Genomic DNA, 288,358 nt, shown 5'->3' with positions numbered 1-288,358 from the left:
GTAAGGTGATGCGGTCTGAGATGTTTAGAAGGGGTAGGCCATAAACAGTAAATGGTATAGGACCAAGGAAATTTGAACCTCCATGTTCAAAGTCCTGTAGTCGGTCACAATCTCCTTTGTAGTGCTGACATTGAAGGAGAGGTTCTTGTCTTGGCATCAGGTTATGAGGTTCTCAATCTTCTCTCTGTACTCCATCTCGTCATTATGTGATACCTGGCATATACCTCATCATACATCTCTTCATCTCAGCCTTATTTTCTTGCACTGACCCCAAATCACTCAATTCACTTCATATCCAGAGATCTATTAACCTTTCTTCTGTATATATACAGTAACTGAGCATCAACACCCCTCCTGAGCAGAGAATTCCAAATGTACACAATATTTTACGTGAAGACTTCTTCCCATCTCTGTGTCACAATCCCTTTTCTTGAGATTATGTTTCTTGATTTCCTAAATTTTAGTCAAGGAAATATCATCCCTTTATTAACCTTGTCAAATCCCACAAATATTTGTTTTAGTGAGACCACCCAATAAACTAACTTTCACCTCCCTAATAACCTCATAACTTATGATATGTCCCAAGATTAGATAATGTTTCCCTAATATGCTCCGATATCTATTACTCTATAGATAAATGTGCATTTATATAAACAGCCAGTTAATCATATGAACAAAAATTCATTGTTTACAGCTCAATAAGCATATTTTAAGAACAATGTAACCAAACATATGGACAGATCGGTTACAACGAGACAACGAGAGTGAGCTACTTTATACAGCGGCCGTGGCTGTGAATGCTAAAATGATGCCGAGGAGTTTTTCAAAATGCACAGATTTCTTCATCTCATGGTGAATGATTCTGAAGCATAACAAAAGTCATTTATGTCTATTTTCCAACTTTGCAATGCAACTCTAACAATGTGCCATATTCACTACGAGGGTGAATAGAATATTCACAGAGAACATTTGGAATTATTTGTCCAAGAGTGCTGTAGAGAGACAGAGATTAATAGATTTTTTTTGTTATTTTGGAAATCAAAACATTATGGGGTTAATTCAGGAAATTGGTGTTAAGGTAAAAGATCTGCACTCCAGTTTTATAATTGTTTTAATAAAATGCACATATATTATGCATAAATGATGAAAACTTACTTAATAGTGCCTGTGTCTCTGTATTGTCAGGTTGTGAAATTATATGGGTGTAAAGGTGTGATTTTGGCATTATTAAAGTTATTGATGGAGATAGTCAGTTTCAACCCTGCTGCATTTTGCTTTTTGCAAAACGATGTAATGGATTTTCTCAGTGGTCTAAACACAGCAATGACCACAGGCTTGTTTGTGTCATTCTGTTTGCAGCAATGAGGCTTGACGAGTGGTCAAATGCTTACAGATAGCCAGCCGTCTGTTGCCCTAAAAAGCAATCCACTGCCTTGGGTTATAAAATCCTGAATGCACAAAGAGCCAAACGACATTCAGGATTCCCTACTGTTTACCCCAATGCAACTGACTATGAATAGATGTACAAGATAAACTACAGGAATCTGTTTCTACAATGTAGCTACCCGTGAGTTGTTGGTTATGGCTCTTGAGTAGTTACCTATATTTTTGCATGGCATCATGATTAAAGCTCAGTGAGGTTAAATAAACAAACCATCAACAATAGAATTGCTGAAGAAGAATCTGATTAAAACCCACAGAGACGTTTACTTCAATAAACAAGAAATGGTTGGGAAGGCAGCATTATCACTACATGTCAGTGGAGCAAGATTTCTGGATTTTAACAGAAAACGAATTTTCTACTAACTTGAATTTTAAATTAGTTTGGTGCCGATGGACCACTTCTGCTCAAATCATAAATAGCCTGAATCAGCCCTCCTTTAGAAGTTTCGTTTAATTTGGGTTTTGTTTTAGATTCACTTCAACAAGAATACCACTCCTTGTACCTTTCAGAAATTGAAAATTTAGATAATTGGATATTAATCAAAGTAGATAGTCACTGGTTTCATATTTCCTAGAATATAGCACAATAATAAATATGTTATTTGAATATACACATAAAAATGTGTATATTTTTCTGAACTCAATTTCCATTCAGTTGTACATGGGACTGATATTTTATCATTGTTCAATCCTGGCACTCTATACCTAGCCCATACTTCCTTTGTTTTCATGCCTAGAGCCTCAATTTATTTCGTTATCCAGACTTCATCACTCCCACCTGCCTTGCACTGCAAAAAACACCTGTTTGTGAAAAAGATACCCCTCAGGTCCCTTTTAAATCTTTTCCTTCTCACCATAACTTATGCCCTCTCGTTTTTGATATCCCCACCCTTTGGAAAAGATCGAGGCTATTTCTACGGTAGCTTTTCTAAGGTGATCCTTCGGCCTCTTGCACCCCGGGCAAAAAAGACACAGCCTTCCCATCCTCATCTTATAGCTCAAGTCCTCCAGGACCGGTGTCATCCTCAAATCTTTTTTGCACCTTTTAAAGTTTCATGACATCCTTCTCCTGGTAGGGCAGCACGCTGGCGCAGTGGTAGAGTTGCTGCCTTGTAGCGCCAGAAACCCGGGTTTGATCCCGACTATGGGTGCTATCTCTATGGGGTTTGTACATGCTCCGGTTTCCTCCCCCAATCCAAAGATGTGTAGGTTTGTCGGTTAATTGGCTTTGGTAAAATTGTAAATTGTCCCTAGTGTGTAGGATAGTGCTATTCTATGGGGATCGCTGGTTGGCGTGGACTATGACTCTCCATCACTCCATACACTTCCCAACAGGAGCTGCTTCAAAAGTCCACAACTTGCCTGAGTTTGCAACATTGATCCCTCCTCCTATCTGTCACAGAACTACCACATAAAAGACTGGAAAAGAGGTGAGGGAAATATTTGGGAGGGGAACACAGAGATCTGAGAGTGGGGATATGTGTGATCATATGATGTAATGTCCTGTGAGGTGCAAGACGATGAATGAGGTAGAGATTAAAGTATTTAGTTCGAAGGTAGACACAAAATGCTGGAATAACTCAGCAGGACTGGAGAGAAGGAATGGGAAATGTTTCGGGTCGAGACCCTTCTTCAGACAGTCAGACTCGGAGATGCTGCCTGTCCCGCTGAGTTACTCCAGCATTTTGTGTCTACCTTCGATTTAAACCAGCATCTGTAGTTCTTTCCTACACGTAAAGTATTTAGTTCTGTTGTTGATATTACAACAGGTCAGTGATGAAATAGTGATGAGTGATGAGACTTCAAATGTCCTGAGTTCTGGAAACTAAGGCCGGAAGATGTTTAATGCAAGGCAATGATACTACATAGGAGCCTCATAAATTGATGTTACAATACTAATCTAAATGCCATGTTATTATTGTTCGAGAAAAGTCCTACATTTCAAGCTACATCTTTTGTCAGGTTTGAAGGAACCTGTCACATCATTAGGTGAGATATTATTACTGAGGTGAATTGCACATGGAAATGTCCAGGCCAACTTGCTAAAGTGCCCAATTTAACCCAGAGTATCCAGAGGTAGGTGAGCAGTGGGCTTAGGTGGCTCAATAATTTTCTTCAATGATATTAAATTCTCAAATTGGATACATTTTTCCAGATACTCCACTTGATAAAATGGTTTTACTTGATATTAGTAACTCATTAGTGCAAGTATAAGATAATTTGACTGTGCATCAAGTGGTCATAAGGTCATAAGTGATAGGGGCAGAATTAGAGAGTTAGATAGAGCTCTGAGGGCTAGTGGAATCAAGGGGTATGGAGAGAAGGCAGGAAGGGGGTACTGGTTGTGGATGATCAGCCGTGATCACATTGAATGGCGGCGTTGGCTCGAAGGGCCGAATTGCCTACTACTGCCTATTGTCTATGTATCTATTTATCTAGGCCATTCGGCCCATCAAGTCTACGCCATTCAATCGTGGCTGATCTATCTCTCCCTCCTAACCCCATTCTCCTGCCTTCTCCCCATAACCCCTGACACCCGAGATGCAGTGACCCTGACACAATGTACACCCTGACACAGTGGTAACTGTGACCAAGTATTATTTGTCTCTGTTTTACCAGCAATTATTGTTTTGAGGCAAATTTATTCAAAATTTACTATTAGATTAAGTGTTTTATTGATCACCTGATCAGAAGTGAGTGAACCGAAAGTAAAACAAATCAACATCTAAAGTTTCCATTTGAAATATACAAGCCTGAGATTTGAATCAGGCCAGCGTAGGAATTCACAGAGTTAATCTAGCAAGCTAATTGATTCATTACCAGCAGACTGCATGGCCTCAGAGCAGTTTGCCATTCCCAGGGTACATCAAGATTGGCCGGTTTGAATACTGCTTTTAATTGGAGTTCGGCAGGTGAGAGACATTTGGGAAATGGGCCGGTGGCAGAGCACTTTCTATCATTGAATGGTAAATTTATTTTTGAGTTTCGATGAGGGTTTCTGGGTTCCACAATAAAATCTAAAACGGAGAAACCTGCAGTCCTCAAAACCCTCGGCAACAATTGAAACATTTCACTCCTGATAGACATTCACTCCTTAATTATTTTATTCCAAAAATAATATTTTATTCTTAAAATTGACAAATATTTATCACAGGACCCACACATATCATCATTCTCAATACAAGCCACATCATTCAAATTAAGCCATGTCGGCATAGCATCGTTTTCCTGTCTAATGACCAGTCTAAAGAAGGGTCTCCACCCGAAATATCACCCATTCCTTCTCTCCAGAGATGCTGCCTGTCCCGCTGAGTTACTCCAGCATTTGGGCCTATCATTTTCCTTTACATACATTTCATGAGCAAATAGTCCAAGAGGATTTTACTTGTTTTCCAGCCCCTCAACATGCACTAGTGACAGGACCTTGGACTGTAGCCTTTCCCCATAGATCCTTTAAGGCGGCTGCACTAACTTCACAGTGGTCCTCACCACATGGTCCTGGACCATGGAATATGTCAGTTTGCATCACTCTGGCACAGCATCCCTCTCCCCATCAGAACTGCCCCCTCCATCGACTCCTTTAAGTCCAGGCTCAAAACCTATTTCTACTGCCTAGCGTTTGAGGCTCATTGAGGAGGCGCTGTGAACTGTTTGCGTGCTACTGTATGTTTCATTTTTTTTCCATTGGAACCTAATCAGATGTACAGCACTTTGGTCAACGTGGGTTGTTTTTAAATGTGCTATACAAATAAAATTGACTTGACTTGACTTGACTCTGTCCAACTCAGCTTCTTGCATTGGAAGACCAACAAGTTTGCAGCAGTCCAGGCGGCATAATTCACAGAGTTGATAATCTTCCAGCAGCAGTTTGTATATGTCTCCCTGGAAACAGCAGGCAGAGCAGAATCTTATGTCATGCAACTGCTCAGGATAAATATTGAAAAACCTCTGTACCTCTTTCCAAATCTTCTTGGCAAGCACACATTCCTGACATAGATGCTACTTTTTACTTTAGACTTTAGTCATACAGCAAGGAAACAAACCCTTCGACCTACCGAGCCCGCATCGATCACCCTGTACACTAAAACTATCCTACATCCTAGGGACAATTTACAGAAGCCAATTAACCCACAAATTTATACGTCTTTGCAGTGTGGGAGGAAACCGGAGCACCCAGAGAAAACCCACTCGGTCACAGGGAGAACATACAGACTCTGTACAAACAGCACCTGTAGTCAGGATCGAACCCGAGTCTCTGGCGTTGTAGGGTAGCAGCTCTACCGCTGCACCATTGTACCACCATGTCTCTATTATTTTGCTGAACAGAAAGAATGCATAAATAATTCAAATTACTTAAGGAGTCTGTTAAGTGAAGAGGTTCATTTAAAGTCATATTTTATGTTTGACAATCTTTATCTACAGCTGCCTTGAGTGCAGCGTCTGGTGGTGAAGAGGCTCCTGTTGTGCAAGTGGGTGCAGCCTTATCACACCAATGAAGCCAATATTGGGCATTTGTTTGAGTGGAGATGAGGTCTCACCATAACAGTCTGCTCCATGATCCATCATCTCCATTTCCCACAGGGCCTCCAGAACATTCTGCACCAGGCCACTGTTTGATTGACAAAGAATAAGGTGTTGTTTTACACTAACCTTTCATTGAGGGACAGGCGGTATGTCGCTGTCCAGTGGAAAGGAATGTTCCAAGGACCTATCCTGCACTGTTGCGGGAGCAGGCAGGACTTAAGCACATCGTGCTGCTTGGTGCTGGTGTCCGCATTGTTTGTGTTTGATGCAGCAACGATTCGCATGGTTTGATGCAGCAACGATTCGCATGGTTTGATGCAGCAACAATGAAAACAACCAATTCTCAGTTTTTGTCCTGGGCATTAAACACCAATACGATGGCCTTAACCACTAGGGAGACAAGGTACCTCAGGCACTGACTGAGCACTTGTGTATCACTTGACTTATTAGATGATTAAATATCATATCCTACAATAAGAGGCAGCATGGTGGCGTAGCGGTAGAGTTGCTGCCTTACAGTGCCAGAGACCCGGGTTCAATCCTGACCACGGGTGCTCATAAGAACATAAGGTCATAAGTGATAGGGGTAGAATTAGGCCATTCGGCCCTTCAAGTCTACTCCGCCATTCAATCATGGCTGATCTATCTCTCCGTCCTAACCCCATTCTCCAGCCTTCTCCCCATATCTTCTGACACCTACACTAATCAAAAATCTATCCATCTCTGCCTTAAAAATATCCACTGGCGGCCTCTACAGCCTTCTCTGGCAAAGAATTCCACAGATTCACCACCCTCTGACTAAAGAAATTTCTCCTCATCTCCTTCCTAAAAGAACGTCCTTCCGCCTGCCTGTATGGAGTTTGTACTTTCTCCCAGTGGCCTGCGTGGGTTTCCTCCGGGTGTTCCTGTTACCTCCTACACTCCAAAGATGTACAGGTTTGGAGATTAATTCGCCTTGGTAAAATTGTAAATTGTCCCTAATGTGTGTGGGGATAGATGGTCAGCGTGGACTTGGTGGGCCGAAGGGACAGCTTCCGTCTGTGTCTCTCAACTAGACTAAAAATGGACGCACTGCTGTTGCATCTGTACCCACAGTATCCTGTCTATATTCTTTTACTGAAGCAAATTGAATGCATAAATAATTCAAATTAAATACCAATCAATTAAGCAGAGGGGTTCCTTTGAAATCACATTTTATTCTAACAATGGCCAGCATAACACAGAACAATTCCAAAATTGTTTCCAGGTGCACAGGGCACTCAGCTGAAGCAGGCTGCAAGTGAATTATATCTGTAAATAGTGAGTGTTCCCCAGTTAGGATCCCAATTGAAATTTATTTATGGATGAGTGAACAACAGCTTTGCCTGTTTGTCCCTGTCCTTGAGCAGTCAAACAAGCTCTTTTTAAGGGATGCACTGAGTACTCCTCGATAATATTTGGAAAGTATATTTAATTGGAGCCAGAAATATTGCATGAATATTCTGCAGGCTGCTCCCAACCTTGTATCTCTGACCCATTACAGGGGTCAAACAGCATCTCTGGAGCACATGGATAGGTGACCTTCTGGGTCGGGATCCTTCTTTAGACTCAGCCTAGGCCTGAAGTCTTTGACCAGCCATAGGAGCGAGTGAGAAGTGATCAGGCCACAAATATCGATCTGCACTGGTGTCTCCAGTGCATTTGTTTCATGTAAGAACCAAGGCCTAAGTCCAAGGGATACAAGCCAGCTACTTTGCAACTGCAACTGTACACATGTTCAATTTCTCTTTAATTTGATCACTACTTGCGTTAGGATACAACAATAATAGATTCCTCAGGGGTGGTTGCATGCTCTAAGCTAACGGCAGTGGTGGGAAGAGATAGTTAGAGAGCATGGAGAGATTTGATTATCATAACTGATAATCTCGGTGTATAAACAGAATACATCTACAAACCTGTCATTCAGGTAGTTTTCTTTCCAAGAATGAAAACTGAGAGGATTCCACCCACTGTAACCTTAGAAAGATGTTAACATTAATTGAGGGAACAGTGGAGAGCTGAATTATTTTGCTGAATTCCTTTCACAAGCAAACTTAAAGACAAATAATAGCTGGGTGGGTGAGGCACCCTGCGAATAACTACTCTGAACATTGACTTCAGGCCTAGCCTGTTCTTTCTTCCTGAATTGTCCTCTGATATCTGGGTGCTACTTTTAACTCAATCTGCTTGAGAGAGATTATTGGACAGGTGGCTACTCAATCTAATTCTGCCTCACACCTACAGATAACAATTCTGGCTTTGTCTTTTGAACAGGTTTGTGGGATCCCACATTAAGGCCATGTGACCTGTCCACGGTTTATACACAAATCGCAAACAGGAAGTTACCGTGACTCCTGCTCAAGGTCAACTGGTAGTAGAGCTGAGAAAAGAACCAATGTCAGTTACTAAAAATAATAACACAAAGTGCTGGAGTAACTCAGCGAGTCAGGCAGCATCCCTCGAGAACACGGATATGTGATATTACGGTTCAGGACCTTTCCTCAAACTGATTGTCGGGGGAGGGGAAGAAAGCGGGGAAAAAAGAGGGCAGGACGAAGCGAGGCAGATAACAGCATGGGTGTGTGTTTGTATGTGAGGGGAGGGGAGGGGAGGGGAGGGGAGGGGGGGGGCGTCATAGGCCGATGGTTGGACAAAGTCCAGAAATGAAAAGAATGAGTGTGAGACAAAAGGATTGAAGTGTTGTGGATTGTGAAGCTAGAGGAAGGAATGTAGGAGGAGGGAGAGTGGGAGGGGAGAAATAGGTGTGTGTCCAGGTGGGGCACATGGGTGGGGGGGGGGGAGAAAAGAGAGGGGGTTGTCAGAAGTGACCTAAGATTCAAAAATTCAACGTTTGTTTACATGTGGCCTCACTTTGGCAATGGATAGAAAAGTCATTGTGGGAATGGGAAGGGTGTTAAAATGGTTAGCAACCTGGAGGTCCAATCGGCCTTGGCGGACCGAGCGTATGTATTTGGCAAAATGGTTGCTTAGCCTATACTTGGTCAAGCTGATATACAGGAGGCCACATCGGTAATACTAGATATAAAAAACGTATATCAATTATGAGAGGCAAGGGTGGAAATGTCAAAGACTAGAGGCATAGGTTTGGGGTGAGAAGGGGTGAGAAGGGCAAAGTTTAAAGGAGATGTTTGGGCAAGTTTTTTTTACACACAGAGAGAGCCGGGTACCTGGAAAGTGCTGCCGGGGCGGTGGAGGCAAATACGACAGTGGCATTTAAGAGGCTTTTGAATGGGAACATAGATATCCAGAGAATGGTGGGATATGGGTATGTGTATTAATAGGAGGAGATTAGTTTAATGGCATCATGTTCATCACCGACATGGTGGGCTGAAGGGCCTGTTCCTGTGCTGCACAATTGTATGTTCTCTGACAGCACTGGGCAGGATTGAACCCAGGTCGCTGGAGCTGTGAGGCAGCAGCTTTACGAGCTATGCCACTATTCTGGCCTGCTTCAGTTTGCAGGAGGGTTATAGAAACACTTGGCTAAGTGATTATTTTATTTCCTATTTGTGCTCCGGGAAAATACTCCAGTTGTGTCCACACTTACTTATGTCATAGCAGCTTTGTGTGCTCCTCTTTGGCAGAATAATCTTTACTGTTATAAAGATAGCGTCTATGATCTTTGGAATTAGCAAGAGCATGATACTTTCTTCCACTTGTCTGTCTAAAATCATCAGTGCTGTCAGTGAAATAGAGCAGCCTCTTTCTATTTGATAAAATACACCCAGTTAGTTTAACAAACAACATAAAAGTACTACAAATATATTTAATTATAAGAGACATGCTGCTGGCAATTTGATTAGAGCATCCAAAACCTGTTGGATGTTCAACTGCACAGAGCAAAAGTTTTAGATTGAAAGCTTAGCCTGTGCTTGGTGAGCTGAACTCTGCAGTGCCATTTGTGTAAAAATGTCAACTACAGCAATGTTCCACCAGCCGTTCCACCAGCACTTTGGATTATTATTTTTTGCTCAAGGCTCCAGCATCTGCAGTCTCCAGCTAAATTTCATTAATTGTTACAAATTACAGTCATAGCTGTCTAAATTGTTAATACTCACAATATGGCAATAACTGATTTGGAAAATATTTATATAATACAGCAGTTGATACGTATAGAAAAAAGAGGTGTCGAGGAGTGATTTGTGAGAATTCCCAAGTTGGTGTTAAGTCAATATATACGCAAGTGGTGAAGCCATCCTTACACACTCATGCCCCCGAAAAACAGGGGAGTCGAAGCAAGCCGTCAGTGCATCGTAACCATCTGCTATTGTTTTATAATATATACACGAGCCCTTTATCTTCTTGCCTCTGCTCACAAAGATTACTCACTGTTCTGATACAGAGCGTTTGTGACCCAACTAAGTATATGGCATATGTTGAAGATGAATTGGTGGGGTGCTGCACTCGACAACAAAAAAGTTTTATTTGATGTGCTCAATATTTTAATTAATATCCACAAAAGAGAAATAAGAAAACAAAACAGTTTAAAAGGATATTGTTTTTATAATGTGTTTGGAGAAAAGAACTCTGTATGTTATAAAATGCACAACCTTTTACAGTGAATTAAATCTTCTTTCAAATTTGATCTTGCATGTGATAATATATAAAATAACAATTGTATGCCATCATATGCTCAGTGCCCGTTTCAATAGCTGAATTATAGTGCAGTCATTTTGAGAAGAAATCAATACAGAATTGCCTAACAGCCAGCACACTGTATGAAGCAGGATCAGTAAAACAATTGTGCGATTTTCTCTCTGCTGGTATTGGAACAAGGATAATTGCAGGTGCTGACAGAATTTAAACAGCAGAACATATTTCACTTTTTGCAGCTGGGCCTAAATGAGTGGCTGGTATCCTTTGTAAGGTGAGGCTTGCTGGCAAAATCCCCAAAGTCTGGTTTATTATACACAGCGAGCAATGAAACTACAAATCTGATGTTGCCAATAATTTTCATGGTGGGGGAGCAATCAGGCTACCTGAGTCTGCTTTTAAAGTAGCTGATAAAATACTTGTTTTCTTTTTCTTTCTCTCCCTTTTGCAAATAATCTGGAGGTAGGGTGATGACAGCTGAATAAGGCTGTATTTGCTGAGAAACAGCATGATGCTAGAAAAGAGCGGGGTTCCTGAGGGAGATCTAATGGTTCCTATCCTTCCTGCACAGAGATAAAGACTCATAATAAGCGTGTATGTTCACCATCTGGCTCTGTGCATGTGGTCCTTATGGAGGCGAAGGCAGCACAATCTGTAAACGATCAGGAGCCATCGTGCTCTCTCCAGAGAATCTCGGATGCAATCAAGGTGACAGATGGCGTGGCCACTGCTGCGGCCTCACAGAGAAGATCAAAATCACCTTCAATAAACTGTGACTGGAATGGGCAAGAACACCTCAAAAGTCAGTTTGTCAGTCAAACTGTGACAGCAAGCTGCACAGGGAACAGTGGCCTGCTCTCTCCAATTCTTTTCCAACCGGCTGAACCTGAACTGTGATCCTTCTCCAGAAGCAGACAACACAAATTGGCAGATTCCTTGTTTTATTGAAGAAAATTGGGAACATGATGTCTTTTAATACAAGGTACAAACAGCTGGCAGGTGCCTGGATGCCCGAGCACCTTTGGCAGTGCTTGCAAGCTCTGCTGATACTGTTTCATGCTGCTGGAGTTTAAAGCTACTCCACTTAAATCAGCACACCACTGAAGATGTAACGTTGGTATGGGGGAGGGAAAGCATCGGAGAAAAGGATTAGTTTGTACAAACAGCTTAATCTGTTTCACATTTGCGTCTAAACATGGAATATGTAAGTGCATGATGGAAAAGAAAATATTCTCTACCACCGAACCCTAGCAATGCCGTGTGGAAACTCCACCTCACTGTGACGTGGGGAATATTAAGCTAGAAAAATATCAAATCTAATTGTTACAATTGATACTGTGTTAACGTTTAAATAAAATAGGTGGCACTGACACCTAATCAGATGTTGTTTAGCTCGTGTTTTATGGTTGAAGGTTTAAGTATGGAATGTGAGTTTATTTCTCACTCAATCTCCAGACCTACACTGAGAAGAATACACAGTAACCGACAACATTCATGTTCAAACTTGCAAGTATGAAACGCTGAATAGAAGTTGATTAACGAGTCATGCAGCATCCATAAGAATCATTAGTGGGAAAAGCCTTAAACTGAGTTTTACCTCACTTAGTCAAGCTCGTTTTAATTTACTGCGGGCTTGATCTGAGCTCTCCCATGACAGCTTCAAGAGGATTGCCGTCTAAAGTACTATCAGACCTTGTGAATTTTGATGAAACACCTGCAATGCTGACTGAGTGCGACGGTCTTTCTTCTGTCTTTCACACGAGGGGTTAAACTGAGACACTGTCTGTCCAGTCTTGTAGGGGATCCCATGGCGCTATTTGCAGAAGAATAGAAAATTCCCTTGATGCTGTGGCAACAAGTTTCTCCCAACCAATTTCACCAAAACAGATTAATGCCTGGTTGCTGTTTATTCAGCCCTGCTGTGTGTGCATTGGCTGCTATGTTTATCTATTAAATAATAATAACACTTGAGGTCTAATTTGTGGGAAATGTTGTGAAATATGAGAAAGCATAATGTGTAAACATGAAGTTTCTATCATAGAAGGAAGACATTCTTTACATTGTGCTGGCACTTTTCTGGGGAACTCCTATACTAGTCCAACAGTCTATGTTCTCCCGTGCCTTACATTAGAATATTTTTCAACCTTCCAACTTAAAGTTGCAGCAGCCTCATCCATTTTATGAGGTAAAACATTGTGGAGTTTCAATTTTATTTAGTTTAGCTTAGAGATACAGCACGGAAACAGGCCCTTCGGCCCACCGTGTGCACACCGTCTGCGATCTCTCCACATTAACACTATTCTGCACACACTTGGGACATTTTATACTTATACCAAGCCAATTTTACCTACATACCTGTGTGTGTGTGGGAGGAAACTGAAGATCTCGGAGAAAACCCACGCGGTCACGAGAAGAACGTACAAACTCCGTACAGACAGCACCTGTAGTCAGGATTGAACCTGGGTCTCTGGCGCTGTAAGCGCTATAAGGCAGCAACTCTACTGCTGCGCAACCCTGGTGCCAAATTTTCAATGTTTTCCTTTGTTATTCAATGATAGCAAATCTCACACAATCTCTTGCTCTGTTAAGGCAACAAATGCCTAACCACCCTTTTCCTCTTCACAATCCCAATGCTGATCTGTTAAAATAGAGAGTCAGAATTAGCTCTTTGGGCTAATGGAATGAAGGGATATGGGGAAAAAGCAGGAACAGGTTAGTGATTTTAGATGATCAGCCATGATCATGTTGAATGGCGGTGCTGTCTCGAAGGGCCGAATGGCCTATTCCTGCACCTATTTTCTATGTTTCTAACAAATGATATCACATATAACACTTTACTTAACAACAGAGGGGGCATCATTATTTTCTAAAGCCACGATACAGTAAACTGAAAATGTGGCATTCTTGGGACTTTTGTAGTTCCGGACTAACAGATTTTCTGGACTATATACTTCCTCTAATACACAAATGCACTTTTACTTTTTTTACATGTTACAGGATGCACTAATAATTGTTCAATGCACCCGGTGAGTTTAAAGTGAGCAGGGAATATACGAGCACTCCAAACCCTGGCTGACCCCATATGTTCCTAACCTCTGGTGTTCCTGACTTCTTTTTTTTTTACAGAAATAAACTTTATTCAGAATAAAAAATATATACAAAATCAAAACTGTGCAAAAAATATTCAGACATTCTCAGTATCTGTACATTCATTAGTGTCATACTCAGTAGAGTGTGCTTCCATCTTTAAAACCCAACAAAACACCATTGCCAGTCGTGGCCCCATTGGGGTGATATCCCTTTCCTTGTTTGCACAGTGTCCCCACCAGACTGCCCCTCAATGTTCAGCAGCAGAACGCTAAGCTGTAGTCCTCCTCCACAGCGCCTTGGCTTTGCTGCACCAAGCTTCAGTGCATCCTTCAGCACGTTCTCCTGCTGCCTGGAATGGGCCAGTGGGCAACGTTCCCTGACCGACATCTCACTGTGCTGTGAGGCCAACAAGTTTCAGGCAGACCAAAGAGCATCTTTCACTGAGTCGATGATCTTCCAACATCACTTGATGTCCGTCTCCGAATGTGTCCCTGGGAACAGCCCTTAAATCAGAGAGTCCTCTGTTTTAAGCTGCTCGAGATGAACCGTGACAAGGACCGTGCATCATTCTCCAGACCCTCTTCATAAATCCACCCTCATCGAAGAGGTGGGCAACCATCTCCTCTTCGATGCAGCCGTCCTGAGGGCAGCGTGCCTCGGTAGTCAGATTCCAATGGTGCAGGAAGGATCTGACTGGGAAGACCCCTCTCACCGGCTGCCAAGTGAGGTCTTGGAGCTTGTTCAGGCTCTCCAGGCAAACTGAGCAGTCTGGTCAGGGAAGCACACCACAGGATCCATCGAGTCCTTGTCCTGCAGTGCCTGCAGCATGTTCTGGGCTGACCACTGCCTGATGGGACTAGTGGTCAAATTTGTTGGTTTAGTTTAGTTTAGAGATACAGCGTGGAAACAGGCCCTTCGGCCCACCGAGTCCGCATTGACCAGCGATCCCTGCACACTAACACTATCCTACACATTAGGGACAATTTACATTTACACCAAGCCAATTAACCTATGTACGTCTTTGGAATGTGGGAGGAAACTGAAGATCCCGGATAAAACCCACACGGTCACAGTGAGAATGTAACTCCGTAAAGACAGCACCCGTAGTCGGTATCGAACTCAGCTCTACCGCTGCACCACTGTGCTACCCTAGTCGGGAATAAGTTTTCCACAAAGGACAAGTGGAGTGGCAATATCAAGCTGACTGGCTCATTGTGTGACATTGGTGCCAAGCTCTTCAATCGCAGCACAGGGGACAGGTAGAACGTCTGCAGGTAATGACACGGTGTCCATGTGCTTTGGCTCTACGCACAGCCTATTGCAGCCCCACACAAAGGTGGCCATCAGGGTTAAGGTGACGTTGAGCATGCTTTTGCCCCCGTTGTCTGCCGACAGCGCGCATTGTGACCCGTTGGACCTGCTCCATCTTTGATCCCCAGGTGAACTAGAAGATGGCTCAGGTGATTGCCTAGGCAGAGGAGTGAGGGACGGGCCACACCTGCGCCAAGTACAGCAGCCCTGAGAACATCTCACACCTGATGACCAAATCTGTGAAAAGAGAATGAGAATCAATATTCCAGGCCAAAGTAACTCAGTTCTGTTGAGGGATCTTCAACTTGTAAACTTAAATCGGTTTCCATTTTCATGGATGCCGCCTGACCGACTGTATTTCCAGCATTTCATGCTTTGATTTGAAATGCGAAAACCCAATGAGTTGGGGTTGTCGGAATAATTAGACTCATAACCCAGTGAAAGAAAAAGCTTCCGGTCATTTGTAGTGACAAGCGGGCAAGTGTATACATTGGACCGAGATTAGATTAGGCTTTGCTGTGTTTTCCTTCACTGCAATGAACCTTACCAACACCAATACTAGAAAATTATTTCTGGTGTTCCTTTGATTAACTGTCACAATCATATTTATAGATACAAATATCCAGTATTTTTCTGTGGAGATTCAGGATATTGGGAGTGATTTTCTGAGGGAACTCTGGTCCACATAAGAAATTGAAATGTTGACAAGATTGTAGACCCTGAGCAAACATCACCAGGATTGGTCATCGTCTTATGAGCAAGAGAGAAAAAAAAAACTTATCTCTATTTATTGTATGCTTTGCTCCTGGGAGGTACAAAGGAGAGGAGTTCTTATCGAAACGTATAAGATTATTAAGGGGTTGGACACGTTAGAGGCAGGAAACATGTTCCCAATGTTGGGGGAGTCCAGAACAAGGGGCCACAGTTTAAGAATAAGGGGTAGGCCATTTAGAACTGAGATGAGGAAAAACTTTTTCAGTCAGAGAGTTGTGAATCTGTGGAATTCTTTGCCTCAGAAGGCAGTGGAGGCCAATTCTCTGAATGCATTCAAGAGAGAGCTAGATAGAGCTCTTAAGGATAGCGGAGTCAGGGGGTATGGGGAGAAGACAGGAACGGGGTACTGATTGAGAATGATCAGCCATGATCACATTGAATGGCGGTGCTGGCTCGAAGGGCCGAATGGCCTCCTCCTGCACCTATTGTCTATTGTCTATTGTCTATTGTCTATTGATATAAAAAATATGCTAATAATACTAAACACAATCTGAATTGCTTCTGACTCTTATCAGCATTCTAGCTTGCATTGTGAGAAGCATTTTTCTTTCTGGACTTTGTAAGCAATAAAGTCTTGTGCACCTGGTGATGTTTTGAATTTGGCAGAAGATGAATAGACCAGATGTCATTTGATAATAAAGTAAATAGGTTGGCTCTTTGAGGCACAAAGGGCTGATGGTATTCCATGTGGCGCTATCATCCTATGACAGAAAAAAATCCTTTAATAGTTGAGCTTTGGCAAACCAAAGAAGTGCAATACAAATTTATTTTAAATGCTTCAAGGTTGCTCCTGAAGTGATTTTGCACCACTGATGCTTGCTGTTACATAAGCCCATATGTTTTCCCTGTAAAGATACAAATCATAAATATCACGTAAATTACATTTTGGTTGAGCTGTGATTAGCATATTTATGCGCCAATGGAAAATCGTACAACTATTGTCAGACAAGCCTTGAAATTAGAGAGGATATTTGTTTTACAGTAGAATAATGTTGAGAGATTTACAACAAACCATGCAGGAATTCTGCTGAAATTCGAAACTCGAATTGTGATGTATCCTGGTCAATGCTAATCAGGTTTTCAGACCAATGAGAAGATGTTAAAATGTCATAACATATGCTACTGACGCTCATCTATCTTCATTTGGTATGACAATATAAATCAAATATTTGCTGAACCTGTATTGTACAAAGATATTCCAGAGATCAATTATGCAACATGAGAGAAAACACTTGCTGTTATTATTCATAAATATGTAAATGGAAGATCCCAGATCTAGCATTTCATAAAGTTTATAGGACAAAGTTTTCTCTTCACACTGGAAGCTCCATCTATGATGTCATGTCGTACAATTGTGCTAAATTGGATATTTTCAGGAGAGGTCTAGCAGCTCAAAACTAGACATCAAGACAATGCTGTAGACTATCAGCAGCAGAAAAGGAAGCTACAACAAGATGTAACCTCAAGACCTGGCAAATCCTTGACTGTATCATTATTATTAAGCTGGGAATAAGCAATTAAAGTTCTGCATCTCTGCTACAAGTCAACATGAATAACGGTAGAAAATTAAACAAAACTAATGGGAAGAAGAGGGTTCAAGTACATCTCGAACCTCAACAATGGTGAAGCCCAACTAGTGATTGCTAAAGACAGACACAAAAAGCTGGAGTAACCCAGCGGGTCAGACAGCATCTCCGGAGAAAAGGAATAGGTGATGTTTTGGATTGAGACCCTTCTTTAGACTGAGAGCCATGGGAAAGGGAAACAAATACACAGTGATATAGAGAGATATAGAACAAATGAATGAAAGATATGCAAAAAAGTAATGAAGATAAAGGAAACAGGCCATTGTTAGCTGTGGGCTAGTTGAAAATGAATTACAGACAATGAGACTCAACAAGATGATTTTGAAACTGGTACGACTTGAAGCTGGTATGACTTGGGTGGAGGAGGGATGGAGAGAGAGGGGATGCTAGGGTTATTTGAAGTTAGAAAAATCAATAATAACACCACTGGGTTGTAAAATGCCCAAGAGAAATATGAGGTGCTGTTCCTCCAATTTGTGCCTAACTCCGACAATGGAGGAGGCCCAGGACTGAAAGGTCAGTGTGGAAATGGGAAGGGGAATTAAAGTGATTGGCAACTAGGTCCAGACGGACTGAGTGAAGGTGGTCAATGAAATGGTCACCCAGTCTATGTTTGGTCTAGCCGATGTTTAAGAGTCCACACCTTGAACAACGGATACAGTAAATGAGATTGGAGGAGGTGCAAATGAACCTCTGCTTAACTTGAAAGGACTGTCGGGATCCCTGGACATAGTCGATGAGGAGGTATCGGGATAGGTGTTGCATCTCCTATGGTTGCACGGGAAGGTACCTGAGGAGGGGGTGGTTTGGGTGGGAAGGGATGAGTTAACCAGGGAGTTTATTTCATCTAAAGAATGAGGACATCTCGGATGCACCAGGAGATCTGAGATGTCCTCATTCTTTAGGGAACGGGGTTCTCCTCTCCCATCATAGATGAGGCCCTCGCTTGGGTCTCCTCGGTACCCTGCAGCTCTGCTCTTGCTCCCCCTTCCCCTAATCGCAACATGGACAGAGTCCCCCTAGTCCTTACATTTCACTCCATCAGCCGTTGCATACAACACATAATCCTCTGACATTTTTACAACCTCCAACGGGTTCCTACCACGAGTCACATTTTCTTATCTCCACCCCTTTCCGCCTTCCACAGAGACCGTTCCCTCCACAAATCCCTGGTTAACTCATCCCATTTCAAGTAACCCTTGCTTTCCCCCTCTCTCCATCCCTCCCTCACTTTTAAGTCGTAGTAGCTTCAAAGTCGTCTCGGGCAAAACTGTCAGGGGATTACATGGAGAAAAATTATGTTGCACATATGTAACCCACCTGCAGCCAACATTCACATAATTTTGCAGTTGACAATAATTTCACATTTGGACTGAAGTTCGGCAGAACTCGTGTAAGAAGGAACTGCAGTTGCTGGTTTACACCCCGAAGATAGACACACAATGGTGGAGTAACTCAGCGGGTCAGGCAGCATCTTTGGAGAAAAGGAATAGGTGAAGTTTTGGGGCGATACCTTTCCTAAGACTGGGCAGAACTTTCCAGATTAATATTTAACTTGAAATAATATTAAGTGTGTCAAAGGCTTCAATTTCAAAACATAAGGACATGACCAAGTTTATGGTCTGATTTCCAACGAGCTTATTTTAATTGAGTTAGATAATTATTTGGCAATATGTTTATGAAATTTCATAAACTATGATGTAAAATCTTTATGGATCTCTTGGAGGGATTGATCCTGAAAAATGGTAAACATGTGGGATTGTTTTTACAAAATGATTTCCTTTCATTAGATATCTTTAGAGGACATATGCCCAAATAGTTTGGTTTAGTTTAGTTTACTTTACAGTGAAAAGCTTTTGTTGCATGCTAACCAGTCAGCGGAAAGACAATACAAGTTTACAATTGAGCCGTCCACAGTGTACAGATACATGATAAAGGGAACAACATGAATAATGTTTAGTGCACCTAAAGCAGCATCTGCCATTCTTTCTTTCTCCATTTCACATGCTCCACTGCAAAGTCTCCTCAAGGTGTGCCTATTGTGTGTCTATCTTTGCCTAAATATTCCGTTGTTTTGCTGGGGGGGACGGGGGGGGGGGGGGGGGGGGGGACGGACACATTCCTCATCTGTGTTGTTTGGATAATATAGAGCAAGTTCCCGGCTGCTCTCTCTAGCCTATTCCTTTATCCTTCTACAGCTCTATAAACCTATGAGATTTTTATTTATTTCGTTCTGAACCCTTTTTCATTTACATATTAAATACCTTCACCTTTTTTTAAATCATGGAATAAGATCTAGAATTCTCACCTTAAACTTTTTCACCTTGTTACCTCCCTTTAAAGGTAGACAAATATTTGGTCGTCTGTCCTAATATTTCTTGTGGCCTGGTGACAAAACTTTGTTTGACAATGCTCATAAGATATTCTTTGGATATTTTGTTGTATTAAAGATGTTATGTATAAAAATGACTCTGACTACTTCTATTGCATCTTGTATTTGAGAGAAACGTTACGTCAGGTGGCTAATGTTCATAAGTGATAGGAGCAGAATTAGACCATTCAGCACATCAAGTCTACTCTACCATTCAATAGACAATAGACAATAGGTGCAGGAGTAGGCCATTCAGCCCTTCGAGCCAGCACCGTCATTCAATGTGATCATGGCTGATCATTCTCAATCAGTACCCCGTTCCTTCCTTCTCCCCATACCCCCTGACTCCGCAATCCTTAAGAGCTCTATCTAGCTCTCTCTTGAATCATGGCTGATCTACTTTTCCCTCCTAAACCCACCTGCCTTCTCCCCATAACCCCTGACACCCATAGTAATCAAGAATCTATCTATCTCAGCCTTAAAAATATCTATTGACATGGCCTCCACAGCCTTTTGTGGCAATGTAATATTTAAGTTTTATATTTATGCTGTGAAATCAATGAAACCTGCCAAACAGTAATTTAAATTTTCCAAGACAGCAGTCAGTTTTTGTATGTCAAATTATTTTAATGTTGATAGCAGTTAGTGTTTCAATTGTTGTTTTTGATCCTGCAAAAAAATCAAAATGGACCATAATTGAGGCTGAATAATTAGGTAATTATAAATTATAAATATTGATTCATTAATTTTACAGGATATGCACACCACTGAGGCCTGTTTAATTGCACCGAAAATTAATTAAACAAAAGTGAAGACATCAATGTTTGCTGATCAGCAATGTTTGATAACTGAAGCAATCCTTTACTAAGCATTAAATTTCACACAGTTCTGTTCATTAGTAATAACTATCTCCAAATTGGCAGATTTGGTGATGTCAGGTGGAAGTCAAACCAATTACTCTCTGCCTTTGTTATTTCACATTTCCTCAAGGAATTGGTAAACTACAATTGCTCAAGGTTCGAGCAGGGCACATGTACAGAAAAGCAATGGAGACATCAGAATCTGAAGGATATGATTGACCACAATAATGGCCCCGAATATTCTGTCACAGTTAGTGGCCAAGTTTATCACAGACCCGAAAGTTCAATTGCATTTACCTTTCACTTTAACTTTCTGTGGAGTGCTGCCCAAATCCTCAAAGTAAGGCCTTGGTCAGGAGCAAGAACTTGCAGATGTCCATTCCATCATGTTGGATAGGAGGGGAAAGTAAGGATGAGCGTGATGGAGGCCAGAACAAGCCTTGTCCAGCCAGGCATAAAAAAAAGACATTTGAGAGTTGAAAATGCATTCTGGCCTTTATAGTCAAAATCTTTCAAAATATATAACACACACTCTGTTTATTATTTATATTATATTTTCAAATTTCAGATACAGTGTGGAAACAGGCCTTTTCGGCCCGCCAAGTCCGCGCCGCCCAGCGATCCCCGCACATTAACACTGTCCTACACACACTAGGGACAATTTTTACATTTTTTTTTTTACCCAGTCAATTAACCTACATACCTGTACGTCTTTGGAGTGTGGGAGGAAACCGAAGATCTCGGAGAAAACCCACGCAGGTCACGGGGAGAATGTACAAACTCCTTACAGTACAGCACCCGTAGTCAGGATCGAACCTGAGTCTCCGGCGCTGCATTCGCTGTAAAGCAGCAACTCTACCATTGCGCCACCGTGCCGCCCTATTAAAAAATAATATTTTAAAAAAAATTAAACAGTGAATCAATAAATGCTTGTATGCAATTAAAAAAAATTAAGTCAAAATGTTACTTAACTGAAACTCACCTGTATTCCTCATAGCTGTTATTCTCCATTCAAATAACTGAGAAACCGTTCACGTGCCAGATCTACAGTGACACAGGTTTTTGTACGGACTATCCTGAACAAGCACTGGGAATTGCTGGAACCCTGTCTTCTGACACTGGATCCATGAGGACCTCATTTTGGGACCACTGATGAGAATATGTTGATGAACAGGTGACCAGAACACCAAAGCTCAGGTTGACCCACCAGGGAAGTGTAGGGGAATGCTGCACTGTCAGAGGTTCAGTCTTTTGCATGGACACTTAAGCTAAAGTGATAAAGTCGTACAACAGGAAAACAGGCTCTTCTGTCCAACTCGTCCATGCTGACCAAGATGCCCATCTAAGCTAGTTCCCTCTGCCCGTGTTTGGCCCACATCCCTCTAAACTGTGCCTTTTCCATCTATCCATCCAAATGTCTCTTAAATACTATTATTGTATCTGCCTCAATTACTTCCTCTAACACCAAGTTCCATACACCGAGCACCCTCTATGTGAAAAGGTTGCCCCCCCCCCCACCCCCCAGTTCCTATTAAATCTTTCCATTCTCACTTTAAACCTGTATACTGGTTCTTGATTCTCCTACTCTAGGTAAAAGACTGTGCATTCACCCTATCTATTTCCCTCATGATCTTAAACACCTCTATAAGATCATCCCTCAGCCTCCCGTTCTCTAAGGAATAAGGCCCGAGCTTGTGCAAACTCACCCTCTAGTCCTGGCAACATCCTCATAAATCTCTGCATTCTTTCTAGTTTCATGACATCCCTCCTATAGCAGGGTGACCAAAACTGAACACAATACTAAGTGTAGCCTCACCAATGTCATGAACATCTGTAGCATAACACCCCAACTTCTATACTCAATATCCTGACCGATAAAGGCTAATGTACCGAAAGCCTTCTTGACCACCCTATCTACTTGTGACATCATTTCCAGGGAACTATGTACCTGCACTCCTGGAGCCCTCTACTTTACAACACTCTCCAGGGGCCTGTCATTTGCTGTGAAGGTCCCATCCTTATTGACTTCCAAAAATGCAACATCTTGCACTTATCTGCATTAAATTGCATCAACCATTCCTCCATCCACTTGCCCAACTGATCAAGATTCTGCTGTCATTTTTGCTGATCTCCTCATTTTATACACAAAACTTTAAAAAAATCAGTTAAATCTGAACAGAAATAGGTTTTCCATAATTTGGATTCAAAATAGTTGAAGTTAGACAATATTTCATTTAATTCCTCCAGAAACAATCCTAACCTCTACTATGATATTTGTCTTTGTACATATAAAGAAGATTTGACATTAGTATTCTCAAAAGCACTGTGACTGGTAGGAGATTATATATTCCAAAATTAGAATTATATTATCCCTGCTGCAATAATTTTCAAATTACAGACCTGAAACTACAGACTTGAATCACTACATTTAAATACAGTTATTGCGTAAAAGCTGAAAATACGATGTCTTTGCCGTAGAAAATATTGGTATAATTGAGGTTCTGCAGTTATAATATTCTTTATTTTCACCAGTAGGACATATCAATATAGAGAATCCATTGCATTAATTTGCAAACCAACTGGCAAAGCCAACATTTGAAACTCATCAAATCTGGTTATAACAACACAAGAGACTGCAACACTACAATCCACATCAGCCTTTTGATTTAACTCTTCGCTATAATTATTTTTTGGATAAACCTAGAATCCTGAGAGCCTTGTAATTTTTTAATGCCAAAATAATTAGTTTTTTTCATAATGAAGGTAATAATAGTGAATTCAACAACAAAAGCTGGTGAGACTATATTAGGTAGTAAAGGACTTTGAGGTATCAATGTCTTAAAATTTATTGCCCCCTTTCTAGCTCTATTGGACCCATGGTATAGAATTGCAATGAAGGAAGTGGATTATAGGTATTGTAAATGTATTTTCCAAATGTTGTGGGGACACAAAATTTGGCTGGTCACATAAATGCATTGGCAGGAAATCATGCCAGTAAGCAAATACAAAAAGAAGGAAGTAAAAAGAGGAGGGTTTCTGACGATTTTACATACCAACTAGCATGTCTTTGTGCGGTGGGAGGACAGGGAAATCACAGGGAGTCAACTGTGTTTCATTGTCATCTGCACCGGGAAAAGAACAATGAAATTCTTACTTTTACAGCAGCTTTTACAGGCACATGAACACAACAAACCAATTAACAATAAAAAAACAAATAGACAATAATGCAATAAATAATCCGTTATAATAGGTGACCATACTATAATATTGCAAGCTGAGTACGTAGTGGAACCCTTATACAAAGTCCATATTAGTTTGGTGCAGAGGGAGGGTTGTGGTTAGTATTGTGTAGAAACACTCAAGAGCCTGATGATTGGTGAGCATAAGTTGTTGAACTTTAACGTAACAACTGTTCACAGGCTCCTGTACATTCTTTTCAATCATATGAGTGTGATGGGAATGTGGATAGGGTGGCAGCAATCATTCATGATATTAGCTGCTTTCTTGAAGCACTTCCTATAGATCCCTTTGATAGTGGGGGAAGGTCAATACCTGTGATGGACTGAGCAATACCCAACACTTTCTGCACCCTCCTATGTTCTTGGGCGTTTGAGTTGCTGAAACAGGCCATGATGGTCCCACACCTGATGAGCTTCCACATATCCAATTTAATCACGAGATAAGGATCAGTGTAGTGCCATTTGATTCTTCTTCAATTTTGGTAGGTCAAATCTTGTCCATTGCCTGGGAACCCAGTGAGAATTAAAAACTCAATATGAAAGTTATTCCACATGTAAGCCAGTATCTTAATCACTTTCAAATACAGATGCTCCGCCTCCCCGGCTTACGATGCTTCGACTTGTGATATTTCGACTTTGCGATGGTGCAAACGGCAGCGACCCGTAGTGAGCTGCAGCTCGCTTCCGGCCACGTGATCAGGTGTATTAAATGCATTTCGACGTACGATATTTTCGGTTTACGATGGGTTTCTCGGAACTCCCATCATAAGTTGAGGAGCACCTGTAGTGAATGATGAATGAATGATACTTCATTGCTACATGTGCCAAGTCACAGTGATATTCTAGTAGAATGAAACATTCTAGCGCTCACTACTTAGTAAGAGTTGATTAAATTTAAGTTCTGGGGTTTCAGATACAGGTCTTTCAGCTCACAATGTCCATGCCAAACATAATGCCAAGTTAAATTAATCTCCTCTGCCTGTGCGTGATCCAAATCCCACCATTCCTTGCATATTCAGGTGGTTATCTAGAAACCTCTTAAATGCTGCAATCGTATCTGCCTCCACCACCACCCCTGGCTGCCTCCACCACTGCTCCTGGCAGCCTCCACCACCACCCCTAGCAACGGGATCCAGGCACCCACCATTCTCTATTTAAAAAGCTTGCCCAGCACATCTCCTTTAAATTGACCCTCTTCCTTTGAAGCTATTCTCTCTAGTCTTTGACATTTCCACCATGGGAAAAAGGTTCTTCAGCAGAATGCCTCCTCCTACTGTCTACTCTATCTATGCCTCCCATAATTTTAAATACGTTCATCAGGTCTCCCCTTATCCTCCGTTGCTCTAGAGAAAACAGTTCAACTTCTGATAGCTATAACCCTTCAAATCCATGCAGCACTCTGGTAACCTCTTCTCCTCATCCTCTTCAAAACCTCCAATTTCTTTCAGTGATGGGGTGACCAGAACTTCACACATTTTTCCAAATGCAGCCTAACCAAAGTCATACAAAGCTGTAGCATTGCTTCCTGATTCGCATGTTCAATACCCTATGAAAGCAGGCATACCATATACCAGCTTTACCATTAGAGGTAGGCTCTAATCCTGATTCACAATTCAATAAACGAAATGGGCAATGTGGCCACTTAAAATAAAATGGATGGAAGTTTGACCTAAATTAGACAGACAGACAGACAGACAGACAGACAGACAGACAGACAGGCAGACAGGCAGGCAGGCAGGCAGGCAGGCAGGCAGGCAGGCAGACAGACAGACAGACAGACTCTGGATTAGAGGTTATGGGGAGAAGGCAGGAGAATGGGGTTAGGAGGAAGCGATAGATGAGCCATGATTGAATGGCGGAGTTGACTTGATCGGCTGAATGGCCTAATTCTACTCCTATTCCTTATGACCTTATGATATTGAAATGAACCACCAACTCATGCAAAGTTTTCGAATTCTGTTTAGCAAGGTGCCCATTATCACAATAACATCGAAGATTCTAAAACGCTTTTAAAGTAAAACTTGCCCATTTTCTTATCTGAAATAGGAGTAGGCATTCTGTTGGAGAACTCTGATTCACCACTGGGATCAAAATATATGTGACTGTTTGTGAAAATAAGTTTTAATTTAAAACCACGCTGATTGATGTACATAATTTATGCTGATTAGCAAGCAGAAACACCATAAACATTGTTTCTTGTCACTAACCAGAGGAGGTTTTCTTGGAAACATCTAAAGGAGAATGCCCAGTAATTACCAGTAATGTGTCCACAGGCACACATGCACAGAAATTAATGTTCTTCATTACGCTTGAAGCTCTCTGCAGCAAGAATAAGCTTTTCTTTTAAACATTAAATTGACACAAGCGGTGCAAGTAACCTGTAAACTGGTGACTAAAATGCATGTCAGATATTCAGCCTCATTCTCCCAGTTTTCCTCTCATACATTCGGCAATTGAAAACCTGACCGTTTTCCAACAACTTGATTTCACAAATGGAGAAACAGCATCTGTTTTCCTGCAGCTTCACATATGGCCATCATTGTTGCTGAGATGAGCTGAAGCAGGTAGCCCATGAAAAAGTATCCCTCTGCAGCATCGCCTCCTCTTGGGATGGGCATGGCCCCGGTCTGTGCAAAGGACTGCTGGGTTCCCAGTCAGATGAAGCCACATATTTAATTAGAACATGCAGGACGCCTATCTGTCCAACACACTGCAGACAAAGCGATCAAACGCCGATCCTTTTCACCTTTTTGTTCAGCGATGCTTTCTTTGTTTTCACTCAGATGTACCAAATCCTACAAATTTTGAATTCTAGCATTATTTTACAGGAATATTTTCACGAGGCGATGTCCTTTCAGCAATCCACTTCGAGAGGTTCTAATTACATGAAACAAGTACTGACATATTCATTTTAAGTGTTCAACTTGCACGATCCTCTTAACAGAAGTAAACTGAGCAATTTGGTATTGAAGGTGAATTATTTTTAAAATGTTAATAATGCTGCAATATTTACCTCTTAGTGCAATGTACACATCGTTCTTACAGTGTGTTTTTATTAGCTTTTATCTGACTATTCACACTCAATTTGGGGTAGAAACAAACACAGCACTTGAATTCACAGTCAGCAGTTGGACAATTGACTGCATTTCACAAGCTACAAAACAAACTGAGTTCAACCTAAGGGAGGTCCAGTAACATATCCATGTGCTTCACACTGTTCTGATCATGGCTTTGAAACTTGGCACAGATTGACCAGATAATATTAGGAAGACTCTTCATCGAAACACTTGAGATAATGCGGTGGTTAGTATCAAGCAAACGCTGTGGAATACTCAAGGTTTTCACATTGTCAGAACAAATATTTTACTGCAATAAAGGATTCCATTTAAAGTTTGCTCGTTAACTATCTTGGCGTTTATGCACAATTAACTTCTGCTCACAAGGCATGGATATCGCTTTAAATTAAAATGTTTTATTGATGTGCAGTAACAAGCAGATTTAGTTTAGTTTAGTTTAGAGATACAGCATGGAAACAGGCCCTTTGGCCCACGGAGTCTGCGCAGACTAGCAATCCCCAAACACTAACACTATCCTACACGCACTAGCGATAATTTTACACTTAAACCAAGCCATTTAACCTACAAACCTGTACGTCTTTGGAGTGTGGGAGGAAACTGAAGAGCTCGGAGAAAACCCACGCAGGTCACGGGGAGAACGTACAAACTCCGTACAGGCAGCACCCATAGTCAGGATCGAACCCGGGTTTCCGGCGCTGTAAGGCAGCAACTCTACCGCTGTGCCACCGTGCCGTGAAGATTTACTTCAAGGGAACTCTTATAACTTAGGCACACAATGGCTAACATTTGATTGAATAGTCAACCTGAAAATCCTCACAATAATTTGTTGAATTATCCATTATCTCCCTTAATAGCACATGCTACCATGCATACCATTCAATGCGCCAATTCAGCTGTAGTATGTTTACACTGGTGATCTAACTGAGAGAGTAAAGAGTAGGGAGACTACATTTTTGTTGTTGCCTTTCAGAATTTTGGGGACTATGGAAACAAATGGGAATCTGTCTTCACACAGGATTCACTGGTGCTTGCTAGACTCTGTGTTTAGTGATGGGTTCTCACTTCTTTCTTCAATCCTCATGAACAAATGGGGATGCTCACTTATTCCAATATAGCCGAGAAAGGTTATTTACCGACTATTCCTCTCCCCAGGCAAAATAACACATTTTATTTGCTAGCTTCAGCCAGTGAGCTAATTTCTACTTATGTTGTATTCTACCATTGTGCTCCAGGGGATATCTGCTTCTGCCTGCAAAGAAATACGTACTAATCCAAACTATATATCTCCTAAGTCTTTTGATCCTGTATTCTTTCCTCTAAGAGCATTAGATAGAGAAATGCAGTCTAATTATGGAGAACTAATGGAACATTTATGGTTAATGATAATAATAGAGACAACAGCAATACAAAAGTCGAAAGACACTTTATCTAAACAAAAATAATGATCAGCTCAATATGCAACTGTTTGGTGCACCAACAACCTGTTGAGGGAAAGAAATCCAACAAGTCTGAGGAAGGCAATAGTCAACACCTTAATTTGATGGCCAATGAATGCTCATGTGAAGGGGAGGAATGGAGGTTACATTATCAGGCCAAGACTTTGTTAACATGTTTTACCAAATGCTTAACATATTTAGTACATTGTGACCGCGCCGATTCTCAGAACAACAAGTGCTTCCCCGCTAGATTATCATATAATTACATGGAACATTCTCAAGGTTTTCTGCCTTTAACAATCACAACATTGTTTATTTGTTCCTGATGCACAAAGCTGCTAGAAGTCTCCATCTTCACACTGGGCCCGAGGTCATAAGGTCATTAGGAATAGGAGCATAATTAGGCCATTCCGCCCATCAAGTCAACTCCGCCATTTAATCATGGTTGATCTATATCTCCCTCCTAACCCCATTCTCCTGCCTTCTCCACATAACCTCTGACACATGTACCAATCAAGAATCTATGTATCTATGCCTTAAAAATATCCACTTACTTGGGCTCCACAGCCTTCTGTGGCAAAGAATTCCACAGGTTCACCACCCTCTGACTAAAGAAGTTTCTCCTCATCTCCTTCCTAAAAGAACGTCCATTAATTCTGAGGCTATGACTTCTAGTCCTAGACTCTCCCACTGGAGGAAATATCCTCTCCACATCCACTCTATCCAGGCCTTTCACTGTTCTGTATGTTTCAATGAGGTCCCCCCTCATTCTTCTAAACTCCAGCGAGTACAGGCCCAGTGCCGACAAATGCTCATCATAGGTAATTTCTGATATGACTAGGGTCATGCTGCATCCTAAATGAAAAGCGAGTTCTTGAGCTGTTAATGGTGTCTGGGTAAAACCTGCTGAATTTACACAGACTCAGCCTTGTTGTACTAACAAAACCTGACCCATCTGAGCAAAGGAAATACAGGTCAAAAACCTGTAAATGTTTGCTTATTACTTTTCATACATTTGCACACCAGATAACCATGATTAGTCACACATTCTGATACGGAATATCTGTTGAAGAAATGTCACACTCTTTCCACATAAACAGCAAATTTCTCACCTGGGTGTACGCCAGATGGCGCTGTGCTGTATGTGTGAAGAAATAATAAACTGAAAAGCCATATGCTTAAATATAATTAAAATAAATTACCTGGGGTTGCTGCAACAATATTCTTGGGATTATTCATATTCATTAGGATCATTGACTAATACACCACCGAGAAAGGCCGTTTGGTCTATTGTGCCTGTGAGTACTTCAGTGTCAGAGCAGCAGCGGGAGATTTCAAAAAGCAGCCATTGGATTGGTTGGCCAATTAAGCAGCCAATAAAAGGAAGGAAAGTGAGGCGAGTGGCCATGTTGGAAAAGAGGATGCAGTGCGGTGGTGTGAAAGTGCGAGGCTTTGGCTCTAGAGGCTTAAGTGCTATGTTGAGGGTATGTTTGAGGCTTTGGTGGGGATGCTGAGATTGAGCAGAGGTGGGCAGGAGGCTAATTTGCTGTCTGCTGTTTCTTGTGTGTGATTGTTGTGCTTTTTTTCTTCTTGGTTTTAGTGCAGTAGTGATGGCAGGTAGAATGGTCCTCCTGCAGGATGTGGGGAGTAAGGGAAACTGCTGGTGTCCCTGCTATTGATGCCTGTGGGAATTGTGTCCAGGTGCAGCTCTGTAAAGACTCCATTTGGTAAATGGAGCTGCAGCTGGATGACCTCTGGCTCAGCTGAGAGAGTGAGAGCTTTGTAGATGAGTGATAGAGAGGTGGTCACCCCTAATGTACAGGAAGAGAGTAGGTTGGTGACATGAGGAATGGGTGTAGGCAGAGAGTATAGGTGAGCCCTGTGGCTATTCCCCTTCAAACCAGGTATACACTTTTGGATACTATTGAGGGGGTGGGTAACAGTAGCGGCCTGGTTTGTGGCATGGAGTGTAACAATTGGGATGTTACATTATGTTACAATTGCAAAAGATGTTGGTGAAACCACATGTATTGTGTTCAGTTTTGGACACCCTGCTATAGGAAGGATGTCATTGGGCTGGAAAAAGTACAGGAAGATTTATGAGGATGTTGCCAGGATTTGAGGGCCTGAGTTATAAGGAGAGGTAGGGCAGGCTCGTACTTTATTCCTTGGTGCACAGGAGGATGAGGGATGATTTTATAGAGATATATAAGATCATGAGGTTAAGAGATAGGATGAATGCACACTGTCTTTTACTCAAAGTAGGGGAATCAAGAATCAGAGGGCATAGGTTTAAGGTAAGAGGGGAAAGATTTAGTTGGAACCTGATGGGTAACTTTTGCAAACTGAGGATGGTGGGGTTATGTAACAAGCTGCCAGAGAAGGTAGTTGAGGCAGGCACTACAGTGCATTCAGAAAGTATTCAGACCCCTTCACTTTTTCCACATTTTGTTATGTTGCAGTCTTATTTTAAAATGGATTCAATTCAATCTACACACAATACCCCATAATAAAAAAGCTAGTTCAGATAGTCATAATCATACAGTGAGTAAACAGACCCTTTGGCCCAACTTGCCCACACCAACCAACATGTCCCATCTACACTAGACCCACCTGCCTGCATTTGGCCCTTATCCCTCTAAACCTATCCCCTCCATGTACCTGTCTAATTGTTTCTTACACGTTGCAATGGTTCCTGCCTCAACTACTCTCGCAGCTCGTTCCATATACCAGCCAACCTTTGTGTGAAAAAGTTACCCCTGTTAAATCTTTCCCCCTTCATCTTAAAGAAGAGAAATAACCAATTAAACTATACAGCTGATTTTTTCAATACTATAAACTTGTTCGGTCTTCTATTGTTGCAGCAAAGTTTAAGCCTGCTTTCTATAATATTTATTTAATCCTACATAATAATCACGCAGCACCCATTCTTACCTGCAGAGATTAAAATCCCCATTTAAGATGAAACAGCAAATAAAATCATTGTTTTCAGCACTTTGAGGAAAAAAGTCTTATCCCAAAAATGTCAGCTTGACTTTTTGTTTAATAAATACTACACTTCTGATACTTATTGCTGGAAGTTGAGCTTAAAGAAGAAACTTATCATTAGCAGGGTCGAACACCTTCAAGCCTCAGCGAGCTGAATTTGTTCTGGTTAATAGAAAAAGGGAAATGTACCTTCTTTTGTTTAAGTGGGAGCTAAATACCTCGGCATTTTAGACATACTGTCTTTTTATGTGCTTCACAAGATAACATTTTCACAGCTGTTGGTCTGCTACAAACTGCTTGAATCCTCCAGAGGGATTTGTATTTACAACTGCAGTCACCTGTCAGAGTAATCCAGAAATGAAATTCAGCATCCTATTGTCCTGTTCAGCATTTTCTATCACTGTAAACAGTCTCTTGAGACGATAATTATTACAGGGCATGCTCCTAGGATTAGGTAAATAGAACTCAACCTGCCAGCAAGCATAGAGAAGGAAGTACAGTCTGTGCAATACCCTGCCAAAATTCTGAAAGGGCTTGGAGCTTTATTGACATTTAAATCAAAAATAGTTAGCATTGAAAGCAGCTGTTCAGAAGAGGTTTCATTGGAAGATGTTCGCAGAGTGGAAGGAATATGCTTTGAATTGAAATACAGGCCTCTTGACAAGCAATTTACCTTCTGTCATTCTCCATGTGCTCTAGCATTACTGGGTACTTGTTGTGATAGCCTACTTAAAGCCACACATGTGTACAGTTTAGGATGAAAGATTAAGCACAATTTAAGACGGGAAGTAACAAAATTGCTGAATGTCATTCACCACTGCTGACGTTGTCATCTACATGGTGGCAATGCAGCTGTAAGGTGGCTCTAATGTGACTGGCTCATAGAATCAGATGTCACTCATTGTAATGGAGCACTGACTAGCATTCCAGGAACTAGACTATCGGGCAGACTGAGATTATGTGCATTAATCTGAAGCATTTGTTGATGCTGAAGTAATGACTGAGATCACATTATTCATGAAACGCTATCAGCCGTTATTAGAAAATCTCTACCCTTATTGTGCAGGGCACCAAGACTGTGTGTAGTAAGTGCTCATAAAAGGAAATGAAGGATATATACCTCAAATAACTGCTCCCACAATGGGTCAAAAGATAAGTGAGTAAGTTAGATTGGTTTAATCACGTTAGGGAATTTTAAACTTTAAAATATATTATTATAAAGAATTACTTGTTGGTGATTTCTCGTGGAAGTTATTTTTTTAAGTGAGCATTTTTTGCATCAGTTTCTGACACAGTAGACTATTTCTCTAGTTAACGTGATCATAATACTGTGATTAATATTACAGTAACTGTGACTATCAGTGTCAGTGCAAGCAATAAAAAGCAAAATAACTTGCTTTGTTGCCATAAGTGGCAGCTATAAAAAATAAATGCAACAAACTCTTTATATATTTGTTTCACTGGCATCTGCAACACATCCTGTAATGTATTATGATTATGTGATGTCACTTTCTTATTGGCAAAGGCCCATTAATGAGATGTTTTTCAAGGTCATTTTGCCAGTGGATGTTGTATTATCCTTTATTGTGACCCTGATTTCCATTTGTAAAATATACTTTGAAAGCTCAGCATTTCCAAAACTGCATACTGTATTTAACAAAAATCAACAGTGTCTATTGTTGCAATCATTGCTGCACAACTGGCTTGTAATTTTAATAATGAAATCCAGCTCAATATATACACTTAAAATGCCAATGAATTTGGTGTCACACACTAGACATAAGCTGCAAAATGCAAAGGAAGTGTGTTCCTTGTATTCCTGAAAATCAATAATATTAAATGAGTAGTGAATTATAAAGTGATAATTTTAAATTTATAAATAAAGGTAAACAAGCTTAATGGGACTTCTGCCATGTCACATATTGTCTTATATCATTAATTATCCTAAAACAATACCTACATCCATACATCATATTGTTACACAGATGTTGTCCAAACCAACAACGATGAATGGCCACTAAATACCATAGCAATTATTTTGCAATTTAGTCAATCAGTTTCTTTAAGACATGTAATCTGTGCACATAATTAGAGCATTTACAGAATTCTAAGGTTCTAATACACTTTCTATTTTTTTTTCATACGTACACATTGTGACTAATTTTAAGCTGTATTCTGAGGTGTGATGGTTTCCCTGATTAACTTTAATGTCACAAGAAGACAATATCAGATCTGTTAAGTCTCACTATTATAGTCTCATTCATTTTAGTCTCACTGATCTTCATTTAAAAATGTAATATATATTTTGTAACACAGTGTGGAAAATTAATAATCACAGGCTTTTGAATTGCATGTTCTTCATTTCAATTGCAATTCTCACCCCTGAAACAGTACTAATGCCAACATTGTCAAATCAGGATGCTAATTGTCTCGCTTGTTCCAAGCCATCTTTGCATTTTTCTTGTTGTCACCCTATTAGAGCTTTTGCACCCCTTTATATGAAACAAAATTGCATGGAGAAAGTATCACCACAAAAATTGCAGTGAATTGTGGACACAGCCAAGACCATCACACAAACCAACCATCCTTCTATTGACTCCATTTAGACCTCACACTGCCTCGGCAAGGCCAGCAGCATTATCAATGATGAGTCACACCCTGGCAACTCCCTCTTCTATACCTTTTGGCTGATGGGAGAGCGGAGAAGTGTGAAAACTCACACTACCAGTTTCATGTACAGTTTCTTCCCAGCTGCCCTCAGGCAACTGAATCATCCTACCACAACCAGAGAACAATGTTGAACTACTATCTACCTCTTTGGTGACCCTTGGACTATCCTTGATTAGACTTTGCTGGCTTTACCTTGCACTAATTGTTATTCCCTTAGCATGTATAAACACTGTAAATGGATCATTTGTAAGCATGAATTGTCTTTCTGCACGCAACAAAAGCTTTTCACTGTACCTTGGTACACGTGACAATAAACTAAACTGAAACAAATGGTGTATGAGAATTTATAGTTGTTCCTATGGCATCAATTGTTCAATTAAAGGGCAATCATTTAAGTTAGTAAAATTTGTCAGTCAGCATGATAGTTATGTTCAAAAGAGAAGGAGACCATTTGGACTCCTGCACCTGCTCTGCTGTTCAATGCAGAATGGCTGATTTTTGAAAACCTCGTTGACACTTTCCACCAACCCTGTATCCCCAGAAATCCTCAGCACTCTTAATTTTGGTATCTATCTCTATCTTGAACAAACTCAGTGAATGATACTCCATGGCCTCTGGGGAGAAAATTCCAGATTCATTGCATTCTGCATGAAGATGTGTCTCCCCATATCTGCCTTGACTGAGTCCACACTTAGCCACCATGTTCCCCCAATTCAATACTCCCAGCCAGAGGAAATGTCATCACTGCATCTCCACTGGCAAGCCCCATGAAATAAGGTGCCATGATGGTGCTGCGGATGGTGCTGCTCTCTCACAATTCTACAAACTGTGGTTCAATCCTGGCTTTGGTACTGTTCTTGTGAGGTTTGCAATTGTGTGTGTTTTCCCTGGATGCTTTTTTCTATCACATGCCAAAGATCTGCTTGTGGGTAGGTTAATTGCCACTAAGTTGCCCCAAGTGACATGAGAATGAGAATGGGATGGAGTGGGGGGAAAGATGAGTTGATAGAGATGTGGGGGAGAAATGGGATTAATGTTGATGATTGGCAGGATTGTGAAGGGCGGAGGGAACTATTACCCCGTTCTATGATGTTTCTCCTCTCTTCTGCTACATTCAAGAGAGTATATGCATAGACTCTTTAATCTTGTCTTAAACAACAACCTTGCCACATTCCCTCCAATATCCCAGGAACCAATCTACTGAAGCAACAAATAATCTGCTGGCAGAATTCAGTGGGCCGAGCAGCATCTGTAGATGAAAAGGAATGGTTAACATTTTGGGTGGTTCAGGACGTTCAGTCCTGATGCAGGGATTCTACCTGAAACATTGACCATTCTTTTCCATTCCAGATACTGCTCCACCTGCTGAGATCCTCCAGCAGATTGTTTATTGCTCTAGATTCCAGCACCTGCTGTCTTTTCTGCCGAAGGAAGCAAAAAATTATTAAGCTCTCTTTTATCCTCCTGTATTCCATCACGGCATTGTTTGAGATCTGGCCTACTCCAGTGGTGTCATCTACATACTTGTAAATGGAATTCCAGCAATATTTGGCTGTACAGTTGTGAATATAGTGAGCATAGTAAAGGCTGAGAATGCATCCTTGCAGGGCACTGGTGTTGAGAAGTATTGTGAAGGTACCAGCATCTGCAGTTATTTTCTTACAGTATTGTGAAGGATGTATTGTCACCTATTCTAACGTTTACCACTTGGGTTACTATGTGTGACTTGAATGCCACAGACTTGGACTTTACCTGAGAATGGACCTCCCAATTCATCCAAGGTTTCCCACTAGGGAACACTCATGTCATCTTCATTGGCCTCCAATTATTTTTCCCCGAAACTTTGAATTTTTTTCACAGTCTTAATTTTTTGTTAATTATACTCGCCAGTGCAAAGTAGAATTTCTCCATTTAGAATTCTGCTTGAAACAGCCCTAAATGAAGTTACAAATTACATTCTTTATGATGACCATATATTGTACCCCTTTCTTATTTTGCCATATTTACAGCCTTTGCACTGTTGATCAAGCTATTTTTCATTGTCATGCTTAAATTACCCTTTCGACTACAGCCAGAGCATTTCCACAAATAAATTTTCTATCCCACTCCATTAGGCTGATCCCTTTGGATCTGACCATGGCACTAAGAGGCAATTAATTTTATCAGCAATCTGAGAGGAAACTAAAGCACCCGATATAATCCCATGGGATCGGAAGAACCTACAAAATCCACCTAGAAAGCACCCAAGGGTCGAAGTGAACACAGGTTCCTGGTGTTGTGAAACAACAGCACTAACCGCTGCACCACCCTGTCATTGAAACTGATAATAATTCTTTATGATATTCACAAAATGCTGGATTAACCCAATGGGTCAGGCAGCACCTTTAGAGAAAAGGAATAGGAGACATTTCGGGACCTGAAACGTCACCTATTCTTTTTCTCCAGAGATGCTGCCTGACCTGCTGAGTTACTCCAGCACTTGGTATCTATCTTTGGTGTAAACCAGCATCTGCAGTTCCTTCCTACATACAATGACTCCTCTGTGGTTGTCTAAATCATACTAGGTAAGAGGTTTTCATTTTAAGTAAGCACAATAACCTTTTACTTTTACAATACAAATAAAATGAAGAAAAAAGCATGCCTGCTTTACATGTAGACTGCACATGAGCATTTTAATGGTTTAAACAAATATTGATAATGGAGGAAATGGCCTCAGGTAGTGGCTGAATTATTTTTCTGCATCAATTGTATATGCGCTCCTTAATTCTCTTCTAGCCTCTCCCTTCATCCATCAGCTTAGGATAGTTATCATCAGTCATGCAGAATCTCAACCAGACCAGAAAACGTTGTGTGTGTGACTAAAAGGTTTTGATCACGATAGACCCATTAGGTGGTTATGTTTCTGCGGTGTAATTAGGTAGATGAGGCAATGCTTCCAAACTTCTTATATCACCATATAATTTGCTGAAAGGATTATAAAATTTTATGATGTGGTGATGAAGCAATTAGTTTAAAGTAACCACACTACTAAACATAAAGTGAACACAAACCTTAAACAAACCTTCATTGGGTATTGAAGAGGAACTGTTGCTTAGGAACTCTGTGTTTCAACAGCTCTGAATCTGGAGTCATAATGATTTATTTTGAGATGTTTGTACATGTAATGTTTTATTTGTAAGACATTTTAAATATTTTAATGGAGTAAAGATGACAAGAAAGCTTTTCTATAAATTAAAAACTGGAGCTTGGAATCTATTGCAAGTTCTAAAATATTAGCTTAAAAACTTGACTTGTTACTGACAATTCTTTGAGAATTTCTATTTACCAAGCCTGAAACACTGGGCAACTGCATTTGTTAAAATCTACAGTTCTTGTGTAATGTCTAAACTGGAGCAAGATCCAAGAGCAGATTCTGAGTAATGGAGGTAATTGGTGCTATAACTTGGCCCGCACGTTTATTACATATATCTGTGCAGTAATCGTAAGCTTGGAAACACTTTCCTCTGATCGGATCCTGTAGTATAACCCAGTATATCAAGACCATAATGACAGCATAGATTGATTGTATCAGTCTGCCTGTTGTCACGTGCTACCCATTGCTTATGGTTACTGCAATGGAAATGATTCCATTGTCAAATGTTTAGCTGTATCTCCATGGCCATTAACTAAAAGATGAAGTGATTGGACAATCATTTTCGGCCCAGTGTTTTAAGTAACTGGTTACCTTCAGAATCTAGTGAGTTATTTATATATTCCTGGGTTATGCAATCATTTGATCAGCCTCAGACCATTTCTAGAATGGTCGCAAATTTCTTGGGGAAGTGATACAAGGTGAATAAAAATGGCTGATTGCTCTGATCTGTAAACTGTTGCTTTTCCTTCTATAAGGTATGCCATAAAACATGAAATAAGAGATATTTAAAACTTGCAGAAATGTTTCTGTAAATGTATTTGCTACCTGGAGGATTTGTTTAAAACAAAATGGCTCGGTAAATACCATAGAATGAAGAAAACGAGCTTCTTCCGTCAATTAAATTGTTGCCTTTATTGCTCAGGATATAAATATGTATAATTTGTTAAATTGTGAGCTTACATCTTTGCATAAATTTGAATCCATATTTTCTGGTTACCAAAACAAAGATCAGTTCACAATAGGACCAAACATTTCCATCAAAAGGGAAAAAATTAGATGAACGCAGACATGCAAAATACTCAGCAGGTCAGATGCTACCTGCAGGGAGAAGTAGTTCAACTAATGTTTCAGTTCAAGGCCTTTTCATCAGAAACATTAACCTTGTTTCTCTATCCAAGGATGCTGCCTAACCTGTGGAGTATTTTCAGCACATTTTATTTTGGATTCAGTTTTTTTTACTTTCACACTTTTTTTGCTTTTCGGATAGAAAACAAAACTGAGTGCAAAATAAGTCAATATTGGTGTGACCTTTGGATTGTCTGGCAAAATCTTCCTCAGTTTAGAACGTAGGTTTACTCTTAGAATTATTGACATTGTATTCAATAAGTTGTCTGTTGGCTGCCAGTGACTAAACAAGAAAATGAGTATCCCCTCTTAAGATACCTTACTTCGTGTTGCATCAATATTAAGGGAAAAAAAGCATTATGACAAGGAGTTAAGTGAACAGAAGATCTTTGTTTAATTTCTTTTTAATTCAATGATAGCAAAAACAATATATACTGACACAATTAAAGGTGTGTAGGTTCTGCCTACACACCTCGTGTAGTTTATTAAGCAAAAATTAATATTAAGATACATTAGGACACAAGGATGTTTTATTTGATGATTTATTAGGACACAAGGAAGGTTTATTTTAAGATTACCAAGAAGAAGAGAGTTCCAGGAAGATAGTGCAGTGCTTGGAAATAATGTGGCTATGGACAAGGCAGGAAATGAAGGAGCAATTTAAATCAGCTGTGCAGAAGAGCGGTGGTCTCGCATATGAGAGCCATAACAAAGAGGAAGGTGTGCAGTTCTGGTGATGGAGTGGATTTGTGATTGAAGCCTTAGAAATATTATTGCATCATAACCAGTGTGCTCCCCTTGGCTGGTCCTTGTGTTCAGAAAATATTGCATCAAATCCCATTATATATCTGATCATCATTTTTGTCAGAGTTTAACCCTATTTACTTTTAAAACTGTTGATATGAGAGCATTATCCTCCCACTAACTTGTTTTTGCCCATTCTCTCTTGTTCACAAAGTTCACAATTCTTTTTTAGTTTTAGTATTTTTAGAGATACAGCTTAGAAACAGGCCCTTCGGCCCGCTGAATCCGCGCAGGCCAATGGTCACCCGTACACATTTTCAATGTTCTCCCAGTTTTGCATCCCACACACTAGGGCCAATTTACAGAAGCCAATTAACTTAAAAACCTACAAGTCTTAGGAATGCAGGAGGAAATTGGGACACCCAGATAAAACCCATTTGTTCACAGGGAAAACGTACAAACTTTGCACAGACAGCACCTGTAGTTGGGATCAATCCCAGGTCTCTGGCTCTGTTAGGCAGCAATTGTACGGCTGCACCACTGTGCCACCCTTATCTTGTGAAGTTCTGTGAACTTTAGCCATGTATGAATTCATTTATTTGGGCAGTACCATTGGCAAAGAAAAACAACATACAACCAGAAGTGGATGACAGAGTTAATGATCAAATTGTAGACTGAATCCTTTATTAGAATTGGAGAGGAAAATCAATGCATTTCTTTTCTCAAGATAATTATTAATATTTTAAAGGAATTTTACCTACTTCAACTGAAAGGTGTATTGTTTATAATGGCATTTGATTGACTTAAAGAATAAGAGTCATCATATCATATCATATCATATACATACAGCGCGGAAACAGGCCTTTTCGGCCCACCAAGTCCGCGCCGCCCAGCGATCCCCGCACATTAACACTATCCTACACCCACTAGGAACAATTTTTTACATTTACCCAGTCAATTAACCTACATACCTGTACGTCTTTGGAGTGTGGGAAGAAACCGAAGATCTTGGAGAAAACCCACGCAGGTCACGGGGAGGACGTACAAACTCCTTACAGTGCAGCACCCGTAGTCAGGATCGAACCTGAGTCTCCGGCGCTGCATTCGCTGTAAAGCAGCAACTCTACCGCTGCGCTACCGTGAAATTTGCCAGTGTATTTAGAACATTTTTATTCAATTAAATGATGAAAGAGAAGAGAGATGACAAAGCATAAATTCATTAGTGATAGGAGCAGAATTAGGCCATTCGGCCCATCAAGTCTACTCTGCCATTCAATCATGGCTGATCTATATTTCCCTCTTAACCCCATTATCCTGCCTTCTTCCCGCAACCCATGACACCCATACTAATCGTAGTAATTCAAATGAGAGAAATTTTAAACATGTCACCAAAATGACCACATAAAGTAATTACCTGTCTTCTTTTTATTGATTACCCAGGAGAGTGAACTATTTTAAATAGAGGTGCATAAAATCATGAGAAGAATAGATCAGGTAGATGCACAGAATAGGTGAATCGAGGACCAGAGGACATAGGCTTAAAGTGAAGGCGAAAAGATTTAATAGGAATCTGAGGGATAACTTTTGCACACAATGGATGGTGGGCGTATGGAACAAGCTGCCAAAGGAGGTGGTTGAGGCAGGGACTATCCCGATGTTTAAGAAAACAATTAGACGGATACATGGATAGGACAGGTTTGGAGGGATATGGACAAAATGCGGGCAGGTGGGACGAGTGTAGCTGGGACATTTTAGCTGGTGTGGGCAATTTGGGCCGAAGGACCTGTTTCCACGCTGTATCACTCTATGACTTATTATTTTGCATCAAGTTTGTTTTTGTTGCAGTACATTAAATGCGAACTGTCCACCAGTATGATCCAATGTGTTTGGATTAAACTATACTACAGAGAAAGTCTTAAAATTTCATTTGAATGAAAAATAATTTCATTATAATTTTCTTTCAAAGTTCCTGTTGCTTTCTTACCATGTTTGTGATAGCAAAATATCATCTTGGGAATTGAAAGGCTGCAAATAAAATTCTCCATCAAAACATTACTGAGAAACCCAAAACACTCACCAGGGAGCTTTCTGAATCAGTACAGAATCAACAAACGTTGCAATTAATTAATGAGTAGATCATGAGGGATTCTCTTTAAACAATACTGACAGCCAATGCCTCAAGCCCAAAAACACAAAAAAAAGTTGCTGTTGGTTTGAAGGAAGTGATTCATTTTCCCAAAGCATTGGCCACCTGCACGAAATGCACATATGCCTTTCTCACACACAGTTTCCACATGGGTATGTTTAATTGCCAAATAACGTTTTAGGTGACGCTTCTCTACATCAGTACCCTGAGGTGAGGTAAATGAAATGGCAACTGGTACATGCAATGTATGTACTGGTATATGCAATGCTGAAATTAGAGTTATTTTTCAAGTTCTAATGAAGTAGGACAGATGTGAGAATAAAATTGCATTTAGCACCTTTCAACTTAATTGGATAATAAAAATATGAGCAATGGACAATTTATTTTTATTTTCAGGCTTGCCATTTAACACTGTTAAAAATACAATAACTGAATTAATTCAAAATCTTGCAGCGTGTTGAAATATACAAACGTTCCATACACTTACATGAGATGGTCTTTTCCGCCCTCTCAATTTTAGCTTGTCTCGTGTACTTTACTATGGATATAAAATTGGGTTAGTAATATCAGTCAGTAATATTAGATTGAACCTGTCACAAGCATGAGTAATTTGCATGAATAAATTTAGAAAATTCCCTTTACAATATTGAAAATTTCAATTAGGTCACTTTTTTTGTCAAACAACAGGAGCTCGTTGCCTAAGATTTGGATTGTATTCAACTTTAGATTAGCACAGAAGTTAGCACTAATTTCATGCTTGAATATTGTAAAATGGAAAGAAAATCACATCATGTTTGAGAAATGTTAAAACCACAATCTCAGGCTGCCAGGAAAATACGTACGGTGATGTGGGAAATGGAGAGGAAGGGCAGGAAATTGAGTGGGTGAGAGTGGAAATCTGGGTAAATTGGGGTAGATAAGGTAGGGGTTTGAAGAGGAGGAAAGTTAAAAAAAATATGTGGATCTCTGGGGTGCTGCTTGATCACCCGGATCGAAGCAGGTGGATTGGGTCGGGGTGGAATTAGCAGTAAATCAGGGAATGAGCTGGGAACCAAAGTACATTTGTAATTATTTTAAGGTGTTAATATTGTATTATGATTTTGGTCATGAAAAGCAAAGATTTTAAAAAAAAATCAAAAGCTGGAAATCTAAAAGAAAAAAAAGGAAATAATCATCAGATCTGGCTGCATCTGTGGGATGAGAAATCAAGAAAATCTTTCAAATTAACCCCCCTTTGTCAAACCTGAAAACGAGAGAGAAGAAACCTATAAGGCAGGAGAGAGGATGGGGGAGGAGATTGTGTTCAGTTGGGTAAAACTGAGCTGACCATGTGGATAAAATGTGAACAAAGTTATCCGAATTAGTTAGAGGGCTTGAACATAGAGAAAAGAACGCGGGAGATGTGAAATGCAGAGCAGGAAGGCGTTCCCAGCAGATCAGGCTGGGTGGGTCCTCTGCTCCCACAATGAAAAAAAAATTGAAGTTAAAATAAAAGTTTAAAAAGTAAGCTGAGCTAATATTATAGACAGATAACTGATACAGATTCCAAGGTCAAGTTACCTGAAGTTGTAGAATTCAACAGTGAGGAGGCAGCGGATAGCTTAGGGTCACTCCTGTGGCCTTAATTAATTCCTCATTCCAATCCCACTCTCACCCATCAGTCTGTAGGGTTCTGTACTTCTGTCACAGGAGGCCCAACACAGATCAGAGGAACAGCACCTCATCCTCCGTCTGGGCATGTTGCAGCTTTCTGCACTCAATGCCGAAGTCTACAATCTGTCTGAAAAAGGGTCTCAACCTGAAACGTCACCCATTCCTTCTCTCCAGAGAAACTGCCTGTCCCGCTGAGTTACTCCAGCATTTTGTGTCTACCGTTGAATTCTCCGACTTGGTAACTTTCAGACATCCATCTGCAAAATCAGCTCAACTTGTTTTTATTTGTCATTTATTTTTTCTCTGTTGCGTATTGGAGAATCTGCCGAGCCTGACCTCCCTTATCAGCATTTGGCATCTTGCATGTTCTTTAGTCCATGTTCTTTTGTCAATGTTCTCGCTGTCTAGCCGCTCCCATTCACTCAATGACCAGATAACCTGATTTACAGCATATCCCCATGGCTACATTGGTGTTAATCTATTAGAGATATCACCTCTCCCCCAACCTCCCTGAGGATGATGAAGGGTCTCTGACTTGAAAAACATTGACTGTTTCAATTCCCACACATGCAGCCTGATCTGCTGTTATCTCCAGCATTCTCTATGATTTTGGATATATTTTGCCTGTGTATGCACTCATTTCCATGGGAAACCTCAGCTGTGGTAACATTGAACCCTCTACTAATTCCATCATTGGTGTAATTTTCCCATTTTACTACATGATTGCAGTAATAACCTTGACTTATCCAAATTCAGACAGAGTAGACTCAGAATAATCTAGGGGACATGGTTAGTTGCCATGCTCCAGGATACAGGTATTATTCTTATAATAAAATATGGTGGGAATATTGAAATGTTTACTAAAGCTAAAAGCACCATTCCAATGATGCTACTTTAAATCATATATGTGTAGCGACCATAGGGATTGGTCCTGAGAGTCGAACCCTTGGATTGGCCAGCAAGGTCACATGGTGGTGCGACCATAGGGATTGGTCCTGAGAGTCGAACCCGCTGATTGGCCAGGAAGGTCACGTGGTGGTTTTGGGGCCCAAAACCAGGCAGTGGGAAGAGAACTTCGATGTGAACAGTTTGAGTTAATGGTTGTCTGTAATCTCGTTTGTTATCCTTTGTAATTGAATATTGCTGCCGCAATAAACTTCTTTAACAAAGTACAAGCCTCCAGACTCGCCATATATGATTCACAATTTTAAGAGTCATATACTTAATGAACAATGTGCGAGTAACACAGGTCATATTTGTTTCCAATTTCCAACATTAATTAAATAAAATCCACTCCACATGTTGATGCTATTGTTATATACTGAAAAAAGATGAGAAAATTTACCCCAGTATTGGAATTAGTGCTGGGCTAACTTTCACCAGGGCGAGGATTTCATCAAGAAATGCATGCAGTATAAATCCTGCCTAGAATGACAAAGGCAATACAGTGGTGCATTTGGTGGAGCTGCTACCTCAGTGCCTGAACCCAGGTGCGATCCTGACCTCGTGTTTTGTCTGTGTGGAGTTTGCACTTTTGTTTGTGATCGCGTGGGTTTCTTCCGGATGCTTCCGTTTCTGCCCACATCCCAAAGATGTGTGGGCTTGTAGGTTATTTGGCTTCTGTAAATTGCTCTGAGTATGTAGGGAGTGGACGAGAAAGTGCGATGTTATACAATTAGTGTGATTGGGTGATCATAGGTTGGCATGGACTCAGTGGGCTGAAGGGTCTGCTTCCATGCTGTATCTCTGATAAAAAGTAACATTATTAATGTCAAATAAGGGCGACATATCGATTTTCTGTCATCTAACTTTGAGGCTTAACTTCCTTATAATTTAAATATGATGACACTGAGTCTACCCTGTGAATTATCTTTAGTTGAGTTTAGCGATACAGCATGGAAACAGGCCCTTCAGCCCACCGAGTCAACGTCGACCAGTGATCCCGGCACACTAACGCTACCCTACACACACAAGGGACAATACACTAGGGATGTGCAAACCTGTATGTCTTTGGCGTGTGGGAGGAAACCGAAGATCTCAGAGAAAACCCACGCGGTCATGGGGAGAACGTATAGACGTAGTCGGGATCGAACCCATGTCTCCGGCAGCGCAAGCACTATCCAACAGCAAATCTCCCTCTCTGCTCCTTTAAAGATAATAATATTTTTCTTGCAAATAATTGTTTGATTGACTATCTCAAGCGGCTTGAAGCGGTACCCGTCTTTGCTCGGTATACTCAAGCTTGCACCTATCCAACAAGGGTGCAAATGTGAAACATGCACTGTATGAATCTTGGTGTGGACCACAAAATGTATTTCACTAGGAACAAGGATATCTTAAATAAGGATGGCCAAGTTAGACTCGAGGAGCTGAAAACCTATTTCCAGCATGTCCCATTATATGTAGGGCAAATGTGTGAAGAATTAACAAAGAATGAAATTGCTGTATCTGGAAAACAAATAGTGCAAAACAAAAAATCATCATCCGGTCTTGATTACCAACTGATCTCTCACTAGCTTGGAGATGGGCTTTACATTTACTTTGGAGACAAAGACAGAGGGGGCATTGATCAACACATGATCAGCAGCCAGGTTGATAAGATAGCACTGGTTTTAAACTGTCAGATCCAAAACATTGCTTATGACATCTGGAAATACATGATGCAATTAACTACAGGCCCAGCAATGATCCATGAGGTGTCCCTCAAACTTAATTTTATTCGCAGTCTGTAGTGTTTGAATTTATATTATTGGATTGGATTGCTCAAATTCAAGTGTTTTATTAACCTTGTATTGTCTGTGAGAGGCTGAGGAGGTCAGAGATAGGGAGAGCAAGGTGCAATGAGCCAAGTGGTCTCTTTCCCTGCCACAAACTGCTGGAGTAACTCAGCGGGTCAGGCAGCATCTCAGGAGAGAAGGAATGGGTGACGTTTCTTCAGCCTGCCATATTTTTAGTTTGATTCTGTGCAGTTCCAGCTTTCTCACAATGGAACCTCAGAACTAACAACCGAGCCCAAACTATAATAACCAAGTCTTGCAGGTCTTACTCAATGAATCACAGATAATGCTGGCAAGCTGGTGAAACAATGTTGTTATTGGATGCTGTCGGGCAGTTAGCTCATTCCTCTGCTCACCGGGATATTTGCCGAATATCAGTGTAAATAAGCAGGGAAAGCATAAGTACTGAAAATAAAAGCTTCAATCTCATATTTCACCTCGCATCTCTTTATTGAGAATCCAAAATTGCCTCTTTTTTTTCTGAATCCAATTTCGATAAGAACTGGCGCTCAGGTCCTCGATGACAAAATGGTTATTAAAGGTTTAAATTATTGATTAGCTTCTTTTTCAATCTTGCCAATATTTCTACCTTCATAACTATTTGTTCCCAGCAGACTTCGTGTTTTCTGTATGGATTACAGAGGGCTCCCAGCTGTTACAGGGAATCAGCTGTGCTGTGCAGAATTCCACAGCAGCTGTTCCGAAGCAGGCATCCCACATTTGGCTTTCTAATGGAGGTTGCACCATATGCCAATAGACCACTTAGTTCATGCTTTGGGAACACATTTTAGAACAGTCACTGTGGAAGATGGATCGGAATTTAGTGGTTATGGAGGTTCAGATGTCCCTGCAAACTAAGTAACAGCAGCCAACTAATCCATGCACCTCTCTGCCAAATTAAATGTGACCACTCTCCCAGGAATATCAATATTTTATGATAGAAATAATGACTTAAATTTAAAAAAAATTAGAATGCGTGTTAGGGAATCCCATTTTAATTAAAGTTTCAGATAAGTTTAACCCATACTTGAAAGTAAAAACAACACTCGGTTTGCTTTATCAGTTTAAATTCACTGGAGATAGTTCAGTGCTGTGGGCATCCGTCCAGACCTGCCAACAACTTATTTCACTCATTCTGAACCCCTTGTGACTCAGGCACAGGGACAAACACGCATTCTCTAGAATCTGGCCGAGCTGTAGAATAAATAATATATATCAGCCTGCAGGGACTGCTTGACCTGCTTACTCTGATTTGCATTATCTAATTTCTTTTCTGAAAGCATTTTGATACAAGACCAGAATTTTCTCATGCACCTTCATGTTCAATGTTCAAGAATGTAGTTCAACTGGATTATGTTTGTTTGTGGCTCATTGCTTTCTGATATATTTTCTAAAATGTTTAAATAATGCACAAACTAGTAAATAAGAGGTAGAATGGATAGATAGTTGACCAATTATTATTAGTTTTTATTAAAGCCACTCTGTAAGCTTTGGTGAGTTTCTTAAAGATGGGCCCTAGAGACCTGTTTTTATTTATTTTCTCACTCTCCATTTTAGGACATCTGACAGGTTTAACTTTGGCCAGTAAATGGTTATTCCAGATTCTAGTAGTTGGTCCCAGAAGCACCAGCAGCACTCTGGAGCTCTGGAGCTGCTAGGAAGTGAATTTTGCCCATTGAAAGAGTCACTGTATTTCAAAATGGTTTCAAGCAAATCTGACATGTTTGTTTTCTTATTGCAAATCATTCCTAATCATATACAGGCCATGCCTGAAGCTTCTATGATTTTAATAAGAAGTCTACAATGCGAAGAACATCGAAAGACTGACGTAGCTGATATTAAAACTACCATAGTTAATAATATCTGTAATTCATAATCTTCTTTTGAAGTCATTTCGGAGAGATTTTTGAGATACCATGTAGATCTGACTCTAATTCTATGTAGATTGATAATTCTCATGACTAGGTTTTGTGAGGTTTATCGCATGTGCCGTTAATTTGGAATTTGGAGAAAAATAGGAACGTTGTCTTCTGGCCGCTGGTACTACATCTATCTTCAGATTCTGCCCAGGGTTAATTGTTCTGAACCTCGGAGTGCAATATGAAAAGAGTGGAGGATTTATGTTAAGAGTCGTAATTCAGGACAGCACCACAAGTGAGCTTTATTGGATTGAAGTCAACAACCTCCAAGCTAAATTGTATTGGGCAAGTGGTTAACTTAGTCTGTATGCATAACACTGTTGCAGCTCCTGACAGAAGGCTCATTGCCCACTCGAGGACATTGAACTTCATCGGTAGTGCCTTGAGGATAGTTCAGTCTGTCATTTGCTTCTCTCTCCCAGTCTTGCAGACTAAAATGTGCTTCAGTCTTTTTGCCTTATTGTAGGGATTGTTAATATCTCATGTCAATCATTAAATTTGCAACATCCAGCCTCTCAGTTGTCCAATTAATGGAATGTCATGTATTATCGTAACACCCACCGCCTGTCCAGACTAGAAGCAGTTTACCAAACAAAGTCATCTGTTTTCACATCCCTGGGACCGTGAGCAGTTTATTGGGATTCTGAAAAATAAATTCTGGATTGAACATGCCTTTAGTTGTTGGTATTGTAGAGAACTGCCAATTATCTGCTCAGTACAATTGCAAGTTCTGTGCATTGTAGCCAAATGCAAAAGTTCAAGGTGAAGTGGAGGTCAGATGCTGGTGTAAATGACCTATGGCTCTGCTGCTGGATTCACCGTGGAGACCAACAGCGGGGCACTGATAGGCTGGAGGAAGGGATTGGGATGCACTTTGCCTCTGCTCCTTCAACTCTCTGCCAGGGCTGATTGATGTAACGTTGTTCATCTGACACTTTATAAAAAGATAAGTGATTTACTATCCTTTCCATTTTCTAATTCCACACCTTCACCACTCTCTGACTGAAAAAGTTCTTCCTCATCTCCGTTCTAAATGGCCTACCCCTTAGTTTAAGAATAAGGGGTAGGCCATTTAGAACGGAGATGAGGAAGAACTTTTTCAGTCAGAGAGTGGTGAAGGTGTGGAATTCTCTGCCTCAGAAGGCAGTGGAGGCCAGTTCGTTGGATGCTTTCAAGAGAGAGCTGGATAGAGCTCTTAAGGATAGCGGAGTGAGGGGGTATGGGGAGAAGGCAGGAACGGGGTACTGATTGAGAGTGATCAGCCATGATCGCATTGAATGGCGGTGCTGGCTCGAAGGGCTGAATGGCCTACTCCTGCACCTATTGTCTATTGTCTATTGTCTAATGTTTTAAATTATTTGTTTGCATTTAACATTGCTTTAAAATTTACAAGTTTTATTGGCTTTTTGTTTTTTTAATTACTTGATCTGTCTGAACGATTTTTGAACAGAATGCCATCAAAAACCCTTTGAAAAGTTTGCAAAGACATTGAGAGCTGTGGCCTGTCAAAGCCATGGGGTTGATGTGGGCGGTGCTTCATGTGCATTGCCTGAGGCCTGTTGGCTGGGTGGAACACACTCTGCCTCGTAGAGAACTCAGGCACTTATTCACAAAATGCTGGAGTAACTCAGCAGGTCAGGCAGCATCTCAGGAGAGAAGGAATGGGTGACGTTTCGGGTCGAGACCCTTCTTCAGACTGTTGTCAGGGGGGCGGGACAAAGGAAGGATATAGGTGGAGACAGAGGGAGATCTGGGAAGGAGGAGGGGAAGGGAGGGACAGAAGATCTATCTAAAGTTGGAGAAGTCGATGTTCATACCACTGGGCTGCAAGCTGCCCAGGCGAAATATGAGGTGCTGTTCCTCCAATTTCCGGTGGACCTCACTCGGGCACTAGTCAGCCACACGGATCTGACATGGGTTGAAGAGGGCGGGGGCAGTGTGGCTGGGCAGCAGGCCAGATCCAGCACTTTTTGGCATCTTTTCTAGACTTCTTCAGCATCGGCCTTCAAATATACAACCTGAGAGCCACCTGCTGCAAAATGTCACTATGCACAAGGCTGTTTGGAGACATGTTTTCAATATATGTAACTCACGTGCATGCGTGGACTTTATTAAGTCGTTCAATCTCTCGTAACATCCATCACATGCATATGATATATCATAACATCCCCCCTTTTTCCAAAAGAGAAAAACTGTCAGATGTACAATGTATGCTCACTTGGCATATATCTTCGTCATGATTCGATTCGCTGTTTTGACGGCTGATTCTGCTTTCTCGTTCGCTTTGCTGCACAGGTGCTCAAAATCGCATTCTCTCGCGAACTGGCGAAATGCGATCGATGTGAACTGCAGTCCGTTATCGCTCATAACTTGTGTCGGGCTGCCCTATCTCGCAAACTGAGCTTTCAACTTGCGAATTACGGTTGGACTGCTCATGTCTCTCAGCTGGTCTACTTCGAAGAAGTTGCTCTGGTAGTTGACGGTGACGAGATAATCTTTCCCGTCCCATGAGAAGAGATCTGTGCCGACTTTCTCCCATGGCCTAGTCGGTAGCTCATGACTCATAAGTGACTCTTTTTGCTGGCTGGCTTCATACGTGCGGCACACATCACATGTAGCGATAGATTGCTTGATGTCGCTACTCATGCCAGGTAGAATAGGCATTCACGTGCTTGTCATAGGCAGCCTTCGATGCCCAGATGTGAAGAGTGTATCTTTTCATGTCTTAGCGTAAGCTTAGCGGTATGATCATGCGCTCGCCCTTGAAGATCAAACCATCTTCTACTGCAAGCTCATCCCTATAGCTGTAATAAGGCATAAGCTGCTCTGGTAGCGTATCGCGTTCACTCGGCCAACCACTGATGATGACGCGTTTCAGCATCTGTAACATGTCTTCTTTCGTGGTTATCGCGAATTAGCTCGAGACGCTCATTGCGAATTGGCAAGTGCGATACCATGTTGACCTCCTCGAGTGCTTGCTCTCTGCTCAGAGTATCGCTAACTGCACGCGACAGTGTATCTGCAAGATACATGAGCTTCCCCTGACAGCAGTGGATGTGGAAATCATAGCTCTGTAGGCGGAGTAGCATTCCTTGGAGATGCTTCAGTGCTTTCACTAGTGGCTTCTTCGCTATCATTTCAAGTGGCTTTTGATTGCTGATCACGCTGGTGAAGCAACCAAATGTGTATTGATGAAAATGCTCCATTGCAAATACCACAGCGAGCATCTCCTTCTCGATTGAAACATTTGGTGTCGGTTATTGCTCTGCTCGCATACGCGATGGGACGTTCCTTTTGGAGCAAGCACGTGAATGCCTATTCTACCTGGCAAAGTCATGTCGTTTTGCGGCTGGAATTACTTTTTTTGCCTTGAATCCTGTTCACACACCTATCCATCGGCGCTTGACAATTGCGCTAGTCCTTAGCTGCCAACTGTCCTAGCCGGGATTTTCAGGTTGCGGCCGAAAAAGCGATTTTCTAAGGCACCACTGCCTCCGCCATGTTTGGAGACATGTTTTCAATATATGTAACTCACGCGCATGCGTGGACTTTATTAAGTCGTTCAATCTCTTGTAGCATACATTACAAGCATATGATATATCATAACAAAGGCTGAAGGAGAAGAATGGGTCCTAATGTACCTAAAGGTCTTTCCTCGGCACACTGCATCTTTGTAGCACGCAGAGAAAACGAGTTGGTTGTCACAGTTTAGTTTACTGTCAGGTGTACATTGAAAAGTTTTTGTTGCGTGCTATCCAGTCAGCGGAAAGCCAACACGTGAATACAATGGAGCCGTTTATGGTGTAAAGAGGAATTTATGAAGCTCATAGTTAAAGTTAGAAAGTAAAGTAAGTTGTCGGACTGATTCCATAATCGAGAGGAAGAGAGGGTGAGGGAAATGCGACATCAGTCATGAAAAATGTGGGAATCAGGATCTCAAGGTTGTGCATTGGCAGTGTTTCACCATTGGGTATGCTACATTGAATACCACGAGGGATAGGTTTTTAAGGGGGCTCGCGTGTTATGGGTTCCCAGTACCAGTCTCATGGGCTGGGGCCTGCTGAGGTAAAATCTCAACCATGACATTTTGTGAATGCCTCATTCTAGATGAGTTGGTTTGCATCATCTGACAATTGTTCGATTGAAGATCATGCTTCTGGAGGCCAGCCAAAGTAACCTCCCACACCCAATTTGTATCCAGGTAGGTAGAGCCTGCTGCAAGCAGCAACTAGGCCTCAATCCCAGACAGCCTTGCCAGCTGTCGGGCTGCAGAAGGCATTTTGTGTAGTTTTAAACATTATTCAAACAGATATAAATAAATTGGAAAAGAATATTGGGCATAAAAACATAGTTATTTAAAAGCACATTAAACGACTAAAATAATTTTATCAGCTAAAACCAGGAAAGGCAAATCTGTAAGATCAGTGATCTCAAATGAATGGAATCCTTGTCATACATCAGCACTTCTTGCCATCAGTCCATGGCTGGGTGTAAACTGCATGTGGAACCTTTTGCCGTTTCATTTAGACAGAATAAACCTAGAGTTTCTTTGGCAGAGACTCTGCATGAGCAGCAAGACTTGGGTGTGGCTGTCAGACAATGATCAGTGTGATTTATACAGATTTGTATGTCAAATTATCCTCAAAGTTAGAAGTTTGCCAGCAATTTCAAATGGGGCAATAGGGTGAGACCAAACGTAGACTGGGCGATTGTTTCGCTGAACATCTTCACTCAATCTTCGCTCAGGGGCCTACCTGAACTCCCGGATGCCAAACACTTTAATTCCACTTCCCATTCCCACACTGACCTTTCTGTCCTGGGCCTCCTCCATTGTCAGAGTACGGCCAAATGCAAATTGGAGGAACAGCACTTCATATTTCGTTTGGGCAGCTTACGACCTAGGGTTATGAATATTGATTTCTCTAACTTCAAGTAACCCTTGCATCCCCTCTCTCTCCATCCCTCCCCACCCAAGTCGTACTAGCTTCAAAGTTGTCTTGTTGAGTCTCATTGTCTGTAACTCATTTTCACCTAGCACACAGCTAACAATTGCTGGTTTTTTAAATCATCTTTACTTGTCTGCATATCTTGCATTAATTTGTTCTATATCTCTCTATTTCACCGTCTAAATTTCTTGTTTCCCTTTCCCCTGACGCTCAGTACGATGAAGGGTCTCCAACGTAAAGGCCACCTATTCTTTCTCTCCAGAGATGCTGTCTGACCCGCTGAGTTACTCCAGCTTTTTGTCTCTATCTTCGGTTTAAACCAGCACCTGCAGTTCCTTCCTGTACAGGACAATAGGGCGACTGAGTGTATTTCTAGATTAAATGATAATCATTTGCGTGCTGCTTAAGTATTTCAATCAATCGAGAGGAGGCTATTAAATAGCCTTTTGATACATTGAATAACCTTGTTAGTTTGTTTTGTTCAAGTTCTAAATATCCATAATGTACTTGAGTTCAAGTGCTCTTAAGCAGGCCTTCGATGAAGACCAGTGAGATTCATAAAGGGAATGAGCTACTTACCACGAAGGTATTCAGTTTCTGAAATTAATTCAAATGTAGCAAGTGTAAGACATGAAAAGTGGAAGCAGTTTATTGCCAGCCAAGAGTAACATTCAGGTATTGTTTGCAAGTTATTTCGATAATAGTGGTGTTGACTTATTTAATTAGATTTTAGTTTCTAAGTAAACTGTTGTTATAACAGTTGGCAGAGACTGCATTTTAAGCTTCACATTGGTGTTTGTACTAGAGAAAATCTGCATCTATTTTCAGACCATTAGATATAGAAGAAGGACCAGGTCATTTGGTCTGTTCTGCCATTCAAGATTTTGGCAGATCTTCTACTCAGCGACATTTTCCTGCACTAACCACAGATCCCTTTATTCTCTGTTTAACATTTTACGCTAGTTTTAATGCTTTAACTACATTACAAAGATCCAAGTTTGATTTTATCAAATAACACCATGCCCACAACACCACATAGACTTAAACGATGTTACAAATTTAATTTAAAAAAAAAATTGTGTGTAAGAGGAGGTGGACGTTACGCAGTTTGAGAATCTTTCCAGGGTCAAACACTGCCTCACACACAGCATATCCAGAAAGATGCTGGAGGAACTCAACTGGTCATAGTCAGAGTGATACAGTGTGGAAACAGGCCCTTCGGCCCAACTTGAAGGCCAATGTGCCAAAAGCCTTTTTGACCACCTTATCTACCTGCAAATCGACGCTCAAGGAACCATGCACCTACATTCCTAGATCCCTCTGCTCTGCAACACTCCCCAGAGGCCTATCATTCAGTGTGTCAGGTCCTGTCCTTGTTAGACATCCCCGAATACAACACCTCCCATTTCTCTGTATTAAATTCTATCAACCATTCCGTAGCCCACCTGGCCAATCGATTAAGATTCTGCTGCAATCTTTCACAACCATAGGTGGCATCTGTGGAGGGAAATGGACAGACTGCGTTTTTGCGTCCGACCCAAAATGTCACCTGTCCATTTCCCTCCACAGATGCTGCCTGAACCACTGAATTCCGCCACCATTTATTATTACAACATCTGCTGTCCATTATATCTCCATGTCAAAAAAGTGTTGTTTTATGAGCAGCTTGGGATGAGGCCGCTGTTAATGAGGTTGTGGTCTAAGTGGCTCATCACCTTCACCTTCTACATGCTGCATGTTCTCTGGTGTGACTTCCTCCTGCTGTTCTTACAGTCATGGACGCTGCCTGCTTCCCCCTCCCCCATTTCCATCATCTTGACAGGCAATAGCGAAGCTCAAATGATGGTTAAATTATGCAGTACATAACAGACCAGTGCTAGGAATGATACATTGACTGTTGAATGCTGTAGAACAGTGCCAGAGTGGTATAGATGACAAAATCTTACATTTTGTACAAACCTATTGTGATGATCACTAGCTGCTGGAAGTAAGTGGTGGTTGTGATTGTAATATAATTAAGCTGATTGTGAGTGGAGTGAGCAGTCATTTGAAATGGGGGGAATAGTCAATATCCCATGATAGATGACAAGCAGCCAAATATTAGAATATCACCAGAGATATCTAATGCTCCTGTGGCTTTTCCACTACAACTATGACCTTTACAACTAAGAATAGTTGAGCATGAGTCCAATATAAAACAATCAATGAGTCCAGAGCGGTTTCTGGTCATTGGAAAGGGTTGAGCTACTGCCCCAGAGTGAGGGATCCATTCCCATGAATCGACAAGGTTCCGCAAGGTAGGCTGCTCACTTTAACTCCTCTTCCCATTCCCATCCTGACCTTTCTGTCTTGGGCCTCCTCCACTGTCAGAGTGAGGTTCAATGCAAATTGGAGGAACAGCACCTCATATTTCATTTGGGCAGCTGACACCCCAGTGGTATGAATATTCTCTAACTTCAAGTAACCCTTGCTTTCCCTCTCTCTTCATCCCTCGCTCCTAGTTCTCTGACCAGTCTAATTGACCTCCTGATTACATTTTATCTCAGTATGCTTCGTTGTCACCTTCTCCTAGCTAACAATGATCTTTGATGTCTTGTTTTCACACCTTACACTTCCTTATCTCTGTGCCTCTATTTGCAGGTGGGCTGTTTCCCCTAACTAAGGAGTGGACCATGGGACAAAAAAAAGACCTGATATGTGTTCTTGACCCGAAACATCAACCATCCCTTTGCCTCCATAAATGCTGCCTGACCCGCTGGGTTCCTCCAACAGTTTGTTTTTGTTTTAGACAATAGGTGCAGGAGTAGGCCATTCAATGTGATCATGGCTGATCATTCTCAATCAGTACCCCGTTCCTGCCTTCTCCCCATACCCCCTGACTCTGCTATCCTTAAGAGCTCTATCTAGCTCTCTCTTGAATGCATTCAGAGAATTGGCCTCCACTGCCTTCTGAGGCAGAGAATTCCAGATTCACAACTCTTTGACTGAAAAAGTTTTTCCTCATCTCCATTCTAAATGGCCTACCCTTTATTCTTAAACTGTGGCCCCTGGTTCTGGACTCCCCCAACATTGGGAACATGTTTCCTGCCTCTAACGTATCCAACCCCTTAATAATCTTATATGTTTTGATAAGATCCCCTCTCATCCTTCTAAATTCCAGTGTTTACAAGCCTAGTCGCTCCAGTCTTTCAACATATGACAGTCCCGCCATTCCGGGAATTAACCTAGTAAACCTACGCTACACGCCCTCAATAGCAAGAATATCCTTCCTCAAATTTGGAGACCAAAACTGCACACAGTACTCCAAGTGCAGTCTCACTAGGGCCCTGTAGAAGGACCTCTTTGCTCCTATACTCAACTCCTCTTGTTATGAAGGCCAACATTCCATTGGCTTTCTTCACTGCCTGCTGTACCTGCATGCTTCCTTTCAGTGTCTGATGCACTAGGACACCCAGATCTCGTTGTACGTCCCCTTTTCCTAACTTGACACCATTCAGATAATAAACAAATCTTCCAAACGCTGTTAATTGGTCTTTATTAAAGTAGCACAAATCAATAGAATAATTAATAACATCGTTCTTATCTGTTTCCTCTTCAAACAACACAGTCATTACCATGTGGTTGTTACTGTGTGGTAAGAAACTGTTTTCTCTCCATCATTCGAGACTAAACTGACCCCCAATCTCTATGGCTACGCTAGCCTCCTCAGATGTAGACACGCCCATCTACGTATCAAATCCCACCTTCCAAATTACCGACAGATAGAAACTAGAAATATTAAACATGGTCATAATATAATAATAGTAACTAATTTAAGTTTAAATGGCTCCTACATCTACCATTTTAATTCAACACTCTGGTCACCTTGATCACCTAAATTTTTTCCATTTATACTCAATGGAAACTCAAGAATCTGCATCATATCTTTCCATATTAGTCTTCTGAGTTTGTCTGAAAGTGTTGAACTTAATTATTCTTTTCCCATTTACTTTTCCTCCAGACCTACTTTTTTAATCTCTTAATTGTTTCATAATGTAATTTCTCCTGTTACACATCGTATCGCAGATCTTTGACCTTTTACAGTGTCCCTTTCTCCCTTATCTTCCTGATCTGCTAAAAGATCAGTCACTTGAATCCCCATTGACCAACACTCTCCTCCGCCTAGCAGAGCTGGTTCTTACCCTCAACAACTTCTCATTTGACTCCTCCCACTTCCTCCAAACCAGAGGCGTAGCTATGGGCACTCGCATGGGCCCTAGCTATGCCTGCCTCTTTGTCGGGTACATCGAACAATCCCTGTTCCAGACGTACACTGGCCCCATCCCCGAACTCTACCTCCGCTACATTGACGACTGCATTGGTGCTACCTCTTGCACCCATGCAGAACTCACTGACTTCATACACTTCACCTCCAATTTCCATCCTGCCCTTAAATATACCTGGACTATCTCTGACATCTCGCTCCCGTTTCTGGACCTCACCATCTCCATCACAGGAGACAGACTAGTGACGGACATTTACTACAAACCCACCGACTCGCACAGCTATCTGGACTACACTTCTTCCCATCCGGTCCCCTGCAAAAAGTCTATCCCCTACTCCCAATTCCTCCGTCTACGCCGCATCTGCGCCCGGGATGAGGTGTTTCACACTAGGGCTTCCGAGATGTCCTCGTTCTTCAGAAAACGGGGCTTCCCCTCCTCCATTATAGATGAGGCTCTCACTAGGGTCTCTTCTACATCCCGCAACTCCGCTCTTGCTCCCCCTCCCCCCACTCGCAACAAGGACAGAATCCCCCTCGTCCTCACCTTCCACCCCACCAGCCAGCGGATCCAACATATCATCTACCAACATTTCCGTCACCTACAACGGGACCCCACCACTGGCCATATCTTCCCATCCCCTCCCCTCTCTGCATTCCGCAGAGACCGTTCCCTCCGTAACTCCCTGGTCCACTCGTCCCTTCCTACCCAAACCACCCCAACCCCGGGCACTTTCCCCAGCAACCGCACGAGATGCAACACCTGTCCCTTTACCTCCCCCCTCAACTCCATCCAAGGACCTAAACAGTCTTTCCAGGTGAGACAAAGGTTCACCTGTACCTCCTCCAACCTCATCTATTGCATCCGCTGCTCTAGATGTCAACTTATCTACATCGGCGAAACCAAGCGCAGGCTCGGCGATCGCTTCGCTGAACACCTGCGCTCGGTCCGCATTAACAAAACTGATCTCCCGGTGGCCGAGCACTTTAACTCCCCCTCCCATTCCCAGTCTGACCTTTCTGTCATGGGCCTCCTCCAGTGCCATAGTGAGGCCCGCCGGAAATTGGAGGAGCAGCACCTCATATTTCGCCTGGGCAGTTTGCAGCCCGGTGGCATGAACGTCGACTTCTCCAACTTCAGATAGCTCCTCTGTCCCTCCCTTCCCCTCCTCCTTCCCAGATCTCCCTCTATCTTCCTGTCTCCACCTATATCCTTCCTTTGTCCCGCCCCGACATCAGTCTGAAGAAGGGTCTCGACCCGAAACGTCACCCATTCCTTCTCTCCCGAGATGCTGCCTGACCTGCTGAGTTACTCCAGCATTTTGTGAATAAATCGATTTGTACCAGCATCTGCAGTTATTTTCTTATACTCACTTGAAATACTTTCTCACTTCATTGAACCCTTCTACCAGCAGTCTATTTCTAGCATTTAAATAAACTTGATCTTTGGATTGAAAAGTAAATAACGTTGAATGTCTTCGGAGAGCACTCCAGAGCATACATCCATGAATGTCACTATTAACGAGAAAATGTTCAATGTTTATTTTTCTCTGTAATTAATGACTTGCTAATAAAATCATTCAAACAGGCTTTCAAGACTGCTATTACTGTCAGTGTGATTTCATTAGTGGATTGTTAATTACAGAGGGCACCAGGTATTTCCCAGTTTTTAATTAAAATGCTCACTAACAATGTGTGGTATGCACACCTGGGGAACGTTAAATGTGCAAAGTTCTATTATTTATCTATAATTCCAACAGTTTTAGGAAATGAAGGAACTAATTGGGGCTAAAACTCTTTAAATCTGCACCAATGGAATTGATTCTTCCTGGAAACAGAGCAACAAAAGAAAAGGCAGATTGATATTAAAATAATCAGCAAAAAGATCCTTCAAGAGGGTGAACTTTCATAAAGCACCCTGCCCAGAGTGTACTTGCCCATGTTTGGACCAACTGGCGGCAGGCTTTGCAGACATCTTCAATCTCTCATTGTAAAGGTCCAAGAAAAAAAAGACATAGAAACATAGAAAATAGGTGCAGGTGTAGGCCATTCGGCCCTTCGAGCCAGCACCGCCATTCAATATGATCATGGCTGATCATCCAAAATCAGTACCCTGTTCCTGCTTTTTCCCCTCATATCCCTTGATTCTGTTAGCCCTAAGAGCTAAATCTAAAGGGCCTGTCCCACTTAGGCGATCTTTTTGGCGACTGCCGGCGACTATCAAAGTCATAGCAGATCGCCGAACTTTTCTTTTACCCGACGACAATGACCATGACAATGCCGAGTCAGGTCGAGATTACAGCGTCTTCTGAAACATCGCGGAAATTCCCACGCTGTCAATGCTTCTCCGGCGTCCTGGTTTTCGCTGAAATCACTGACAAGTCGTTAAGTACTTGAGAGTTTTGAACACCTTGTATGGGTTACTTAAAAACCAAGCTTCACTTTAACAAGGAATAAACTGTATTTACTTCCAGTTTACTAATAGCTGTATTTAAAAAAATTTTTTTTTTAAAGTGGATTTTTGTGAAAAGTGTGTGGGCATTCTTTGAAAATGTAAGGGAGATGCAAATCTGGTTTCTGGGTTGAATATCTGGGTTTGGAGCCCACTTTAAATGTAATGGCTGAGGCCAAAACCATCGCAAAAATTCCCACACTTACCTGACCGTCAAACTGTCGCCTCCAATCTACCTGTCAAATGTCCTGACGGTAAATAAATTGGTTAAACACAAGCATTTTATGGTATTTTGAAATGACTTTACTTATTTTAATATTATGTGCTTCTAAATACATCTTAAGAGAACCTATCAAACCTGGGGACAGCATGCGACAGCGCCCGCAATAAGCTACGATACCTGGCGACAAGCCAGCTGTCGCCGAGAGATTTCAAACCGTTTGATTTCTCGGCAATGCGCCGAAATCCGCTACGATCCACTACGATCTTTGGAAGACTCCTCACGATCATGCCCGCGACACCCCGGCGAACGTTCGGTGACAGCCTAGTCGCCGGCAGTCGCCTTAAAATCACCTAAGTGGGACAGGCCCTTAACTCTCTCTTGAAATCATCCAGTGAATTGGCCTCCTGTGGCAGAGAATTCCACAGATTCACAGTCCTAAATGGCCTACCCCTATTTTTAAAGTGAGACCCCTGGTTCTGGACTACCCCAACATCGTGAACATTTTTCCTGCATCCAGCCTGTCCAATCCCTTAAGAATTTTATATGTTTCTATAAGATCCCCTCTCATCCTTCTAAATTCCCATGAACACAAGCCCAGTCGACCCATTCTTTCCTCGTATGTCAGTCCCCCCCCTCCCGGGAATTAACCTGGTAAATCTACGCTGCACTCCCTCAATAGCAAGAATGTCCTTCCTCAAATTAGGAGACCAAAACTGCACTCAATACTCCAGGTGTGGTCTCACCAGGGCCCTGTACAACTGCAGTAGGATCTCCTTGCTCCTAAACACAAATCCTCTCACTATGAAGGCCAACATTCCATGAGCTTTCTTCACTGCCTGCTGTACCTGCATGCTTACTTTCAGTGACTGATGTCCAAACACACCCAGGTCTCGTTGAACCTCCCCTTTTCCTAATCTGACACCCCAATACTGGTGCCAAAGATGAGCAAGGTAGCATGTGTCCATGACTCTGTTGGAATAGCACCCATGATGATGGTGTTTTGAGAGGTTGGTTATGATGTATCTCAACTCCTGCCTTAGCACATGGACCCACTAGAGTTGCTGACTGCAACACCAGATTAACAGAGGATGCGATCCCACTGGCTCTCCACTACACTGGATCACTTGGACAATGAAAACATGTATGCCAGGCTGCTGTTAATCGTCTACAACTTCATCATCCCCTGTAAACATGTCATCAAACTCAGAGAACCAGATCTCTGCTTGTTCCATTGCAATTGGATCTTTGACTTCCTCATCAGCAGAGGACAGTCAATACAAATTGACAACACCACTTCCTCCTCAACAAACACCAACACAGAAGCATGTCAAGGATGTTTGTTCAGTCCCCTACTCTGTCTATGCAGTCAGGCACAGCTCCAACACAATCTTTAAATTCGCCACAATAAAACCATTGTTGGACAAATAATGGGTAATGATGACTCAGAGTACCAAAGGGAGATTGAAAATCTGAATGAATGGTGCCCAAATAACAATCTTGCCCGCAAAATTAGTCTGTGTTACTGGCTGACCAAGGAGCTCATTGTTGACTTTCGGAGGGGAAAGCAAAGGATCCACAAACCTGTCTTCATCAAAGCAACATTGGAAGAGAATGTCAACAACTTCAAGTTCTTGGGCGTGCACATCTCTGATCTGCCCTGGGCCCTGCACATAGACGCCATCACAAAGAAGACTCACCAGCACTTCTACTTCCTCAGGAGATTGAGAAGATTCAGTCACCGAATACTCTATCCAACTTCTACAGGTTTGCAGTAGAGGACATGCTGACTGGTTGCATCACACCAGGTTCGGTACCTCAAACAACCAGGAATGAAGGAGGCTGCAGAAAAATGGTAGACATTGCCGGTCTGTCACAGGACATGATCTCCCCATCACCAAAAGGGATCTGCAGAATGCACTTTTCCTCAAAAAGGTGGTTCATACCATCAAAGACCCTCAGCACCCTTGGCACACATTCATCTCTCTGATACAAATGGGAAGAAGATACAAGACACTGAAAATTATGGTTTAAGAACATCTTTCCAGCAACCATCAGGTTCTTGAACACTACACACCATGAACCATAATCCTATTATCTATTGTGAACTTTGTTTTGATTGCACTAATAACTTAAGTTTTGCGCTGTTATAGAAACATAGAAACATAGAAAATAGGTGCAGGAGTAGGCCATTCGGCCCTTCGAGCCTGCACCGCCATTCAATACGATCATGGCTGATCATTCAACTCAGTATCCCGTACCTGCCTTCTCTCCATACCCCCTGATCACTTTAGCCACAAGGGCCACATGTTCTGATTACCTAGTATTACTGATTATTAATTTATTATATTATTGATGATTGTATATTTATTTATTGCATTAATGGGCTTGTAAAAATGCAGCAAGTAAAAAATGTCATTGTTTCTTCGTCGAAACATATGACAATTAAACAACCTTGACTCTTGAAAGAACTAATTGGGGCTTTACATTTGCACTAATGGAATTGATGTGGCCCAGAAAGAGAGCTACAATAAATTAAATAAGCTGATGAAAATCCAAGAAGTCTTGGCTCGAAGCACTTTGTGTTGCCTTGGGATTTCCGGGCGATCCCCTGAGCATCCCCTGGCAGATGAAATGAAACATTTGTGCCTGTCCTTGACAAGAATGGAAAAACCCAACTAAATGATGCTAAAAACCCAACTAAAGGAAAGAAAAAGAATCACCACAAATTCCCCCGTCCAACACACTATATCGCCTCAATGAAGAGACCCAATTGGAAATGGAGCAGCTCAGGCACGAAGACAATGTTCACAACAGAGGGACTTGAAATGGGAAATGATCACTTTACTTCTGGCTCACTGGCAGACAAACACATGCAGAATCTTCTGTACTTCTGCAAGTGACAAGCAATCACGACCACAGGCCACTCACGACGGCAGCAGCAGTCAGATTTCTGATGGCTTCCAGTTGCAAGGTTGAGCTATCTGTTGACCCCTTGTCCAGCTAACTGGATCTAGGATAACAACATCAAATTGCAAATAAGAAGCAGGATCAACTTCCCTTTATCTTATTTTGTCCCTGAAATCGGACAAGTGATACCAATAATTAGAGAACACTGACAACATCTTCCTTTCTAATAGTTTTGGTTTGGTATCCTGATGGAGGAAAGGGTGAATGCAGTGTCAGAAACATAGGCATTAAGGAATTGCCCAGCGTACATCTCTTACTGTAGCTAGAAGTGTCATCAGTGGCTCAGTTAATTTCATTTTCAACTTTGAAGAATAATCTGGACACAAGTAACACTTTGGAAATACAAAGCAAAAAAATCGAGACCTGACTTGAGTCGGCTGCTGAGGGGATGGTGGTGCCTGTCTTTGAATTAAAATGTTAAACTGAGGTTTGTCCTCAAATAAATGTACAAGGATGCCACCATGCTAGTTTGAAGAAGGGCGTCCTGGTGTCCTAGCCAATATTCATTCCTCAAACAACATTACAAAAACAGATTATTTTGTGATTATCATATTGCTAATTGTGGAGCCTTACTGTGCAAGCTTCCTACATCACAACAGTGCTTGCATTTCAAGTGTATTTCATTGCCTGTAAATTGCTTTGGGACGATGTGATAGAAAGAAGCTTTAGAAATCTACGTTTTTTTCATCTCTCTGAGAAGGTATTCATGACATTGTCTCTTGAGATCAGAAACTACAACTTGCCATAAATAATAATTTTGTGATTTGAATGGCACAATAATCTTTAGGAGAAATATTACAAAATATACTTGTATGATCATTATGATTGTGAAAATATAATTCCTTACCTGTACCAAACGATCACCTTTATATGCAATTATTACTGTTATCACCTTTTGATGCCTCAATTCAATGCGCTAATACCTGATGGGAACCATCTGTTCACACTTCATTTTAGCTGCTTGTTTGGAGATATTTTTCCCACAGAACTCTCTACTCAACAAGATCATATCAGATTAGTTTATTGTCATATACACCGGAGTGCAATGAAATTCCTTGATTGCGTGAAACTCACAGAGGACACAGTATACATGGAAACGGTAGATGCAACAATAAATACAACAAGTGCAAAACAGCAGGATGGTGCAAAGATTATAGTGCAATCTGAAGTAGTGCAAAATAATACTTGTGAACAAGAACAAAAATAACTGAATGAGGACTAAAGAGCAAGACAATGTGACATCATCAAGTAGAAAGAGGTGATAGGTTCAGGAGTCTGGGAGCAGTGCGGAAGAAGCTGTACTTAAGTCTGGACACCAAGTCAAGGCTTTTGATGCCAGTAGAGTTTGTTAAACCTGGGGAAAATAACAACATATTGGGAGGTGGGCCAAACACAAACTGCATTTCACATCAGTGCATTAAACTGCATCCACTCTCACCTTTAAGTGCAAATTAATATTGCCCATATCACAATGTTTTTTTGCTCCTCCACATTTCACATGAGGCCCATAGCCAAGTAGGCAAGGCTAGAGCTCAGAGGCAATTGAAAGGAATAAATGAAATTGAAGAAAACTCTATTCACTACTCACATTTGCTTTCTTATAAGTTTGTGAAAAAGAGTATTGTAATGTGTATAAGTTATATCTTTAAGAACTGAATGTACCACACAATATGACTTTGGTACATCATTATGCCTAGACTGCTGGTTAATTGGGATGTTACTGCCTTCAAAGAAAGGAGGCACGACTCTACTTCTATCATTCAATAGGATCATGGGTGACCTGATTGTAACATGTGCTCTATTTGCTGTCTACCCCCAATAATCTTTCATTTCCTTCCTTCTCAAAAATCTGTACTTCTGCCTTAAAAATATTCAGACTCTGCTTCCACTGCCTTCTAAGAAAGAGAGTCCCAAGAAACATCTCCTTCGGCGAACACTATTTTCATTTCCTCTTAGTTTTAAAGGAACATTCCCTAATTTTTAAACAGCGAGCGCTAGTCCTGGATTCTTGTTCGAGGAAATATCCTCCCCACATCCACCTTGTCAAGACCCCACAAAAATCGAATGTTCCAGGAAAGCTATAGACCTCAGGAGGATATACATGGTTTTATCAGATGGCCAGAAAGAAATGCCAGATGGGATTTAGTTCAGAAAAATGTGAGGTGATGTATTTGAGGATGTGCAACAAAGCACAGGATTGTACAGTAAATGGGAGCTTATTGAATTGGTATGCAGGAACAACAAGACTGCAATGTATGACCACACAATCTTAAAGGTAAGAGGATTGGCCAATAAATGGTTAAAACATTTTTACCGAAGACTTCCCTATGTGGACCATAGAACAGTGCAGCACAGAAACACCTTTGGGTCTACAATGAGTGTACCAAACATGATTCCAAGACCAACTCTTATCTGCCTGCACATAATCCATATTCCTCCGTTCCCTCCATATTCCTATGGCTATCCAAAAGCCTCTTAAATGCTATTTTCGTATTTGTCTCCATCACCAACTCAGGCAGTGCATTCCAGCAACCCACCACCCTCAGTGTAGAAAAAACACATCTCCTTTAAACTTTGCCCCTCTCAACTTAAAACTATGCCCTCTCATATTTGATATTTTCATCCTGGAAAAAAAAATCTGATTGTCTACCCTATCTACTCCTCACATAATTTTATATAGTTCTATCAAGTATCACCTCAACTCCCAATGTACCAGAAAAAACATTCCAAGTCTGTCCAACCTCCCCTTGTAGCTAATACCCTCTGCACCCTTTCCAGAGCCTCCACATCCTTCCTATGTTGGGGTGACCAGAACTGCACACATTACTCTTCAAAACATCGGTGCAGGAGGAGGCCATTTGGGCCTTCAAGCCAGCACCGCCATTCATTGTGATATGGCTGATCCAAGTGCAGCCTAACCACAGTCCTATAAAGCTGCATCACAACTTCCTGACTTTTATATTCAATGCCTTGCTCACTGAAGTCAATCATGCCACATACCTTCTTTACCACTCTATCTACTCGTGTTAGCATTTTCAGGGAGTTATGTGCTTGGACCCCAAGCTGCATATTAATGCTGCATATATTAATGCAGTTAATATACCATTGACCTTATGCTTTCCCCTTACATTCAATCTCCCAAAGTGCAATATCACGCACTTGCTTGGATTAAACTTCATCGGCTATTTTGCTGTTCATTTCTATAGCTGATTTATATCCCGCTGTATACTTTGACAACTTCCTTGCAGTCCACAACTCCAGCAATCCTGGCGTCATCTACAAACATATTAACGAACCCATCTACATTTCTGTCCAAATCCTATATATCTGAGACAGAATGTATATTCCCAACCAAGTTGTTGATATAAACCACAAACATCAATGGGCCCACACTGATCCCTGAGGCACACCACTCGTCACTGGCCTCCAGGCTGAAAAACAATCTTCCAACATCGCCCTCTGCTTCCTTCCACAAAGCCAATTCTGTATCCAGTCAGATAGTTCTTCCTGGAACCCATGTGAGCGAACCTTCCAGATCAGCCCATCAAATGTCTTGATGGAGTCCATATAGACAATATCTATGGCATTACCCTTATCAACCTTTTTGGTTACCTCTTCAAAAAACTCAATCAGATTGGTAAGATATAATGTCCTGCATACAAACCCACGCTGGCTATACCCAATCAGCCCCTGTCTATCCAAATGCATATACATCTTATCCCTCAGATTTCTCTCCATTAACTAGCCTACAACAGATGTTAGGCTCACTGGTTATAGTTCCAAGATTTGTAGGAAAGAACTGCAGATCTGGTTTAAATCGAAGGTAGACACAAAAGACATTGAGTAACTCAGTGGGCCATCCCCTCCCCCTTCCAAGTTCTCCCACCAGTCTTACTGTCTCTGACTACATTCTATCTCTGTCCCACCCACTCCCCTGACATCAGTCTGAAGAAAAGTCTCGATCCGAAACGTCAACCATTCCTTCTCTCCAGAGATGCTGCCTGTCCCGCTGAGTTACTCCGGCATTTTGTGTCTACCATAGTTCCAAGGTTTCTCCTTGCAGCACTTCTTAAATAGAGGCACAACATTCACCATCCTCTAATCTTCTGACATCTCACCCATGTCTAATGATTCATATATCGCAGCCAGGGCTTGTGCAATTTCTTCTCTTGCTTCCACAATGTCCTTGGATAGATGTGACCAGCCCTGGGAGATGTGTCTATCTCCATACGCTTAGGACGTACAGCATCTTCTCTTGCGTAATGCGGACTGTCCTCAAGACATTTCCATTAACTATCTCAAGTTCCCCAGTCTTCATGTCTTTCTCCACGGTAAAAACGGACGAGAAATAATGTCAGGTATATTAATGCATTGGCTTCTGGAGGAAGGCAGAGAATGAATTGAGTGGCTTATTTCCTGATACTCAAAGCCTCTCCACCCAAAATCATAAAAGTGGCCTTACCAGTGGTGTCTCAGTGTTACTGGTCATCAGATGAAGAGAGACGTGAGCTTCCTGTACATTCTGTGCAATAAACAAATGTCACACATTCACATGCTTCGAAGAACCATCCCCTATTATAGAGAGAATGGAGGGATCAGCCACAAACATGTTTAGGGTAATATTGCAAGACATTGTGACGTTGTCTCCTTGCAAAAATGAAGGAAATGTGAGATGGCAGAGGTGGGGTAATCGTTTTTCACATGACATACTCAGATATCCTGACTTGATTCAGTCTTCAAAACACCTGAAGCCAGGTGTATTTTTCAGTGCTCTGTCTGCTGATCTGCTGGGCTATTTCCAGACGTGCCATCTTTAGCAACTTTTTTCTTCCAGTTGCTGTGGCCGGGTATCACAGAAACATAGAAAATAGGTGCAGGAGTAGGCAATTAGGCCCTTCGTGCCAGCACCGCCATTCAATATTATAGCTGATCATTCAAAATCAGTATCCCGTTCCTGCTTTTTCCCCATATTCCTTGATTCCATTAGCCATAAGAGCTAAATCTAACTCTCTCTTGAAAACATCCAGTGAATTGGCCTCGTGGCAGAGAATTCTGCAGATTCACAACTCTCTAGGTGAAAAAGTTTTTCCTCATCTCAGTCCTAAATGGCCTACCCCTTTTTCTTAAATTGTGACCCCTGGTTCTGGACTCCCCCAACATGGGGAACATTTTGCCTGTCCAATCCCTTAAGATTTTATATGTTTCTATAAGATCCCCTCTCATCCTTCTAAATTCCAATGAATACAAGCCCAGTCGACCCATTGTTTCCTCATATATCAGTCCCGCCACCCCGGGAATTAACCTGGTGAACCTACATGGCACTCCCTCAATAACAAGAATGTCCTGCCTCAAATTAGGAGACCAAAACTACACACAATACTCCAGGTGTGATCTCACCAGGGCCGTGTACAACTGCATTAGTAACTCTTTGCTCCTATACTCAAATTATCTCGCTGTGAAGGCCAACATGCCATTTGGTTTCTTCACTGCCTGCTGTACCTGCATGCTTACTCTCAGTGACTGATGTACAAAGACACCCAGGTCTCGTTGTATCTCCCCTTTTCCTAATCTGACACCATTCAGATAATAATCTGCCTTCTTGTTCTTGCCACCAAAGTGGATAACCTCACATTTGTCCACATGATACTGCGTCTGTCAAGCATCTGCCCACTCACCCAACCTATTCGTCACCCTGCAGCCTCATGGCATTCTCATCGCAGCTTACACTGCCACCCAGTTTTGCGTCATCCGCAAACTTGGAGATGTTACATTTAATTCCCTCGTCTAAATCGTTAATATATATTGTAAATAATTGGGGTCCCAGCATCGAGCATTGCGGCACCCCACTAGTCACTGCCTGCCATTCTGAAAAGGACCCGTTAATTCCTACTCTTTACTTCCTGTCTGCCAACCAGTTGTCTATCCATGTCAATACCCTTGCCCCAATACTATGTGCTCGAATTTTGCACACTAATCTCTTGTGTGGGACCTTGTCAAAGTATCAGTCTCTGATTCCTCTCTGCCCCAGCAGTAAGGTATCATCACAAAAATGATGCAGCCTTGACGGTCATCTTCTGCAAAGGTATCTGCAATCATCCCCAACTCTTTTCAACTTTGTGGCCCGTGTGGGATTGGCTCATGCAGAGCTGCCATATGAAACTTGTGCCAAATTCAGAATATAACAAAATATATGAAAATGCCAAAATCAGCCAGACAGAAGTAATTTTTCGGTTGCACATTCAGAAGCCGACCATCACCCATCCAATCCTCAAGTCCTACGACACTGCAATGTACGTTTTTAGGGTTAATACGCACTCTCGCCTCCACCAGCCTATTGTGTCCTTAGTATACAGTATGTAGCCTGGCACTTATGACACATGGCAGCAACTCAGTAAGATTAATTTGAAAGCATCTCCTTGCCCTGTGATGACAAGAGCATTGTTGGCATGTGATGGCAGAGTTGGGCTGATTGATGATAAATGTAACGTCCTGAACTGACACAATCGTCCCTTATTTTGGTGCATGTCTTGTTTGTAAATATATTGCTGTTTCTTCATCACTGCCAGATCGATATGAGGGTATACCCCTTCTGACACGATGGATCGAGCACGTCACCACAGAATCTTCAGCAGTTCAAGAAGAAGCTTACCACTGCCCTCTCAGGGCAACTAATGAGTGGCAATAATGCAGCTATGGCGACATCCCAGAAATGAATATTTTTAAAATATCAAAGGCCACGTCGATCAAATCTTGCTAGGCTTGGACAGTTTTCTTCTTCTGCCAGATTGCCTTGGCTTAGATACATTCTTGGTGACAGGCTGACCTTTGTGAAAGCCAATGGCTGTAGGATACCTCATTACAATTTTCTGCTTTGCACAGGTACTGGAAAACTCAAATACACATTTCTATTTAAATTGAAGGTTGAGAAGAGCACATGTAAGAAATCAGAACATTCAAATAACAAAGCTTCATATGATAATAATCAACTATTAAAAAAAATCATTATTGATTTTCAATAAACTACCCTCAGCTTATAACTATAGCAGGGAATGAAGATTTCCTTTCTCTTACTGCAATATTTGTGGCCACTGGGCTTGAAATGGAAACAGTTCAACCAGACTTGTGTTTTGCCGTGTCAAAATTTTTGAGAATGGAATTTTTGGTGAGAGGTTGAATTCAAATAACAAAGGAAATTGTACTTTGGCTGAAACGCTTATTTCATAAGCTGTTAATACCACAGTCATTGACTTCTTCCCATTGGTAATGGTAAAGATTTAGTTCTTGTTGAATGCAATTAACCCATTTAGGCCCAATTAAGATTCAGGATGTGCCTGGAGAGTTTCAGCTCGGTACTCACATAAGCTACTAATGAAGCAATGGTTGAGTGTTGAAGCAAAAAGATTCTGTACCAAGGCTTACAGTTAACTGAGCAGCAATTATTTGATTTTTGAATAGGAAAGATTCTTGTGCTCTTTGTAACTTCCTCATCTTCTGCATGCCTCATCTCACACTGCCCAGAGCTTCGCTGAGGGCTAAATGGCTCCATTAATCAGTGAACACCCAGAACAAGGATTTTTTTTCCACAGCTTCAGTATATGATTTAACAAGCAAGGCTTAATCCTGTGAAGGATAAGTCACTGATGACTGAATGCCAGATCTTAAATGTCACAAAGGTGCTGGCTGTGACGTATTTTTCTCCTTTAGTCAAAACACAGGCAAAAAAAAATCACAACCGCAGAATCAAAGAAATACAAACAGCTAAATTTTCAATGATTTTGTCAGGATTATGAAAGATTTACTGGCTGCAGGCTACTTGATAAAGACAAATAAAAATCAATTTTCTCAACTGATGAATGCATTTGACTTGTAAACTTGATTCTGTTTCTCTTCCCAGAGACGCTGCCTAACCTGCTGAGTATTTACAATACTTTCCATTGCTTAAAAAAAATCTCTTGTGTTTTCTTTAAATAACTAAAACAAACAATGGACATCAGTGAATAAATGTTTTCAGTATATTCATAGAATTCACTAGGATTTGCTTTAGTTTAGTTCTGTGATAAAGCATGGAAACAGGCCCTTCAGCCCATTGAGTCTATGCCAACTGGTTCCATGTTATCCCACTTTTACACCCACATCCACACTAGGGGCAATGTGGGAGAGAACCAGAACATCAGGAGAAATCGCAGTCACGGGAAGGATGTTCAAACTCCACAAACAGCACCAGAGATGAGGATCGAAGCAAGGTCTGAGGCAGCAGCTCTACCAGCAGGCAGAATAGATGGGTCAAGGTGCTTTGTTTTACTAAATAAACAATATTGTTGAGATTAATACGCATTTCAGTCATCACTACCTTGATCTGTAAAAGGCTATATATTATGCATGGCGTGAATCAATCTAGGAACTTTGTGTGGGGGAATCCATTCTGTATCCTAGTTATTTTTGTCAACTGGAGTCCACTTTACATTACACCACTGATGCAAACTAAAGAAAGGAAACATGGTATACTCACCAGATGACAAAGTCACCATGTGTAATGTCAAGAACCACGTGTAAAGAAGTGATTGTGATGGCAATGGTAGGTGTTTATCAGCATGCATCACAGCTTGGTTGGGAAACGGTTCTACCCAAGCCCACAAGAAATCATAGTGAATTGTGGACGCAGCCCAGACCATCACACAAACCAACCTCCCTTCCATTAACTCATTTTGAGTAGGTATGGGCAAGCGTTTCCCAATGTGGGAATTTCCTTGTTTCTTCTGTGAGCCTAATGATCTGCAATCAGCACTATATCGGTAAAAATCATATTATGTTTGAGGTAGGATAACTCAGTTTGGAATCACAGTTTTTTTGGATTAAGCTCAGAATTAAATGTCTATTTTGAGGAATATGGTATCAGGCATGAATATAACACGATCTCCCCAGCGGAATGACTAAACGTAACTAATCTCTCAGTCTTGGGAGGATAAGCTGAACTACTTAAACACACCTCATGCCCATATTCCTACCTCTGGGGCTTTGGCTACACTCAGAACTATTATCGAAGGTAGACACAAAATGCTGGTGTAACTCAGCGGGTCAGGCAGCATCTCGGGAGAGAAGGAATGGGTGACGTTTCGGGTTGAGACCCTTCTTTATGATAGGTCAAGAAAAATATTAGAAGAGATCTTTTTCAAGCATTGACTAATAAAGTCAAATACATATGTAATTTACTGTAAATTCCACAGTTGCTTTGTGGAATCCCCAACAAATCTATGTTAAAGTACTCAACTTTCTGGTAGATGAGATGATTACCACAAGTGGAATTTCCATTCACTTCAGTCAAGTTCTGGTTGGTAAATCGATGACCTCATATTTGCAAAACTAAACTTGGACATGGAAACTTCCAGTTATCATGTTCTTCAGTGTGAACCAAACAATTAGAGATGTCGAAACAAGGAACTGCAGATGCTGGTTTCCAAAAATTATACAATTGAACAATAACAATAAATTATCATTTATACTAGGTAAACAGACCAGAATAGTGCATAATATTCCATAATAGTTCCAAGGAGTTCTTAACTCTTAGAATATATTATTTCACTTGTTTCCCTCCCCTGAGCTGATTCAGTTACAACATGGCGTCCTCATCCAACTTCACGGCTTAATTCATCACTTCTGTTCGTACTTCCCTCACAAGAAAGAAACCAAACTCATCTTGCATAATCTAAGTTGGTTCCAGACACTTGTTCCACTATTGCTGTCTGCCAGAAAAACTATAACGGTTTACCATTCAGACCACAGCTAAACATGAGATGAGGGTCCATCAGTGCCCTCAGAGCCTCAATGTTTATTATTAAAGAGAGATTAGATTAGAAGATAAAGTTAGAAAATAGGTGTAGGAGGAGGCCATTCGGCCCTTCGAGCCAGCACCGCCATTCAATGTGATCATGGCTGATCATCCACAATCAGTAACCCGTATCTGCCTTCTCCCCATACCCCTTGATTCCACTAGCCCCAAGAGCTCTACCTAACTCTCTTTTAAATTCATCCAATGAATTGGCCTCCGCTGCCTTCCATGGCAGAGAATCCCACAAATAAACAACTCTGTGGGTGAATTCAGAACTCTCTGGGTCCACCAAGCGTCCCTTGACTTTAGCTTGGTGCACTTGCCTGCACAACTTAAAGTTAGCGATGGTCGGATTCAAATACAATGTCAGTAAGTAAGTTGTCTGCCTGAATTTAACAGCTACAAACCCATTCTTTGCTGGATAAGCAGAATAAAAATCATTCCGTTGCAGTTACAGGAATGCACAAACCAAATCATATCAATAAATGAAAGAGCATGTGACACATTTACTTCAATGTTCTGTTGCTTTAGTAGCAAACTCCACAGGAGGACATCGGTTTAGTAGTCAAATTCTGTGTTGCTTTAAGCACATATTTCTATCTGGCCTATGGGGAGAATCATCCATTCAAACATAAGAGAATGTGGGGAGAAGACATGCTTGGAATGAATTTGCCTTCAAGCATAAATGTGAGGAAGCCTATATCAGTCCCTGGAAGCCGAATTCTGTCAGTGTTTTATTTCCAATTCCTGTTTCGTCCTGTGTAAGAAGGAACTGCAGATGTTGGTTTAAACAAAAGATAAACACAAAATGCTGGAGTAACAGAGGGCCAGACAGCATCTCTGGTGAAAAAGAATAGGTGACCTTTCAGGTCGGGACCCTTCTTCAGACTGAGAGTCAAGGGAAAGGGAAACGAGAGATATAGACGATGTAGAGAGATATCAAACAAATGAATGAAAGATATGCAAAAAAATTAATGATGATAAAGGAACCATGCCAATGTTAGCTGTTTGCTAGGTGAGAACGAGAAGCTGGTGCAACTTGGGTGGGGTAGGGATGGAGAGAGGGGGAATGCAGGGGTTACTTGAAGTTAGAAAAGTCAAATTTATACCCCTGTGTTGTAAGCTGCCTAAAATAAATATGAGGTGGAGTTCCTCCAATTTGCATTTAGCTTCACTCTGCCAATGGAGGAAGCCTAGGATAGAAAGGTAAGTGTGGGAATGGGAAGGGGAATTAGTGTTTGGCAGCCAGGAGATCAGGTAGGTCCAGGTGGATTGAGTGAAGGTGTTCAGCGAAACGATCGCCCAATCTACGTTTTGGTCTCGCCGATGGATAAGAGTCCACATCTTGAACAATGGATATAGTAGATGAAGTTGGAGCAGGTGCAAGTGAACCTCTGCGTAACCTGAAAGGACTATTGGGACCCCTGGACAGAGTCGAGGGAGGAGGTATTGCGACAGGTGTTGCATCTACCTCCTATTCACTTGGACCATCTCCGACACCTCCCTCCCCTTTCTTCATTTCACCGTCTCCTTCACAGGAGGCAGACCATCAACTGATGTCTATTGTAAACCCACAGATTTAGAAAGATTTTGTACATTTTACTGACTTCAAGTACCATTCTAAATATAATATTGTATAATCACGTGAAAATTAGTTACCATATATTAATTCCCTTCACTACACATAGGCGCGCACACATCCCAGTGAGCCACCATTAGCAACCATTCTTAAATTTTTGTTGCTAAACCATGTATTTCTAAGGTACAGCTGGTCAGTCCACTGATCTGTTAAATGGTGTGCGTCTGTCCGTCTGCATGTTAATATGTGAGAGAAAGAATAATGAAACTCACTGTGAATTTTAAGAGCAAATGTGATCATACACTTTTTATACCCAGCTTACTATAGAATTTGATAGTTGGGCATGATAAGAAAGAGTAAATTACTAATTACTTGCTGTTACTGCTTTCAAAGCTGAGTTATAAAATGATTTTAAGAGCTTGAAATGCCTGAAAATAGAAGGATTTTTTGCCATGTGTTAACAGATGCTAAGACCCTATGAGGCTTTTCCATTGATTGCTCATATTATACCGGGTAACTGATTTATTAACCCTCTGGTGTCTTAGTAACAGTGATCATCTCAACAATTATGCATCAATGTTTAGCTGCTTGTTTATAAGCATTAACCGCACAATATTTGATTTTCTATTAAAGGAATATAAACCGTGTGGTCTGTTGGTAAAGTGCTTGCCTTTTGGTCGATTGTAGGTCAGCATCCTAAGGTCACCAACAAATAAAAGTACTGTTATGTTACCAACAATAATCCTTAATTTTTTAATATGATAATAGCAAGTATATGAAAAACCTATTTTCACCGTAACTCTTACCTTACAACAGTGGCAACGACTAGAGCATATGGAACGTCCTGAGTTGTAAAAGGTGATTTGTCAATGCAACTATTAGTTTTAGTGGATCGCAATGATGATACACCTAAAGGGAATAATTAAATTGCCCTGCCTGACAGAAATGACTTGTTTTCCAATGGGATGGAAGTCGATCAAAATCAAATCTAAGATTCAAGCGCCATGGACACCTGCTTGAATCTGTGTAGGAAGGAATTGCAGATGCTGGTTTAAACTGAAGAAAGACACAAAATGCTGGAGTAACTCAGCGGGACAGGCAGCATCTCTGGAGAGAAGGAATGGATGATGTTTTGGGTCAAGACCTTTCTTCAGACCAGCCTGAGGAGGGTCTTGACCTGAAACGTCACCCATTCCTTCTCTCCAGAGATGCTGCCTGCCCCACTGAGTTACTCCTGCTTGAATCTGTCTGTTTTAAATGAACAGATTTAATCCCAAACCATTGACTAGCTGTGAATCTTCATTTCACCTTGGAATCAGCTAGGATTTGCGAATCATAGCTATGCAATGTTCCCTTCCTCAAACATGGCAATTTTGGTTCTATGTAGCCAGCAGGATGTTATTGAGATATGGACCATTATAATTACTGTATTGCCCTTTCCCCTCGCCTCAGTACTACCATGCTACCCCTGAATAACCTACACATGCTACCAAACTAATTTCCCACCTATTAGGTGAAATTCCTGTCAATGTCCCTGAAGTTGTTTTTTTCTCCTGATTCAACACATGGTTCTTCAGAGAACATTGCTATAAGTGGAAGAAATCAACAACTTGTTGAAACATTGCCTCCAAAATGTGCATTCTGTTGTGAATGAAGACCTTATCAATCATGACTTTATAATGGATGATTGCATCAACAATTTGACCTTCAAGTTGTGAATGCTGGGAATACTCAAGAAGGCATGTGGAGAGAGATGTTCAGGTTTACGACTCTTCATCAGGAGTGGTAAAAGATATAAGTAAAACCATATTGGACGTTGCAGAGGAGTGTAGAGGAAGGGGCCAAAAGGGAAGGACTCTAATAGGATATTGGACAGAAGAGATTAAATGTGAAAGAGAATATCAAATGTCAAAAGTTAGGTCTGGATCTACTGTACTTGATAATTTAATTTAAAATATGAATTGAAAGATTTTGTGCAGAAATGATTTGAGAATACCTGATCTTGTCACCTAATTTATTATTATTTCCTATTATGAAGAGCAGTATGGAGCTATCCCTCAATTCCCCAAGCACAATTTGCAAACTGCCATTAATCCAGGCCTTAATGGTCTCCATTACAGATACTAGCTAAAAGGCAAGTAATATTTGAACATTTTCAAACACGACATGACAAATTTATACATATAACATCCACTGAATTACCTTTATCTTTCTAATTAGTTACCTTTTCAATATTTCAATTAAATTTTCAAAAAGATGCATGGGGTAATTATGAATTGCTGGAATAGTTTTGTTAACGGCAAATCGTCTTTGGAAAAATTTCATTGCATTATTGAAGAGATGGTTAATTAGAAATGTGAACAGAATTCTGCAAAAGTTATATATTTGAACTTTTAGAAGGTGGATAATAAGGTGTTTTGTGGAGTTGTTACAAAATGTTGTCTTTTGATGTAGGGAGTCCAGAGCAAGGTAATGCAAACTGGTTGGCTAGCCGATAACAAATGACAAAGATAAATGGCTGTTATTTAGATTAGAGAAGGCTCGGATATAATATACTCCACAATCATTATTATTTTTTGTTACTGCACCAAAACAGGGCATTCCACCCAACAAATCCATACCAGTTTTTATGAACCTCCAGTCACGATATTTTATTCTTTTCTTCTTCAAACTTTTATATAACTTCCCCTTAAATGTGAGTGCGCTAATCACCACAGCTGTTCCTTATGTTACCAGTTCCCCATTCTAAACACTCTATTTTTAAAACAGTGGTAGCTGCATTCCCCATTAGGTATGTTAATTATTAGATTATACTTATGATTCCCAGTTTGGGCCTTGCTACTTTCTGGCCTCCTACCTAACCCGATGTTTTTATGATCTGGAAGATCTTTCTCCATTCAATCTCAAATCTTTTCCTTTCCAGGGAAATTATTTCTAGACTGTTTAAACTTTTCTGTTAGTTATACATATCTAGTTCTTGTACCATCTGAGCAAATAATTTTGGCATTATTTCAATTGCCTGTACAAGAGGGCGACACGGTAGCGCAGAGATAGAGTTGCTGCCTTACAGCGCCAGAGACCGGGTTAAATCCTGACTATGGGTGCTGCCTGTGCGGAGTTTGCACGCTCTCCTTTTAACCGTAGGCACTTCAGTTTCCACATGCCAAAGACATATAAGTTTGTAGGTTAATTTGGCTTTGATAAAAATGATAAATTGTCACTAGTGTGTGTAGATGATATGTGTGTACTCCTTTAATTGATAGTGACGATGTCCATGTTAACCACTCCCTCACCGGTTGGTATAATTGTAGCTTCCCCACCCCTAGCAGGGGCTCCAGTGATCGTGACAGACCATGTGCAGCTAGGGCAGTGATATGTGTACATTAAAGTAGTTAAAGATACAATGGTGTCCGGGAACCATCTCTACATGGTGTCAGAAGTGGTTCTTCCTGCGTCTTCAGTTTGTCGGGTTTTGTTTTCTTAGTTCCAGTTCCCCCTCCCTGTGCCGTGATGGCCTCTGCCTGTCGCAAACCTGACATCTTGGTCTTTGATGCAGACATCACTCATCGCTGGAGTGTGTTCCGACGTGACTTTGAGCATTATGCCACAATCGCTCACCCTGCCGTGGCCCCTGCGGTCAAAGCCTCCCTTTTACTGAACCTGGCTGGTCCCGAAGCGCTTGAGCGGTCGGAGTCATTCATCTATGGACAAGGCGAGAGTGTCCAGGACCCGGTATGTCTGCTTGCTAAATTTACGGCTATGTGTGACCTCCCCACGAACCACATCTTAGAGCGTTTTAAACTGTTCTCCCGACGCCAAAACCCTGGGGAATCTGTTGACAATTTCGTGGCCGCGCTGCGCCGAATGGCTCGCCGATGCGACCTGCACGTCCTCACCCCTGAGACTCTAACCCGCGACATCTTGGTCTTTGGTCTACGGGATGGTAAGCTGCGCTCAGAGCTGCTACGTAAGCCTGATCTGACATTCCATGAGGCGTTGTATGCCTCTCGTTTAGCTGAGGCTGTCTCCTCTGCTGTACAGCCACCGGACCCTGTGGTCCACGCAGCTAGCTTCACCTCTGCTCCTCGGCGACAGAGGGCAAGCCCGACGCCGAGCTCTAGGCCGCGCCAACGCTGTCCGAACTGCAACTTTACTTCGCATCGTTTTAATGTCTGCCCGGCGATGGGGAAAACCTGCAATCTCTGCAATAAGCCCAACCACTTTTCGGCGGCCTGCCGTTCCCGTGGGAACCCTGCACAGCCACGGCAGAAACCCTCTCGCTACTTGACACGTGATGATACCGCGTCTGGTTCTCATCTCCAGCATGATGAACTCCCCCTGTCTGATTCTGGCTCTTCCCAGAGCGAAATGAGTGTGTTTTCCCTGCGAGGTGCACCTGCTCTGATAACAGACCCAACCGTCCGAGTCACGGTGAATGGCATGGCCTTCTCTGCTAAGGTGGACACGGGGGCTGCTGCCAATGTTATGTCAACAAGCCTATTCAAGAAGATAAGAGATAATGAGCTCGTTTCTACAGACAGTGCTGTTTTGCGTGCATATGGGGGCGGTGTACTTGTTCCTGTGGGGAAGGCCACTCTCCACTGCAAGGTGCTGAAGACCTCTCGGCCCCTTTCTTTCTTTCTGCTAGACGGTAAATGTGTCCCCCTGCTCGGCGTGGAGGCCTGCCAGGACCTCGGATTGGTGAGATTCCACAGCGATGTCCACATGGTGGAGGCACCCCTAAACCCGCTGGCCGAGTACCCGGACCGTTTTGACTCGAAGCTGGGGAAGTTGCCCTGCAGCTACAAGATTGCCCTCAACCCCGACATCACGCCGGTTGTCCGTCCCCCGCATCGGGTATCCTTCGCCATGAGAGACAAGGTCGAGTCCACTCTTCTCGAGATGGTGGCCACGGGCATCCTGAAGCCAGTAACGGTCCCCACCCAGTGGGTCTCCACTATGGTCGTCGCTGCGAAGAAGGATAAGAGTGAACTACGGATCTGCATCAACCCTAAGGACTTGAACTTGGCTATCAAGCGCCCGCATTATCCTATGCGGACAGTGGAGGATGTTGCTGCACAGGTCGGCCCTGCCACTGTGTTCTCGGTTCTCGATGCCAAGAACTCGTTCTGGCAGATACCTCTGGACGAGCGATCCTCGCACCTGACGACCTTCAGCACCCCCTTCGGCGGGTACCGCTTCCTCCGCATGCCGTTTGGGATCAACTCTGCCAGCGAAGTGTTCCAAAGGACCATGGAACAACTGTTTGCTGGGCTCCCGTGTGCCATCATTGTCGACGACATTCTGGTTTACGGGAAGAATGTCGCTGAGCACGACCACCACCTTCGCCAGGTGCTACAGCGGGCCCGAGATGTCAACCTGAAGCTCAACCCGAAGAAATGCCGGTTCCGGGTCCCTGAGGTCACCTACGTGGGACACGTCTTCACAGCATCAGGGCTGAAGCCCGACCCGCAAAAGACAGCCGCAATATCCGAGATGCCTGCACCTGCTGACGTGCCTGGCCTACAGCGCTTCTTGGGCATGGCCAACTACCTGGGAAAGTTCATCCCCGACCTGAGTGAACTGAGCGCCCCTCTGAGGGACCTGGTGAAAAAGGACGCTGCCTGGGCCTGGTTCCCGCAACACCAGAAAGCATTCGACACCCTCAAATCTAAGCTGATCAGCATGCCTACGTTGAAGTACTTTGACCTTCAGCGCCCCATCGTTCTCACATGTGATGCATCGAAGTTTGGCCTAGGGGCCGCCTGCCTGCAGGTCCACGACGGGGTGCAACTGCCGGTGTCCTATGCATCCCGCACGATGACGACCGCGGAACAACGCTATGCCCAGATTGAGAAGGAGCTGCTGGCAGTTGTTTTTGCCTGCTCCAAATTCAAGGACTATATCCTGGGCACTTGCTTCACTGTTGAAACGGACCACCAGCCTCTGGTTACCATCCTCAATAAGCCGATACACGTGGCCTCCTCCCGGCTCCAGCGCATGATGCTCCAGCTACAACGTTTTACTTTCACCGTGGTTTATCGAAAGGGCAAGGACATGTTTGTTGCTGATACGCTGTCTCGGGCGCCCCTCCCATCCACAACCCGACATCCATACGAGGCGTCCGATCTGATAGTCCTAAACGTCAATTTCGTGCCCTCCAGTCAGTTGAAGTCCCTGGCCAAGCACACGGCAGCTGACGCTTCGCTACAACAGCTGGCCGCGATCATCAAACGGGGCTGGCCAGGCCGCCGTTCTTCCCTGCCGGCCGCAGCGGTGCCTTACTTCCTGGTTCGTGACGAGTTGGTGCTGCGTGAGGGTGTGATTGTGAAGGGGCACAAGGTGGTGGTGCCCGCAGCACTACAAGAACAATATTTCGAAACTGCTCATCGTGGCCATCCCGGGGCCGAAGCGACCCTTTCCATCGCTCAGAGTCAGTTCTTCTGGCCTGACATGCCTCGCTATTTCCGAGATAGAGTCTCCGCGTGCCCTACCTGCAACAGCCTCGCTCCACAGCAACAGCGGCAGCCGCTCCTGCAGCAGCCAGCCCCTAACCTGCCCTGGTCCGCGCTGGCAACCGACATCTTCGAATGGCACGGAAAGCACTTTCTGGTGCTAGTTGACTCTTACTCCAGCTGGTTTGAAGTTGACCAGCTCCACTCCCTATCTTCCTCCGCGGTCATCGAGAAGCTACGCCGCCACTTTGCCACCTTCGGGTCCCCAGCCAGCATGCAATCGGACAACGGCAGCCAGTTCACCAGCGCCGAGTTCCGTGCTTTTGCTGAACGGTGGAATTTTCGGCACTACACCAGCAGCCCGGAATACCCGCAGAGCAACGGCCTGGCCGAGCGCGCGGTCCGCAGCGCTAAAGGACTGTTGGAACGTTGCCGCCTGTCCCGCTCCGACATTTACCTGGCCCTGCTGAACCTCCGCAACATCCCCCGCGATCATGCCCTGGGTTCCCCGGCTCAGCGTCTCATGTCCCGTGTCACGCGGCCCACGGTCCCGGTGTCTCAACAGTCCCTGTCTCCCTCTGCCCTTAAACCTGCCTTAGTCCGGAAACGCATTGCCCGCAGACACGGTATTCAGAAGTGCTCCCACGACGAGTCCTGCCGTGTCCTCCGCCCTCTTCTTCCCGGCCAGGTCGTCCGTATGAGGTCCACTTCTGGCCGCTCCAGACTGGCCGTGGTCGTCGGTTCTGCTGGCTCCCCCCGTTCGTACCTGGTCAACCATGACGGCAAGGTGTACCGCCGGTCCCGCCAGCATCTCCGGCTCGTGAACGAGCCCATCCCTCCCCCGGCGGCTCCGTATGCCCCTCCACTGCCACTTTCGCGGCCCAGTGACTTGCCCGCTCCTCTGGGGCCCCCCCCCCCCCTGGTCCTTCTCCTGTCCGTCTTCCGGCTGCGGTCCAGTTTTCTCCGGCTTCCTCGCCCTCCTCCTCCTCCTCGCCGCCCCCCCCGCTGCCTTCATCGCCCAGGGGTTCTCCAGTCCGTAGCCCACCCCGTGCCCCGGCACCGTCCCCGCTTGTTCCCGTCGGGGAAGGAGGTGATGGCGAGGTTCGGACCCGGTCTGGTCGCCTGGTCAGGCCGCCTGTCCGTTACGGCGATTACGTGTGATTCCGTATTCCTGTGCCTTACTGTCTGCATTTACCCTAGCGCATGAGACGTGGTCGCCCTGTCACTCACTGTTTGTTTTGTAGAGGAAGGATGTAGATGATATGTGTGTACTCCTTTAATTGATAGTGACGATGTCCATGTTAACCACTCCCTCACCGGTTGGTATAATTGTAGCTTCCCCACCCCTAGCAGGGGCTCCAGTGATCGTGACAGACCATGTGCAGCTAGGGCAGTGATATGTGTACATTAAAGTAGTTAAAGATACAATGGTGTCCGGGAACCATCTCTACAGTGTGTAGGATAGTGTTAGTGTATGGAGATTGCAGGTTGGCGCGGACTCGGTGGGCTGAAAGGCATGTTTCGGCATTGTATCTCTAAATTAAAAGTAATCTAAACTAAACTAGTTTATGGATGGAGGAGGATTATTGTTAGAGGACCAGAACTGTTGTCCAAAGTATATGTTTTTTTATAATCTCTCTGACAGTCCACGTTTATAAGCTCTCTGACAGCCCACTCACAATTACAGTTCACTCTAAGCATTTATTTTTTGTCTTCCTGCATTTTAAAAACATCAGTCTCGGCTACATCCTACAATTTGGTACTGATTTCAGGTTACAAAATTGTACTCTTGTTTCCCAAGAGTATAACCGATCCTTTTACAATTTTATATAATGATGAGCAATAGTGGTCCCAGCATTCGTCTTTGCTTTTTACCTTTTGCCAGTACTTGCAAATAAGTTAGCTACTTGTTCCTGGACACTACTCACAAGTTTACCAATAAGGTGCTTTTTCGAAGATGAGGTGCAAAAGCAGTGTAACCTGGGTAAATGTTAAGCAGAAAAAGCAGAAACGCTGTGTTTAAATGGTGATTTTGTATCGTTTGGAGATACAGCTCAGAAACCGGCCCTTTGGACCACTGAGTCCGCGCCGACCAGCGCTCCCCGCACACTAACACTATCCTACACACACAAGGGGCAATTTACAATTTTACCGAAGCCAATTAACATTCAAACCTGTACGTCTTTGGAGTGTGGGAGAAAACCCATGCGGGTCACAGGGAAAATATACAAACTCCGTACTGACAGTCCCCGTAGTCAGGATGGAACCCGGGTCTCTGGCGCTGTGAGGCAGCCACTGCACTGCTATGCCACCGTGCCGCCCTATTAATTGGGAAATATTGATGTCCACAGGGATCTTCATACACCAGTCACTAAATACAAACATGGTATTAAGAAGGCAAATGGTGGTGCATGCCAAAGGGCCTTGGAGCCTACTTCACTTCCTATATTTTTCTAGGTCCATTGAAAATGTAAATATATTGGGTCAGATCATGTTGGCAAGTTCCTCACTGCTCAAGCTATCCACATGACCATTGGACAGTGTCAATCACACTCGGTCTTTGCATCCCAGAATCCAATAATATGGTCTCAGCCATCATCCCCCCAAATAGCCTGAGACAACAGACAAAACATCACCTCTTACTTTGCAAACCCCAGAACTTGTGAGTGATTTCTCATACTTTTACATGCTTCTGCCATTCAGAGATATTTTAAATGCAGAGCTAATGTAATTGCAATAAAATTAAAAATTTAAAGAAATCAAGAAGTTTAAATAAAGTAATCTGAAACATTTATGAGTAATGGAAAGCATTTAAAACAAAAGCTATTTTGCTCTTTCCCTTTTACCTCCTTTTCCCCTCCAATAGAAATTAATGGCCCCCCAGATCTTGCATTTAGTCTAATCTCATGCCGAATCTAAGGCTGTCCTCCAGGGTAATGATAGGAAATTCAAGAATGATCAGGCTATGTGTAGTCTTAGATAGTAGCGCAATATTTGTCATTTCTCTCATGGTAGAGTTTAAGCATTTAAATGCAGTTCATTCTCTTTGAAACCATTGTCAACAAGCAGTGAGTTCTGAACCATCAACCATAATTTAATATACTTATCTTTCAGCAAATGCAGAAAGTTTAGTCAAGTATAACCGATCCTTTTTCAAACAGGTATTATTTGTGGTACTTTCAGTTCCAAGATGCTTCCTGTTATCTATGAGTGAGGGTTTCAAAAATATTCCTTCTACTAATATTAAATTAAATGTTATACAATTCTCTGGACCTGCTACCCCCCAGTCTTTTAGAAATAATCACTTTACCAAATATTTTTTTTACATAGGCCACAGTAACTATTTTTGTACATCTCATGTTCATTAAATTACACCGTAAAAAACATAGGTATATGGCATGAAAGAATGTACCAGTAAGGTATGGAAAAGTAATTAACACGGATGGAACAAATGATACGGGTAATTGGTTATTAGTAGATTGGAAAGGAATGGAAATAGTATTCGGAGATTGGCTGACTAAATTACTTTGGCATGGACATAGGGTGATTGATATTGAAGAAACAAAAACATCAACAGGAATTAGGGAATGGAGAGGGAATTTAGAGGGATATGGGCCAAACCCATGCTTAGATGGGGCATCTTGTTCATTATGGATGGGTTGGGTCAAAGGGACTGCTTCGATTCAGCATGACTCTAAGTGTAAATGGCACTGTATCTTAGGAGGACACATGTTGGTTGACGAAACAGGCAGGCAGGTGCTTATACAGTTTACCACACATAGTCGATAATTGACTTTTAGCAAAGGTTTTCACTGATCGCAAAGTCTGTGCTTGGTATCGCTGATATATAGGGGTCCACACCTAGAACAGTGGGTACAGTAGATAAGGTTGGAGGAGATGCATGTGAACCTCTGGCTCACCTGAAAGGACAGTTGGGGTCTTTGGATGGAGTCAAGGAAGGAGGTATAGGGACAGGTGTTGCATCTCCTGCGTTTGCTGGGGAAAATACCTGGGGAGGGGATGGTTTGGGTGGGAAGGGATGAGTTAACTGGGAGTTACAGAGGGAACGGTCTCGCGGAAAGGGGTGGAGATGGAAAAATGTGGCTAGTGGTGAGATCCCGTTGGAGGTGGTGAAAATGTTAAAGGATTATGTGCTGCATGTGACAGCTGGTGGAGTGAAAGGTGAGGACCAGGGGGAGATGGATATATTAAATGAGATAAAGATATCTGATGTTCATCATACAGACATCGTATTCCAGAGATATATTGCTACATTTGGGCAACATTTTTTGTGACTATGATAGCCAATTTGGAAGCAGATTTTATTTATTTTATAGGATATAATTTTAAATTTTCTGGAGGCAAATCTGTCATTGTGTATCATTTGGATTTGCTGTACATGTTCATTTTTTATGTACCAAAAAATAACTCTTTAGACTGGCAGGAGTAGTGGCAGCAACAAATACATCTGTAGTGTCTGAGACAGAAAGCTGAGTCAGTTTCTAAAAGGAAAAAAATTGCAGGGGTTTGGCCAAGGACAGGGGAGTGGAAATTGATTAATCGGTCATTCAGAGAGCTGGTATAGTTTTGATGAGGCGTATGAACTCCTCTGTTATAATTCTGTCTGCTGAATTTAGAAACATAGAAAATAGGTGCAGGGGTAGGCCAGTCGGCCCTTCGAGCCAGCACCGCCAGTCAATATGATCATGGCTGATCATCCTAAATGAGTACCCCATTCCCGCTTTTTCCCCATATTCCTTGATTCTGTTAGCCCAAAGAGCTATATCTAACTCTCCCTTGAAAACACCTAATGAATTGGCCTCCACTGTGGCAGGGAATTCCACAGATTCACAACTCTCTAGGTGAAAACGTTTTTCCTCATCTCAGTCCTAAATGGCCTACCCGTTATTCTTACACTGTGATCCCAGGTTCTGGACTCTCCCAAACTGTACAACTCCCCCTATCAAACTGTACAACTCCCCCTTCTGTCGTGGGGTAGACTGAGACTAACTCTCCTTGCACATCCCCAATCCTGTCAACTCGTCACATTAATTTCATTGTTCATGTAGTTTGTGTTTTTATGACTGTGGGCAGATCAATTTCCCATCTGGGATTAAAGTTCTATCGTATCATATTGTATCGTTAAAAAAAACCTGCAAAAATAAATTAGATTGTATGACTGCTTCTTTCAATGCACGTGCATGAAAATATAATTACCACAGACTAATGCACAAAGATATATTGGTTGGATATAACTGGCAACCGTAAACTACCCATAGTTATGGTAATGAAAGTAACAGAGGGGAATTAGTGGGCATGTGAGAAAGAACAAATTGTAGGACTGCAGAGAGATAAGGAAATATGAAAACACCGAAAGTGACTAATAATATGCATCTGCCAGAATGGACCTGATAGGCTGAACATCTTCCTTGTGTCATAATGAGTAAACACAACGTGACTATTTTTAGGTCAGTCATTGTCACTGGAAATTCCACAGAGTGTCTGGCTTTGAATTGCAATTTTCACTTGAGATGTGCATCCAATATCTTCACTTCCCATAACAATGCTCCATTAAGAAGATTCTGGAGATAGGAATATTAGACAAATTGCTTCAGGGCAATCATTATTGATCATGCAGAGGACAATTAGATCAAAAAGCAGTGCCTGGTTAGGACACCAGATAGGCTTCAAGACTCACCTACCTCCTCCAACAGTCAATCTTATTTTCCACCTTTCGATTCACGGAGGATCTGATCCACTCAGCCACTGATCTGCTCCCAATAACCTTGCAAGACTCCAATCCCTACTCTCTAATCTTTCCAATCCCTACTCTCTAATCTTTCCAAGACCCTGCCCACAATCTTTTGATTGTTTGCACATCCCAAGCCATCCCCCAATCAACGATCCCCATGGGTTCTGAAGAGGCATGTATCTCCTTTCAGACACTGGTCTGATACCCAAACCCAGTCTAAGCCCCAAGCCTGATAACCAACACTACCTTCCTTACCAGATACAACAGAGTTAAAAAGGCAGCTGGTGCAAATGTAACAGGAGCAATGCAGGTAGCCCCCAACAGTCACTTAAAAAACTCATGTCAGTTATTAACATTAACAGAAAATCACTGCAAACCTAGATTTCATTCAAACTAATCACTAAAGGACACATCGGGGTCTCTTTGCCAATTAACATTAAGCTCATTGTATAATTCCACCATTGCTCCAGAATCCAGCACTATCAGAATTTGATCAAGTTTTAAAACACAAAAGCAGTGTAAAAGAAATATAATCTTTTTTTTAAACTATTGTCACGGTATGTACCTCACTACGTTTCTCCGATTACAATGAAAGAGTCAAACCAATAACATTACAGAATACAAACATTTCATAAATCATCCCAGCAACTATATCACCACATTATTGGAAGGAAGACCAAAGAAAAATTGGGCTTGTGAAAATTTATCGGAATGAAGATTTATGTATCAATGTCAAGGTACAACCTGACCCTCCTGTGACATATTACATAAAGAGGCTGAGTGATTTATTTCTTGAATTTCTGCCCTCCTTTCTCAGCGGCGATAACATGCTGAGGGCATTTCATGGTCTACTTTGTTGTTCTTCATGTTATGTTATGCAAGATATGTTTCAGCAGAAGGATCTAAGTGGCAATTAAAACGAGGGGATGCAGTCGATTTAAGACACTGGATTGAAATGCAGTGACTGATCTAGGCTGAGATCAAATATCAGTATGGCAGAGAAAATGAGAAATTAATGTTCTTCATTGGGGTGGAGTAGCATTATTTTATAACTGCATGAGCTAGTAATTATTGATCACCCAGAGCTGGATTTTGTGCAACCCCCTGTTGTAAATGGAGTCCCTTGGAGCTGAATGTTTAGGCTGCGTAATATAACTTAAAGACCAATGTGAGGAACCTTAAAATGGCAGCAGCGCCTGAAGGAAGCAGGTAATGTAGCTGTCATAGGCCTCACCAGATGAAGCCGTTCTCCTACAATACTCAATCTAGCTGTTATCAGTACCTCCAAAATCTCACCCTTCTACAAATCAGAGAAATAGCAACAATCAAAGGGTTAGGTTTTTATGTCATACATATATATTTACATACATAATTTTCAGTGCCAAGTTTCTGTACCCCAACAAGGCTCATAAGTGTCTCAAATAACATTTATTTGAGTAATATTTCCAGCACCTGAAAAGGGCTGTGTTAAACAGGTGTAGGGAGTCATTGGCTCTACAAATGGGAGTTTGGTGCTGATCTTAAAGATACCTCAGGAAAATTAGATGAATATTGGGCCTGCAAGACCAGGGTTTGCTGTCAATATTGTGCCTCAGCCACTAATATTTTTCTTAAATCAGTCTGGAGTCAGCACAGAAAAAGTTGGTGGTCCGTACCATTTGCTTGATTATAAGACATTGACCATGATATCAGAAGATCATTTGACACTTCCATATGTGCTACATTTCCTAAAACAGATGCATCAATAAACAAAGTGCAGTCAACAACCTATTTTCACCTTCAATCTTATTTAACAACATTGTTCTGTATCTTAAATAATGTTAAGTAAATAACTCACATTATTCAAGTATAAATCTACCAACAAATACAAAGGCTTAAGATATGCTGTGCTTTGAGTTGTCAATCTCCTGAATTTTCAGATTGATTTTGCTATTTTATTGCTTCTTTTTCCCTTACATATTTGCATATTTTAGATTTGCATATTTTAGATTTCTCTAGAGTTTGCTCATTGAAGTTACCACAGAAACATATAACTGGCAACTACCAGGGTAAGTACAATTTTAACAACATTTTCCTCTTCTTAGACAGTACTTCAACATTGACCTGGCAATCATCTCTTTACACAAGGTTCACTTTGGAAGCAGTCCTGGACAATGCTGTCTTCCTGTGTTAGAGCTTTAGCAAAGTTCTGATGCTGCTTTCTAAGATGACAGTCTTGAACTTTGATGTTGCTGAATTGTTTAAAGCAACATGAGATGATATAGAGATGATATATACCCTTACGTTCAATGACATGTTTTTAGAAGTATGAAGCACAAATAATTTTCTCAATAAAGTACCACTAGCTAGACCGAATGCACATTTCGTGTAACATTTAGTTTGATAAGGTAAAGAAAGCTATAAACAGCACTTATCCATACATAACTTCACCAATACTGTAGAGCAAATGGAAAAACCTTTAGGCAAATTCTCATCATTGAGGTCTCTTCTTCAGTATCGTCCAATCCTCTGTACCAATCCATCAGGATTCTCCATGCTGCTGTATCCAACTTTTGGAATTTCCCACTCCTCAGTATCAGTCCTTTGCATAGAGGCTTGGATAGAGTGAATGTGGGGAGGATGTTTCCACTAGTGGGAGAGTCTAGGACTAGAGCTCACAGCCTCAGAATAAAAGGACGTTCCTTTAGGTAGATGAGGAGGAATATCTTTAATCAGAAGGTGATTAATCTGTGGAATTCGTTGCCACAAAAGGTTGTGGAGACTGTCAATGGATATTTTTAAGGCAGAAATAGATTCTTGATTAGTACAGGTGTCAGGGGTTATGGGGAGAATGGGAGTAGGAGTGAGAGATAGATCAGCCATAATTGAATGGCAGAGTAGACTTGATGGGCAGAATGGCCTATTTCTGGTCGGATCACTTATGACCTCAAGAATTTCCAAGCCACTGCATCAGTCCCTCGTTTTTTCTCACTCAGGTGTATCACTTTCTCATGTTTCCTCACACCTCTCTACTGTCCGTCTCCACTGTGGCGGTCTCTCAGGATTCCTCACTCGAATACTGTATTCCAATCTCTTGAAGATTCTCCACTCCAAAGTCCAACCCCTCAGGATTTCCCCTCACCTTTACCAGTTCCGAGGGATCCTCCACCCCAACACACCAGACACTTGCGATTGCCCTCTCCTCTGCTCCATTTCCGTGGTATTCCACACCCCCAATTATCCAGTCTCTCAAGCCCTTGTACCAATGCCCTGGTATTCCACATCCCGGTGTGTCCCAGTCCGAGGTACCCAATTCCTCTCCACCGGTCCTTCAGACTATCTCAGTCTCCATCAGTCCGCAGGATGTCTCTGGGTCTGAAAGATTTCCTCCATCACAGACTCAGGGCTATCTGTTTTTGTTGGCACCGCTCGCACAATGTGTCGCCTTGTTTTCTACAGCCCAAGGCAATAATCCCTGCCTTGCAGCAGCTTGCCAGTGGAGGAGACTGAAGGGTCTCGACCCCCCGAATAGTCGCCCATTCCCTCTCCCCATAGTCGATGCTGCCTGTCCCACTTGAGTTACTCCAGCATGTTGCGTGGATTTCTAGTGGGGGAGTTGGTTGAACCAGGGAGCATGCGTGCACGCAGGGAAGTTGGTCACATTCCCCAAGTTGCAGCGAGGGAGCCGGGGCTGGGAGGAGAGAGGGAGTTGCGTGGGTTGGGTTGTGTTGTGGCGCTGCCTGCCTTGCCTTGCCTTGCCTGTGTACGCGGAGGTCAGTCGCCGGAATGGCGCCACTGCTGCTCGGCCTGCTCCTCGCTGCTGCCGCTCTGCTCCTGGTCAAGCTGTTGGCTGAAAGAAGGCTCAGGTAAGAGTGCGGAACTTGTGCTGGGAGACTGGCGGAGACGCACCACGTGAAGTCTCCCAGACTCTGTCCCAAACTGCACCCTCAGCCCCGTGCACTTTCGCTTTAGTGCAAATGAAAATCGGTCGCGGTCAGATCCACAAGACTGCAACTCTCTGGAAAGTTAGAAGGCTTCTTTCCGCCCCTCGGAGTTTGCATGCGAGGGACCACTGACTGGCTGGCTGCAATGTTGCTTCTGTTGCAGGAGTGTGTGGTTCCAGAGTGGCAGCCAGCGCACTGTCCCAATCCTCTCCTCTCCTCTCCTCTCCTCTCCTCTCCTCTCCTCTCCTCTCCTCTCCTCTCCTCTCCTCTCCTCTCCATTCCATTCCACTCCACTCCACTCCTCTCCTGTAATTTAACAGTCTGTCTCCAAATTGAACTCCGGTTGCTTCGAGCGCAGATAGCTCGACTTCCAAGTTCTGGGAACATCTTCATTTTTAAACACACTGACTTTCTCTATTCTGTCTTGGCGTTGCATTGGACGGATTCTCTGATCAGATTGGATTTGACCTGTAACTTTTGCAGAAGTGGCAGTATCGTTGCAGTTTCAACATGTGATTGGCGCCGAGTGTTGAATTGCAATCGGTCAACAGACTCATTGTACGTCCCCTTTTCCTAACGACACCATTCAGATAATAATCTGCCTTCCTATTCTTACCACCAGTGGATAACCTCACACTTATCCACATTAAACTGCATCTGCCATGCATCCGCCCACTCACACAACCTGTCCAAGTCACACTGCAACCTCATAGCATCTTCCTCACAGTTCACACTACCACCCAGCTTTGTATCATCTGCAAATTTGCTAATGGTACTTTTAATCCATTCATCCAAGTCATTAATGTATATTGTAATTGGCTGCGGTCCCAGCACCGAGCCTTGCGGTACCCCACTAGTCACTGCCTGCCATTCTGAAAGGGACCCATTTATCCCCACTCTTTACTTTCTCTCTGTCAACCAATTTTCTATCTATGTCAGTACCCCACCCCCAATACCATGTGCTCTAATTTTGCCCACTAATTTCCCATGTGGGACCTTGTCGAAGGCTTTCTGAAAGTCGAGGTTACACCACATCCAGCGGCTCTCCCCTGTCAATTTTCCTAGGTACATCCTTAAAAAATTCCAGAAGATTAGTCAAGCATGATTTCCCCTTCGTAAATCCATGCTGACTCATAACGATCCTGTTACTGCTATCCAAATGCTCTGCAATTTCGTCTTTTATAATTGACTCCAGCATCTTCCCCACCACTGATGTCAGACTAACTGGTTTATAATTTCCTGTTTTCTCTCTCCCTCCTTTCTTAAAAGGTGGTCCAGTGCTCAGCAGTAAGATAGTGCCTGGGCTGAGAACACTGTACTTCAGCTTGGCATGGATACTTTAATTCACTGGTTTTGCTGTAAAAGAAGAAATGCCTATTTTATAATTATTAGAGACTTAGGGGTATATGTGTCTGCCTGATAAATGGCTGGAGGGTTGAGGACAAGAATTGGCCGCTGGGAATGATGAGTAGAGGTTATGAGGCTTGTCGAGGTAGTTTGTTTGAAGGAGATAAGTTTTAAGCTCAATATTTGAGCGGGTGATAGAATTGTAGTTAGGAGTCGTCTTGTAATTAGGAGTCATCTTGCCAGTTATGGGCTGGATGCGATGTGGGGAACAGGTGCTGGTCAGATCAGCATGTTGCTGGATGCATATGCAAGGATAGTAGATTGCAGAAGGAAAAGCGTGTTGGTGGTCTCTCCAGTTGGTGGTGGGAAGGTGTAATAGGAATTGCCCTTAAAGAGGATCAACTGTAACAGGTTTTTGAAGCCTGTTTAGGCACACACCTAGAGGGAGGATTTACAGGTATTGTGAAAGCTTCAGCAGGAATAGCCCCGGAACAGTGAAAGTCCATATTTGTAAAACATTTTCGTGCCCATGCAAGTTAGATACAGCAGTAGAATAGATCACGGTTTCTTGCATTTCTTTTTCAATGCCAAACCAAGTCAAGTCAAGTCAAGTTTATTGTCAGTGCACAAGTACAGTGCAGTACGGATACAAGGAAAATCTTTCTTGCAGCAGTATCACAGGCACATAGATTAGAACCAATATCATAAATGATACATTGCACACAAATTTTACAAGATAGTGAAAAGAAAAGGACTATGCACAACACAAGACATTAGAAAACAAATCATGGTAGAGCAAGTGGTGGCCTGTTGTGTTCCATCGCTGAGGAAGGTTCTGCAGGTTGGTTGAAGAATCTGTTGGCTGTAGCTTTTCGTGTCTATCTTTAGCTGTAGGAAGTTAGCTGTTCCTGAACCTGGTACGGTGGGACTTCAAGCTTCTGTACTTCTGTCCAACAGTAGCAAAGGGTAGAAGACATGATCTGGATGGAGGGGAACCTTGAGGAATGATACAGCCTTATTGAGGCAGCACCTCACGTAAATGTTTTCGATGGTGAAGAGGATTGGGCCATGATAGACCTGGCTAAATCCATCTGTAGAAGTTTGTTAGATTGTTTGGTGATAAACCAAATCTCAAACTCCCAAGAAAGTAGAAGAAGCACACCTTCTTCATCTAAGATGATAACACTCAGGAATTTGAAGCTGAATGTTAACATCTCCAATGAAAACTGGCATGTTGACTCCCAACCTCCCTTTCTGAAGTCAATGAATAGTCCCTTGACTTTGTCGATGTTGAGCAAGAGGTTGTTGTTGTGATTGAATCAGGCAATTGAATCACCCTGCTCTGAAACCTGGAAACCTATTTTGGATCATTATAAAGATATACTTCTGATATTACTTAAATGATTACACATTAAAAGCATTTCAAAGCACTTTGGGAAATCATGAGAGACGTTGTATTAATCTCTTACATTCCTTCTCTCTACTGAAACAATAAGGATGTTGTATTACTGCCCTTAAAGATATGTTCAACCATTTAGATTTATACTGACTGTTGAAAATTGATAAGAAATATACTAATATTTTGCTATCTGTAATTTACAACATAGACAATGGCATAGAGAACACCTTGTGTGTTGATATTACAACACTGGAATTTCTACTGGCTTTTATGAGCAGATTAATTGTTCCATGAAAGTTATGGTAGTTGTGCAACATGCTGACTTTTCTGCCAACTTAATGACATCATAAGCTTTGATATTATTCAGGTGGAATCAGCGCGATATTTACATTGTATCCATTATTCCTCGGCTCAGGCAACTCATGCGGAAATGACTACTTTATTAGCATTTTTAAAAGTATTTTCAAAGTACTGACCTGGAACTTACTGGGGATAATAACGGTATTTCTTGTGTATGGAAATGTGTGAATGCAGGTCCTGAATTGCTGCAGGGGATTTCTTGACTTTGAACTCTATACATAGACCAGTGGCAGAGCAGGCATATTTTGCAGTCCCACTGCAATTGTGATGAAGGCAACTTTTACTGAAAAAAGCCAGAAATTATCCTCTACTTCATATGAAGTGGTAACCACCCAAGTAGACTACTTGGCCTTCTGCCAGCATCTGGCCGGCGGGAGTTGTGGTTGGTAAATAAATGTCACCAGTGCTAGTGATACATTTACCCAGGAGAGCTGCATCAAAACAAAGGTTGGGACTGCTTGGAAATCTGCTTAATCTCTTCTGAGTTTAGCCACATTTTACTTGTAAATGCTTCAGACTGAAGAAGGGTCTCGACCCGAAAAGTCACCCATTCCTTCTCTCCAGAGATGCTGCCTGTCCCGCTGAGTTACTCCAGCATTTTGTGTCTTACCTTTGTAGGGTAGTTGGCTTCTGTAAATTACCCCTAATGTGTAGGATTCGAGAGTGGATAACACAGAAAATCCTTCCTACACTACAAGCATTGATTATTGTTATATATGTACGTTTAAGTTTTTATTTAACATTAACTCACTAATCTCAACAAACAATTGAGGAGAAAGCTAATAATTTAGGAATTGGTCTGTGGGATTCATGGCTGTACATGAGGTTTAAGAATCATTGGAAGCCAACATGGCTTGTTGTTTGAGTAAAATACAGAATCACCACAGGGTTCACTAATCACTACAGAACTATGTAGATACTATACACTGCCACAAATATCATCCTGTAGATGATGCCAAATTATGCTGGCTGAAGATGATGTCTTGTGACTCTGAGTGCTTCTAACAAACCAATCAATATCTTTGAGGAAGTGGCCTGTATTCTACAGTAAAAAGTACTAGGAAACCTTCTGGTGATTTTACGTTCTGATTGAACATCATTTAAAAGAAAGAAAAAGGTGGAAAACCAGACAAAAACATTGACATTTTATTGTTTCAGAATTTCTGGCTGTGCACTTACTCAGAATCGTTTAACTACGGTTTTCAAATAATTATTTGTTTTAGAAGCAGACTCTGATAACTGATCCAAGATATTAATGCATTGAAATTTTTGTACTCCAATTTGATTATTTTAAAAAACAAATAAAGAAACAAACTAAACAAACAGTGAGCTTTGTTCTAGACGTTTGTGCTTCAAGTTTACATGGAAAAGAAATATGGTTAATAAGAAACATCAATCTTCCATTTGTGACATTCCTTGTGTCACTTTTCTTCTGCATTGGTCCCAAATAGTGCTTAAAAACAGGAGCAATCCAAAGGAAAAAGGCAAATTCTGCCTCCTTTCTCATACTTATCTCCAATGTCGACAAAGGAGGGCATTTAATCTATGGAGCTGTTGTTATGTGACATAGTAACAGTTTTTTATTAATGATGTAGTTCAAATCAAAGGTTTTGTGTCCAATTCTTACCCCTAATTACCACTTCTGCATCAGGCAATGCTAAGAAAGAGATGCGATTAAGGTATTCAGCATGGGCCAAGGCATTGAATGTAAGAGTGGAAAAGTCATGTTGCAGCTGTACAAGAGATTGGTCAGGCAGTACGTAGAACATTGTGTACAGGGTGGCATGGTGGCGCAGCGGTACAGTCGCTACCTTATAGCGCCAGAGACCTGGGTTCGATCTTAATCTCGGGTGCTGTCTATACTGACTTTGTACATTCTCCCTGTGACCATATGGCTTTTTCCGGTTGCTCTGCTTTTCTTCCCACATTCCAAAGACGTATGTTAATTGACTTTGGGTAAAATCGTAAAATTGCCCCTGTGTATAGGATGGTTTTAATGTATTGGGTGATCGATGGTTGGCGCGGACTCGGTGGGCTGTAGGGCCTGTTTCCGTGCTTATCTCTAAAGTAAAGTAAATCTCCACAAAGTTCTTGTTGCCACAATGCAGGAAGGATATAGTAGTATTAGAAAGTGTGGAAGAGATTCACCAGGATGTTACCTGGAATGGGCAACCTATAAGAAGAGATTGGATAGGCTTGGTTCATTCTCATTTCAATGTGGGGGCAGAAGGGTAACCATACAGGTGTTTGTAAAATTGTGAGGAAATAGTATTTTTCATAGGGTATGGGAAAACTGTTATAACTCTCTGTGAGAGAGGAGAAATTTAAATGAGATCTGCCAATTACATTTCTCCCACAGAGAATGGTGGTTGTATGGAATGAGCTTTCATTGGAAGTGGTAGAGTCAGATGCAGTTATAATATCTAAATGGTATTTGAACAGATACTTGGATAGGAAAGGAGTAGAGGGATTCGGGCCTAATGAGGGACATGTCATTTGTGTAAGGGACTAGCGTAGTTAAGTGTTGTGGTCAGTGTGGATGAGATGGGCTGTAAGTGGCTGTTACTGTGCAGTACAAATCTACTCTAGAATGTCTGCCACTTTCAACCCAACCTTTAAGGTAAGTTTCCAATAGGCAAAGAACTTTGTGAAACATATCCATGATGTTATCAGGAGATGAAGAAATTAAACAAAGGATTGCATTCCTTGAGTACCTGACAGTGATTCTTCTACTGAAATAAGGCTGGCTTTTGTTTTTTAATGTTAACTTCTTGGATACATATCAGCTTTTGTTGTATTAATGTGTAAAAACATTAGTGCGAACAGGAATACAATTCAGAGGGAATAGTTTCTCATTAAAAACTAAATTTTTGGTTCGGAACTTTATTGCTGGGTATTGTGAAAATGAAAGAATTCTATTTTCAATGGGTTCTTCCCAGCTCATATCTCAACCCAGATGTGCTAGAATTTCCAGAGTTTTTTTCACTGTAACTGTATGTCAGTAACTAGAATATTGTGAATAACTTTCGAATGTATGCAAAGTTCAAAAACCACAATTCTTAACTTTTTAAAAATAATTTCCTCCAAATTTGGGAAGTTTAGTTAGTGACTTGATTTTATATGTTTTTTGAAGGGTGCTGAAGAGATTTTCTCTTGCCTAATTATTGGCAATGGTTCCACTGTCAGAGTAATTGTAATGTGAGGGGGAACTGTCTTATTTTTAACACATTGTAAATTAAATTTGAAGCCAATACTAATGCTGAGTTGAGATCAAATATATGTGATAATTTTGATGATTGAAGTCATACCTTGATTCCCTCCAGAGTTATGTGAATTTTGAATTTGTTTTCCAACATATCAATTTTGAAATGCAAAATGCCTAACACAAATCTGACAATTGTAATGTTGAAATAATTCTAAAGGTTAGGTGTTATATTTGTTACTGATAACACATTACATCTCATTACATATCATAACTTAAGGTAATTAAATATTTCAATGCATTTGCCCTATGCTGGCTTAGAAGTTGGCTTTTGCTTTAAGATTGCATTTTTTGGTCCTTTTCTCTTAGTACCTTCATTCTACTGGAATAGGGGACCAGATGTCATTTTCTGGAAATGGTTTAGAGCAGTTGGGAAAGCACAATAGGAAGTGACTGAATATGCAGTAATTTGTCAATTTACCACCAGTGTGCATGCGTCACACTGAGGCCTTCTCCGAATCACAAAGCACTTTAAAGAAATAGAAATTTAATGTGATAACTTCCAGTTCCCAGGCTCCCACTACCTCATCTTTACCATGGATGTCCAGTCACTCTACACTTCCATCCCCCACAAGGATGGTCTCGAAGCCCTCCGTTTCTTCCTCGACCGTAGAACCAGCCAATCCTCATCTACCAACACTCTCCTCCGCCTAGCAGAACTGGTTCTTACCCTTAACAACTTCTCCTTTGACTCCTCGCACTTCCTCCAAACCAGAGGCGTAGCTATGGGCACTCGCATGGGCCCTAGCTATGCCTGCCTCTTTGTCGGGTACGTCGAACAATCCCTGTTCCGGGCGTACACCGGCCCTATCCCCGAACTCGACCTCCGCTACATCGACGACTGCATTGGTGCCCATTTTTTGGTCCTATTCTCTTAGTACCTTCATTCTACTGGAATAGGGGACCAGACATAATTTTCTGGAAATGGTTTAGAGCAGTTGGTAAAGCACAATAAGCAGTGACTGAATATGCAGTGATTTGTCAATTTACCACCAGTGTGCATGCGTCACACTGAGGCCTTCTTCGAATCAAAAAGCACTTTAAAGAAATATAAATTTAATATTTGAAAGAACTGCTTGTACCCATGCAGAGCTCACTGACTTCATACACTTTACTTCCAATTTCCATCCTGCCCTTAAATATACCTGGACTATCTCCGACATCTCCCTCCCAAATCTGGACCTCACCATCTCCATCACAGGAGACAGACTAGTGACTGACATCTACTATAAACCCACCGACTCGCACAGCTATCTGGACTACACTTCTTCCCACCCGGTCTCCTGCAAAATGTCTATCCCCTACTCCCAATTCCTCCGTCTACGCCGCACCTGCGCCCGCGATGCGGAGTTTCACACTCAGGGCATCAGAGAAGTCCTCATTCTTCAGGAAACGCGGCTTCCCCTCCTCCATTATAGATGAGGCTCTCACTAGGGTCTCTTCTACATCCCGCAGCTCTGCTCTTGCTCCCCCTCCCCCCACTCGTAACAAGGACAGAATCCCCCTCGTTCTCACCTTCCACCCCACCAGCCAGCGTATCCAACAAATCATCCGCCAACATTTCCGTCACCTACAACGGGACCCCACCACTGGTCATATCTTCACACCCCTCCCCTTTCTGCGTTCCGCAGAGACCGTTCCCTCCGTAACTCCCTGGTCCACTCGTCCCTTCCTACCCAAACCACCCCACTTTCCCTGCAACCGCACAAGATGTAACATCCGTCCCTTTACCTCCCCCCTCAACTCCATCCAAGGACACAAACAGTCGTTCCAGGTGAGACAGAGGTTCACCTGCACCTCCTCCAACCTCATCTATTGCATCCGCTGCTCCAGATGTCAACTTATTTACATCGGCGAAACCAAACGCAGGCTCGGCGATCGCTTTGCTCAACACCTGCGCTCGGTCTGCGTTAAACAAACGGATCTCCCGGTGGCCAAGCACTTCAACTCCCCCTCCCACTCCCAGTCTGACCTTTCTGTCATGGGCCTCCTCCAGTGCCATAGTGAGGCCCACCGGAAATTGGAGGAACAGCACCTCATATTTCGCCTGGGCAGCTTGCAGTGGTATGAACATCGACTTCTCCAACTTTAGATAGTTCCTTTGGCCCTCTCTTCCCCTCCCCCTTCCCAGATCTCCCTCTATCTTCCTGTCTCCACCTATATCCATCCTTTGTCCCGCCCCCCTGACATCGGTCTGAAGAAGGGTCTCGACCCGAAACGTCACACATTCCTTCTCTCCTGAGCTGCTGCCTGACCTGCTGAGTTACTCCAGCATTTTGTGAATAAATACCTTTGATTTGTACCAACATCTGCAGTTATTTTCTTATACTCTTGATGGACAAATATGACAAGTAAACAAATTGATGTTGGCCATGGTGGGACTAAATTAGAGGTTAAGATTAGACTTTCAACATAAATTGCCAATAACTTGGAAATTTAAAGAATGAGTAATTACTGGAATGAAGTATGAAGTACAGTTGAACATTGACTTGAAGATGTACTGTAGTTGTCCAAAATAGATTTTTGAAACTTTACCACCAGGTTTACAGTAAGACACCAATTTCTAAATGCATTTGGAATGGCAAGTGCTCTTTTAATATTTCTAGTCAAAAGCCTATTTTTTAAACAAAAAGTTTATTGTTACTTTTTACCGAAGTACCTGTATAGTGAAAAGATTTTGTTACATCCTTCGGTGTCATTTAGATGGTCTCTACCACTGATGTGAAGAAGCCATTGAATTATGTGAATTTCTTTCTAATTTCAACATCCTTAACAAAAGTAAGAGTGACAAAGTAGGAGCAACTCTGCTAATTATCAGTGGGCACATATTTGTGCTGGTGATTAAAACAACCAGCCAAGTTACAACATTTCTGATCCTATTGCCGACCTCCCAACCCTTCCGAATTTGGGGGAAAGCTTCCACTTTCTTATTTCATTTCCGCCATTCCGATTATGCCTCCCATTTTCCACAAAACCCATGCCTCGCCGCTCGCCCTGTCCCTCACCCCGCCCCAACGCTGGCCCGGCCTCGCCTCGCCGCTGGCCTGGCCGCTGCTGGCCTCGCTGCTGGCCTGGCCGCACCTTGCCCCTCGCCGCTGGCCTGGCCACACCTTGCCGCTGGCCTGGCCACACCCCACCGCTGGCCTGGCCGCACCTCACAACTGGCCTGGCCGCACCTTACCCCTCGCCACTGGCCAGGCCGCACCTCGCCACTGGCCTGGCCACACCTTACCCCTCGCCGCTGGCCTGGAGCCCCTCGCCACTGGCCAGGCCGCACCTCGCCACTGGCCTGGCCGCGCCTTGCCCCTCGCCGCTGGCCCGGCGCCCCTCGCCCCTCGCCACTGGCCTGGCCGCACCTCGCCACTGGCCTGGCCGCACCTTGCCCCTCGCCGCCGGCCTGGCCGCGCCTTGCCACTCGCCTCGCTTCGCCTCTCGCCGCTGGTCTCGCCTCACGGCTCGCCTCGCCTCTCGCCGCTGGCCTGGCCTCGCTGCGTAAGTGTGAGGCCCGTTGATGTTGAGAGGGGATGGGATGGGTGAATGGGGGGGGGGGGTTGGGGTGTGGGGGAGGGGGGCAGGGGAGGGGGAGGGGGAGCCGGAGGAAGGGAGGGGGGAGTGGGGGTAGAAGGGGAATGGGGGCGGTAGGGAGGAGGGGTTGGGGGGAGTGGGGGTGGGGGGACGGCAGTGGGGGTGGGGGAGGGTAGTGGGGGTGGAGGGGGACATGGACCGTTGTGATTTTCTGTTGAAGACCACTGGAGCAAGTATGTCTTCAATGAAATTAGGTATGTGCAGTTTTAAATGAAACTCTTTCTTCATAACTTAGTCATACATTTTATGACCATTGTTTTATTCAATACCAAGAGAATTGGGATGTGTAAGGAAAAAGCAAAATAGAAAAAACAAAACAAAACCATTTTTTCTTTGTGTTGTAAAAAGTATTCTGTTCAATAACCTTTCGAGAAATAGCAGAATATACTCATGGTAGGCCTGACATTGTACATGTAGTCCAAGAACTACAGACTGTTGGAAATAATAGTCGTTTTTCACACATGAATGTAGCGCAACATGTATGTGCATTTGTCGTGCATACTTTCCTTTTTGCTGAAAAGTTGCATTACGCGCCATATTATGAATTTTGATGTAAAATTCTGAATTTTGGACATCAAAAATCTGAATTTGTAAAATCAAATGTTGGGAGGTCTGCTATTACATCTACTCTTGTTCCTCTTCCATTTTTAATGGAGAACAGGAGGTGCTTATTCCGAACGACTTTCCAGTCCCTCTAAATGCTTTTGGAAAGTGTGCATAAATCTAAACATATGGTGTGCATCGAGACTGTAGACTGGTTTAAATATGATGCTGGATTGATAAAATAAATGTAAATACATATAATTATTAAACACCAGAAAATTGGAAGTAACAAGGAAGATGAAGGTCAGCCTGCCAAAAGTATTTTTCACCTCCCTGTCTCCCTGGAATGTAACTTTCAGGGAATTAAGCACTTGTAGTCCTAGATCCCTCTGTCCTGCAACCAGGGCCCTACCGTCGACGGTGAATGCCCTGCCTTGGTTTGACTTACCAAAATGCAGCACCTCTCATTTATCTGCATTAAAGTCCAGTAGCCATACCTCGGCCTGTTTGCCCAGCTGATCAGGATCCTGCTGTAACTTTTGACAATCATCTTCAGTGTGTACCACACCATCTAATTTTGCGTCTTCTGCAAACTCATGTCTTCTGCATTCCCATCAAGTGAAGCGAGCTCTGAACTGTTTGTATAATATATATGAAAAATAACAGGGCATTTTACTCAAGTTCATTACTTTCAGTGTGATGTACATCTCATTTGATTGCGAGGTACTTGTTAAGTGTTTAATGATGTCATCTTGTATGCAAAAGGGCTTTCCAGATTTCAAAATCATTAAAATTTATTGCAAAATAGAAACAAATGTAAAGGTCACTGATTGTGCAATGGCATAACTATCCCAGTTGCAAATGCTGCAACTCATCATTATGCCCCTTCAATAAAATAACTTACAAATTGAATAGTACCACGGCACAAGCTCCACAATTGGGATTTTCTGAGATTTCACAATCTGGAATTGTCAGTCCGGTTTTATCATGGGCCAAGGAATTAAGCAAACTCTGGTTCTTCAGAGTGCTGTACTTCATTGCAAGGCAAACCATTTGCCTTTACTGGACGTAGTGACAGGCTTGATTCCAATAATCAAATTTCATGCCAAATCCTCTTGCTCCATCTGCATAGCTGCAATCATTGTTTGGAGAGAAAGAGGCCTTGTTTTCCAAAGTAAGACCTCCTTTCTTTTGAATACTCTTCCAAAAAACCTTCTACATCCTCAAAAGGATTTTTTTGCCACCATTTCCCTCGCTTGAAATCTAAAGATCAGCAGAAACCTTCTTGAAGGTTTAATGTGTTCAACTAGACCCTTGGTTAGAATTCCTATCAATGGAAAACAGTTTCAAGGAATTTATTAAAGTGGAGAAAGAATTTAAAAAAAAATTGAAATCCATTGTTTATTAAATTAGGGCTTTCATGAGATCATACAAATGTTGATAGATTGAAATCATAAAGCATGGAAACATGCCCTTGCCAACCATCAAGCATGCATTTACGCTAATTATATTTTAATTCAATTTAATTCTCCCTACATTACCATTAACCTCTCCCAGGTTCCTCCATTCACTTGTACAATTAACCTACTGACCAGCACACCTTTTGTACGTGGAAGAGAAAGTGGACAACAGGGAGGAAATGCACATAGTCACAAGGGAGACACAAAATTCCAAAATGCAAACAAAAAAAGCAAACTCAATGGGTCAGACAGCATCTGTGGACGGAAATAGACAATGCTTCTGGTCTCAATCTTCTTCAAGACTGGAGAAGGGGGATCGTGCATCTTCTAGCCAAATGGCACTGCAGGTCAGGAGTGAAGCTTGTTCACTGGAGCTGTGAGCAGTAAACGTCCATTTGCATTGCCAGTTCATAAAGCTGCACCACCGCGTCACCATTAGCAAGACAAGTTGTACAAGGTATCAGTGTACAAGGCACCAATGAAACACTATCTAAATACGCTTTTGTAGGGGCACAGGGATTGGTCCAGACCATCGAACCCTCTGATTGGTAGAAGAGGTGAGGTGGTGCGCAGGTAAAGGAACCGGGCAGTCTGGTTTAGAACTCCGAGAGAGACAGTAAGATTTATGGTTGTCTGTCGTTTAGTGCGTTGGTTTTGTCACGGTTGTTAGTCTTACAATAAACGTCTACCTCAACGCATTTCGCCTACGACTCGCCATAGTGGTGACCCCGACGTGATTACAGATCACCAAGATGTCCCATCGGGAGGCATCGATGCCGAACGCAGTCGGCGTTCATCTGCCCCCGTTCTGGGCCCACCAACCAAGCCTGTGGTTCGCCCAAGCGGAGGCACAGTTCCACCTCCAGGGAGTACAGGAGGACGAAACCAAGTTCTACCATCTGTTGAGCGTCCTGCCGTCGGAGACGTCCGCACGGGTCGCGAAGTAGGTCACCGACCCGCCAGAAACTGGCAAGTATGCGGGCCTCAAGTCGCTGCTGCTGAAAACCTTCGGCCGCAGCCAACAACAGCGGGCCAGCACACTCCTGCACTTCCCTGAGCTCGGGGACCGACCGCCGTCGGTCCTCATGACGGAGATGATGACTCTAGCGGGAGAGCACACCAAATGCTTCATGTTCGAGGAGGCATTCCGCGAGAAGCTGCCAGAGGATGTCCGCGTAGTCCTAGCAGACGTTACTTTCGGGAACCCGATGGATTTCGCAGAAAAGGCGGACGCACTGGTCGCGGCAAAGACGAGGCGCCCCGGCTCAGTAAATCGGGTTTCCACACCGGTGAGCGACCGACCGCGCGGCCAAGATGGCGCCCATCCGCCCGCCACTTTTCAAAAAACCCGCCAAGCTGCTACGTCGACGGCGGCCATTTTGAAACAGGCCCGCGACATAGAAACACACCAGCGCGGCTGGTGTTTCTTTCATAAATGGTGGGGAGCAGCGGCACACAACTGTAGAAGCCCCTGCACATTCTCGGGAAATGCCTCGGCCGATCAAATGTAGAGGCAATCTCGATCGGCCAGAACTATCGCCTCTACCTTGCTGAGCAACATACAGGTACCGTTTTCCTCGTGGACACCGGGGCGATCGTCAGCATTGTGCCTCCATCCTGCCAGGAAGCGCGATCAGGTAAGACCGGCCCCCCACTCATTGCGGTGAACGGCAGCCCTGTCCGTACCTACGGAACACGGGACATGTCCCTGTCCTTTGGTTCCCGGACCTACAACTGGACTTTCATCATCGCGGATGTAGGCCAGGCAATCCTGGGAGCAGATTTCCTTTGGGCTTTTTCATTGATCCCTGACGTCCGCGGGAAGAGCCTGCAGCCGTCGTCCAGTAGCGTTGACCCTCCCGCTCCTTCGGTTCCCATGTCATCCAGCCCGACCGTCCAGGCCGTCACCACGACCTCCGACCCGTTTGCTGCGATACTCGCTGAATTCCCGGAGCTCCTGGTCCAGCGTTTCGACGCACCTGCCGCCAAGCACGGAGTCGTGCACTTCAGCTCTACGGAGGGACCGCCTGTTTTCGCCCGAGCCCGACGCCTACCCCCTGATAAGCTGGCAGTTGCTCGCGAAGAGTTCCTCACTTTGGAACGGCTGGGGATCGTGCGCCCGTCAGACAGCCCGTGGGCCTCACCGTTACACATGGTCCCTAAAGCATCTGGGGGGTGGAGACCGTGTGGCGATTGCCGACGTCTGAACGCCATCACCACGGCTGACCGATACCCGATCCCACATATTCAGGATTTTTCCGCCAGCCTAGAGGGTGCCACGGTATTCTCAAAACTGGACTTAGTCCGAGGGTATCACCAGATCCCGGTTCGCCCTGCAGACATCCCTAAGACCGCCACGATTACCCCGTTCGGGCTTTTTGAGTGGCTGCGGATGCCTTTCGGCCTCAAAAACGCCGCCCAGGCGTTCCAACGCCTCATGGATCATGTGGGTCGGGGTATGCCTTTTGTGTTCATCTATCTGGACGATATTCTCGTGGCAAGTCGGTCGGCTCACGAACACCGGTCCCACCTGCGCTCCATATTCCAAAGGTTGCAGGACCACGGTCTGATCCTACACCCGTCCAAATGCCAATTCGGACTATCCTCAGTCGATTTCCTGGGTCATCGGATCACACAGGCCGGTGCCGTTCCCTTGCCCGAGAAGGTGGCTGCTATCCGCTCTTTTCCCCGCCCCGACACTATCAAAGGGTTACAAGAATTTGTAGGCATGGTGCATTTTTACCACCGATTCGTCCCGGCGGCAGCTTGGATCATGCGCCCCCTTTTCCAATGCCTCGCGGGTAACCCCACCGAGCTCGTGTGGTCCCCTGCTGCCGACGCGGCTTTCGCGGCGGCCAAGATGGCCCTCGCGAACGCCACCATGCTCGTCCACCCGCGCTCCTCTGCCCCCACCGCCCTCACCGTCGATGCCTCCGGCGTGGCGGTGGGGGGCGTCTTAGAACAGCAGGTTAACGGCCTCTGGCACCCTTCGGCCTTTTTCAGCCGCCAGCTCACTCGCCCTGAAATAGCTTACAGTGCCTTTGATCGGCAACTCCTGGCCCTCTACCTGGCGATCCGTCATTTTCGCTATTTTTTAGAGGGTCGCTTTTTCGTGGCTTTCACTGACCACAAGCCACTGACGTTTGCTTTTTTGAAGGTTTCCGATCCGTGGTCGGCCCGCCAGCAGAGACACCTCACTTTCGTTTCCGAATTTACCACCGACGTTCGGCACATTGCGGGAAAACTAAACGCCGTGGCGGATGCCCTGTCCAGACCGGCAGTTTCCCCGGTTGCCGAGGTAAGTTCCGGGGTGGATTTCTAGGAGCTCGCGGAGGCTCAGCGCCTGGAAGACACCCCCTCCCTGTACCCCCACACTACCTCGGGGTTGCGGTTGGCACAGGTAGCCTGTGGTCTCACTCGTACCAAACTCTGGTGCGATGTTTCTCTGCCACGCGCCCACTTCCATGCGGCGCCAGGTTTTTGATACTATTCATGGCCTGGCACATCCGTCCATCCGGGCCACTTCGGCTCTGGTTGCGGCTCGCTTTGTCTGGTACGGGCTGCGGAGGCAGGTGGCCGCCTGGTCCCGCTCCTGCATTCCGTGTCAAACCTCCAAGGTACACCGGCACACTCGGCCCCCCGTCCAGCAGTTCACGGTCCCCGCAGTCCGATTCCTCCACATCCATGTGGATCTCGTCGGCCCGTTACCCCACTCCAGGGGCTACACCCACCTCCTCACGGTAGTCGAGCGGTTCACCCGGTGGCCAGAGGCGCTCCCGTTGTCCGACATCTCAGCAGCCTCCTGCGCTCGGGCTCTGGCACTAAATTGGGTTGCCCGTTTCGGCGTCCCGGACGTCATCACTACCGTCCGGGGCGCCCAATTCACCTCGTCCCTGTGGGTGGCTCTGACTCAGCTATGCGGGTCCCGATTACAGCAAACCACCGCCTATCACCCCCAGGCCAACGGGATGGTGGAGCGGTTCCACAGGCAGCTTAAAGCGTCCCTCACTGCCCGCCTGTCCGGCCCCGACTGGGCCGACCAGCTCCCATGGGTTCTCCTGGGTATCCGCACGGCTCCGAAGCACGATCTCGGAGCTTCCTCGGCAGACCTGGTCTATGGCTCGCCCCTGCGGGTACCAGGCGACGTTCTCCCTCAATGTTCTACCCCCCCCCTCCCTCCATGCCAGCACTCTTAGCTTCACTCCGAGCGCGGGTGGGGTCCCTGGCCCCGGTCCCTGCTTCTCGTCACGGGGATCCCCCTTCACATGTCCCGCCGGCCTTGGGCGACTGCGAGTTTGTGTTCCGACGCATCGATGCCCACCGTCCCCCGTTCCGGCTGGTTTACCAGGGTCCGTTCAGGGTAGTGAAGAAAGGCACAGTCACCTTCACGTTGGAAGTGGGCACACGACAGGAAGTCGTCTCGGTGTCCCGCCTCAAGCCTGCCTATTTAGACCCAGACCAGCCCGTTACAGCGGCTCAACCTCCTCGCCGGGGCCGACCTCCGGCCGCGGCTCCCGTACAGCAGTTTTCCCCCTCGCTGCCCCCGTTCGGGACTCCTCTTCCCCCGGTCGCCTTGCCACTGCCGCCTCCGGCTCCGTCACTTTCCCCTCCTCCCGCGGTGCCGGCTTCCCCGTCCCCACCCCCGGTGGGGCCTTCTTCTCCTCTCCGCACCCGCTCCGGTCGGGTGATCCGGGCACCTGCCCGGTACCGCGCCAAGGGTTCTGGGGGGGGGTCATGTAGGGACACAGGGATTGGTCCAGACCATCGAACCCTCTGATTGGTAGAAGAGGTGAGGTGGTGCGCAGGTAAAGGAACCGGGCAGTCTGGTTTAGAACTCCGAGAGAGACAGTAAGATTTATGGTTGTCTGTCGTTTAGTGCGTTGGTTTTGTCACGGTTGTTAGTCTTACAATAAACGTCTACCTCAACGCATTTCGCCTACGACTCGCCATACTTTGATCTATTTCATCGATCTTTATCAAGTATATTGCATTCAATAGCCAGTGAATGCAGCTATTGGATAAAACTATATATGTTGAGCTTGATAAATTAATAAAACTGTTCAAAGGTTATTGAGGCAGTGTCACTCATTGGTGTACATTGATTATTGATGTCTTGTGCAGTAAAACGAGTTTCATTTTTATCACCCACTCGAGATTAAATACGAAGAGTTATTGCTGCATAATCCTTACTAGGACCTCTGACTCACTTTCCAAAGATTTGCCATTTGTTAGTGTTTTGGGGAAGTGCATTATAGTCATGATTTAAATTGAAACTGAATGAACTATAATGGTGTGGATGGAGTTGTACTTTGAAGAGGATTTTAAAATACATGGTGATTTTAAATGTGATAATAACTTTATTTTAAGAGGTCTTTAAATCAATTGTGAAACCAATGCCTTGTGATTAAAGGGTACAACTTGTATTTCCAATATCACCTTTGCCAAATATAAGATGCACACATCAGAAATGGACTGACTAGCTATGCTGCAAATACCTGTGGTTTATTTTAGGTTATTTTAGGATGTAATCATATCATATATATACAGCCGGAAACAGGCCTTTTCGGCCCTCCAAGTCCGTGCCGCCCAGCGATCCCCGTACATTAACCCTATCCTACACCCACTAGGGACAATTTTTTTTAACATTTACCCAGCCAATTAACCTACATACCTGTACGTCAAATGTTTCCAGTGATCATGGCTTTTTGTAAAAAAAACTTTTTTTCTTTTATTTGCAATCTGTTTTCAAGTGATGTAATTGTTGGAAAGTTTTTCAAACACTGCGATTGAAACACTGAATGATTTGCTTATACATACATATTATGCAGATATTTCCAGCATAGTCTGAGCTTATTACAAATCGAGTACTTTGAATGTGGAGATATGAGTCTGTGGATACTGTAATCTGGACAAAAGTCAACTTGCAGGAGGAATTCAGTGTTTCAGGCAAAATCTGTGGATGCAGAGTGATGGTTGATATTTCTGCCTGCTAATTATACATGCCTGAACTACTTGCCCTGGCAGTTCGTTCCATATACCTACCACCTCTGTGTAAAAAAGTTACCCCTCAGGTTCCTATTAATTCTTCCACCTTTCAAACCTATTTCCTCCAGTTCTTGATTTCCCCTATTTTGGGTAAATGAGTGTGCATTAACTCAGCTATTCCCTTATGATTTCATACACCTCTGCAAATTCACCCTTTAGGCACTTGTGCTCCAAAAATATCCTAATGTGCACCCCTTTTCGCTTAGCCTCTCAAGTCTTGAAAATATCCTTGTAAATCTTCTCTGCATTTGTTCCTCTGTAATGACATCTTTTCAGTGACCAAAACTGAAGACAAGCACGGCCTCACCAGCGTCTGGTACAGCTGTAACATAACATCCCAACATCTATACTTAATTCCTGAATGATGAAGGTCAGCCTGCCAAAAGTCTTTTTCACCACCCTGTCTCCCTGGAATGTAACTTTCAGGGAATTAAGCACTTGTAGTCCTAGATCCCTCTGTCCTGCAACCAGGGCCCTACCATCGACGGTGAATGCCCTGCCTTGGTTTGACTTACCAAAATGCAGCACCTCTCATTTATCTGCATTAAAGTCCAGTAGCCATACCTCGGCCTGTTTGCCCAGCTGATCAGGATCCTGCTGTAACTTTTGACAATCATCTTCAGTGTGTACCATACCATCTAATTTTGCGTCTTCTGCAAACTCATGTCTTCTGCATTCCCATCAAGTGAAGCGAGCTCTGAACTGTTTGTATAATATATATGAAAAATAACAGGGCATTTTACTCAAGTTCATTACTTTCAGTGTGATGTACATCTCATTTGATTGCGAGGTACTTGTTAAGTGTTTAATGATGTCATCTTGTATGCAAAAGGGTTTTCCAGATTTCAAAATCATTAAAATTTATTGCAAAATAGAAACAAATGTAAAGGTCACTGATTGTGCAATGGCACAACTATCCCAGTTGCAAATGCTGCAACTCATCATTATGCCCCTTCAATAAAATAACTTACAAATTGAATAGTACCACGGCACAAGCTCCACAATTGGGATTTTCTGAGATTTCACAATCTGGAATTGTCAGTCCGGTTTTATCATGGGCCAAGGAATTAAGCAAACTCTGGTTCTTCAGAGTGCTGTACTTCATTGCAAGGCAAACCATTTGCCTTTACTGGACGTAGTGACAGGCTTGATTACAATAATCAAATTTCATGCCAAATCCTCTTGCTCCATCTGCATAGCTGCAATCATTGTTTGGAGAGAAAGAGGCCTTGTTTTCCAAAGTAAGACCTCCTTTCTTTTGAATACTCTTCCAAAAAACCTTCTACATCCTCAAAAGGATTTTTTTGCCACCATTTCCCTCGCTTGAAATCTAAAGATCAGCAGAAACCTTCTTGAAGGTTTAATGTGTTCAACTAGACCCTTGGTTAGAATTCCTATCAATGGAAAACAGTTTCAAGGAATTTATTAAAGTGGAGAAAGAATTTAAAAAAAAATTGAAATCCATTGTTTATTAAATTAGGGCTTTCATGAGATCATACAAATGTTGATAGATTGAAATCATAAAGCATGGAAACATGCCCTTGCCAACCATCAAGCATGCATTTACGCTAATTATATTTTAATTCAATTTAATTCTCCCTACATTACCATTAACCTCTCCCAGGTTCCTCCATTCACTTGTACAATTAACCTACTGACCAGCACACCTTTTGTACGTGGAAGAGAAAGTGGACAACAGGGAGGAAATGCACATAGTCACAAGGGAGACACAAAATTCCAAAATGCAAACAAAAAAAGCAAACTCAATGGGTCAGACAGCATCTGTGGACGGAAATAGACAATGCTTCTGGTCTCAATCTTCTTCAAGACTGGAGAAGGGGGATCGTGCATCTTCTAGCCAAATGGCACTGCAGGTCAGGAGTGAAGCTTGTTCACTGGAGCTGTGAGCAGTAAACGTCCATTTGCATTGCCAGTTCATAAAGCTGCACCACCGCGTCACCATTAGCAAGACAAGTTGTACAAGGTATCAGTGTACAAGGCACCAATGAAACACTATCTAAATACGCTTTTGTAGGGGCACAGGGATTGGTCCAGACCATCGAACCCTCTGATTGGTAGAAGAGGTGAGGTGGTGCGCAGGTAAAGGAACCGGGCAGTCTGGTTTAGAACTCCGAGAGAGACAGTAAGATTTATGGTTGTCTGTCGTTTAGTGCGTTGGTTTTGTCACGGTTGTTAGTCTTACAATAAACGTCTACCTCAACGCATTTCGCCTACGACTCGCCATAGTGGTGACCCCGACGTGATTACAGATCACCAAGATGTCCCATCGGGAGGCATCGATGCCGAACGCAGTCGGCGTTCATCTGCCCCCGTTCTGGGCCCACCAACCAAGCCTGTGGTTCGCCCAAGCGGAGGCACAGTTCCACCTCCAGGAAGTACAGGAGGACGAAACCAAGTTCTACCATCTGTTGAGCGTCCTGCCGTCGGAGACGTCCGCACGGGTCGCGCAGTAGGTCACCGACCCGCCAGAAACTGGCAAGTATGCGGGCCTCAAGTCGCTGCTGCTGAAAACCTTCGGCCGCAGCCAACAACAGCGGGCCAGCACACTCCTGCACTTCCCTGAGCTCGGGGACCGACCGCCGTCGGTCCTCATGACGGAGATGATGACTCTAGCGGGAGAGCACACCAAATGCTTCATGTTCGAGGAGGCATTCCGCGAGAAGCTGCCAGAGGACGTCCGCGTAGTCCTAGCAGACGTTACTTTCGGGAACCCGATGGATTTCGCAGAAAAGGCGGACGCACTGGTCGCGGCAAAGACGAGGCGCCCCGGCTCAGTAAATCGGGTTTCCACACCGGTGAGCGACCGACCGCGCGGCCAAGATGGCGCCCATCCGCCCGCCACTTTTCAAAAAACCCGCCAAGCTGCTACGTCGACGGCGGCTATTTTGAAACAGGCCCGCGACATAGAAACACACCAGCGCGGCTGGTGTTTCTTTCATAAATGGTGGGGAGCAGCGGCACACAACTGTAGAAGCCCCTGCACATTCTCGGGAAATGCCTCGGCCGATCAAATGTAGAGGCAATCTCGATCGGCCAGAACTATCGCCTCTACCTTGCTGAGCAACATACAGGTACCGTTTTCCTCGTGGACACCGGGGCGATCGTCAGCATTGTGCCTCCATCCTTCCAGGAAGCGCGATCAGGTAAGACCGGCCCCCCACTCATTGCGGTGAACGGCAGCCCTGTCCGTACCTACGGAACACGGGACATGTCCCTGTCCTTTGGTTCCCGGACCTACAACTGGACTTTCATCATCGCGGATGTAGGCCAGGCAATCCTGGGAGCAGATTTCCTTTGGGCTTTTTCATTGATCCCTGACGTCCGCGGGAAGAGCCTGCAGCCGTCGTCCAGTAGCGTTGACCCTCCCGCTCCTTCGGTTTCCATGTCATCCAGCCCGACCGTCCAGGCCGTCACCACGACCTCCGACCCGTTTGCTGCGATACTCGCTGAATTCCCGGAGCTCCTGGTCCAGCGTTTCGACGCACCTGCCACCAAGCACGGAGTCGTGCACTTCAGCTCTACGGAGGGACCGCCTGTTTTCGCCCGAGCCCGACGCCTACCCCCTGATAAGCTGGCAGTTGCTCGCGAAGAGTTCCTCACTTTGGAACGGCTGGGGATCGTGCGCCCGTCAGACAGCCCGTGGGCCTCACCGTTACACATGGTCCCTAAAGCATCTGGGGGGTGGAGACCGTGTGGCGATTGCCGACGTCTGAACGCCATCACCACGGCTGACCGATACCCGATCCCACATATTCAGGATTTTTCCGCCAGCCTAGAGGGTGCCACGGTATTCTCAAAACTGGACTTAGTCCGAGGGTATCACCAGATCCCGGTTCGCCCTGCAGACATCCCCAAGACCGCCACGATTACCCCGTTCGGGCTTTTTGAGTGGCTGCGGATGCCTTTCGGCCTCAAAAACGCCGCCCAGGCGTTCCAACGCCTCATGGATCATGTGGGTCGGGGTATGCCTTTTGTGTTCATCTATCTGGACGATATTCTCGTGGCAAGTCGGTCGGCTCACGAACACCGGTCCCACCTGCGCTCCATATTCCAAAGGTTGCAGGACCACGGTCTGATCCTACACCCGTCCAAATGCCAATTCGGACTATCCTCAGTCGATTTCCTGGGTCATCGGATCACACAGGCCGGTGCCGTTCCCTTGCCCGAGAAGGTGGCTGCTATCCGCTCTTTTCCCCGCCCCGACACTATCAAAGGGTTACAAGAATTTGTAGGCATGGTGAATTTTTACCACCGATTCGTCCCGGCGGCAGCTTGGATCATGCGCCCCCTTTTCCAATGCCTCGCGGGTAACCCCACCGAGCTCGTGTGGTCCCCTGCTGCCGACGCGGCTTTCGCGGCGGCCAAGATGGCCCTCGCGAACGCCACCATGCTTGTCCACCCGCGCTCCTCTGCCCCCACCGCCCTCACCGTCGATGCCTCCGGCGTGGCGGTGGGGGGCGTCTTAGAACAGCAGGTTAACGGCCTCTGGCACCCTTTGGCGTTTTTCAGCCGCCAGCTCACTCGCCCCGAAATAGCTTACAGTGCCTTTGATCGGCAACTCCTGGCCCTCTACCTGGCGATCCGTCATTTTCGCTATTTTTTAGAGGGTCGCTTTTTCGTGGCTTTCACTGACCACAAGCCACTGACGTTTGCTTTTTTGAAGGTTTCCGATCCGTGGTCGGCCCGCCAGCAGAGACACCTCACTTTCGTTTCCGAATTTACCACCGACGTTCGGCACATTGCGGGAAAACTAAACGCCGTGGCGGATGCCCTGTCCAGACCGGCGGTTTCCCCGGTTGCCGAGGTAAGTTCCGGGGTGGATTTCTAGGAGCTCGCGGAGGCTCAGCGCCTGGAAGACACCCCCTCCCTGTACCCCCACACTACCTCGGGGTTGCGGTTGGCACAGGTAGCCTGTGGTCTCACTCGTACCAAACTCTGGTGCGATGTTTCTCTGCCACGCGCCCACTTCCATGCGGCGCCAGGTTTTTGATACTATTCATGGCCTGGCACATCCGTCCATCCGGGCCACTTCGGCTCTGGTTGCGGCTCGCTTTGTCTGGTACGGGCTGCGGAGGCAGGTGGCCGCCTGGTCCCGCTCCTGCATTCCGTGTCAAACCTCCAAGGTACACCGGCACACTCGGCCCCCCGTCCAGCAGTTCACGGTCCCCGCAGTCCGATTCCCCCACATCCATGTGGATCTCGTCGGCCCGTTACCCCACTCCAGGGGCTACACCCACCTCCTCACGGTAGTCGAGCGGTTCACCCGGTGGCCAGAGGCGCTCCCGTTGTCCGACATCTCAGCAGCCTCCTGCGCTCGGGCTCTGGCACTAAATTGAGTTGCCCGTTTCGGCGTCCCGGACGTCATCACTACCGACCGGGGCACCCAATTCACCTCGTCCCTGTGGGTGGCTCTGACTCAGCTGTGCGGGTCCCGATTACAGCAAACCACCGCCTATCACCCCCAGGCCAACGGGATGGTGGAGCGGTTCCACAGGCAGCTTAAAGCATCCCTCACTGCCCGCCTGTCCGGCCCCGACTGGGCCGACCAGCTCCCATGGGTTCTCCTGGGTATCCGCACGGCTCCGAAGCACGATCTCGGAGCATCCTCGGCAGACCTGGTCTGTGGCTCGCCCCTGCGGGTACCAGGCGACGTTCTCCCTCAATGTTCTACCCCCCCCTCCCTCCATGCCAGCACTCTTAGCTTCACTCCGAGCGCGGGTGGGGTCCCTGGCCCCGGTCCCTGCTTCTCGTCACGGGGATCCCCCTTCACATGTCCCGCCGGCCTTGGGCGACTGCGAGTTTGTGTTCCGACGCATCGATGCCCACCGTCCCCCGTTCCGGCTGGTTTACCAGGGTCCGTTCAGGGTAGTGAAGAAAGGCACAGTCACCTTCACGTTGGAAGTGGGCACACGACAGGAAGTCGTCTCAGTGTCCCGCCTCAAGCCTGCCTATTTAGACCCAGACCAGCCCGTTACAGCGGCTCAACCTCCTCGCCGGGGCCGACCTCCGGCCGTGGCTCCCGTACAGCAGTTTTCCCCCTCGCTGCCCCCGTTCGGGACTCCTCTTCCCCCGGTCGCCTTGCCACTGCCGCCTCCGGCTCCGTCACTTTCCCCTCCTCCCGCGGTGCCGGCTTCCCCGTCCCCACCCCCGGTGGGGCCTTCTTCTCCTCTCCGCACCCGCTTTGGTCGGGAGATCCTGGCACCTGCCCGGTACCGCGCCAAAGGTTCTGGGGGGAGGTCATGTAGGGACACAGGGATTGGTCCAGACCATCGAACCCTCTGATTGGTAGAAGAGGTGAGGTGGTGCGCAGGTAAAGGAACCGGGCAGTCTGGTTTAGAACTCCGAGAGAGACAGTAAGATTTATGGTTGTCTGTCGTTTAGTGCGTTGGTTTTGTCACGGTTGTTAGTCTTACAATAAACGTCTACCTCAACGCATTTCGCCTACGACTCGCCATACTTTGATCTATTTCATCGATCTTTATCAAGTATATTGCATTCAATAGCCAGTGAATGCAGCTATTGGATAAAACTATATATGTTGAGCTTGATAAATTAATAAAACTGTTCAAAGGTTATTGAGGCAGTGTCACTCATTGGTGTACATTGATTATTGATGTCTTGTGCAGTAAAACGAGTTTCATTTTTATCACCCACTCGAGATTAAATACGAAGAGTTATTGCTGCATAATCCTTACTAGGACCTCTGACTCACTTTCCAAAGATTTGCCATTTGTTAGTGTTTTGGGGAAGTGCATTATAGTCATGATTTAAATTGAAACTGAATGAACTATAATGGTGTGGATGGAGTTGTACTTTGAAGAGGATTTTAAAATACATGGTGATTTTAAATGTGATAATAACTTTATTTTAAGAGGTCTTTAAATCAATTGTGAAACCAATGCCTTGTGATTAAAGGGTACAACTTGTATTTCCAATATCACCTTTGCCAAATATAAGATGTACACATCAGAAATGGACTGACTAGCTATGCTGCAAATACCTGTGGTTTATTTTAGGTTATTTTAGGATGTAATGCTTCACAAATGTTTCCAGTGATCATGGCTTTTTGTAAAAAAAACTTTTTTTCTTTTATTTGCAATCTGTTTTCAAGTGATGTAATTGTTGGAAAGTTTTTCAAACACTGCAATTGAAACACTGAATGATTTGCTTATACATACATATTATGCAGATATTTCCAGCATAGTCTGAGCTTATTACAAATCGAGTACTTTGAATGTGGAGATATGAGTCTGTGGATACTGTAATCTGGACAAAAGTCAACTTGCAGGAGGAATTCAGTGTTTCAGGCAAAATCTGTGGATGCAGAGTGATGGTTGATATTTCTCATCGAGATCCTAGATCAAGACCGAGGGTGTAGAGGGGAAATAAGGTGTATAATGAGGTGAGAGGGTCATTGCAGGGAATGGCAGGTGACAGGTGGAACCTGATGAGGATGGGAAGGGGTGAAGTTGGAAGAAAGAAGTTGGTGGGTGATAGATGGAGAAAGATAAGGAGAGAGCAAAGGGGTGGATGAAGCCTCGTGGGGGAGACAAGGGCAGAGGTAGAGACGTAGGCTTTAAGGTGATAAGTGGAGACCCAAGAACCTGCAGATGCTGGAATTTGATACTTAAGGAAAATGATAAGTGGAACCAGATAAGGGAGGGGCGATGGGCAGATGGAACCAGTTGGGAAGAAGAGAAGAGAACCAGTAGGTTAAGTGGGGGATCTATATGCAGATGCAGCCAGGTGGGGGAGGGAACAATACAGGTGGTGGAATGGTTGATGGGGGAGGGAGAGGCGGGATTGGAAATGGTTGGTGGGGAGGCGGTGGGGGGGGGGGGGGGGGGGGGAATTGGAAAATGAAGAACATAGGTGGATCAAAAGAAGTGCGAAAGGAATATTGGGTGTGAGTTACCTAAAATTGGAAAATTTAATGTTCAGACATAGGGTTGTAAACTACCCAGGTGAAATTTGTGAAGTTGTACTTCCAGTTTGCATTTTCCCTCAGCCTGGCAATGGAGAAGCCAAGTACAGCCAGGTTATTGTGGGAATGGGAAGATGAGTTGAAATGGCACGCAACTGGAAGCTCAAGATAGCCATCACGTACTGAGCCCAGGTGTTCTGTAACTTTTTGCCTGGTCTAAGTTTAGTCTAGCTGACATAGACAAGGCCACATCAAAAGCACCAAATGCAGTAGACGAGGTTGAAGGAGGTACATGTGAATCTTTGCTTGACCTAATATGACTAGTTTCTAGATGGATGTCAGGGAAAAACTCCAGGGGCAATGTTTGCATCACCAACGGTCACAGGATAAAATTATCGAAATGGGGAGGAGTGGATAGGTAGTGCAACCGTAGGAGATTCTACTTATGACCCTCCTTGCTAACCGTATTCTAGTATCTTCAGGCTTAGAGTCATAGTTGTACAGCAAGGAAACAGGCTCTTTGGCACATCTCATCCATGTCGACCAAGATGTCTTTCTGAGCAAGTCTTATCTTCCTCCATTTGGCCCAGATAATTTTCAATCTTTTCTCCCAATATACCTGTCCAAGAGTTTTTTTAAACATTGTAATTCTACCCACCGCTACAGCTTCCTTTGGCAGCTCATTTCATAAACTGCGTTCTGTGTGGAAAAGATGCCCATTCAGGACCATTTTAAATCGTTCCACTCTTACCTGAAATCTATGACCATTAGTTTAAGACTCCTCTATGCAAGCGAAAATACTGTGACCATTAACCTTGTCTATGACCCTTATGATTCTATATGCCTCTGTAAGGTCACCCATCAACCTCCTGTGCTCCATAGAAGAAAAAAACTCAGTCTATGTAGCATCTCCTTACAACTCAACCCCCCCCCCCCCCCAGTTCTGATAATATCCTAATGAAATTTTCTGCACTCTTGCCAGTTAATGACATCCTTCCAGTGTCCCTAATGTCCCTAATGTGCAGGATAGTACTATTGTACGGGATGATAGCTGGTCGGCGCTGATTCGGTTGGCTGAAGGGCCTGTTTTCTCGCTATATCTCTAAAGTCTAAAGGCTGGGCAATCAGAACTGCAAGTTACTCCACAATATTTCCAAGTGTGGTCTCGCCAACGACATGTACAACCTAACCGAATGTCCAACTCCTTCTCTCAGTGCCCTGACCGATGAAGAAAAGCATGCCAAATGCGCTTTTCACCACTTTCTGTACCTTTGTCACCATTTTCAGGGAATTGGGTATCTGTTGTTCCCAGTCTCTCTGTTTTATCACACTCCTACCATTTGCCATGTAAATTCTGTCCTGGTTTAATTTATTAAAATGCTATACCTCATACTTGTCTGAGTGTAATTCCATCTGCCATTTTTTAGGCCACTTTCACAGTTCATCTAGATCTTGTGGTAATCTTAGATCACACTCTTCACTGTGCCCTTATCACCTTCCAGCCTTTGTCAATCTGTCCACCCTTCCCTCCCCTCCTCTCATCTGGCTCCATCTGCACCATTCTTTTCCTCACTCCATATCTGTCTCCACCTATAAACCAACTGCAGTCTCCCAAATCCCCTCTCTTGCTCCATCATTCCCGACCTGAAACTATGTCATCCAGAGATGATGCCTGACCCGCTGAGTTACTCCAGCACTTTGTGGGTTTTTTTGTAAACCACCATCTGCAATTCCTTGTGTCCCCATCCTCAACTGGTTCTTCCTAAATCCCGATCTAGTGATCGTGTGCTTAACGCATTCCTTTGTTCTGTTAAGGGCTTGGTTACCATAGTTATCAGACCTGTTATTTCCAATTAACATATTCCATCTGGTATTTCTTATCTTGTACTCTGTTGTACACTCCAGGTTAGAATTATTTGATGATGTAGAAATATGTCTTTTGTCATGCTCTATCTATCTATCTATCTATCTATCTATCTATCTATCTATCTATCTATCTATCTATCTATCTATCTATCTATCTATCTATCTATCTATCTATCTATCTATCTATCTATCTATCTATCTATCTATCTATCTATCTATCTATCTATCTATCTATCTATCTATCTATCTATCTATCTATCTATCTATCTATCTATCTATCTATCCCTTGCCCACTCACTCACTCCATCCCCCCTCAACCCCCCTTATCCCCCCCTCCCCTCACCCCCCCACCCACTCCATCCCGCCTGAACCCTCCTTATCCCTCCCCTCCCCCCACTCACCCACTCCATCCCCCCTCAAACCCCCTCAACCCCCTCCTACCCTCCCCCCTTGCCCACTCACTCACTCCATCCCCCCTCAACCCCCCTTATCCCCCCCTCCCCTCACCCCCCCTCCCTCAGTCACGCCCGCAGCAGAGATTTGCACCCAAGGGATGCACACCCATCTAGTACTTTATATGACCCTACATCTGACCACTTCATTAGATTAGCTTTCCTTTGGGTCGCTTCTTAATATTACTGACCTTGACCTCAGACTGTCTTTTCTTAACGTTGAGATGTACAAATTAAGCATCAAAAAGACCATCATTAATGCTTTGACCTCCACTTGTGAAATATATCTAGCATTGGTGGAGCTCATGTCATCCTCTTTCGGAAATATTTAAATCCACCACTGTACTATCCTCTGACCTGAATTTCCTTTGGATAGCGGGGAAGAAAAGGAGGGTTTCTTTTTTTATCGACTCTACTTTTGAGACATGGCCTACGACGGTATGATGAACGTTATTCATCTAAAATGTCAACTTTCTCTTTCTCCTGTTTCTTCTCCCCCTCTTCCTTTTTCTCATTTCTTTCCATCACTTTTCTTTCTCCTCTTTCTGTACCATTTCTTGGTCTCTCTGTTTCTCACCTCGTGCTTTCTTTCTTGTTTTACTCATCCTGTTGCTCCCCCCCCCCCACCCCCACTCCCTCTGTCCTGCCTAGCAAGCCCATCTCTGCCACTCTACACACTCCTCAGTCTTTTTCTCTCTTTTCTTGATCAATTCCACCCCTCTCTGCTTCAAGATATTTTTCAATTTGCTTGCTCTTCCACTCCCTACGCCACCACCCCCAACCCCCCCCCCCCCTCACCCACCCACCCACACACACAATTTCAGAAGAGCTAGCTGGGGTTGAGCCCTAACACCAATGGAACAGACTCCACATACAAGATCTGTTTCTTCCTTGTTTCTAATGACAGTGCTTGGAAGAACAAGTGCCATTTTGGAAAATACCTTCCAAAAACTGAAGAGCAGCTAATCATGCTATGTTCTCTTGCCTTCATTATATGCATCAACTACACTGTAAATATCACCAGGAATATCCAACTGGAAATTCTTATAGTCAACCCTATATTTATTTCTCAGTGATCTTGATCCAAGCAGTTTCATCAAGGACGATATTTAGCATGATGAATCCCAGGTCATCTCCTACAACTGGGGACATTGTGATTGCATGAACTCTGTTTATGTCTCCCTGATGAAAGTTAGTTTACTGTGTGAGCCAGGGATCAGCGCAGCAGGGGCATAAGAAAGTGGGATAACATAAAACTAGTGTAACAGGTCGCCATGGACCCGGTGGGCCGAAGGGCCTGTTTCCATGCTGGTTCTCCGACTAAAACTAAATCACAGTTTTTTTGGCTTGGCTTACTGGATAAATGCAGTAATTAAGAAAGCCCAGCAGTCTACTTTTAAATCCATCATGAATTTATACTTTGAATTTTAGAAGCTTGCTCGAGAAGATTACAGCAAAATACAGTTTTTTCACAGGTAAATTTGCACTTTTCTACCTTTGTACTTCCATCTGTGTAGGGCCTAAGTTGTGCAGTATCTAGTTATTGGCTACAATAGACTTCTAAAATGTGTGTTAACAACAGATCTGTGAAATCTGCAGCTCTGGTCATTTTAGAAACAAGTGTGGAGCATTTCTCAAATTCTGAGCATATCCAGATGGCTTGGAGTATGGCCATAAAAAACTGCGATTGTTCTTTGGAATAGAATAATACTGAAAATAACCCTGGCCAAGATTAATTCAATCCATCTGAACTGCAATCATGTTCCTGGACTGCACAATAAAGCAGATATATTTCTACAAACAGTTCAGGTGATAAGAGAAGTGCTCACCTGTATTTTTCAATATGAGCCATTTGCTTTCAAGTATCTCGCTGTGTGAAATAAAGGCATGCTTCGTGACAGTTCAGATTTAGCAGCTTTTCTTGGGATGAGTCAGTATTCTTCAAGAGGAATGCTGGTTGTTTTAGCTACCATTGGCGTTCAGCTCAATGATACTCTTGTGCAACCAGGCCCTCCAAGGGTAAGAGTTTGGATTGTGCAGGCGTGTTTGAATTTAATCATGTTATCAGTCCGTGAAATTAAGGCCTGCCGACTGTCCATGGACGACTAACACAAATGGATTGCAGGCTAAATAATGCAGGCATACATCAAAATTGACCAAACAGTTTAATGTAGCTTGAGCGACGTTTATTGTCTACTGATTTACATTGGCTTTACACTTTTGTATTTTTAGTTTGCATGCAGTGAATTATTGGTTGTTAATTTTTCATTGAAAATTAGGTTTGGTTTTAATTGTGTTGATATGCTGCAACTTGATGGAATACATCAATGTTATGATAAAACATAACCGGGCAATGCTGAAATATATTTTGGCTATGCATGATAGGAATTTTAAACTGCACGAGGTAGCAAATGTAATTTTTCTGTGTAATATTTGTACATTGTAACCTATTTTCAAGTTACAATAAATGCACTGTATTATGCCACGTTCGTTTGGTCATTGAACTCAGTCAGCTCAAAGGAATAATCACTGCACAGTTCAGGAATTTGGAGCCATTGATATTTTTTTATTGAATTTTTTTTTTTTTGATGCTGATCCTTAATGTTTTATATATATTAAAGAATATTAGCATATGAACTGATTAAACAATGCTTCCTTTAAAATACTGGATAAAGAAATGTAATTTTAAATTTCTGGTAATTCACTACAGAGAGCTCAAATCCTAATCATTTTTTTTCAACCAGATTTTATAACGTGGTAAATCAGATGTCTGCTGATTTCCATAACTACTTGTGCTTAAGCTTTAATATACATTACTCCTTAATTGATTTTAATAGGGAGCTACATCCCAGAAGGCACATTTTCACAGAGATTTTTAATTAGGCTGTTGGTCAACAGGATAATGCTGTAATAGAAGTTTTATAATATTGCCAATGATAATACATATTTCACTGCTTTCACTATGGGTTTCTTGTTTTGGGGTGTTTTGTCTGATTGGTTACTTGTGAACTCCAGCTTAATCACGAAAGTCGAGTCTCCTTAATGGCAAGAAAGAGCAGGATCATGAGAAAAATAGCGCGGCTATTAAATGTTGCTGTGTTTGTAGTGAATCTGCCATTGGCTTTGTGACAGACTGCTATCCAGTCAGATGCACCAGTCTTCAAGCTTTGAAGCTATTCTTTTTAACGTATCACCTGGAAGCTCATTTAACCTTATTAACCTCCACGAAATATAACAATTTAGAGCTGTAGAGCTGATGATGTTATTGGACACTGGCTGCAGTTTTCATCGTGGCCTGGGTGGGAAGATATTGTGACTTTCCTTTGGGTGAAACAATCTAAGAGGATCAAGGGTAATTTCTCATCAGTAAACTGCATCAAAAATCAGCTACACATGTGTGCATATGGTGTGTAGGAAGGAACTGCAGATGCTGGTTTAAATCAAATGCAGACACAAAATGCTGGAGTAACACAGCGGGGCAGGCAGCATCTCTGGAGAGAAGGAATGGGTGATGTTTCGGGTCGAGACCCTTCTTCAGACTGATGTCAGGGGAGTGGGCGGGACAGAGATAAGCTTGTGTGTGTATATGGTAATCCCAATTTCCATTGGAAGTCTCAACAGTTGGGCAAATGGACTGGACACTTGCATGCATGATTCACACATGTGTGAGCATCATTTCCCAGGTATCATTTATGCCGGTGATGATGACATCACTAAATAAAATCCCAATCCCAAGTCACAAACCCAATATGAACTGAAGTGTTACCACTGGAAAATCAGTTTTTGCTCATTGTACTGCATGTGCAAGGGAATATTTCTGTGCATTAGGAGGCTTACAGTGAATTCTGGACCACAGAAGTTTTGCTTACCGTTAGTTACTTTTGGGAACGCAAGCAAAATTAAATTGAATTGAATTGAAGCATTTATTGTCATTCAAAATAAATTTGAATGAAATGTCGTTGCCATACAGTCATGACAGTAAAGAGCACAAAACACACAATTACATAAGTTTAACATAAACAACCATCACGGTGACTGGCATCTCCTCACTGTGATGGAAGGCAAAAAAAGTCTTACCTCCTCCTTTGTTCTTCTCCCGCGGTCAGGCAGACAAACTGCTGCATCAAAGCGATCGAGGCTCCCGATGTTTGAAGCCCCCGCCGGGCGATGGAAGATCCCGCGGTCGAGCCGCGCAGGGCGATGAAGGCCCTGCAAACGGGTCGATCGAGCCTTGCAATTCGGGGCGGTCGAAGCTGCTACGGCTGGAGCTCCCGAAAGCCGGTCGCCAGCCAGGGACCTGCGAGCTCCCGATGTTGCGGTCCACAGAGCCTGCGGCTGAAGCCTCCGAAGTTAGAGTCACAGCCGCAGTCACAGCGCCACCACAGCCTCTGACAGTCGGCCAGCTCGGAGATGGTGAGTCCAGGCCCTGCGACCGGAGCCTTCAAGGTCGATCCCAGCTGGAGGCCGCCAACTCCACGATGTTAGGCCGTAGCGCGATCGGAGATACGACACGGAAAAGGGTCGCATCTCCAATTGAGGAAGAAATTTTAAAAAAGGTTTCCCCCACCCCCCACCACCCCCCAAATAATGCACAGCTAAAAATAGGCTATTACGTACATCTAACTCTAACAAATAGACAAAGAAAGGAGAAAGGCAAACAGGCTGTCGGCGAGCCGTGGCTGCCAGGGCAGCGCCGCCACTCCGAAAATGTGTGCAAACAATCCTAGTGCTTTTTATAAAACTATATTTTTCTTGTCCGTGTTGAGTGTTAGGTCTAAACACAGTACTCATTTTGTGCACCAATGTTTGTGAAGTCTCATTTCTAGACATGCATTTATGTTTGGTCGTAAAAACAACTTGGGCAACACAGTGGTGGAACAGCTCACCTCACAATGCAATCACTTGTCTATCCTGACCTTCCATGGCGTTCAAGTGGAGTTTGCACACTGTCTCTCTGTGACCACATCTTCCCACACCACAAAGATATGCTGGTAGGTTAAATTGGTTTTCAAAATTGCCCCTAGTGTAGGTAAGTGGTGGAAAAATCATAGGGGAGATGATAGCTACACGAGTCAATTAGTTACAGGGAAATCAGTGGGGGAAATTTTTCATGCTGGTTTTGTTGAGGTGGGAACCAGCAAGAAAGACCCAGTGGAACAAATGGCAGCCTCCTGTGTCACAATAAGCAAGTATATATTCCCTTTTACGACAGTCTTGCTTGTTCCTCATGCAAGACTCTTTCCTTAGAATTTACAGTAAGTTGGCGGACCCTCCTTTACGGGTGAGACCCATGAGTTAAAAGCAACAGATGCCAATATTTAGTGCTTGCCCCATCTCTCCAAATTTAGCTTCCATTTTAAAGTATCTCGCTATTGTCTGGTGATGGTCAGGTGACAGGAACCACATGCACAGTGTCTGATGCTATTGCATCCCCATTTTATTTAATAAAAAAAGTATTTTTAAGCACAGGAAGATAGATTGCTATTTTTGTCTTTATTCTTCAAAGCATATGGAGAGGAACACTGATAGATAAAAATAAAATGCAGCCAGCATTCACATTTATGCATTTTCAACTGCACTAATCAGATAGTATACATGAGAACAAATCCTAGATTTGTCCCTCCCATAACATAGAGCCAACCTGTAGCTTTAGTTCGTGAAATTCAAAATCTGCAGATGCTACAAATCTAAAACAAAGCATAAAACGCTGGAAATGCTTTGAAAGTTGGGCTACATCTATGGAAAGAGACACAGAGTTAACATTTCAGCACTGACAAAGACATTTCAGCACTGACAAAGAATCTTCAACCTGAAATGTTGACTATTGTCTGGTGATGGTCAAGCAGCACTTTCCACAAATGCTGCTTGACCTGCTTATTGGCATTTACATTATTTTGTGTTTTAATCTTTGCTCCAGGTAGAATCTACAAACACATTATGGACAGAGGCTTAAGATCGCAACATTTTTTGTGAATGATATTGAAAATCCCACCCTTCACATCGGCAAGCTGACAATCAATATCTGAAATCTCATGCCTGCAAAGAAAACTGATTAGGGCCCCGTGTTTCTTCGCAAACACGGTCGCAGACACTGTGACATCCTATCATCTCTGACCCCTCTCACCCTGGCCACAAACTCTTCGAAGCACTCCCCTCTGGAAGGCGACTCCGGACTGTCAAAGCAGCCACAGCCAGACATAAAAACAGCTTATTTCCACGAGTGATAGTTCTACTCAATAACCAAAGTCTGTAGTCTCTTTTTTGCTCTGGTTTGTTTTCACCCACATGTTTAGACCGTAATGGTGTATCCTTATTGGTTATGCTTTATTCTTAATTGTTAACTGAATGTTTGTGTTGTCATTTGTGAGCGGAGCACCAAGGCACATTCCTTGTATATGCATACTTGGCCAATAAACGTATTCATTCATTCATTCATTCATTCATTCATTCATTCATTCATTCATTCATTCATTCAAACAAATTATTAGCTAAAATTAAAAAATTGACTAATAATGAGCGAGGAAAATGAAAACTGGATATGATTGGTCATGTTATGCTCATTTGAGTATATCATGCATCTATCTGGCTAAGAAACTCTTAAACTCCAATCCCTGCAAGCATGATTATAAGTTCATAAGTTGTAGGAGTATAATTAGGCCATTCGGCCCATCGAGTCTACTCTGCTACACGATCCTGGCTTATCTATCTTTCCTTCTCAACCCTATTCTCCTGCTTTCTCCCTGTAACCTTTGACACCCTTACCAATCAAGACATAAATGAATACAGTAGTGGCGGTTTGCAATAATAAAGAAAATCATTTTCAATTTGAACAATGCCTGGATGAAAAGTTCAAATTATTATTAAAATGGGTTTGGTGCAAGATTACTGTAGATTTTTCTTTCACATACTTTCATGATGGTGTTCATGGAGGTGTATTATATTGTATTGAAATGCAGAGTTGTGGCAATGGAAGAATTTAATTATTCAAATACAGACTGGGATTTTAACGGCATAAGGTGCAAAGAGACAGTGGTGTTCCTGAAACAGAATTGTACTGATTGAATGCATTTCCCCAGCCGAATCAGAAGGAAGCTGCAATGTATTTAGTTCTGCGTAATGAACTAATGCTTGTTTCTGTGGGATGTTGTTTGGGGAACAGCAATTATCTTGATTGTTCCTTGCCCTTTACATGAAAATGTTTAACTGAAGGAGCCATCAGATTCAAATTAAAAATTGGTAGAAAAATCAGGAGAACAACAGGAGGCCTTGAAAGAAGATGGACTGAGGCACAGATTAGTTATGTTCTCATTAAGAGGGAAGGAAGGATATTGAAAGCTGGAGCATCTCAGAGCTAAAAGGTATAGAGATTAAAAGGAGCGGAGGAGGGATGTATTTAATAATTGTAATATGAAGCGCACTGTACAAGACAAAGTGCATTTGGAATAAAAGTCCCTAGGAATTGGATTATACCCATTTAATGGAGTGTTAAAAAAAAACGGCTGTGTTTGAAGCTAATATCCAGATGGGTGGCTTGTAAAATATTTCAAAATGGACTAAAATCCAGTCTAAATGAGCAGTGGGGTGGTTTACACCCAGAAACAGCAGCTGAAAGAGGACTTGAACGATTCCCAAAGACACCTCACACATGATGTGTTGCCCCCTTTCTGTGCAGCATTCCTGAAAAGTACTTTCTCCATGGCAGCCATGTGGCACCAATAAACACTTTAGCTATTAGCGACACAGTGGTGTTGGGGCGGCACAGTGGCCTTACAGCGCCACAGACCTGGGTTTGATCCTGCCTACAGGTGCTGTCTGTACGGAGTTTGTACCTTCTCCCCATGACCACGTGAGTTTTCTCTGGGTGCTCCGATTTCCTTCCAAATTCCAGCTTTCCAGGTTAATTGGCTTTGGTAAAATTGTAAATTGTCCCTCGTGTGTAGGATAGTGTTGTTGGACAGGGTGATTGCTGGTCGGCACGGGGGTCTAAAAGTCTAAAAGGCTCCAATGGGGGCTGCATTTGAGAGAGTGACTGCTCCTGCAGTCATTCAAAGTAATGTGAAAATCTGGAGAAAATTAAATGTTATCCATTAGAAGGGGCTGGTGTGTTTAATTTAGATATACAGTGTGCAAACAGGTCCTTCGGCCCACCGATGTTCTTGCTGATCATTGATTACCCATTCACACTAGTTCCATGTTATCCTATTTACACATCCTACATGTTAGGGGCAATTTACAGAAGACAATTAACCTACAAACTTGCAAGTCTTTGGAACATGGGAGGAAATGGGAGCTCCTGGAGAAAACCCACACGATCACAGGGAGAACGTACAAACTCCGCTCAGAAGCACCCGTGGTCAAGATTGAACTCAGGTCTCTGGTACTGTGAGGCAGCAGCTCTATCATTGCACCACTGTTTTGGGTTGTAGTTGAGTCATGATGTCACAATATACATCAGGACTATTGGCAAACTTCTGAGTTGAGATCTTCAGGGAAAAAATATCTTTTGTAGAGGTGTCAGTTCTTTAAGTGAGAACTGGAATTGGAGAAGAGATGTGTCCATTAATCTATACAGGTTTGCCCATATCACAGGATATGAGATGATTTTATTCATCATCTTCGCTCTCGTGTATTATGATGCTCGTGGTAAGGATTGTCATATGGGGAGGGTCACTGGAATAGCGTTGGGCAATTTTATGTTGCTAGCTCCTTATCAAAATTGCCTCTCTGTTAAGTGTTTCTTATATCGTTTAGTTTAGTTTAGTTTGGAAATATAGCGTGGAAACAGGTGCTTCGGCCTACCACGCCAACCAACAATCACCCATATACGAGTTCTATCCTGCACACTATGGACAATTTGTTACGGAAGCCAATTAACCTACAAACCTGCGCAGCTTTAGAATGTGGGAGGAAACCAGAGCACCTGGAGAAAGTCCACGTGGTCACTGGGATAACATACAAATTCTGTAACAAACAACAAGTAAGGACCCGTAGTCAGGATTGAACCCGAGTCTCTGGCTCTCTGTCCCTTGCATTGTAAGGCAGCAACTCCACTGCTGCGCCACCATGCTGCCCTTGTGTCAATGCCTTTCTCTTCTGTTTGGCAAACAGTTGAGTCTGTAAGGCTGTGGACGCTGAATAGGGCCTACGACACTGAGGGTCCACTGAGGCTGTAGCCTATGGCAACCTTTGTGGCAGTATAATGGCAGAATTGAACACCATGCAAGTAATACCACTTGATATATATCCTGACACTAGGAGGATGCCTACCCTGCTAATATGACTGGCAATAGGAAACTCTTAGTCCAGTTGATTTTTACTGGGAAATTCCAGTGCAAAGTTGATAGTGGAAGACACTGCATGTGCATTTTAAGACTTGTGTGATCCAGCTTCTGGGCTGTGATAATTTACTTGGAAAATACCAAAAGTGAGAGCTTCATACCAGATAGTTTACAAGAATAGACTAATAGCTGATACAGTTGGGGATTCAGTAAAAGGGAAACCAAGGATTAAAATTAAAATTCATCTTGTGAAATAGAGGGCAGAACTGAGGGATTAAATGAAGAATCATCAGTCTGAAGAAGAGTCCCAGCCCAAAATGTCACCTATCCATTTTCTCCAGGGATACTGCCTGACCTGCTGAGTTACTCCAGCATGCTGTGTCTTTCTTTGAAGGATAACATGATTGGTTTGTAATTATTTGTCCTCACTACAGAAGAGGGGTTCCTCAGTAACAAAAAAGGAGGGCGAGATGCTTACTATGATTAAAAATGAATGAAAGCATGGCACTTAAAAGTTTGGCTGGGGCACATCTTAAGTCAGTGAGAAAGTGAAGTTTAAAGAAACTCTGGCCAGAATCTTTCAGTTCTTGGATATGCCATGCCAGCGGAATGTTTTCTTGTTTTAGTAAAACTCAAGAATTAAATCCAGGAATTTGTGAATAGAGCCTGGGGATACTGCAACAATACAACTGCACATTTGCTGCCGGGATGCCATTGATCAACTTCAGCATTGAGAGTGTAAGAAAATAACTGCAGATGCTGGTACAAATCGAAGGTATTTATTCACAAAGTGCTGGAGAAACTCAGCAGGTCAGGCAGCATCTCAGGAGAGAAGGAATGGGTGACGTTTCGGGTCGAGGCCCTTCTTCAGACTGAGAGTGGTTATGTGCAGGAAGGAACTGCAGATGCTGGTTTACACCGAAGATGGACACAAAATGCTGGAGTAACTCAGCGAGGCAGGCAGCATCTCTGGATAGAAGGAATGGATGACGTTTTGGGGCGAGACTCTTCTTCAGTGATCAATCTTAACTAAAGTGTATAAAATTATGAAGAGCCTAGATAGAGTAGAGACGAGCAAGAGCTCAAAAACCATAAGACATAGATTTAAAGCACTTGATAGAAAATTAGAGGAGAGGATTTTTTTTACACCAGGACTCTGGAATCCCCTGAATGTAAGAGTTTAAAGTCTGGATGTGTATCTGAAGAGTGGAATGGACATGGTGAGCTCAATGGCCTCCGAAATCATAAATATTCGGTGATTCATTCCAAATGAAAGTTTTGTCAAAGAATCAGCATGGACATTATGGGTCCATGCTGATTCTTTGACAGAGTGATCGCACGCTCCCAGAAAGTAGTCTCTTTTTGTGCTTTGTTTCTGGTCTTGTTTAAACAGTCTGCATTAAAATGATGCAGAATATTTTGAAATGTCTCATGAAAAGTTAATGCAATCATCATAGAAAATCTTTTGGGAGATTTTTATTATTATGTTCAATACTTAATTGATTAAAAACATTTTCTTCTCAAAATCCAGCAGGCTTTATCTGAGGGACTAAATAGTGGGTGTGAGGTTTTCCAATTTGAACAGGCTGTGTGTGTGAGTACCTGCTGGCAGTGAACATACATGCAAAATTAATTATTTCCCCTCATGAGCTTTTAACTGTATGGATTACAATTAATATTTAACTGCTGAAACTTAAGTACTACATGGGTATGAAATTAGAAGGTGACTTTTAATGGTGGTGAGTAAATTTGTACTCATTACATCAATATTCCCTGCGAAGCTCTGCCTTAGAGGTACAGCGATAATTTCCTTCTATCTGAGCTTTAACATTTTCAAATGACTTATAACAACCAATCTAAGTCAAGAAATAAAATGTAACAATGATTTATAAGCAGTACTAATGATATATATTGGAAATATATTGTACAATACTGAGGGAAACTATTAGCAAGAATGTAATAAATAATATACATTTTGAAAAATATAAAAGGATATATGGTATGGTTCTTTTGAGCAGAAGCACGTGATTCATTTTTATTTATGTCTTTTGCATTGATATAAATAAAAATTATCTTAAATTGATTTATTGGAATGGATACATTGTGCAGTGAAACCGGTTGAGTTCATGCTTATTGTTATAACAGCCTTTTGGCTTGTGTATGCAAACTCTTTTTATATGTATTAAAACATGTTTTGTAAAGGAACTGGTCTAATCTTTCCACTGGAGTAGAAAGACTCATTATCAAATCGATTACAAAAAGTCCCCTGAATAGTTGACTCTTGGGCTTCTACAGAACCAGTCATGAATACTCAAACCATCTGTTTTGCTGGAAGTTTGTCAGCATGAATGTGGTGGAGGCAGCTGCTTCAATAGGGATGTCCTGGATAATGGAGCAGGTCTTTGTCTCCAAGCAATTCACTTGTATTCACAGACACAGCCCCAGCACATTATAGTGTAATGAAAATCAAACTCTTGTTTGTGGCACTGTTACCAGTCTGGAAAAAGTGGAGGGCAGCTTAATTGCTGACGCTGATTAGTTTAGAGATGCAAATAGGTTTTTGAGGATTTGAGTGCAGACTATTTTGACCTGTTGTAAACCAGAGTGCTCTGTAAACAGCTTTGGATTTATAACAGGTTTTCAAAGGGCCGTATGTGTTGTTTTGGGACACTGTGGAAGTGTGATATAGAGAGATTCAGTAATCTCTTCACTGTAAACTACTCTGATAGACAGGACCTGACAAAAGTACAGGGGGGAAGAGGGTGCTGAAATCTGATTTCCTGCATTATCGATGGAAGTGTGGCGTGGTGGGTCTCCCAGCTGCTTGTGGGTCCTCCCATATCAAAAGTGGGGAGCAGTCATTAGGCTCTTTGAGCTACACCTAACGTCAAAAGGAACCGCCCCACTGCCCATTGTCTGTGGGTCTTTGCCAGTTTGCTACTGTAAAGACAGTCTCAGTAGTGCCCCCATGAATAAAAGAGCTGACAAAGTCTTCCGCTCACAATCATCTCATCACCACAAGTAAATCAACTTCCTGCCACTAATTCAATATTTTTAGGAGGCTAATGATAGTTTAGTTTAGTTTAGAAATACAGCACAGAAACGGGCCCTTCGGCCCACCAGGTCCACACTGACAAAGCTATCTCCGCACATTAATACTATCCTACACACACTAGGGACAATTGACATTTAGACCAAGACAATTAACCTACAAACCTGTACGTCTTTGGAGTGTGGGAGGAAACCGAAGATCTCAGAGAAAACCCATGCAGGTCACAGGGAGAACGTACAAGCTCCATACAGACAGCACACATAGTCAGGATCGAACTCGGGTCTCTGGCACTGTAAGGCAGCGGTAGAGTTGCTGCCTTACAGCGAATGCAGCGCCGGAGACTTAGGTTTGATCCTGACTACGGGCACCGTCTGCACGGAGTTTGTACGTTCTCCCCGTGACCTGCGTGGGTTTTCTCCGAGATCTTCGCTTTCCTTCCTGTGGGAGGAAAGACGTACAAAGACGTACAGGTATGTTGGTTAATTGACTGGGTAAATGTAAAAATTGTCCCTAGTGTTTGTAGGATAGTGTTAATGTGCGGGGATTGCTGGGCGGCGCGGACTCGGTGGGCCGAAGGGCCTGTTTCCGCGCTGTATCTCTAAATCTAAAAAAATCTATATCAACTCTACTGCTGTGCCACAGTGCTGCCTAAAAGAAAGTTTATGCATGTGTGCTATTGCGTTTGAAGTAAGTGTACTTATTTTAATTCAAGGGCACCTGACAAGGCCAGCATTTGCAGCCCATCCCCTGTTGCCTTTGAGAAGCTGGTGGTGAATTACTGCCTTGAATTGCGGCAGTCCTTCTGCTGAACGTATTCTCCACAGTGCATTTGGGCAGTGAGCAGCAGGAGTTAACCCCCGTGGCAATGAAGGAATGATAATAAATTTCTGAGTCAGGATGGTGGAACAAAAGGATGCTGACATTCCCGTGCACTTGAACCTCTTGTCCTCCTTGGTAACAGTGATTCTATGGTTAGGAGGTAATGTCAGATTGACTGTGCATTCAGGAGAAGGTACACATTGTAGGCATTGTGCGATAGGGAATGAAGGTGGATGAGGTGCCAATAAAACAGGCTGCTTTGTCTTGTATGGTATCGAGGTTCTTGAACAGAGCTGCACTAATTCAGGCAAATGCAAAATATTCCATCATGCTGCTGGCTTGTGCCCTATAGATAGTGGAAATTGTTTGGGTGGTGGGAGATGATTGATATGGTCAAAGACATATTGCCGCAGAGGGCTGTGGAGGCTGTCAGTGGGTATTTTTAAGGCAGAGATGGACAAATTCTTGATTAGAACAGGTGTCAAGGGTTATGGGGAGAAGGCAGGAAAATGTTATTAGGAGGCAGAGATCAGCCATGACTGAATGGAGGTGTAGGCTCGATGGGCCGAATGGCCTAATTCTACACCTATAACGTGAACTTGTGACACCAGCTCTGACCTCTTCTTTTTCCCATTCCATTCATGTAGTTGGTACACTAGAGATGATCTCCAGAATGCTGATGATGAGGGAATCGGGCAATAGCAATACCATTGAAAATCAAAGTTAGGCAGGTAGTTAGAAGTCTTCATTGTCCGACTATTACACTCCAGGATAGAAATCTGGGTTTGCATTGTTTATGGCTCCACGTTTGTAGTTTTTTTAATAAAATACATTTCTATTCTGCTTTCTCAGCTTACTGGTAGAATGGAGAGATTTCTATTAATTTGTTACTGAATGTAAACAAACATGGAGTTGATTGTATCCTTAATTTGAATGGTGTTTGCTGACTGTAAGATGGTGCCATGATCACTGGCGAGTGCTGAAGGGTGGTGCAATGTGGCCAGAAGAAGTGGTGGGAGATGATTGAAGAACGGCTAGATATGTGAGCAAATTCACCATGGCATGTCTCAATATGGCACTCTTGGCTTTTGTGCCAGGTGTGAGAGAAGAGGCTCCTCATATTCGTTGGAGAGTTGGAGATGCACAAAACATATGCTGAGTGTCTAAAATCATGAGATAAATAGATGTATAGAATCTCTTGCCCGGAGTAGGGGAATCAAGGACCAGTGGACATAGGTTCAAGGTGAAGGAAAAAAGATTTAATAGGAATCTGAGGGGTAACTTTTTCACAAAAAGAATGTGGTGGGTGTATGGAACAAGCTGCCAGAGGAGGTAGTTGAGGCTGGGACTATCCAAACATTTATGAAACAGTTAGACAAGTACATGGATAGGACAGGATTGGAGAGATATGGACCAAGCGCAAGCTGGGACATGTTGGCCAGTGTAGGCATGTTGGGCTGAAGGGCATGTTTCCACACTGTATCACTCTATCACTCTATGACGAGAAATCATTATGAAATGGTATACCAGTAACCTTTTGTCTTGTGCCCCCACTACCTTATGGAAATATGAAGTGGTTGCAGCACTCCAATGTGTAAAGTTGTCGAACCATCCAGAAATGAATCCCACTGCACTGATGTTTTAAAGTGAGTTATACATGTCATCGCCATTGTTATTTTTACATCCTCTGGTTCTCTCTCCACCCCATTTACTTCCTTTTCCCACTTTAAGTACTTGCTTTCCAAGAACATCGGATAGTATAAGAAGTATAATGTTACTGAAGAGTAGTCAAAGTGAGTGAGTTTGCACTTTGAATTGCCTATCCTATCAAGTGCATCGAGAGCATTTACTGTTCACATTACTTACTGTACACCCATTATCCTCCCCCCATCAATTTCTTTCAATCAGTCTCCAACCTTTTTAATCCAAGCACATACTCACTTAGCACCTCAGCAATCCTTACATTTGCAGTTTGTACGCATTGGAAGCTATTTAACCACGACAGTCACGGAATGGCGGGACTGTCGTATGTTGAAAGGCTGGAGCAATTAGGCTTGTTTACACTGGAATTTAGAAGGGTGAGGGGGGATCTTATTGAAACATATAAGATAATTAGGGGATTGGACACATTAGAGGCAGGAAACATGTTCCCAATGTTGGGGGAGTCCAGAACAAGGGGCCACAGTTTAAGAATAAGGGGTAGGCCATTTAGAACGGAGATGAGGAAGAACTTTTTCAGTCAGAGAGTGGTGAAGGTGTGGAATTCTCTGCCTCAGAAGGCAGTGGAGGCCAGTTCGTTGGATGCTTTCAAGAGAGAGCTGGATAGAGCTCTTAAGGATAGCGGAGTGAGGGGGTATGGGGAGAAGGCAGGAACGGGGTCCTGATTGAGAGTGATCAGCCATGATCGCATTGAATGGCGGTGCTGGCTCGAAGGGCTGAATGGCCTACTCCTGCACCTATTGTCTATTGTCTATTGTCTATCAAAAGATCATGGGGGACATTCAGTGAAACATTTTCCACTCTCTTTCAGAAGTTGGTGCACAGCAGCAAACAGGTGGGAAGAACTGAAGGACCTGCCTTGCTCGATTGCATGTTTTAAGCCCCATAGAGTGGTTACTACCAGTTATGATTGGAAGTATAACTTTAAAATTTCAAAACACGAGAATGACACCAAACTTGAGGATTGGGACTGTTCTTATTATAAAGAAGACTGTGACTAAATCCAGGAAGACATTAATACATTTGTGAATGTGAGTGTAATTAGCAAATGACAAAACATGTGAGATGGTGTATTTTGATAAGAAATATGCATTCACCTGCAAAAGCAAGTATCTAAAGTGAGGATAACAATTAAAGGGAATAAAAATGATTATATTGTTATGATGCGTCATTTTAAAAAAACAGTATGATGGGCCTTATTTCTAGACGATCAGGTGCATAGAACCATGTTGGACTGCCACGACCAATTCCGATTTCCAAATTAGACAAGGGATTTGGAGACACTAGATAAAAGGCAAAATAAAGGATTACTCAAATGAAGCTGGTCCTGAGGATAATGAACATATTAGTGCCCTTTTCGTGAAATAAAAATGTTGGTTGAAATCCAGAAGGAACAGGGAGTGCCTCAGAATGAAACAATTGATTGCTGCCAGGCTGACAGGCATTCACCTGCATAATGTGCAGCTGGTGTGTGACCATGGGCAGCACGAGGCAGTGGAATCCCCATCGGTTGATTTAGATGGCCAGGCACACACAAACATGAAAAGCAATGCTCATGCCGTCAATGGCACTCTACACCGAGGACAACATGCAAACTTTGGGCTTTCTCTGGAGCCTCTGGTCTCATGGTTGGAAGGAATAGGATGAATGGGTTCATTTATGGAGCACTGTCAAGTCAAGTCAAGTTGAGTTTATTGTCATATGCACAAGTGCAGCGATGTGCAGGCACAAAGAAAATCTTGCTTGCAGCAACATCACAGCCACATAGATTCAGCCAAGCACACAAAAACATAAATTCTACATAAATCACACATAAAATTCTTCAAGGCAGGAAAAAGAGGAAAAAGACTGCAAAAAAACAAGAGATTAGTGCAAAACATAATTTGAAAAAATATATATATATATCATGCAGGAGATGGTCCGTAGTGTTCTGTTATCAACATAGGATTGGGGTTGTGCATCTGTGTTCACTACACAAAGCTGACAGTTGTAGGAAAGTAGCTGTTCTTGAACCTGGCAATGTGCAACTTCAGACTTCTGTAGCTCCTACCCTGCTGTTTGTAACTAATTGCAACCTTGGAGAACCATGCTCATTGAACAAAATAAAACAATGGCCATCTTGTAGCAGTTGGCAGATTTCTTCGCCTGCTTCCTTTGTGAAGAAAAATTGCCTTTTGCATTGAACTTTGAGATTAGCTATCTAAATGTACTCCCCAACATCTTCTCTTGCCGCTCCTCCACCTCCTCCTTGCCCTTTGCACATATCAACCTGTTGAAGTTTTCAAAAAGGTATCTGAACGGCGCATCCGAGAAAATATTGCAGGGTTACAAGCAACAAGCAAAGAAAAGGAACTGAATAAATTGCTCTAATAAGTACAAAAAGAAGGAAAAAGTACAATGCAGGGTCTGTCACTGATTTGCTTCTGAAATTTAATCATTAAGCTCCAAAGGCAAACTCCAGGGCATTCAGAAATTTTTTACAAAAGCTAAGCATTTCATTCAAAGAATAATTTATGTTTTTGATCTTGGAAGTCAAGTCAAGTCAAGTCAATTTTATTTGTATAGCACATTTAAAAACAACCCACGTTGACCAAAGTGCTGTACATCTGATTAGGTACTAAGGAAAAAAAATGAAACATACAGTAGCACGCAAACAGTTCACAGCGCCTCCTCAATGAGCCTCAAACGCTAGGGAGTAGAAATAGGTTTTGAACCTGGACTTAAAGGAGTCGATGGAGGGCAAATACTTCCATTTTGCTGAGTCAGGAAGTCAGGGCATCTTTCGTTCTTTTGCATCCCATGCAGAGTTTTTTGCATCATTATCACCATGGAGGTCAAGATTGGCTCAATATTAACAGTGTTATGCACCATGTCTGGCAAAGTTATGCCAATCAAAATCAGCAAGTTTCGGAGGGAGATGCACTGTAGTTGTGGCTGGTGGTGGATGTCATTCCAGAGGTATCAGTAGTTCGGTCAAAGAGAAGGTGACTAGTTTGTCTCATATTACCAATTTGCATGCTAGCTGCTCTGCATCATAGTACATTCTGTATGTCCTCTGCATAAAGAAAAAAACAAACGTATGTAAGTTTAGGGTTTGTCTGAGGGACCAGGATGAATAGGACTGTGGCACAAAGTATTCTGGACACCAACTACATTTTTTTTGGAATGGTATGGAATGGAATACTTTATTGTCACATGTGACAAGGCACAGTGAAATTCTTTGCTTGCATACCCAATGTATACAAATAACGGCCACCTACAGCGCTGACAAAGTTTCAAAGTAAAGGGTTCCTCCTTTGTTCTCGCCCCCCTCCCGTCCCCCACAGCGGCCCCTCTCGCTGGTTCCTCCATTGTCAACGATTCTCTCCTCTGCCTCCCCAATGTCCATTGTTATTCCCCTCCCCCCTCACCGTAGACCCCCCACACCGGGTCCCCATTGTCCATTGTTCTCCCCCCTCCATCTGCATTGTCCATGGTTCTTCCCTTCCCGCCCCCCCCCCCCACACCGGGTCCTTCCTTCTTCCCCTCCCTTCCCCCCCCCCCCTCACGGTGGTTCCCCCACGATCTCATTGAGAGCCGACCACAGGTCGACCCACGAGGCTTCTCCACCGCTGAGGCCCCATCGCTGTTTTATGACACACCTTGCCTCCATCCTCACCCCATCTCATCTGGCCTGCGAGAAAAGCTAGAGGTTGAAGTTGAGTGTGAGACACTCACTCCAACACAACATTTGCAGAAAGTGTGGCCAACTTCTCAATTCATGCCTGGATCATGGGTTAGATCATGTTTTTTTTAAGCTCCTTAATGCAGAGGTCTGAAGAAGGGTCTCAACCCGAAAAGTAACTTATTCCTTTTCTCCATAGATGCTGTTTGACCCGCTGAGTTACACCAGCTTTTTGTGTCTATCTTCGGTCAAATAAATAACACTTAAGTTAATATTTCTTCCACTTAAAAAATAATTTTTGGCAAGCACACTCACTGTTAATAAACATGCACACCAGGAACACACTTAACTCAGTGGCTGGGCATTGTGAATTTAGTGATAAAACAAATGCTGGGCGGCTTATTCAGAAAATTGGCATTGGGACTTATTCAGAAAATTGAAATACTTATTAGTTGAACAATGAGACAGAATGTCTTTGGAGGGTGGGAAGAAACCGGAGCATCTGGAGAAACCCACGCGGTCACAGGAAGAACGTACAAACTTCGTACAAACAGCATCCAAAATCAGGATCAAACCCGGGTGTCTGGCGCTGTAATGCAGTAACTTTACTGCTGCACCATTCTGCCGCCCTATCAGTGATTCCATTTTCCATCAAGTAATTGGCTTCTCTTTTATGATGTGATGAAAATTGTAATAAAATACTAGACCAAGTGGACCCGTTGGGCCCAGACCTCTCCTGCATTGGTGCAGCACCCTGTCCTCCCTCCCTCCCCTCTCTCCTCAACCCCCCCTCCCCTTTCCCTTCTCCTCCACTCCCCCCTTCCCCCCCACCCTCCCTCCTCCTCTCCCCCTCCCCTCCTTTTAAACTTAAAAATGTGAATAACTTTAAAAATATAACACCGATTTCAATAAAACTACTTGCATTATCACTAAAGTGACAATGGTGAGTAAGGTGGGCCTACAATTGTCAAGCTATCGTGTACCATTTTGGCTGAAGTTCAGTCACAAACAAGATAACAAACAAGAGTTTTAGTATATAGATAACAATCATTTATTCTATGAAAGAATAAAAGAAAATATAGAAGCTACCTGGCCTTCCAGTCTGTTCCACCATTCAGTATGATCATGGCTGATTTCCCCTTTGCTTCATCTCGTCTTCAGTGACAGTTTCCCAAAGCCTTCAATTCCCGGATCTCTCAAAAATGTATTTCCTGAACAATCTAATCTTCATAACTTTCTGGGATAGAGAATTCCAGAGATTCACCCCACCCCCCATCCTCCGTGGGAAGAAGTTCCTGTGCAATACACGAAGCACATAAAACTATGAGAAGTTTAGACAGTGTAGACTTAGACATACTCATCTTCTTCAGGATGGAAATGTCAATTACTTGAAGACAAAGCTTTTAGGTGAAAGGGGAAAAGATTAAAGGAGATTTAGGAGGCAGGTTTTTTCACACAGCTGCCTGGAATGCGCCAGGGGATATGGTGGTCGCTGAGATATTCAGACAGACATGAACAAGCAGGGAATGGAGAAGTATGGACCATGTGCAAGCAGATGTGGTTTAATTGTGGTTAAAATGGTCGGCACAGACATTGTGGGCCAAAAGATTTGTGGCTGCTCTATACTGTTCAATGTTTTTAACTATGTTGTAAATGGCTCGCCCTTAATCTTGGAACTGTTATCTCAACATCAGAGATTCTTGAAATCTATTCGATCATGTGCCTTAATGAAAAAGTTGACTTCCAAAGAATAAACTTGTTTCTATAACCAACCCTCTTCAGAATTAGCCTCGAGAACCTCCATTGCGTAGCCTCCAATCTATGTTTATCCTTTCTTTGTACATCCTAAAAGCTATTGATCTCTGTTGAATGCCATTCCTCCAATGGCCTCTTGGGTAGATGACTCCAAAATTTACTACCTTCGAGCTGAAGAAATTATTTCCCATCTCTGTCCTGAATGGCCAACATCTTGTTTTGTTTGTCATAGCTAGAGGAAACCAATTTCACAATCTAACATTCTAATTTTGTATATTTCAATGAGATCATGTTATTCTTCTAAATTGGAGAGTGTAGGCCTAGTTTGCTTTCCTGTTCATATGATAAACTTGCCATTCCAGGAACATCCACTGCACTTCTCAGTTACAAGTCTATCCTTCCTAGGGGAAAGAGACCAGACCTCTGCACAATGTCCAGTGATGTCCGCACCAGGACCCTATGAAATTGGAGCAAGACATAAAGGTTCAAAGGTTCATTTATTCTCACGTGTACCAATTAAGGTACAGTGATATTCAATGTACCATACAGCCATACTAAAAAAAGCAAGACACACAACCATATAAAAGTTAACATAAACATCTACCACTGCGGATTCCCCACAGTCCTCACTGTGATGGAAGGCAATAAAGTCTAATCATCTTCCCTCCTTTTCGGCCGCGGTCGGGGCAGTCGAACTATCCGCAGTCGGGGCGATCGAAGCTCCTGCAGCCGGCGATCGAAGCTCCCACGTTGGGGCGATTGAAGCTCCCGCGATTGGGGCGGTCGAAGCTTCTGCGGCTTGGAGCTCCCAAAGTTGGTCTCTAACCAGGGACCGCGAGCTCCACGATGTTAAAGTCTGCAGGCTCCCGCGATTGGAGCTCCGATCCCCGACAGGGACCGCCAGCTCCATGATGTTGTCCTGTAGGCTCCTGCGATTGGAGCTCCCAAAGTCGATCTCCAGCAAGAGATCGCCAGCTCCATGATGTTAAGCTGCAGTGCAGACGGAGATGCGATACAGAAAAAAAAATCGCATCTCCTTCAAAGTAAGAGATTAAGAAAAGTTCCCCCCTCCCCCCCCCAGAAAACAAGCCAAAGAACACTAAAACATACATTTAACACATACTATAAAACAACAAAGAAGGAAAGAACGAGACAGACTGTTGGCGAGGCAGCCACCCCACGGTGATATAGATATATCTGTTCTTGTACGTCGTTTCCCTCTATCTGTCTGATTTTCTGCTACTTCTTTATGAAACATGGGGACAAATTATGGCACATCATTTAACAGCTTAAGGCCTTCCTGCATCAGCCTTCATTGCAGTCCTTGTTGCAACCCCCCATCTTGGTCATTGAAGTCTTTTTGGTAGATTACCCTGCATCTAAAATTGCCCTCGACCAACAAAATTAGTGCAATGTTAGTATGGTTTTGGAGAAGAGGTTGGAATTTGTGGACTGCTGAAAATCAACCCTGGAGAATTCCTGAGAAAACGGAATATATAATCACCCATCCTTGTCAGACACCGACCGGCAAGATGAGTTTCTTGTTGTGCATTGTAATAATTCAGAAGTATCTCTTCTTGCGTTCTGGACAAGATTCAATGATCATAAGCACTTGCAAGAAGCTATGTAAGTATATAGCACTATCATCCACAACGTGCCCCATAATAGGCATTTCTTCAGTGTAAAATAATTGGCACGCTGCAAAGTAAAGTCATTTAAACAGTTGTACGTTGACAGGAGGAGGCCTATTTATTAGGAATGCAATTAAGGGCAGTTTCACGCATACTGCATGGTGCAAAACAGACAGAAGCAGTCAAATGTAAAAAAATTAAAAGCAATTAAACAAAGTTTAATTACATCAACAACATAAGTAGTTTCCTTCTCTAATGGGTTTTCAGTCAAGATATAAGGAAGAATGTAACTCACCCAGAGTACTGAGGGGGGTGAAAGCTGCTGCTTCAGCAAGCTCACGATTAGCGCCGTCTCACAGCTTTGATACTGTGGTGTTAATTTTTAATTGCTCCCACTAGGCAAGATGTTTATGGCCACTCATTTTACACCTAGTCCGATTTTCTTATCCCTGGATGTCGTTGGAAAATTGACTTGTGTGCTGAAGGAGTGAGTAGATATGGTGCATGGTGGTTATGTTATTAGATTAGCAGATGGCAAACTAATTAAATCAATTTGAAATTGAAGGAAGCTGGTGTTAGTGAAGCCTGTGAAACGACCATCATACTATTTTTAAATAAAAATTTGATGTAATAATTACTCTTTCAGGCAAGAATATCAACCATCATTACCAATGCAGCCTATCTGTAACTTAATTGAGGATGTGCATCAATTACTTGATGACATGCCTTAGCTAACCGATTTTTTTGCATCCTGCTCCAAGAAACAGTTAAAGTAAAACTAACTAGACCATATGGTATGGATCTAGTGGCCGGACACGATAATAGGGAATGCAGCCCAGTCAAAACTTGGAAAGTCCCATGTTCGGGATGTAAATAGAAATTAGAAGGGTGTTCGGTGATTAATCATGTAAGATGTTCCACATGTTCATATGGACAGAAACACATATTTCAGCCAATGTTCCAGATTCAACCATCATTCAAGAATATCCTGTCTTGATGATGAGATAGTATCCTGCATTTGGGAGGAGGAGTCCTTATGACTAAGGGCTCAGTGAACTCTTCTGGCATTAAGTCAACAATGGAGGTTCAGTTTCTGTAAACATCTTTAATAAATATTGAGTCCAGGACTATTGTGTAAAAGAGAAGGAATTTCCAAGCATCTCAGTCGGAAATGCCATCCGTCTTAGCTCCTTCCTGAACTGTAAACTGTGAGAATCCTGTCTTGGGTTGATTTGATTTGTTATGAAGAAATACTGAACATATTAAATGGTTAACTATGCTATCTTTTGGCTTTCCTTCCCAATAATCTGATGAATGATGCTCAGTTTTAGATGTACCAGGATCTCTCTGCTCCAAACATTACTGCCTCAGCCAAGATATAAATAAAAGCATAGAATTCAAGTGGTGAGGTGACAGATTGCCTGTCCTCAATATCATGGCAGTAATTGACCAAATGGGCCATGGAAATAGAACCCAAGTGGAATTAATGCCAAAAGATATCTGGAGAAAACTCCTTTTCGGCTGGAATCAAACCCGAAGGATGTGAAAAATGCAAGAAATTGAATTTTCTCAAGGGTCACAGATAACCCTAAGATTGAAAAATGATGAGCACTTTATTATTTTATTGTAAAGTGACAAGTACATCATGACAGTTAGTCAGAACAATCAGTTACAAGTGAAATGGTTTACTAGCCAATGTTTGGACAGACTGCTGATGGAGCAGAAACTCTGTCTCTGTCTTACAAAAGTTAGACATCTCGTATTAAGATCATGAGAAATAGAAGCAGGAATAGGCTATTCTGAAGAAGAATCCCAGATCTGAAACTTTTAACTGTTTCTCATTTTACAGCTGTCCCTTGATCTGTTGAGTGTTTCCAACCGTTTCAGTTTCCATTATAGGCCCCTTGTGTCTGCTCTGACATTCATTGCGCTTCTGACAGATCCTTTACCAATGTTCCTCTTCCCTGCACATGCCACGTAATCCCTTCAGTTCCATTCTTCCTTGTATCTTGACTAAACTTCCACAATGTTGGTGGGAAGAAAATTGCAAAAAATCCCCAGCCCCCAGATGAAAAAATGCCCTGTCATTTCTATCATAAATGGATTACCACTGGTCTGGATATCTCAGGCACATAAATATCAGCCCAGTATCAACCCTGTCAACCCTTGTTAGAATACTTCAGTGAGACTATCTCTCATTGTTTATAATGAAGATTGAGTACAGACCTAATCTTTCTAATATGTCCTCAAAGAACAAGCCACAGCTTGTTCCCAAGAATTAATCAGGAGAATCTGGTAAATGCTGTCTCTATTGCAAATCTATTCTTCTTTAGTAGTCCAAGTGAGATCGCACTATGGCCCTTTATAATTGCAGTAACACGTCTTTACTGTTATATTCAAATCTAAGAGTAAAGATGTATTACTGCAATTACCAAGGTCGATATACCATTAGCCTTTCTAATTATTTTCTGTAGTTGCATGTTAACCTAGTGATTCTTATGTAAGGATCTTGGGTCCGTGTGTACACCAACATCTTTCAATCTCATTCTATTTGAAAAATACTGTATTCTTGGCGCTCGTGGATACTCCAGTTTACTTTAGAGATACAGTGCGGAAACAGGCCCTTCGACCCACCGAGTCCCTGCTGACCAGCGATAACCCCATATACCAGCACTATCCTACACACTAGGAACAATTTACAATTTTACCAAAGCCAAACATGTATGACTTTGGAGTGTGGGAGGAAACCGGTGCATCCGGAGAAAACCCACGCAGTCATAAGGAGAACGTACAAACTCCGTACTAACTCGGCAGGATCAACCCGGGCCTCTGGTGCTTTAAGGCAGCCAATCTACAGCTGCGTTACGATGCTGCCCTGGAAGGTGTTGTTTCCTGCAGCTTATTTAGGTATCTGGTTAATTTCTGGAGAGAGTTAATTCAATAAGTGGTCTTTGGTGAAACCATCCCAACCCCTTATTAACTGGAGGGTCCATAGAAAGATGTTTTCTGACCAATGTTCCTGACTTACCTTTAACCCTTGGAAAGAGTTTGATTCTTTACCTTTTCAGGACAAAGCTCAATTACTTATGAAATTACAAACTATTATACTATTATTTTATGGAGATCAGTTACATCAGCAGTAGAAAATGGCAGGGGTGTCCTTCAGCGCAGCGCCTTACCCCCACCCATCATCTGCGGATTCATCGCCAATCCTGCCTGCATTATTATGTGAGACTGTTCACTGAAGAATGCAGTGTTTAGTCCCAGATAATGGGGCCATCTGTACCCATGAGTGTGTACCAAACTTGAAGAACGTTCGGTCCTGGGCTGATAGAGGCAAATGGCTAGGCTTGTATACACTTGAATTTAGAAGGATGAGAGGGGATCGTATCGAAACATATAAGATTATTAAGGGGTTGGACACGTTAGAGGCAGGAAACATGTTCCCAATGTTGGGGGAGTCCAGAACCAGGGGCCACAGTTTAAGAATAAGGGATAGGCCATTTAGAACGGAGATGAGGAAAAACTTTTTCAGTCCGAGAGTTGTAAATCTGTGGAATTCACTGCCTCAGAAGGCAGTGGAGGCCAATTCACTGAATGCATTCAAGAGAGAGCTAGATAGAGCTCTTAAAGATAGCGGAGTCAGGGGGTATGGGGAGAAGGCAGGGACGGGGTACTGATTGAGAATGATCAGCCATGATCACATTGAATGGTGGTGCTGGCTCGAAGGGCTGAATGGCCTACTCCTGCACCTATTGTCTATGTCATATATTGACTATCTTCAAAACGAGAGTCGAGCCAGTTTCTCTTGGTTTTCAACAGCATAACCATTATCCACTTTCCTATCATCTATATTATGGTAGTTGCCACTGCCCAGAAATGTAACTGGACCAGCTAAATATTACACTACAGCGATTACAAAGGAGACCAAATGATTGATAACCTTCAGTATGTGACTCGCCTCCAAGGCAAGGTACAAAGCACAAATCATGAGTACATTGCAGATACTCTGCACTTGCTTGGCTGAATGCAACACCATTCAGGTCAAACTGTTTGCACCACCCAAGGCATTTGTTGCCTAAACTACTGGCAGCTCTGGCTGCAGTGTGCTCTCTGTACTCCTCACAGCACCTCACAAACCTACAGCCTACACGTTCTTGAAGGACAAAAGCAGCAGGCAAATAGGAATATTTCTGTCTGCAAGCTCCTTTCCAATTTGCACACCGTCTCTACTTGGAAATTTTGGGTTTTCTTGCCATTTCTTGTCATCCTTACCTAAAGGCACTTTGGGAGTATTTGCCATAAAAACTGCAGCCATTCAAGAAGGCAACTCACCACCATGTTTTCAAAGATCTGTATGGATGTATGTATGTATATATCTGTATGTAACTAAACATAGCACAAAAAGTAAGGAAATTTGTGTTTGGTAGATTATTTCTTTGTTGTATCAATGCTTCTTGGCAATAAATCTTATACCGTTGGAAAGCCTGTTTATTTCCCTTTTAAATGGTGCCACATTTGTAAGGAACATGCATTTGTGGGATGAGCAGCAGAGCTGAGTATGTGGGTTGCGCCCATGAAAAATCTGCCAAATCTTCTCTGCCAATGCCAAACAGCTTATTCTGCCATTGACTCTTGTTCGGTGTTGTTTGGTGGATTGGATGATTGAAGTCTGAAGAAACAAGACATATTGGCAATTTAGCAATTTATTCATTTAATAAACAGGAGCCTCAGTAGCGTGTGGAAGAACCATACACAGCCACAACAGCCTGGCACCTCATCCTCATTCTGGTCACCAGCCTGGTCACACACCGTTGTGGGATGGCATCCCATTCTTCAACCAGCATTTGTCGCAAGTCAGCCAACATGGTTGTGTTGGACACTCTGGCACGAACAGCACGCCCAAGCTGATCCCACAAGTGTTCAATGGGGTTGAGGTCAGGACTGCTGGCAGGCCATTCCATCCTCTCCACTCCCAAATTCTGGAGGTAGTCTCTGAGAAACCCTGCTCTGTGGGGGCGAGCATTGTCATCTTGGAGGATAGAGTTCGATCCCAGACTGTGGAGATATGGGATTGCCACTGGTTGCAGAATCTCATCTCGATATCTCTCTGCATTGAGATTGCCTCCAATGATGACAAGCCTTGTTTTTCCAGTGAGGGAGATGCCGCCCCACACCATCACACTGCCTCCACCAAAAGATGTTACTCTATCAGGCACCTGATTGTCAAAACAAGAGTCAATAGCAACAGCAGAATAAGCTGTTTGGCATTGGCAGAGAAGATTTGGCAAATTTTTCATGGGCGCAACCCATATACTCAGCTCTGCTGCTCATCCCACAAATGCATGTTCCTTACAAATGTGGCACCATTTAAAAGGGAAATAAACAGGCTTTCCAACGGTATAAGATTTATTGCCAAGAAGCATTGTTACAACAAAGAAATAATCTACCAAACACAAATTTCCTTACTTTTTGTGCTATGTTTAGTAGAGTGGATAAGGAAGAACCAGTCGATGTGTTATATCTGGACTTTCAGAGGGCCTTCGACAAGGTCCCACATAGGAGATTGGGGTACAAACTTAAAGCACACGGTATTGGGGGTTCAGTGTTGAGGTGGATAGAGAATTGGTTGGCGGACAGGAAGCAAAGAGTAGGAATAAACGGGTCCTTTTCGGAATGGCAGGCAGTGACTAGTGGGGTACCGCAAGGCTCAGTGCTGGGACCCCAGTTATTTACAATATATATTAATGATTTGGACGAGGGAATTGAATGCAATATCTCTAAGTTTGCGGATGACACGAAGCTGGGTGGCAGTGTTAGCTGCGAGGAGGATGTTAGGAGGCTGCAAAGTGACTTGGATAGATTAGGAGAGTGGGCAAATGCATGGCAGATACAATATAATGTGGATAAATGTGAGGTTATCCACTTTGGCGGCAAGAACAGGAAAGCAGAGTATTACCTGAATGGTGGCCAATTAGGAAAAGGGGAGATGCAACGTGACCTGGGTGTCATGGTGCACCAGTCATTGAAAGCAAGCGTGCAGGTGCAGCAGGCAGTGAAGAAAGCGAATGGTATGTTGGCATTCATAGCAAGAGGATTTGAGTATAGGAGCAGGGAGGTTCTGCTGCAGTTCTACAGGGCCTTGGTGAGACCGCACCTGGAGTATTGTGTACAGTTTTGGTCTCCTAATCTGAGGAAAGACATTCTAGCCTTAGAGGGAGTACAGAGAAGGTTCACCAGATTGATCCCTGGAATGGCAGGACTTTCATATGAAGAAAGACTGGATAGACCAAGCTTATACTCGCTGGAATTTAGAAGACTGAAGGGGGATCTTATTGAAACATATAAAATTCTTAAGGGGTTGGAGAGGCTAGATGCGGGAAGATTGTTCCCGATGTTGGGGAAGTCCAGAACCAGGGGTCACAGCTTAAGGATAAGGGGGAAGTCTTTTAGGACCGAGATGAGAAAACATTTCTTCACACAGAGAGTGGTGAGTCTGTGGAATTCTCTGCCACAGAAGGTAGTTGAGGCCAGTTCATTGGCTATATTTAAGAGGGAGTTAGATGTGGCCCTTGTGGCTAAAGGGATCAGGGGGTATGGAGAGAAGGCAGGTACAGGTTACTGAGCTGGATGATCAGCCATGATCATATTGAATGGCGGTGCAGGGTCGAAGGGCCGAATGGCCTACTCCTGCACCTATTTTCTATGTTTCTATGGATGGGAAATGGATGCTGGGCCTGTTGTAATTGTCTGCACAGATAGGAAAACAAAAATATTGTTGTTAAAATAATTTTGCTATTATTGGCAGGAGCATCTATAGCATATCTCCGTTGATTGACACATTGTTCATGCTTCTGATAGTTTTTTGTGGTTCAGGAATAGATTTGTTGTCTCATATCATCCAGTGTTTAGTGTGAATGCTTGTAAGTCAAATGGGCATTCATGTATAAACAATGTGGCTGGTTGGATTCCTGTTACGCATGGCTCATGTTTCATTTGAAATGTGGTTTAGAACTCTATCTTCATTTTATCATACTTGCTCATTGATTATTCAGGTTTACCGTGTCTTTTGACCAAAACACATCTTTCAGATATTTTTTTGAATTCAAATCCCAGCTTCAAATAATATTACAGCCCTCTGATTACCATTACATCCACTGACTTAACTTTTTGTTGAAGTATAAACTTCAGCAGTTTGCCCGACTCCTTGATTTTGAGGTAGCTTTCCATTTAAAATGTTCCCCTGTGGCTTTAAATTGTGAACACACTTCATCTCCTTTTGTCTGCTATTTTACCTGAAGGGACTCTGTATTTGTTTCAATTTTCACCCATAAATTCACCCTTGCAGAGAGTTTTCAGATAAACGTTTGCCAATTTGAAGTACGATTAAGCACGGTGAAGTACTTTTGTACTGCATCGTTGGGATATGCACTTTCAGAGGGGATATTGGCTACCTGCCAGGGTGAACATTCAGAATTGAAATACTTTTGAGAAACGTAGCACCATCTACGTGCATGTGACAACAGTCTTTGTTCAGGGAAAGAGAGATAGGATTCAAGATTGTATGCCATACTATGGCACCATTAGACTCGCAGTCACATGTTGGCAAACAAATAAAATTATTTTATCAAAACAATTGTGTGGATAACTCCAGTTTTTCTTTGGTTGTGCAAGTGACTTTGAGAGTACTTGCAAAAATGGTGCTTATGTTAACTGGTTTTGCATGATTGTGGCATAAAAATATTTTAAAATATCCCTTGGGCCAATATTGTCATCAATCTTTATCAAATGTTGTTGCCCTGAAGCAAATAACTATATAAGTATTAATACCTCAGATTATATTGGCAGAGCACACACACAAATCATTGTAACTTAAATTGATGGAGTATCCAGTGGCATATACGTTGACACCTGACCACTAACTATTGTGTGTACAAATCACTTCTTGCGATCACAGTTCAAGCAAGTAGATTTGAGCAAGAACATCTGGTGGCCAACAAAATCAAAGAGCTACATTTTAAAGTTGGAGTAATGGACTGATCCTTCTGCTCAATAAAAATGCATCATTTCTTTTGAGGTTCTTTTTGAATTGTTTGAAGGACTGTTGGGAGGAACCAAAAGTTAAAATTCACAGAAAGGCACAAGGCAAAAGCAAATGAATGTATGGCTCAATTATGCTCTTTTCACCAGCAGAAAAGAAAGCACATCAATTCAATTGCAATTGTGAAGTCTTTCCATTAAAATTTATTTTAATGAGTTTCAGTTTTTTAGTGGGTTTTTTTGTTCTTTAATTGATGCTGGTCAGTTGGAGCTTTACTCAATACAGACACAAGACAGATTGTCCAGCCTTGCAACTATTGTGAAGGGCTAATAGAGTGAAATGGACCGTATGGTTGAAAACTGAGCAAGATATTTAGCACCAATAAATAAAGCTTTCATTCGATTGTTCGGTCTGTGTTAGTGAATAGCTTTTTATTAGCATGAATCTTGGGCTGTTTGAGGCCCGCGAACCTAAAAGCTGCTCATTGCTCAGTCCCTCAATGGATAGTCAAACAGATAAAGTCAGTCAGACATGTAGCAATCTGTCCCATCTAATGAAAACCACTTTAGTCAATTCCATGCATTAAATTTTGTTGGTCCTTTTTCACCTCTTGTCAAGTGCGTGCATTTCCCCCCGTGCTGACTGTGCTGTGGCTGTCTGCCTTTATTCCTAATTTTCTGTTCTGCAGCTTTTCCACTCTGCCTTTGCATGTGTTGTGTGAAAACATCGAGCGTTGTAGCTTTTTTGTTTTTGAGTTGAATTTTACTTTGCTTTATTTTTCAATACATTTCACTTTTGAAATTCTGTTACCCTTTGCACTAATGTTATAATGCCGATCATCGCTCGTGGTACCTAATGCAAATTAGAAACAATGTGAGGCGTTTCTCCCCAAACATATAGGTTGTGAGCATACTTTATTGTGTTATTTATTGTCGATTCGGAAAGTAAACTGATATTCTTTTTTCAATATATAATCACTTATATATGGGTGGATGTCAGTACCAAATTTTCATCCTGAATATCAAAAAACCTCAAATCCTGCATTCTGAAGCAGAACTGTTAAAAGTGTCAGAATGCAACTGGTTTGATTACTTAAACTTGGTAATATGTTCATTGGATTTAAATGTCTCTACGATATTTAATTTTTTTAATCCTGTAATTATTTTGAAACTTAATTATTACATTTAAAGAACATTTTTAAAACTGAAAACAGACCACATTTAAATATAAGCATGTTACTTAGTTTTTGGAAGTATATGTTCTAAGAAGTACAAATGTGAACAAAAAAGTGACCATGTTAAATCCTGTAAAGGTGTTTACTTGAAACTTGCCTGTACGCAAATCTTAATGATCACCTAAAGAGTTGATACCATTGAAAACAACATATCTGACTAAATAAGTCAGAGCAAGATTGTCACGTTGTGAAATGAAATTGTATACCCACTCATACCAATGAGAAAGGTTTAGCAACACTTATAGGGGTGTATTATAGACCGCCAAATAGGGAACGAGAATTGGAAGAGCAAATATGTAAGGAGATAGCAGATATTAGTAGTAAGCACAGAGTAGTGATTGTGGGTGATTTCAATTTTCCGTACATAGACTGGGAATCACATTCTGTTAAAGGGCTGGATGGTTTGGAGTTTGTAAAATGTGTGCAGGATAGTTTTTTGCAGCAATACGTAGAGGTACCTACCAGAGAAGGGGCAGTGTTGGACCTCCTGTTGGGAAATGAGACGGGTCAGGTGACGGAGGTATGTGTTGAGGAGCACTTTGGGTCTAGTGATCACAATGCCATTAGTTTCAATATAATTATGGAGAAGGTCAAATCTGGACCAATGGTTGAGATTTTGGATTGGAGAAAGGCTAATTTTGAGGAGATGAGAAAGGATTTAAAAGGAGTGAAATGGGACATTTTGTTTTATGAAAAGGATATAATAGAGAAATGGAGGATATTTAAAGGTGAAATTTTGAGAGTACAGAGTCTTTATGTCCCTGTTCGTTGGAAAGGAAAGAATAATAATTTGAAAGAGCAGTGGTTTTCCTGGGAAATTGGACACGGTTCGGAAAAAGAGGGAGATATACAATAAATATAAGCGGCAGGGAGTAAATGAGGTTCTTGAGGAATATAAAGAATGTAAAAGGAATCTTAAGAAGGAAATTAGAAAAATGAAAAAAAGATATGAGGTTGCTTTGGCAAGTAATGTAAAAGTAAACCCCAAGGGGTTCTACAGATATGTCAATAGCAAAAGGATAGTGAGGGATAAAATTGGTCCATTAGAGAGTCAGAGTGGACAGCTATGTGCTGAGCCGGAAGAAATGGGGGAGATATTAAACAATTTATTTTCTTCGGTATTCACCGAGGAGAAGGATATTGAATTATGTGAGGTAAGCGAAACAAGTAGAGTAGTGATGGAAATTATGAGGATTAAAGAAGGGGAGGTACCGACACTTTTGAAAAATATAAAAGTGGATAAGTCTCCAGGTCCTGATAGGATATTCCCTAGGACATTGAGGGAAGTTAGTGCAGAAATAGCAGGGGCTATGACGGAAATATTTCAAACGTCATTAGAAACGGGGATGGTGCCGGAAGATTGGCGCATTGCGCTTGTTGTGCCTTTGTTTAAAAAAGGTTCTAAAAGTAAACCTAGCAATTATAGACCTGTTAGTTTGACGTCTGTGGTGGGAAAATTAATGGGAAAGATACTTAGGGACAATATATATAATTATATGGATAAACAAGGCCTGATTAGAAACAGTCAACATGGATTTGTGCCTGGAAGGTCATGTTTGACTAATCTTCTTGAATTTTTTGAAGAGGTTACCAGGGAAATTGATAAGGGCAAGGCTGTGGATGTTGTCTATATGGACTTCAGTAAGGCATTTGACAAGGTTCCACATGGTAGGTTGATTAAGAAGGTTAAATTGTTGGGTATTAATAGTGAGGTTGCAAGATGGATTCAACAATGGCTGAATGGGAGATACCAGAGGGTAATGGCTTGCAACTGTATGTCAGGTTGGAGGCCAGTGTCTAGTGGAGTACCCCAAGGATCTGTGTTGGGTCCACTGTTGTTTGTCATTTACATTAATGATCTGGATGATGGTGTGGCAAATTGGATTAGTAAATATGCAGATGATACTAAGATAGGTGGTGTAGTTAATAATGAAGTAGAGTTTCAAAGTCTACAGAGAGACTTAGGCCTTTTGGAAGGGTGGGCTGAAAGATGGCAGATGGAGTTTAATGCTGATAAGTGTGAGGTGCTGCATTTTGGTAGGACAAATCAAAATAGGACATACAGGGTAAATGGTAGGGAATTGAGGAATGCAGTGGAATAGAGGGATCTGGGAATAACTGTGCATTGTTCCCTGAAGGTGGAATCTCATGTGGATAGGGTGGTGAAGAAGGCGTTTGGTATGCTTGCCTTTATAAATCAGAGCATCGAATATAGAAGTTGGGATGTAATGTTAAAATTGTACAGGGCATTGGTGAGGCCGAATCTGGAATATGGTGTGCAGTTCTGGTCGCCAAATTATAGGAAGGATGTCGACAAAATGGAGAGGGTACAGAGGAGATTTACCAGAATGCTGCCTGGGTTTCAGCACTTAAGCTACAGAGAGAGGTTGAACAGGTTGGGTCTTTATTCTTTGGAGCGTAGAAGGTTGAGGGGGGACTTGATAGAGGTTTTTAAAATTTTAAGAGGGACGGACAGAGTTGACGTGGGTAGGCTTTTCCCCTTGAGAGTGGGGAAGATTCCAACAAGGGGACATAACTTTAGAATTGAGGGACAAAAGTTTAGGGGTAACATGAGGGGTAATTTCTTTACTCAGAGGGTGGTGGCTGTATGGAATGGGCTTCCGGTGGAAGTGGTGGAGGCAGGCTCGATTTTATTATTTAAGAGTAAATTGGATAGGTATATGGATGAGAGGGGATTGGGGGGTTATGGTCTGAGAGCAGGTAGATGAGACTAGGTCAGAGAGAGTGGTCGGCGTGGACTGGTAGGGCCGAACGGGCCTGTTTCCGTGCTGTAGTTGTTATATGGTTATATGGTTATACAGAACTTTTATAATTTACTGCACGTTGCACAGAAGAAATCAACACCTACATTGATTTAACCTAGAAAAGATCTTTGATGATTTCTGCTTTTCTTATTCAACATGGTGGAAGAATTTTTCTGAAAACGAATTGCTCTAATAACAACATTTCAGTGGCATTTGCTGATAACCATCATAGTGCCATAGAGGTAAACAGCATGGAAACAGGCCCTTTGGGGGAGGGGGGTGGGTGGGGGAAAGGGGTAGGTGGGGGAGGGGGGAGGAGAGGGTGCTGCACTAATGCAGGAGAGGTTTGGGCCCAACGGGTCCACTTGGTCTAGTAGCCTTCTAAATCCTTCCTGTCCATACAGCTATCCAAATGTATTTTAAATGTTGTGATTTTATCCACTTTTATAGTTTCCTTTGGCAGCTCATTTCAGATATCAGAATCAGAATCAGAATAACCTTTATTGTCATCCAAAAAAACAAGTTTTTTGGACGAAATTCCGTTACCCACAGTCCAACAATAAGAGCAATAGAAATAAGCAATAACACACACAATCACAAACCAACACAAAACAAAAAAAAGAAACTTCCATCACTACCCTTTGTTGCACTACCCTCTGAGTGAATAGGCTGCCCTGAGGTCCCTCTTAAATATCTTCCCTCCCACCTTAAGCCTGTGCCCCCTAATTTTCAGGTCCTCTATCCAGGGAAAAAGACTGTGACCATTCACTTTATCCATGCCGTTCATGATCTTGTGCACCTCAGTAAGATTACCTCTTAACTCCTTGTGCTCCAAACCAATCTAATCTCTCCCTATAACTCAAGCCTGCAATCCCTAACATATGTCAATTTCCACTGTACCCTAAACGTGCCACCCGAACTGGCACGTGCTGCACTTGTATTTCTGCCATTTCACTTTTGATAGCATCCACTTGTCAGCCATTCCCTTACCAGAAAACAGCCTCTCCCAAATGACGTCTGCAAGTTCCTGCCTAATGCTCCAGAATCGACCTTGCCCCACTTTATGGCCTTAACTTGTGGGCCAGTCCTATCCTTGTCCATAACTACATTCAAACTAATGGTTTAACTTGTGGGCCAGTCCTATCCTTCTCCATAACTACCTTCAAACTATGGTTACCATTCGCAAAGTATTCCCCACTAATACTTAAGTCACTTGCCCTACCTTGTTCCAAATGAGGAGTTCCAGTGTTGCATCCACTCCAGTAGGGCCCTCTACATATTGATTAAGGCAGCTTTTTTGGACACATTTAATAAATTCCACCCCACCCAGGGCCCCTTACAATATGGGTGATTCATTCGCTGTAAGGGAAGTTGAAATAATACCATGGAGAAGTTCCATAAGACCATGGAAGAAAATTCTCCATGTAAATGCGTTATTCCATGGCTCTTTTTCTATATATACATAACGATCATGAGAATCCTCATAGAAATTTTATCTCTCTTTGTATTCCTAACTGAAAATAGTTGAGAAAAAATCATTAGGCAAAGTTATTTAAAGCCAAGCCAATTTTAACCTGCATCGGGTAGTTGTGATTCATGACTGGGGGATTAGAGACAGGAAAAATATTACCAGTTGTTTTTTGTGTATGGATTTCTCTTTTTATTTTTGTACTCATTCCTCAAACTGTTATAAGATTCAACGATTTTAAGGATTTTTGTCGATTATGTAAATGTAATTAAGAGTTTCAATATTAATACGGTTTAAGGTATGGAAGACGGTTGAAAAGGTTTACTGCAAGGAGTGCAACATTATATTTGCACCCAATGTCTTTCTCTTGACAGATGTTGCAAGGGTTCATTTTGAAGCATTCAGCACTGAATTGACCCAAACTGTACACCCATGCAATAATTGGGAACCCAAATTATAATTGACCCAATGATTGAAAAATACAACAAAAGGTAGGACAAAAGAACCCAACAATCCTTTCAGGTGAGACAGGGGTTTACGTTTCATCTAACCACATCTACTGCATCCAGTGTTCCCGATGTGACCTCCTGGACATCAGCGACAGCAAGCTTCGACTTGGCGAACATTAAGCCGAACACATGCTCACTCCGTCAAGGCCTGCAGGAGCACATGGTGCTATCCATTTTAACTCCTCTTCCCATTCCAATACTGAATTTTCTGTCCTGGGTCTCCTCATTGCCATCTCATATTCAACGGGTAGTTTACAGGCCAATAATATGGACATTGAATTCTCCAATTTTGGGTAACTACATAACCACTGCTCCTCTCCTTTCTTCACCCATATATAGCACCACCTTACTTAATCCTCCCCCCTACCCCCTGTCTGGACTAACACATATTTCTCCCCTTCCCTACCACCTATTTTCCTTCCTCTAGCTTCACAATTTGCAACTCTTCCATCCTTTTGTTTCACACCTTCTGTCCTTCTGTCTTTTCATCTCTCGCCTTTGTCCAACCATCTGCCAATCAAATAACCCTCCCAGCCTGTGTCAGCCTATATCCTGCCTTTGTCCTGCCCCTCCTCTTTTCCAGCCTTCTTGCCCTCCCCTCCCCCCACACCCTCAACCCCCATAATCAGTCTGAGGAAGGGTCCTGACCTGAAATGTTGCCTATCTATGTTCTCCTGAGATGCTGCCTGACCCGCTGAGTTACTCCAGCACAGTCTCTTCTCAAGAACAAAATAACTGATTCTGAAAACAAATTGCTTATTTCAACATTCCTTGTGAGCTAGATGTGGAATTGCACCAACCTTATGGATTCCCAGAGACTATTTTCCTCATCCTACTATTTCCCCACACCCCCTCCTCCCCCACTTCCCTGTTTCATTTGTTGAACCATTCCCACATAGGTTTTGGAACCTATCCATGTGACTTTTGCCAGTTTTCAGCTCCTCATACTGCGTGCACATGCGCATGCACACATACACGTGTGTGTGTATATATATATATATATATATATATATATATATATATATAGATAATGAGAGGATCAATAATAATATCTACATATAATGATTCTACTAAGTGATCTTAAACTTGTTCAGTAATAATTGCCCTTTAGCATATATCAGAGCAGAGTATTATAATGATTTTTAGATGATAGGTTATTTGGTTAATTCATCAAGAATGTCAATGGGAGTGTGATCTCACAGCTATCCTTTTCGTTGTGATTAGAGCGACCTTGCAAGTCATTATTTGACATATGTCATAATTTTGTTTTGTGTTTGTGCAGTAGCCATTCTAACTAAAAGCTATGAAAGACAATTGACAGCTCTGGTATTCGAATAGTTAATAGTGAAAATAAATGGGTGACTGCTTTGATCTCAGCTTTGCCTTTGTATGTCGTGTCCATCGCAGGATTGGTTGCCTGGCAGACATGTAGCTCCACTCATGTTCAGAAGTGTGTCTTTGAAACACCCCCTGTAGACATTGATTTGACAAACAATTTCTCTTGATTCTTTAGGCTAAGAAGCAAAGACAGTTCCATTTGGTTTGAAGGGATCTTTGATGCCAAGAACATGTCAAATAAAGACGAGGCTTATTTTTTATTTCTTGCCATTAATACGATAGCTTTTATTTAGCTGATCATTAAGGACTCCATTCTGAAGATCCATTGACAACCTATATTTTCAGAAAGTTGTAGGTTTGCTTGTGGCATGCTAGTCAAAAGGTTATAGTGTTTGCTTCACATCCCTAGGTTCACAGGGTTTGACCCTAGGGCTGCCTCATGCTCAAATTCACCAGCCACATGTGTAATGAGGTTTGTCAGTGCTTGGCTGAGTTACTAGATGTGGCACTCCATGGAAGTAGAGTTTCTTATCTCAGAGGGGTGAAAAACTGACGTTATCCATCTTGCCCTGTGGCAAGTGGACCTTCTGTTGCACTGTGATTGTCGAGCAACGTGTATATTTGCTTATAAGAAAATAACTGTAGATGCTGGTACAAATCGATTTATTCACAAAATGCTGGAGTAACTCAGCAGGTCGGGCAGCATCTCGGGAGAGAAGGAATGGGTGACGTTTCGGGTCGAGACCCTTCTTCAGACCTCAAGATGTGGTCGTAGAGTAGGAGGGCAGGAGAAATCACAGAGGGGGAGTAGCGAGAGAGCATGTTACTGAACTCTCGTCGAAGAGAGGAGGAGAACTTCTTCAAAGTGGACATACCTCGAAGAGAAATCGCAGTGGAGCAACCAGTAGTATAAGAAAATAACTGCAGATGCTGGTACAAATCGATTTATTCACAAAATGCTGGAGTAACTCAGCAGGTCGGGCAGCATCTCGGGAGAGAAGGAATGGGTGACGTTTCGGGTCGAGACCCTTCTTCAGACCCTTGCTTTGTGACCTTTTTTTGGTTTAAGAACTCGTCAATACTGTGAAATTTTAAATGCCAATCACTTCATTTTGAAATGTTATTATGATTTTCAAATCCAATTTGCTTCTTTGTCTGTGTTTTATAAACTTCTGTCAGAAGATGTATTTTTAGATGTTGTTTCTAGAATGGAATGTACACATCTGAGAACTATCATTTAAAAAAAATAAAGCATTGGACCGATTTGAACTTTAAGATCCAATTGGTGATCATCAACTCAAAAGCCTAGGCTCAGCCCTTTCAGATGTTGGGGCTTAATTCTTTATTTGGCATCTGTTTCCTGGCCAAACAGTATAGCTGGTTGGCAACAGCATGAGTTCAAGTGAAGACAGATGCATGGGAACGGCTGCTATAGTCAGTCATGTCCCAGGGTGAGGCAAAGAAGGCTCAAGCTGAGGTAGCACAGTGGCACTGTTAGAGCTGCTGCCTCCAGAGACCCAGGTTCAATCCTGAACTCTGGTGCTGATGTGGAGCTTGCATATTCTCCCGACCATGAATCCTGCGATTGCTAACCATTTGAACTCCCCTTCCTACTCTCATACCAACCTTTCTGTCCTGGGCCTCCTTCATGCCAGAGTGAAGCCACATGCAAACTGGAGGAACAGCAACTCTTATTCCACTTGGGTAGCTTACAACAAGGGTTGCCAACTGTCCCGTATTAGTCGGGACATCCCGTATTCTGGGCTAAATTGGTTTGTCCCATATGGGACCGCCCTTGTCCCGTATTAGGCCCAGGGGGTGCTGTAGGCCCGGGGGGTGGGGCAGGCACCGACAGTGCAGGAAAAAACTGCAGATGCTGGTTAAAATCGAAGGTAGACACAAAATGCCGGAGGAATTCAGCGGGTCAGGCAGCATCTCGGGAGAGAAGGAATGGGTGTTGTTTCAGGTCGAGACCCTTCTTCAGACTGAAGATTTTTTTTTGAACTAAAATACTTTATTTTTAAGTGTTGTTTTGCACGTCAACCTTACCCTTCCCTCCCCCCCCCCCCCCACCCTCTCCCCAGCCCCACGACAGTCCCGACTGAGATTAAAAGGCCCCTGTAACGCATGGCTCAGTTTGGTCACGGCGATCTGCGGGCACGTCTCTGTCCCAGGCGCTGTGCGGGCTGCTCCATCCCACCCATCGCTCTGCACTCCGTCCTGGCTCCGTGACGCTTTCGGTCCGGGCTTCGGCTTCTCCTGCGGCCTCTTGCTCCTAGGCAGGGTTGCCAACTATAGCACTCCCAAATACGGGACAAGGTGACGTCATCGCCCCCACGCCCCACGTGACCACTCCCAGCCAGCGGCCACGTGCTCTTGCCCCACCAATGGCAGCCATCCAGGCCGAGGTAGGTTGCTACGCAACCTCCGTTAGGCGGCGCCCAGGCTTCTGGGCCTACACTGTCGCGACGGACACTGTCTGGAACAGGTAGGTACAGCATCTGCAGTTTTTTTCCTACAGCGTCCGGGCCTACTGTGCCTCTGGGCCTAATATGGGATGAGGGCGGTCCCGTACGGGACAAGCCAAAATATAGGATGGCCCGAATAATACAAGACAGTTGGCAACCCGACTCCTAGGGGGCCCCCTGATGAAGCCCAGTCCATGCTGATGGGCTGCCTGGCCAGCTCCGACCCGTTCAACCCTCCAAGGCCGCCTGCACCTCCTTGTAGGTCTCGTACCCCACCAGAGCGTAGCCCTTGAGGTAGCCGGTGCGCCGGTCCGGGTTGAGGTGCAGGTTCTTAATCTCACCGTACTCGGCAAACTTGTCGTGGATGTCCTCCTCGGTGGCTTCCTCGTGGACCCCGGTCACAAACAGGATCCACCCCTCCACCGAGCGTTGAGGGCCTGGCTCATCGCCGTCTTGCTCCACGGAGTCGGAGTCTTCTCACAGCCTGGATCGAGCACCTTCCTCGGAACCAAATCTTCGCACCTTCCTCTTCTTCGCCTTCTCCTTCAGTTTGTGGATCCATTCGTCACCCACAACGTCCATGGCAAAGTTCTCGCCGCCCGCCTCATGGTCCAGCAGAAGATGGGTGACGTTTCGGGTCGAGACCCTTCTTCAGACTGAGGAAGGGTCTCAATCCGAAACGTCACCCATTCCTCTTCTCCCGAGATGCTGCCTGACCCGCTGAATTACGCCAGCATTTTGTGTCTATCTCCGGACAGTGTAGGCCCGGCACCGCCTAATAGATGTTGCGTAGCAACCCGCCTCCCAGCCCGGGCAGCTGCCATTGATGGAGCGGGAGCACGTGGCCGCTGGCTGGGTGAGGTCACGTGGGGCACGGGGCGGTGACGTCACCTTGTTCCGTATTTGGGAGTGAGGAAGTTGGCAACCCTACTTACAACCCAATTGTATGAATTGGGTCTGCACCTCCACAGACTCCTCTGTCAAGCTCCTCAAGTTTGCGGATGACATTACCCTGATTGGACTGATCCAGGATGGGGAGGAATCTGCCTCGAAGAGATCCCCCTCCCCTCCCCCCACTCACCATCAACAACACCATAGTCACATCTGTGGAGTAATTTAAGTTCCTTGGAACCATGATCTCCAGGGACCTTAAATGGGGGGCCACCATCGACTCCACAGTCAAAAAGGCCCAACAGAGGATGTACTTCCTGCGGCAACTGAAGAAACACAATCTGCCACAGGCAATTGGTTGGTCCAATTCTATACTGCTATCACTGAGTCCGTCCTCATCTTCTCCATCATGGTCTGGTTTGGCTCAGCCACCAGGCACGACATCCGAGGGCTGCAACGGATCGTTTGCATAGCTGAGAAGGTTGTTGGCTGCAACCTTCCCCCCATTGACGAACTGTACACTGCAAGGGCCAGGAAGCGAGCGGGCAAGATCATCTCTGACCCCTCTCACCCTGGCCACAAACTCTTTGAAGCACTTCCCTCTGGAAGGCGACTCTGGACTGTCAAAGCAGCCACAGGCAGACATAAAAACAGCTTTTTTCCACGAGTGACAGTTCTACTCAATAACCAAAGTCTGTAGTCTCTTTTTTGCTCTGGTTTATTTTCACCCACATGTTTAGACCGTAATGGTGTATCCTTATTGTTTTGATGTGTTTATGCTTTATTCTTAATTGTTAACTGTATGTTTGTGTTGTCATTTGTGAGCGGAGCACTAAGGCACATTCCTTGTATATGCATACTTGGCCAATAAACTTATTCATTCATTCATTCATTCATATTCAGTTCTCCAATTTTAGGTATTGTCTCCCTTTTCTTCTCCCACTTTCTTTCCTGTGCATTGTGCTGTACACCCACTTCTCCCAGTATCCCATGCCCCTTTACCTCCCTCCAGTCCCCCTTCTTTTGGCTTTACATTTATATGCCCGCCTGTCCTGGGGACCACTCTCACGGCAGCGCTGGCTGTGAGGATTGAGCCTGTCGGGTGCCACTCCGTCAGGTTACAGGTGTTGTAATTGGAAATGCGCAGCGGGGGTGTGATCGAGGGAGCAAGACCCAGACAACTGGCTACAGGGAGTCAGCACGGGCGAACAGCCTCTGCTGGCACCGCCATCCCCGGGAGCCGCATCGGGGTCAAGAGGAGCGAGGTTTGTGTGGAATGAGGGTGAGTTTGTGCAGCGCCCGTGTCTCCTCTTGACGGCAGCACAAATGACTGCCTGGGGTGGGAGGGAGCTCTGTAACCCACAATGAAGCACCAAGCATGGGGATTTTTTAACGTGTAAGAAGGAGCTGTAGACGCCGGTTTACACCGAGAAGGAATGGCTGACGTTTCAGATCGAAACCCTTCCTGTAGGGTCTCGACCTAAATGTCAGCCATTCCTTCTCTCCGGAGAAGGAATGGCTCCGGTGGTGCTGGCTCGAAGGACCGAATGGCCTCCTCTTGCACCTATTGTCTATTGTCTATTGAGATGCTGCCTGTCCCAGTAAGTTACTCCAGCATTTTGTGTCTACCGGAGTACAAATTAACCATAAATACACCTAATTAATATTTTTAAAGCAGTATTTTCTCACCTCTACGAAGCAAAACTGGAAAATACGGATGAAATGCAGGTCTGTTTACACGCAGCAGATCAGCCGGTGAGAATGCTTACCCCCTGCGACCTATGACCGGCAGCTCAGTCGAAATACCGAACCCGCTTATTCTACTCCTATTCCTTATGACCTTATGAGCTGCATTGCAAGAAGTGGGATTGAATAATTCAGCAACAACTTGGTTATTTACTTGTTAATAATAAAGAAGCCATTACTTTATGTTGCTGCAATGTGGAGAAGCTGTCATTAAAGCTTTCGGTTCACAGTGCTTTTAATTTAGAATACTGCAAATTTGCTTCATAGTACCATGATTGAGACTGAGCTTTTAGAGAACACCAATAGCAAGGTGCAAAATGTATACTTTCAATATGAGAAAAAACAAGCCAAATGATTTATCATCAAAAGTTATCTTTATATTGATGCCGGCCATATTGTTGATTGTGCTGTAGATTGGGGCCAGGGGGAACTGTGCAGACTTGTTCAGATTGAAGGACCTGGGCTTAGATGTAGGGACATTAGAGGTCAGGGTGAAGAAACCCCACGGAACAATTGTGCCAATTGTGAATTTTACTCATGTTGGAAACGGACTAATGGATATCATAATACAGGGATGAAAGACAGGCCTTGGTCCGGCACAGAGAGTTGGTTGAGCCAGACGTTATGTAATGTGTATCTAGACAGAAAGTGTTGGAAATGATGGCAGAGACCAATGGAGTTTTTGAGTGGCTATTTAGAATGTGTACTCTCTTCTTCAGACAGCTGAAAAGCAGAAAATCACTGAAAGCAAGGCTTCAGGATTTACGGCAGAGTAAGGTGGATTTGATATTTTCTTTGAAGGATATTGTGATCATCCAAAACTTGACATTTGCCAAACATGAAATGACTGAGGACTGAAGATATCTGATCTGATTTGTTTGGACAGCATGCAAAACAAAGCTTTTCACTGTATCATGGTACATTTGACAATCATAAACATAAACCTAAAATTAAATGGCGGTGAAGTATGAAGGAATGCACACTAACTTGGTTGATGTACAGTAATGCCACCTGAACAAAATGTGATCAAAAATATATAAATGATAGGGATACATTGGAAATTACGTTTCCTATTCTTTACAAATTGGAAAGAGTAGGAATGAAAGAGCCTGTTCATTTTGACCACAAGGAAATGAACCTGAGGAATGTGAAATGCCAAGGAAAGATCATGGAATGATGAGTGAATTTAAAGAAAATTGATTTAAATCACACTGTAGCTGCTGAAATCTGGAGTAACAAACAATTTGCTGGAGGAACTCGGCAGGTCGAGCAGCATCTGTGGGTATGTGGAGGAAGAATTGCTGATGTTTTGGATTGAATTCATGCCTCAGGCCTCCTGCTTAGTTCTGCAGCAGATTGTTTGTTGTAAAGGAAATTTAAGTTAGTTTCTGAAACACTGTACAATGGACCTGATGTTTAATTGTTAATAAAAGCAGGTACAATGTAACTGGGCATCTGGCCTTAACTTAGTCCAGTCCCACAGGTTGTTAGATCTGATCAGTGTACCAGTTTTACTATGAAAAGCAACAAATATATTTTTGCAACCAATTTAAAGACATTTTAAGTTAAACCAATACAATTTTGCTATAATGCCTATGAAACATTGCACAAAATCCCAAGGACAGTGGAAAAGCACACTTCAGGGTCTTCCCCGAGTGCCAAATGGTTCATTATTAAGGTATAAATCGAGCAGCACCTTGCCAAATGCAAATGCTACCGAAGACCTAAAGTAAGAATGAATGAAGACCTAATGAATGTAAAAAAGTCGTCACTCCCACCCCTTCCCGCCCACCCCACCCCCCTCAAACAAGCTCAATACAGTCAGCATGAAAAAGCGTGCTGTTTCAATTGAAAGCTAAAATCAGCCACATCTACTGCAATTCGAAAAAAACAATGGATTATGAGCTAGAGGAGGCAATTCTGGGCTTCAAATCATCACCAGCTGATCTGATTGTAACCTCAACTCCACTCCCCTTTGTTAATCATGAATATATCTATCTCTGCCTTTAAAATATTTTAAGATTCTGCTTCAGACCCGTCTCAACTTTCCGATCACTTCGTCTCTGACTTAATCAGGAGACCTTTTGTTATTACAACGACCCCTTGGTCCAGATTGTCCCACAAGAGGAACAGTTCCTTCCGCATCCACCCTATTATGCCCCCCAGTTTCTTATATATTTCAGCCTAGTCTCCTCTCATTTTGTGATTAGTGAAAGTATATTTAAGGTAAGAATTTCACAAAATGCTGGAGTAACTCAGCAGGTCAGGCAGCATCCCAGGAGAGAAGGAATGGGTGACGTTTCGGGTCGAGACCCTTCTTCAGACTGATGTCAGGTGGGCGGGACAAAAGGAAGGATATAGGTGGAGACAGGAAGATAGAGGGTCTCGACCCGAAACGTCACCCATTCCTTCTCTCCCGAGATGCTGCCTGACCTGCTGAGTTACTCCAGCATTTTGTGAATAAATCAATTTGTACCAGCATCTGCAGTTATTTTCTTATATATAAAGATAGAGGGAGAACTGGGAAGGGGGAGGGAAAGAGAGGGACAGAGGAACTATCTAAAGTTGGAGAAGTCAATGTTCATACCGCTGGGCTGCAAGCTGCCCAAGCGAAATATGAGGTCCTGTTCCTCCAATTTCTGGTGGGCCTCACTATGGCACTGGAGGAGGCCCATGACAGAAAGGTCAGACTGGGAGTGGGAGGGGGGGTTGAAGTGCTCAGGTAAGAAAAGAGGTAATTTCAAAATCTTCACAGAGCACTCTCAATGGGCACAATTTGGGGGAGAACTGTTTACCAGGCATTATAACAACTTGACCTCAGTTAAATGGCCCCTGTTTATTTGCTGCACATTCCATTCAAATAGGATGCATGTTGAAGGACGCACAACATTGGCCTGACCCCTATCTAACAATTAAGTGGTGACAAAGATGATTTGGGAACACCATGTATGGTGTAGGAATTTGAGTAAAAGGGAATTGATAAATTTACCTGTGATGCCTGGGGAGGAGCCTCCTGCTTTTCCTGACCAACAAAAGAATCTCTTCTGATTTATTTATTGCATCTGTTTTATCTTTCAGTGTAATAACAATGTGTTCTGTTTTGATGGAAAACTGCAACTATTTCCCCACTCAATTCAATGATTCAATGATACTTTATTGTCACATGTACCTAGATAAAGTGAAATGTTTTGTTTTGCATATAGCAGCCATAAAATCATATAGCGGACCTCACATAGGCAGTACACAACAGTCGCCACGTTTTTCTGGGAACAAAGTTACAAAAGTCCATCGAACGGTTCTAACTTCTGCCTACTGCAGCAGGTGGCCACTTGCCGAGTCCCCCCTTCTCGGCGCTCCCTCGCCGATTCTCCCCATTGTTCTTAGCGGCTACCTGCTGGGTTCCCCCATCATTCTTGGCGGCTCCCCGTTGAGTAGCAAGTATCCCAACGCTTTGGACAGTCCACCACGCTCTTGATGGTCCACCTCACTCTCGATGGTCCACCACGCTCTCAATGGTCCACCTCACTCTCGATGGTCCACTTTACACTTGACGGTCTCCGAAGATCTCGATGGTCCACCTCACTCTCGATGGTCCACCTCACTCTCGATGGTCCACCTCACTCTCGATGGTCCACCTCACTCTCGATGGTCTACCTCACTCTCGATGGTCCACCTCATACTCGATGGTCCACCTCACTCTCGATGGTCCACCTCACTCTCGATGGTCCATCTCACTCTCGATGGTCCACCTCACTGTCGATGGTCCACCTCACTGTCGATGGTCCACCTCATTCTCGATGGTCCACCTCACTCTCGATGGTCCACCTCACTCTCGATGGTCCACCTCACACTTGACGGTCCCCCAAAGCTCTCGATGGTCCACCTCACTCTCGATGGTCCACCTCACACTCGATGGTCCACCTCACACTCGATGGTCCACCTCACATTCGATGGTCCATCTCACTCTCGATGGTCCACCTCACTCTCAATGGTCCACCATCACTCTCTATGCTCTTGATGGCCCCCTCCCTCTCGGCGGTGGCTTGCGGGTCCTTAATTGCTTTCGGTGGTGTGGGTTCCCATCGGCGCCGGTGGCTCAGGTTCGGAGTCCGCGCTGGGTGTGCCGTGTCTGCTGAGCCGTCCTCGGTCCATGGCAGGCGACCCAGGCCTGCTGGTCAGTTAGGCCCAAGGTTAAAATGCTGTCATGATCCATTTAATATAATAGATCTCCATGCCTCTTATCCCATCCTTGCCTCAGCCTCTTTGGGCTATGATCATAGGACACAACAGTATGAACAGGTTGGTTTTAATGTCTCCAGCTTGGTTTCTGTTTGATTTTAATTTATGACTGTGGCACTTGCAACTAGAAATATTTTCAATTATGTTTTAAGGCCCCATAAATGGCATTTTAAATTAAAAACATAGTTCTACAAAGCTTGGGTTGAGATATAACTGCACAGCAATGCAATCTCAAATCTCCAGCAAAGCCATCCCTTGAGGCATTCTGAATTTGATCTCCATAATTATTTTGTTTTGGCCTGTTCCTTTGAACAGATAAAAATGCACTACACTTTCTCTTTAACACTTCACTCCTCATTGCAATAGCTACCTTCCTCTGGTGTGATATCACCTGGACATTTCCAAACTAGCCAGATCCTCAAGAAGAGTTTTCGCATCGCCTCGTTCCATGGGACTGCCGCTATTTGTGCGACGGTCGATCTTCAGAGGCATCGCTGAATTCAGGACTTTTCAGTACTTTTGATATAACTGTGCCAATTTTTGTATTGGCTCTTAACCATACATGCACAGGTCAACCTTGGCATAAGCAGTCATGCATGTCTCAGTATGACTCCTGCCTCCCACAACCAAATCCTGTTATTTACTGAATGTAATGAAAAGGAACGATTGATGCTGGTTTATGCCAAAGATAGACACAAAGTGCTGGAGTAACTCAACGGGTCATGCAGCATCTCTGGAGAAAATGGATAGGTGACATTTCAACCCGAAAGTGAAGTGAACTGAAAGAAAGTGAAGGGTCCTGACCCAAAAGGTCACTTATCCATTTTCTCAGAGAAACTGTCTGACCCGCTGAGTTACTCCAGCATTTTGTTTTTCTCTGCTATTTACTGTACTCTGCTATTTTCTTTGTTCCTTGCAGGGCTTACCGAAGTTTATGATATCTGCTTGCTCTGCCACCTGCACTTGTTTGTCCAAATGGAAAGTACCAGTGCAGTACTTGCATTACTGATGATCAATGCCTAAGGCATGGCGAGATACCTAGCAAACAAAGATGCCATTTTGCAATCACCTCTACAATAGCTATTTATCTGTGTGAACCATCCATTTGTTTTATAAATAAAGCAAAGTTAAGAAAAAATTACGTTGGATCATTCCAACAAGGATTAAGGTTATTTAGGTTATTTAGTAATAGTTTGGATTACGTTTTGTTTTTCCTATTCATGTGTGATTGTTTTTGGATTCATTAACATTACAGCATAGAAAGAATGTGGTCTGATGTTATGCCAATGGTAACTTTCCAACTGAAGGCCTCCTTGATAATGACATTTTTCTGAAGCCACAAGAGAAGGGTCTTGACCCAAAACAGCCATTTGGAGGGGAAAATCCATTTCCCTCCACAAATGTTCCCTGACTTGCTGAGTTCCTCCAACAAATAGATTTTTCCTCAAGAACATTTTCCTAAGTCTTTTCTAATTTGTTAACTTTTCTATGATATATGCAAGTCCACTTATCTTATGTTATAGTCTATATGTAACAGTGTATCTTGGAAAATATATATATATATACCTGAGTGTACAGTTAAACTAGTCATACTGTAGTTTTTTTGTCCATTACATTTTGTCCATTGGGAATTATAGTCATAGAATCATACAGCACGGAAAAATGCCCTTCGGCCCAACTCATCCATGCTTTCCAAGATGCTAGTCCTATTTGAAGTCCTTCAGGTCCTCTAAACGTTTCCCATCATGGACCTGTCCAAGTGTCTTTTAAATGCTGTTATAGTAGCCTCCCCAACTACATCCTCTGGCAACTTGTTCCATATAATGTGTGAAAAATCTGCCCTTCGGCTTCCTATTAAATCTTGCCCCTCTCATCTTAAACCATGTCCTCTCGTTCTTACTTTTTCTATCCTGGACATAGGAAACACTGCATTCACCCTAGCTATTCCCCATGATGTTATACATTTCTATAAGATAAACCGCTCACGATTTTATAGTCTGCTCTGCGCTCACTGCGCTCACAGTCTGCGCTGCCTGAGTAGAGTGTACATACTCGGAATGCCAGCGCGAGACAGAATCTCGGCATTGGACACTCTGTCTTGCCAGGATATACCCAGGATACGATAGATGCTTCTAAGGTGGAAGGTGTTGAGTCTTCTCTCCAGCCTGGCATATGTAGTCCATGTCTCACTGCCGTACAGCAGCGTGCTGTTGATACAGGCATTGTAGACTGCTATCTTTGTCTTCACTGTCAGCTTTGGGTTGGTCCACACTCGAGTTGCGAGGCGAGCGAGAGTTGTAGCTGCCTTCCCCATCCTCTTGTCAATCTCTGTGTCCAAAGAGAGGTTGTCAGTGACGGTGGAGCCGAGGTACGTGAACTGATGGACGGCATCGAGTTCGAAGTCAGCGATGATGATGACAGGCGTCTGTATCCTGTCCCAGGACGTTCGTCTTCTTCAGGCTGATGGTCAGCCCAAAGTCCTTGCAAGCCCGATAGAAGCGGTCCATCAGTGACTGTAGCTCCTGCTGGGTGTGGGACACAACTGCTGCATCATCGGCAAACAACATGTCTCTGATGAGAGCTTCAAGTACTTTTGTCTTGGCTCTGAGGCGGGTGAGGTTGAAGAGCCTGCCATCTGATCTAGTACGCAGTTGCGGTGCCGAAGGCATGTTTCAGGAGCAGAGCGAAGAAAATCCCAAAGAGTGTGGGTGCGAGGACGCAGCCTTGTTTGACGTCACTGCGGATGTCGAAGGGCTCTGAGAAACTGCCATTGAACTGCACTGTCCCCTTCGTGTTGCTGTGGAAGGATTCTATCGTGCTCTGCAGTTTTGGTGGGCAGCCGATCTTTGGGAGAGCCTTGAATAGGCCATCTCTGCTGATGAAGTCAAACGCCTTGGTGAGGTCAATGAAAGCAATATACAGGGGCATCCGCTGCTCACTGCACTTCTCCTGGAGCTGACGAAGGGAGAAGACCATGTCTACTGTTGAACTTCCAGCTCGGAAACCGCACTGTGACTCTGGGTAGACACGGTCTGCCAGCTTCTGCAGGCGGATCAAGATGACCCGAGCAAAGACCTTGCTGACGATGTTGAGGAGGGAGATGCCTCTCTCACCTCAATAAGATCACTATAATTCTATTACAAACAATTATACCTATTTCAAAGTCTTTAATTATCATGCCTCTTGTATTTCTATGATCCCCTATGCCGAATGACCCGTACACTTTTTTATGCTGCCCACTGGGCCTCTTGACTATGCCCAATTTTAATCTCATCATCCTTGATGGTTCGTTTTCAGCTACTAAAGCCCCAACCTCTGTAATTCTTTCACTAAATCTCTCTTTGTTTGTTTTCTCAGAGGTTTCTTAAAACATTTTTGGCCAAGTTTTTGGACACCACCTCTAAAAATCACCTTTTGTAGCTCTGTGTACAATTTTATTTGACGGAACACTTTGGAGTAGTTTGCTACATTGCATTATATAAATTATAAACAGCTGTTTTTGAAATTCTGATGCATTTGTAATCAATTGTATTCATTCTTTCTTTGGTGTTTTAGTGGAGGGGTGCAACTTCTCCTTCAGTTAAGGTAACAGAAGTTTGAAAAGATTGTTAGCAATTATGCAGGAACATTACAGGCAATAATGTCAAGACTTCGAATTTCCACTAGCCAGGTTTTATTGGGTTATAATTTGAGTTGTTTGTCTTTTTCTCTGTTCGCCTGACATTACATTTCTCCAGGCTGTCAGTCCTGACTGACATCAACCTGCCATGTTACATCTGACCTCTGTTGAGGAGACGGTCATGTCTGCATTTGAGGACTCTTTTGTGTCTTACTGCTGGTTCTATATGGGTGACCCAGTAATCATGCCACCCAGTGTGTCAAAAAACTTAATTGTCGGTGCCAGTGCTTTCTGTGATCAATTCATTTAAAATTTTAAATCACAATTTTTATCCTGTTATTTTTTTCCTTGCATCAATAAATTAGTGATATGTCTTCCAGTTTTTTTTCCGTCTGTTTCAAAGATTAGAAGAATTGAATGGAAATCTGTCAAATGAGAAACAGGACTGAACAGTAACTGCTGCAGGGTATGAGTTCTATTAGGGGTGCTGATTAGACAAGGGTAGAATCCCTTCTACAGGGTATGTACCACTTGTCTGCAGATTCTGTGACATTGGTGCAGACAGACTTTGTCATCCATGAATTTACAGCTTATTCTTGACTCCTGTATGTAATTTTTAGAAAGGCAAAAATATAGCTTTATAAAATATCCAGCCACGGGTTCTGTTCCATTTAATCCTTGATTGAAACGTATTGCTCCCCAGTATCGTCCAGCTATGGAAATTATAATATGGAACTGAGATTAGAATGAAATTATCATGGCTTGAAGGCATTTACTGAGTGGAAACAGTTGCATAAACCCACATCTGAGATAATACATTAGGTTCTGCATGTGCAGTATTATTGCTGAACATTATGTATGTTTCATTTATACTACTTCGCACACACCAGTAACGCTGACAGATAGGTAATTACTCTGTGCACCAATGAACACTTATCAGGAGACTGCTGTTTATTGCTGAAATGAAGTGTGGTTGTCAGTCAAGGTCACACATTGTGTGTCCTCCTTTAATAGTTCTTTCACAGTTGCTGAACTCTGCTTACATTTGTTGTTTCAGGGTACTGGAGGTTACAGTATTATAATCCACATTGTCATGACAGAGGGTCACCAGCTTTGCTTTCTCCACATTAATTATTAAATTGGAAGGCAAGTGAGAAAAGATGCACTTTTAATCTGAGTGTGTACAGAACCCATATTGCAATCTGTGTGGGAAGGAACTGCAGATGTTGGTTGAAACCGAAGATAGACACAAAAAGCTAGAGTAACTCAATGGGTCAGGCAGCATCTCTGCAGAAAAGAATTAGGTAATGTTTCGGTCAAGACCCTTCTTCAGTCTGATCTGCTGAGTTACTCCAGCTTTTTGTGTCTATCTATATTGTAATCTGCAGTGTAAAGCTGAATTTTTGCACTAGTATTAATGTAAAACTATTCTACTTAAAGACAAATTTGATTTGTATGTAAACTCACAGGACTGAAGAGCAAGAGCTTTTTTATATCTCTGCTGTTGTACTTTTATCAGTCAGATCATTAAAGACAATAGAATATTTATCACATCTTGAAAATACTAGAACATACAGTGTTCACAGGAGCATTATCAAAGAAAATGCTACGGTTTTATGAGAGTTGATGACTAAAAGGATTGCCAATAGTTAGGTTTTCAAGAAGCATCCTAAATAAAAGCATTAGAAATATTCAAAGGTTTAGGGAAAGAAATCCAGAAATTAGTCACTTATGATAGTCTGAATTTTTAGATCATTACAGAGCCAGAAATAGAATGTCATGAATTTATATTTCTTTAATTATATGAAGATTTCACTGAGAAGGCCAGCATTTATTGACCATCCACGACTGTCCTCGAGTAGATATCTCCTTGAGTTAGGTGTAGAAAGGAACTGCAAACGCTGGTATATACCGAAGATAGACACAAAGAGCTGGAATAACTCAGCGGGTTAGACAGCAACTCTGGAGAAAATGGATTTATTGCCTAAATTATTGCTGGCTATGTGGTGAAGAGACTCCTACAGTGGCATTGTTTCGTTTCCATATATAATTTGCGTCATTTGCTTGGAGGATATTTAAAATCCCTCACATTGCTGTAGACTTGTAACAGCAGGCGGACCAGATTGGATGAGGATCTGCTAGCTAGATGATTTTGCATACAGATTTCTAAGTTTTTAAGTATGGATTCATTTAATAATTCAAATTTTAAAAATCTCTTGTTGCTATGAGAGGATTCGAACTCGTGTGTTCATGTTGATGGTTCAGGCCATGGCTTAACATAACATCATCACTTTGATCTGAAGAAGGGTCTCGACCCGAAACGTCACCCATTCCTTCTCTCGCGAGATGCTGCCTGACCTGCTGAGTTACTCCAGCATTTTGTGAATAAATCATCACTTTGCCACTGTGGCCCAAATCACTATAATTTCAGGTTCATCAGGTGGGATCTTGCAGAGGGAGGGAAGAGCAAGGCCCCAGTGAAATTTGAAATCAAATACTGTTCAGGATTTTCTTATCATGCCACTGATATATATCTGCACTGATTCCAGTTTTGGTCAATTTTAGGTTTATCAAATATAAAATGAGGAAGGATGACTGCGAGTGAATTGGGATGGTTAAATCTAGAAGTATGGATGAGGGCTTTAGCAGCAGATATGATGAGGCAGAGGCAAATCAGGCCATGTGATAGAGCTGGAAATTAACAGAGATATTGCTGATACGTATTTGGATGTTCATCTCTGGGTGAGTTATGACATCAAGGATGTGAACAACCTGGTTCATTTCCATTTGGGTTTCAGGGCGTGCGATGGATTTGACAAAGGCTTTGAAGGAACAAGAAAATTGTACCTCAAATATCCCCAAAATTTAGTTGCAGGAATAGTTTGCTCAACCTTATTCATGGATGTCAGTTTGACAATCTGACAAGTCAGTGACATTACCGAGTTCACTGATGATCAGCTTATTAATGATTTAAAAAAACTGGGGTTCAGTTTGTTGTCATGTGCACAAGTACAGTGAAGTACAAGTACAATGAAAAATCTTGTTTGCAGCAAGATCACGCACATAGACTCAGACAAATACACCGTCAATAAATTACACATCAATTACCTATAATATTTCTATAAGAAAGAAGATATAAAAACAACTATGTTAATGCAAAAACATAATTAGAAGTCTTATATAAATGATAACCATCTCAAACCTCTAAATGAGTTAATGAGTTATAATTAAAAGGGTTGTTTACAAAGTAATTTTGAACCTTTATTGTTAGGGCAAATTTAATTTTTAGTTTAATTTTTGTGATGTCAAATTCAGGAACAAAAGCAAAATAAATCCAATATTTGCCAATCCTTTTTATTATTTGTACATTTCTTTGTTAAATGTACAAATTTAAGACAAGATCCACATAATAAAAAGATAACTTTATAAGCACAGATTTCAAAGATTAATATAGCTGTTTCGCCTACTGTAAATATCTGGCCCTTAAACTGTTTTTTAACCTGCTGTTTTATGTGCCCTGCTTGGACTTTGTTCCATGTTAGCAACCTTTTGGGTCAGCTCAGAGTGCTGGCAATTGTCCATACTCATTGCTGGATGTCTTAATTTCTGATGTTGCTGAGTTCGCCTGCTGCTCATGATCAAACGTTACTGTTCAGTTTTTTGAAAACCCAGGTTAAAATTAATAGAGTGAATTAATATCTACTGCATTGCTTCAAATGCTCAGAGTTTTCACTTACTCTTTATCAATGTAAATATCACACTTGTAACAGTACTGATAGGACGCACAAGAATAATATGGATCTGGATGTTGGCTGCTTGTGGCATTGTAGTAAGCAACTTGTAGGGATTTAGTGATTGCTTTGACATAAATGTCCACTCCTTAGTTGCTACAGGCATTGGCTCACAGATATTTTCTGGTATCCAGCAAAACTGGCATCGACTGGTTGAAGTTTATAGACTAGCCAACACAATGAATGATTTTACACAAACAGCAAGCCAGAAAGTCAAATCCAAAGTTTTAAATGGCATTTTTAATGTTTTACAAAATGCCAAATTAAAGATTGGAGCACAACATCACACTAGAAACTTAAATATCAAAAGCAATTTAAAATACTTTCATTATTTTAAAATTTACTATATCATTTGAAACATTTATCTGAGGGCGTTATAAATCCACATATATAAGATTCGATTTTGTTCTTCTGACAGGCAGCCAAGCATTAGTATTTTAGAATAACATTGGGAACTCACTTCACACCTCATGCAACCAGGCATAAGTTTTTCAGGGCATTTTACCAGGAGCAGAGTTCATTAAAACCTAATCCCTGATTTCCCGTGGTTATTCTGAAGTAAATGGCACAGTGAGCAAGCAGAAATTCATTTTCAACAACTTGATGATTTTCGCTTTTGCCGGTTCTTGTGCCTTCCTCAGTTGTTGTCATTTTTATGTTGATGATATTGCTATTTGAGGGTTAGAAAATTATATTTTATTTGTCCTCGACTCTTAAGTTATAAACTGATTATAAGAACAAATGCGCTTGCTCACCATCTTTTGAATCAGGCTACCATTTTGATATTTTTTGGTAATCATTATAGATATTTATCTGATAGCCTTATATCATAAAGATATTTTTACAAGAAATAAACTTATAATTTGCCACTTTTTTTTCTTTACAAATAGCACACACTGGAATTGTCTTGCATATGGTTCTTTACAATTTGCGTCAGGAGATATTTTGAAAATATTCTGGTGGTTTTGTAACCATATTTTAACCCAACAACATTTTTATTTGTTCCTGTGTTTGGCATAGCATTAATTACCATGACACTAATTAAACTGCGTCAAACAAATACCACACAGTTCCTCAAGGGACAACAGAAGGTTGTATAAAATAATTATTGTAGCTTCATGCATGTGTGAAGTTTTCATTACTCTTAGGGTCATAGTAGGAGAGTGTCAACAGCATTGAAACCCATCCTAACATTACTGGAAAACAGTTAAATATCGATTTAACACAGAAATGTAACCAAATTCCTGTAACCAGGTAAATAAATTTGAGACCTCTGTACTTACAGAAGTTGAATTTTGCAGAAGTAGAACAGGTGCTCCTATCAAGATTTTGCGATGGTTATGGTTATGTGTTTATTCTGGCAAAATTTTCAATTACCACCTAGTGAAAACCCATTATACACTTTATTATTTTTGAAGCATAAAACATGTGCTTTTAAAACAGATGTACAGTTAAGTGGAAGTGAACAGACAAGTTATTAACTATATCTATTTGTGCTTTAACACCGTTCCATTGGACTTTAATTCAACATTCATCATCATAAAAGATCAAACATTATTTTAGAGAAGATTTATTTTTAAGTGATAAATTTGGCATTCCAACAAATGTTTCAAACTGTATACTTGTATTTGTTTGGTGCTTTATGTAACTTTTGTAATTTTCTGAACACAAACTCAGGTAAGTAATGTTACAGTAGCAGAAGAAATTGAGTTAGCTTTTGGAACAAAACAGCATTGCATGAAAGATCAGTAAAGATGTGAAGGAATTTAAACTGTTGCTAGAACAAAAGGGATTTAATGTCTTTATCGGTAACTTGTATTGGAGTATTTGTTTTTTTTGTGAAGTAGTGGAAATATTCCTGACATTGCAAATGCGATAACATAACAAGTTGGAGAACCCACTTGTTATTATTGAACCTTTTGTGTCCCATGATTCCTGGCACCGATAAACCATTTGCTATTTGTTGTGCGACATATTGAATTTCTGACTTACTTGCCTTTATTCACTATATGACATACATGGAAATAAGATGTATTAAAAAAAAGAAGAAAATTCCATTCCCACATCTTAGCTCGTCATTAGTTCATCAGAGAATTTTTTTTAATAGCGTTCCCCGATCGTGCAAAAAAAAGAGTACTGCATTCTTCCATTGTTTCCTTGATAAGAGTAATTTTCACCACTATTTACTTTAAAGCATTTTTTTCCTGTATTTGATGCAATAATCCGATAATGTTGCGAGATTTCAACTCATTTTAAATATTTTATTTATTTTCCATATTGTTGATAGCTGATCGTGAAGAGGGCAAGATGGAGGAGGGAGGTGCTTCCCACTGGGAGAAAAAATTAGATTATTCACATGTACATACAAACAGCTGATAACAGGATGGCGTTGGACTGATTATAATTCTGAAGACAGGTTGTGGGCCTTACCTCTTTGTTTGGGAATAACGTATGGTGTGCCGGAGGTTGCTGGAGAAGACACAATAAATCTCAGTTCATACTGTTTGGCAGCCCCATAAAATTAAAACTTAAGGAAAAAATATGCGCTGATCAACTTTATTTTTGACTGGAAAAGTGTGGACCCTTTGGGCCCAAACCTCTCCTGCATTGGTCTAGCAAACTCCCCTCCCCAACTTCCTACGTCCCTCCCCTTCCCCTCCCCCCACTCACCCACTCCATCCCCTCTCAACTCCCCTTATCCCCCCCCCACCCACTCCATCCCCCTCAACCTCCCTTATCCCCCCCTCCCCTCCCCCCCATGCACTGACTCCAGCCCCCCCAACCCCCTTTATCCTCCCCGCCATTTGCACCATCGCAAAATCAAAATATTGTAAGTCGAAGCATCATAAGTCGTGGAACCTCTGTAATAGATCAACGGGCCTCAACTGCACAGGCGCGGACCCGTTGGGTTCCCATTGTGATGTCGAACACGGAGGTATCACTGTGCAGGCACAGCTGACAGGCATGGCAAGTGAAAAAGGGGCTTATTAAAGTTTAAAAAGTGATTTTTAAAGTTAAAAAGCGAATAACGTTTAAAAATAACAACTTTAACGTTTTGGCTTTTTATCGTGAAAATTCGCTCTTGGAGATCCTCGTAAGTGTCCCCTCATTCAGCAGCAGCAGCAGCTCAACTGCATGGGCCGTTGCTTTGAGCGGGAAGAAGCCCCGGTGGGCAACCAGCGTGCTTTGAGCGGGAAGAGCTGGCGACCAATCAAAGTGGCGGGGCGTTCCCCCATGTGGGCACCCGGACCAATCGGGCGTCGAGCGGGAGGTCGGAGCCAATCAATGGACCCCACGTGGGGGGGAGCGGCAGGAGCAAATCAGGGCGTGCCGGTGACTCTTCCACTCCACTCCCCCACCTCTCATTGGCCGCTGCTCCCGTCACTTGTGCGGGTCCCATCCCCCTCCCCCCATGTGGGACCTGGACCAGTCGAGCGGGAGGTCGGAGCCAGTCAATGGACTCCACATTGTAGGGAGCGGCAGGAGCAAATCAGGACATGCTGGCGACTCTTCCGCCCCACTTCCCCACCCCTCATTGGCTACCACTCCTGTCACCCGGGCGGGTCCCGTCCCCTCCCCCTTCTTCCGGCCCCGCCTCTTCCACTCTCCTCTCCTCCCCCCCCCCCATTGACCGCCACTCCCGTCACTCGGGCGGGTCCCACCCCCCCTCCGAGCTCCCAACTGCGCACGTGCGGATCTTCTCCCATTGTGACGTCGAAAACTGAGGTATCACTGCAGGCGTGGCAAGTGGAAAAGGGATTTATTAAAGTTTAAAAAGTGATTCTTAAAGTTTAAAAAGTGAATAACTTTTAAAATATAACATCCATTTGAACCGCAGGCCAGTGGTGAGTAAGGTTGGCCTAAAATTGTTGCGCTATCGTGTACCGTTTTGGCTGTATTTCAGGTATAAATATATTTACGAACGAACTAATATACAAACATACAAAATGAGAGTTTTAGTAATATAATATAGATGATTTTTATTTTAGAATTTGAGAGGAACAAAGTATTCATGAATACAATCATTTGGGAGCATTGTTTATAAATTATTACAGAGTAATTCCGACAGTAATATATTGCCTGGGCATTTTGTCACATTGATGAAAAATTGCATGGAACAACTGCTCCATCCCATTTATAGCTAGAAATATTTCAAACTTTTTTGTGATGTCTTTGCTATAGTTACATTTGGAAAGTGGACAAAAAATAAATTTTGCATTGTGCTTTGTATTTGGGAAATATAACTAATTCTTAGACAAGTCCTCTGAAGGAAGGCACAGTGGTGGAGCGGTAGTGCTGCTGCCTCTCAGCGCCAGAGACCCACGTTCAATACTGACGGCGGGTGCTGTCTGTGTGGAGTTTGTATGTACTCCTCTCGACCACGTGGAATTTCTCGAAGTGATCCGGTTTCCTCTCACATTCCAAAGACGCGTAGTTTTGTAGGTTAATTGGCTTCTGTAAATTGCCCCTAGTGTGTAGGATGCAATAGTGGGATAACAGAACTAGTGTGAACGGGTGATCGATGATCGGCATAGACTTGGTGGCTGAAGGGCTTCTTTCCACGCTGTGTCTCTAAACGAAACTAAACTAAATTCTCTTTCAAGAGAGAGTTAGATTTAGCTATTAGGGCTAAAGGAATCAGGAGATATGGGGAAAAAGCAGGAACAGGGTACTGAATTTAGATGATCAGCCATGATCATATTGAATGGTGGGGCTGGCTCGAAGGGCCGAATGGCCTATTCCTGCATCTATTTTCTATGTTTGTAAATTTTTGACTTCCATATGGATTTCAAAATGCCTTTTGAAATTTTGGTCAGTGGATAGGAATGGCTGTAACTATGCTCCCCTCAGGGGCTTTTGATTTTAAATCTGAGAACACTCAATTGAACAGGAATTACTCTGTTCAGGAATACCAAGAAAAATGTTTCTCCCAGAACACAGTTAAATTGTGAGCTTGAAGCTTCATGAGTTGCAGGTTTTGGAGAATAAAGAAATGCTGTGATTAAGACCCCACTTTCCTAGTGCTGAAAAATCTGAATTAATCTCCATGCCCAATTCTCCACCATTTTGTGTAGGAAGGAACTGCAAATGCTGGTTTACACCAAAGATAGACACAAAAAGCTGAAGTAACTCAGCAGGTCAGGCAACATCTCTGAGAAAAGAAATAGGTGACGGTGGGGTCGACCTGAAAAGTGAGTCTGAAGATGGGTCTCGACCCGAAACGTCTCCTATTCCTTTTCTCCAGCGATGCTGCCTGACCCGTTGAGTTACTCTAGCTTTTTGTGTCTATCTTTGGCATAAACCAAAGTCCACCATTGACTGAATTCCACAACTTAGGAATCTGCAGATGGTGGTGCAATTCTGAACTATTGTTAATTTCTGTACCAACTTAATCAAATGTAGTTAAAGCATTATACTATTGAATCAATTGATTTAATAATGCAATCATAATTTGAGGCTGCCTTCCGCGTTAGTTTGTATGTGCTACTTTTTGCAACAGGATCTGATTACTGAAAGAGTTTTTTCTGCCTTATTTAAAATTTTAAAAATGCAGCACTTTTAAGGGCATAAGCACAACAAAATTGATTTAACATTGAGCACTTCTGTTCCTTATGTTGCTCCCTCTGTCCACCTTGCTCTAAATTTCTTAGGTCATTGTCTGGTGAATAGTTGACATCTGTGCATTGCTGGTTGGCTTGCAAAACTTCATTAACTTTATTACAATCAAAAGTTTACTCTCTTTATCCTGTTTTCACTGACTGATAAAGTGCCGCATTATCACAGAATAAAAGTCTCCTTTTTGTTGTTCAATTTCTGTGTAGAAATAAGTTAGTGCAGGACCATCATCGGCGTAAATCAAGGCACCATCAATGCATTCGTGAGAATTTGTGCCTTGGGACAAATGAAATCAAGTGCTACAAGATAAAATAGCATTGCATCCAGTTGAGCAGACAGTTCACAATGACATGCAGACTCGTAAACTTGTAGTTCAAAGATGAGTGGAGATGAAACTGGACAGAAATATGAAAAATAAGCATCTTTCGTTTAAACAGCAATAATGTTTTGACAAAGACATCAACTTGTGATAAAACCCAACAAGATATGTTTATAGTCACATTGTAAACCAAGGTTTTTGCTGTCAATAAATATTTTGAAATATCTACAGATATATCTTTGGCAATACTCCATCTCCAGCTTATAGGAACCTAACCTCCAAACCAAAATTCCCAACTAAAAGAATTTGGACACCATGAGAGATTTGAATGTCAATAATCCATAGCAGTTTGGAATAATATTTACATGTTTGTCATTCGGTTGTTTTTCAATATGGATCGGATTGCAAATTAGAATAACTATTTTGTAGCTGAGCAAAAAAGATGAATGACAGAAGAGCAAGAGGATTCTTGGATTATGGTTTGAAATATTTTATGATAGCAAGGAACACCACATCTGAATGTTATTTTGTTTTCTTATCCAGCTCCGAGCTGTGACTTTGGTTTATTTCTTCCATCCTAGCCCATTTACTTGAGTAAAACATTTCCACTTCTGTACCAGCTCAGACCTTCAGTATGACTATGTTGATTCTTGCTGTCAGTAAAAGCATGATTCCACGAGAGAGGACATAGGGCTATGGCATTGTTCACGTTTGGTTCTGCTAGGTTATCATTGTGTTTGGATTAGGTATTCCTGAGATATGGTTCTACTACTGCATGTTCTACTGAGGTATAATTTGGGATATCTTTCTGCTGCAGATCTATGGAAATAAGGTACTGTCAGACAGCCCTCTTGCAGCAGTATAATGCTGCTGTAATGTGATTTTAGCTGTGGGATTATTGGGTATGATTCCACAGAGATATGGTACGTTTAGACTATGATTTGTCTGGAACACGGAACTGTTGTACCCTTCCATAAAGAATGCCCTCCCTCCCTTATTCCCCTTGCTATGTCTGCAGAATATCTTTGGTAAGGATACTGCTACACAAAGTTGCAGTGCGGTCAATAGCATGAAGAAATTAATTATTTGACAATTTTAAATTGTGTAAGATGTTAATATTTTATATATGAGGTTTGCCATATGCCAATCTATATATCAGTACTTGAGTAATGTACCTAGATAGACCTTTTGGTGCAGTGGTCATCAAGTGATTAGTTGGTCCTCAATTCCTTAACAACAGGTGGAAAGTCGATGAATCATTAGATTATGTAAGTAGATTGTTACTCAACAAATATATTTATTTATAAAATTGGTAAAAAAGTGCAAGACTTAGCAAATCCAAACTTTAGTTTTCAAAAATTACAGCAGGATCTTGATCGGTTGGGCAAGTGGGCTGAGGAGTGGTTAATAGAGTTTAATGCACATAAGTGTGAGGTGTTGCATTTTGGGATGTCAAACCAGAGCACAGTGAAAGACAGGGCTCGAGGGAGTGTTGTAGAGCAGAGGAATCTTGGATGCAGGTACATAGTTCCTTGAAAGTGGCGTCACAGGTGGACAGGGTGGTCTAGAAGGCTTTTGGCACATTGACCTTCATCCGTCAGAGTAGTTCATAAGTTCTAGGGGCAGAATTAGACCATTCAGCCCATTGTGTCTACTCCGCCATTCAATCATAGCTGATCTATCTTTCCTTCTCAAACTCATTTTCCTGCCTTTGCCCCATAACCCTGACACCCTTGAGTATTGAGTATAGAAGTTGGGATGTTATGTTACAATTGTACAAGAGGTTGGTGGAGCCACATTTGGTGTATTCTGTTCATTGTGGCCAGCCTGCTATAAGAAAGACGTTGTTAAACTGGAAAAAGTGTGGAGAAGATTTACGAGGATGTTGCCAGGATTTGAGGCCCTAAACTATAGGGAGAGGTTGCGCAGGCCAGGACTTTATTCCTTGGAGCTCAGGAGAACGAGGGGTGATCTTATAGAGGTGTATAAGATTTGAGGGGACTAGATCGAGTAGTTACACTGAATGTGTAGGAAGGAACTACTGATGCTGGTTTAAATCGAAGATAGACACAAAGAAGGATCTCGACCCGAAACGTCACCCATTCCTTCTCTCCAGAGGTGCTGCCTGTCCTGCTGAGTTACTCCAGCTTTTTGTGTCTATCTTCGAGTAGTTGCACTGTCTTTTACCCGGAGTTGGGGAATCAAGAACCAGAGGACATGTTTAAGGTGAGAGTGGAAAGATTTAATAGGAACCTGAGGGGGATCTTTTTCACATGGAGCGTGGTGGGTATTTCAAATGAGGTGCCAGAGAGAGTAGTTGAGTCAGGTACTATAAAAACATTTGGACAAGTACATGGATAGGAAAGGTCTAGTGGGATATGGGTCAAACACGGGCACATGGGACGAGTGTAGATGGGGTTTCTTGGTTGGCATGGGGAAGTTGGGCCGAAGGGCTTCTTTTCATGAAATCCTTCATAGTACTACAGCCTTTGCAATGATTTCTAAAGTTTCCATGAATCATCTTTTTAAATGCTAGTAGCAGTTGTTATGAAGAATTACTTTTCAAGTTATCAGTCAAAAACCAAGGCTTCTATGCAGTGGATTAAAAAGCATATTTCCTTGTATACATCTTTACTACATAGAGTCATATGACCCATCTAAGCTAATTCCATTTGCCTGCGTTAGGCCCTTCTAAACCTTTCCATGTACCTGTCCAAGTGGCTTTTACATGCTGTTACAGTACCTGCCTCAGCTACATCTTCTGGCAACTCATTCCAGAATGGAATGGAAATGTTGCCCCTCAGCTTCTTATTACAGTTCTCTTAATGCTGGGACCTTGTATCAGACAGTGAAGCTACCTTAGCAATAGGTGTTGGTAATTAAAACAGCAAAATACCCACCGATTCACTTGGAAACTGACTGGCTACAATATTAGCATTTCCATTTTGAGGTGAACTATAACTAGAATAAAGGAAACTGATCTACTTTTTGAAACTTTTAGAATCTCAATAGTGGTCAGCGAGGTCATTTTAAAGTATTGACTGTGGTTGACTCTGAAACATCACATAATTAGTGCCAAAAGTATAAGGTGAACAATTTAAGGTCTGGAAAATCAGACATAACTGGCTAACTTATCCAAGTGCTTTGTTGTACTTCTTCTCCAGTAAGCACTGCATGGGACAAGTAAAGCATTTCACATCAGGATGGGATTAGTTGCAGATACATGCTTCTGCTGCAAGCAGCCTATTTCTCTTGCGACTGTGCTACCAGGGTCTCGACCCGAAACGTTGCCCATTGCTTCTCTCCTGAGATGCTGCCTGACCTGCTGAGTTACTCCAGCATTTTGTGAATAAATACCTTCGATTTGTACCAGCATCTGCAGTTATTTTCTTACACTGTGCTACCAGTGGCGGTCAGTATTATCTTCTCCATCATTTTGTTTTGTTTTGCTTGGGTTCCTTTTCAGGAAAGCAAGGGATCATATGCAATACCTACTGACTAGCTGTACAAACACATCAAACATTATGGCCAAGTTAGCATGACCAGTTGTTTTTGACTGCTTATAATAATAATAATAATAATATAATAATAATATAATAAACATTTATTTTATATAGCGCTTTTCCAAATGCTCAAAGACGCTTTACAAAAACAGTCAAGACATAAAAACAAACAAACGAACTGTCCTGACGGAGAAGCGGCGAACAAATAGCGCCAGCGCACTCTCACGTCAGGGTCCGGCAGTAGACAATAAAGAACACACGACACACAATTACAATTTTTAACACAAACAGCCATCACAGTGATTGCTCCAGGCACACCCTCACCGTGATGGAAGGCAAAGAAAAGTCTTATCTCCTCCTCATTCTTCTCCCGTGGTGCCACGAGGCAATCGAGGCTCCCGACTTTTGAAGCTCCCACTGGGCGATGGAAAGTCCCAGGGCCGAGCCGAGCAGGCCGATGAAAGTCCTGAGCCCCCCACCGGGCGATGGAAAATGCCGCGGCCAGGCCACGCAGGGCGATGAAGGGCCTGCGAGCGGGTCAATCAAACCTCGCGCTTCGGGGTGTTCAAAGCTGCTACGGCTGGAGCTCACGAAAGCCGGTCGCCAGCCAGGGACCTGCGAACTCCCGATGTTGCGGTCTGCAGGGCCCACGGCCGAAGCCTCCGAGATGGTAAGTCCAGGCCCTGCGACCGGAGTCTTCAAGATCGATCCCAGCTGGAGGCCGCTGACTCCACGGTGTTAGGCCGTAGCGCGAACGGAGACACAACACGGTAAAGGTCGCATCTCCGTTGAGGAGGAGATTAGAAAAAAAGGTTTCCCCCACCCCCCCACCACCCCCCACATATACAGAGTTATTATACAATGCAGAACCACATTGTGCTACATTTAGCATGACTGCTGCATTTTTATAAATGCAGGAATAACCTGATGAATGATGAAATTCATCTCACACCTCAACTACTGGCAGAACATCATTTCAATTATTTCTTTGTTTTTGGCTTGTGAGAAAATAGGAGATGAGAAAATAAACAATTATTTCCTTCTCTGATGAGATGGAAAAGAATAGGTTTTAATTGAGGAAAAGAATACGAGATAGCACTCTATGGTACTCTACAGTAAACCCATGTTTTATTGGTCTTTATAACGGATTTTGGTTATAGCGGACAGACGTACTGATGGCTGCCCGCACCACCCACGTCTTCCCCGGCCACTTGCAGCACCAGCAGCCTGCGCCACCTCCGGCAAATGCCAGAGCTCATGCAGCAACCAGGGTTCAATCCTGACTTTGGGCACTGTCTGTGTGAGGTTCACATGTTCTTCCTGTGACTGCATGGGTTTCCTGTGGGTGCACCTGTTTCCTCCCATGTTACAAAGATACGTAGGTTGGTAACCTATTTGGCCACTGTAGATTGATGGGAATGTGGGAAGAATTAAATTGGGATCAGTGTAAGGTTAGTTTAAATGGGTGGTTAACGATCGGTGTCGGCTCATGTTGCATCTGTCTGTGGCTCAGTGAAATGCTGATGTGTTCTTTGTGGTAGGGTCTGGTGTGGTGGGTGGAGTCATACAGCACAGAAACAGGCCCTTCAGCCCAACTCGTCCATATCATCCAAAATGCCCCATCTTACCTAGTCTCATTTGCTCGCATTTGGTTCTTAACCTTTCCTATCCATGCGCCTGTCTAAATGCGTTTTACATGTTGTCATTCTACCTGCCTCAACTACTTCCTCTGGCAACTTGTTCCCTGCATCCACCCTCTGTGTAAATAGAGCGGAAGAAGAAACAATGGGCTGAATGAGACTGAAAGCTTGAGACTGTATGTCTTCCTATCCATTACATTATTGGGCTCAGCACCTTCATGCCATCATTTTAAATAAAATGATTCAACATACTGAAGTGTGCAGTTGCAATGGTTTTAACGGGAGGTTAATCATGGGCCCCGTGATTTCCATATCTTCTCTCTGTGGGCTGGGCTCATCCCAGGACCGTGCAAATAAAAAGTTAATCTTGATAAAGTTATGAATGAACAGTAATGAAATTCAGAGGTTATGGGGAGAAGGCAGGAGAATGGGGCTAGGAGGGAGAGGTAGATCAGCCATGATAGAATGATGGAGTTGACTTGATGGGCTGAATGGCCTAATTCTGCTCCTATCACTTATGATCTTATGATTTTGAAATTACATGGCTACACTATGATGTTTATGATATTAATTCAATAACTGATTTAGATCTATTCTTGGAGGTGTGAATGGTGTGCCGAACATTAAGTAAACATAACCAAATCGATAATGGAGACAGACAGCAGGACATGAATAAAATTAGAAAAATCTCAAAAGTGTAACTAAATGTCAAACAAAAAGGAAAGAATTACCTGAAACTCTGAGGAGTTAACCAGGGACCCAAGAATCTCTTTGAAACATCGTGAAAAGTAGAGGATTGCAAAGGAGACAAGCTCTTTTTGATACACTTTTTCTCTAGTATATGGGACAAGCTGTCATATCCTTACAACACCAATCAAATTCTCAGATAAGTGGAACCCTATTAAAACCATTCTGGCCATAAAAGTGAATTTGCCATTTTATTTGGGTTTTTAAAAAATCTTCCTTTGGGATTGAGCTATTAATGCCAGTAAAACTGGAGAGCATACATTTTACTATTGGCCTTACAATACAGAATTGTGCTTTATCCGTACTTCAGTTATCCGCACTCTTCACCAGAGTGTGGATTCCCGAGGAGTTAGAAAGTTAATATGCAATCTGATTATATCTAAACAGAACACCAGATAATTCCATTCCACTTTGTTAGGCTGAGGTTTGAGGGGAGTTAATTTCCTTTTGTACAATTTTTGATGGTTTGCTCTTGTTGCTCAGATTACTCAGGAATAAATAAAACTTCTACATTTATCTAGATTTTTTTTTAGTCTGAGGAATACAGTGTGGTCTAAATTTCCACTTGAAATAGACAATGTAATGGGGAAAAACAATCATGGGGAAAAGCAATTAAGAACTAGTTAAACGTTAAATAACACCAGTAGAGCAAGGCAAGATGGTTATTTTTTCCAATTCATAGGGTATTTGTGATTCAGATAGTGAAAAAAAAATGCAGAGCATCATAAAAAAATAAAGTCAGGAAAATGAAATAGACTAGTTATTTGCGGCAACGAGCAATCATCAGGAAAAAATCAGTGAGTGGAAGGAAATGGACAGTCAACATTTTGGATCAGGACCGAGAGAGTAGAAGGGAGCCAGTATAAAGAGGTGAGAGGGAAGGGTGGGTTTAGAGCTTACAAGCGATATGTGGATTCAGATGAGGATGGATTAATTGGCAGATGGAGTTTGCTGGGGGAGGAAAGGGGAGATAGGTGAGAATGGAGGAAGGGGGGTGCATTGGGAGGGTAGAGAAAACCTGATGAGGGGAAGTGTGGGTGGTGGACAGAAGAAGTGGGAGGGGAAGTGGAACTCAATTGGGTAATGGGGAGGGGGAGCTTGAATATTGAAAAGATGTGTGTGTGATGATCTGGGTAGATCAAACAGAGGGAAAGAGACAGAGGCAGAGCATGTTACCTGCAATTGGAGAATTCAGTGATCATGCTGTCAGATTGTAGACTGCCCATGTGGAATGTGAGGTGGTGTTCCTGCCCTTTGTTTCTGGCCACACCCAGGGAACGGGGAAGCCCATGGACGTATAGGTCAGTGTGGGTATGGGAAGGGGAATTAAAGTGGCTGACAGCAGGGAGATCCAGACTATCATGGTGGTCAGAGCTCAGCTGCTCAGCAAAGCTGTGGTCTACTCAGTGCTTGGTCTCACCAATGTAGCCGAGGCCTCGTCAAGAGCACCAAATACAATAGAAGAGGATACAATACAATACAATATCTTTATTGGTCATTGTACAGGGGTACAACGAGATTGGGAATGCGCCTCCCATACGATGCAATAATTTAATTAGCTAGTCAGTATTAATTTAAACAACCCAACGAAACAAATTGTAACAGTTTTAAGACAGAATAAAGTGCAAGTAGATCTGTGCCGGATCACTGTGCGTTGTGACCATCCGGCTCAGCAGGACCGGTTCATAGCAGCTATGGCCCTGGGGATGAAGCTGTTCCTGAGTCTGGAGGTGCGGGCGTAGAAGGCCTTGTATCGTCTGCCCGATGGAAGGAGTTCTAACAGACTGTTGCAGGGGTGTGAAGAGTCTTTGTGGATGCTGGTGGCTTTTCTGGGGCATCGTGTGTTGTAGATGCCCTCCAAGGCTGGTATCTGTGTTCCGATGGTCCTCTGAGCTCTATGGACTACCCGCTGAAGAGCTTTCCTCTCTGCCTCCGTGCAGCTGAGGTACCACACAGGGATGCCATGTGTTATGATGCTCTCTATGGTGCAGCGGTAGAATGTCGTCAGGAGCTGTTGGGGTAGAAGGAGATGCCTCACCTGGAAGAGCTGTTCAGGCCCCTGGATGTTGGTGAGGGAGCAGGTGTAGGGACACTATTTATATGGCTCATGTCCCATCTAAAAAAGTGCTACTCCAGATGAAGGGAAAAATAGCAGAAAAAGGGTATCATCAGTTAGCTATCATGGTCCTGATGTGTGGGGATCTCAGTCTGCATAACCACTGGAAGTGCAGGGCAAACAGTATCCCTGCAGACTATCATTGAGCTTCTGGAATGAGGTACATAGTAAAATGTCGATAGATGTATTTATCTTCATGGAACTGATATCTCAATCTCAGACTCCCCATTCAAATTCGTTGAAGAGCATTTATTTATTTGGAACTGCCTACTTTTGACTTTGACGATTGTTTCCTTCCACACGCATGTGTCTCACCAATTTCCCAGACAAACCTTAATCGAAATCCCTCTTCGATACTGCATCTACCAGTGTGTGGAATGTTGCACTTGAAAATCTGAGTGCCAATTCATGACCATGTTTTACCATGTCCTAGAAAGCCGCCAAGACCTCTGGAAATGAGGTGTGAGTGACTGGGGCAGCTGGAATCTGATGCTAAAACAAAGAGAGTGCTGGAAGAGGAACACAGCAAGTTGGACAGCATCAGTAGAGGGAAATGGACAGTCAGTGTTTTGGGTCTGGACCCTTTAGCTTGATTGGGTCCTCTGGAAAGACTTTCACCACTAGTTCCAGCTACATTGCATCACCCCTTTAAGAGGGTACAGAATGGCTTTAATCACTGTTATCTGCCTTGAATGGTTGCAGGCCACCTGTGAGATCGGACCCTGTGCTGATGCCCAATGGGCCGTGTTGTTAGCAGGGGCTGATTGCAAAAGTCATGGTCAGGACCAGACTGGATGTATGTCATGTGTTTCCTACATTACATCAAATGGTCAATTGGGCACACGTTAATTACGCCTTACAATTTTCAGGAACATTTTCCAGGGCTCTCTAATTAGATTCATTTGTAGATTATACTGATTAATTTAGCTTCATCCCCTTCAGAGTCCACACACAATGATCTAAAAGAACTGTTTTTTTTTCTCCCGTTCTGACATGATGTTGACAGAAGTTGTTCCGATGTATTTTGGAGCCGCACATTTTCTGTCTATTTTGCTCTTTTTCCTGGGGCTCCATCTATTTAAAATCCTCAACTGTCATTTTTCAACAGTGTGCGACATTCTAGACTGATACTAGTTTTGACAAGTGCTGAGCATCACCCATGTTTAATCACACACAAGCCTGGAAATCCTAGTGCACACAGAGGGGAGCACTGGATAGCCATAGCCGCTAACAATCCGCCACAGTTGGCCTGGGAACAAAAACCAGAAAACAGGGTGGTTTATTGAATCCTTATTAAAAAATTGGAGTAACTCAGCAGGGCAGGCAGCATCTCTGGAAAGAAGGAATGTGTGATATTTCAGGTCGAGACACTTCTTCTCGACCCGAAACATCACCCATTCCTTCTCTCTAGAGATGCTGCCTATCCCGTTGAGTTACTCCAGCATTTTATGTCTATCTTTGGTGTTCCTCCCTACACCTTATAAAACATTATCTACACCGAAGATGGAGACCAAACGTTGGAGTAACTCAACGGGACAGGCATCTCTGAAGAGAAGGAATGGACAATCTTTCGGGCCGAGACCCTTCTTCAGTCTGAGAATCGTCACCCATTCCTTCTCTCCAGAGATGCTGCCTGTCCAGCCGAGTTACTCCAGCATTTTGTGTCGATCATTGCCTGGGACTGAAACTAGTTCAGTTTGGGAGTTTGTAGGAAGGGGGCAGGCGGTGGGAAGGGGGAGGATGGGCTACCAGCGGCCTAAATCAGGGACAGACACAAAGAGCTGGAGTAACTCAGCGAGGTCAGACAGCATCTCTGGAGAAAAGGAATAGGTGATGTTTTGGGTCAAGGCCCTTCTTCAGACTGTGAATCAGGGGAAAGGGAAATGAGAGATATGGTGATATAGAACAAATGAATGAAAGATATGTAAAAAGGTAACATTGATAAATTAAGCCGTCATAAGGTCATAAATGATAGGGGCAGAATTAGGCCTTTCGACCCATCAAGTCTACTCTGCCATTCAATCATGGCTGATCTATCTCGCCCTCCTAACCCCATTCTCCTACCTTCTCCCCATAACATCTGACACCTGTACCAATCAAGAATCTACCTATCTCTGCCTTAAATATATCTACATCTCTGTTCAAATATTTGTTCATCTCTGGGTGAAGTATGACATCAAGGTTGTGAACAACCTGGTTCATTTCCATTCGGGTGTCAGGGAGAGGGATGGATTTGACTGCGAGGGAACAAATTCTCAGAAAATCCCATTCTTCTGCCTTCTCCCCATAACCCCTGACACCCGTATTAATCGGTCCATTGTTAGCTGTGCGCATCAGGGACCGGATCAGGCGGGAAGAAGGTAAGTGCTACGAGGGGCTAGAGGGTCAGTTTGCGGGAATAATTGGAGCTTGGAATAAGATGTCTGAGGATTACTGGAGAAGGAGCCTGGGCAGAACTGTCGGTCAGGGTGGAGGTAGCTGGTGGTCTGAGAGAAGGAGATCAATAATGGAAGTCTTGGGCTTGTGTCAGGAAGATCTCAATACATAATGGGGGTGCAGAAGCATTGTCGAAAGCCTTAAAGGATCAGAGGGAAGTATGATACATCTTACAAATCCAAATCCAGAGTCATGTTATGTTAACTGAGCTCCAAATATGGCCACTGGTGGCTGCACCCAGGGCAACATGGTCTAATTTCCCTCGCATGGATCCCAACAAGGAATTATTCACAGCGAAAGTTATCATAAAATAATAGGAAATTTACAGAGAATTGGATTTTCTGTGCGGGGCCTGAGGAATGTAAATATTTGAAGCATTGAAAAATAGGGTAGGGTAAGCAGAGGAGAAAATTTAGTTCAGTATTGTTTTATTACTGTCCGAGATGGGCTGTGGGAGGCCATTGTTATAAATATCAGAAATATTCAGTAGGTCAGATATCGTGAGTGGATGAGAAGAGTGGATATCCAGATTCTCCAATGTTTATGCTGTGAATGGCTGTGCTTCTGATCGAATTAATAATTGCAAAAAACAAACTATGTAACTGCATACTTAGCATCCCGTTGGAAAATGATACTCTGTATTCGCTGAGGTAGTTATTATGGATGAAACAATGTGAATCCTAATGTGTTATAGTTAACAGCACAGATAAACACAAAGTGCTAGAGCAACTCAGTGGGTCTAGTGCTAGAGCAACTCAGCAACTCAAGCAGCATCTCTGGAGAAAAAGGATGGGTGACATTTCGATCAGGTTTCCAGTCTGAAGAATGGTATCCTTGGTATAAACCAGCCCGATACTGGTTTATACCAAGTTATAAACCAATTAACCAGTTATAAACCACGTATAGTTAACAACACTATTTATTTATGAATATAGTGTGTACTTTAATTTGGATATGTTTTCTAATGACTCTATTTTCTGGATTAGATGTCTTGCACTAGAAATGGTTGTTAGCAAACCATTAATTCAAGAACAGAATAATCAGAATGACAATGATTTGCCTCAATAAAGGTACATTTACTTTGCTGATTTCAAACTACATAGTTTTTGGCATAGCTGGTAAATCTTTCATCAAACTTTTTGCGAAGTGGACAGGAGGGAGAAATGTTTTTGTCTTTGGGGCTAATTGTGACATATAGCGTGCTCGGACTGCAAGATATGGTAGTGGCAATTTCCTTTATTAATAACTGTTGTTGCAGCCCAGACAGAACATGGCAAGGTTAGAGAGGAAGTTGGATAACAAGAACACCAAGATATGTCGAAACTTAATGTATTAACTTTGGGTTTGTATGTCCTTCCTGCCTACAAACCTCATGGTTTGTCAAGTTTTAGAGTATAATACTGATTTAAAGTGAAGACAGTCTGTGCAAACCTTATGTGATGTAATTGTATCCTTTGGAGGCAATGTAATTCCTCAACATTGAGCCTGTCAATTTACAAGCCTGCAGAGAAACTCCAATCCTCCAACCTGCTCGTTAGATAGCAGACACGAAGAACAAGAAATGAGAGCATGAATAGGCTGTACAGTTCATTGAGCCAGCTTGGTTGTTCAATGCCCCAGCTCCACTCTTCTGCTGGTTCCTATGATTCCCCAATAGACCAAAAATCTGTCTTATCTCAGGCATGAATATGCTGGATACTCACGTGTAATAAAACCTCTGCTAACAGCAAAGTAATTCAATGCTGACTACTCTCTGGTGTAGATAATGCCAAAGATTCACAACAGTCCGAGCCAAGAATTTCCTCCATCTTAATCTTAAAAGGTTGACCCCTCGTCTAAAACTGATCCCTAGTTTTTTTGTATTTCTTGCCATGAGGGAAGATGACCTCTCATCTACTCACATCTCATGCCCCTATTTTGCTAGCCTCAACTCCTCTTCTGTGCCAGTTCCCCATAACCTCCAATTCCTCATGTTCTCAAATGTTTATCTTTACCTTAATATGTATTTAATAATTTGTCCTCCACCATCTTCTGGAGCAGGAAGTTCCTGAGGTTCAGTTCTTCACAAGGCAAGCTCATCATCTCAGCTAATTCAGGGCAAAATTAACCTATTTTGTACTAAGTTGCAAAATTAAAACTATAAAATACCATGCACGCACAGAATGGGTGTTTTTAAAATCTGTTTACATGCTGTGCACTAACTACTCTAATGCCAATTGCAAATGAAGGCAATAATGTATAACATCGATTATATTTTTAACAACAATAGCACAAGTTACAGGGTAGACATGGATGCGACTAGTTGTTACAAATTTGAAAACATGATTGAATATTTCCTGGTGTATTTTACTACTTTTGAGCAACAAAGTAACAATGATAAAGGAAACAAGCTATTGGAAACAAGCCAATGGCTTGTTTCCTTTATCATCGTTACTTTTTTTGCATATCTTTCATTCATTTGTTCTATATCTCTCTACAGCACTGTCTATATCTCTCGTTTCCCTTTCCCCTGACTAGTCTGAAGAAGGGTCTCAACCCGAAATATCACCCAATCCTTCTCTCCACAGATGCTGCCTGTCCCGCTGAGTTACTGCAGCATTTTGTGTCTATCTTCGGTTTAAACCAGCATCTGCAGTTCCTTCCTATACATGTTACAAGACCAGTTAGTACAGTAGAAGCTTTGATCAGTTTAGTAATAAGAACATTGAGTACAATGCGGATATTGTCTCTGGAACTGGCACGCTACAATGCTGAGAACTACAATCTTCACTCTGTATCTTCCCCTTTGCCCTTCCGAATGTACTTAAGTTTGGCTTGATTGCATTTATGTATAGAATTATCTGACTTGATTAGCTTACATGTCAAACAATAATAAACATAAACCAAAAAGCAGGGTGGTTTATTGAACCCCTATAAAACATTGGAGTAACTCAGAGGAACAGGCAGCATCTCTGGAGAGAAGGAGCGTGTGATGTATCAGGTCGAGTTCCTTCTTCGTGGTCGAGACCCTTCTTCTCGACCCGAAACATCACCCATTCCTTCTCTCCAGCGATGCTGCCTGTCCCGCTGAGTTACTCCAGCATTTTGTGTCTATCTTTGATGTAAACCTGCAACTGCAGTTCCTTCCTACACCTTATAAAACATTATCTGGTCTACATCGAAGATAGGCACAAAATGCTGGAGTAACTCAGCGGGACAGGCAGCATCTCTGGAGAGAAGGAATGGGTGATATTTCAGGTCGAGACCCTTCTTCAGACCTGAAGATTTTAGATGGTCTGAAGAAGGGTCTCAACCCGAAACATCACCCATTCCTTCTCTCAAGATGCTGCCTGTCACACTGAGTTATTCTAGCATTTTGTGTCTATTCTTGGTGTAAACCAGCCACTGCAGTTCCTTCCTACACATTATCTGGTCTACAACTGGTGAATTTCAATATTGTCTCCAGATTTTTGGAGGTGGTGAAGTTCCTAGAAGGGGTTCAGAAGATATTTATTAGATTGGTTCCAGGGATGAGCTTGAAGGTTAGACTGGAGATGACGTGATTGCTCTTGGAGCAAAGGAGGACAAAATGTGCACGGGATATTGTGTAACATAAGAGGTATTGTAAACTGGTCAGTTCAAGGATTTTTTCTTGTTCAAAATATACAGTGTTTCACATACATGAGAAATGTGATCGTCACATTCAGAAAAAAATGAGTGCCCAGGCTAACGCTATTTTGTAATGCTGGTTACCACTGAAAAACACAATGAAATGAATTGACTTCACCGCATAGAGCTTTGTGTAAAGACCTTTGTTTCTGACATTACTATGTGGTATCCATCAGATATTTCAGCTGATATTGAAATATAATATAGTTTTTGTTATGATTAGGTGTATTATTCAGAACAATTAATTAAAATATGACCAGTAATTGTACAATTATTTACACATACCTGCTGTATCTTAAAAGATTGCAACACCTTTGAGAATTGACTTATCTTTAATTATTTCAAATCTGTATTCCAACAAATACAGCTGTAACAAAGTTGAGAGGGATGCAGCTTGGCACAGCCTCAAGATGTTTGTGTTCAGTCAAGTAATTCTTTTTGATGTGATACCCACTGGCAGGATTTCATGGTGAGTTCTACATCTTTGACAGACATCAGCCCTGTCGACCAGTACTTCTAAATTTTGTTTGAAGGGAATACCGGGAAAGGTTTTTTTCTTTACCTTCTGCTTTTCCTGTTGCTGGAATAAAACCCCCTGCCAACCACCATCTAAATCAATGCCATGTCAGCATGTTCCTCAGTCCGAAGGTCATTTCAACATCTGGCCACACAGTCTTGTCCTTTAAGGTTTTTGATTGGGCAGCATCTGTTCAGAGGTCCCATTCTCAACCTCCCTTTGATTACTTTGACAGTAAAAATAAGCTTCTATTACATTTGACATGCCAAGAGTCAAACTTCAAAATGTATTTATGATGAGCACAAGGAATGAGTTAAGTAGTTATTTTACTCTAGTGAGTAACAGGTTAACAAAATAGGCTATTATCACTTAATCCTTAGAATGGGTCAAATTATTTTGGGGAGGTACTGTTGTCCTTCCAACACAGGCATTGCAATATACCCAGGTTTTAATCATGAAAAACTAAATTAAAACTAAATTAAAACTAGAAAATGTAACCGCATTCAAATTATCTAAACATTTAAGCAAATGCTGTTCACAAGAATAATTTTTGTCTGGGAAGTGGGGAGAGCTAAGGAATATTGTTATTGAGACACTACCTGCTTACATATTTCAACACGATTTGCAATGTAGCCTCTTGCCTTTGGAAAACAGATTTGCCATGCACTCCTTCCTTGACACTCGTAACTCTCTTGAAAATACAATCTAGGTCCCAAGAGAAGATGGAACGATCTGCAGCACGAGGAAGGCTATGTTACTGGCTGTAGGGCTGGAGGCGTATCGATCATCAGTGAATTTACCAACAGTGCAAGCAATGCATGAAGTCTCTTAACACAGTGCCTTCAGAGAACTGAGCAAAGGGCCTTATATTTATATCAAGACCAGAAGAAAGAGTTAGGGATTTGGGGCCCGCCAACACACTGATTGATGAGCAGAAGAGTCTATTTGATGCAGGGGCCTTAACATTTGGAAGGGTGTGCAGCACCTCTGCCGAGGAAACATTAGTGAAATGGGTTAGGTAATTTGGTTTGATGCATTGATCTGAGAGAGCAAGTGTCGGCCAAACTGAAGAGAGAGTAACAGTGGCAATGTTGCCTTCATCCACAATGAGAAAACATAGGAAAATTCTTAGGCTACTTGGCCTCAAGGCAGGAATGATAGGGAAAAGTATTGTGGAAAATAGTCATGGAAAGATCTTCCAGAAGCTGCGATGCTGCAAGCAGTGGTTTCTTTGCACCAGCAGATGAGCCTGCCACATGATGGTGATTGTAATAAATGATCGCTCTGTGAAGATGGTTGCTGACAAGGCCATGGACTGTTCAAAAAATGGTTAAGACACATGAGCAGATGTTTCTAGTTGGCATGCATTTCACTCGGATCATGGACATGTAAAAGAACTATTGGTGGCCATTTGTGCACCAAAGTATTATTCCAATGATGCCATCTGCAGCACTGCGGTAAAGCGTTATCTTGTTGCATCTGGGTTACTACAAGGAATATTGATATTGCAGCAGGAAGCTACTGTTACTGCAGATGTGTTGTTCCAACTCCAAATTTCAAATATTTAAAACGAATGTATTCTGACCTCAATGGTAATTTCCTACTGGTGTGGAACAGCTATTGTTTCACAGATTGAAAGATCAAAATAACTTTTAACTATTTACTAGCTCATACTTAGTTTAGCATGGGGAAGGTGTATTAAAAAAAATGATTTTAACACCTAAAAGTTTCACCAGTAAATGAAAGCCAATACACAAACTAACTCTTTAGGTATTACAAGCAAAATATTAAAATAAGGGCATAATTGTACATTTTATCAAAAATGTATTATGTGACTATTCCATGGAAGATGGAAGATGCACTGAATCTCTTTTATAACAGGGAGGTGCCCCTCTTTCAAAGTAATTTTAAAAAAAAGATATATTGCAGGCACTATCACAAAGTTTAAGAACCATCCAGACAGGTACGTGGATAGGACAGTTTTTGAGGGATGTGGGCCAAACACAGGCAGGTGCAACTAGTGTTGATGGGACTTGTTGGCAAATTGAGCCGAAGGGTCTGTCCGTACACTGTAAGACTCTATGACTCTAGTAGACAGTTTTGTGAGGGATAGTTTCAGAATGCCTATTATGGGCATTGCTGTGAAGACAAAAGAGATAGCGGACGCTGGCATCTGGAACAAGCAACAGAACGCTGGTAGAACTCAGTGGGTCAAGCTGAATCTGTGGACGTAAAAGGGGTTTTGACATTGGCAAGGTCTGCGCGAGTGCAGGAAGCAGCACTGATGCAGTTGTCGATGTGGCAGGGAAAAGCTGGGGGAGGGGTGCTGGAATTGGCTTGCAGCCAACAAAAAGACCATTGTAGCTGAGGCCAAAGTGAGTAGTTGTGGTTTTCATCGGATATGATTGTCAAAAGCAGGTTGTCCAACTGTACAGTGTGTTACATTGTCTTATTGTATCATAGACTCTAAAGTACTCAGAATTGCAACATAATGTTCCAAAATTCCTTGCACAGGGCTTGCATTACTACCTACCCCCAGGCCGTACACTCTACAGAAACAGTTTATTACCCTTTTGAGAGATGTCAAAGATTAGCATGTCAAAGATTAGCATGGCAAAAATCAAATATACTATAACTTTTTCCCTGCCGTACAAAATTGGACACACACTCATATTTTGCTGTGCTTTCCTTAATGACAGATAATAAAACTTCCCGAGTTTCTGTTTTCACAAGAAAAATACAAATCTATTCCACAAACCATTTGTAAATATCGTACAATCTCACATATTAGAAACGTAACATCTTCAGTTAACTAAAAGCAGATGAAGTAAGCTAATGATTTTTTGTTTAGTTCAGTTTAGTTTATTGTCATGTGTACCGAGGTTTAGTGAAAGGCGCATGCTATCCAGTCAGCGGAAAGGCTATACATGATTATAATTGGGTTGTCCACAGTGTGGAGATATAGGATAAAGGGAGCAACGTATAGTGCAAGATAATTCCAGTAAAGTCTGCTTAAAGATAGTCTGAGGGTCTCCAATGCGGTAGATGGTAGTTCAGAACTGTTCTCCAGTTGGTGGTTCAATTGCTTGATGACAACTGGGAAGAAACTGTCCGTGATTCTGAAGGTGTGCGTTTTTACACTTCTGTACCTCTTGCCTGAGGGGATTGGGGAGAAGAGGGAGTGACTGGGGTGTGACTAGTGCTGTTGCTGAGATTTTATTTTCATGGTTGCCAGATATTTGGAGCTATTTAACACAAATGTATTTGAGCAGTTCATCAGTTTATTGGATTTTCGCAATTGACACAAATGACTGCATATTCCAAACTTGTTGAATGTATCTGTCTTAGGAGTGTGAAGTGTAATTCGATAATGCTGCTGATTAATAATGAGTGAACATCTTGATATAAATTGTGCTTAATTTTATTATCACATTAACTGAGTTTACTTGCAGTAATGATGTACACTGATTTCATGCCTTGTGTTCCTGAAACAGGTTTTCTATTTAAATCAGGTTATGTCATTTCCTTGATACCTCAGCAATGATTATTACTTCCATTTCCATTGATCGAAAGTCAGATGTTAACAGCACCTTTGCAAACTAGTGTTTTTGGTTAATTGTGTCATGTTTCAAATTCTTTGCAGTGTATAGAGAAACAAACACAATGAAAAAATTGGTAATTGGCCAATGAAATGATTTCAAAGAGAAATGATGCACTATATATTTGCGATTGCAGTGTAGTACAGTGTAAACAGAAGCTAGAAACCTGGGGAGTTTGTGCTCCCGATGATACTTTGTTGTCACATGTACCGAGGAACCGTGAAATTCTTTTTTGCATGCAGTTCAGTAAAAGTATTACTATACTTACTATACAGGAAATTGTATAGGAATAGTACACTGAGACAGTATACAAGTTCTTCCAGGTTTTGGTGCCATTTTCAAGTCCAAGTTGTTATAATATAGAGTTCATATTCTGGCCATAAAGGCCCACTGTCCTGGCAACGTTGCAGGGTCTGCGTGGTCAAAGGACAGCCGTTGCCGTCTTCCACTGCTGTTCGAACACCATGCCATTGCAGATTGCATGCTCGCTCTCTTGGATCAACGCCCGATCCAGTTGAGCCCCAGTCTACCGCACGGCCTCGAGCAGCCTACTCCACCAAAACCTCTATCTAGATCTACACATTGACCAGCGAACCGTCGTCCCTTGCATCACCCAGGCACCGTTTGGCCTTTGTGCCCCGGGAGCTCCTTCCACACCCAACCTCGTAGCATCTAGAGAGCTTTTGAGGGTGCGGGAAGCAAGACCACGGTCTGCTTACAGGCCATTTGTTTCCTTGTGTCGGCTGCCACCACCATCTTAAATTTCTTCACACTCCTCGCCAGCCCTCGGGGATGAGCAGAGCAGGGTTCGGCAACTTGCCTCCTGGGACGGGTTTCCCAGATCCGTGACAGGCGAGCCAGGCCCAATGCCGGGGGAAAGGTGCGGCACCACTGTCTGCCTCACGTCACTATGGTCTCCATAAGCTCTTTCGTTCAGTAAGTGTTGCACCTGTAATTACTTTGTTCACTTGTTACTTGGAAAAGATGAGATTGTTTACTTTAGTGTAGTTTAGTTTAGTTTAGAGATACCGTACAGCGTGGAAACAGGCCCCCTGGCCCACCGAGTCCGTGCCAACCAGTGATCCCCATACACTAACACTATGCTACGCACACTAGGAACAATTTACAATTTTACCAAGCCAATTAACCTGTACAAATATGTATGGCTGTGGAGTGTGGGAGGAAACTGAGCTCCTGGAGAAAACCCACACAGGTCACGGGGAGAATGTGCAAACTCCGTACAGGCAGCACCTGTGGTGAGGATTGAACCCGGTTCACAGGTGATCTAAGGCAGCAATCCTGCCGCCCATTGGAGGAGGATAAAGTTAGGCAAGAAGGCATCATCAGATGAGGAGGGCGTATAATTGCCCCAGCAATTATACCTTCTGGATACAATCCATGCATGTCAGTACCTATTGTAGATTCGTACAGCACATAAGTAGGCCTCAGGCCCACCGTCCCTGCCAGCCATGAAGCCTATCTATGCTAATCCCAACCTCCTGCCTTAGCCCCATATCCCTCTATGTCTTTCCTATCTACCTTTCCAAATCCTTTAAATGTTGTAATTATATCTGCCTCCAAACCCTGCTCTGCTCATCGCCAAGGCCTTGAGAGGAGGGTGAAGAGATTCAAGGTAACGGTGACTGTGGAAGCAAGGAAACAAATAGCCGGTTAGTAGACCGCGGTCTTACTTCCTGCATCCCCTGGCTGGCCGTTCCGGAAAACCACCACCTCAGATCTTCTTTATATTTCACCCCTCAGATCTTCTTTATATTTCACCCATCTCATCTTAAAATTGTGCCCTCTAGTTCTAGACTGCACTCTCCTGGGAAAAATGTCCTATATATTTTCCCCATATAATGTTATAAACCTTTATTTGACTATAAGATTATAGGAGTAGAATTATGCCATTTAGTCCATCCAGTCTGCGTCACCATTCAATCATGGCTGATCTATTTTTCCCTCTCAACCCTATTCTCCTGCCTTTAACATCCTTATTAATCAAGATCCTATCAATCTCTGCTTTAAAAATACACAATGACTTGGTTTCCACCACTGTACATGGCAATGAATTCCACAGATTCAGCACCCTTTAAAGAAAGTCTTCCCTATAAAGTCATCCCTCAACTTCCTTCCTTCAGATGAGTATAAACTCAGCTTATCCAATCTTTCCTTATAATTACAACCCTCCATTCCGGGCAATATCCAGGTGAATCTATTCTGCAGTCTCTCAATTGCTAACACATCCTTCCTGGAGACCAGAACTTTAGATAATACCCCAAATGTTGTCTAACCAATGTTTTGTACAGCTGCAACATGGCATCCCTGATATTTAGAAACATAGAAACATAGAAAATAGGTGCAGGAGGAGGCCATTCAGCCCATAGAGCCAGCACCACCATTCATTGTGATCATGGCTGATCATCCACAATCAGTAGCCCGTGCCTGCCTTCTTCCCATACCCCTTGATTCTGCTAGCCCCAAGAGCTCTATCTAACTCACTTTTAAATTCATCCAGTGAATTGGCCTCCACTACCTTCTGTGGCAGAGAATTCCACAAATTCACACCTCTCTGCCATGTCCTATGAAGGTATACCAAATGTCTTCTTCACTACCCTATCCATCTCTGTCACCACTTTCACCAAGTTATCAGCTTGGACATCATGGAGGGATTCTTCCTTTCGATACTGTTATTCACCAGAAGATATCTCCAAGTTGTGCAGCATGTTATAAAAGGAATAGTTAGTGCTAGTCAAAATGTTTTGTAAATTCTTTTTTGCATTGGATACGGTGGAGAGGACTAGAAAATGTTTCCTGAGACCATTGTCTTCCATCTCAGTTGTCTTCATCTAAGACTCTCCCTTGAAGAAATTCAGAGAGGACAGTGTCCTTAACCTTTGACAGATTTCGAGCACTCCTGTAAAAGCATGCCGTTCTCCTGGTCTGTCAATATATAGCTTATCAATAATAACTGTGGATGTTAACGCTTTGGATTCTTACACACCTTCAAAATTCTGACTTCCAAGGAATTACTGATTTTACAAAGGAAGAAAATTAAAGTAAAATGGAAATCAAGAAATCTAGAACAAAAAGAGGTACATGAAAAACATTTATTTATATGGTGCATTTTGTGCTGGGTCTCACAAAGTTCTTTACATCCTATTTTTTTAATATATTGAGTGGTCTAGAGGAGGAAACAACTAATTTATATACAAGAAGCTCCCACAAATAACAGTGAAATGAGTGCCAGATCATTTATTTTAGCTATTTGTTGAGAGTTCAAAATTGAGCTGTATATGGAGAATCTCTTGCATCCTCCTGAGGGAACACAGTTAGAATAACTGTTAAGGGCAGCTTATTTGACAATTCAGCATGCTCTCACTTCTGCACAGAAATGTCACCCAGCATCATGTGCTCGAATCTCTGAAATGAGGCCTCCTGAACCTGCAGTTTTCAATTTCAGAATAAAGGTTAGTTTACCCCCTGGACACAAAGTGCTGGAGTAACTCAGCAGGTCAGGCATCATCCCTGGAGAACATGGATCGGTGATATTTCGGGTCAAGACCCTTCGTCAATCTGAAGAAGGATCTCGGGCGGAAACATCACCTATCCATGTTCTTCAGGGATGATGCCTGACCTGCTGAGTTACTCCAGCACTTTGTGTCCTTTTGTGTATTAACCAGCATCTGCAGTTCTTTGATTCTGCTCTTACTTTAACTCCTCCTAGCTATGGAGTTCTGCCTCTGCTCTACATTATTTTCCTAGCAGACTCATCCCTTCCATTTTCCAGAATACCATTTCCAAAATTCTGCCGTTCTCATTGTAAGTGGCACCAAACCACATTTTACTGAGTCCAACTAGTTTTCAGTCCATTGATTTGAACATTATACTTTTCTTCAAATCGCCCTTCTTCCTTTCTATTCCCACCACGTTTGGCTTCACCACACTCTGTTTTGACAAGACATTTCCTCAGGTGAACTGGCACAAAGTGTTGATCTGTTTTCCCTGTTTCTAAACCCAGTTCAAATTCCCTCAATCCACTGTCAAGTTCTCAGAATTATGAGGCAAAACCTTTTAGATTATTAACCCAACCTGCAGTGTTCTCCATTGTAGATGACATTGGTTAAGATGATCGTGGATGTTCTGACTCGGGAAATATAGATAGGCTCTAATCAACAGCTTTGATGATTCACATGTGGGGAACATGACCATGTCAAGCCTTGGCAAGGTAGTTAGTCTGCTGTAGATTATCAATGAACACATGAAGGAATCTCCAGCAGCAGAGAATTGACAAATTGGCACAGAAGTTGAGATATGAGTCAAGATGATGACATTATGATAATAGCATTATTTGCCTGGGTCGCAGGAAATTATCAAAAAACATGAATAGGAAAGGTGGGCTGGAGATGAGGCCTGAGAACTTCAACTGAATGCCATAAACAGTACCGTGATCTTGCTTGAACCTCCTCCTCAAATACTGTGAAGATAGACACAAAATGCCGGAGTGACTCAGCCGGACAGTCAACATCTCTGAAGAGAAGGTATGTGTGACGTTTCAGGTCAAGACCCTTCTTTAGACTCTACAGGATACAATATGCTACAGGAGACAAAGATTCAAGCAATTTAGTGATGAATCTGAGAGTAGGTATAAATGAACATTTCTGAAGTTGTGGAAACAAATATACAACACATTTCCAAATATATTAGTAGCTAGTCCTTTAAAGGACCATTGTTTCTCTCTAATATCAGCTTGGCATTACAGAAGAAGATTGTTGTGAAATTTGCTAAATTGTATTGCATACACCCAGGTTTACGTCTAGTAGTCAACAATAATGTTGTTGATAAACCAATAACATGCTTCTTCTTTAACTTTGGGAGGGGGGGGGGGAGTTTGAGAGGAATCATTGGCTTTCTCTTCGAACAGAAAGAGGTCTCTGAGTAAGAGTCTTGCCAAATTGGAGGAGAAGATTCCCTTTATGGGCACATGGATAACCAAGGCCCATGCCAAGAATAAAGTGGAAGAAGCATGTTATTGGTGAGGATATGATGAGGATACCCATCTAGCTTGGGTATCCTCATCACTCCCCATCTCCTAATGAAATGACCATTCTGTCTGCATGTACCTGTGCATGTAGCAGTTCAGATACTGGTAACACGAGAGCGGGAGAACTCTGGTGAGAACTATGAAATGAACTACTCACATGAAGGCTTGCATGGATGTAAACCAAGATAGATAGCACATTGTCCATTGCTTGACCAAATGCACAAGGAAGGAAGGAAGGAAGATGGAAGGAGCCATTTCTAACCTCTTGCAGGAGAAAGTGAAAAGGTAGAAGAGCATCACATCAATTCTGGAGCAAACACATTTTTTCCATACAAGGATCTGGCAACAATTCCATTTTACAACGGAAGTGGCTTTTGTTTTGGCTTTCTTGATATGGCAGACTGAGGTCATTCAAAATGTTCACATCACTGCCTAGTCTCTGATTGACCCCATTAAAGTGCTGCAGATTGCAGCCCAGGAGCAGGTTGCTGTCTTGAAAGGACAGGGAGATGTGATCTGTGAGCAGCTTGCTGCTCTCCAGGACTTGAGTAATTATTGAGTCAATGAGTGAGGGTCGGGGAGAGGCAACTAATTCGCAGTGAACAGTCTATTGTTCAGCAAACAAAGTCAATTCTGCTCAAAGAGCAGTTATTTAAAGTACAGATGAAACGGAAAATGGAGCAAATTGTCCCAATTAAAACAGAGCAACAAACAGCTAACACTGGCTTGTTTCCTTTATCATCCTTACTTTTTTGCATATCTTTCATTCATTATTCTTTATCTCTCCAGAATAGATCATTATCTATTATCTCTCGTTTCCCTTTTCCCTGACGAGTTTCAAGAAGGGTCTCAACCCAAAACGCCACCCATTCCTTCTCTCCAGAGATGCTACCTGTCCTGCTGAGTTACTCCAGCTTTTTGTGTCTATCTTCGACTTCTTCAGCAAAATCCATTGAGTATGTGGCAGTAACGCATAAGTTATGCATAAAATTATTATCAGTCGCTTAAAGCTTGATTGGCATGGGAATTACCCAATGCACGCCACTCAATCTGGTTTTGGCATTGCATTATACCCAGCCCTGAAGATAAACTACTGATGCAGAAAATCCTGCACCATGTCCTCTGTGATTCCAATTGCATCAGAACTAGCTTATTGGCTCCAGTGAATGAGAACGAATGAGAAAGAGCACGGAAAATGCATTTCTGGTCTTTCCTAAATCATAATTGGCTACGTTAGATAACATTTTTGTTGCTATTTGATAATACGACCTTTGTTAATAATGAATTTAAATTGTATGACTAAATTAGCATTTAAAATGAAACTGGTCTTCCCCAAAGCTCAGTGAGAAAATTTGTCAGTTGATTTTAGCACTAGGAATGCAGACTGCACTTTGATTCACTGGATTTGCTGAGTTAGCTGACTGTATCTGAGGCAGCAATCGGCAGGCTATTGTCCTTCTGATCACATGCTAGAGGAAGGAAAGAAAGTACATGTCTGTGTATCATCAAACAAATCGAGGAATGTAGACCTGGAGCAGTCCTGAAGAGCAATGCGAGTTACAAAATGCTGGAGTAACTCAGCAGGTCAGGCAGCATCTCAGGAGAGAAGGAATGGGTGACGTTTCGGGTCGAGACCCTTCTTCAGACTGAAGAAGAGTCTCGACCCAAAACGTCACCCATTCCTTCTCTCCTTAGATGCTGCCTGACCCGCTGAGTTATTCCACCATTTTGTGTCTACCTTCGATTTAAACCAGCATTTGCAGTTATTTTCCTACTGAAGAGCAATGCTTATGCCTTGGCTCAGAAACAATTGAATTCCCATCATTAATGTACCAGTGCAATCCTACCCCTTCCCAGCTTCAATAGCAGACTCAACATATCTGGTAGGAAGTGGCATTGCTACGAGGGAAGAAAATTTATGCACATCTGCACATTTTTTTTCAGTGGTGTAGACTGGCAAGTTATCAATTTTAGATTGTGAAGAATCTTTTTGTGACTATGGTATCGAAGGAAGAGAAGACATAGTTGGTGGTGCATTTGTTTATCTGCCTTCATCAGGTGACTTTGTTTCCAACCAGAAGCCTAAAACCTAGGGAATGAGAGAGGATACATTTGATATCACTGCCACCTTTCCCCACAAGAGATCCTTTTCTTTGTTTTCAGTGTAAGATTTTCCTGTCTTGCATTAATTCTAAGAGTATCTGCAAGATGAAACAGCTTTTTTAATTTGGCCTCTTCCTGAGCCCAGGTGCTCTGCGTGCAATCTGCTTTATTTATCACAGTCTGTTTGCCCTGCACCATGGAACCCAGTACCATTGCTGCTCCATTGTCCAGTCATTCTTGGCTTTATAATGGGTTTCCAATAATCTCCAAGTATTTTGCGACTCTTACCATGCTAATCGGGCATTGCATGATTGAAATGTCGCAAGATGTAACAATGAGTTGACTTTGTCATTTTAAGGTCAACTTTGAAGAATAATACTTCTCAGAAGTTCAGCATTGGTGTTCAGAATTTGAAATGTGATAGGAGCAGAATTAGGCCATTTGGCCCATCAAGTCTACACCATTCAATAATAGCTGATCTATCTATCCCTCTCAACCCTATTCTCCTGTCAACTCCCCATAACCCCTGACACCCAGACTAATCAAGAATCTATTTCTGCCTTTAAAAAATCCATTGACTTGGTCTCTTCTGTGTTGTAAATGGGCCAATGGATAACTGCAGCCATTGTGTATTATTCACAAATCAATTAGTGTGTGGTTTTATTAATTTGTTCCAAACTTTGACCTATTCCTAGCTGTATGAGCAAGCATCCCAGAGAAATAAAAGATCCATTCTGTGGCTTATTCTTTAAATTCTGCTATAATCTATTTCAAGTGCAGTGGATAAATTATTCTGAAATAGGTGGAAAATTTTGGAAAATGAGTTGGATTTTTTGGTATCCGACTTCACTCTGAACTCCTGAATACAGGTATATGTAATATGCACGAGTGATCAAGGATAAAGTTGCGGAGAGACGAGAAATACAAATGATTACATCCAGAAGAAGCATCATGGCTTGTCACATCTTAGAACAAAAAACTTCATTTGTTAATGTTTATGGGAAACTGCAAAGAAAAGATGAGGAAAATCTGGTCCAGAATTGCAAATGATTGTCATGAATTTGCTTTGCTGTGGAATATCTTCTTTCCTGCAGGTATTTTTCTGTGTGAATGTCAGTAATGTAAAGCACTGATTTCTTTCATCGAAATACATAAACACAGCCACTAATATCCGATTACAAGATGACAAATGAAAGAAAAAAATAATCTTACTAATCATTAACAGCTTGAAATGTGCCCTGATTTCAGTGTACATTTCTAAAGCCAATATTACCCCCATCTGGTAGGAAAATTGTGTCAGTCCATATTTTCAAATACCGCAAACAGCATTTTGTAATTTATTTTATTTCAGTACGCATTTGTTAATTATGACATTTTTGGGTAGTGTATTAATTGTAACATCAAAAACATATGAGGTGACAATCTTTTATTCTGCAATAAAAACAGACTTGACAGGTGACAGCAGTATGTACATTAAATTCCTCGCCCATCAATGTCCTTCTATTCTCGTTCCCTCATTAAATTTAAATTACTCCTGTTAGTGAGAACTTGACAACAGACTTGAAGTCAGTAAACCCTTCAGAATATCATTAGATTAAAATTTCTACTGCATGTTCCAGGGTAAGTAAAAACGGAGAATTGTGCAAATAGGCTTAGTTCATTTCTAATGAAATCCACAATAGTATAGCATTTCCTAGACCAGGATTAAAGCATATTCCAATAGTTTGACTCAGTGCTGCTTAAACTAAATTTCTGAAACCAATCGGAACTGGCACTACATAGCAAATTATTTATTTTAAAAAGTTTGTAAAAGTTATACATTTTTAACATCTGTTGGGTGGTGGATTAATCTTAACATAAAGTCATTCACATAGAGTACTTGTTTTATCTTTACAGATAGCCTACCAATTTGAAATATTAATTTCTAGTTTGTCATTGGTGATATAGCTGATTTGAAAATATATTGCGGTTGCTGAGATGTGACCAAAACTTGCTGTTTCCCAGCAACCATCAGACCCTTGAACACTACACGAAACTAACCTCAAAAACTATGAACTTCTACAGAATGGGGTCTTACCTCCCACGGCCTGTGTGGCACTCTGGCTATTCCGTGGTCGGCTGCAAGAGATGCCCCAGGCACAAAGGTTGAGTGGTGGCTGTGTAAGGCAAGGGACGGTCTTCACGGCTCGATATGTCACGATCGAGGTGTCAGTGGAGTGGGCCGTTAGAGGCCCTGCAGCAGCCTGGAGCTCGAAATGGATCAGGTGCTGCTCCAAGAGGCTGAGCACACAGATCAGATCCAGCCTGCAATGGCACGGAGCAGCGGAGCTGCACTGGAGGACATCAACAACATCTCCTGACCAGGTCAGGACAACGGGCCTTCTTGCTCTAGATAAGACTACATTTTTATCAACTTTGGACTTTAGACTTTAGAGATACAGTGCAGATCCAGACCCTTAGCCCACCGAGTCCGCACCACCCAGTGATCACCCATACACTAGCACTATCTTACACACAATGGACAAGTTATAGAAGCCAATTAACCGATAAACTTGTCGGTCTTTGGAGTGTGGGAGAAAACCGAGGCGCCCAGAGAAAATTTGTTGGAATTTAGAAGGATGAGAGGGGATCTCATAGAAACATAAAATTCTCAGAGGATTGAACAGTGTAGATGCAGGAAAAATGTTCCCGATGTTGGCGGAGTCCAGAATCAGGGATCACAGTTTAAGAATGAGGGGTAGGCCATTTAGGACTGAGATGAGGAAAAAGTTTTTCATCCAGAGAGTTGTGAATCTGTGGAATTCTCTGCCACATAAGGCAGTGGAGGCCAAATCACTGGATGTTTTCAAGAGAGAGTTAGAATTTGCTCTTTGGGCCAAGGGAATCAAGGGATACAGGGAAAAAGCCAGATCAGGATATTGATTTTGGACGATGAGCCGTGAGACGATGAGATGATATTGAATGGCGGTGCTGGCTCAAAGGGCCGAATGGCCTTCCCCTGCGCCAATTTTCTAAAAGCCATGTGGTCACAGGGAGAATGTACAAACTCAATACAGAAAGTAAACGTAGTCAGGATCAAATTCGGGTCTCTGGCACTGTAAGGTAGCAACTCTACCGCTGCGTCACTGTGCTGCCCTTGAATCATATAAAATGGTTCTGGAAATGTGGCGACTCTTGTGTGGTGTTTCAGTACAATCTACTATTCCTACACATACTTACGAATGATTGTGCTTATGTGCAGTAAGATTTTTTAATGAACTGTATGCAAAAAAGGGATTTCGCTGTACCCAGGTACATGTGACAATAATGTAACATTGAACCATTGACTGTGTCATTTTGGTTGCACTACAAACTTCACTTTTTTTATATTACGGTTTTACTTCATGGTCAGAATTTAATTGTTCCATTTTCAGTACATTTGACAATTAAACACTCTTGAAATCTGTCAGGCCAATTGTTTCAATGGAGCCTTAATGGCTCAAGGAAGAAAGATAAATAATTATTTACCATTTCAGGTCTCATTGGTTTAAAGTGACCTGTCTGATTCGCGCAAATTTATCCGTAAAATCACAAAGCATTTTTCAAGCTAGTAATAGTAATATGTTTCACGGTTGTTATTAATAGTATGGTATATATTTCATTAGCTTAATTATGGGTAGTGAGGATATTTATTCAATGAAATGAAAGAATAATGGCTAGTGCACAAAGTGCACAATATGGGTAGCTCCAGAAAACAGACATTTCTGACTTACAGAAAAATCAGCCATCAGACATTTCTCAGGAATAATATAACCCAAGGACTGCCTTTACAATAATATTCATCATTTAAAAGTGCGAAAAGGTAGTTAAAAAAAAAAAAAAAGTTTAATTTGTCTCTTTTATTAATATTTTTTAATGTAATTCTGAATATGACTGACATACAGAATCATCGGAAAACCTTGACAAGTTTGGCTTGCCGTCAGGTGAAGTTTATTAGTATTTTTTCATTGTTCATTTTTTGTTCTGACCTGCCCATGTTGGCTCTGTCACAATTATGAGGGACCCTGGGATTAGGCAGTCACGTCATTCGGCTCCAGAAATGGTCTTAAACAGCAAGATTACCTTTACTGCTGCAGACATTGTGAAGGAATGATAAGGTAGTATTGTCAGATCAATGTAGTTCAGCCAATACTGTCTGCAAAGGGGTCGCACACAGCAAAATCCAGGCCAGAGTACAAAAGACATTATTATTTCTTTGGAGATTCTGCAGAGATATGAAACATTTTCCTCTGTCATACATATCTTTGGGCATGAGTCTTTCAAAGGTTTTGCACCTGAAAATTATGCTTAAGGGTGTCACATGATATCATACCATTCATTCATTTCCTTGCAGGCATACGTCAAGGTTTCTGCCAAAAATGCAAGCTTCTCCCTAAAGATAATATTTAGATATCAGACTAAATTGTAAAGATGTCTAAAGCACTTTGTCTCAAATGGAAAATAGCACGGAGAAACCAGTGAGGAACAGGGACTAATATCACTTCATTTAAATTTTCAATTGAATTAATTCCTCGATGGCTAATCTGAGGAAATACCAAGGTGATCTCATGATTTCTTTGACAAGTTAAGATTTCTCAAACTGTTTTTCTCCACTGAGTCCTGACTGCTCCCCAGCTGAAGACACCTTCTTCATTCCCTCATTCCTGCTGCAAATATTGTCCACTGCTCATTACTATTTCTGACCTTGCAATTAACTCTGCCTCCAAGTAGTCCCAAAGTTTCATTTTCAAGTTTGGTTGCTCAAGTATGTAGGAGATTGCTGAGGAACACTCTGGTAATAAAATATGCCGTGCATCACGGTATCAAATCATAGTGCTCTGTTGGTAGTGCAGTGTTGGTATGTCAACATTTTGCTTTTGGTATTTCCATTGTAAAATTAGTTGTAATTTAGGCTTATTTAATGTGATTGCAATACCGTATTAAGTAACACATTACTCTTGTAAAGCTCCATTTCTTGCAATTTGGTAAGCAAACTAGCTCAGTCCAAAATGCATCAGAGAACAAACTATCAGATGATACAGAGCCACCTGCTCATAAATCATACCTTCATATTTGCACAAATAATTCATCTACCACTCAAATCAGAGCTGATTTATTGGTGCAAGGTGCTATTGCCTTGTCTGAAGTGAGAGATGAAAAGGAGGGGGTGGATACCCTGGTACCTTACAGTGCCATTTATCATCCAAGTAATAATTTATACTGAGACTTCTTAAACAAAAGGTTATTTCTGCATCACCTATCTGTCCAAATTCTGTGTCCTTGACATGGGAGAGTAGGTTAATCTTTCACTGACTTTTTAACTCTTTGAAACTGGAAATGAACTTTCTGCAATTTGTGGTCTATTTTCAGATATTTAAATGTTTAAACTCTGGCTGTTATCCTGACAAAGTTTTTCATAGGTGTATGATTCTGTTGCTGAATTAGTTGCCAGATTTAATGTTAATGTGGCACCAAAACTGAGTTTCATGGTATTTATACCATATGAGTGTCTGTCTAAAGGTGTCTTCAGGATTTGTAAGTCAACTTTGGATCCTTGCTTTGACTAATGGAGTGTTTGGTGGTTAGTTAGGTGCCATAAATAATCCTCAGTGTAAGTGATGGCAAGAGGATTGAAGAGGAGTTGATGGGCACATGTAAGAGAATAGTTACAGGGAAACACGTTGGGAAATGGAACTAATAAGAATGTTATGAGAGCCACCATAGATAGCTTCAAAGGGCCAAATGGCATCCTTCTATGTCATAGGAAAATAAGAGATATAAATATTTTTTTATATTCCCAACCTTCATTTCATCACTGACATTGATGCTAATGAACTTTTAAAGGTTTTTAATATTATCAACCTGTCATATTGATTCTTTAGTTTAGTTTAATTTAGAGATACAGCGTGGAAACAGGCCCTTTGGCCCAAGGAGTCCGCTACGATCAGCGATCCCCGCACACTAGCACTATCCTACTAACAATAATATACAATTATACCAAGCCAATTAACCTACCAAACCCGTACGTCTTTGGATTATGGGAGGAAACCGGAGACCCCGGAGAAAACCCACGCAGGTCACGGGGAGAACGTACAAACATCATGCAGACAGCACCTGTAGTCAGGATTGAACCCGGGTCTCCTGTGCTGTAAGGCAGCAGCTCTACTGCTGCTCCACCGTGCCGCCTCTTTGATGCCGCCACCGATTCTCTTTGAACATCCAAAATTAAGTGTGTTTTTATTCTCATTTGAGACTTAAAGTTGCACTTTTATCACATTGATATCTAATTTTTAAAGAAAGAGAGAAAAAATATAGGAGAGGGCATAACTGCAAACTTACTATTCACATTGTCATTTCATACTTGCTACAGTTGTACGTTGCCCAATAATTTGCAATAGTGATTCAGATTCCATGTCATGTTTTACTTTCTTGTTGTATAATTGTCCAAACCTTCAGAACTTGGCAACAGGAAAATGCTGAAGCAAATGCGTAGTTTATGTTTGGTTACAGAGAAATGCATATTTCCATGATGAGACACAGAATATACAAGAAATACTAGATCTCTATGCATTTGAAAAAAAGGTTCCTTCAAACATAGAAAAATACCAGTGACACCATGATCAAATAAAATGCAACCCTTACCCTTCTTTCCTTTATACCAATGCCATTTTCGAGGATTGTTCTTTCTTCAGAAACTTTTAAGAATCTAATTTAGAAGGTTCTGATAGCAAGAAGAGTACGCAGTCCTGCTTAGATCCTGCTTAGTCCTGCTTAGATAAATGAAATGTTGCATCCTAATTGATCAAAATTTGATGAAAAATCTTACTTTCCACATTTTAAAAACATTTAAAAGACAATTGGAAATGTACGTGGATAGGCAACGACAAAGTGCAGCAGCCCATCAAATAAAGTTCTATCAGAATAGAGACTCCACTGCAGTGAAGGCAAAGATCGAGGAAAGTATGAATTAAAGCAAATATACCTGAGAAATCATTAATTTTGGTGGAAAGAAGCTTAATCTATTTGTACAGCACTCCTCTCTATGCTAATATCAACAGAAGCATAAACATATTCATTATAATGTGGCCATTGCCCTGCCAACAAAGATGACTCCCAGACACGTAAAGTGTTAGTTCATTGGTGTCATCATCAATGACATGAAGTCTTTAGAATATCAATATGATCCTTGAGTCACACAGGTCATGCATGTTCATATACATTTCTTGGTGATGCAGAAACACAGTTTGTTTTACGTTCACTGTGACCTAAGACACTCTCTTTGGATATTAATGAATAAAGTGTGAATTCTATTCTTTGAATGAGCATGGGAGATGATCAGTGGTGAAGCATTATTATTTATAATCTCTCTCACATTACTCATAGGCACACAGCTCTGGCATTTTTTTTTTTTAACTTTATTGTGACTGACGGGGGTGGCGGTGGTTCTTTTGCTTGGGCAATATGCTGGGATATGTTAGGGTGAGGTAGGTGCTGCTGGTCTTTCTGCCTGTCAGAAATGTGAAGAGTCGCTGATTAACTAGTGCTACACGTCTGGCTTTAAACTAAGTAGTGGGGGGGGAGGGGTTGACAAATTGGGAATATGAAGATGGAGTTAAAGGGAAAGCGAATACAGGAGAAATTGCAAAGGATTCTCGAATAAATGGGAAGAGAAGTTCTGGATGGGATAAGAGAGTATGGTCAGCGGGAGAGGGGAGGTGAATAACGAAGTTAAAGTGTTGTATTTAAATGCGCGAAGTATGAAAAATAAAGTGGATGAGCTTGAGGCTCAGTTAGACATTGGCAAGTATGATGTTATGGGAATCACTGAGACATGGCTACAAGAGGCCCCGGGCTGGGAACTGAATATTCAGGGGTACACAACGTATAGAAAAGATAGACAGGTGGGCAGAGGGGGTGGGGCTGCTCTGTTGGTAAGGAATGATATTCACTCCCTTGCAAGGGGTGACATAGAATCAGGAGATGCAGATTCAGTATGGGTAGAAATGAGGAATTGTAAGGGTAAAAAGACCCTAATGGGAGTTATCTACAGGCCCCCAAACAGTAGCCTCGACATAGGGTGCAAGTTGAATCAAGAGCTAAAATTGGCATGTCGCAAATGTAATGCTACGGTGGTTATGGGAGATTTCAACATGCAGGTAGACTGGGAAAATCAGGTTGGTAATGGACCCCAGGAAAGAGAGTTTGTGGAGTGCCTCCGAGATGGATTCTTAGAACAGCTTGTACTGGAGCCTACCAGGGAGAAGGCAATTCTGGATTTAGTGTTGTGCAATGAACCTGATCTGATAAGGAGATTCAAAGTAAAAGAGCCATTAGGAGGCAGCGATCACAATATGATAAGTTTTACTCTACAAATTGAAAGGGAGAAGGGAAAATCGGAAGTGTCGGTATTACAGTATAGCAAAGGGCATTACAGAGGCATGAGGCAGGAGCTGGCCAGATTTGACTGGAAGGAGGCCCTAGCAGGGAAGACGGTGGAACAGCAATGGCAGGTATTCCTGGGAACAGTGCAGAAGTTGCAGGATCAATTTATCCCAAAGCGGAAGAAAGGTTCTAAGGGGAGTAAGAGGCAACCGTGGCTGACAAGGGCAGTCAAGGACAGCATAAAAATAAAAGAGAAGAAGTATATCATAGCAAAGAAGAGTGGGAAGCCAGAGGATTGGGAATCTTTTAAAGAGCAATAGAAAATAACTAAAAAGGCAATATGGGGAGAAAAGATGAAGTATGAGGGTGAGCTAGCCAATAATATAAAGGAGGATAGTAAAAGCTTTTTTAGGTATGTGAAGAGAAAAAAAATAGTCAAGGCAAATGTGCGTCCCTTGAAGTCAGAAGCAGGGGAATTTATTATGGGGAACAAGGAAATGGCAGACGAGTTGAACCGGTACTTTGGATCTGTCCTCACTAAGGAAGATACAAACAATCTCCCAGATGTTGTAGTGGCCAGAGATCCTAGGGTGACAGAGGAACTGAAGGAGATCACATTAGGCGGGAAATCGTGTTGGGTAGACTGATGGGACTGAAGGCTGATAAATCCCCAGGACCTGATGGTCTGCATCCCAGGGTACTTAAGGAGGTGGCTCTAGAAATTGTGGACGCATTGGTGATGATTTTCCAATGTTCTTTAGATTTAGGATCAGTTCCTGTGGATTGGAGGGTAGCTAATGTTATCCCACTTTTTAAGAAAGGGGGGAGAGAGAAAACGGGAAATTATAGACCAGTTAGTCTGACATCATTGGTGGGGAAAATGCTGGAGTCAATTATAAAAGACGAAATTGCAGAGCATTTGGATAGCAGTAACAGGATCGTTCCGAGCCAGCATGGATTTACGAAGGGGAAATCATGCTTGACTAATCTTCTGGAATTTTTTGAGGATGTAACTAGGAAAATTGACAAAGCTGGGTGGTAGTGTGAGCTGTGAGGAAGATGCTATGAGGTTGCAGGGTGACTTGGACAGGTTGTGTGAGTGGGCGGATGCATGGTGGATGCAGTTTAATGTGGATAAGTGTGAGGCTATCCACTTGGTGCTAAGAATAAGAAGGCAGATTATTATCTGAATGGTGTCAAGTTAGGAAAAGGGGACGTACAACGAGATCTTGGTGTCCTAGTGCATCAGTCACTGAAAGGAAGCATGCAGGTACAGCAAGCAGTGAAGAAAGCCAATGGAATGTTGGCCTTCATAACAAGAGGAGTTGAGTATAGGAGCAAAGAGATCCTTCTGCATTTGTATAGGGCCCTAGTGAGACCGCACCTGGAGTACTGTGTGCAGTTTTGGTCTCCAAATTTGAGGAAGGATATTCTTGCTATTGAGGGCGTGCAGCGTAGGTTTACTAGGTTAATTCCCGGAATGGCGGGACTGTCGTATGTTGAAAGACTGGAGCGGCTAGGCTTGTATACACTGGAATTTAGAAGGATGAGAGGGGATCTTATCGAAACATATAAGATTATTAAGGGGTTGGACACGTTAGAGGCAGGAAACATGTTCCCAATGTTGGGAGAGTCCAGAACCAGGGGCCACAGTTTAAGAATAAGGGGTAGGCCATTTAGAACGGAGATGAGGAAAAACTTTTTCAGTCAGAGAGTTGTAAATCTGTGGAATTCACTGCCTCAGAAGGCAGTGGAGGCCATCTCTGAATGCATTCAAGAGAGAACTAGATAGAGCTCTTAAGGATAATGGAGTCAGGGGGTATGGGGAGAAGGCAGGAACGGGGTACTGATTGAGAATGATCAGCAATGATCACATTGAATGGTGGTGCTGGCTCGAAGAGCCGAATGGCCTACTCCTGCACCTATTGTCTATTTACTTTTATGGAATCCAGCGGCCAATCCATGGTATTTGGAAGATAGTCTTGTGAACACTTGACGAGCCCAAATCATGGGAGGACACTTCTTCCTCGTGGTTCCAGTAAGTTAACTTCACTTGCACAATCTCTAATTTTTTACTTGATCCATTTTTACTGAGCTAGATACCTGTGGTCGGGACCCAATTTGATTGACTCTTTAAAGCAAAGGTAGTGGCGAGTGGTAATTAGATGTTTATATTGCACTGCGAAAGACGTAACTATGAGTCCTATTAGGTGACGTGACCTAAAAGTGCTATTTCTATTAGATGGTTCTCCCCAGTATTCTTGTCTGATAAGAGCACTTAACAGACAAGCATATTGGGGGGAATCATCTAATATAAATAGCACTTTTAGGTCACCTCATCTAATCGGAATAGCAAAGATTTATCATTTATCTCTTTTATCAGATCAGATGACTTTTGCGCTGAGTAAAATGACCAACATTGTTGCTTTTGAAACGGAATTTTCCGACTTGAACTGGGTAAACGTAAAAAAAATTGTCCCTAGTGTGTGTAGGATAGTGTTAATGTGCGGGGATCGCTGGGCGGTGCGGACTTGGTGGGCCGAAAAGGCCTGTTTCCGCGCTGTATCTGAAATATGAAATAATTTTTTTAAAATAAGATCATTTTAATTTCAATTGATGAGAAGTGTTTTCTTGTCAATTGCTTTATAATAATAAGTGCCATGAATTAACGATATATGTATTCTGAATTGCATTGTGCAGCTCCAATTCTCTTCGCAATCTTGAGATATAAGGCTGCAAAAGTTATTTGGTGGAGAAAACATGTTCTGTACAAAATACATCTTAAAGAGGTGCACCTTGAAATTCATCGTTGGTAGCGTTAAATGCTGAAAAAAAGTTATTGCTGTGTATTAAACTGTACCCAAATTCAATTCCACAGAGCATAAGGCACAGCTGCTACAATTTGGGATTTAGAGCTGCTGTCCAAAGTTCAATCTCGCCAAAATTAATTAAAATACATGACATCTAACAACCTAATTACTATTAATTAATTATATTTCATTGCAACAATTAGTGCTACTAATTAATAATACATAGATAAATTTTAACTTTTAACCTTTTGAATATTGATATATGGGCTGAATTTTCCCAAAATAGAGAAGATTTATCTTTCCCTTTCCCAGTTAGGAGTCTATCTGCTTGACCTTTTATTGACCTACCAGAAACAAAGTACCAGAGTGGCACCAGCTTCAGTCATCTTCGAAAAGGAAATGACAGTGGGTCTTTGGCAGTGTTACAAAATCCATTAGAGACCCTTTTGGGACGTAGCAGACCCTATCATGTCTCTGGCCTCAGTCAGTAATCCAGAATGGGCCTTGCCTCAGCCTGAAGCACCAATCTGAATTGCAGCAATAATCATTAGGGTCATTTTAACCACATAAAGCCGTATCCTCTGTGTGGCCCCAATGTCACACAGCAGATTAGGCAGCCTCTCTGGAGAACATAGATAGGTGACATTTTAGGTTGGGCCCTTCTTCGGACAGGAAACCCAGCTGTGTTTGATCAACTCTCAAGTCATTCTTTGAATGCTCTGCGATATTTCCTGTGGAAAATCTGAACAATGCACATCTGAATAATTAACGCCTCTGAGAGGTGACATTTCTGTATGATCCCAGGGCAAGCCCCCTCTCAGCCACTTCACTGTGTTGGTTTCAGATGGTATCAATACAAGATACCAATCACAAAATGCAACTGGTAGACATACTTACAGGACGGGGAAAGATAAGGTTCAGCACACAAGATGGAACAGAGGTTACGCCTGGATAATCAGTTGCAGAATTCTTCCATACGGATTGGATTAATGCTTTTTCACATTGGCTGAAGTTCAGATATTTTGAAACATTTTATTTTGCAAATTGCTGTAATTGTAACTTCAAAGTAGAAGGTAACTAAACGAAAAAGAGAAGTGCATATTTTTAATAAGCACTTAATTTATATTTAGAGGGCAGATTTCCAAGTAGGATATAATCTACATGAGAAGTGGCAGTTTCTTTGGGATATACTGGAATGTTCTCATGAGGCTGCATGCATGTCGCTTTGTATTTCTTGACACTTAATGGCATCAGAATGATCTCTTGTTTGTAAAAGGCTGAAAATGGAGCCCTATTTCTTTGCTAAGTGAGCATCGTAAGTTGCATTAGCGTTAGATTTTCTCCTTTGCTACACACAATCTTTGACATGGTGTTTAATAGTGTTAAGCCCACCGCTGCTGATCTAAACGATGACCCTCGCGTCTGCATGATAGCGAAACGTCTCTCTGATGTGAGTTCATGGACCCGGAGCATTAAGTTAATTTTGCCCTGGATAGTTGAGTTGCGTCTTTTTTTACCCCGCGGAAATACTGTGAAGAATACAGATTTTGACCGAATGACAGAACGTGGAGGGTACAATTAGGTGCATTAAATTAGAATATGACAAAAAGCCTATCTAAATATTTGTCACAATGTTACATATTCAATGTAATGGTTCGTTCATGAAGTGAAAGCAGACAACCACGAGCACTTAATTTTCGGAATAATAGGTGAGTTTTCATGATCCTTTATCAGCTTTGAAGGGATAATTGAGGACATGGTGTAAGTTGTCATAGGTCAAGATTTGATGATTTGGTTTATAATCTAGGATTAGACCTTGCTTCATTTCTATTTTACCCAGAATTAACTCTATGAATGCTCAGCATGAACTGCAATTTTTTGACTCAAGACAGGTACCAACAGAGCTCTTGCATTGGTTAAATGCCTGCATTCCCAGCTGGGGAATGGAATATTACATAGGAAAACAGAAAGATGTGAGGGGAATGCAATATGCTGAATTATTAATAATACCATTTAAAGTAATAAATAGGTATAATTTATTTCTATGAAGGAAACACAGCAGCACTGGGTTAATGTGGCTGTATAAATGTCTGTGAAATGTATAGTAGTAAAACCCCATGATCCCACGATCTTTGATTAGATTTGAGCCAGTAAATATCTTGTGATTAATCAAAATGGGTTGTTCTGCATGTAGTATGCCACCTTCACAGATGGGATGCAAATGCCTGCATTGTTTGCTGAAATTATTTCGTCTCTTGCCACCTATTTCCATAGCTGGAAAGGATCGGCAAGAGAAATGAATCATTTGTTATTTTATTGTTCAAACTAGCCAACCATTAAACAAAGCAAAATGAAACAGCCCCCCCCCCCCCCCCCCCCGATGTGACGGGAACAAACCAAGAATGCCAAGCTGAGCAGGCATTGTACTTGGTGCGTATGAATGGTCTTGCTGTAAGCCACCGTTTCATCTGCCGAAGTATATATGTATGCCGTTGTATGTTTATGAAGTAAGCATTAAGAACACCATCAATTCATGTTTGTATCACATTAGGTGTAAAATCCTGTGATGGCCACAATGTATGTTTTGCTGTTTAGATAAGATTAAAATCCCAACAATAATTGAGGAAACAATTTTTCCAGTGGGCACTAAAACACCCAAAACTGTTAATCCAATATTTCTACTGCAGCTGTTTCGTTTTGTAGATGAGTGGAAAGATTTCTTGCCCAATGTTTATTTTCCAATTACTTTGTTGAATGATGCAGCCAGTGGAGCTGTTGCCTCACAACTGCAGCATCCTGTCTTCCATCCTGACCTCTGGCCACTATCTATGCAGACTCAGAGTCTCTCTGACTGTTGGTGTTTACATCAGGTGCTTTGGTTTATTCCCGAATCCTAAAGACGTGTGCTTGTCGGTTAATTAGCAACTGTAAATTTACCCTCGTGTGTAAGTGAGTTTTGGAACCTGTGGGGATTGATGAGAATGTGGAGAAAATAATAAAAAAGGATATGTGTAGATTAATGTAAACTGGTGCTTACAGTGCAGAATAGATGGGCCAAAGGGCGTACTTCCATGCTGCAATGAGTGGATGCTGCAATACTGGGAGGAGTATAAAAAAGTGCATGCAGTGGGATTAGAGGAACCTGAGTAGCTTGATGACAAACAATGTCCACAGGAAGCATGTTCATTGTGTATGGAGACTCTCCAAAGCCAAAGATATGCACTTCTGACAAGACTTACCAGGGAAGACTCTGAGAATATGAGTGCAGTCTCTGAAAACCTCCTCTTTGGGAAAGCTTGCAATTCAGGCAAATGACTGTGGCCCTTCGGCTTTCTCCTGTAAGCTGATGAAAAAAGTAATTGAGTGTAGAGTTTCAATGACCTCCCTAATCCAAAATTGATAGAAAAATATCAGATGTGGCAGAGATCAGTAGCAGTTGCCTGTAATATTCTGAGGCAAGGCAACAGAGATTGGCCGTGACCCTAACCCTAACCTCCAAGGCCAACAAAGTAGTGTCATGGAAAACAGGGTTAGGAAAATCTGACTTTTTTTTGTGAGTAAGAACAATGTTCAGAATATGAGGTTGAAATTCTCATGCAGGTTACATTTTTTGTGGTGCACTGCTTGCTGTAGGCAGTCTTTGGAATTAATTTTACGTTAAGAAAGACAAAATACTAGGTAGATCTAAAATTCTACCAAAATTGAGGAAACAATTTCTCCAGGGACACTGAGGCACCTAGAATTGTTAACTCAACGTTCATCAGCAGCTGTTTTGTTTTGTTATGTTTTGGAGATGAGTGGACATAATTCTAGTCCTATTTTTTTTCAATTACTTTGTTAATTGGGGGTAATTTGTTTTATGGTAAGAAAACTCAGTCAGTGGGGTTCATGTTGTACAGCTCTGAAAAAAACCCTTCATCCCATCTAGGCCATGCCAACCAAATGTCCCATCTAAGATGGTCGCATTTATCCACATTTGGTCCATATCCTCTAAACCTTGTCTATTCATGTGCTGTCCAAATATTTTTTAAATGTGTTACGATACCTGCTTTAACTACTTCCTCTGGTAACTCATTCCATATACCCATTAGCCTTTGTGTGAAATGATTGCATCTCAGTTTACTATTAAATCTTTACCATCTCACCTTAAACTATGCCCTCTAGTTCTTGATTTCTCCACACTGGGAAAAGGACTATGTGCATTCGCCCTATCTATTTCCATCATGATTTTCCACCTCTATATGATCACTCCTCAGACTCCTGTATAGCAACGAATAAAATCCTAGCCTGCCCAGTCTCTCCCTATAGCTCAGGCCCTCGAACCCAGGCAATATCTTCGTAAATCTTCTCTGCAGTCTTTGCAGCTTAATGGTATCTTTCCCATAGCAGGATGACAAGAATGGAACACAATACTTCAAGTGTGACCTCACAAACATCTTGGACAATTATACATTGGCGATCATTTTCCAATGTTCTGTAGACTCACGATCAGTTTCTGTGGACTGGAGGGTAGCTAATGTAACCCCACTTTTTAAGAAAGGAGAGAGAAAACATGGAATTATAGACCAGTTAGCCTTACATCGGTAGTGGGGAAGATGCTTGAGTCGATTATTAAAGATGTAATAGCAGTGCATTTGGAAAGCAGTGACAGGAACGGTCAGAGTCAGCATGGATTTATGAAGGGGAAATCATGCTTGACTAATCGTCCGGAATTTTTTGAGGATGTAACAAGTAGAATGGATATGGGAGAGCCAGTGGATGTAGCTTATTTAGACCTTCAAAAAGCCTTTGATAAGGTCCCACACAAGAGATTAGTATGCAATATTAGAGCACATTGTATAGGGGGTAGGGTATTGACATGGATAGAGAACTGGTTGGTAGACAGGAAGCAAAGAGTAGGAATTAACGGGTCCTTTTCAGAATGGCAGGCAGTGACTAGTGGGGTGCCACAAATCTCAGTGCTGGGACTCCATTTTTTAAAATATATATTTTTTGATGATTTAGACGAGGGAATTAAATGTAAAATCGCCAAGTTTGCGGATGAAACAAAGCTGGGTGGCAGTGTGAGCTGCGAGGAAGATGCTATGAGGCTGCAGGGTGTCTTGCAGTATAATGTGGATAAATGTGAGGTTATCCACTTTGGTGGCAAGAACAAGAAGGCAGATTATTATCTGAATGGTGTCAGATTAGGAAGGGGAGGTGCAACGAGACATGGGTGTCCTTGTACATCAGTCATTGAAAGTAAGCAAGCAGGTACAGCAGGCAGTGAAGAAAACAAATGACCATAGTGAGTGGATTTGAGTATAGGAGCAAGGAGTCCTACTGCAGTTGTACAGGGCCCTGGTGAGACTGTACCTGAAGTATTGTGTTCAGTTTTGGTCTAATTTGAAGAAGGATATTCTTGCTATCGAGGGAGTGCAAAGTAGGTTCACCAGGTTAATCCCAGGATGGCAGCACTGACATGTGATGAAAGAATGGGTCGACTGGGCTTGTATTCACTGGAATTTAGAAGGATGAGAGAGGATCTTTTAGAAACATATAAAATTCTTAAGGGATTGGACAGGCTAGATCCAGGAAAAATGTTCCCAATGTTGGGGGAGTCCAGAACCAGGGGTTACAGTTTAAGAATAAAGGGTGGGCAATTTGGGGCTGAGGTGAGGAAAAACATTTACACCCAGAGAGTTGTGAATTTGTGGAATTCCCTGCCACAGAAAGCAGTGGAGGCCAATTCACTGGATGTTTTCAAGAGAGAGTTAGATTTAGCTCTTAGGCCAAACAGAATTATGGGATATGGGGAAAAAGTTGGAACGGGGTACTGATTTTGGATGAGCAGCCATGATCATATTGAATAGTGGTGCTGGCTCGAAAGGCCAAATAGCCTACTGCACCAATTTTCTATGTTTCTTACAATGACGTGCCAACATCTCTACTCAATTCCCTGACTCATGAAGGCCAGCATGCCACCTTCACCACCTTATGTGACTCCTCTTTTAGGGATCATTGTACTTCCACTCCTACATCCCTCTGCTGTTCAAAACTCACCAAATATCCCAAGTTCCACTCAATTCCACTTGTCTTACATCATCCTATTGCAAGTACAAATTGAGATTCGAAAGGAAGGAAATGGTGAAAAAAAAATGTAATTGTGTTAATGCAGGTAACAGTTAATAAATGTTTTGAGCATTTGGTGCTTTATTCTGCAGCTACTGCAAGATTTGAGTGGTTCTTTTTCAATTTATTTGGTGTATGTTATTCATGTATGTACTCCAAAGATGTACAGGTATGTAGGTTAATTGGCTGGGTAAATGTAAAAATTGTCCCTAAATTGTGTAGGATAGTGTTAATGTACGGGGATCGCTGGGCGGCACGGACTTGGAGGGCCGAAAAGGCCTGTTTCCGGCTGTATATATATGATATGATATGATATGAACATCAACAATGATTATAGAAGTAGTGTCTTAAAATGGTTTGCTATACTTTACAAATATGCTGAATCTCAGAATGTTGACTTTTAACATTTACAAATGAACTAACAATATGTATAACTGAGGAAGCTTTGAACAATAACATTTACTACAAAAGAGATCTTGATGAATTGGATGATAGGTGAATTTCTACTGATCATTTGATTAGCAGAAGAGCTGCAGAAACCACATAAGCTTTGAGTGAATACTGTTTATGCCATTTATGCTATGTTTTATGCTATGACTTCCAGGGCTATGATGGATCAACAGAGATACTAATAACTTTAATGTCCCTACAAAGCTATACCTTCCACCCATCTCTCTGTTGCTATTCCGAAAGAAGCAAGGCTTACTCTGCACTATTTTCCTGCAGATCTGGGAAGTAATAGGAAGCAAATGATGATGAGGAGGGAGGATGATAGAACATTTCTGTCTCTATGTCATTTGTAATAATGAGGGAAACAAGGGGATCACAAAAGGAGGGTGTGGAATGTGAGCTGGCAACAACGTGGCTCCCGATGATTACATTAGATTGAGACTAGTAGTTTGAGGAATAGAACAGGGAAGATGCAGAGGGGAGTGAGCTGGATTATATCATGCATGCAATCTGATAAGGGATAAAAAGCAATTGGAAAAACTTTCTGAAAACATTTTGTTGTATCTGCACGGAAAACTGGATTAGAAAAATTGTAGTTGTGCCTGTTTTTACATTTAAATCACTTGCAATGTTTTGTGTGAGGTCATGACTATTTCATCTTTTAATCCTAATTTGGAAATTAGAATGGGTACTTCCTAATACCTGTCACCCAAAGCAGGACATCATCAATGGGCAAAGAGCACATTAATTACTTACCAACAGAAATTGGATCAAAAGGTCATAACCTGTGACCTTCATTTTAAATCTCAATAAAATGAGTACATCATTGCTGAAAGTAGTGAATCGTGTGATTTAAAGTATCCCTGGTGAGACATTGTTTTTATATTTTATCATTCCCCCTGGTCTTTTAATGTAGTAAAATTTCCTGGCAATGGAAAGACTGTGGCCATATTAGATAATTTTAGGGCTCTATATATTAAATAAAAGATATTGCATGTTGCAGTGTGACATTTATTAATTGAAAATACCTACAGGCATCACAGGTACTCGAGTTACTCATACTATTTCTTGGAAACCACATCCACTTGTATATTTAACGCAGCAAATAATAGATACTGGGTGCTCACATTATAGTTTCACAGACTAGGTACAGGCTTATGAAACTCATTCCAAAAACATCAGTAAATATTTCTGAATGCATTTGACAGGCCTTGGATGGCATGAACACATCACTTTGGATTAAACAGTCATTCTTAGAACACAGAACAGTACAGCACAGGAACAGACTCTTCAGCCCACAATGTCTGTTCCAAGCATGATGTCACGATAAAGCAACTCATCTGCCTACACACGATCTATATCCCTCCATTCCCTGCATATCTATGTGCCTATCTAAAAGCCTCTTAATCACCACCATCATATCTGCCTCCACCACCACCCCTGGCAGTGCATTCCAGACACTCATCACCTTCTGTGTAAAACAAATGTGCCCCACGCATCTGCTTTAAATTTTGCCCCTCTCACCTACGTTCTCTAGTCTTTGACATTTCCACCCTGGGAAAAAGGTTCTGACTCTCCCTTCTATGCCTCTCATAATATTATATACTTCTACCAGGTCTCCTCACACTCTCTGGCATTCCAGAATAACCAATCCAAGTTTTTTTACCGAAATGCTCCCTAATCCAGGCAGCATTCTGGTAACCTCTTCTGCACCTTCTCCAATGCCTTCACATCCTTTCTGTAACGGAGCGACCAATACTGCACACAGTACTCCAAATGCAGCCTAAACAAAGCCTTATAGACATTCTTCGTGTCTTTGTGGCTCTTGCACATGGCACATATCCCAACCACTGAAGGCAAGCATACCATTCTTGTGCCCAAACATGACAAATGTCCATTGTCCTCTGTATCACGTGCTGACTTTTGTACAGCCTTACCTTGTTAAAAAGGGAGAGTAAGTACAAGGACCTCACCACCAACAGTATCTTTTGGTTGATTTCAGTAGTTGCAATTTAAAAACAGGATTTTGTTGACCTAAACAGCAATTGGCCACCCCACAACAAACAACGACTGTGCTTCGTTAAGGGAACGAAGATTAAGGGAATGTATGCGTTAAGATTAAGGGAATGTATACATTAAGATTAATGGAATGAATACGTTACCAACATGAGCAGCAGAATAAATTATGCATCATATAACACAATACTCCTGATAAACTATGTATTGCATATCAACTTCTAGCGATTAAAGCTAAGGAAACACATTAGCAATGCGGTTATAGAAAGGACAGAATTACTGGTAATTACTGGCAGGATCAAAATATGATTAATTTGTTTTCCTTAAAACAAAACCAGAAAATGGTGGAAATCTCAGGAGTCAGGCCGCATCTGTGGGAAGAGAAACAAAATCAATGTTTCACATCAGAGACATTTAATAAGAACTGAAAAGGAGACAAAAGTTTGTAAAGCTGCAAGGACAGTGGGGAGGCAGATGTCTCTGATTAGGTGCATTCGGAGTGAGCATGGGGATGAGTAGACACAAGGAACTGCAGATGCTGAAATCTTGCCGAGAACACGAAGTGTTGATGTGAATCAACGGGCCAGGCAGCATCTCTGGAGGAAAATGGACCTTAAGAAGGATCCCAATCTGAAACGTGCCTATCCACATCCTCCAATGATGCTGCCTGACCCGCTGAGTTCCAACAGCACTTTGTGTTTTGAGCATGCGGATTTGCTGTAAACTTATTTAGCCAATAAGTGAATGCGAACAGCAAGAGAGTTTGAACATAGATAAAAGAGCTAGACAAAAGAATGTGGGAGTTGTGAATTGCTGAGTAAAAGGAAAAGCTCATGTCCTCCAGTCCCAGGGAGAAAAGAAAGGAAAGGGTGGAAACAATAACAAGTCAAATTGATATAACAGATGCATGACTGACACAAACCAAGAAATTAAGTTATCTGAAGTTGTAGAATTCAATATCAAGTCCTGAAAGTGCAATGTGCCCAGGCATAAAATTAGATGCTGTTCCTCATGCTTGCGATGGTTCAGTGGTTCTTTTATTTTCACATGTACCAAGTTACAGTGGAATTCTTCTGTTGCATACAGATCAGTAAGATTATTGTCATCCCTGATTAAGTACCAAATGCAGAGAAACAGCCCACTGTGTCCATATGCAAGAGTCGCCAGGGTTTTGGCGCCATTTTCAAGGTCCCAGCTACAGCTGGGCATAAAGGCCCGTTGCAGCCATCGCCTCCATCCGGATCGTCGGCAGACTGTTGTCCCCCTCCTCACCCGGCCTTCAGCCTTGGTGCCTTGGGGATGCCTCCTGCAGCCGACCTTGAGGGTGCAGAAGGTAAGACCTCCAGTTCTCCCTCCCGACCCTTTGTCCAGCGTCCGTCGCTGACTCTCTCCACCCTCTAGTTCATGGTCTTTGGGGGCTTGCAGGAGACGAGCCTTGGACCCACTCCAGGAGGGTTCCCCGGATCCACAGCAGACGAGCCAGGCCCTCAGTCCTTTGGGAGCTTCCGAGGGGACTCCTGTGACAGTGCAGGAGGCTACAGACTGCATGGGATGAGGAATTAACATGGAAAAAGGAATCGTCAGCCTGCAGCACCTTGTTTTAGTTATTGATTCATGCAGTATCCACATTTACCAAAATTTTAACATCTAAACTTTTAAATAATAAGTTAAGATAAGATAAGTTAAGCTTTACCTTTTGCAAATGAGCATTGAAAATAAAGCGCCAGACTTCGAAAGGAAAGAAAAGATACATAACAGCCACAATCTGGAAACAGAAACAAAAGTAGAATTCTAAAAAGCAGTGTGAACTCGGAAATAAATCTTTCATATCAAAATGCGACTCAAAATAGCAGTAATCAGAGTAATATATTTACAACTGAAAGTGGTGAAGTAAAGCAGCTTTACAAAAATTGTGAAGTTACTACGTGCTGTATTGGAAAAGAATGATTTCAGAGCAAAAATATCATTTAAAATGATACATTTTATAGGATTTGAACAGAGCTGTTTTAAATGCGGTCTTTTTATGTCTGCAATGCTCCTTTTGACTGGTGTGAGGAATACAGAAGATAAAATGATGCCAACCTAAATAAGGAACTCTGGGCTGATGAGATATCGTATTGTTGAATTTTCTAAAAATATTGTTTAGATTGGCTACGCATGAAAATTTTCCCGAATGCCAATATAAACTTAACTTTTTAATTTGCTTTTGTTCTCAGATTTCAATCAATTTTTAAGTCTATTAACATCTTGATTTGCTTCCAATATGGAATGTACCTCATCAGTTAATCCATTTATTTGTAATCTTTTGTCACCACATTTCCTTGAATATAACTTCAAAATGACCTGACTTAAGAATTACAATTGAGAGAATACTTTTGTTTTATATATATTCAATAAAAATGCATTAAACAGTCCTCTAAGATGTTAAATCATTCCTTTTTTCTTCTCCGGTTGGATCAAAAAAGCCCTATATTGCACCCATTCATTTATTTATCTAATTTCAACCAACCTTGCGGGCGCTTTTCAGATTTAAGGATTATAATTTTTTACCCTGGTTAAATAATGGGAACTGTATAATACTGCATTTATTGGATTGCTTAAATTCAAAGCCTTTCTAAAATCTAAACTTTAAAATAATAATTTAGTATTTAGCATAAGACCTTCTTAAAATACTGTAAAGCATAGATTTATCTGCAGCTAAAGGTAAATTGGTATTTGTGATTTTAATTTAAAAAATAGACAAAATGCTATTGTGTAATTATCTTTGTGCTCATGCTGATATTCAATTTGTCTTTCTAAGTCATACCAGCTTTTTTATATAGGATTACTTAATTGTTAACAAAGGATGTTTTGTAATTACTATTTAATTCTTAACTGGAGGATATTCGACTTTACATCATTTTGTTTTACTTTTGCTGCATCCAGTAGATGCAGGCATTTAATGTAAATTCAGTACAGGCATTTGTTTCTGTAGTTTTCAGACCAGCTACTTAGCTGGTGCATTATAGCAAATATGTGATAACCCGCATTTGGAAAATGTTGCAAATCTGGCAAAAGCTATTTTGTCCATAGGAAAGGATTGTTTAAAAATGGAAGCGGTACTTCCATAACTATACTGTTGTTGTGAGAAGCAATAACAACATATAAGGTGCCACATTAAAATTGCAAAAACAATTTTTCTATATGAACTATACCTACATTTTCATACAAATTGTATCAAATACATATAATTTCAGTTTTGTAAAACTGTGGAAGTAGTGCATGGATATCGTGCCTGTTCCATGGTAGTGACAGATTTAATGTCGTTCATGAGGAATTTATATATATATATATATATATATATGATATTTTCAGTATTTTATGTGGTGGCCTATAATATGAATGCTCTACCTTGCTTAGCGGAAATATAATTTGATGGTTTCAGACTTTGATCAATTCCACCTTTGGTGAATCTATTGATAACATTTAATTTTATTACTTTAATGTAGTTAAAATAAATTTAAATTGAGTGTGACAGTAATCTGTTGGGTGGTACTTAGTGTGCAATTATTACACTGAATGTTACAAATCACTGATAGTAAGATAGTAATCAAAAATATTTGTCTAGTTATGTATTGCAGCAAAACTTCACTGCTGTATTCTGCAAATTTTAATTTAAGAAAACTCTGTATCTTGCTTTTTTTTCAATATAGACCCGGAGAGCCACCATTAGAACAAGGCTGGATTCCATTTATTGGAAAAGCAATAGAGTTTGGTCAGAATTCTTCAGGATTTATTGTTTCTTGCCAGAAGAAATGGGGAGATGTCTTCACGGTTTATATGGCAGGTGAGTTTTCTAATAGAATGCATCCAACTGACGATTAAAATAATAACGCTGTGTTAAAGTAATATACAATAATTTAGTTGTGGTCTATCTATATGAACCCCAAATTTTCTAGTAAATGTTTCATTTATAGAAATGGCAGTAAATGTTTTCTTCAGAAAATAGCACTCCCAAGCATAAAAGGGGAGAAGGACATTTTAAGGTCTGAAGAAGGGTCTCGACCCAAAACGTCACCCATTCTTTCTCTCCAGAGATGCTGCCTGTCCCGCTGAGTTACTTCAGTTTTTGTGTCTATCTTTGGTTTAAACCAGCATCTGCAGTTCCTTCCTAGACATTTTAAGGTTAGTTTTGCAAATTAAACTCATAATATTTCCATTCCATACCTAACCATTTTGATTGTTAAAAAATTGTGTTGATTATGCTAAGATTTTTGTGCATTGTTTATTTTCTCTCTTAAAAAGAACTTGTCAAAAAACTTGGGGGGAACATTAAACCAGTTCATTTGGAAGCACAAAACGATGGTCGGAGTTCTAGCAAGGCGGTGTCTCGGGAATGCGATTTCGCTGATTGCAGTTTTCAACATGACGAGCAAATGATTGTCGTGCGGAAGAGTTGCAAGCGACATGAATGTCATCTTAATAAAGAAATTAAAAAGCACATCTTTCTGCAAGAACAATGTAAATTTCTGACCTGTCGCAGAAAATAGTTCTCTAATTGGTATTGTGTGGTGGTGCAGCAGAATCGTTTTCCCTAAACGTCATTCCAGTGAAGCAATACTGTACATCATTGTCAACAGTTCAGCAAAATCTCTCTAATTAGACAGTGATTACATAAATGCTGTGTTTCACTACAAAAAAAAATCTACCTTGTTCAATACATCTACCAGAAAGGTTTTATATTTCTCATACCTTTGTCCCACTAGATACAAGGAATAATTACCAGAAAGGATAAATTGCTTTCAGCTGATGTATACAACATGCATTTGGAGATTACTGCAGGTGATAGAAAACAATTGACCTATTTCAGGAGATTTTTTTATTTTTCTATTTTAATATTTGCACCACAAAAATTGACTGACCTAGATTCAAATATTAATATTTGCTTGAATTCTTCTTTTTATGTTAAAAGCATACACCACACTTTTAAAATATTTTTTACTTAAACATCACGGAGCCAAATAAATTTTGGGTCCCATACCAAGATCCACTCTATTATCACCCCCTCTGTTGTTCTCCAGAGCTTATCCCACCAGACTTCGTGGGAGCATTGTAGGAGTACCTCAATTTCCTGAAGTAGGCAGGTATAATTTGTATTTCATGCAAACCTACAGTGATTGCCTTCTTCATGCCAATAGTAAATCAGCTGTCTTGACTGTCATGGGGGGGGGGGGGGGGGGGGAGAGTAGGCTGCCTTGATTCTAGTCATGCTCTTTTTCATCACGTATAAGAAGCGTGATCATTTAAACTTCTAAGAAAATCTTTTCCTTTTCTAAGGAATTTGAAACCATTTCCCTGACTTAGAACTACAGATGTTCACTAAGATCCCAGTACACCTGAGTTCATTTGACATGACCAGGTTCCACCATGATGTTTAGCCTGGTGGAGGCTATAATCCTAACTCATGGATTTTGCTAGTGTCAGCTGAGCTTGCGGTGGAAAGTTCACTAATATCAAGAAGAATTTTACCACTTGCATCTGGCCACGGGTTTACAAACCACCCCTACCCATTATGCAGCAAATGTTCTCAATACAGTGATTTAGTTGCTGAGGAACAGGTATTCCACCAGAAACTGAGGGGCTTTGCTTCTGGAAAAGTACATAGGTTCAATGCAGCTTTTTGAGCATCTCCACTGGCAATGCAACGTGTAATTATTTTTTCATCCCATTATGCGGCATAAGATTTCAGCCTATGTGAGTCAGACAGTAAGAGTATTGAGTATAGGAGTTGGGAGATCATATTATAGTTTACATGACATTGGTGATGCCATGTTTAAAGTGTTGTGTTCCGTCTTGGCCACCCTGTTATAGGAGAGATGTTTTTAAGCTGGAAGGTAGGCAGCCGTGATTTATGATGATGTTGTCAGGACCCGAGGGCCTGAGCTATAGGGGGAGTTCGTACAGACTAGAACTTTATCCCTTGGAGCACAGAAGGATGGGTGATCCTATAGAGGTGTATAAGATCATAAGAGGAATGGATAGGGTAAATGCACAGTCTTTTGCCCAAAGTAGGGGAATTGAGAACTAGAGGACATAGGTTTAATGTGTGAAAGCACATATGAAAATTTTTAAACTGAGATATTGATCAATTGGAGAAACTCTAGGTCATAGGAGAATAGGTGAACAAGATTTATTCTGAGTCACAAGAAGTTTTGGATGAACTCTGGTTTATGCAGATATCCAGTGAAGTCTAAAGGTAGTAACAGCATTAAAGACAATTCCCGAAGTAAATGAGTTTGAAGCAGTGAGATCATTTGAGGAATGCCACTGAAATAAATACTCTTAGTGATGACATAGATATGTGATCTAATGTGCCTCTCTAATTCAAATATGCAATGTCAAAGTGCCAAACATTGTTTCATTAGTTGCTAACAAGGAGAATGAATTTGAAAGTGACAGAAGAGGATTTGTACCGGAGATTGGAAATGATAGGTTTGGCATTCTCAATATTTACTTTGGTTTAGTTTATTGTCACGTGTACCGAGGTACAGTGAAAAGCATTTGTTGCGTGCCCTCCAGTCAGCGGAAAGACAATACATGATTACAATCAAGCCATTTACAGTGTATACTGTAGATACACGATAAGGGAATAACGTTTTGTGCAAGGTAAAGCCAGTAAAGTCCGATCAAAGATAGGCCAAGCGTTACCAATGAGGTAGACAATAGTTCAGGACTACTATCATTCAATATCAGGCCGGATCTCACTGGCTCTTGAATCTACCAGCTGGCATTTAGCCATTTAAATAGTACTAAGGCCCAGACCTGCTGATGGATTTGGGACAATGAATCAGTCAACTCACTCTACTATTTGATTCTTAATGACATGAACTAGGGGATGGTTTCGGGGTGAGGGTGGGGGGAGGGGGTCCAGGGAGGTTGTGGCAGAGTATAACTGCCTGGCGAAGCCCTGTTTTGCAGAGGATGTCCAGGATTTGCATTGGGGAATCATCTGTGGTGCAGGTCAGAGCCCCTTGGGATTTCTAAGGAGAATGTAGGACAGTGAGTGCGAGGCAAATGAAGATGAAAGTAAATTTTTCATTTAAAAAAAGTAATAGCTTTAACTTATTTAGCATGATTTCATAGTTTTCTTATTATTTGTATTGTTCGAGTTGGTTTGAAAGTTATTGAGTGATTCGCACCTTTGCAACTTAGCAATGCTTGGAGCAATGCTTTGCCTACTTCAAAGCCTTAGGGGCTGTTCCCATTACGTGGCAACCTCAGTGTGCCACAGGGGGCCCTGCTGCCATCCATATCATCACCAGTTTCCTCAAGTCCTTCATGGTTGCTAGGACCAGGGAAGTTAAGTGGCAGAATGACTTGACTGATTCAGCATTTATCCCTGGAGTCTAGGACATGCCAAGGGAGCAAGACTCAGACTATGTATCAAGATGATGGGGGAATAAAGGAGGAATTTTGGGCAGGGGTCCTGGGTCCTGGCAACACTGGAGAAAATCTTTGCTTGGGCATTACAAAGTCCGCCAATTAAAGACCATGAAGAGGTCAGGGAAGGTGATGGTGAGATACCATATCACAAGGTTCAGGTGGGAATTGATGCCTGTCCTCTGAAAGATATTGGTGAGAGCATGGCATATGAGAAATAGGGGAGCCAAGAATAAATAGTTGAGGGGCATCTGTGGTAAAGATGCCAGCGTGGAAAGGAAAGCCATTGCTTGTGATTCTCTTGATATCTTTAGAAGTGTAAGAATGGGACCAGCTGAGTGTAGTGTAGTATCACTCAGCCAGATGAGGGTGGAGAGTTGTTGGCCAGGAAGATAATTCCAACTACGTCAAAAGTTGCCAACAGCGAATGCAGCGCCGGAGACTCAGGTTTGATCCTGACTACGGGTGCTGCACTGTAAGGAGTTTGTACGTTCTCCCCGTGACCTGCGTGGGTTTTCTCCGAGATCTTCGGTTTCCTCCCACACTCCAAAGACGTACAGGTATGTAGGTTAATTGGCTGGGTAAATGTAAAAATTGTCCCTAGTGGGTGTAGGATAGTGTTAATGTGCGGGGATCACTGGGCGGCACGGACTTGGAGGGCCGAAAAGGCCTGTTTCCGGCTGTATATATATGATATGATATGATATGATAATAGATAGCTTTAGAGAGAAGATGCACAGCATTAATCGCATCCTGTTGACGACAATCTGAAATGACTGACACATAGCAAGAGAAACTGTTGGAGTACAGGTCGTTTGAACAACAATGGGCACAGCTTTATTGTATAGCATCAGGCATGCAGAAGGCAAAGTGCACAGGATTCTTACTCAATGGTTCCTGCTGTATATTGTTGCCTGTTTACATTTACAAAGTGAATCAACTGTTTCTGGCACGGATGGATCGTTATTTTGGAATGATGGTGTGGGTAAAATTCATTCAAGATACAATATCATCAATGTGGTGCAGCAGTAGAGTTGCTGCCTTGTAGCTCCAAAGTTCCGGGTTTGATCCTAACTACAGGTGCTGTCTGTATGGAGTTTGTACGTTCTCCCTGTGACTGCGTGGGTTTTCTCTGGGTGCTTCAGTTTCCTCCTATATTCCAAAGATGTGCAGGTTTGTAGTGTCCCTAGTGTGTAGGACAGAACTTGTGTGAGTAGGTGATCACCTATCGGCCTGGAATTTGTGGGCTGAAGGGCCTGTTTCCATGCTGTATCTCTAAACTAAGCTAAACCAAACAAAATAATTGAATTTACAGCGTCATTCGAGAGAACTGTATGTGAGATATGTAAAGAGATGTCCCCTAAAGCTTCAGCATGTTTACAGTTTTTGTTTTATTTCTTATAGGCAAATACATCACATTTATTTTAGATCCATTCCTTCACCAGTTTGTTCATCTTAACAAGCAATTAGATTTTGAAGAATTTTCAACAATGCTGTCAGCAAAAGTTTTTGGTCACCCTCCATTAAATGACCCCAGGATTCCAGTATCCAATGAAGAGATACACAAGTTGTTTTCCCACTTGCTGGGGGATGAGTTAAATATTTTACATAGAAGCACAACAGAAAATCTTAAGAACATTCTGAGACGTGAACAGATGAGATCAGCAGAATGGAAAATCGATTGCATGTATGACTTTTGCTGCCGTATTATCATTGAAGCAACCTACGTATCTCTGTATGGAAGTGCTCCAACGAATGAACAAAAACGAATTACTGAACTAAAGGAGAAGTTTGTTCAGTTTGACAACAATTTTCCCTACCTAGTTGCAAGGATTCCCATTGAACTTCTCGGCAATACAAAAAGAATTCGCAAGGAGCTTGTTAGTTATTTTACATCAAAGGAATTGGATCAACGGCTAAACCTAGCAAAATTAATACAAGCCAGAAAGGACTTGCTTGACAGTTATTCATATCTTCAGGATGATCAAAAAGCAGGTAAGGAAAGAGATGAACAAAACTGTTCTTTCAGCTCTGAGTCTCCAAATTTACCAACAAACCCCTAAAATGCCTTGTGAAAGTCTTCAGATTATATAGAAAACATGCTTGATAAGAATTATGGCTCCACATTTTGTTGGAATCATTGTCAAAGTGAATTTGAATGCAGTGCCTTTGCTGTTGAAATCCAACATTAAATTTCCTGTCTAATGGATACAAGTAACTTTTCTAAAACATTATTGGTCCTGGGAATGAATCTTCACAGACTAATCAGTGCACAGCAGAATATTTCATAATTCAGCAATTTCTCTCAGAGAGATAATAAGGTTCCTAATGTTGAAAATGAGAATCCCACAGTGGGACAGATTTTCCAGAGGTAATAATGACACACAGTAGGGCTCCAGCATTGGTGTTGTGGACTGGCGACCTTGTCCCCTTATCCACCCTGACCTGTCTCAACACCCTGAACTCTTCTCAGTCCACAGTTGGTCTGTGTTGGTGTAAGCATATTCTGCATATCCTCCTCCACACCCTTCTCTCCAGTGTTAATATTTTACATACAGGGCAGCACGGTGGCGCAGCGGTAAAGTTGCTGCCTTACAGAGCTTGCAGCGCCAGAGACCCGGGTTCGATCCCGACTATGGATGCTGTCTGTACGCAGTTTGTACATTCTCCCCGTGACCGCGTGGGTTTTCTCCGAAAACTTCGGTTTCCTCCCACACTGCAAAGACGTACAGGTTTGTAGGTTAATCGGCTTGGCATAAATGTAAATTGTCCTGAGTGTGTGTAGTGTTAATGTGCAGGATTTGCTGGTCGGCGCAGACTTGGTGGGCCAAAGGGCCTGTTTCCGCACTGTATAACTAAACATACTAGGACCTCAGCCCCAATTCACAGCTGGGCTATGGTTTGACATGCTGTGCATTTACATTTATTCTGGGCTGGCTTGTCAGTTAACCAGGTGAAAATCATAACGAGGAAAGAGAGGCAATAAGGTGTCTAGACAGTGGAAAAGCTAACGGAAAAGAAAAGATTCATATGTGTGAGGTTTTTGTTTGGCCCTGCATTTGGAGGGGTGCATTTGTGTGCATTTTGGAGGAGAACCTTTTCTTCAAGTACCCAGATCCATTGTATTATTCAGACACACAAACAATCAGGAGAGGATAGCATATCTGTAAAAGAATCTATCCATTTATGACTCAAATTATTAACCAGAATTTTTTACACTGAAGGAAAATAAATTTAAGGTGCATATCCCACTCAATATTAATGACAAATACAGAAAATGGCAAACATTTTAAAATTTAGGTTAAAGCTAAAAAAAAATAACATTTTACGTTTAGAAGATAATTGTGTGACCTTGAATGTTTTTTATAATATTTGGAGTGAGTTGATATTGTAATATTTTTAGCCTGCAAAAGCCTTCTGAGATAATTGAATTCAACTTTTTGCTGATGTGGTAAAACAAGGCACTTATAGCTGATAATGAGGCAGATTTAACAGAGCTACATTTATCCCTCCCGCCTTCAATGTAACATTACTTTGAAACTGTCCTCATTAAGCAGAAAATTAGACTTCAGAAGCCTATTGGTCCTCATTAGCATTCACTGATCCTTGGCTGGGTCTTTGTCCTAACATCTTTTAATTAGCACACTGCAAATCTAATCAGTGTAATAAATGCTATTAATCTTCCTTTTCACTTATTTTCTCACAGCACATCATTTTGCCTTCCTGTGGGCTGCTGTTGGAAACACAGTTCCAGCTGTATTCTGGGCCCTGTATTATCTTGTGAAGAACCCAGAAGCCCTTGCTGCCGTGCGTGCTGAAATTGACCATGTGTTACTGGCAGCAAGTCAACGACCAAGCGCTGACTTCAACATCAACCTCAGCAAAGACAATTTAGACTGCATGGTGACCCTAGGTAACTCATTTTAATTTGGAAAGGGGAAATGGCAAGTGCAGTGCTGCTTGAAAAATGTGGAGCTCACAATAGAGGGCCGTTTTCACCAATCATAGATTATGCATGTTCTCACATACAGCGGAGACAGTTTAATTACTTGTACACATCAGTGGGTTCTGTGATCCTACTCTGCTAGTGAATGCAAGACAGAACTTGGGCTCTAAAAGTGTTGACCCTAATTCTCTCTTTTAAAGCAGCTCAACGCTGTGGGTGTGAGACTGCTTAATTAATGACAGATTCGCAATCAAGTGACTGGTTAAACTTTTCTTTCCGGTTGATAACTGTAGCAGTTCATTAAAATGTTATTTATTTTTTAATACAATTTTGAAAGACTTCACTTGGTCTTCATGTAGCAAACTAGTGTTAAATTAACTGTTCTTTTAATAAGCCAAAATTAATTGGGAACATTTCAGGTTCAAAGTTCCTCACCGCATAATGCTGCCTACAAATTGAATCACGAGTCCTGATTAAAAGATTTCATTAATCATGTTTAATGAATTCATTTTTTTAAGTACTGCTTAAGTTTATAACGGCCATAATTGATCATTTTTTAAAAGAAATGTAATACTTTATAAAAATCATGAAAACAAGTTAATGTTTTGAATCTTATATAGAATTAGTATCTGCAAAGCCTATTCCTTCAGTTGTTATTTCATTTGTTTTTGCTATTTTAATTTTCATTCTAATAATTGCTAACTTTTTGGATGATGACTCGATTTTTTTGAAAAAACAGCTCGATTATAATGAAGCACAATCTAAGTTAAAACCATCCAGTACACAATGTGTTAAATCTTTATATTGGATCTGACATCCATTTTGGGATGAGAAATGAAGACATATGATCCTTTTAATCTTGGGAGTCAGCAAAACGGAAAAAAATCCTCTAAGGAAATGCATGATCTCATTTGAGAACAGCAATCGCACCTTATCTGACACCAGTTTCACGTTTGCTTCAGGAAGCAGCGTAATTTCAAATGCCCAGCATTTTAGAATTGGGACACTCAAAAGCATTGTAATAGAGGCTGACTTCTGGATATCTTGATATTGTGGGGTTACTAAATCCAGTAACCTATCAATGTAACATTTTCTGATACCCTTCATGTTTCAAAGTGTCAATCTCGTTGCACTTTTATCTTTCAGAAACTTTTGAATTAAAACGCCACTCCACAATTGAAAATAAATCAAGGCTGCTACTTAAGTGCAACATTGCACTTACAAAAATCACAGTCCTAAGTTTGAGAAATTGAACTAATTTCCTAACTGTTTGTTTGAGTGGAAATAAGATGCTACATGACATATATTTGCAGTGAGCAGGATATCCAAGCAAATGATTCTCTCTTCACTACAAATACTTTATTCTGTACATTTGCTATTTTGGCGATGAAAACCGAAAATGCTGGGAATGCACAGTAGTTCAGACAGAGTCCATGGAAAGAGAAACAGGACCTTTCGTTAGAACTGGGAAAGAAAGAAAAGCAATGTTGTTTACATTGAAGGAGTGACTATTCTCTGCTACTGCAAACCAACTTGTTTTTCCCTCTCCCCTAATTCTGTTGAAGGGTCAGAGATCTGAGTGTTTCCAGCAATTTTTATTTTTATTTCAAATTTCCAGCAACTGCTGTTTTTTGATTTCCATTGATATACTTTGGGATCTGGTCTTATCCATATATAAATAAAGATGCAAAGTGCAGGAGTAACTCAGCGAGTCATGCAGCATTTCTGGAGAACGTAGATAGGTATTTGGTCGGGACCCTTCAGCAGGTTGTGGGCAAGGAATGTAGATGGAAGGGAAGGGGCAAAATAGGCGCAGGCCCAGGCGGGCCACAGGGAAGAGAGGAGGGATGAAGAAAGGTGGGTGGGGGAAGAAGGGGAGGGGGGATGTTGTGTAGTTACCTAAAATTGGAGAATCTGGATGCAGTAGATGAGATTAAAGGAGGTTGCTGTGCATCTCCTCTAAACTCATCTACTGCAAAAAGTTTTCCTGACATGGCCTCTTGTATATTGGCAAGATCAAGCATAGACTCAGCGATCACTTCACTAAGCACTTACGCTCGGTTCGCCAAAGCCTATTGGATCACCTGGTTGCTAACTATTTTAACTCCTCTTCCCATTCCCATACTGACCTTTGGATCCTGGGCCTCCTCCTTTGCTGGATTGAGGCCATAAGCAAACTACAGGAGCAGCACCTGTAAGCTACCCAAGCAGCACACGTGGGTAGCTTACAACCAATTGTGTGAAAATTGAATGTTTCCATTTTAAGAAAATCTACAAATCAGCCCCCCCTTCATTCCCGTATCTCTCCCCATTTATTCTCCCTCCCCCTCTCCCTTGTGAGGACTCGTACTTATTTCTCCTCTTCCCCTCTCCCTCCCCTTCTACCAACATTCCTTCCTCCAGCTTCACAATTTGCAACTCCTCAATCCTGTTGACCTTCTGTCTTTTAATCTTTGGCCTTTGTTCAACCACCTGCCTATCAAATATCTCCATCACCTGTATCCCGACCCGAAAAGTTGACATATGATGAGCGTTTTTTCGGCACTGGGACCAGTACTCGCTGGCGTTTAGAAGAATGAGGGGCGACCTCATTGAAACATACAGAATATTGAAAGGCTTGGATAGAATGGATGTGGAGAGGATGTTTCTACTAGTGGGAGAGTCTAGGACAAGAGGTCATAGCCTCAGAATTAAAGGACGTTCCTTCAGGAAGGAGATGAGGAGGAATTTCTTTAGTCAGAGGGTGGTGAATATGTGGAATTCTTTGCCACAGAAGGCTGTGGAGACCAAGTCAGTGGATATATTTAAGGCAGAGATAGATAAATTCTTGATTAGTACAGGTGTCAGAGGTTATGGGGAGAAGGCAGGAGAATGGGGTTAGGAGGGAAAGATAGATCAGCCATGATTGAATGGCGGAGTAGATTTGATGGGCCGAATTATCTAATTCTGCTCCTATCACTTATGATCTTTTGAAACGTCACTTATTCCTTTTCTCTAGAGATGAGGCTGCCTGACGCGCTGAGTTACTCCAGCATTTTGTGTCTATCTTTGGTGTAAACCAACATCTGCAGTTCCTTCCTACACATACCACCCATTACCTGTCAGGCTTTGTCCTGTCCTTCCTCTCTTTCAGCACACCCCTCTCCCCCCCCCCCCTCCATTCCCCCTGTCACAATGTCTGAAGAAGGGTCTGGACCCAAAATTTACCCATGTTCTCCAAAGATGATGCCTGATCCACTGATTTATTCCAGCACTTTGTGTCATCTTTTGTAAACCAGCATTTGTTTCCACATATTGGTTCACTTCAATTGAATTCAACCACACAGTGGATAAATTTGTAGTAATTTCTCATTTTCAGATCTCACCGGCAAGTAACTTTATCTGGCATAGACAGCTCCCAAGTGAAGATTGTGCCCATTGGACGATTGGCGCAGGCAATTATATGCCAAGTTTATCTTGATGCACCTGATATTTGTCTGGTGTCAGTGATACACCCAATGAATCCACTAGTTAAATACGGCATTACCTCTTGTACTGATGTAAATTGGAGATTTTGGATGCAGTCCATGGCCTCGCTCAACACTCACAGTAGTCACTGGGAGTACATTAATCGGTGTTCACTTTAAAGGGACACTCTGTTCACAGCAGGAGATCAGATTGGACAGGTTCACGATTCACTGCAGGCTGCATAAGCACCACCAATGTTCACTGAATGTGCTTAGACTAACAGGGAGTGTGTGTCTAGCATGAAGCTGCCACAAATCCCATTAAGTGGGACCTCAAGTTGTGATACCATGGCAGCTCTCCATTAACAACCTATTCCAGCTGATTATAGAAGTGTCCTCAGCAAAAGCAGCAGCCACACCAGAATCGATGATGGATAATATTTGCTCTAAATGAAAATGCATTTGAACAATGCTGATATGTTTAACATCATTATTCTGAAGAAGGGTTCCATTACCTGTCCATGCTCTCCAGAGATGCTGCCTGACCTGCTGAGTTGCTCCAGAACTTTGAATCTTTTTTTTTACAAACCAACATCTGCAGGTGATGTTTCGGGTGGGAACCCTTCTTCAGAATCTGAGTCTGAAGATAGGTTCTGACTCGAAACATCACCTATCCATGTTCTCCAGAGATGCTGCCTGACCCACTTTGTGCCAACAGTCTGAAGGTGGCTCATCTAGGGTAAGAGCTACTTGTGGGTCATCAGGACATCAGTATGGACTCAAAGGAAAAGGGATCAATTGCACAAGGGTCTCTGTGATGCAGCACTAGAACTATGAAACCCACATATATGTAGTGAAATGGGAGAACACTGAGCTGTATTATTTCAACTAAAAATATAGTCTTATTATTTGACTCTTTTCTACTAAAATGATGTTGAACATATAAGCATTGTTCTAGTGCATTTCATTTAGAGCAAATATTATCTTTAGACTTTAGGGATACAGCGCGGAAATAGGCCCTGTGGACCACCGAGTCCGTTCTGACCTGTGATCACCCTACACTAACACCCTACACTATCCAACATACTAGGGACAATTTTACAACTTACCAAAGCCAATTAACCTACAAACCTGTACATCTTTGGAGTGTGGAAGGAAAGCGGAGCACCCGGCAAAAATACGCGGTCACAAGAAGAACGTACAAACTCCATTTGGACAGCACCCGTAGTCAGGATCGAACCTGAGTCTCTGGTGCTGCAAGCACAATATGGCTGCAACTCTACTGCTGTGCCACCCTTAATGTCCTTATCCTTCATCGATTCTGTTGTGGCTGCTGCTGGCATTGCTGTAGACATTCACACTATTGGCCATGGCCAATAGAAAGAACATTGTAGGATGAGTGGCTGTGGGACACAGGTGAATATGCTGCCTGGAAGGTTGATGTGGGGAGTGAATTGTGAAAGGAGACATCAATGTGCTGAACCTGCCACCGGATGGTGTCCTGGGACTAGGGTGCGACAATCTGTGGGCACTCAACCTCCTGACGCAATGCAAACCCACTGACAGATTTTAAATCTCTAGTTTGGTCCCTGCTGTGTTCAATCTTCTCTCTGAAATCTGCACAAAGTGCAATTTAACCAGGACTATGTTCACACTGAAAGCAAGAATGAACGGGGGTTTGGAATGAGTGGGAAAACATGACTTTCCTCCTGCAGTAAAGAAAAAAGCGTCAAAGCACCATGTCTTGTCGCTGCTAATGGAGCATGATCTGCTCACGTGTGGCATCTCTCTGCTCTAACAGTTTCTTTATATGCAGTATTGCTTTACTACTGGGGTACCTTGAACTGCTCATGGTTTATTGGTTTATTATTATCACGTGTACCAAGATGCAGTGAAAACTTTTGTGTTGCGTAATATTCAGGCTAATCCTACCATACATAAATACATCAAAATTGTGCAGAGGAGAAAAGTAGGTTCAGTAAGTAACTGAGGTGGGTTCCCGTGCAGGTAGTAGAGATAATTTATCACTGTTAGATAGTCCTGGTCCAGGGATCAGGAACTTCTCAGAACTTTCATGGCCACTCAGAACAGTCATCTGCTCATAAATGGTGTTTCAATGTTTAATGTGGGTATTAAGCAGGGCAACAGTTAGAACTGCTGCCTCAAGGTCCTAACCTATAGTGTTGTCTGTGCAGAGTTTACACATTCCCCCTGTCAATAACACTGTGGGTTTTCACAGTCTGCTCCAGTTTTTTCCCACATCGCTTCGATGTGCTGCCGGTTAATTAACTCCTGCAAATCATGCATTCATTTACATTAGTGGCAAAGGGAATAAATGGGTATGTGTGAAAGAGTTGTTTGCAGGGCTCCAAGGAAATAGGAGAGGGGGAAAAGGGGACCAACTTTTGGAGATTGCTCCCTTGGGAGCCAACATGAACCCAGAGGGTTGTAAACAGGAAGACATCAAGCTGTTCCCATGTAGCACAGGTCAGACATCTATGTACATGATGACGAAAGTACACAGAAGCAGAAAGGTTTTGTATGGCTTCTGCTTGTGCCTTTACAGCCTGAACCAGCTGTGTGGTGGGACTGTTGCCCATATATAGCCAAGAAGTATGCCTGACAGGCAGAGCAGAGGACATTACCATTGGCTCTGCACAACCTCAAGTGGGGGCTGGTGAACGGACTCCTCTGAGCTCCCAGTCAGTCCTTACATTCTTTGCCTGGCAGCTCACTCCCAATCTCACTGTGTGTCTGCTTTATCTGTGTCATCCCATTTGTCGCCCGCATCTGACTCGGATGGGACAGTGGCGATTCATGGTCTCTGATGTACGTCTGCACCAGATTCCCTGCAGCTCAAGCAAGACTGCTGAAGCCTCATATCTCCCCCACAAACCCAATCTGTTCATCCCTCACAAACCCAATCTGTTGATCATGCCAGTCAGAGGACAAGGAGATAAAGATGTTCCCAAACCGGAAACCCTGGATGAACAAGGAGGTACAGAACCTGCTGAGGGCACGCAACAATGCCTTTAAATCTGGTGACACTTCAGCATACAGTGTTGCCAGATCACACCTGAGCAAAGGTATTAAAAGGGCCAAAGACACCCATAGGCAACGGGTGGAAGACCACTTCAACACCACGGACACCAGAAGCATGTGGCAGGGTGTCAGGGACATCACTGGCTACAAGAGCAGCCCTGCCTGCCCCCACAGCGATATGGCACTGACCAACGAGCTTAACACCTTCTTTGCCCGCTTTGAAACTGGCAAAACCACCTTGAGTGAAAGAACCCCAGCCGAGGCGGTGGGACAGGTCTTGCAACTGAGCACACAGGAGGTACAACGCGCTCTGCAAAGGGTCAACCCACGCAAGGCTGCAGGACCGGATGGAGTTCAAGGAAGGGTACTGAAGGACTGTGCTGAACAGCTGGCTGAGGTATTCACCAGGATCTTTAACCTGTCATTATCTCTGGCTACGGTCCCCAAGTGCCTGAAGTCGGCTATCATAGTTCCGGTGCCGAAAAAAGCAAAGATCTCCAACCTGAACGACTACCGCCCGGTTGCTCTAACGCCGATAGTCATGAAGTGCTTTGAGAGGCTGGTCCTCTCACACATCAAATCCAGCATCCCTGACTCACTGGACCCACATCAATTTGCATACAAGGCAAATAGATCCACAGAGGACGCCATCTCTCTGGCTCTTCACACTGTTCTGACTCACCTAGAGAGACAGGGCACGTACGTGAGGATGCTATTCATAGACTATAGCTCCGCCTTCAACACGGTCATCCCCACCAAGCTCATCACCAAACTCCACCAGCTAGGCCTCAGCTCGTCATTATGTGACTGGATCCTGGACTTCCTGCTGGAACGACCGCAGGCAGTGAGAATGGGCCCGCACCTGTCCTCCACTATCACCCTGAGTACCGGCACACCACAGGGCTGTGTTCTGAGCCCCATGCTCTACTCCCTCTTCACACACGACTGTGTTCCTGCATTCGACAAGTTTGCAGATGACACAACGGTGATCGGGCTGATCACCAACGGGGATGAAACAAACTATAGAGCGGAGGTGCAGAACCTGGCGGACTGGTGCTCGGATAACAACCTGTCCCTAAATACCACCAAGACCAAGGAGCTGATCATCAACTTCTGTAGGTCACATAACGGGGAATATGCCCCGATCTCTATCAACGGGGACAGTGTGGAGAGAGTGTCCAGCTTCAAGTTTCTGGGCACTCACATTTCGGAGGACCTAACATGGTCCAATAACACTGCTGCGCTGGTCAAGAAGGCACAACAAAGACTGTTCTACTTAAGAACACTAAAAAAGTCTGGTCTACCCCAACAGCTGCTGACGACCTTCTACCGCTGCACCATAGAGAGCATCCTAACGCATGGCATCCCTGTGTGGTACCTCAGCTGCACTGAGGCAGAAAGGAAAGCTCTACAGCGGGTAGTCCATAGAGCTCAGAGGGCCATCGGAACACAGCTACCAGACTTGGAGGGCATCTACAACACACGATGCCTCAGAAAAGCCACCAGCATCCACAAAGACTCTTCACACCCCTGCAACAGTCTGTTCGAACTCCTTCCATCGGGCAGACGATACAAGGCCTTCTATGCCCGCACCTCCAGACTCAGGAACAGCTTCACCCCCAGGGCCATAGCTGCTATGAACCGGTCCTGCTGAGCCGGATGGCCACAACGCATAGATCAACTTGCACTTTACCCTGTCCAAAACTGTTACAACTGTTTTGTTTCGTTGGGTTGCTGCTGTCTAAATTACCTAAATTATTGCATCGTATGGGAGGCGCATTCCCAATCTCGTTGTACCCCTGGGTACAATGACAATAAAGATATATTGTATTGTATTGTATTGTATTGTATTGTAGATGGTTCTATGTCTGAACGTAACCTTCCTCATCACCATTCTCCTCCACTGCTGTTTCCCCTAGTGCCCTCTTCCTGTTCTGTTTCCACCTTTAGGGAACAGTAGTTGGGGTACCATGTGACCTATTCCAATCCCTTGTTCAAGCAAACAAGACAGAACATAGCTGAAGTTGAATGGTAATGCAGGAATGCGGTGTTAATAATGGTACTGATTGATGATTGAATCAAGGGGAACGTATTGAGCGCAATGAAATGTTTTTACAGTGACCACACCTAACAGATTGCTGATGAAATTTGCTGCTGAAGTGATTTAGAGATTGTTCGTCCTGCTACCCATGATTTGTGGGATTATGTTCCCAATATGGGTCAGGCAGTTCAAATGTGAGAGCCCTCATTGCTGTTCTGCTTTTCCAATGGACTCCCTCTTATTTGTCTGTCCTTTTCTTAAGCAGAACAGATAAAGGACATTAGATTTCCTTTTCATTATTGTCTCTCAACTGGCATGACCTGTCTGTGGCAGCATTCTGGGGCGTGCAGTGCTTAAAGTGAGGGTGGTGGTGGATGCTGGAATAAGAGAGCATTTACCTGTACGTATGTAAACACCTGAGTATATAAGTACTTGTTTCTGTTCTCTCACTGCTCTCTTCCATTACAACTGCAAGTGTGTGTTGCAGCTCTCAGGGTCCCAAGAGGAGTGTTTCTTTAAGGGCTAATACCATTATCTGATTATTGCATACAAATTGTAGTCTCCTGTGCTGAATTGAGTGAGTTTCCATTGGGAATACTGCAGGACCCATATTAATGTTGTAAAATCTGAGATATAAACTAACATAACGCTATTTTTAATGTTTTTGTGGCCAATTATATCGCTTTTCTGCTGAGATTCACTAGCTGTTGGCAATATAAGCAGCGGTTTATTTTTGTGCTCAATAAAGAGTGAAATCCATATTCCAAGCAGTATTGTTCTATAAATGTAATTTTGTTTTCTGGCCAGAGCCTAATTAATCACTCTTTAAAGGGTCCGGTGCTGCAAAAATAATTAATGCTCACTGATTCACTTTCTATGTGGGCCGTCGTAATCAGCGAAATGAATTCCTTGTAATTAACGCCATGATATCCAATGCGAAAATACTTCAAATGCTGGGGTTTGGAAGTCCACATCCATGGGATATTTCTCTCAGGCAAAAAAAACTTGTTCTTTAATACCCATCATTTAGATATTTTAAGCAAAAGTAACAGCAGTCTGATTTTTGACACACGCCAAGAACTATTTGTAAACTCTGGCTCTCCTGCCAATCACAATGCCAATCTGTCAGCCACCATTTAGGCAGCTGCTTTACTAACATGCTTCACAGTGACATCAGGCAGCCTTGACATCATCGTGATTGACAAGTGGCTTGCCATCACAAATAGTTTTGGGGGTTTTCATATTTTGTTTAGATTGTTTAGAAACATATACAATTCTTAAAGGATTGGATAGGCTAGATGCAGGAAAAAAATTCCCCATGTTGGGGGAGTCCAGAACCAGGGGTCACAGTTTAAGAATTAGGGGTAGGCCATTAAGGACTGAAATGAGGAAAAACTTTTTCACCCAGAGAGTTGTCAATCTGTGGAATTCTCTGCCACAGAAGGTAGTGGAGGCCAATTCACTGGATGTTTTCAAGAGAGAGTTAGATTTAGCTCTTAGGGCTAAAGGAATCAAGGGATATGGGGAAAAAGCAGGAACGGGGTACTGATTTTAGATCATTTTAGATGATCAGCTATCATATTGAATGGCGGTGCTGGATCGAAGGGCCGAATGGCGTACTCCTGGACCTATTTTTCTATGCTTCTAATGGTAAAATTATACAGTCAGTGCATGGAATATAGAAACATAGAAGTATAGAAAATAAGTGCAGGAGTAGGCCATTCAGCCCTTGGAGCCAGCACCACCATTCAATATGATCATGGCTGATCATCCAGAATCAGTTCCTGCTTTCTCTGCATTTCCCTTGATTCCGTTAGCCCTAAGAGCTATGTCTAACTCTCTCTTGAAAACATCCAGTGAATTGGCCTCCACAACCTTCTGTGGCAGAGAATTCCACAGATTCACAATATAGGGGAAGAAAACTTATTTTCCAACCATACCTTGCAGAGGCATTTCCCTTATCAGGTATCTGCACACTGTAAATGGATTGGATGTAGCCATATATTGTCTTTCTGCTGACTGGTTAGCATGCAACAAAAGCTTTTCACTGTACCTCGGTACATGTGACAATAAACTGAACTCAACTAAACTGAACAGTGGTCATGTGAGTAAATCATACAACTTGAGTATGTTTTGCGCCTGTTTATACTGTTTCGTCATATTTCGTCCCGTACCAACTAAAATGTGTGTGTTGTTCCCGGTTTTCCTGCAACTGCAGCTTTGCAATTGGTCCTTGAAAGCTGGCGCTGAAACAAAAAACCCAGTGGCAAAGCATATTTCCCATATGGTGCTTTCATTGGCCACAAAAAAAACCCTGAAATAGACGTAAATTTAGAAACAGACTCACCTTTAAAGTCAGTCTGTGATGGGTCCTCTCATCTCTTCTCCTCTTGCTTGCTGTAAATAGATCAAATTTAGTTTTTGTCGCAGTAATATAATCATGTTCTTTCATGGTTCCTCTGTGGTGTTAAAAATAAACATGAATTTTTCTCATTTTAGTCAATTGAGATGTTTTTCTGAGTAAAAGCCATTTATTGTGCCTTGTCACATGTGACAATAAAGTATTCAATTATTGAAGCACCATAATTAATGCAGCAGAGTGATGAAACCATTTCGATTGTGGTTTTATTGTAAAATGATTGATCTTTCTTTAAGTAAAACTTCATTGTCATAGAATCATTCCTACTTATCATCACTTTTTATTGTCAGTTTATTGGTCAACTAATTGGACATGACAATAATGAGGATCAACAGGAGTAGTATTTACAGTACTCATTGATCATTTTCTGATCAATGTTATTGAACCTCTTTGCACTGTACATTCTTCCTGGTCCTTCGAGGTCTTGAGTCAGATATTAGTTAGATATAAAATTGACCTTCCAACTCTTTGTGACCCACTGTTGCAGTAGGTGGCGCGGCATCTAATCACCATTTTGTATTTCAAGCTGCCGGGGTTTTTTAGGCCTGTTTGTCTCCCTGTCAAATGTAGCAATACAAACTCCAATTAGTTCATTTCATTTCTTAGCATGAATCATATCTGTGTTTTTGAAAAACTGCATTCACTTAATGAAAATGAGAAGAGAATATTTGTGAGTTTGGTGTCCCACGGATTCTTTAAAGTATTGGATCCTGTTGCGCACATTAAATCACGATGGGCAGAATATTCACATTTAACCAGCCTTGCTTAAACTGCAAAGTGAAATAAAGGAAAAATAAGATTTATTGCACCTGAGAATTTCTGAAATTTGCTATAAAATCTATTGGGATTGTGCACTATTACGCTGCTACTAGTAAGAATTTCATTGTTCCGTTGTCGGTACATATGACAATTAAACACTTTTGACTCTTGACATTGATTTAAACTTTTACATCAAGGCTAATATAACGTAAAATGTATTATGTCACAGCATGAGATAAACATATCCATTATTTCCATTGATACTGAAACTGGAACAATTTTTCAAAAAGCAGTATTTCCCATAACCCAAGCAGCAAGCACCCTGCAGTTTTGCCTCCACTGTCACAAGGAAGTCAAGGGGTTGTGTTCACTGGTTATGTCATCGTAGGCTTTAAATTGCCTTGTTTGTTCGGTATGCGCACTGAAACAGATGTTGCCCCACTGCACAGTATAATTTACAATATCTCGATGCTGAATGGAGGACCTCCCAAGCTACCAGCTGATCTGTCTACAAAATTGGATGGCTGCTTCTGATATATGTTAAATACATGAAAGGAAATGGAAGATTGATGAAATTTTCTGCATCTTGTTTTTATTTTTTGTGCACGATTGATGTACAGAAAGGTCTTTTAATTTGTCAGCTGAAACCAGAGAAGCCTGTGTTTCTCCCTTGACAGTCATAATCTGACTATTACTTTTGTCATTTAATAATTATCATCATGATTGCTCAAAGCGAAAGCAGCCTAACCTCCCACATGTAGCTGGTACTGTAAGGTAGAGCAGATTTGTCATTTACGATCTGACCACAAAGTCACATTTTGTGCTCCATTATCATGATTAACTTCTACATAAGATATGCTTGCCCAATTGTCATTTGTGATACTACATCAGGCTCTGACTGCCATGCTGCCTGGGCGAAAGTCAACCAATGGAATGTGACCATGTTGCATGTACACAACCACTACACTTGCAGTTCACAGTGCACTGTGGTCATGAACTTTTTATTTGTATCGTCTGATTTCTTAGGCAAACAGTAATGTTTCACATGTCATCTATCATTTCCAAAACACATACTAAAATGGTTTATGTACAATGTCTTTCTTGTGGCTGCGCACAGCATGAGGGTGGAAGGTAGACATTTTATCGTACGCTGCAAAGTTTCGCTGCCAGAACACTGCCACTTAGAATCTATTGTGTCAGGTGCCTTGTGGCAATCCGCAATTCTGGCTGCATTTCGGATCCGCAGTTGTGTTCTGGGTTCGTCACCAACAAACCGATTTGACTCTGCCTGATTATAGTAACGAAGGCAGTCCAAAAGAATATGCACAGACTCACTGTACGTCACATTGAATCACCGCGCTGACCACACAGAGCTGACCGAAGCTTCATTCCTTTAGACAAATGCACGCTTAAGGAAAAACCTCCTGCGAGAATGCATCCCATGCCACTTTATTTTCTGTGCACGCTGCAGCAGATTTAATGTTTACTGAAAGAACAGTTGCTGTTTACTTTGGTTTAGCACTTTCAGTTTTTTTAAACTTCCTTTTTTAACAACATCGCAGTGCTCAAAATCGTGAGCGAAACTTACTTTTGCTACTCCCTTGAACACAGGTGCTGAGTTTTACAAATGTTCGGCGTGGAATGGGCCGGTATCCAATTTTTTCACTTTCAAGAGACAATCAGACAGAATCAAGTTGCAAAGTGCAGTATCCAGATATGCTGTTAGAAATAAGTCAGTTTTGATTACAGTGTGTATTGCAACCTTAGACAGGAGCTACATGCTGATATGCATTCTATCAGAATGATTTACGCAAATTATGCACAATTTTCCCATAGGAATTCTCTCTCAAACTGCCAGGATAAATTGCCGGAAATTAGCCATAAAATCTGTCGAGCAAGGAACAAAAGGTGAAGGCCACTGGGATAGCAAGGACATTGGGTTTATAGAGACTTCAAGGAAAAGATAGTAACTTCATATGGAACAGATTTTTGAACTGAATCTTAAAACCGTTGCCTGCCAAATTTACTGAAGGGAAACCTTTGTGTTGAAATCGGAAAGTCTGGTTCTTAATTATGTAACATTAAATGTGCTAATAATTTTAAGGATTTTTCCAGAACTAGTTTTAAGTTATGGTCACTGTGACACTCTGAGACTGGAACTTTTTAATTCACGGTTAATACATTTCCTTTTTTTTCTCTCTCCCTCGCTCTCGCTCTCTCTCTCTCTCTCTCTCTCTCTCTCTCTCTCTCTCTCTCTCTCTCTCTCTGCATTCTTTGCTTTTGTCAATTCTTAACTCATTCTTTTAGGAAGTGCAGTAGATGAAGCCTTTCGTTTAAGCAGTTCCTCTATGATCATCCGATCAGTCAAAGAGGATATCACTTTAAACTCAAAGGACGAACCAAAAATCAAACTGAGAAAAGGGGACTGGTTAGCCCTTTATCCTCAAATTCTCCACATGGACCCAGAGGTTTATGAAGATCCTGAGGTATGTGATGCTATGTATATACTGCTCTTTTATTTCTGCAGCCAGACGGCAACAACCAAGCCTGCTGTTCACGTATACCTAGTACTCTTTCTTCCAGAAAGAAAAAAACCTTCCGTCTTTTGTATAGTGTGTGTGGTCCAAGACCTGCAGGTCATTGAATTTACTGTCTTAGTGGAGAATATGGGAATGAGATTGAGTAGTGTTACTTTGAAAGGATTAACATTAAACTGTGAATTGATTGGCTTGAAGTCAAGGAAACCCTTGGCTGTTGTCAGATAATGAATCACTTGATGGCCAAGAGAAAGAATAAAGAACTGAGTCAGTAACAAATAAACTGCACTGTTTAGATAATTATAACAGGGCATCATTGTGTACAAAAATCCTTTATTAGCTGTATGTTGCGTTATATCACTTCATAAGGATTCTCTCCTTTCTTATCAATTGATATGGTGGCATGAGCTTGAGATTGTAAAGCTATTGCTCCGCACTGAAGCTCTAAGGGTAATTGTGTCATCTCCTTGTATTTTTTTTCTGCAGCCAGAGTTAATGAATATCAAAGACTGGAAATTAATCCACCCTGGCTCAGCTTTAATGTGGCTTCAGAGATTCGCCACTTGCATGCAAATTAAATGCAATCAGATTCTACATTGCATTTGGTGAATTGTTGCTGGTACTAGCATTAACACTAAATTATCATCTGAAGTTGGAAAGGAAAGATGATTGGTTCGGCAGCAGCTATCTTTTTAGTCTCACGGTGACCTTCTATTGTACTTCTACATATGAATATATTAAAATTAGTCATTAGTATTAATTGACAGTTTCTCTTCAGGATTAAAAAAATGGATCCAACCTGTGCTTAATTTAGAATAAATTCTTCTTTCACTAAATTCTTGGCAAACTCATATTGGTACAGCTATACAATTTTGTTCATACTGCAGAGTAACGATGCTCTTCCATAAACATTGTCATGAATCCTTTCTCAGATTACAATGACGCATGCCATGTGTTCTACCCAAATTAAACCACAACCTGCTAATTGTCCCTGACCATCTCTAACTAAATTGGTATTGTTTATTAAGGGTGAAGGGATTAAAAGTACCATTAGCAAATTTGCAGATGATACAAAGCTGGGTGGCAGTGTGAACTGTGAGGAAGATGCTATGAGGTTGCAGGGTGACTTGGACAGGTTGTGTGAGTGGGCGGATGCATAGCAGATGCAGTTTAATGTGGATAAGTGTGAGGTTATCCACTTTGGTGGTAAGAATAGGAAGGCAGATTATTATCTGAATGGTGTCAAGTTAGGAAAAGGGGATGTACAACGAGATCTGGGTGTCATAGTGCATCAGTCACTGAAAGGAAGCATGCAGGTACAGCAGGCAGTGAAGAAAGTCATTGGAATGTTGGCCTTCAAAAGTTTAGTATAGGAGCAAAGAGGTCCTTCTGCATTTGTATAGGGCCCTAGTGAGACCGCACCTGGAGTACTGTGTGCAGTTTTGGTTTCCAAATTTGAGGAAGGATATTCTTGCTATTGAGGGCATGCAGCGTAGGTTAATTCCCGGAATGGCGAGACTGTCATATGTTGAAAGACTGGAGCGACTAGACTTGTATACACTGGAATTTAGACAGATAACAGGGGATCTTATCGAAACATAGATTATTAAGGGGATGGACACGTTAGAGGCAGGAAACATGTTCCCAATGTTGGGGGAGTCCAGAACCAGGGGCCACAGTTTAAGAATAAGGGGTAGTCCATTTAGAATGGAGATGAGGAAAAACGTTTTCAGTCAGAGAGTTGTAAATCTATGGAATTCTCTGCCTCAGAAGGCAGTGGAGGCCAATTCGCTGAATGCATTCAAGAGAGCTAGATAGAGCTCTTAAGGATAGCGGAGTCAGGGGGTATGGGGAAAAGACAGGAACGGGGTACTAATTGACAATGATCAGCCATGATCACATTGAATGGTGGTGCTGGCTCGAAGGGCCGAATGGCCTACTCCTGCACCTATTGTCTATTGACTAAAACAAAACCTGGGTTCAAGGAGGTGAAATATTCTCAGGATTAGGACGTGGATTGTAAATATTCATTGATGTTTAATGTTGCTTGAACCCTAGTAATTCACTCCCAGATATCCATTAATCTTTAACACTAGAATGAGCACTAATTCAAGTTTGGAGATATAATTTTACAAGTTTCAAATATATGTCAAGAAACAAATATTTATAAAATGGTTGTATGTCTGTGATTTACTCAAATGATTATGCGAAGCAGAGACTTCTTTCAGTTTATAAATCCATTAGAATCCCAAGATTGTCGGACGCAGAGGGTATGTAAAACTTGATGATTCCACAGGTGAAAAATAATTTTAGTGTGAAATCAAGAATCACTCCTTCATAGAAGAAGTGGTAGAAATAGAGAGCTTCTCGTTCCAACAAACTGTGGTTGCTGCATCAATTTAAATTTTCACAGCCAAAATCAGTATTTTTTTAGTTAATGGAGGTGGGAGGGTGAACCAGGGTGATACAGAGGTAATACTCTTCGGAATTCTGAAAGGGGCAATTGGGGTAAAATATCAAGTTGTAAAATCCCATTGCAGGTGGCAAAAAGTATGGAGGATTATCCTTTAAATGTGCGGTCTGACGAGGCAGAACGGGGGGACAAGGGGAGCTCTCTCCTGGGTTAGGCTGGGGTGGGATGTGATTCAGAGCAGATGTGCAGAGAATGAAGGAGAAGCGGTTAAAAGGAAGTAAGAGTCAAGAGCGTTTTAATTGTCATATGTCCTGAATTGGAACAATGACATTCTTACTTGCAGCAGCGCAGGAGCCATGTACCCAATAGTATGCAGGAATATATATAGTGGGGAAAGAAGTGGGGGTGGGGGTGCGGGGGGGAAGATGGGCGAGATTCGTTAGTCAATCATCTGTCCCCTGTGGTAGAGACAGAGAGAGAAAAGCAGGACCTCTAGGGTGGTTATCTCCGGTTTGCTTCCAGTTCCAGTTCCAGTGCTGGTGAGGGCAGGAACAGGGAGATACACGACCTGAATGTGTGGCTGAGGAACTGGTGCAGGGGGCAGGGATTTAGATTCTTAGACCACTGGGATCTGTTTTGGGGTAAGGGGAATTGTACAAAAGGGACGGGTTGCACCTCAACAGGTGGGGGATCAGCATTCTGGCAGGCAGGTTTTCCAATGCTACACGGGTGGTTTTAAACTAAATAGTGAGGGGGGGGGGGGTCAAATGGGACAGACAAGGATGGAGTTAAAGGGAAAGAGAGTATAGGAAAAGTTAAGAAAGACCCCAGAATTAACGGGACAGAAAGCTCATGAAGGGATAGGGGAGAATGGCCAAGTGTAATAGGAATCGATGTGAAAGGTGAGATGAGCAATGGATTAAAAGTATTATATATCAATGTGCGAAGTATAAGAAGTAAAGTGGATGAGCTTGAGGCTCAGTTAGAGATTGGTCGATATGACATTGTGGGGATTACAGAGACATAGCTGCAGGAGGATCGGGATTGGAACCTGAATATTCAGGGTCATACGTCCTAAAGAAAGGACAGGCAGGTGGGCAGAAGAGGTGGGGTAGCTCTGTTGGTGAGGGATGAAATTCAGTCCCTTGCGAGACGTGACATAGGGACTGACGATGTAGAGTCACTGTGGATAGAGTTGAGGAATTGTAAAGGTAAGAAGACACTAATGAGAGTTATCCACAGGCCCCCAAACAGTAGCCCGGAGAAAGGGTGTAAGTTACAGCAGGAATTAAAACTGGCATGTAACAAAGGTAATGCCACTGTGGTTATGGGGGATTTCAATATGCAAGTAGACTGGGAAAATCAGGTTAGTTCTGGACCCCAAGATAGGGAGTTTGCAAAGTGCCTCCGAGATGGATTCTTGGAGCAACTTATACTGGAGCCTACCAGAGAGAAGGCAATTCTGGATTTAGTGTTGTCCAATGAACCAGATTTAATAAGGGAGCTCAAGATAAAGGAACCACTTGGTGGTAGTGACCATAATATGATTAGTTTTAATCTGCAATTTGAGAGGGAGAAGGTTAAATCAGAAGTGTCAGTGTTGCAGTTAAACAAAGGGGACTATGAAGGCATGAGAGAGGAGCTGGCCAAGGTTGACTGGAAAAGGATCCTAGCAGGAATGACGGTGGAACAGCAATGGCAGGAATTTCTGAACATAATCTAGAAGATGCAAGATCATTTTATTCCAAAGTGGAAGAAAGATTCTAAGGGGAGTAAGAAGCAACCATGGCTGATAAGGGAAGTTAGGGATGGAATAAAACTAAAATAAAAGATGTATAACATAGCAAAGAGTAGCGGGAAGCCAGAGGATTGGGCAACTTTCAAAGGTCAACAGAAGATAACAAAACGGTCAATACGGGCTGAAAAGATGAAGTACGAGGGGAAGCTGGCCAAGAATATAAAGAAGGACAATAAAAGCTTCTTTGGGTATGTTAAGAGAAAAAGATTAGTAAAGACAAATGTGGGTCCCTTGAAGGTAGAAATGGGTGAAATTATTATGGGTAACAAGGAAATGGCAGAAGAGTTGAACAGGTACTTTGGATCTGTCTTCACTAAGGAAGACACAAACAATCTCCCAGATGTACTAGAGGACAGAGGATCTAGGGAGACAGAGGAACTGAAAGAAATTTGCGTTAGGTGAGAAATAGTATTGGGTAGACTGATGGGACTGAAAGCTGATAAATCCCCAGGGCCTGATGGTCTGCATCCTAGGGTACTCAAGAAGGTGACTCTAGAAATTGTGGATGCATTGGTGATCATTTTCCAATGTTCAATTGATTCAGGATCAGTTCCTGTGGATTGGAGGGTAGCTAATGTTATCCCACTTTTCAAGAAAGGAGCGAGCGAGAAAACGGGGAATTATAGACCAGTTAGCCTGACATCAGTGGTGGGGAAGATGCTGGAGTCAATTATTAAAGAAGAAATAACTATGCATTTGGATAGCAGTAAAAGGATTGGTCCAAGTCAGCATGGATTTATGAAGGGGAAATCCTGCTTGACTAATCTTCTGGAATTTTTTGAGGATGTGACAAGTAAAATGGATGAAGGAGAGCCAGTGGATGTAGTGTGTCTAGACTTTCAGAAAGCCTTTGATAAGGTCCCACATGGGAGATTAGTGAGCAAAATTAGAACACATGGTATTGGGGGTAGGGTATTGACATGGATAGAGAATTGGTTGGCAGACAGGAAGCAAAGAGTAGGAATAATCCTTTTCAGAATGGCAGACTGTGGCAAGTGGAGTGCCGCAAGGCTCGGTGCTGGGGACGCAACTATTTACAATATATATTAATGATTTGGATGATGGAATTAGAAGTAACACTAGTAAGTTTGCAGATGACACAAAGCTGGGTGGCAGTGTGAACTGCGAAGAGGATGTTAGGAGGTTGCAGAGTGACTTGGACAGGTTGAGTGAGTGGGCAAATGCTTGGCTGATGCAGTGTAATGTAGATATATATGAGGTTATCCACTTTGGTGGCAAAAACAAAGAGGCAGATTATTATCTCAATGGTGTTAGATTAGGTAAAGGGGAAGTGCAACGAGACCTGGGTGTCCTTGTATACCAGTCACTGAAAGTAAGCGTGCAGGTACAGCAGGCAGTGAATAAAGCTATTGGCATGTTGGCCTTCATAACGAGAGGATTTGAGTATACAGTGCATTCAGAAAGTATTCAGACCCCTTCACTTTTTCCACGTTTTGCTATGTTACTGCCTTATTTTAAAATGGATTAAATTCATTTTTTTAATCATCGATCGACACACAATACCCCATAATAAAAAAGCAAAAACAGGTGTTTAGAAATTTTTGCAAATTAATTTAAAATAAATAACTGAAATATCACATTTACATAAGTATTCAGACCCTTTACTCAGTACTTTGTTGAGGCACCTTTGGCAGTGATTACAGCCTCAAGTCTTCTTGGGTATGACGCTACAAGCTTGGCACACCTGCATTTGGGTAATTTCTCCCATTCTTCGCTGCAGATCATCTCAAGCTCTGTCAGGTTAGATGGGGAGCGTCGATGCACAGCTATTTTCAGGTCCTTCTAGAGATGTTCGATCGGGTTCAAGTCCGGTCTCTGGCTGGGCCACACAAGGACATTCACAGACTTGTCATGAAGCCACTCCTGCGTTGTCTTGGCTGTAAGCTTAGGGTCGTTGTCCTGTTAGAAGATAAACCTCCGCCCCAGTCTGAGATCCAGAACGCTCTGGAGCAGGTTTTCATCAAGGATCTCTCTGTACTTTGCTCCGTTCATCTTTCCCTTGATCCTGACTTGTCTCCCAGTTCCTGCCGCTGCAAAAACATCCCCACAGCATGATGCTGCCACCATCATGCTTCACCGTAGGTATGGTATTGGCCAGGTGATGAGCGGTGCCGCTTGGCATTCAGGACAAAGAGTTCAATCTTGGTTTCATCAGACCAGAGAATCTTGTTTCTCATGGTCTGAGAGTCCTTTAGGTGCCTTTTGGCAAACTCCAAGCAGGCTGTCATGTGCCTTTTACTGAAGAGTGGCTTCCGTCTGGCCACTCTACCATAAAGGCCTGATTGGTGGAATGCTGCAGATATAGTTGTCCTTCTGGAAGGTTCCCCCATCTTTACAGAGGAACTCTGGAGCTCTGTCAGAGTGACCATCAGGTTCTTGGTCACCTCCCTGACCAAGGCCCTTCTCCCCCAATTGCTCAGTTTGGCCGGACGGCCAGCTCTATGAAGAATGCTGGTGGTTCCAAAGTTCTTCCATTTAAGAATGACATAGGCCACTGTGCTCTTCGGGACCTGCAATGCCGCAGAAATTGTTTTACACCCTTCCCCAGATCTGTGTCTCGATACAATCCTGTCTTGGAGGTCTACGGACAATTCCTTCGTCCTCATGGCTTGGTTTTTGCTCTGACATGCACTGTCAACTGTGGGACCATTTTAGACAGGTGTATGCCTTTCCAAATCATGTCCAGTCAATTTAATTTACCACTGGTGGACTCCAATCAAGTTGTAGAAACATCTCAAGGATAATCAATGGAAACAGGATGAACCTAAGCTCAATTTTGAGTGTCATTGCAAAGGGTCTGAATAGTTATGTAAATGTGATATTTCAGTTATTTCTTTTTAATTACTTTGCAAAAATTTCTAAACACCTCTTTTCGCTTTTTTATTATGGGGTATTATGTGTAGATTGATGATTAAAAAAAGAATTTAATTCATTTTAAAATAAGGGTGTAACATAGCAAAATGTGGAAAAAGTGAAGGGGTCTGAATACTTTCTGAATGCCCTGTAGGAGCAAAGAGGTCTTTCTGCAGTTGTATAGGGCCCTGGTGAGACCACATCTGGAGTATTGTGTGCAGTTTTGGTCTCCTAATTTGAGGAAGGACGTCCTTGCTATTGAGGCAGTGCATCGTAGGTTCATGAGGTTAATCCCTGCGATGGCGGGACTGTCATATGAGGAAAGATTGGAAAGACTGGGCTTGTATTCACTGGAGTTTAGAAGGATGAGAGGGGATCTTATAGAGACGTATAAAATTATAAAAGGCCTGGACAAGCTAGATGCAGGAAAAATGTTCCCAATAGTGGGGAAGTCCAGAACCAGGGGCCACAGTCTGAGAATAAAGGGGAGGCCATTTAAAACTGAGGTGAGAAGAAACTTTTTCACCCAGAGGGTTGTGAATTTGTGGAATTCTCTGCCACAGAAGGCAGTGGATGCCAATTCACTGGATGGATTTAGATAGAGCTAGATAGAGCTCTAGGGGCTAGTGGAATCAAGGGATATGGGGAAAAGGTAGGCACAGGTTACTGATTGTGGATGATCAGCCACGATCACAATGAATGGCGGTGCTGACTCGAAGGGCCTAATGGCCTCCTCCTGCACCTATTTTCTATGCTTCTATGTTTCTGTGAGATTACAACAGCGGGGAGAGGTGCCAGAGTCCAAATGAATTTGAGGGCAGGGTGCAATTAATTAGTACAGTTGATGAAATCAGGAGGCAATCACAATGCCCTCATTTTCCCTCCCAGCCTCCCTCTGGTTTTACGTTTCACTCCTCTTCTCACCTTATCTGACATCCTTTTGTCTCCTTTAGTCTGAAGAAGGGTCTCGACGAGAAACGTCACCCATTCCTTCTCTCCAGAGATGCTGCCTGTCCCGCTGAGTTACCCCAGCATTTTGTGTCTACCTTTGGTTTAAACCAGCATCTGCAGTCCCTTCCTTGTGTCCTTTAGTCGTTGCCCACTCATCTACCAATCAAACTCTCTTCACCCTGTCTCTCACTAGCACTTGCCAGGCTTTGTCCTGCTCACACCTCTTTTCGGCCTTTCTTTTCCCCTACTACAATCAGTCCGAAGAAGGGTCCTGCCATGAAACGTCACCTATCCTTCTCCTGACCCATTGAGTCACTCCAGCACTTCGTGTTTTGAAGGAGAACCGGTTGACAGCCAGCCAATTATGGTGGAGGGGAAGCCATGATTAAGAAAATAAAAATACATCTTTTGAGCACCGGTGTTGAAAGTCTCATCATCTGAGCACAGGTTGCATCAGAGAAACTGGGAACATGAGAATGGACCCATCCTTACAGGAAGCAGGATGGGTCCATTGAATATGGAGGTTTGTGGGATGGAAGTGAGGACCAGGGGAATCCGTTCCTTGTTCTGGCTGGGACTCTGCCTGAGTGACTGAGAACATAAGGTGGGGGGAAATTCTGCTTCCTGTAAGTATTCCATTCTATTCTGATGCCAGATCAAATGTATTGTCATATGCACAAGTAGGATGAAGTAGATTAGAAGTACAATGAAAATCTTGTGGTCAGCAGCATCACAGCAGACCAAAACATACATTTTATATACATTACGCATAAGTTTACCAAACAGTGAAAAAGAACGTGCAAAATGCAAGATGTTAGTGTAAACACAATTAGTTTAAAAGTTTATGGTTGCGTTAGAGGTGGTCCGTAGTGTTCTGTTACTGAAGTAAGATTAGAGTTGTGCAGGTTGATTTGAGAATCTGTTCGTTGTAAGAAAGACGCTGTTTCTGAAGCTGGTGGTGTGGTCTTAAGGCTTCTTTACCTCCTGATCAACAATAGCAGAAAGAAGAGAGGGTGGGCTAGATGGTGGGGATTCTAAATGATAGATGCCACCTTCTTGAGGCAGTAACACAATTAGATGATATTGATGGTGCGGACGGCAGTTTCCATGATGGACTTGGCTGCGACAATACTCTCTTGGGTTCCTGTGAGTTGGAATTGCCGTACCAGACCATGGTCAGACACTTTATACAATGCATTTGTCAAGGTTTGTTGGAGTATTCAGTGACTCTTTAAATTTCAGAGGCATTGATATGTCTTCTTCATGATTATGTCTATGTACGAGGCCCAGGACTGGTCAGCTGAGATGTTAACACCCAGGAATTTGAAGCTGCTAATTCTCTCCACTGCTGACCCACCATTGAAAACTGGCGTGTGGTCTTCTGACTTCCTGTTTCTGAGGTCATCCATGAGTTTCTTGTGCTCCACTTAACCAGGTGTTCTATCTCTCTCCTGCATGGTGAGTCATCACCACCCAGGATTCGGCCAACAAAAGACTTTGCTGATTTTGAAGATGGCATTGGAGCTGTGCTTAGCCACACAGTCATGGGTGTAAAGAGCAAAGACCAGGGAGCTAAGCACGCAACCTTGAGGTGTATCTGTGTTGGTGGTCAAAAAGGAGGAAATGGTTTTCCGATCTGTACTGATTGGGATCTGCCACGAGGAAGTCCAGGATCCAGTTGCAAAGGGAGTTACTGAAGCCCAGGTCTTGGAGGTTGGTGATGAGTTTGGAGAAGATGATAGTGTTGGAGGCTGAGTGGTAGTCGATGAACAGCAAGCAGCCTGATATGTGTGTTACGGTTATCCGGATGGTCTAGAACAGAGTGGAGAGCCAGTGAGACTACATCTGTTGGACACTAAGTGCTGGCGTAAACTCAGCGGGTCAGGTAGCATCTCTGGAGAAGATGGATAGGTGACGGTTCAGGTGGGGACCCTTTTTCAGACACCACCAGGCTAACAATAGGTAACATCTGTTGTTAACGTGGCAATAAGAAAATTGGGGTGGATCTAGGTCATTTTTGAGGCATCATTGATTCATGCCAATAACCAACCTGCAACACTTCATTATGGTGGATGTAAATGCGACCCAATAGCAGTCTCTGAGGCAGGTCACCATGCTCTTCCAGGTACCGGTATGATGGATGCCCTTTTAGAGCAGGCAGGAACTTCAGACTGCTGACGTTTCTCCAGCTTCATCCTAACTAGGAAAATTGACAAGGGAGAGTCAGTGGATGTGGTGTACCTCGACTTTCAGAAAGCCTTCGACAAGGTCCCACATAGGAGATTAGTGGGCAAAATTAGGGCACATGGTATTGGGGGTAGGGTACTGACATGGATAGAAAATTGGTTGACAGACAGAAAGCAAAGAGTGGGGATAAATGGGTCCCTTTCGGAATGGCAGGCAGTGACCAGTGGGGTACCGCAAGGTTCGGTGCTGGGACCCCAGCTATTTACGATATACATTAATGACTTAGACGAAGGGATTAAAAGTACCATTAGCAAATTTGCAGATGATACTAAGTTGGGGGGTAGTGTGAATTGTGAGGAAGATGCAATAAGGCTGCAGGGTGACTTGGACAGGTTGTGTGAGTGGGCGGATACATGGCAGATGCAGTTTAATGTAGGTAAGTGTGAGGTTATTCACTTTGGAAGTAAGAATAGAAAGGCAGATTATTATCTGAATGGTGTCAAGTTAGGAGGAGGGGGAGTTCAACGAGATCTGGGTGTCCTAGTGCATCAGTCAATGAAAGGAAGCGTGCAGGTTCAGCAGGCAGTGAAGAAAGCCAATGGAATGTTGGCCTTCGTAACAAGAGGAGTTGAGTATAGGAGCAAAGAGGTCCTTCTACAGTTGTACCGGGCCCTGGTGAGACCGCACCTGGAGTACTGTGTGCAGTTTTGGTCTCCAAATTTGAGGAAGGATATTCTTGCTATGGAGGGCGTGCAGCGTAGGTTCACTAGGTTAATTCCCGGAATGGCGGGACTGTCGTATGTTGAAAGGCTGGAGCGATTGGGCTTGTATACACTGGAATTTAGAAGGATGAGGGGGGATCTTATTGAAACATATAAGATAATTAGGGGATTGGACACATTAGAGGCAGATAACATGTTCCCAATGTTGGGGGAGTCCAGAACAAGGGGCCACAGTTTGAGAATAAGGGGTAGGCCATTTAGAACGGAGATGAGGAAGAACTTTTTCAGTCAGAGGGTGGTGAAGGTGTGGAATTCTCTGCCTCAGAAGGCAGTGGAGGCCAGTTCGTTGGATGCTTTCAAGAGAGAGCTGGATAGAGCTCTTAAGGATAGCGGAGTGAGGGGGTATGGGGAGAAGGCAGGAACGGGGTACTGATTGAGAGTGATCAGCCATGATCGCATTGAAGGGCTGAATGGCCTACTCCTGCACCTATTGTCTATTGTCTATTGTCTATTTGCTGCGATCACAAGAATCCTCCAATTCTTGCAACAGCATTGGATATTATTTAGCTTTTAACAATGTTATGGTGATTCCATGGTCGGCAAGACTTTATCAAAGTTTGCATGTTGCAAAAATAAACTCCTTCTCAGTGAGTTGAGACTGATTCATACCGACCTCATGATTATGTGGCAGAAAAATGTTCTGAGAAGAATTATGTTATCTGATTGAGGAATGTCATGTAATACAGTCCTCGACCATTCCATTTTACTGCAATTAATGAGAATCAATATTGTGTGAGTGCTATGATTAACTTCTACATTATTTATCAATACAAGCCCATCTCCTTTGCTAGTTCGGGCACTGATCTCGGGCACTCAGAGTGGGAGAACGATTAATGTTGAAGCACATATGTAATGCAAAGCAGATTTAAAACTTTACCTGTACCTTATCACTCAAACAATAGGTGCTAAATTTAATTTCTGGTCTTGACAAAAGCTTCTGTTTAGATTGTATAGTGTGGGTGGTGGCGAGTGGCACTCTTAAATGGGTTGTTAACACTTTGATTGCCGTCAGTATGTGATGTATTGCACATCATTATTATGTCTTTGAGAAATTGTGTTTAATAGAATTTTATTGTGGTTTACTTACAAAAATGCTTAAAAATCCTGTCTGTCGGATAATTTCAACCGTCTTTTCGAAAGATTGTGCATAAATTGATGAAAATTATTGTCTCTGGGAGCCATCGGTGAGGCAGATATTTTAATTCTCTTAATTCGGCTTACTTTTCATTTATAATTCAAATTATAAATCAGTCATGAATAATTGTAACATCAAGGAACTTTCGACAAACTAAGTAATTGTCCGCACAATGTATTGGACCAAATTAACCAAACAATGAAAAAGTATTCAAAATCTAAAATTACTCAAATACTTATTTAACTGTTTTAAATTTAACAGCGCCAAATGTTTTCACAACAGCTTAATAGAATCCTTGGCATTCAAGGGAGAAGAGGAAAGTAAAAAAGAGAGTTGAACAGCTTGTTCCACTTAGACAGATTTGAGTTTTCACAGTTAATCTGAATCTCCAGCTTCCTTCAGCGCCTTCTCCAAACCAAATTGAAACTACAATGTCATCTGATATTTCCTCAGTTTAGGGCTACATTTACAGTAACTCATATCTTTTACAACAATGATACGTACAAAATTGAGAAAACTATTGCAAGTTATCAATGCAATGGCTTTAATTTTCTTAAGGTCTGTAGAATTTATTATTTTCTACAAAACTTACAATTTTACTTTTGAACATGTCGGTTTGAAGTGTAATCAAAACAATAAATAAATATGGTTTAGAATTAAAATACAGTATTTTAATTTAATTAGCCAAATTCTTCAATTTTCTTTTTTTGGCAATATTTATGGTCACAGATCACTGGCATTCTCTGAAATGGATTTTTCTGCAAGAGCAAGCCTCGCCAGTGATTGCTAAAGAAGTATTTGGTTACACAGTGCACCATAGTTCAGACCAATCCCCATAACCCTTTTGGACTTAGATATCATTTTCGTTAGCAGGCTCCAGATAAAAATGAATAGCATGTATGAAAACCCACCAATGTCATAGATGGCTGTCATATATCCATTTTCCTTTTACCTGTATTTCCAGGTGTACAAGTATGACCGTTTTGTAGAGAATGGAATGAAGAAGACGGCTTTTTACAAAGGAGGAAAGAAACTTCGAAATTATTTGATTCCTTTTGGCTCGGGATCCAGTATGTGTCCTGGAAGACATTATGCACTCGCTGAGATCAAAACTTTCATTTCACTGATGCTGACTTCTTATGACCTTGAAATACTCAACGGAGAAAAGCCAGTTGGACAAAGTAAAAGTCGTGCAGGTCTTGGGGTCCTTTTGCCAGACTATGATGTCCAGTTTCGTTATAAATCGCAACAATAAGAAGAAGCTTTTAGAAATTTTAGTTTCCGTAATATAATTTTATGCGGGAGAGTCACGCTGGGTTGCTGTTAGATTCTTAGGTTGACAAAATAGGAAGCTGCTTTGTAGCTTTAGTGTACAAAATCTCAGAAATTCTCTCTTACGTTCTTTCTTCAGGAGCAGAAGAAGAAAATAACTTTATGCATACCGGGATTACAGTAATATTTAGAACAGTAAATATCCTACCCCATACCCCAAATGCCTGATTTATGCTCTAAAGAAGTATTATGTAGCTTCCTGAATAAGTGGCTTGATTTTAAATGGGTGTAGGGACAGGCTTGGATAGAGTGGTAGACCTAGCTAATGTACCATAGCAGCTAGCAAAATGGTCTGAAGAGCTGCAGTGAATGCCTGCTTCACTTGGAAGGACTAATTACATTCCTGTATGGCGCTGAAAGAGGAAATGAAAGAACATGTGATACATCACTGACAGTTGCAGGGGAAATTTCCATGGGATGGGGAGGTCATAAGGTCATAGGTGATAGGAGTAGAATTAGGCCATTCAGCCCATCAAGTCTACTCTGCCATTCAATCATGGCTGATCTATCTCTCCCTCCTAACCCCATTCTCCTACCTTCTCCCCATAACCTCTGACACCTGTACTAATCAAAAACCTGTCTATCTCTGCCTTAAAAATATCCATTGACAAGGCCTCCACAGCTTTCTGTGGAAAAGAATTCCGCAGATTCACCACCCTCTGACTAAACAATTTTCTCCTCATCTCCTTCCTAAAAGTAGGTCCTTTAATTCTGAGACTATGACCTCTAGTCCGAGACTCTCCCACTAGTGGAAACATCCTCTCCACATCCACTCTATCCAAGCCTGTCACTATATGTTTCTGTATGTTTCAATGAGGTCCTCCCTCTTTCTTCTAAACTCCAGCGAGTACGGACCCAGTGCTGAAAAAAATCATAGATTCATAGATTAACCTACTCATTTCTGGGTTAATTCTTGTAAAGCTCCCCTGGACCCTCTCCAGAGCCAGCACATCCTTCCTCAGATATGGTGCCCAGAATTGCTCACAATATTCCAAATGTGGCCTTACCTGCGCCTTATAGAGCCTCAGCATGACATCCCTGTTTTTGTATTCATGCCCTCTTTAAATAAATGAGTGTACTTTTCTAGCGATTCGACTTGCAGATTAACTTTTTGGGGAATCCAGCACCAGCACTCCCAATTCCCTTTGCACCTCTGATTTCTGGATTATCTTCCGGTGTAGGTGGGAAGGAATGTGGACCAAGGAGCCACAGAGAGAATGGTCCCTCTGCACAGCAGAAAGAGAGAGGAGGGGAACATGTGACTGGTGGGATCACATTGAAGCTGCTGGAAATGGCGAAGGATGATGCGGTGGATGCAGAGACTAGTGGGGCACAAATTGAGGACCAGGGGAAATATCGCTGTTCTGTCTGGTGAAATAGGGGTGAGAGCAGACATCAAGGAAATGGAGGAAATATGTGAGGATTTCATCAACTATGGCAGAGGGAACACCATCATTCAGGAAGTAGGGATACATTTCACCTTTGTGCCGGAACAGAAGCCTTGTCTTGAGAACAAATGCAGCGGAGCAGAAATTGAGAAAGAGGGATGGCATCCTTACCGGATGCAGGCTGACAGCAGCACAAAGGTTAAGTTTCTCAGCTAATATCCTACAACTTAGACTATTGACTGAGAAACATGAGTTCAGAACCCACCACCACAACAACAGGGGAAATTAATTTCAAATCATTAAGTGAATCTATAATTTAAAAAACTTGAAACTGTAATTGTAATCACCCAACTACCAGGTTTTATTGGGTGGCAGATTTCAATCCTGACCTTGGGTGCTGTCTGTGTGGAGTTCCCAAGGTCCCAATGTGGCGCTTCCCTGTGCCACATAGATTTCCTTCAGGTGCTCCAGTTTCCTCCCACATCCCAAAGACATGCGGGTCTGTAGATTAATCGGTCTCTATAAATTGCCCCTTATGTGTAGGGAAAGTGGGATAACCTAGAACTATGGTGAACGGATGATTAATGGTTAACGTGGACTCGTGGGCCAAAGAGCCTGCTTCCAAGCTCTATCTCTAAACTAAACTAAACGGAAAAGGGTGGGAAGAAGTATCATATAAATGGCCAGGGACTCTGTGCTTTGTAGAAGTAGTGGATTGGTGACAGATCCATCTCTTGAGATAGAGACAGAGATCCAAACAAGGAAGAGAAATGTCAGAGATAGTCTAGATGAATATGGGGGGGGGCAAGATGGAAATTGTTGGCAAAGGTGATGAGTTTAATAAGTTCTGTATGAGCGCAGGAAGCAGAGCCGATCATTTGTTGATGTGGTGGAGAGTATTTGGACAGGTGAGAACTGACTTTAAGTAAGGACTATTCCATGTAGCGTAGAAAAAGGCATAGGTAGAGCCCATGGCTATATCTTTGATCTGAAAAAGTGAGAGGAAACAATTGAGAAAGACCAATTAAATTAAGAAGGGTCTCGACCCGAAACGTCACCCATTCCTTCTCTCCCGAGATGCTGCCTGACCTGCTGAGTTACTCCAGCATTTTGTGAATAAATACCTTAAATTAAGGACAAATTCTGCTAAGTGGATGGGAATGTTAGTGAAGAGAAACTGGTGGTGTCCTTGTTCAAGAAAGAAACTGAAGGCCCCGAGGTCTTCTTGACATGCATGATAAAGATTAACCTGTTGGGACCAAGGAATTGAAAGCTATCAAAATGGTGGAGGCATCATGGATGTAGTAGGAAGGAACTGGGCAAGGGGAAATAGAAGGGAGTCGAGGTAGGAAGAAGTGAGTTCAGTGGGGCAAGACAGGCATAAGCAATGTGGCTCCAGGGCAGTTCTATTTATGGATTGTAGGTAAGAGATAGCAGAGCGTAGTTGGGGCACCTTGATGTTGGAAGCTGTGGAGGGACCATAAATACTGGGTGTTTAATAAACATATTCCAGGCGCATTTGTTTTTTTTGCTAATCGCATTCAATTTTTGTACCCATAAATGCTTATTCCTTTCTATACCAGTAACTAAGTATGCTCAAAGATAGACACAAATTGCTAGAGTAACTCAGCAGAAGGAATGTCTACTTTTGATTTAAACCAGCATCTGCAGTTCTTTCCCATACCAAGTATGCTCACCTATGTTATTCATTGTAGTCACGTTCTCGGTTGTAATCATCTTCTAGGCCCTTTTTGGGTTCTACTTTGTTGAACTATTAATGCTCAAATGAAAACTAAGAATTAAAGACATGGAATGGAAAATATAGGCTTGATAATTGGGAAAAACAAAACTATTGCAACACAAAATGAGGGAAGGTGACTCTCCTGGAGGTTTGAAGTGTAATATGTATATCTTCTGTGATGAACCATCCTTTGTAACCTTGATTTTGCCTGGAAATAGGTGAAACCTTAAATAGTAAATGATTAACTCCATGTTTTAGAATTCATCATTGGCATTTAGGAAGGGAACTCAGCCCCATCTACTTTATGACAAGATTCCCATTCCGCTGCACTTAGACATGTGTCCTCGCCGTCCAATATATGACTAACCCATGATGCATTTGAACTCGGTTTTGTATTCTTTTTGCACTGTCCTCGTTTTGCAGACACACTGACAATGCACCTGGTAAAATCAGATCTACACAATTTTTCCATCATCAATACCCCAGAATGAAGAAGTGAAAACAGGTGTTTAGAAATTTGTTGGGTATGATGCTACAAGCCTGGCACACCTGTCCTTGAGTGGCCCAGCCGGAGCCCGGACTTGAACCCGATCGAACATCTCTGGAGGGACCTGAAAATAGCTGTGCATCGACGCTCCCCATCCAACCTGACAGAGCTTGAGAGGATCTGCAGAGAAGAATGGGAGAAATTACCAAAATACAGGTGTGCCAGGCTTGTAGCATCATACCCAAGAAGACTTGAGGCTGTAATTGCTGCCTCAACAAGGTACTGTAAAGGTGCCTCAACAAAGTACTGAGTAAAGGGTCTGAATACTTATGTAAATGTGATATTTCAGTTATTTCTTTTTAATTACTTTGCAAAAATTTCTAAACATCTGTTTTCGCTTCTTCACTCTGGGGTATTGTGTGTAGATTGATGATATAAAAAAAAAGAATTTAATCCATTTTAAAATAAGGCTGTAATGTCACAAAATGTGGAAAAAGTGAAGGGGTCTGAATACTTTCGGAATGCACTGTATACACCATGCATTCCATGAATTATTTACACTGGGAGTACGTCATCTTCAGGCTTGTTCTAACTGCCAAAACGAGATTTGCAACACTTTGGACAGAGGTAGCACAGGGGTAGTTGCTACCTTACAGTGCCAGAAACCCGGATTCAATCCTGACTAGGAGTGCTGTCTGTATGGAGTTTATACATTCTCCCTGTGACAGCGTGGGTTTTTCCCGGGTGCTCCGGTTTCCTCCCACACTCTAAAGACATACAAGTTTGTAGGTTAATTGGCGTTGGTAAAGATTGTAAGTTGTCCATGGTGTGTAGGATAGTACAAGTGTACTGGGATCGCTGGTCTGCGCAGACCCGGTAGGCCGAATGGCCTGTTTCCGCGCTGTATCTCTAAACTAAACCAAACCTCCAGTTCTAATACAAAAATTATGGATCATAAACCAGAACGTATAAAGACAGGTCTTTGCAAACTGGAGTGCACAGCTTGTGTAGGTGAGCAGAAGCCACAGAGTATTCTCCGAATTAACCCTATGCTATTTTTTCATATGACTATATGGTAATTTGCATATTACTGTACCTTAATTAGTACACGTGACAATAAGAGTTCTTTGAAACCTTTGAAACTGCTTTTGATGCAACCCTTGTGATTTATTAAATAGGCAAACTTTTGTGCATTTTACCTCCCTTACGATATCAGTGAGTGTTGGGATTATCAGACATCTGCCAAAGGCCACTGAATCAATTATGAGTTAAATTACCATTCTTGGTCATGTAATCTGCCATAGTGGTTCAACGGAATGCTAAAGAGGTACAATATTATTGGATGTATTCTCAAATATACAGTAAACTTCCCCGAACTCTCCCATGTCCCAAATGAGCACTGTAATTGAAAATAAGTGCATTAATTGTGATATGCTCTGGGACATCCTGAGGATATGATTTTTTAATGTATTACAAAGCAGACAAATCCCCAAGTTGAGTGACAGAGTACTGCCCCACAGGATGAAACGCCTCATAAGCCCCAGAGTTAACATGCATTGCCCATGATTTCCTTGTATGACTGAGTATACTGCAGGTATGATGACACTGTATTTTAAAATATGAAGTAATTACAACAAATTCTCAAGTTCACCTTCATCCAATTTTCCCAGATTAATCAATACTCCAGTAAGATGACATAAATGTCAAAATTGGTTTATTTTCTAAATTACAGATGGGTGAGTAAAAATAATAATTTCAAATTTGTGAATTTTCTTCCCAAGTCTCCCCTGCATTCAGCAAAAACTCACATCATTCCACAATACATTGTTTGATATTTCTGTGCATAAGTGTCACTGCTGTAATGAACTTGATGTGAATACATGAAACATTTGATCTACTTATTAATATAATTGGTTTATTTGTGAATGTTATGGAATGTTATTTTACTAAAATAAACCATTTTTTTAAACTCTAAATGTGCTTGGCATCAAATCAGCAGAGAAATTCTAAAATTGTAAAAAATATATATTGTGTACACAGAATGAGAAGCTTCATTAACAGATTTCTACCATGAAGAATTATTTGCTAAACACCTACAAAGAGAGCAAACCATTTCATGGTTGCATTCTAGAGCTAGTTTAACATCAGAACAGGGCGCTGAGGTAGAGTTGCTGCCTTACAGCAAATGCAGCGACGGAGACCCGGGTTCAATCCCAACTACGGGTGCTGTCTGTACGGAGTTTGTACGGTCTCCCCGTGACCTGCGTGGGTTTTCTCCAAGATCTTCGGTTTCCTCCCACACTCCAAAGACGTACAGGTTTGTTGGTTAATTGGCTTGGTAAATGTAAAAATTGTCCCTAGTGGGTGTAGGATAGTGTTAATGTGTGGGAATCACTGGTCGGCGCAGACCCGGTGGGTTGAAGGGCCTGATTCCGCACTGTATCTCTAAAAAAAAACATTGCTGCTGATGTTTCAATTTTTCCTCGTGTCCAGAACATGCTGGTCCTGTTGACTCCAAAATGTGTTTGGCCCAGTGTGACTGTTGTCATTACAGGTGCTGCTATGGCTCTTAACCTTTGTTTCATTGCCTGTTTGGCTTTGTTGTTGTTATGGAGCAGTGCTGAACTGCTATCTACCTCTTTGGTGACCTACGGAATATCCTTGATCGGACTTTGCTGGCTTTACCTTGCACTAAACGTTATTCCCGAATGTATCCATACACTGTAAATGGATCGATTATAATCATGTATTGTCTTTCTGCTGACTGGTTAACACGCAACAAAAGCTTTTCACTGTACCTTTTGCACGGGATACATGGTAATAAACTGAAAACTGTAAATTAATATGACTTCTGTTCAATATCTCTTTGAGGAACCCAATCCATTGAGTTTAGACTCATCATGATATATATTAAGAATCCTTATGCACTAACCTGTGGCAGTCTAAATCAATTGGCTTCCATTTTCTTATCACTTAGGAAGAGGCCATTGGTCCATCAAATTGCATACTGGCTCTTAGAACAATGTTTAGTGCCACACAAAAAACCTGCATTAGATTATCTGCATTGTTCATTTTGAGATGTTACTATGGATGAGTTATCTCTTGCAATTTTAGGTTACATTAATTTTCAAGAGAGAGTTAGATTTAGCTCTTAGGGCTAAAGGAAATAAGGGATATGGGGAAAAAGCAGGAACGGCGTACTGATTTTAGATGATCAGCTATGATCATATTGAATGACGGTGCTGGCTCGAAGGACCGAATTGCCTACTCCTGCACCTATTTTTCTATATTTTTCTATGTTTCTACAACAGATAAAACACATCAAAATGTTCATTGACTCAAGGCACATTGGATGATCCTAAAATTGTGAAAAGTAATACATAAACGTAAGTCTTTATTTAATATTTGTATTACAATTTACATTAAAATGCAAACATATCATAAAAATTATGGATGCCATATCAAAAGATGAGGAAAGGGAAACAAGAGATATAGGCAGTAATATAGAGACATATAGAAAAAAATGAATGAAAGATATGCAAAAAAGTAATGATGATAAAGGAAACAGGCCATTGTTAGCTGTGTGCTAGGTAAGAACGAGTACAGATAAAGAAACACAGCAAGACAACTTTGAAGCTGCTATGGCTTGAGTGGAGGAGGGATGGAGAGAGAGGGAATACAAGGGTTACTTGAAGTTAGAGAAAGCATTCTCATACCACTGGGCTGTAAGCTGCCCAAGCGAAATACTGTATGAGATGCTGTTCCTCCAATTTGCGTTTGGCCTCACTCTGACAATGGAGGAGGCCTAGGACAGAAAGGTCAGTGTGGGAATGGGAAGGAGAATTAAAGTGATTGGCAACCGGGAGATCCAATAGGTCCAGGTGGACTGAGTGAAGGAGTTCAGCGAAACGATCGCCCAGTGTACATTTGGTCTCGCCGATGTATAAGAGTCCACACCTTAAACAATGGATACAGGTTGGAGGAGGTGCAAGTGAACCTCTGCCTAACCTGAAAGGACTGTTGGGTGTCTTGTTTGGGTCTCACTGTACTGGTTCTCACCTAGCTCATAGCTAACAATGGCCTATTTCCTTTATATCATTACATTTTTGCATATCTTTCATTCATATGTTCTATATCTTTCTACATCACTGTCTATATCTCTCATTTCCCTTTCCCTTGACTCTCAGTCTGAAGAAGGGTCTTGACCTGAAATACCACCTATTCCTTTTCTCCAGAGATGCTGTCTGACCTGCTGAGTTACCCCAGCTTTTTGTGTCTATCTTCGATTTAAACCAGCATCTGCAGATCCTTCCTACACATATCAAAAGATGAATTGCTATTCATTGAAATGACATTGAGCATTAATGAAAGAGTGTTGGCACTGAAATTATGAGTCCTTGTCAGAGGCTTCTATTTCATACCATTAACCACCCTGTCCCTTAATCCCCACCCTGACAGTAGGCCAACTAACCTACAGATCCATAAATCTTTGAGATGTGGGAAGAAATCAGAGCACCTGGAGGAAACTCATGTGGGCACATAGAGAATGTGCAAACTCCTCACAGGCAGCACCTAAGGTTGGGTTCGAATTCGGATCTCTGGTGCTGTGAGGCAGCAGTTCTACCCATTGCACCACTGTGACTTAATTAATTCTTCTTTAATTGTCTTTGTCTTTACATTAATTTCTTTGGCTGAAATGCTTGCACCCATCTTCAGAAGTCCCTTCCCAGCACAGCAGCAATCCTATTGTGGCTACTGAACACCCTCATTGTGATAATCAGTCATTTCTACACCATTTGCTCAGTCTGGTCTCCCTCACCTAAAATTTGCAGTATTCTGTTCTCTTAAGTACTATCCCAACAATATCATAATAACCTTTGATAATATTGCTGACACAAAGAATTTCACATCCTAGCACACTGGACCTAGTTTAGTGATCAACACAAAATAATAATATATTCCTTTATTCGTCCCACACTGGGGAAATTTACAAAATGATGGAGCAACTCAGGGGACAGGCAACATCAGGCAGAGAAGGAATGGGTGACTTTTCGGATCTAGACCCTTCTTCGGTTTAGTGATAGCAGCTTCTGGTGACGATTCCCATGCATTAACTCATCTTTTCTTTCTTTTCTTGTTCTGTACCATCATGTTTTTCCTGGAACCATCCCTTTTGTTCTTCAATCTCGACCCGAAACGTCACCTATCCCTTTTGTCCAGAGATGCTGCCTGTCCGGCTGAGTTACTCCAGCACTTTGTGCCTTTCTTCGGTGTAAACCAGCATCTGCAGTTCCTTCCTCCACATCTCGTTTCTCACTTGATTTCTTCTGCCTTTCACTCAGCCACGCATCTTCCCTTTCCTCTGTTTCCTTCTCCAAATGTCCATTCCACACTCCCTCCAGCTCTCTCTGCTTTGAATTAGCTCCAAGTGACAATTGGCAACAAAAAAGTGATCTTCAACCATGAGTTCAAGATTCAGAAAGCAGGCCCTTCAGCTAGAAAACCTATCATCAAGATTTCCCTTTGAGAGACAAGGAAACTGTCAATGAACAATGATTGAGGATTCTCATGGGACTCCATGGATGATATGCTGGGAGGATTATTAGGTTCACAGAGAAAATCTAGGTGCTGCTGAGAGGGGACGTGGAAGAACTTTATAGAGCAACCTACCTAGGGTGTTTCTATATTTAAAACAAGAAATAGGAATTAAATGAGATAAAGAACAAATCCTTTGTGCTCAGTCTGACACATGCTCTTCATAGAATAGGAGTGACATGTTGAACAGATTTAGCTCGAGTTAAGGACTCGGTGCATCCAGATTTCATCCCCGATTTGATGATTAGGTTTTTTGGACCTACATTGAGATACATTCTGTGTGGGAGGTTGTTGCGGAATGCTGTCTCAGCAAATCTGAGTCCGTTCAATAACACTGAACTCAGCAAATTAGGTTGCCGCTCGGCTCTATGGTTCTGCATTCGCTAAATAAATTTGAACTTGTCTAAAATGTGTTACAACTTCCAACATTTCCGTGCATAAAGTTCATTGACCAAAGTATGAATTTAATTCTGGTCCGGCATTTGCTCCCTAACCTGTTGAATATTTCCGGCAGTTTTTGCAATAATTTTAGTTTTCATTAGAAGCCTTGATGATGCCACCTCATTCAAGATTAAACAAGATGGAAAAGTATTTGCAAAATGTATCAACTTAATGGAAACTTCACTGTAAATATTTTCTCTTGCACCAGTGTGCTTACAATCACTTCATCTATCCACAACTCCTCTTTGTTACAGGTTGTGGCTTCTATTGAGGTAGAAGCAATTGCTCACATATGTGCTCTGACTGAAGACTTGTTTTTAGCTCACATCCTCTGGATTTTGGAGCCTGCAAGAGCACCACAATCTGAATCTGAACTGTGGTATCCAGACCACAGGGAAACTGGGAACAGGGAACAGGGACTACTGACTAAGGATTAAGGGCGGCACGGTAGCGCAGCGGTAGAGTTGCTGCTTTACAGCGAATGCAGCGCCGGAAACAGGTTCGATCCTGACTACGGGTGCTGCACTGTAAGGAGTTTGTACGTTTTCCCCGTGACCTGCGTGGGTTTTCTCCGAGATCTTCGGTTTCCTCCCACACTCCAAAGACGTACAGGTATGTAGGTTAATTGGCTGGGTAAATGTAAAAATTGTCCCTAGTGGGTGTAGGATAGTGTTAATGTGCGGGGATCACTGGGCGGCGCGGACTTGGTGGGCCGAAAAGGCCTGTTTCCGGCTGTATATATATGATATGATATGATATGATATGATGCTGGTGTGGTGTCACAGCAGTGGTTGTCGGGAAGAGGGTAGGAAGTGGAATCACCAGTCATGGGTCATTTTTCCTTGTAATGGTCCAATTGAGTTTCACAACTATCCTTATGTTGATAACCGTAGCATCTTTGGCCCAGGGTGAGATATTTCTCATCCTGTTTATGATTCTAAACATGCTGATAACAGGACTTAGTGCAAATGTGGTCAGGATGTGAATGTCAGGAGTGGTGCAATGAAGTAGGCTTGAAATGTTGAGTGACTTCCTGGCCTGGATGTATCAGTCAATCGCATGCCACACTGCAACCAAGATGCTTGGCACAGTGCCCTTCTGCACTTGTCCTGGACATCTCCCACTATTTGAAAATAGAATACCGCAGATGCAAATTAAACCAGAAACGACATTATTGTAGTTGCTAACTTGTAATGGCTACTCTTTAAATGTTATTATATTCTAAATGATAAACTTATGTGCAAAGGTCAAACAGTTGCTGAAAGTCTAAAATTGTAAATTTTCTAAGAGTGGGATCTTTAGTTCAGTTTAGTTTAGTTGTAGATTAGTTTATTGTCATGCAAAAAGTTTTTTGTTGTGTGCTATGCAGTCAGTGGAAAGACTATACATGATTACAATCAAGCCGTCCACCGTGTACAGGTACAGGATAAAGGGAATACCAGTTACTCAGGGTTAGTGTTATTTCAGGCTGATTTACTTGAAGAGCATTTATCTTTACCTGACTTAGCCCATGTTCAAGGTACGGTTCTACCTTGGCAGTGCCTGTTCCATGGCTGCCAGATCTGCATGTTCATGTTAGCCATCTCTGGGTCTGATGATTAAATACACACAGTATTGTTCTGCATTTTGTTTTCTGCACAATGTTTATTACTCTGCTACAGTGAACAGCTTGTGAAGCATTAAACCTCTTGGATGAGCAAATCTTTGTCCTGGGGCCAGATGTGGAATGCTAATGTATCAAAAATCGCTGTTAGTGAACTAAAACAATCACTTTCTATCCAAGCTGCAAGTTGATCCCTGTGAAATAATAACAATAGGTAAAGATGGGAAAGAACTCGAGGTTTATCAAGTTAATTTGATCCCATGCATGTTCCTGATTGATCCAGTCCAATTCCAGATGGGTTTCCAGGTAATACCCCCAAAGTCAGGCTGAAACCAGGAAAAGAGAGGGTGCGCCACAACTACAGGGCCCTCATGAAGCAGAAATCCTTTGCTGCTGAATTTTGATGTCTTGACTTTCTTTTATGAATTCATTCTCAGGATTTGGAAAATCCATCACTTATTGACCATCCCAGCTATTGTCCTCTTAAACTCCTCTGGTCCAGTGAAAAGAAGAAACCATAATAAATCTATATGATGTTCATAAGGATGTGTGTGACTCGATGGGTACTTGGTGATCCCCAGTCTTGTTCCCATTGTCTGTCAAAATGTTATGGTTTGGGAGGATGTACAGCCGAAGCCTTGATGAGGCACTGCAGTGATGTAGTGTGCTGCCAATATTGTGCGTTATGGTGGGGGGTAAGTACAGCGAATAATGTCTGGCACAAGAAGTAGCGATTTGTGAAAATAAAAGTTACTAATCATACCTAGCTGTTTGTGAACTGCAGGAGATTGTGGTGAAAGACAACTCCCACTGACAGTCATTTTGTTTAGTTTAGTTTAGTGATACAGTGCGGAAACAGGCCCTTTGGCCCACCGAGTCCGCGCCGACCAGCGATCCCCACACACTAACACTATCCTACACCCACTAGGGACAATTTTTTACACATACACAAAGCCAATTAACCTACAAACCTGTACCTCTTTGGAGTGTGGGAGGAAACCGAAGATCAGGGAGAAATCCCACGCGGTCATGGGGAGAACGTACAAACTCCGGACAGACAGCTCCCGTAGTCGAGATCGAACCCGGATCTCCGGCACTGCAAGCGTTGTAAGGCAGCAACTCTACCGCTGCTCCACCATGCCACCCTGTGCCATCTTATTTATCATGAAGAGATATTTTCTCAGGATCAGTTGCATTCCCAGGACAGCCCTGTTGGGCAAAGTGGTTCATTCTGAATATGTCTCTGGTGAGAGTTTGAGAGGTTCGTTAGGCAGAAAGGTTGTAGATGGTGGTCATAGAGTCATACATCGTGGAACAGGCCCTTCAGTCCAACTTGCCCACACCGATCAACATGCCCCATCTGCATTAGTCCCACCTGCCTGCATTTGGCCCATATCCCTCTAAAAATATCCTATCCATGTACCTGTCAAAATGTTTTTTAAACATTGTGATGGTACCTGGTTCAACTAGTTCCTCCGGCAGCTCATTCTGTGGTATCACTGGTCATTGCCAAACTTGCACATCTTTGTCAATTAAGTGGCTCATCAGATTGAACCTCACTGCTGTATCTCAACCATTAGCACACTGCAGTTTCCTCCGTTGCGCATTCTACACTGAGCTACTATCTTTACTCCATCACGTCCAGCTCTCATGTGCCTGTTGTGTTAAGGTACAGAAAGTTCTATCACTCTTGTGTTTCAGTGATAACACATTTATATAAAATAAAATTCAGATGTGCAGTTTTGTTTTCCTGGTGGATCTTTTGGGAAACCCAGTAAAAGTTCTGATACACTGCACTCACAGAGATCATGGTGTTTTATTTTCTCTGGGTCAATCAAGCATCCATCACACAAAGATAATGGAGTGAAATTTCAGTCTCTAAAAACATTGGATTGCTTTATAAATTGAACAGGAACATTGTTCATCATATAATATTTCTTAATGCAACTGTGCAAATATGTTTTTTATGTGCAGAAGCAAAACAAATTCAGAATATGTTGATATTGGAACTGATATTTTTATAGTAATTTAGTGAAGATATTTGGAGTAAAATACTTTATTACCAAGTTTTAGAAAGGACTTTCTCAACTATTTATACATTCAAAAGTAATGTTAACATAAATTTGCAAATTTTTAAAAATATTGCTGATGTTGTTTGTACTGCATTTTCCATGTGACATATAAAATACCTGTTACATTATACTTTGACAAGGATCAGTTTAGTTTTCACTAACAACTGTTTGCAGTATTTGTTACAAGCCTAGATTTTCAAAATGAGATATTTGTTGCATTTGCATTCATTTCATATGTTGCCAGATTCTCCTGCCTCTGATACTTTTTCAGAATGTATTTTGTTGTAAGTTACAAACTTGAGCAATGCTAATGCCGAACGGCACATAATTCATTTGAGCTGCTGTTCCCAACTGAGTTACCATGGCTCAACACACAGGAGCTACAAAGAGGATCACACATGCTCTGATGTAATGTGCAAAGTATTGAGCAGATATCTGGTATTGCACACAGAAGATATGGAGGATTGAAATCTAACAGAAAATCTCTGCACGTTTTCTTAGGTTTGACCATTTGCCTTCCATCAGGTAGGTGGATGATGATGTACATAAAAGCAAGAAATAAATTTGATAAAATAGAATCAATATTTTAAAGAGAGGACATGGTATCCTTAAATGACACATTAACAGTAGGGCGGTACGTGAAAGACTGCAGAGATCATTAAAAACCTGTGAAGGTTCATGTGACTGAATTGGGTTGGATAATAATGCATATGATCTGTGCCAACAAATACAAACAATAAACACAAAGGTACACACTCTGTCTATATTATTTACAATGGGAGCAATTATTTACATTGAAAAAGCACATGTAAGAAAATGTTCACCTGATCTTTTAAGGCATAATCCCCATATCATGTCATCCCTTTCTCCTCTTTCATCCACCAAATATGCAATCTCCTGAGAGATTGCAAAATATTCAAGGGAGACTTTAACAGTCTGGAATCTAATGCTACGGATAACCAGTGCCAACAACAACAAAGAGATGATAGTTGACTTCAGGAAAGGAAAGCTGAGGATCCATGAACCTGACTTCATCAAAGGTACAGTGGTGGAGAGAGTCAACAGACCTGTCTTGGACCTGCATATCTCTGAAGATCTGTCCTAGGTCCAGCACATTGATGTAATCATAAAGAAAGCTCATCAATGCCGTTACTTCCTTAGAAGATTGAGGAATTTGGTATGTCGCGAATACTCAATCGTACTGCAGTTGTACGGCAGAGAGCATACTGACTGGTTGCATCATGGCCTGGTATAGTAAACCTGACTCCCAGGAACGAAGGAACAATGGTAGACATTGTCTGATCCATCACGGGTCTTGGCCTCCCCACTAACAAAGGGATCAAGAAGAGGCACCATCTCAAAAAGACAGCCATTATCAAAGGCTCACACCATCTCATTTTGCTACTATCGCCCAGAAGAAGGTATTGGAGCCTAAAGACCTTGACCGGCAGGTTCAGGAATAGCTTCCTTGCAGCAGCCATCAGGCTCTTGAACACTGAACAACACTAAGTATTACCTCAATTATTATGATCTTCTATGGACTGTTTTTGGTTGTCCTACAGACTTTGTTTTCTGCACTTTAATGATTGCATAGTGTTACTGTCATTACTTTATTGTATCATTGGCTATCATATTTACATGAGTGTTATTGTGATAATGGGCCTGTTAAGCAGTCGCCAATAAGAATTTCATTGTTCTGTTGATGGTACATATGACAATTAAACACTTGACTTTTTATCTTCTTTGAAGAAGCAATATAGTTTGTCACTTTCAAAAATCATCCAGACCCTTTTGAATCATGTTTTGGTTCATTATACTACCAGTCGGAAACCAGGATATTGAACTGAATTATATTCTGACAGGATTTGCTCTTAAAAGGAGAACATTTAAAATTTTAAAAATACAAAAATAATACATTTAAAATGTAAAACTAGGCCAAGGTACAAAATGAGAGTTAGACACAAAAAGCTAGAGTAACTCAGCAGGTCAGACAACATCTCTGGAGAAAAGGAATAGGTGATGTTCGGGTCAAGACTGGTCCAACCCGAAACGTTACCTATTCCTTTTCTCTAGGGATGCTGTCTGACTCAAAACGCTGGAGTAACTCAGTGGGACAGGCAGCATCCCTGGAGAGAAGGAATGGGTGATGTTTCGGGTTGAGACCTTTCTTCAGTCCCATTCCTTCTCTGCAGGGATGCTGCCTGTCCTGCTGAGATACTCCAGCATTTTGTGTCTACCTTCAATTTAAACCAGCATCTGCAGCTCTTTCCTACGCATGCTGTCTGACCCGCTAAATTACTCCAGCTTTTTGTGTCTATCTTCTAGCATCTGTTGTGCCTTCTTATACAAAATTGGGAGAAATTATTTGAAAGGAATAGAAAAGTTAAGGGCTGAAACATTAACTATAGACCATAGACAATAGACAATAGACAATAGGTGCAGGAGTAGGCCATTCAGCCCTTTGAGCCAGCACCGCCATTCAATGCGATCATGGCTGATCACTCTCAATCAGTACCCCGTTCCTGCCTTCTCCCCATACCCCCTCACTCCGCTATCCTTAAGAGCTCTATCCAGCTCTCTCTTGAAAGCATCCAACGAACTGGCCTCCACTGCCTTCTGAGGCAGAGAATTCCACACCTTCACCACTCTGACTGAAAAAGTTCTTCCTCATCTCCGTTCTAAATCAGTTCCCAAACACTCAAGTACTAATCTAAAACAATTCCTAATTTGGAAAGATTAGAAATATTTTCAGTTATGCAATAGTTTTAAACATCATATAATTTTTTTACATTATTTTACAACATATGGGAAATATCTATAATACTTTCATTACCTTGCATTACAGTATCAATTGCATCATTGTAGCACCATCTCATTTTACTCATTCTTAGGATGTTGGCAAGTCAAGTGTATATTGCCCAGTACTAGTTATTCTGTAAAGATAGGCTGCTTACTACGCATCTCCATAGTACAGTTAAGAATCAAACACAAGTCACATACATGCCAGACTCCCAAAGGACATTTGGGCATTTATGAAAGTCTAACAGATTTCTAAAATTAGTGTGTAAACTAATCTTGAAATGACTAACCAAGGGAATGTTTTTAATCATTCCCTTGGTTAGTCATTTCATGATTCCAGATTACTAGTCCAGTGAAACAACAGTTAGGCTTTCAGTCCTTTTTCACCGTATGCATTGATACATAACTCATGAAATCTTATGTGACATTTAGGCAGTTACGTAAAGACATACCTCATGCTCATTGTTGGTGGTATTGAGTTTTCTTTTTGCCATTCAACAGCAACTTGGTTCACTGTCAATTTTAGAATAAAAACGCTTCTGTGTTCCATACAGACAATATAACCAATCCTTGAACTCAAACATTATTTGAAAAGTTTGATTTTCTCATTTTGAATGTTTACAAAGTTTTGCCAATTACTAAAACTAATAAGAAGTAACTAAAATCACTGAGTTGTGGCCACCTAACAATATTTTACAAGGAAGAGGGATGAGATGTTTCTCCTGTTTCTCAGAACTCAGGCATGTGAATGAAAATGCAATGTTCTACTCAGTTGCACTAATATAAGCATTTCACTTTCAGAGCTTGTTACAGATTTCTCCACAATCTTCCTTTCCTATCAGATTACAGAATCTTCAACCTTTTATTCTCCATTTACCGCTGCTAATCTTTGTTGCTATCTCCAGTCTTCCCTCTGCAACATGACTATCATCTGTCAATTAACCCTTCCTCTGTATCTACATATCTCTTGCCAGATCTCTCTCCCCCCCCTTCCTTCCTCCCCTGCACCTCTTTATACTGGCTACTTCCCCTCTTCACTTTCAATCCAGGCGAAGGATCTCAGCCAAAATGTCAACTGTCTATCACCCTCCACAGATACTGCCTGACCAGCTGATTTCCTTCTTGTTTGCTACAGAGGGGGAGTCGTAGAGTAGGAGGGCAGGAGAAATCACAGAGGGGGAGTTGTAGAGTAGGAGGCAGTCTGAAGAAGGGTCTCGACCCGAAACGTCGCCCATTCCTTCTCTCCCGGGATGCTGCCTGACCTGCTGAGTTACTCCAGCATTTTGTGAATAAATACCTTGTTTGCTACAGATATCATATCTGTGGTTCCTCATGCAGCTGCACACGAGAAGTTTTTGTTTTGAGAATATTGCTTATATATTATGTCTTCAGACTGTACATCTTATTTGCTGCACTATTGGCAAAATAAAATAACTGCTTAAAACAAGTGGCACAATGGCATAGCAGTAGAGCTGCTGCCTCGCAGTGCCAGAGACCCGGGTTTGATCCTGACTATGGCTGCTGTCTGCATGGAGTTTGTATGTTCTCCCTGGGATCACGTGGGTTTTCCCCGGGTGCTCCAATTTCCTCCCACATTCCAAAGACGTGCAAGTTTGTAGGTTCATTGGCTTCTGTAAATTATCCCTAGTGTGCAGGATTGAACTAGTGTATGGGTGATCGCTGATTGGCATGAACTCATTGGGCCAAAATGCCTGTTTCCACGCTGTAGCAATAAACTAAAAGTAGAACTAAATTCAAAAATAAACTAAACTAAAACACAAAGTGTTGGATGAACTCACCTGGTTAGGCAGCATCTATGGAGGGAAATGAACAGTCGAGTCTGAATAATGGTTTCAACCCAAAACTTTGCCTGTCCATTCCCTCCACAGATGCTGCCTGACCCATTGAGTTCCTCCAGGACTTGGTGTTTTGCTCAGGTTTCCAGCATCTGCAGTTCCTTGTGCCTCTGATATAACTTTGCATGTAGGTTATTCTCATCACTTCTCATTACAAAAAGAGCTGGACCATTCAAAATAATATTGACAGAGGTTGATACAGACAGTCAGCATTTAACAGTGATGTTGTACCATTTATCATTTTACACTGTTCCCATTTTCACCTATGAGCAGCTACTTTGTCCTTGATTTTGTTGTGCAAACAGAGAGAGGTGCAGGGCGATGCTGCTGAGTTATAATCCTGGCAAAGTCGCTGCTTAAAATTCTGATTGAACCAATTGTTAACACAAAAAAATTATTGATGAAGTAATTCCAATCAGATATGCAAAATAGCAATTTTTGGAGAGTCTTGTCACGAAAATGTGGCAAGTAAAGAATTACTTAACTTAATTATTAATTCTTCTGAAATCAATTGATGATCAACATATTTTACATTTTACCATTTATAATTCTGTTGCAGTAACTTCTTACCGTCAGTTATACCAGATGCAATAACTTGATATATTTGATTAAATTATTAATCAGATGTCATTCCTTCTTTTAACAAATGGGACTGATATCATGGGAGTTATGCTTCACATAGAGTTTGAAAGACATATTTTGCTGAAAAGGATAAAGATGCTCATGAGAATGCCCAAGCATTTTTGTTTTGTAGGTCACTTTGATGCAAACATTTATACCACATACACCCAGGAGACAAATTTGTAAATACAATTGCCGTATAATTCGCTTCTGGTCTTACAAAATCTCTGTCAACAATTTGCATTTGAGCAAGGCTGAATTTGTCATGATAGGGAAAGGACATGGCCTATGGTGGAAATGAATGATGTTGTGAGTCTCATAGCTCATGTTGGTTCAGGTAATGTGCTTGTAAACCTAGGATGGGAGTTCTTTTCCTCACTGAATAAACATGTAAGAGATGTTTTTAAAATTAAGTAAATTTTCATATTTCTGCAGAACAATCATCATATTCCTGGCAGAGACCCCATTGTTGGCTGTGGGTAAAGAAGCTACCATGCTTCTAACTGCAAGGTGGAAGTAGCCATGGTAAAATTCCAGAATCATTTAATTTGTCTAATAACCTTTCAATGAAAATAGAACAAATGTTAGGATAAACATGGGTTTGGAATGGAAGCATACACCAGAATCACAGAAACAGAACTCAGCATTACCTTAATGCAGAAACAAAGAACTGCAGATGTAGGTTTATACCAAAGAAAGACACAAAGTGCTGGAGTAATTCAGCGGGTCAGGCAGCATCTCTGGAAGGAAAGGATGGGTGACGTTTTGGGTCAGGTCCCTTCTTCAGACTGAAAGTAGTGGGTGGGGGGGGAAGGTGGTGAAGAGCTGGAGGCGAGAAAAGACCAGGACCAATCTCAGGCAGGGAGGTGCCCTGGTAGGCCCAATGTTGTCTAGAGAAGGTGTGGTATCAAGAGGGATATAATGTGGTGACCTGTGGAACTAACTAGGATGTAGTTTACTAGTATCCTAGTAGTAGGATAGTATTTGTGGAAATTACTTAAAATTAGAGAATTCAACTTTCATACCACCAGCTACCAAAGTGAAATATGAGGTTCTATTCATCTAATTTGAGTGTGGGCTCACCCTGGCAATGGAGGAGGCCCAGGACAGAAAGGTCAGAATGGAAATGGGAAGAGGATTTGAAATGGCTGGCAAATGGGAGATCCTGTAGGCTGTCTAATCCGCTGAGTTACACCAGCACTTTGTGTCTATCTTTAGAGGTTACCTTGATTGGTTCAATTGCTTTCAATACGCAAGGCTCCGCCTGGTAAAAACACCATTCAGTGAATATGGTTTGCATGTTTGATGGAATCAGAAGATTGCCGCTTTGTTCTTTCGTATGAAGAGCTAATATCCCGTAAATCTGCAGGTGTCAGTTATTAAGTAAATAATAATGACTGATTCCCTAGAGTTGATAGTAGGTAGTAGTTCTTTGACCTTGAATGAGATGACCTGATATCTGTAATTAATATACAATGAAGTCAGCAAAAATCCAATGCACTTTAGATTGCATGGGATCCAAGGTAAGATAGCTGAATGGATAGAAAATTGGCTTCATGGAAGGAATCAGAGGGTGATGGTGGAAGGTTGCTTCTCGGAATGGAGGCCCATACTAGTGTTGTGCCTCAGGGTTCGGTGCTGGGCCCATTACTGTTTGTCATCTATGTCAAAGATTTGGATGAGAACATTCATGGCAAGATAAGCAAGTTTGCTGATGATACAAAAGTGGGTGGTTTTGCAGATAGTGAAGATGATTGTGAAAAATTGCAGCAGGATCTTGATCGATTGGCCAGGTGGACTGAGGAATGGTTGATTGAATTTAATACAGAAAAATGTGAGGTGTTGCATTTTGGGAAGTCTAACATGGACAGGACCTACACATTGAATGGTAGGGCTCTGGGGAGTGTTGTAGAGCAGAGGGATCCAGGAGAGCAGATGCATGGTTCCTTGAAGGTCGAGTCATAGGTAGATAGGGTGGACAAAAAGGCTTTTGGCACATTGGCCTTCATCATTGAGTATAGAAGTCGGGAGGTCATGTTGCAGTTGTTTAAGATGCTGGTGAGGCCGCATTTAGAGTATTGTGTTCAGATCTGGGCACAATGTTATAGGAATGATGTTGTCAAGCTAGAATGGGTACAGAGAAGATTTGTGAGGATGTTGCCAGGACCAGAGGATCTCAGCTATAGGGAGAGGTTGAGTAAGCTTGGACTCTATTCCATGGGGCGCAGGAGGATGAGGGGTGATCTTATAGAGGTGTATAAAATCATGAGAGGAACAGATTGAGTAGATGCACCGAGTCTCTTGCTCAGAGTAGGTGAATCGAGGACCAAAGGACATAGGTTTAAGGTGAAGGAGAAAAGATTTAACAGGAATCTGAGGGGTAACCTTTTCACACAAAGGGTGGTGGGTGTATGGAATAAGCTGCCAGAGGAGGTAGTTGAGGTAGGGACTATCCCAAAATTTAAGAAACAGTTGGACAGGTACATGGATAGCACAGATTTGGAGGGATATGGACAAAATGTGGCTAGGTGGGACTTGTGTAGCTGGGACATGCTGGCCAAAGTACCTGTTTCCACACTGTATGACTCTATGACTATCACTCGATGACACTCTCCAGAGCAACTCCGAGCATGATACAGTCTGTGGGACTTAACACTAAACTCAACAGTTTCAGATAACAAACGCTTCCAGTTTGTAATGGGGTGGGCCAATTTTGATGGAAGGCTACCAGCCTTTCACATTAACCCTTTCATCTCTCTCCTTGCATGTGCTTAACCAGCTGAATATTTCCAGCATTCTCTTTTATTTAAGACTAGTTGGGAAATGCAATGTACTGTATTTCACAGTTCCAGCACCTTTTCTTTCCTTTCATCCCTATCCTATTCATCTCCCTTTATTTATATCTCCTCCAAACATTTCTTCAATTAATAGCTTTCACCATCCTCTCTCAGGCAACATCATCACCACTTCTGTCATTCATTTTCTCTTGGTCTCCATCATACTGCAGATATTCATATTGTTCTCTTTTCCCTTCCCCCTTCTGAACACCTCAAAACAAACCTCTATTCAAAGAACTGTATGCACTGGTTTATTAAAAAAAGACACAAAGTTTTAGAGTAACAGCAGTTCAGGCAGAATTTCTGAAGAACATGCATAGGCGACTTTTCGGGTCAGGACCCTTAAAAGTCTGATTGTTAACTTCTCATAGTTTTCATGTAACATCACATGAAATGTCCACTAATTTTCTCTCTGCAGTTGCTGCCTGATCTGCAGCATATTTCCAGCATTTTTTGTTTGCAAATGAATGTTTAAATATAGTTGACCTGCTGTAGCATTGTTAACATCCAAAACCTGAGCTAATTTAACTAAGCAAACTTGCATTTGTAATGCATTATTTCAGATGGTTAACTTAACGCAAGCTATTTACCTGGATAGACAAGGATTGCCTTTAAACTCTCCGTCTTCGCAAACACTGTTTATATTCTTAAGTACCAGATCAAAATTATTTACATCCAGCCTTGCCTGACACGACTCCACACTCAACAGCAACCAGTAGAATTATGTGGATTATTATGTGGGTTGAGTCTGAGAGAGTGGTGAGTCTGTGGAATTCTCTGCCACAGAAGGTAGTTGAGGCCAGTTCATTGGCTATATTTAAGAGGGAGTTAGATGTGGCCCTTTTTGCTAAAGGGATCAGGGGGTATGGAGAGAAGGCAGGTACAGGTTGCTGAGCTGGATGATCAGCCATGATCATATTGAATGGCGGTGCAGGCTCGAAGGGCCGAATGGCCTACTCCTGCACCTATTTTCTATGTTTCTATGTTTCTAAGACATCTGAATACAGCAAGGACCTTTGGCAGGAATCAGAGAATCAGGCCAATGGAAAATAAACTCGGTTCTTTAATCGCTCTTCATAGATCAGATCTTTTTCTTACAGTTGAAACAAATCAGGCTCTCAAAGTCATTAATTTCCTACATATGGTTATCTGCCTTTGTACATAAACTCTATTTACACCAGGGATGATTATTCTGCATCTGTCAAATGTGAATTTATACAAAATACTGTAAATTAGAATTAAACTTTCGATGTGATGGCCTTTTTTTCAAAATGAATGCCAGAGCAGCTGAACGCTGATCAGCACAGTGCAGGAATCTGTATTCCAATTACAGAATGTTTTCTGTGCACAAGGGTCATTTCTATGTATGATTTTCAACCACGAGTTTCTAAAATCATCCTTACCATATTTTCAATTCACAAAGAATAACCATTTTAATTTTAAAAATGGACTTACTTTAAAAACATTAAATTTCATGTCTTTATTTTAACATTGCAACAATATATTTACAAACTAATATTGACTAAATCATGTCTTTTTTTATCACTGCTGATTTGGTGGATGTCTACCTTGTACTGTAAAGTATACTAGGAAACTCAAATTACAATCCCAGAGTTTTACTGCTTAAATGTGACTGACCAAGATCTGCAAACGTCTGCAGATGACAGAAATTTAATCCAAGCAAACTATGTTCAGAGCATAAAAAATAATGGTTATTTTAACTTTGGAAATGAAGATTTCTTGAAGCACTACTCAGATCATCAAGTACTGGTCAGCCACTAATTCATATTAAGATAGCTTGAGCAACAGCAATTTATCTTAAATGGACATTTTGATGTACAAACTCAAAGGATCACAGAGAATAAAGCACTTCTGTTTTTTCACCGTTATAAGATTTCAAATATCTTATTACAAAATGTGGATCCTGGTCGTTTTATTTCAAAGCATAAAAAGTCAGCTGTTTGCTCGTCAATCTAATAAAATTGTGTTGTTCATGTTGATATAATAAAACTTTTAATTACAAAATGTTTAAAATATTTGCATTAATTGATGAATTGGTGAAAACGTATATTCTTTGACTCTTAATTATGAACAGCGTTGCTAATTGTGTTTGTTAATTGTTGACTGTGTTAATGCTTGATAGGATTAATGTAAATTCTGTGACTTTATAAATACCTTGCAGGCTGGGTGAAAGAGAGGAGACTAACTCAATCACTTTTCAAAGACCTACTACAGATTCAATCGGCCAAATTACCTCTGTTTGTGCCATAATAATCCTATGATTATATGTAAAGACCCTTCTTGCACAAAGGTGTGTGAAGATGATGAAATAAAAATGGAACATGCTGGTAATATTTAGCAGCTCAGACAGCATCTGTGGAAAGAAAAACAAAGTTATTGTTTCAAGTTGATCACTGTTCATTATTAATGGAATGAGAGACATATCCATTTTTAATTTGGTAAAGAGGCAGAGGAAGGAGGACAAAGGGAAAGATTATGATAATGTGTAAGACTGAACTTGTAATCATGAAAGACAAAAGTAAGTGACAATCAGACAAGTAAAACATTAAAATATATGTTTGAGGACAATGAGAGATAGCAGAATCATTACCAAGAGATTCTGCCTGATAAAATAGAGGCAGCAATTATTGCCTCCAATTATTTAACACAGATATTTAATCACACGACGTGTCGTGTTCTTTGAGGTATTTTGTGTTTAAAGTGGCTGCTGTAGAGGTTACAATGGGAGTGGATTGGTAAAGTAAAGTAGCACATAACAAAAAGCGTAGGATGGTGCTAATGGATTAAAAGGTGTGCCTCAAAAGATGTACAATCTCCATTTGATCTTCGCAAAATAGAAATTGCATTATGAGCAGGTTTGTATCTCTTACATCTAGTTCAACATGGATAGAAGGGGATGTTGAGGGTTAATTGTTGACTAAACCAAGAAATGGTCACTTTGCACCATGAGAGTGAATCTTTGAATAGAATATCCCATCACAGGAGAGATTCTGTTCCATGTCAGTGTACCCCATGTCATTCAATCCCTCATAGAGCCTGCCCCTTTACAGGCATCCAGTTTGTTCTCTCCACCTCTCCCTCTTCACTGCCACTGATTGGTTTTGTTCTTAATCCTGATGAAAAGTAATAGACCCGAAAGAATGACTCTGTTTCTCTCTCCAAAGTTGCCTGGCCTAGTGATTATTTCCAGCATGCTCTGGTTTCATTTCAGGGTTGGATGGTGGAGTCAAGCTGAGGCTGTTAGACATAGTGGAGGAGAACCCGATGAGCGGGAAGCCTGGTGGGAAGGAAAATGTAAGAAAGGATGTATGGAACGAACTGCTGGAGGAGGTAGTTGAGGCAACGTTTAAGAAGCAATTGGACAGGTAAATGGATAGGACAGGGTTAGAGCGATATGGGCCAACACAGGCAGATGTGACTAGTGTAGATGTTGCATGTTGGTCGGTGTGAGAAAGTTGGGCCGAAGGGCCTGTTTCCACACAGTATGACTCTACAAGTGGAACACATTCATCGATCTGGAAATGTGGAAGAACAGTGGACCTTGAGAAGGGGGTGAAAGTCGAAGTGTGTGAAATAGCACTGACATTGCCTAGCAGACTGTTCAGCCATTTGGAACCCAGCATTTTATGTTCTTGATAGTTGGTCAGAAGATCCAGCTCTAAATGATTAATTTTATGCCTTGATATACTAAAAGTTCCTAAACTGTTGTTGAACCTACGGATCTCTTTAGTTTGCTTATGCGCGTAGTCAACAAGCGAAGCTGGCGTTTAAAAAGAAAAAGTTATTTCGTTGAAATCATTTGTCCATCCTATCGGTATTTATTACACTGGATTCAAATATCCATTTGCTGATTTGCTGATTGCATTATCTAAAGACTCAAACTCATTTTGTACTTAACAGACCCGTGTCGGATTATCAAGAATGTGATTTTCAAAATGTCATTGTAAACTGTTTGGCACAGATCATAAACTTCCGCTTTTTATTTCCCATAACGTGTCAGCCTTTCTGATTGGCTATTAATAAAGATAATTAGCAGATTTTTGACTGGTTGGATGCCTGAAAGTGTATTGTAGCAGCGTTAACAATACAATGGGTAGGATTAAAATGGAACTGGGTGAAAAAGAAGAATTATATCATGACATGCAACCATAATGACAGCAACCGCGGTAATCTCTCAATTAATTCTATCTGTAAACGCAGACCCATGGCAAATCATATATCTTTCATAGTATGCGGCATACTGTGTAATCATAATCAATTATAAAACAGATAAAACATCGAATAATCTAAACTTATTTATCTTACCCTCCCACTCCAAATGACCCGATCTCAGGAGAATCTGTAGTATAAGAAAATAACTGCAGATGCTGGTACAAATCGATTTATTCACAAAATGCTGGAGTAACTCAGCAGGTCAGGCAGCATCTCGGGAGAGAAGGAATGGGTGACGTTTCGGTCTGAAGAAGGGTCTCGACCCGAAACGTCACCCATTCCTTCTCTCCCGAGATGCTGCCTGACCTGCTGAGTTACTCCAGCATTTTGTGAATAAATCGATCAGGAGAATCTGT

The 288,358-nt window shown here is 42.3% G+C and overlaps 1 protein-coding gene across 1 annotated transcript; it reads left to right on the top strand.

The window, feature by feature from the left end:
* Positions 1-89,625: 89,625 nt before the first annotated feature.
* Positions 89,626-267,832, top strand: cyp7b1 (cytochrome P450, family 7, subfamily B, polypeptide 1). Its single transcript, XM_078397462.1, has 6 exons — positions 89,626-89,804; positions 226,941-227,074; positions 232,072-232,662; positions 234,374-234,580; positions 248,628-248,806; positions 261,962-267,832. The coding sequence occupies exons 1-6, from the start codon at positions 89,725-89,727 to the stop codon at positions 262,250-262,252; spliced, it is 1,482 nt and encodes a 493-aa protein (XP_078253588.1). The 5' UTR covers positions 89,626-89,724; the 3' UTR covers positions 262,253-267,832.
* The last annotated feature ends 20,526 nt before the right edge of the window (positions 267,833-288,358 follow it).

This window comes from Rhinoraja longicauda, chromosome 4 (genome assembly GCF_053455715.1).
Source record: "Rhinoraja longicauda isolate Sanriku21f chromosome 4, sRhiLon1.1, whole genome shotgun sequence".
In the NCBI taxonomy this organism is placed as follows: Eukaryota; Metazoa; Chordata; class Chondrichthyes; order Rajiformes; family Arhynchobatidae; genus Rhinoraja; species Rhinoraja longicauda.
Note: the sequence above shows the minus strand (reverse complement) of the source record. Positions and strands in the feature narration are given on the sequence as shown.

What these genes read in the sequence shown, in the direction of transcription:
- cyp7b1 (XM_078397462.1), top strand. Translation starts at nt 89,725, where the DNA reads ATGGCGCCACTGCTGCTCGGCCTGCTCCTCGCTGCTGCCGCTCTGCTC. An exon ending in TCAGGATGATCAAAAAGCAG is followed by an intron (nt 232,663 to 234,373) that starts GTAAGGAAAGAG and finishes ATTTTCTCACAG; the next exon opens with CACATCATTTTGCCTTCCTG. An exon ending in AGGTTTATGAAGATCCTGAG is followed by an intron (nt 248,807 to 261,961) that starts GTATGTGATGCT and finishes CTGTATTTCCAG; the next exon opens with GTGTACAAGTATGACCGTTT.